The 288,358-nt window shown below is 38.8% G+C and overlaps 2 protein-coding genes across 4 annotated transcripts; one reads left to right on the top strand and one right to left on the bottom strand.

Moving 5' to 3' along the window:
• Positions 1-7,529: 7,529 nt before the first annotated feature.
• On the bottom strand, positions 7,530-59,023 carry GLRB (glycine receptor beta). 2 transcript variants are annotated; one of them, XM_080590527.1, is made up of 10 exons: positions 58,878-59,023; positions 57,753-57,906; positions 46,564-46,670; positions 43,927-43,994; positions 35,856-36,085; positions 33,072-33,154; positions 30,783-30,923; positions 27,211-27,363; positions 21,082-21,374; positions 7,530-10,383 (listed from the first exon to the last, which is right to left on the bottom strand). In XM_080590527.1, the coding sequence occupies exons 2-10, from the start codon at positions 57,872-57,874 to the stop codon at positions 10,087-10,089; spliced, it is 1,494 nt and encodes a 497-aa protein (XP_080446653.1). In that variant the 5' UTR covers positions 57,875-57,906; positions 58,878-59,023; the 3' UTR covers positions 7,530-10,086. The 2 variants fall into 2 exon arrangements, with proteins under 2 accessions (XP_080446653.1, XP_080446654.1); XM_080590528.1 differs by lacking the exon at positions 27,211-27,363 and having other exon boundaries at positions 58,878-59,011.
• A 35,849-nt stretch (positions 59,024-94,872) lies between these two features.
• PDGFC (platelet derived growth factor C) lies at positions 94,873-215,780 on the top strand. Of its 2 annotated transcripts, none has more exons than XM_080588622.1 (7): positions 94,873-95,010; positions 95,489-95,815; positions 164,827-165,022; positions 182,581-182,761; positions 207,614-207,821; positions 213,218-213,435; positions 214,150-215,780. In XM_080588622.1, exons 2-7 carry the CDS (start codon positions 95,698-95,700, stop codon positions 214,264-214,266), a joined length of 1,038 nt encoding a protein of 345 aa, XP_080444748.1. In that variant the 5' UTR covers positions 94,873-95,010; positions 95,489-95,697; the 3' UTR covers positions 214,267-215,780. The 2 variants fall into 2 exon arrangements, with proteins under 2 accessions (XP_080444748.1, XP_080444747.1); XM_080588621.1 differs by lacking the exon at positions 94,873-95,010 and adding an exon at positions 95,067-95,348.
• The last annotated feature ends 72,578 nt before the right edge of the window (positions 215,781-288,358 follow it).

A 288,358-nucleotide genomic window follows, 5' to 3' on the forward strand; every position in this document is an offset into this window, starting at 1 on the left:
ATTTTCAAACGTACAGTTGCTTTCATTACAGGTCAACATTCACAACACATTGCATCAAGGACTTAAAAAGACACAGATTAAAAGCTAAGGCAGTCTCATGGGCAGCTCAAACACAGCAGTTAAGAGTACACAACAAAAACACAAGATTGAACTGAGCCAAACCACTTCCCTAACTCTAAACCAACCAGAAAGGGAAACAACCTGCAGATGGAGAACAGGTTTATGCCACAGCTACAAATATGTGGCCAACTTCTGGCATACTCGTACCACAGTCCATCCTCTGTCCCAAATTCTGGCTGTCCCCTACCTGTCAGTACCAGCTGAAGCTACCGTGTGCTCGCTTTCACTGTCAGTACAGCCTTTATGCCTTTCTGTTAACCCCAACAGACCTGCTAGTACGCTCTAATGATTGCTGTTTCTACAACTAGAACTATCAGAAGTGTTCACAGACGGTATCTGAAGAAAATACTGGTCTGGAATGGCATTTTCTGAAGGAGAACCCTCAACCTATTTGCATCCGTTCCACTGGGCTGCCTATTATTCAGCAGCATAACAAAACAGGACAGCAATTTTAGCAGTTGGTCAGCGGCTAAATGTCAGGTGCAATGAAATGAGCTTACCCAAAACACACAAGACCTCCTCTACAAAAACAAACAAACAGACAAAATGCAAACAAACCCAAGGGAAATTGAAAGAGAGCAGAAAGTTCTAGCTTCAACTGTTCTATAAAGAAGAAATTGTATTGTCTAAAGTGGGCTTTCTATCTCAAGGATTGAGATAGCAAACCCCAGATAATATGTCCACGGTTTTTGTTACCCATTTTATTAAAGTAATTTTTTTCTTGTAATTAACTTAGCAATATACTGAGTAACCACAATATAGCATTACTAATTTTAACAACCTAGTAAAATATTACTAACTAATCACCATTTTTCAAAAGAAAAAAAAGTAGCTATTGATTACATTATACGTGACAACACTTGTTCTGAACTTTCAACTGAAGGATTTACTCCAGTGCGTGATTTCATATCCATTGGCCCACATAGCTAACTCTATGCCATGGCAGCAGTTGATTTATTTTATATGGGACTGAAAAAATACACAGTATGATATTGATGTACTTCAAAATACTTGCCAAACAGTAGTAACGTAAACATGGAACAAGAAAATACTGGAAAATTATTAAATCCTGACAATCTGTTTTAATGAACAGATTCAGTCATACGAATGCTCCTATACTACATATGGATATGAATTAATATATCCGTCAAATTATAAATGAATAAATGTACCTTTATAGAAGATACCACTTCTTCATTTGTTATTCTGCAGATTCTTCTGCAGAATTTGGATCCAAGGAAGGAACTGTTTGATTAGGTTAAGAATTTATTTTGGAGATAGAAAGGAGTAATATTAAAGGAAAGAATGTATACATGCAGTCGGTTCAATTCTCCTTTGAGAGTAAAGCAAGTATACTTTAAAACCATTGTAAATGATGGGGAACATCAAGGACTTGAAATCAGAGGCAGACTACCTCCTGAAATGTTGAGGCTGGGGGACAACAAATACAGATGCCACTGCCATATATGACTGAAACTATTATTAATGATTAACATAATTTTTGTAATTATTTGTGTGCATCACAGTAGTGCCTTAAGGTAGTGTACTATATATAGCAAGAGATTATACTCACCCCAATCTAAACAAAGGGCCCTTAGCACAAAAGCAAGCAGCATTGTTATCATCCTTGTTTGATGCAGAGGAATCTAAGAAAATTGAGGAAATAGTTTGCCAGATTTGCACAGGAGATCTGGGGAAGGGACCCCAGTCTCTCTTCAGTTAGTGGGTACTGTGTTTAGCTACAGACCCCCACTTACTAAGGATGTTTGGAGTGTGGCCACACGGAGCCGTGCCGCCAGTCGTGCACAACATGCCAGGTAGCTAACAGCAGTCACCGCACTGCCTGGCCAGAGAAGAGACAACTTCATCAGTTGCATTCTTGCATCATGAACAGGTAGAAAAACCACACTGCAGGAGAGCTGCTCTGTTCTAGTAGACAAGACTACCCAGTCTTTTCCATAAAGCTATCTTTTTCAGTTGCCAAATGAAAACTATTATGAGGTTCAGCGTTGTCCTGTCTTTAAAGGATGGATTCCCCTTCCAGCCAATATAATTTATTCCAATTGTCAAAGCTCATCAGCCTCTCAGCGTGAGTCTTGCATAAATGGATTTATTCCTGGCTGTTTCATTTGCACACTCCATGAAATTTTTTTTCCACCTATTTAATTTCATCAAGACTTTCTTCATGGACAGTAGTAAACTTGCTGCAAGAATACTGTCATGTAAAATACACTATCTCCATCTTATATTCCTTTGAAAAAATAGGATAAACCGTAGTATGCTTTAATAACTCCTATACTTAGAAAGATTCCCATTTTAAAATGCTGTTCCTGAAATGGGAACAATATGGACATATATGATAAATAGAGCAATAAGGCATACTGATGGGTAACAGATGAGATAATAAAGTGCTGCCAATTTGGATATGCATTTTCTGTTTAAAGTCTCCCATGGTGAAATTCATAATATTCGGTATTCTACAGTAGTGGAATAAAACACTCCCATGAAACTGCAGTGTCTGGGAATATTATTATGGTGTTGTTGCTGTTATATTTCTTAAGAAAGTGCCTCTCTGTTTAAAAAAAATAAAAATTAAAAAATTCATCAAGTAGTGACTGGTGACAGTCTTGAACATGCTATTGCTAAGGTGCAGGGTTTGGGAAATGCAGCCATAACTAGTTTGTGGTGAGTGCAGCCACTCTGAGCAGGTACAAAGCACAAAATTCATCTCCGTGCGTGCTCCTGTATGGCAGCCACAAGGACTTAAGCAGTAGTAGATCCTCCGGAGCCTTCCTGGCTTGATGACCACAGGAAGGGAAGAGCTCTAAGTCCAGAGAAAACAAGCAGGAACTATTTTTTTTTTTGGCCATGGTGGGCCAAATGCATTCTTCAGTTGCTATTATTTATGTGTGTTTATCCATTTAAGAAAGTTATTTTTTTAAATAAATTTTCACCTCAGTGAAACAGCCAACTCTAAAATAGGAAAAAAAAAAGAGAAAATTTAGAAAATAGGAAAGAATAAAGATTTAAGTTTAATTCCATGAAGCTGATTAGAAGCTGATTAGAGCTCACGCTGGATGCTGTAAACTACTTGTATGTACTTGAGAAAAAGAAGATGGTTTCCACAGTTGCCTGACCCCGAAGCACCTCCAGAAGGTTCAACACCCCACAGAGGGCTGCGACTGAGCGGGATGGGTTGGAACAAGGGGAGGTAGCAAGACCAGCTTTGTCTGATGCAGAAACAGACGTTGGAGTGGTACTGGTCAAAGACACCAGCTTTTACAGCCATCTCCTGTCAGCATTACGCTTTTGAAATAGCCAGTCTGCAAATTAATGTTTCCCAATGAGCTGGGAACTCCTTTGGGAGTCAAAGAAACAAACAAATGAATCCGAAAGAATGAGCTTGCCTCAGACACTGATAAATCTGTTGTGACAACATAGGGCTTATTAAACACTGAGAAATATATTTCCCTAGCCTCTGGGTCAAAAGCAAGTTTTAAGGTTAATAGAGAAAATCAACATTAAAAAAAATGTCAGATGATCTACTTTTTTTTTCCTATTCTGCTTCTGACAAGAAATTCAATACTCTGAACTAGAAAATGCAATGCATGTAGAGAGTTTTTATCCAGATAACACGCTACTCTGAGTTATAGGGACATAACTGAAATGGGGTGATGCAACTGGCATTAAAATTTGAAGAGCCAGGGAGCCCAGAACCTCCTCATGCGTCCCCGATCATCCATTCTTGAGCACTGGGGCTGGAGTGCTGCCTTCACGGGGTCCTGCGTAGATCCTCGCCTGGACTGTTTGAGATGAGAGGTGGGACAGCTGAAGCATGCTGGTGCAGAAATAACACCGGCTCAATGAAAAGAGCACTTGGCAGAACAGAAAAGCTAAACAGTGCTATTGATTATCATGATGTACGCTGCAGAGAAAGAGGGTGGAAACGCAGGGGCTGCCTACGCACAGCTTTTCCTCTCAGCAGCAGCAGTGGTTTCAGCAGGAATTTTTCTTGCAATTTGTGGCATTAGAGAAGGATTCCTCTGAGCTGGAAGGTCTTGTAGGAGGCAGTGGTACAGCAGCTTGGCCTCCTATCCTCAGGAGGGTTTCTTGGGCCCCAAAACCTCTTGTCTTTGCTTCCCCAAGTGAAAAAAGACTCCCACTGTGGATATTCATGGAAAGAAATAGACATGCACAGATAGATATAAAAAACAAGTTATCTACTGCCACAGCCCGAAGAACTTATCAGGTGGAAAACAGTTATCCAAAAACTTACTCTTTCTACTCCACAGTCTTCAGACTTCTTTCTTTCAAAGAACTTTATATGGCTTAACAACTGCCTGGTGGGACAGCAGCTCCCAGTAGCCCATGTTGTTTTACTGGTTGCTTTCTGCCCCAGAACCAGAGTCATGGGCAGCAAGGGGAAAAGCCATTTAGGTTCTTGTGCTAAAAGACATGTGGTTTATACACCTGTTTTACATTTCGGATTTTTTAATGGCTTTTTTAACGTGTCAAGGGGATAGTCTGTATGACTGAGGCTCAGTAGGCCACCTCCTTCACACTCAGGGGGCTGAATCCCACTCATTCTTTTACACTTGTATTGGTTCAGTGTGATGAGTTTCATTTTTGGCACCACTGGTGAACACTTCTGTCAGTACACGAAATCAAGTATGGCAGAAGTGCTGTATGACGTCAAGACACATATCTTACGGTGGCATCTTTCACATCACCAGTGGGAAAAAATAATCCAGCTCCAGCCCGCCGTGCGTCACACGGCGTGCGTCTACGTTTCACAGACACGAGCTGGCAAACGCCCACGCGAGCTGACTCCAAACCAAGTGTCTGAGCACAACAGGCAAGGCAGCATAAAGCTTTGTGGGGGTTAACACCAAAGTCTGCCTTCTAATTTCCTACGCGAGCAGGTAGGCCTCTCAGCCCGGGCTCGCCGTTGCCATGGCTACGTTGCTAGCGGTCCCCAAGTCAGCAAGTTTAAAGCTAATTTGTCTAAGCCTGCATTAGCTGCAGACATTTTAGTGACTGCAGCGTAGACATATTCATCGCATTGAAGGGTTTTCAGAAAGATTTCCAAACAGACCTGTGATTTTTATTTTTAACGTCTACTGGCACTGCTACCGCTGATGGAGTGAGGACAGGTTCTGGTAGGTGGGTAGGTGGGCGAGTTCCCAAAGTCAGCCAAAATGCCAGGGTGTGCTGCAAGCAGCCCAGATATTTTCTACAGCGGTATAGACGTAACTGTAACAACAAGAATTTACGTGTTTAAAGCTGAATTTGTTTTCTGTAAATACCATTGGCCCTCCTTTATTCCAGTGTAGGGTCTCCTATGGAAAGAAATAGGTTTTGTATCTTTCTGGCACCACAGATGAGCTTTTTTTTTTTTTTTTTTTTAAAGTTAATCTTCATGTTTGTATAAGAAGGCAATTGTTATAGGATATTGTTACTACAGCCAGCAAATTAAATTGTAGACACAAAGAAAACTATTATTTAATCTCTCTGTACCGAAGTTCCTCTTTTTCTCAACGTTATCTTCTCTAATCCCAGAATTAGTGTACCAAAGTGTCAAGTAATGGTGTCCTATCATTCCCTTATCTGCTATATACCACTCTTGTACTCATTTCAGCACTCAGTTATCTCTATAGCCTGACAAATCGCTTGACATTGCATACACTCAGGTTGCACTCTCTTGGAAATAAATAATTTATTGTTACCTATTCTATAAATATCCTCAGCACGAGTCATCCAATAACTGCAATGGTAAGCTACTTGAAGAAGAGACTAATGCTCTCAACTGTATTATAAACTCTCTTAATAAATTAACTAAATATATATGACAGAATCTCTTAAGTAAGTTATTGTCTCTCTCCAGAGCAAAATATTTTAAAATAAGGTAGGATAACTGATAAGTGCGTTTCCACAGGCAGATCAATCTTTGTGGGTCATGCTCATGGTAACTATCCCAAAGGGCAGCGTTAGTACATTACCTTTAATGGATAGTAGGGCACTGAAGCAGCTTTCTCTTTACGCAAAGATTTCCTGTTACCAAGTCCAAATTAATATGGAGACTTTAAAGGATGAAACCTTACTTTCTAAGTAAGTGGTCAGCCTGCTTTAAGTTGCACTCACAGAAATAAACTCCCTTCCTCACTGAAAAGGCACGGTGCTCACTTTTACCATCTCAGCCAGAATTAACAGGAGACTGAAAAAAAGAGGTGACCAAAGCTCCGCAGAGCTGCTCCTACAACTGGGTATCAGGTATGAGTCTAGCCAGCATCACAAAGTAAGGTGTAGATTTACATCACACTTTGAAAATGAAGTAAATTGCTTCAGACAATGCATTTCATGCATCCTAACAGGGTATTAATGCATAGCAGCTGATAAACTTTTCATGTCACATCTTTACTTACTGCATAGCTTGAATTTGTGGGTGAAGTTAACCAATGAATTAATTCATCTCCAGTAGCACTTCCTGTTGACGGGTCTGAATATGTTCTGAAAACCTGAAGCAGAAAGATACCTACAAGTTCATAACGCTTTGAAGGAAAGGAGTGAGCCATTTGGATGCTACTCCTCTATGCTTAAGAGCCAAAGAAATACTGAGGTTTATGTTAAGGGTAGAAATTTGTAATTCGCCTACCAGTCAAGAGGAGAACTTCAAGCAAATGTCATCTGAAACACAGATGGTCTCTCCCTTAGAAACAGATTTTGCTATCATGCAGTTTGTTAAGACATCACGACTAGATAATCCAGTTACTAATATGTTCTTCATAAGCCTCACCTTTACTACTGCTTGAATGTCCTTATTTCTACATTTTTCAAATCATACTGCTGGCATGTTTCTATATCTTTCCATTGATTTTATGTCCATTTATTTTTAAATTATTAGCATTTTTACTTCTTAATATCAAGTAACATCCCTTACTGCCTATACAGTTTTATATTTGCACCTCTTCTGGAAATAAGTCAACAGGCAGAATTTTACAACTAGAGGGTGCTGGAGGACCATAATGTGATATGATACGCAAAACTTTCAGTGACCTTTAGTGGAAAGAAGCAAAATAAAATAAATCAATTATTACTGCTCAGTAGGACAAGTTAATATATTCTGAGGTAGTACAAATACTGCAATATTATCTAGTGTAAGTAAAAATATTAATACTTTATAGCTGATACTGTTTTATTTTAAATTGTTTCAAATTTCCTCTTAAACTTTGTTTCTGTCCTTAGTCTTTGTGCAGTAATGAAAGAAAAGCCTTTATCTTAATAGTACACATTCCTTTTGCTTCCTTTTGTGTGAGCTGGAAAGCAATTACAGTGTATTAGTGATCACATGTTTTATGATAAAACACAAAAGTCATCAAGTGAGCAGGTAAGCAAGAAGGAACAAAGATTAATTTAACAATAAAATCTATAATTGAGATTATACAGATAAAATGTGGACATTAATTACAGATAAATCATTTAATAAGAGTTCTAACAAGAAAATTATCTTCCAAAAGTCATATAATTTCCAACACAGGATCATTATTTTCTTGCCTTCCAATACTGTAAGAAAAAATACAAGTATGAGAATAAATAATGTCTATAAATATAGCACTCTGATTGTATCTATAAAAGTTACCCCTCCCTTCCTTTGTCTCTTTGAGTTATCCTTATTGCTTCTTCGAGTCTCTAACAATTCTGTAAATACCTTCAATAGGCAAAAATTCTGAAACTTTGAACTAGATCTTAATGATACCGTATTTTCCCCCAGTTCAACATGGAGGAATTTAGGATCTCTCTTCTGAAACATTTGGGATCTCCCTTATATTTCCTCTACTGATAAAGGAATCCAAAGGACAAATTGAGGCTGCCTAGCAAAGATATTCTTTGAAATCTCCATGAGAAAATGGCAAGGAAGCTGGTGGAAATTGTGTAACCTTATTCTGAACAACAGATCTCTTCCACCCAAATATGAATTGCTGCTTCTAGACTCAGGAATGAGAAACTTTTGTAGGAATTCGTCTCATGAGTTGTAAAAAGATGTTAGGCCAGTAATCACCAAGAATCTCAAAGATGGAAAGCCAACCTAAAACCAGTATTGGGCTATGGATCTCAATGTGGAGTTGATTAGAAAACCACAGTTAACAGATCCGTCAGGTGCCTGGTGAACCCAGAGTGACCTGGTTCTCTCTTTATATATTCCCAAGCTGACCTTCTGACTGTGCAGGTTTGTGGTACATGGACAATGCTCCATGAGCAGGCAACACAGAAGTGATAGGAGAGTCTTATGCCTTGCATGGGCTCAACACATAACAGAACTGCAGCACAACAAATGTGAATTTATCTGTTTTTACCTTATGGAATATTTGGGGTATGTAATTCAGTCCTTTCCTCTTTTATGAGGAGCCAATAATCTGTATTGCCTTCAATGAATTGCCAAGTTAGTGAGAACTGTCATATTTCAATGTTTTAACTAAATATTATGCCCCAGTTTTACAAGTGGAAAGGTGGTTCTCTATGGTATGTTGACAAGGGCTGAAGCATAGTCCCTATGTGTTCCCGAGGAACATAAACTACTTGGATGCCTTACATACAAGAAGCTTTCATTTGGCTGTGTTTCACCTCATGACTTGCCCTTACAGAGAGGTGTACCCTGGCACCCATGCGAGACCACAGGTACGGATTCCTGCCCTACACACCCTGGGGAGTTCGTGTTTCTGCAGTCTCCATGTCACGTGGTTTCCTCTGGAAAATGGAGAGCAGCCTCTGATCAGAACTGTTGCATGCACAGGACCTTATTTTCCAAAACGTAGCAGCCAGATAAATGAGCAGGTGAGGGCAGCCATTAATTAGCACATAGACACAAGCATTCATGACATCAGTCTCAGGGCCTTAGACCTTTGGACACTTCTTCACTTCTACTGGTGGCTAGGTGTTAGCTTTGGTCATAGGCGCTACAACAAGCAAGCTTAAAAAGTATAACTAGTGTTAAAATGGGATTTCAACACGAAAAATATAGTTTCTTTAAACTGAAGGCTTTCAAGCGGATAAACAAAACAAAATGAGTAACACATATCAGATTCAACAAAAAAGAAATTTCGACTTTTATACTGCATGCTCGCAAGACACTAGAAAAGATGGGCCAGAGGACAGAGTAATGTAAAAATGTGTAATATAACCTGATACTGAACTGCACCTTGTAATGCTTCTCCAATAGTCTTGATACCTTTAGTCCAGAAAGCAGACGGTTTGTTTTTGACGTGTCATATCTAGCTTGTGCCCAAGGAAACAGCAGTCAAAATTGGGCACAATGCTTTATTGTCAGCATATTCTCACACACTTTTGAAGTGTGCTTGCTTGATGGATACATTTTTTTTTCTTTTTCCTAAATGAGCTGATTTTACAAAATTAGCAATTCTCTGATCTTTATTTTTCCACATAGACAAGCTCAGCTTAATCAATGCTGCCCTCACTTACAAGGACTAAATAATATTTCACAACTTTGCTTTTCCTTCAACAGCACCATCTAAAATTATACAAGAGCAAGATTTTTTTTTCTCTGAAAGTCAGCAGAAAAGCTGTTGAATACTACATATACTAGAATACTGGTTTTAATAATACTTAACGTGCACATCAGTGTCATTGTCAGAAACACTTTAAATCTCTGTATATTACTAATAACTGAAGAGAGTTATTCAGCTTTATAATGTCGTATGCATTATCTTTCATATATTCCTAAAGCAGGATGTATGCTGTACATTTATATACAACATTGGTAGGAGCACAGACATTGCAGTGTCATGCTTTCATTCAGATTTCAGATGCCATATTTTCAGTACAATCGCATGGCATCAAAATGCAACATATTGCTTTGCAAATGCAAATAATTTCACACAGTGGCCTTCATGACTGGGAAGGGGTAATGAAATGAGATATATTTTACACATGAAAAAATAAATAAAAGATTTATCATAAATATATGGACCAGTATATGACATTGAAGAACAAGAAGCAAAAAGGAAACAGTGCTCTTGCATAAAGATCAATTCTCTTTGCTGCTGATGGAATGACAGGCTTGGGAGGAGGAGGCTTCTTGTTGTTCTTGGCTTGAGATTTCCCAAGCCCATTGTTGACTTCAATGGGCTTCCCATAACAGTCATAATTTGATAATTCAAAATCTCTTGGCAAGCTTCCAACAATGCTGAAATCGTTGGATCTCAGATCAGATTTCGAAGTGCAAACTTTTTTGCATCTGGTCTCACCAACCTATGAAATAAAGAGTGAGGGGAATCATGATCTACTCACCATATTTCATTAACAAACTTAATGCAGCTGCTAGAGAACACTACAAACAAACATATAGGAAATTACTTGTTGATACGGATACATTACATCAGCCTAATTTGCTGAATGGTTGCTTTATAAGTACTTAAGGATGATCAGTCAATCATATAAACTAATCCAAACATTCATAATTGTGTAATTTTTCATGCACAAGGTGCCTCATGCTGTGCAACCTGCTATAGTTAGACTCCTTCATTTTAAGATGATAGAAAGGGAGGGAGTATTTCCGTAGAGAATATTTTTGGAAATAAGTCCTGTGCTGATGAACCTTCAGGAAAGATACTATTCAATACTTACATTTTTCTGAGACCTGGAAGCTCCATTCAGAATTAACCCTAAAATTCAGTGTTTGATCCAAGAATTAAAATCTGTTCTGGTTCTACATACTACCCAAGTCGAGATCCTAAATCTCATCCTACGGTGAGAAGTACAAGGTGAGAAGGCACTTTCTTTGTAGTCCTTGGTGCCTCTCTAAAGACAATGAAGTAGTTGAGTCACCATCCAAGAAGGGATGTAGACATGAAGATGTGGTACTTAGGGCCATGGTTTAGTGGTAGACTTGGCAGTGCTAGGTTAGTGGTTGAACCTGATGATCTCGGAGGTCCTTTCTAATCTAAATGATTCTATGATTCTATGCAGCAAAGATGAGACACCATCCTCCATGCTTCCCACCGGTACCCTGGAGAATGGTGTAACTGGGAAATCTAAATTGAGCAGATGAATATCTGTCTTTCCCACAGTTCCATCAAGGATCTTGGCGATCAAGTACTACTGTGCTAAGCAGCAATCCCAGGTGAATCTCCCTCTCCTACAGACCAGACAATCCTATTGGCACATACAATGAATATTTAAAAGAAAAAGGCATTTGATGTCCTTCAAATGGAAGAGTTTTTTAGGAAAAAAAAAAAAAAAAGGTTCTGATATTCCCTTCCTTGCATTTTAGAAAGATACTATTTCAGGTACAACAAATCTCTAAGAGGATCACCCTGCACTGTTAGGTAGCTTGAAGGAATTTGAAGACTTCTTTCAAGGCACTGTGCTTTGTGACTTTGGTAAGTCTCTCACAAAGTTTCATTCCATTTGGAGTACACAGAAAAGCAGAAAAAAAAAAAAAAGGTACCGGTTATGAAACATAACTGTATAACTGCATCATTAATGCCATTTGTTTGCATATTTAAACTGAGAGTTATTGCAAAAAGTGCTGGTGCACAAACCAGGTGGCAGACGTGGGGAACTGACATTAAGATAACTTTAGCCTGGGGTTTTCTGGAGTCTCTGATCCACTAAAATTTGGTTCTCCCAAAAGCTCCCCATCCCTTGTTCCCAACAGTCCATCCCTCCACCACAAAGCCTTCAGGTATTCTCCTTTCAGCTCTCTCCACCTCTTATTTTCTGCAGTTTTAGGCTGATGGTTAAGGACATTTGCATTAGCACATTTTGTAAGTTATTAAAATAATTATAATGGACTATGGTACCAGACTTACGTATGAATGAAAAATATTCTGGAGAATATTACTAGCTTCTCTATGACAACTGACAGGTTATCCTGAATAACAAGAACTGTCGTAGTTGGCAATCTGATAAGTTCCCCCCAGTCTTAGATGTCTTCAATCAAGTTGTGAAGCAGACCCTTGAGCAACGAAAGTGTAACTTGCAGGACTGAACTGCATGTTAACTCAAGAGTTACAGGAATATTATTCCTTCACTACATATTTATCAAATTCCTAATTTTCTCACGGTCAAAACTAGTAAGATTTAGTAAGGCTGTAATAAGAAATACAATCATGTATGAAATTACAGGCTTCCTTTTGGATTTGCAGAAGTATGAGTCCATTCTTCATAATACCAGATATATATTGTAAAACTCTGATACTAATGCCCATCTATATGCTCTCCTTGCACAACACAGAATATTCCTGTTCCTACTCCAGTATTAAAGAGTATTCTGGTCAAGGCTTTTACAAATCAGTTCTCATTCACTTGCAGGAAGGAGAACTGAGGAAATAGCTTCTAGGTCACCTCTTCCTTACAAGTAGAAGATTGTTCACACCACATTCACACAGAGCTGTGCTTAGTTTAGTATCAGCTGTACTAGTGATTTATCAGGGTGACACCATTTTCCTTGTAAGAGCAACCTGGCCCAAATATTTCTTTTCGAAGTACATGCCTCTTGCATAAAAAAATTCCTTTCATTTCCCTGGGTTTACATCTCATGTGCTTCTACTTTCTATATTCAGTTTCTGCCTGGACATATTTTTTAATTTCTTCTCATACATCTCTTCAACTCTCTAATATTTCTGTTGTTTTCATCTAAATCCTCTTCAGCTCACCTGCAACCTTCCCTAAAACAAGTGAGGTAATGTATATTAAATGCAGTTTGACTGCTTTTTTTTAACCCTGTCTCTGTTTGTGCTAGAAGTGTAACAATACTCCTGATGCCTACCAAAGGCTATGAGGACCATTCCAACGGAAAATGATTCCATGGGACTTGATTTTAGAGTACCACATGAAAGATTTGTGTAGAAGGTAAAACACTGTTAAAGAGGTATGGTTTCCCATACCTCTTACATACTTTCAACTTCATCCTGACACAGAAGTTGACCTAGGTAAACATTTGTGTAGTTTACCTCACCCTGCCTCAGCATCATGACCCGTGGGCCAGGTCCGGCCTGCAGGATGCCTCCCCCAGACCTACTGCGCTGGGGACAGGGAGCGGCTGTCTGGGAAGGAGGGAGTGCCGCTCGAATTGTGAATGCCGTGTCCCAGATAGAGGCAGGCAGCTGCTCTTCCTCCCACCGGCGCGGAGGTGGAGAAGGGCAGGGAAAGGCGCCATGGCTCTTGGGGCCTGGCCCAAAACACAGACTTAGTTCCAGTTTCTCACAGGAGTGGGCCACCTTGTCTGGGTGTACGTTGGACAGGACACCTGCCCTTTGATGAACAGTTCAGAAATACCTAAAAACGACTCCTAGAAGCCAGAAGGTCTGTTTTGATGACCCATTCTCACCTTTTCAAAAATTTAAGCTGAGGGTTGCTCACAGACAAACTCAGCACCTGCCTCTGCCCTGGCTGCTATGCTCCAAAGTTGCAGTGTGTGGACCACTTACACTAGATTTTCCTTTAAAAAAAAAACATCCAGAATGGGGAATTTTTTTTCACAACCTTGTTCCTCACAAACATATGTACGTTATTTCTAACCTGAATTTATTTGGCTTCAATTTTCAGTCACGAGGCATGACTATACTTAGCCTGATTAACTGCTAGTACTTACAGACAGTAACAAATCTAGCCTTGATTTTGCATAATTCAGATGATGTAATCAGGCTGACATATGAAGCCAAATGTTCTTCAGAGTTTCTTACCTCCATACCCTTACCTCTGTCAAACTAACTGATAATCTTTTTTAAAAATATATAGTTTGATTAAATCAATAAACATGGAGATCACCTTTAATTTCACCGACTCATTTAAATTTATTAGCTAACATGGGGCTTAATTATGAATATTAATAATAATACTTATGAGTTATTATTTGGCCCCTGTTAGCTCTTCAGTATTTTCCACTGATTGATGCCAGGCTTATAATTATTCACATAATGCCATTTAGCCTTTAAAAGTACTGGCACAAAGTTAGCTTCCTGCAGTCTTCTGGAACCCTCCCCGTTTAAAAAGTTTTATTACAAAATCAACATTTATGTTCCACAGCAATAATGGACCATATCTTTAAAAAATCTTACAGGCAACTTTAGTTGACAACCCGATTTTAAAATGTCTGACTTTAATAGGTACTGTTTAACATCCTCATTAGCTACTGTCGATGGAAACTAGTTCATCATCTGACTGCATATATCTGGCTTTTCCCCAGACACAGACCAGAACATTTGATCAACACTTCTGCCTTTTCTGCTAATTCTTGACACTTGCAGCACCTCTATCTAATATTGGGATAATACTCTTGTGGCTGTTTTTTGTATTATTGCTATATACGTGCAATAACTTGCTATTGACCTCAGTTATGCTAACCATATATCCCTTTTGTCATTTTGTTGTTGTTATACTTTTTCATTATCTATTTCCAATATTTTCTGGATTTCAAGTTCTATTAATTGCTATCCATTTCTCCTTTTGCTGGTAAGAAGAAATGAGAAATGCTTGAAGCTGAGTTACTTTACAGTCACTCAGTCACAGGGGAGACTATTTTCAATTTTTCTCTTTTGTTTTGTTTTTAATTAGTACAGCTTTCCTTCTGGTCTGTAGCTGTCTTGAACGTTCTTAGCTCACCGTCATCACTCATATTTTTTGTTTAAATTATCCCAGAAAGATGAGACAAAATGGTTTTCAAATTCATCAAATCTGTCCTTTCACAATACCAAGAATACTACAACTAGACTAAATTTGTTTTGTGTAAACAGAAAAAAAAATCAGCTTTTCACTTGATTGTTCATCCCGTGATCCCAATTTTGGATTTAGGAATTTTTGAGATGACATATGCACTGTGTATAATTTCTAGCAAAGCTTTGAACATGCTATAACACCGGCAGCCTCTCAAGCTCAGCACGAGCCCTGCAGGATGAATTGCCTCCCCGCTGCAACGCAGCACTCTCTGACCTACAAAGCACTTCTCCTCTGACATAAAATTTTCTCTTCCGTTCACCCAACCTCTTTTGGCATGCACATCTGTCGCTAGTCCTGCCACTTGTGCAAAAGTCCTCCAGATGAAGGTATACTTGTAACAAATTCCATCATTAATCTTTCTTGCACTTGTCCTGTACTCTTTTCCTGCTTTTACCATAATGATGGATTTAGATCATCAATAAAGTAGTTGTTAAGCATTAGTGGGTATTCAAATTGAGTATGTTTTATGGCGTAGGCAGCAGGAATTTGTTATCACATTCCAGATACTGTATTCCCTGTGAATTCTTATTACCCTACTAACTACAAACTACAGCACAAATAATAGTTACACACAAAATATCACAGGATCCCAGCCTAGCTGAGGTTGGAAGGGACCTCTGGAGATCATCTAGTCCAGCCCCCCTGCTCAAATCAGGGTCAGTGAGATTGCTCAGGGCTTTTACACTCATGTTCCGAATTATCTCTAAGGATGGATACATGAGTCACTAGAGCAGAAAGTACCTACCCTGTACCTGAAATGCTGTCAGCAACGATTAAAATAGACTGTAGCCTGTGGTTTTCCATACAAGCTAAAATGTAAACTGGGTTTATGGTGGTTCTACAATAAAAATCTGTGTCTGAGTCTCATTCAAAGTGAAAACACAATATGGGAAGATCAGGTAGCCATGGGTCACCACCAGTGGTCAGGTATACTCTAAATCAGTTTGAGATGAACATAACGCATATCAGGTTTCAGAGACTAGATGCAGCTCTGACAAGATAAGGCAAGCAATAGCACTACTTCTCTTCAAAAATAACTGGGTTTAAAGCTAATACCACCACTTGCATAGACCTATTCATCATCTGCCAGAGCCATTCTTTTAGCAAATGTTCACTTCAGTCATCAGCGCATTATCTGTGGGGGACAGCTTGATGGGCTTGATGAAAATGTGACTTTTCAAATGGAGGGGTATTGTTAGAGTTAACAGTGCAATTGCTCCCTGTAATCACGCCACCAGTGAAAGAAAAAAAGAAACTGATTCATCTTCAAAACATTTCCCTTTTTGCTTGTTTTTCTCACTGTATGGTGTTGCATTGCTAGGAAACAAACTCAAACTCCTACTGAGGATTCCCAATAAAAAAACACTGCCAGCGGTTACCACCAGGTTGTATAATTTTCTCCTCTGCTTAGAACAGCATCTACTTGCAGCCACTATGAGCTAAGGGAGCCAAATGGTTTTCTCATGGCTTACTGCCTGTATATGCACAGCCATTACAGCTCCTAGCAAAACTAGCACAAGTGCTTATGTTGAATTTTCTCTCTCTCTCTTTTTTTTTTTTTTTTTTTTTTTTTACAGATTCAGGGCGATCTTGCCAGAATGTACCTGTTGACTTTACTCACACAGACATACTGATAAACCTCTCTGGGCTTAAAATGGCACTGATCTTTGAAGGGCTTTTGCTGGGGGTCATGAGTCATGAAGCACTGACTCTGGGGTTTGGTGCATACTGGCAACAGCTTTCACCTCAGCCAGTACCCAGGACTTGGTAGAGAGGAGAAGCTATGCATCCATAGAAGGCTCTCTCCATCTTTGTCTGATTCTCAAATTGTGAACTTTGTTTTCATTCTGCCATATTCGTTTTCACTATTGGTGACCACCAGTCATGATCACTGACTGCTGACATGGTGCCAGAAGTGCTTTCAGCTAAGAATTTCCAGGGAGACACTGACAGGTTTTGTTACAGGTGACCTCTTCTCCTTACCTTCTATTACAAATGGCATCAAGCTTCTAATTTTTAGGATATAATGTAAAGTTTATTCCTTTACCCAATTTCTAGTCATAAATGTGTTTTTAGGTATGATCATGCCCTTTGTTTTGGCTCTTTTTTGAACAATATGAAATATGCCAAGTGTCCAGACCAGATGCCATTTTAATCTTTCATAAATGGAGCGAGCACATGCACACGAGCTGTTCCATGAGGACTGGAAGCAAGGAAGCCCAATGTCCCCCACTCGCTTCCCTGTGCTCCCTCAAATCCTCCCCATGCCTGGGACCTTCCCACCCCAACACCCCTGCTGCACCTTAAATACCAACCCCTTCCCCAGTGAGAGGCAGCAAGAGTGTGACTTGCAGCTTGGGCAACTCCAGCAAGCTCCTGGCCTTGGGATCAGGTGAATTTTGAAGTGAAATAAAGCAATTTCTCTTTTTAAACTTGATTCCCCTCTAATTAAACTTATGACTGTGTAACAGCATCTCTTAGTTAGTATCTCATAATAATTAAGTGCTTCATTTAGGCTGGATTTGATTTAGGCAAGCATTTGTAAATGGAATTATTCATGCTTTCTGTTTTCCCCAACTTGGAGTCTTGTGTTTTTAGGTTTTTCCTGTTGGCTTTACCTTTGAGCCCCATCGGGTCTATCCATTGCTTCAAGTCCAGCTACAGTGAAATTTCCAGCTATGCCCTTTTTCACTTTTTCCTTAGTATCACCTTCTGGGTTTCATGACATAGTGCATTTGGATTTCCATATTCCTCTTGTGAGGAAAGAATTAGAACATCCTTAAACATTTCTGAAGGATGCACATTCATTTCAGGGATGCAGTTCCAAGTTGTCTTTTAGGAGAATGTATTGGTTCACCTACGTCTTTCAAGATATTTATCACAGTATGTGCTCTCTCCTCACACAAAGTCCTACACAACCTTGATGAGAAACAGCAATTGAAGATCTGTGACGGCACTCTGGCTTTCCTATTCTTTATGCCTTTCAACATACAGCTTTTTCCATTACCTGCTTCTTTAACACTTCCCTCCCTTGCATATTTGCCATATGACAAATGCATTCTTTACTTGATGGTCGCTAGCTCTCTATGGGAGCCAGCCAAATGTTGTGGGGCAGGCCTAGTTTTGGATTAGGAGTCAGAGCTAATGAAAGATTTACACCTGTTCTGATTTAGGAGTGTAGTACAGGCTTCTCCAGGGTTAAGAACTTTCAAGTACTCCTAAGGGGTAGCTAGGTCAGAGAAGGAGCTTTCAGCTAGGTATATTTATAGTGTTCAAATAAATAGAACATGGTGCATCTGTAGATGCATGTAAGCATCTAAAGTCATGTTTACCAATTTAAATGTATCATTCTTCTGAAAGTTGCTAAATACCTGCTCCCGGAGCTGTTCAATACCTCTAGAAGTCATACGGCTTATTTATAACATCCAAGTATAGATTCAGTGATCCAAACATGTAACTTTGAGAAGTTAATTTTATCTTTGTCTTACTGAAATAAAATGTACTGGTCCGGTGGAGTGTTTCAGTTACAGGGTAAATGCTCTATATGTGGTTCTGAGCCATTTAGCCTACTCGGACATATGCCAAATTGTTGGTATGTGAGCAAATCCATGACAGTCAGAAGAAGTATATTAGTGTATTTTCAGTGTATACCTGAGAACAATTTCTACCTGAATTATGTCCATATCAGCTATACCTGCCTTTGATTCATGTTCTCTTCCATGTTGCTGTGATGTACAGAATAATATAACCTGTTGATCTTCATTTCTTATCTTCTTCAGAAAAATTTCGTTCTTCTAACCAAAAGGAAGCACTTCAGGAACAATATACTGCAGCCACTCTGCCTGTCAGTCATTCTGCTCCCCAGTCCTCAGATTGTCATTCACTTCTCATGTATCTCACACTTTAAAAACATCACTTTTCTTTGGAACTGAACTCTGGCTTATTAAGTTATCACAAGATGAATACAACTTTCTTGGAATTTTTCTATAATATAAAGCAATCCCTGTTCACATAGTTATGGAAATTGAATACCCTTCTTCTTTGCCTCCATTGACTTCCAAACAACTTGAGCAGGCAGTCCCTGCCCTGCTGTTCCTTTGGAGCTTCCACCAACTCTCAGCTCAGCTAGACTGTCATTGTCCCAACCTCCCAACCTGTGTCCTCTCCAGAATGCACTAGCATCATGGTTGTATAACATCCTGGACCCACACAATTCATCAGTCAGGGCCCATCTTTCCTCTCAGCCTGGTGATCTTCCCAGCAAGTCCCAGCTCATATCACCCTTCCACAAGTAGGCTATATTTCAAAGCAGGGGACTGGACACAAGCAATCACTGGCTGTAAGAGGAGGAGACCACTCAACCACATGGCCAGGTTTTATGTCATTGGGTACTTATTTCCAAAATGCCTCAACAAACAAATGTTTTATATCTGCATAAAGATCATCAGAAGCTACACAAGTTCAGGACTCCTTACAAATCCAACACAGATTACTGTTGCGGACACTACAGATATTTGAATGCTAAAGGTCTCTGATAACAAATAGGGAGCACACTGAAAAGCGCAGGACAAATATGACATGTTGGACCTGACTCTGTAAGATCTCAGAGGGCAGACTAAGGTTTAAATCCTAAAAGCCTTCTGCCTGCTGTTAGACACCACTCATGAGGAATGTTACCAAATTTTTGTGGGTAATGACTCCCCTTCCTCTGAGCCTTGAAATACAGTGTACAACCAAGCTTACCTTCTTGGAAAAAATATTAAAAGATGACAGGATAGCAAAGATGGCAAAAGTTATCATTTTATACTCTGTGTATACGACAACGGTAAGCACCCTGTGCACCCACTAAGGTGTACACACTGAGGAGAGTCAGCAGTTTAGCAATACGCTTTTGTTCATATAATCAAAAGTCAAATGATCAAAAAAAATCAATTATCAAAAAAAGTTTTTTATTAATCTTGTCATTGATTAAGCTTTACACTTACACTTGTTAAATACTCCAAATAGGAATAAATAGATTTTATGCTGCTCTGCTGGACTGTTGCAACTATTTTGTCACAAGAAAGAGGTGAATTTGGGACCCACAAATTGTTAACCACAATTGTAACACATTCAGTTTAGTGGAAGCAAAACTGTGGCTAAGCCATCTTTCTACTCAGTTCCCATGTCGCCTGGGGTTAGGGAATTACTTGTGATTCAAGTCAAAGCAGTCAGTGGGTTGTTCTAAGCTGAGCCTGGTTGCCTGCCAAAACAGTTCCCAGGAGGTTCTATCAGATGAGAATTACAGTAGTCAAGTGCTCTGTGCTATCAGCAACTCCTCGGAATTGGGGGTAATTAGTTATGGGGCAATGCCAGCTTTATACTAGGGCTGGGTTTCTGCCATCCTGCATAAATGACTCCCTCCTTAAAGAAGCTTTAAAGTCATATGGTATGCTACCGATATCACTTGGATCTGGCCAAATAGCTTTATTTTACACATCTAAATTGTTGAGCCATTGAAAACTATAAGCCAAATTCATACTCCGCATTATTTTAGCACAATGTATTTTCTTCCATAGAATAAATATCAACTAAATATTACTCAGGACTAGGGGCAGCTGCCTGGAATGTCTAGTAACTCTTGGGGCATATGGAAAACTTTGACCTGAGCTAAGATGTACATCTAATCTTCATCCATAGAATGAGCTCTGACCGATTTACTCTATCTGGCAACACACAAAATGCAGGAACTCTTTGACAGACAAACAGATCGTCTTTTATTTACAAATGTCAAGACTTCTGAATCCCTGGCTATAGAGATTCTTCACATGCAATGTAGTGCAGCTGTGGCCACTCCAAGGAAAGCAATGAGATGGGTGTTATTTGAGTATGCTCTCAACAAATACTGACTGAAAGTCCTGTCCTCTGAATAGTTACAGTTTGACAGCTGCTATTTATTATTAAAAGAAAAATAGCAACTGTAAAGCTGCTTGCTGCTTTATTTACCTTAAGCTCAGCAACAACCATGGTACTAAGATATTAAAAGATAAATTTTTCATTTAGACATTTGACCCCAAATCACTAGGGACCAATTGGCAGGGTGGATAGCCATTAATTACCAGTATGTTCTTAGTGTCTTGGCCACTTCTAAGATTAAGCACCATCCAAAGCTATTACAGCAGTGTATTTTTGGAACTACATTAATAGAGGATAATGCTGATTTTGCGTATGCAGCTTGACAGCTCTTACCTGTAAAGTGCTGATGTGGACAGGAGTCCCCGTGCCGTTTACAGTGTTCTTTTTGGCAGCGTTTCCACCTTTCCCTTCAGCTTGCTCTGCCTTGGCAATCTTTGCTTTCTCAGCTTCAATTCTTTTGGGATTGTTTAGCATTACCTGAACCACCGCATACTCAACCAGTGATGCAAACCCAAAGAGAAGGCAAACAATCAGCCAGACATCTAAGGCCTTCACATAAGACACTTTGGGAAGTTCAGCAGCAAGAGTAGTACATTCAGATGCCAAGCTGAGCACTGAGAAAATACCTACAAAAGAAATAAGAAGATAACAATTAAAGTGAACTTTCCCTTAACGACACCTGCCTGTGCTCTTCCTCTGAACCAGACAACACCGAATGATGAATCGTAACAGCAAATGGGACTTGACAAAGCGGTAGGCATATTTTGCAACAGGTATACAAAATGCACATGCCTTCAGTTAATGAGTAAGTTAAACTGAATACTTATGTAGGGTATTGTGGTTAATGATGAATTATTAATACTGAGTACCTTCATTTTATAAATGGAGAAACAAATGAAGCTAAACAGGCTGCTGTGGTTCTCCTGCCCCACACAACTACATCACACAACTGGGAAATGGGCTTTCCAGAGACTTATCTTACCATGATCATCTAATTTTGAGAAAATGGAAGAGAAATATATGGTATTTAAATCAAAAGATTCCAAGTCCTTTAACTTAGACTTGAACAGCTACTGTTGTCCCAGAAATCTGAACTGTGCTTCAGCAGGAGCCATCCTCTGAATGACCTGTTCACAAGTATAATATTTAAACTCAAGATGAAAGGGAATGTATCAGTGCATTAAAAAGTCTGTGTTCACAATTCACCACAAAGATGAAAACACTGAGGTGACTGAGGGTCTATGAACACTCCTTGTTTGAGCTTCCAGTATCCAGAGAAAGCTTTCTAGATTAAGAGCTTTTGAGGAAGCCCTTATCATAAAAAAGTACATCTGCAAAGGCTGTTGAAAGGTCACACTCATCGTCAGTCTAGGTTTCAATAAGCACTGCTCTTTACAAGGCTTCCAAACATCACCATTAACACAGGGCTCACATCACAAGAGACAAAATGCAAGTCTGATCTCACAGATTCCCCACAGGCACCTGTGAAATGGGAATAGTAGCATGAACAGCTAGCTACCTTTTGAAAAAGCTAACCTTAGAAAATGGTTATTACATGGGGAAAACTTATTTCGACCTCCCAGCTAAGAAGTTCCCATTTTGTTTTTGTGAATGTTCATAATAAAAATCACCTTCAGTTATAAGTGGGCAGCTTCATGAAATGTAATCAACAACTACAGAAAATGTTGGCCATAAGGAGATATTCACTTAGCCATAACTATGTTTCCTATAAGGGTCACGTGCTATCCTAAGCATTAAAAAAAATGTATTTCATAGAGATATCATTTTCTTCAGATCCATTTAAAGTAAACGAGGATGTGAGAATGTTAATAAAGATGAAAGTGTCTGAACTGGCCTATGAAAGTATTAAATTCTAGCTGATCATAAATAACAAGCATTCTTTTGCTACTGTCCCAATTTAGATTTTAATAAGATTGATAACATATTTTATTTGGTATTAATATCAGATCGGCAACTTATTAGCTGCTAAGCCACTGAAGAGGAAGTATAAAGAAATGACTACAGTCCTATGATTTTAAAATACAAAATCTTATGGTGTTTTATTTAGAAATGTGTCTTATCAACATATCATTGCAAAGTGGGCTTTTTTTTTTTTTTTTTTGGTCATTGTGATCATAGAGAATGGCCAGATGTTCTATGTTGGATCAGAATGACAAGGCAAATAATGTCCACTCTGGCTTATTTTCAAACTACTATATCTGATGCATTCAAGTACAAACATGCCCAGAAGTATAGAGAGTGAACAAAGAATAGTCCCCATTTTTCTGTCTTCAGTGACCAACACCAACTGTTTTTTGCTGAGCACTAATTATGGATCGTTATGAACTGCAATGGTAAGTGAAAGTAAGGCTGTACTGTCTTTTAGCACAAAAACGACATCTCTGCCTATGCCTGTATCTTTTTGCTGCTACCTTCCACTTGTTTGGGTTACTGGGATGAAAACTTCATTCTCAGGGTCAGAGAAACCACAGAAAACCTTCTGGGTTTCAAGGGAACTGTAAAGTAAGATAGAAATATTCCATCAAGCAGCCATCTGCTGCCAGATCAGAGCGGCAAGGCCTCAGAGACCCTATAACGGAGCTGTAAGTTGCACCTCTGATAGCAGCTGTACGAGGTACCTATCAAACACAATTCAAAGCCTAGGGCTCCAGCATGGGTGAGGAGAATGAATAAACAAACTGCAAGATTAAATATTAAAAAAAAAAAGGGGGGGGGGGGATAAACCCCCTTTTCTTCTTTGGAAGCACTAAGGGGAAGGGACATTAGTTCTTTCATCCAGACTTCTAATGTAAAGAGAATGTTGGCCTTTCTTGGAAATATGTCTACAATTTTCTTCCTAATGGGGGATCTCTCTCAATGGTAAAGTGCATCTGTTTGGTAGGATTGCACAGAGGCAAAAACTGCATCCTCCCTCTTTCTTTCCGTAGGTCACCTACATCCAGCCTTCAATGATCTCCTCACACACAGCCAAATCATTTAAGTTTAAGGCTTGTTTACAGGTAAGTTTACTAGATGAGACAAGCTGCCAACATGCTATTTGTGGTTCACTGATGTGAGAAAGACTGCATTAAACACCTAATAACCAAATTATCCACTCAAAGAATTTTCTTCTTCATCCCTATCGCAAAAGTTAGTTAGCTCACAGCTGAAAACATGATTGTGCAGAGTGACTATGTAAAAAAAATTCTACCAATGGTTACATATGCATAGTATCACAAAGTGCCAATCCAGCAAAGCACTTCAGCACATGCTGCCAGATAAATAAATCTCCCTTTTTTGAATCCATCAAATTTAACTGGCCTCAGCACTATCTCCTGGCAGTGAATTCCACAGGTTAATTACATGCTGTATAAAATAGCATTTTCTGTTTTATATTACTGCTTTAAAATAGTTCTGGCTCCATCTCACTAATGTTATTGGAAAATATAACATTCTGCCCTTCTTTCCTTATAATTTGGTATCTGTAATACATTCTCTTTTCTCATTAAAGTTGGTTAACTAAAAGCCATAAGCTTGCCAATCCTTCTTCATACTACAGTTTCCAAATATATGGTCAGGTCTTTCCTTTGAGGCCCTATATTTACAACAGTTTTATAAAATGAAATGAGTTGAACTGAAATAGCGCTGAGGGCAAGCCTGTGGAGGGCATGTCTGGCTGTCCTCTGTATGTGGGGCATATATACATCACTGATCACTAACTCCAAGTGTTTAGTTACTCTGTTGTACCCCCAAGTGCCCGCTCACAGGAGGTACTGTGTGGCGTGTGGTTGCTTACAGCCTATGCTAATGCTCCGTTCTTTCAGGCCACTGTGGCTGGATGGACATCTGAAGTCCCTCAGATGCCTATAGCTTCAGGGAAAGCCTTACTCCCTTTGGGGATCACAAGGCAATGAAGGAAAGAGAGCAGTTTTTTAAACAGATACTGGGACGCTTTCCACTTTTAAAGAACTGGAGAGTCCTCTGCAGGGATCTTTAAAAGCTGAGACACCAGCATGTAATTAGAAAGACGAACTCAGTGATGTCAGCCTTTATATCACTTAGCCAGAGCTCTCCAGATACATGTCCTTTGTGAGGATTTCCCTACCACCAAATGATCTAATTGAATGCAATGCTATGGGTAGAAAAAGGGCTTGCAACTTACTTAGCTCCTAGATGGACACACCTTTTTCTTCAAACAAAACCACACTCTTTTCCCAGAACAGTAACCAAACTGCAAAATCATATTGAGGTTTCTTTTTTTGCGAAGTATCTTGCATTCCTAAATCACCTGGAAACTTCTGAGATGAGACCTTTTACTAACTACTAAAAGTGTAATGACTATTAGTAACACTTTCTTAGGAGTAGATAACATTCACATGAAATGATTCACTTCACAGAAATGTTTATCTTGTTTGATTTCAAAGTCAACTTTCTTCCAAGGATGTAGCTAGAAGAGTTAGATTGTTGCCCTCTCTCAGACTGGAGAAACATAAATCTTACCCCAGTGAGGGTGTTACCAACTTGCACTGCTAAGTACTGATGTATGACTAAAGGATGGTCAGATTTAGTGTTTGTTGCTTCTCTGGGGATGCAGGAAAAGTCACATAACCAAGCCAATGGTAAATATATTTGAAAATGCATTATTTCAGAAATGGTAATATATAAAAGGAGCCAATAAACACTTATAATAAATAAAAAGAGAGAAACACAAATAAATAAGCATGCATGTTTAGTCATAAAAACTTCAGTGCTATACAAATCAGCACCATGCCTCTTATCAATGTAATATATCATTGATAAACCTGACTGGTCAGCTATTTAAAGTTCAGGATTACAAAAGCAGAAATATACTTCAGATTTTGATAATATTAGAGATCACTACATGAAAAATATTTTCAGTTCTTGTTTCTATCTTTTTAATTTAAAGCATGGTATATTTGCCTCGGACTGCTTTTTTCTTAAAATGCCTTATGTTTCACCTTGTGGAATGCATCCTTGCTACTTTTCAAAGTAAAAGATTGTATTTGTTTCTTGCTATCAACTAATATAGATTGTGAGTCCTCCCCGATTATTAATAATTATTAATATTTTCAGATCAAGAAAAATTATTTTTGTATTTTGAAACAGTCCTCTGAAAAAGAGATACCTATAAAAAAATTGTAATGAAAAGGTGTTTTTGTAAAAAGAAAGAGAAAGGCAGCCAACCATGGCAGAGAAGCCAAAAGCAGTATGCCAGTCATGGTTCTCCAGATTTTGTGCAGCTCTTGGTTTATTTTGGTTGTCATATCACTGGAGAAGGAAGAGGCATGGCAGATGACCTGAGCAGTGGCGCTCAGACCTGGACATTATGTTTTCAACTTAACAAAGCTCGGCAGGAACCCTTCCCACTCCCCAGGGGTTTCAGCTCCCCACTACTGCAAGACTCTGCTGATCACAGACTGGGACGGTGATGGGGTAGGTCCAACCCTAAGGGCGTATCGTCACACATTTTTGCACGTGAGGCTGCACAGGACTCATGTCCTGTGGAGGTGTGCAGGTTAACGTGTGGGTGAGAGGCTTCTGAGGAAGGCCAGGGACTGGAGGGATGCTTCAACTGCACACCTAGCATCTGGGAAATAGTTACAGTGAATCTCCTGGGAACATGAAGAAGATTTGGAAAATAAGGAGTATGGACTTGTGGAGGTGGGAATGTCAGGGAAAGGGGGGGACAAGGAGGTCAGGGCATGGGGAAGGAGCTGTCATGACATGGGAAAAGGATTACAAATAGAAATGTCAGGATGCAAAAGCCTGGCTCTACATGTCACCGAGTTCCTGGGGACTGCAGGCTGGGCCACCCCCAAGCTGAAGTCCCATGTAAAATCTAATTAGTTAAGATAATATTGTTTTGATTAACTCTATGTCCTACAATCTCATAATATATGAAGGGCCTGCCTACTGTGCTATGCTGCACAGCATGAAAGCAAGAGGCTGAAGTGCCTCATGAACTGAATCTCTAATGAAATAAAACCCATCAGGTAACAATTGTGCTAATTCTCTTCCAAACATCATTACATCATTCCATTTGTATTAACCTTCAGAAAACCTGCTGCAAGAGGTAGTTATTTAGAGCCTTAATCATCATCCTGCTTTCCTACTTCAAGCATTCTTTAAATGCTCAAATTCCTATAAACTGCAAAGTGACACAGTGTCTACAGCATCACCCACACATGATAAGATCAGATTTGTCCAGGTATCGAGAAGCAGAGAGTGTCCTCATCACGTAAGTGCTGGAACCATTATCAAGCAAAGTTTCAATGTGGAGGTGGATTTTACAGGACTAGGAATGAGAAGGCTTCGGTGAAAATGATGAGCGAATAATGGAAGTGAAGTTGCTTTCTGTGTCCAGTGTCATGTTTTCAAAGCAACTGAGAATGGCTCAATGGTGCTAAGTGGACTGTGACAGTACGTGTGAATGCAGGTTACCCAGTGGGACTCTTGCAGCACTTGCATCAGGATTGATCCAAAATGATAGCCAGGACAGAACAACAATTAGCAGTGTAGGAGCATAAACACCCATCATGTAAAATCCAACTTGTCTTCTTAAAGTGAAGATTACTTCTACACAAGTGTAATAACCTTTAAAGAAATAAATGCATATTAAAGTTTAATATGCTTTGCAGCTCAACCTCTTCAGATTAGTATCTTCTAGGCCTTTTCTACTTATCCTAGGAGTAAAGGTTCACTGATTCGATTTTTTTTTTATGAAGTCAAGAAGTTCAATTTGAAAAGCATTCAAAGTACAGATCAATGTAACCTACAAGTGTGATTTGGCATGTCATACTCTCTGTAATCTATAAGGCACCCTCTGTCTTTTCACAGCACAGAAGTAAACAGCAGCTACAGCTTCATCTTGATGCTGGCTTAAGCTCACCTGAAAATCCTACTTCGCATTAATTTGTGAAGAACAAAGAATTAAAAAAAAAAAAAAGTTAGTTTAGAAAGGTTAGAATGGAAGGAGGTGATCTGAATATGATTCTAAGCAGAGATTCCCCCAGTACTGAAAGCTGGTATAGGTAACTTCTAAAATTGGAACAGACTTTTTACAAAAGGCTTTAAAAACACTAAATTTTGAAAGTGAGGAATATTGCCTCAAAGCTTCTAAAATGAGGAACTAAAGCACACAAGCATTTCAGAAAATGTCTAATAACATGAATTCAATAACAAGTAAAGCCACAGATAGTAGGGATTTGCTGGAGATAACAAAAGGATTGGGAAGTTTGATAACCAGAAAACCAGTTCTGTTCCTATTTTCACTCATTTAGCAGAACTGGCATTTTTATGTTAATATTAGCACAATAACATTGCAAAAACATCACAAACTATTGCATCACAAAGAAAAGGCATTTTGATGTTACACTACAACAATATGAAAACCCAAGTCAGTATATATCTGTAAATAAAAAGTTTGTGCACACCTAATTTAAAATGTAGAATCTGTCAAAAATGTATTTATTTACCTTCTATCTTTTATCAACTAAGTATCCTCAAATGATAAGTCACCTTAAAATATTGTTAGAAACTGCAATAATTAAAAAACAAAATGATAAAACATTACAGAAATATACTCTTGCTGTGTTGAAGAAACTATATGGTATTTTACAGTTCATTCTATCTTAGTCAATGATCTGTAGTCTGGCAAATTCTATCTGTATAATTTCTGAATAGTTTCTAGGTATTGGTTTGATTTACATTCAAACGGGATGACCTTTAAAATAGTTATTTCTTTGCTTTGTGCCAGAAATGCATTCTGCATAGCATTGCATCACCCTCCATTAGGCAGAGAATATCCATTGCCTTCACCATTCAGTTTCTGTGGACCTTTTTGGATCTGTCATACATTTTGGTAAACAAAGAATATGCAATTTACAAACTTAAATATTCAATTTATTGCCATAAAAAGTCACACCGAATTTGCTGACCCTCTTTCTACTTAGGCAGGTATTATAAAGCATCAGTTGACATAAATGGGTGGAAAAGATTAAGTTCTTTGCAGCTGGCAAGAATCTGCTGCATAAGCTGTAATTTTGAAAACTTGCTTGTACATGCAACACTGCCTCTTGATTACCTGATAAAATCCTTAACTGAGTTAATTTTAATTGTGTGTGCAAAAACTGCTCTTTGAAATGCTTTCAATATAAGAATTTAAAGTAAATCAAACAGTTACTGAATCCTGAAAATAGCCGTTGAAATACTTCAGCTAACCAAAATGTTCAAATTGCATTAATGACATGTTAATTCCAGTCTTGATTATAAGATTAACATGGATAATCTCCAGTTTTAAACAAAAAGGATTAGCAACAAAAGAATTATGAAAACTTTCTTAAATGTAACACTGTCATTTCACCAACTCTGATGGTTCTCTAATGTTCTTTCTTTAATGTTCAAATCACATGCACACACAACAATGTGACTATTGTGCTGAGCACTTTGTACAATATCATTTTACCTTGTGACCACAAGGTGTTGAAACTTGAAAGAGCAATGCTAGTTTTCTTTCCAGTTTAACTGTAAAGTGTGCAGTGATTAATTCTTACATTTTTCTTTAAGGTACTAAAAATCCTAAAAATGCCTAAACTATCCAAAGATTTTTTAGATATTTAACTTCAGATTTAGGACAAAACATAAAATGATTATGCTAAATTCGACAACACAGTTACAAGATAGCAATGTGGAGTAAATATTCCCTTTTTCCCTCAAATAAAATGCAAGTCTCTTTGCATTGCATCCAATTTTCCCATGTTTATGAATATTATTTGGGAACCGGAAGATTGATCCATTTAATTTTCCATAATTTTGTAGCCTATTTTTTTCAGTAAAATCATTATTTATTTAAGAATAAATTATTTTTCTCACTCCTAAGTAAACGTCTACCATTTCTAGACTTAGATTTGAACACCAACAACTTTTAGTAATTGGTTGTGCTTTCCCCAATGCAGCATTTTCCTGAGAAGAGATAATTTCATACTATTTATAAATGTAAATACCCGAGACACTGAATTTCGTAGTTAGTAGGCTAAAATCTCACTCATTTTGCAGTTAAAAAAATGAAATAAATATTAATTATCTTTTTCAAACTAAATTCCTTAACTGCGAGATCTATGAATGTTACCTGAGATCTCTCAAGAACAACTGCAAGTAATAGACCCTCAACTGCAGCTGAATAGTCAGCAAGAAACTTGCAAATATGCTTCAGCACCACAGCCATCTTTGTAGAGTTTTAATGGGAGATTTGTGCACATGATGCAACAGCACTGACTAAAATACATCCTGCTGACTTCAGGTACTATGGGAAGTCTTGTGTTTGCCACAGTATGTGAGCAATTTGGATATAATTATAAGCAGGAGTCAATCAAGGTAGAAACGATTAATCATTAAAACCAGAACACAGAAACCATTGTAGAAATTTGTACCTACTCTCAGAAAACAACCACAGGACTAAATAAATATAGATCAAATAGCTCTGTATTTAGACTGCAAACAGCTTTCTATAGTGACACACTTTCAAGAACACTTAGAGAAAGGAAGAACCTGCAGGGGGAAGCTTTTGAAGTTATACTCTAATGCTGTCCACTTTTTGAACAAAAGTTTGACCAGAAAACCAAAATTATCCTAATTTGCTGCATATCACATAATTCCACATGGAATGTCTATAAGAAAGGTTCGATATTACAAGCATAAAAAGGTATCAGGACTATAGAAACAAAATGGTGATGGAAAGATCAGAAAAGGTAAGCAAAACCAATACAAACATTTAATTTCATCTTTAACCTAGACATTTCTGTATTTGAATTTGTTTGCAGTAATTACTATATGTGATTGTTACTATGACATGAACTACTGGTAAGTTACAAGTAATCTATTTCCTCCCATAAAATGTAAGTCATGAACCCATGTTTATGGGTAATATCCATGTTTATGGGTATTAATCATTACCCATAAACAGTAATTGAAGGAAGCTTAAAGTTTTTACCAAGGAAATCAATTTGATTACCTACCTGTGCCTTTATAATACTTGGTACAGTTACCATATTCAATATCCTCCTTTTTAATATCAAACTGAGGCAGAGCAATTTTTTCTAACTGTACAGGATCTCCAGACTGCCAGATGAAACGTAAGTCATCAGTCGTGTAACCAACTGCAAGAACAAAATGAAATAATAAAGACCATCTTAATCAGAGTTTTCAGCATTAAAATCTAGCATGTATGTACCATTATTTCTTTCACTTTTTCTTTCTGCTTCCTGTTCAAAAAATTAGACAAAACATGAAATAATATACAATGGAATTTTTATGTAGATCTAAATTAGTAGTTGACAGGTGGAGTATTATGTTATCAGCAATATTACACTGACTAAGAGGTGTTCATGACAGCGCTCACTGTCCAAACAAATAAAGCAATCCACAGCTTTGAAGTCTGCATATTCATTCACACTCTACTTCAGCAAAGCATGAAAAATATACTGAACTTCAACAACACTCATAAGTCCTAGGAACTTCAACAAAATGTAACAATGCACCTAATTACTGTGATGAATCTTGGCTTTTGTGTAAAACAACTTTTCTGCTTAGTTGTTAACATTAAAGGCCCTGACTGATGAAAGCACTGACATTTAGGAAATGCATAACCAGGAATTTAAGTAGATGCATAACCCTACTGAAATCAATTCAGTGCCTCTGTGCCTTCATGATCTCCTGAATATGGACAGACCTCCACATACATTTGAGTGCCTAAACCATGCTTTATACAACACCACTAAGTGAGAGGCAGTGAAAGTTAGGCTTATAATATTCAAACATAAAGCAGTATTAACTAAATATGCAGCCATAATCATGATTTTACATGTTGTTTTTCTGCTATCTTCTGTTTATTAAGGATTAACTGAATACAGAGATAGTGTGAGTTAAATGGGAACAGAGATGGGGAAATGTAAAAAAGACTAAGTTGGGATGTAGTGGTTCACAATTCAAAGACTCTGAGAAATGTTTAAGGAACCATTCTTGTTCTGGAGGCATTGGACAGATGTTTTTTATCTTTGAAAAATAGCTGTCATTTAAAAAGTTAAACTGTCCATAATCCAACTTCTCTAAGATCAACAATAACTTAATAAATAAAATCATATCTCAAAGCTCCATGCTGAAAGTAACATAAAAAAAAATCACTTGTTCTAATGTTTGATTCATACAATCAGTTTCACCTCTTTACAACATGCAGCAAATCAAAAACACACTAAGGTCTTTTATAATACAATTACTGGATAGTGAAAATCTTGTCTATAGGGAATGTGCAGAATTAGTGATCATAACTACAGATACAGGAAACTGTTTGGTAAAAACTGGCAGCCTCTTTTGTTTCGGAAATCTAACAACCAGGAAAAAATGTGATTTTAAAATATTTTAGTGGAATAAAACTGCCAGTGGCTAACAGAGGAAGCAGACCCGCCGTTGGAACTCGAAGGGAGACTGTGGGTCATGGGTACAATTCTTACTTTAGACAATGAAGTAAAAAGATAGAAGAAAGTTTAGTGCATAAAGTCTTTGCAAATGAGCAGAAAATCCATTCCTCCTCCCAAATTTAAAAACTAACACAGCATGGAGAGAGAGAGTAAAGTTGATTAAATAAAGTTGATTACAAAGATGACTAAGTTTGAACTAACTTCCATTGATATTACTAATTCTAGGTCAACCACAAGTTGATTTGAGTTTACTATAAGAGTTTACTTCAGCTAATGTATATACATATCAGAGATGGGCAAAACATAATACTATGGACACATTGCAATTCTAAGGGTAAATGCTAGCAATTAAAAACTAAATGGTAGAACTCTGATATCATTATTATTACCCTGGTCCCCACCAGGATGCCCTGCTCAGCTTTGATTAACCTTGGTGTTTCCCAGGAGATTCAAGTAATACTGTTCATCATCCATGCAAGGGGATAAATTGGACCCTTTCAATGTACACAGAAGCACGGGTTGTGTAAGTTAAAACTGTGTATTCTTTATTCCAAATGATTTGAGTTTCCATTTTATTAAATTTAGTGTATACATTTTTGTAATACTAATCAGTTGTCATAGTGTTTGATAGCAAAAGCTAAACAAGTGCATGGTGCCATAACTGGAAGAAACATTTTTATAGGAAAATATATGTTGGTAGGAATCAGTGAATGTTAATTTCAAGATTCATTATAAAACATTGACACAAACAATACCGAATTGATCATTTTGGTTTGATTCTCAGGCATGCCTAGAAGACAACTGTTTTTATGCAGAAACTGATTTACATACAGCTTTCCAATTGCATCTTGCAGCGCTGTGTATCCATAGGAAACAAGGTCAAGTCCAAAGGGCATGACAGAGTAATCGACAATCTGAAAATACAGAAATGGAATTTAAAAACAGGGTGAGCTGCCGTGCAAGTAGCAGACTGCAAGAAGAAAAAAACAAAACAAAACAAAACAAACAAACAAAAAAGAACACACCTTAGATGTTTGACTTTCAGCTTCTAAAATAGTAGAAAAAATGAACAAAAATTTTAAGTAGTAGTCTGCAATTTAAATGTCTCTACCAGAAATTTAAGTATCTCTAGTAGTCTGATAATACAAATTTATATAAAGTGTTAAACATATGGTATTTCACAAATTATAGGACTAATAATAGATGGCAGAAGACATAATTTTTAAGAATAAGCAAACCAAAGGTCCATACAGAACAGAAACCCATCTCCAGTAGTGGCTAGTAGCAAACTCCTGAGAAAGAATATGAGACTAGAGCAATCAGGAAATGACATTTCCCCAACAGCCTTCTTAAAGCTGTGCCTCAAGGACTTCCTAAACCAGAAGTGATGCTTCAGTATTTAAGAGAGCTCGACAGACTTTTGTCCTTCCAGAAGCTGCTTGCTTCCAATTGCTTTCTGGATTCCATGTACACTTTAATCATACATAGCATCCTGCAGCTAGGAACGCACTATCCTGCACACTCTAATGATCTCCTTTCATCTATCTTGACCCTGTCTCACAATTCTTTTACTCCAAAAAAAAAGATGAATAATCAACATCCATCTACTCTTTCTGTGCTATTCAAGACCACTATACAACCACCTTAATTACTGTTTTTGCTGGTGTGGAAAGATCTGCTTTGATTAGCTGTTCCTTATAAAGGATGCTGTTCCATATCTTTCAACATCCTAGAATCCCCAGCACTTCCTCAGCTAGTACTGAGCAGTTAGCTGACATTGTCAGAGAACTAACCATTATTACCCAAAAAAATTATTCCTGAGTGATAATCCTCAAAACCCACCAGTTTATATATAAAGTTAGAATATTTTTTCCCTACATGCATAATTTCTTAGTTATTTACATTGAATTTCATCTCTTACTTTGTTGCTTAGACATTAGGTTTCTCTGTAATTCTCCCTGTTGTCTCTTTCCTTACTATTCTGCATAACTTGGCACCATCACAAGCGCTCACCAATTCACTGTTCACCTTTTTCCAAGTGATTTACGTGGAACAGCAAAACAGATTTTTCTGCGGGAGTCCACTACTTACTTTCCTCCATGTGAACACTGACTGCTTATTCCTACATTCAGTTTCCTAACTCCGTGTTATTTATGCAGGCAAGAACATTCTCTCACATGTATTTTGATAACTGGAGATTCTTTCATTTATATGTGATAATATTTCTGTAAACTAAAAAGTCAAGGCATAGCAATATAAATTTTTAAAAATGGTAATTTTAGTAGCATGCTACCAAACATAAGTATGCCAAAAAATTAATCCTACCTTCATCAGTATCATTTATGAACACATTGTATTACTAAAATCAACAGAACATTTGTAGAGCTAGACATTATTTTCAAACTATACTGAATTTGATTTTGGTATATGGAAGTTTAAGGAGAAATATTTTTCCATCAGAAACACTTCTATTAGTATTCACTGAATATTTACAATCCACTAACCAAACACATTCACTGAAATAAACTCATTTATAAATAGCTCCAATTTGGAAAAACGTTTGAAATAAATTTCACCACTTCACTTAACTTTTGCTCTTTCAAATGGGAAATTATTTTTGTAGCTGAAAGTGATTCTCCATTTTTGAAATAAGGATTTCAACAGGCTTCCAAAACTGCAACATAAACAATTGAAATCAGAACCAGGACCTTTGGAGTGAGCCAAATGAAATGCTTCCGTTGCCCAATTTATTTCCTTTTCTGATTGCTGTCTGCAAAAGTCTTGAGATTGAGTTTTCTCATCCTTGGATTTGGAATGGGAAAAAAATCACACCAGACTCTTTCCACTTTCTTTCTTTTTTGTAGCCACTTTTGCTCTGGAAATAAAGAACTCATGCTACCATAATTTCAGATGTTCCCTCTAAGTGGTAAAGTAGCAGTGAATTTGGGAAATCAATTCAATTTGTTGTTTTCAATGAATGACTGTTTTTATGGCATAGTGTACACTGACAAATAAAACCACAAAAAAGTATGCATTAATTGCAATTAAATTAAATATTTTTGGGCCCTCTGAAAAATCTATATCCACTAAGGCACAGACCTTAATATGGATTATGTCCTAGTACTTTTGCTACAAAACATTTATAATTCAAATTTTGTAATATCTGCCTTTCCTTATATCATTAGTAAGTAACCATCGTTTTCATTAGTTGATGTAGAAATTCAAGTGGTGAGAAAATTACGTTGCTTTGCTGAAGGCTTTACTTCAGAGATCTCATCCATTTCATTATGCTTCCAGGAATCTTGGCAATTATCAACAGAGTTTAAATTTGGTTATTAATACTAGTTTACTGAGTGTGTGTTATTTTAACATGATAGATGAATGTACACACATTTCAAACTTTTAGCACTTGCTGTGCTATCAATTGACATGCTTTGAAATTCCATCTGGTTTATTTTCTTACATTTCATTTAGTGGATCATTATTTGAAAATTGCCATATATATTTAAATATTAGCTAAAAACTGTATTGTGTTACTCATCTAACAGTGTATGTATTTCATATAAAGCCATCAATTCACTAAAAAAAAAGAGTAAAAATATTTCAATAAAATACCTCATGCTGACTAGTACATCTCCATCCCGAAATATAAAGAGAAGGATATTTTCTTGAGTGACATCATGGAAGTTAGCATTTTTTTCATTTGCAAAGAACAAGTCTGGCTTCCAAAGACACTTAAACATCGTTGGGTCCACTGTCAGTGTGTCCGAACCCCTCCAATCATTGGGCAGTTTGAGTCTAGGGTCATTCCACTTCTGTCTTAAAAAGATGTTGACTCTATAATCCTGACGAGAAGAATACGTAAGTATTAGACCAGCCAAAAATCTAACCCCCCCAAAAAAAAATTAAGAAAGAAGACCATTATATCAGATTCACTAAAGAAAAACAATTTATGCCCTGATTTTTCTATCACATAGATAGTAATCACTATTCAAGCAGCATTAATAAGTGTCAATTTTAATGGAATTTACTACAAAAAGGTAGATTATGTCTTATGCTTTGAATACAATAACTTCTTTTTTTTTAAAAGGACCAAGTTGTCCACCCAGGATGCTTTTTGCATCCCCTCTGATAGTAGCCCAGTTACATAGGCATATAAATAAAAGCAGGCAGCAATGCAGAGGGAGCCATAGCTTGACTACACTGAATTACTGCAGCTGCAGGCACAGCATCACTTCTATCAACACATCTTGTAAGTGTAAATTCCAGTTTATTCTACAGTCAGTTAAGTGACACACTGATGGCAATGTGCCAATCTATAAAAGCAGAAAACCGACCAGGTAGATAGCAGATTTTAAACTACACACGGAGATACATCCTCTGGACCTGTAATATTGATTTGGGGCTATTTTTGTAGGAAAACTGATGACAGCATACAGCTAAGTCCTTAGGTAGCATGTAAGGAAAGCATGTGCAGAAAAGGTCTCAAAAATCAAGACAAAATCAAGATTTTATATAGAGGAAATTCTCCTCTGAATTCAGCAGGAGTTTTACTCAAGTATGGACAGTAGTAGAGCCACGTTCAATGAGAACCAAATTTTGCCTTTGGGAATTGGAGTAGCATGGGTCTCAGGGCAAAACGATACCCACATGCGTTCTGTCCTCAGTGAAAGCTGTGTGCATTCAAAGGAAAAATCTGACCCAGTATGTCAGTTATGATTTTTCAGTCTTACATGTAAGTCTTTTTGTTTTTCACATTTACATTTAAGCCAATGCTTCTTGTTTATGTAAATGTAAACTAGGCAGATCACATACCAATAAATAAATAAATAAATAAAGGTATTGTTAAACAAAGTAAGACAAAAATAACATTCTATATTTAGGGTAATTCTATCTCTGGTCTTTCTATTCATATTCTATGCTGTGTTTTGTTTATTTTTTTATAATTATCTATTAGGCACTAAGCAACCTGAGACACGGACTGCTACTGTTTTACAATTATATTAAAACGCCGGGTATCTGTGAAGGTTCTTGACATATTTTTGATTTATCAATGTATTCAACATGGTAAACTAATTTTATAAAGGCATGCTGTACAAGTTAGTGTCTTAACACATTTTAGTGTTGATACAGTGTAAGTTCTCTTCTATAGTACTTACTATAATGCATATATTTACAGTCCAAAGCAAGTGCCACATTTAGAGACTCATGCTCGCTCCAACAGGATGGAGTTCATTTGGTTAAGACCTCATGTAGAATAGTTTACCCTACTGATTTATCCTGTTAATTGGAACACTGGGCCCACCTTCCCATGTCCAGTTCACCAGTCAGATCAGCCCAGGTATTTCTTTACTACACTACTATACTAAGCTGTGTAATGTGTTTTCCCACTGCATTGTAATGAGAATCAAAGGACCAAGACTTAAGCACACAGATCTGAGGCAACATTTACTAACATGCATAGTTCTGAGAGAAATGTTACTCTTTAGCAGTCTGTTTTTGAAACGAAAATATATGTAGTCTGATTTTTCTTTATACAAAGGCCTATATCATCCTGTCAAAGTAAAGAAGCAGTATAAAATAACGGATGATATAAAGTGACTTAGTACTGGAAGGCTTTCATAAAGAAACTTCAGAATATGAGGGAATTCAGGTCATTATCTCAGAGCGCAACTTTTCAATTATATATAGATAATCAAAAAATTATTTGCTTGTTTCTGAAGTTCCCATTCCAGATGGACTTCTTGTCTCTGTAAAAACAATTATTTTCAAACATATGAAATAAATACTACATACTGGTCACATTCATAAGCATAATATGAAAATCAATTTTCCCATAAACAAGTGCATTACCATCATTTTAAAAAAAATAAAAAACATTCCCACGGCCACAGGCAAATGATAAGCACTATCCAACACTTGCCTTCAGCTTACACATTGTGGTGGTTTTACCCTGCTGGGCATCTGAGCTCCACCGCAACCGCTCTCTCACTCCCCCTCCTCAAAGGGAAAGGGGGACAAAATATGATGGAAAGGGGTCAAAGGCTGAGATAAGGACAGGGAGATCACTCAACAACCATCGTGACAGGGAAAACAGACTCAGTGTAGGGAGATTAATTAAATTTATTACCTATCACTAGTGGACTACAACAGTAAGAAACTGAAAGCAAACTAAAAACACCTTCCCCCTTCCCTCCTCTTCCCGAGCAGCTCAGGGGATTGGGGAAAGGAGGCTGTGGTCGGTCCCTAATTCAGAAGAAGGTGTTTAAATCACTGAAAATCAGAATGCACTGTCAAAATAAGAATTGGCAATAAGATCAGGTAGGTGGTACTTTACTTCTTTCCTTGTTCTATTACAAATGATCTTAAGTATACCAAATAATGGGTTGTAGCGACAGTTTAAGAACTTGATTCTATTCCCATTGGAGTCAATGGAAGAGAATTCCCCCTAAAATAGGTAGGTTCAGATCTACCTAAATGACTAGAAAACTGTGACACTGTACTCAGAAAGGAAGTTGACCCCATACTTGAGGCAATACAGAAAATGTTCAGAGAAGGAAAGAGATGTCAAGAGACAAAACTGGTGCTACAGACAATAATGTGCAGAAGGGCTTCTTTTTAGCAGAATACAAACCATTACAGCATATGGCAGCAGTTTAGGCTGTGATCTGGTATAATCCATTTTGGAACAAACCTGCAACTAAACCTCTAAACCTTGGGAAACAGAATTTCAGATTCAGAATATGCACTGCAACTGGGCTCAATGTATGCTGAAGAAATGGTCTGCATAAGACACGTGGTCTTTCTCCTCCTATACATTTTACAGATGTTCTTTGAATATTGCAGAATGATCAACATTTTACAATAGAACGGAGTCACATAACAATTACAAAGCCTGAAACTAGAGTGAAAAAAGAGTCACCATTGGAGTGAGGAGGATCTGGGAGGTAAAGAGAATCACTAAAGTGTTCTACGGGGCTTTGTTTTGCCGTGAAACTCCCAACAGAAGGAAAGTTGTTTTCAGGGAGGTTGAAAGGGGAGGCCTTCTAGGAAATATTTCAAATGTAACCTACACAGTGGGCATATGGCCAGAAATACTCCTCAGGCCAGAAGCTAGGCATAGCCAGCACTTCTCTCTCTGCGAACTGGAGCAACACTAGATCATGAAAAGCTTTTTCTATATCAACTACAATGATACAAAGAAAGGAAGCATAAAAGCAGTCTCTTTTAACCGAGCAGGAGTAGAGTACTCTCTTTTAACAGAGCAGTAAAGTAGAAACCAGCATTTTTTAAACTAAAAGAAGAAAACTGAAATTTATTTTAAGCACATGAATACTAAAATAAATAAACAAATAAAAAGGTTTTAAAGTAAAGGAGAAGGAAGTGGTGTTTTGCCATTTGAGTCTGAGAAGAAAGGTTACAGTGCAAATACAAACCTTGAGGACAGCCTCTGTAGACAAAGAGACAGATCATTAGTACAGCTAAAATATTATAGCCTCATGGATATTTATAACACAAAGGATCTATCCCTAGGAATCCCTGACTGGTCTGTAACAGTTTCTAAGTGTGGCATAATCACTGTATTTTTCCACAAATCTGCAAAATCAGAAGCAGAGTTAGAATGGGGATCCCAGACAAGTACTCCAAAGAGCTAGAAGGAAACAAGTTACATGAGGTCAGATGAAGGGAGCTTACTGGAAGCTTTCCTCCATTTTAGCTGTACAAATTCTTATTCACTCAAGTTAACTTTTTTTTTTTCTTTTCTTTTCATTTTTACCAGTTAACCTGTTTGATGCATGTATGAAAAGGTTGCAATTATCTCTAGTACTCAACAATACAACACGAACCCTACTTTTGCTAGACATGGAGCAAGTATTTCCCCTTCAGTTTCGTCACAGGAGTTTGAATAAAGCAATATAGACTTCTGGGCATAGGATCAATGCTATGCCTCCACTAATCTTGATTCAAACCTGTTGATGCTTTTCTGCAGAGAAATTCCCTTCTCTCTTAAAACTAAGTGGACTCTACCTCAGCAAGAGGTCATCTCTACTCTTTCTTGTTGATGATGAGCCAACTGCATAGCTAAGAACACAAATAGTTCTAGGACTAGAAGGACAGAAGGAAAAAAATAATTGATCCTCATTAAAACAGCAGAACAGGGAATGTGACATTAATAATTAAAATTATTTCCCCTGTCATTAGCCAGTCAAAGGATGTTGATAATGACAATCAGTTTGATCTACTGCCGGACAACTCATGCCCACAGAGGACAGGCTGCAGAGGTCTGGTCCCAGTAAGACTTTTTCTGGCCTTCCTTGCCCTCAGTCTGGCCACACTTTTATTTCCCGTTTTAACCCTGAATGAGTAAATCAGCACCCACCTCTGCCTCCTGCTCTGTCTCTGCTTTAATATACTGGCTTTCATCCAATGATTGCCTTGTTTTCAGCTGGAACAGATTGTGCAACCTGTCTAAACATGTAATCTTTAGCAGAATGAGCCTTTCTCTCCATGTCTGCCGTACTCATCAAACCCAGATGATGGAGACATATTATTGTTACATGAGGTAAAAAAGGGAAATATGAAGCTAAGAAAAAAATGCTGGTCCTTGTGTCAAAGATCAGTTGCACCAAGTTCTTATTGTTCAACGTATTTTCTCTTAATATCTGCAAAGAGCCCCCAGTCTTCAGCATTTATATAAGTTTAATGACACTCTTGAAGGTTTTCTAATACATGCTATTTATGAATACATGTCATTTGGGATTTTTGGCCTGGCTACAGTTGGTGAAAAGACTGAATCACTGGTTACTGTATTTTTCAGAGAGGCCATGTATGTTAAGCTTTGTGGGATTCCTGAAACATGAGAGGAACCATCAGAACCAGCCACCACGATATGACGACAAGGAACACTGCAGGGGCCTCTTTACTGGTTAGAGGTTCCAGACATTAATTCCATGGACAGAGTTGGCTATTTCAGAGAGAGGTCTGAGAGTGGGTCATCTTAGACCTTACTGAAGGTATCTCCTTCTGCACTTCTTTAACAGCCTCCTGAACTGAAAGGAAATCTGCATACCTAATGGCCTTTTGTAACAGGCACTGCACCCATTTGTTTGTTGGGTCCTCCACCACCACCACCACCTCATTTCCAACCACCTGGCACTCATGGTTATTTTTCCCCACCCTTCAATCACCCAACAAAAGGAATACTGATATGGTGCAGAACATGTCTTTAGCTTGGTCAAACAGGATGTTTTACCCCCATGCAGACTTTTGCAAAAAAACTATTAATTTAGCTAGTGCAGACAGAATTGGCTACAGAGCCAAAAATCACAATACATCATTCACTGAACACTTACAAATGTATTATTTCACAGCTTTTTGTATCAGTAATGATATTACTTCAACCAGTTTAGTAGCTGCTGTTAATTTTAGAGAGCCAGTCAAGAAATCAGTATTCCTCATGACTCACACTAATGCCCGACACAGTAGAAAGGCAGGCAGCTACTTTCTTCTCCAGCACTGAGGAATCTTTTTCAGCAGTCCTATTACTGTGTGCAAATATCTCTCCTTTCTGAATTCAGGAGGCTCCACTGGTCCTTCAGAGAACTGATTTCTCAGCTCCAGGAAACACTTTTTCTGTGATTATGGAGGTACCAGTTGTCTCCAAGACTGAGGGACTTGTTGCTGTCTGGTGCATTATCCAGACCATATGAAGACAAGTACCAGCCTATGCCCAAGAAAGCAACAATTCCTGTACGTCCATAGGACCCTATACTGCAGGAGGAAAGGCTTCCCAAGTGATATATGTAAGAACAAATCAACTAATTCTTTTGTCAATGCCTCTGACAATGTCCTCTGACACATGAAGGGAACCGGGAAGAAAATCAGGCTTCGCATTAACATTCTTAGATATCACAATGATGGGCTGGACATAGAAATCTAAATAAAAACATAAATTAAATCAAGGTTGGTGTCTGAAGCTCTGAAATATGAAGGAGAGCATGACTTATCTTACTGAACATCCTAGTAAATATGTGAGCAACTAGACAGGAATTCACAGGCAGACATACATGCATTGCAGTGGAGAAGATGCTTAGTTTTGGGGGTGGAGGCACACCCCTTACGTTCATGTTTTGTTACTATTTGGATGTGGGTGAATTGTAAAAAGGCCTCTGTAAAAGTCACTTTTTAAAGCATGCAATAAATTTAAAAAACTTGAAACGGCCATCTGGCCTAATATACCTGCCATCTTAGACATGTATCTCACTCCTACTTTCCTGCTCTTCCTCCCTGCTCCTTTAAACTTCAGTCCCCTTTTTGTTTTCAGGAAATAAATCTCAAAGTATCTTCAGCAAACTTACATTCTTTGTTTTAATATCACTTCCTGCTAATGCCATTAGCTGACTTGCTATCATTTGCAATCAAATCTAAATCCTTTATTCCCTCCTAGCAAAGAAACAGAAATTTCTGTCCAAGCTGCTCAAAAGCTACTTCAGCCATTGCATGTATATAAATTTAAGCAACTCTGCAGTCTCAGTGAAACATCCTTAGGGTATCATGCACCCTGGTTCTGAATTTTAAGCGGGTATTTACTTCCATGTGCAACAAGAGGTGGTTTATTATTTATTAGCCATATTATGGCTTATTGCTTCCCTGCCATTGGGACTAGGAATGCTGCCTTAACCACAGCATTAAAAAAGCAGCCTGATTTGGGGAACTTTCTCAATGCTCTGGACACAGCAGATCACTGCAGCTGTTTCTACACTGGATGGTCTGGAAGTGCCTCAGGACTCCCAGGTCTCAGTACACACCCTGGCTGTGGCTTCCCACATATTAGCAAGACATGGTGCACTCCCATCTTTTTTACCCCAAAGAAAAACCCTGATCGGGTCATAACATCTTCAATAACTGAATGTATATTTTGCAATATTTTTGACAGCATGTATTGGAAATATCATTGTAGAAAGATCTTCAAGTCCAAGAATACTGGAAAGCGCTTTGCTGGAATTACTTTTTATTTTGAAATTGATTCTACTTTATATAACAACAACAACAACAAGTGAAAAGTGCAATGTGGATTATTTGGTGCTGTTATTGGCATGTTGAGATACTTTGAACTGAGAAAACTATTTTAGAAGCTTCAGTCCTCAGTTTATCTTTTCTCATAAAGCAAATAAACAGGAGGAAGAGCATAGTCATTGATGGTCTGCTCCTTTATTCCTTCTCCTTGTAGTCCTCTATGATTTACTCCAATTCTCAGACCAACATAGAACCTACCTATATGCTCGAAACTTATGCATGTTCTTTTCCTTCTCATCTACAGTCCAAGTACTTCCTTTATTAATCCACAGAGCAACCTATTTATTAACTGTCAGGCATACTTTCCAAATGTGTTCTTCCTTTGAACAAAGTATGGAAAAAAGTTCATTTCTTGCATCTTAGAAACCACAGATTTCCTTTTATGTTCATCAGATTCTAAAAGCTATGGCAATCTGTGAGTGAAATAGATTAACAGGTTTACATTTACAGCATAAAGCACAGTCAGTCTATCACTAGCCCAATTAACTCACTTCTCAGTCCGCACAGTCAAAACAATCATTTATACTTTATAGTTCATAATCCTCACCCTGAAATTTAATTTAATAAGAAAATCTGCATGTGTGCTCCATTCATTTCATTTCAGTCTTACCATAGTTGTCTCTTGAATTGACCCAAAGCTGTTAATGAAGATGTTTACTGCAACATCGACTGGAATTCCTTTAAAAAAAAAGGAGAGATTTCTAGTCAGCTGCACAATCCAGTAAAGGCACACTATCCTTCATTTGAGGCTTCTTTGTACTGCTATCACAATAAGAATATTTTTCACAGCTTTATATTTTCAAATTAATATACACACACTGTTTTCAAAAGCTATGGTTAATCTGTTGCCACTGAAAGTTAATGGAAATCATGAGAACTATTTTCATCCTAGTGATAAGGAAACATAAAAAAAATCTTAGTCTAGAGTGCTAAGCTTAAAGCATTTCATAGCCCATAAATTTGAATCATTTTCAAATTCCATGATTTTCAGCTATCACAGAATGCACCATCCAGTATTACTTTTACACACATTACAATGAATAGAAGCAATTCACATTTCTAGCGGCAAACACATTTAACTGCCAAAGTCATGATGATGATCTATCATCCTAAATTACCTGTACATGATTTATGGCGACACATTTACTTACATTGTAAGAGGATACTTCTTTGCACAAGTCAAGTGCATAAATGCACAAGTGTGTATATGGGGAGATAAAAATTGTTTCATGCAGCTTTCCCAGCTACCAAGCAAGAGAGAGTCAGAAAGCTGTTCCATTTTACAATGATTACCAGTTTGCCAAGAAAAATTTTGAGAAGCCAGCAGCTGTGAAGATATCAAGATGGACTGGATTTTTTCCTCTTTTCCACAGCCAGGATTCCTGTAGCTCAAGAGGGATGGTGTGACAGCTGCTACATGTGCCCTCTGTCACCCCATGGGAACTGATAGGCAGTCATTTATCTGGTGTTAACAGCGGGTTATCATGAAGCAGAGGGAAGTGGCCTGATGGTTTTGAGAACTAATTATGGTCCACTAGTTTTATTTAGCACCTGTGTGTTGAGAGTGTCAGTACACACACTAGATGCATGCATCCAATCTCATTTACACTGTTACAAGTACTTAACCCAGTGGAATTCTTCCTATCTTCAGCAGTAAATGAGATATAAAAATGTAAGAAGACGATTCTGATAGAGAAAACACCAAGTAATATATGTCTTATTTAATAGTTTGCTTGTGTACACACGGTATTTCAGAGTACATTAAACAAAAACTCAAACTCTGTAAATTCTTTTTGTTTACCAGAAAATGGCTACAATAAAATTTCACTTGAAAAAAGTGAATTTTACTGAAAAAGTGAACCTGTTTGTTTCATTAAATCAGGTCAGTGAAGTGTAGTTCTTTCGGTTATGCAATAAACATAATACATCATTTAGTTCCTGATGTTTGTGACGGTACACCCACTGTGCCACTGGTAGCCAGGAGTGTTCTGTCTCTATCAGATCTAAATAGGAAGTGCAGTCCAAGAAAATCAGTCATGTGTGAGGAACGTTTCAACATGGGCAAACCACTTGTCAGAAAATGTTGTTTTTTTTTTTCCAGCTCCCTGTGAGCCAGCATTACATCTCCTCCCTTTTTCTTCAGTCTTGATTCTTAACAGACTGACAGCAGGGATATCAAAAATATAAATCAATCTGCAATACACTTTGCTATAACAAGTTTATCATGCTGAAGAACAGGTAGAACAGAGGCTGGACGTTTATTTTTTGTGACAATATTCAGTGCTGAAATAAAATATGATTCTACGAAGAATAAGAAAGAAGCAAGAAACTTGCTGAGAACTGAGTTTAATGAATTTATAAGACTCAGTTAAATAGAGCATCTGAAACTGGTTTCTTCAAAAGCACAACAAAGATTATAGATTTTGCAAAATCTCAGTATATTGATACGTGTGTTACAATATCTCTTAACATATGTATAACTAAATATAAGTTTTAAAAAGAAAGAACTGATTTATGTAAACTGCAGTGTCTGTAATGTAATAAATTTTCTATGTCTTTTTCAAGCAGGGAAATAATGTAACTCCTGGTAAGTGTAATTCACAGCTCTACAATTACTAGAGGTTTTCCAGAGCATACGTATTCCAGTCTTTTTTGTACATGAAAGGATATCACATTTGCCTACATGGAAGATTCCTACAACAGTTGCCTACAAGAAAGGTATTTCAAAATCACAGAATGTGTTTAAAGTCATTACCTATTTGAAATCCCATATATGTAAGCTGTATTATTAACACAGCTTTAAAGATATGTTCCATATGACTTCCAGCAGTGATACTGCTGATCCCAAATTTTACAAAGTCATCTTAAAGGATCTTTATAGAGAAGTTTAGTGTTTTAAAATACTGTAAAGCAGAGATACTACTAAAGCCAAATTAAAATGTAGGGATAAAAAGATATTTTAAAAACTTGCTCTACAAAACCTAATTCAACTTTTAAAAAATCTTTTATAAAAATGCAAGCATAATAATAACAAAAGCATCAGACACTATTATGATCATGACGTCCCGATATATTTCAGCTCAAAAGGGTAAATGTCTCCTATAGTTTCACATTGTAGGGAAATTTCCATCATTCTTAAAAAGAAACATAGGCTGTGAATATCATCTTTATATAAACTTTCTATGTGTGAAAAGAGCAGAAGTTAAATCCCAAAGATAAAATAAAAAGGCAGAAATATCTGACAAACCTTTGAAATTTGGTCTTATCCTGGGGTCATAACTGAGCAATAGCCTATTCAAGATATTACTTGTAGAATTAGCAGGTACCCTTGCAAGGTCTTCAGCTGATTGCTGGCTGTAAAAAGAAGTGTATTCGTTACTATTTAGAGAGAAACAACTACATGCTTAAAGTTAAGTCATTTCACAAACAAACATTTTCAAGTTCCATACTGGATAGTCTTTCTTTGTGATGTTTTAGTATTTCTCAAGAAGCTGTAACAAACCTGACAGTTCTCCTACATACTCTAACTGTAAACTCGATAAGGTCAATAGATAATAAAATAAATCTTGTAAAATAAGTAAGAAGTTCACTAATTGCTCCCTTCCCTCTTAATACATATCCAGAGGGACATGATTTCTTCATTAGGAGAAAACAGCCAGCTTAACTATTTTTAGGGACTGTCAGATTAGGAATACAAGAAAATTGACAGCCACTTCTTAGGTGACAAAACACGCAGTGCCTTTTGGCAGCCTCTTGCCTTCAGATGCCAGTGACAGCTAGTCCAACAAGCTGCAGCCCTTGCGTAGTCTCATTGGTAAGTACTAACTGGAAGTTTGTTATGGAAAACAAGGCCTTGCACTCTGTTTTTTCAGGGCACTTTTAACTATCTCCATTTACCTTGCTGTCATTGTCTTGGGTGTTAAATTAAAGCCATCATGAAAATCAAAAAGAACCTGTGACGGGTGAATGTGGCTACAAGAGTAACATGCAAGTGAGAGGAATAAAAAGCAAGAGAAAGGGTGCACGGTCCCCACCCCACGCACTTTAAGCACCTGGCGGGCTGGTGATGTCCTGTAAATGAATTTCTATGCTGTCTGTAGAACCTGTTCAGTGATGATTTCCAGTTTTGAACTTTGTCTCATATTCACTTTTCCCTCCATTTTCTGACTACTCTGCTAACCCTTTGTCTTTGTAATTTAATAATCAGGATGCCATGTAAAAATAAGACAAACACCCTACAGAGGCATGTCATATACATCAACACTATTGCCTCCGGCAGGCAAATGTACGAATTTATTTTTAAAAAATGATCCAGTTAATTTTCTAAATATTTTCCTTAACTAGTATCAGCTGTTGTTGTCTCTACTACCCTGCTCACCCTGCTTAATTCTTTTTTGCATTATTGTTTCTCATATCTCATATCAATGTCAGCTTGACAGACCTATGGGTGATTCTTTATAGCGTTTTGGCTCACTGTTAGTTTTCATCTCATCCTTCACTTTCCTTCATGTCCTCTGGGACTTCTGCATTATTCAAACATTTATTGAAGATAATATTAACTCTCCAAAAGGCTTTTGGCCATTTTTATTTTATTTTATATTTTTTTTATAAAAAGCCTCCTGACTTTAAGATATCTATTTCCAGTAGCTTCTGTTCAGCATCATTCTTATTGACTACTGGGAAAAAAAAAAAAAATAATTAATTAATTACTAAAACACTAAAACAAGGAACTTTTTCCTTTTTGCAACATATCTTAACTTCCACTAGTATGTCCTTACTGTGTACAATAAAACTCTGCTAATTTAATATTAGAGAAATTAAATACCAAGAGGGTTTCTAATTTCTTCAAATAATTGATAAATTATTTGATAAATAATTGATAAATAATTGATAAATAATTGATAAATAATTGATAAATTCACCTTCCAATAATTTTCCTAGGCTTTTTATATTTGACTCAGATTTGAAGCATTAAGTACATAAAAGAGCTGATTTACTTCTGACACTTTGAGGTTTGTTTTCAGTTTGCAGTGTCAAAACAAAACCAAACAACAACTAATGAACAAACTTAAAACCCAATTTGTTTTATATTTCTCTTATGGATTGTTCAAAGAATTTCATTAAATAGTAATAATGGCAATAGTCATTAAATAGTGATGATCTGAACCACGTGGGACAACATGGACACAAAAATTAAATACAAATGCTTGCAGAATGTATTTGCAAACAAATCAAAAAAAAATTAAAAAAATGAGCATTAAACAGTGATAGAAAGCCAAACACAGCTGACATTCTGACAGGTTTATTTGTCTCTTTAAGTAAAAGGAATAAAGCTGTAATTTTGTGAGGTCTGTGTTGCACTGCAGAAGGATGTTAATACAAATGTGTGCTCAGGTTGTTCGCTCAGAGGTCACACAATGGACATTTACTGCAGTGGGGGAAGCCAGTGATGTGAAGAAGAAACGTGGCAGCACTGCTTTCTGGTAAAGAGCATCATGATCACATTTACTGCAAGTCCTTGGGTAGTGTTTTGAAGTTGTGTCATGTGCACACATTTTTCCTCACTTTAGGAACCAAGTGAAGCACAACAGCATTGGCTACTTTGAGCTAGGAGAAGAAGCCCGGAGTCAGTAATCACCAGTTTTTTAACGGTGACTTTGAACGAAGTGGTGGAATGGAAAAAGGCTTTGCTGAGTACAGGGTATATTTTCACTGCAGTCCTTCACAGTATGCTGTCATTGAACTACCATCGAGTAGCACTCGTGCTACTAAACATCTTCGCAAGGATTGGATTTCCTTCAGAGAACCCTGCTGATCAAAATTTCACTTGGAAATCAATAAATCATATGCATAGCTTCTGCTAAGCTCAGACATTATGCCACTTTCAGAGTGATAGATTAGCAGAATAACTAAACACTGAACAGGGTGGGCTGGGCGCATGGAGTAACTGGCTGAGATGATTCAAGCCATGGAGATACTCATCTAAAGCCACGACCACCCCTGCCTAACTGGCCATTCTGGAACAGTGAGCTTTGAATTGATGTGTAGGCTACGCTAGAGGAAAAGAATTTGAGCTCAGACCTTCCTTCCCAAGAGATGCAGTACTTCAGTTTTCTAAAGGCTGATTCCCACACACCACCACTCACACCAACTGAAAAGTTACTTACCACCTTTCCTTATCTGACCTAGAATTTCCATATGAGAAGCTGATAACGAGCCAAAGGTTCCCCTTAAATTTCCACTAGTTACAGCACATGTAGTAATTTTAATACATTTACTTCAACCTGCAAGGAATGCACGTGTAGCTGCTGGAAAGCATTAGGAAATGGAAATGTCGCAATGTAGCAACGTTTTTCAAAGTAATTTATCAGTTCTAGTCAAGACACAGTACATAACAAGCGAAGGGTAATGCAACTGAAGTCTCACAGTTGTTATAAAAGGAATTTAAAAGAAAGTAATAGTAAAGCTAGAAATTGCCTTATCAAAATTTTGCCTAAACCACACTTTTTTTTTTTGGGGGGGGGGGGGGCGGGAATTAAATAAAGCAAAGCACAATGTCTTCTCCTTTTCTGCAAGAAAGGAGAAAGCAATCAGTGTTCTCACTTTATGAACAGTGCTCTCTAAAGCCAGAAAGAAAACAAAATACACTTAGTCTGTCAGCACGACATCTCAGTGGGATATGACTGGCCTCTCTCCAGTCTACTTCTGGTATCACTGACAAATAAAAGAATGACTTTAAGTACTGCATTGCATGAGATACACAGGGAGGTGTCCGTCTCGTCTTTCTTCCACTGCAGCCGCACACATTTTATTACAGCCGTTGAAGAACATGATTAACATTTTAAATTGATGTCAATAGATAATTATCTTCATAATTCCTTAATCAAAATCGAGAAGTTTTGGTAAGTAGATACGCATGCAAACAAGAGGCATACTCTTGGTTGAAACTGATATAATAACTTCTTTACATTTGTGTCAAGCAAATGTGTCAGAAGACATTATGTCTCTCTCTGTTGGGTTATCATGACACCTAGTCTCCCAGAGCTCACTGAAGTTACAAGGAGTCCTTATCGCAGACAGTGCCACAGGAAGATGGCTGGAAAAAGGAATATCAACAACATTTATTCTACACAAATGGGGATAGGAACCTTCACTGCTGTTGTTTTAATTCACCTATTGCCCTGATCCCTGTTCTTAAGATCCCATTATGCTGAAGAATCTCTCATTTTAGAAAAGAACATTAATATATTTTTTACTTATGGCATGGCAATCAGGAAAAAAACAGGCACTTATCAGAGGCAAGCTAATTCACATCCCATCTTATAATACACTGCAATCCAAACAATCATGCTGCATGCTTTTTCTATTGTCAGCATTTACTTAGAGCTCACAGCTTGGATAACCTAGTGTCAAGCTTTGCCTTTGCATAGATTACTGTCTGACAGATAAAAATATATATTCCAACTCACACTGTTATCTCCAGCAAAATGTCCTACGTAATGCTGAAACAACAGGTTTTAGTACAGTTTATCTAATTTATGTGATGGGAACTGACATTTTAGTCACATAACATGACGGTAGATATCAAGGAATGATAAGAATAAGTTTTGGGAAACACAGTACATGTCACCTTGCCACACACTGCATGCACTACTTCCTTGATACAACCTATCAGTGTTCTGATTTGCAGGCATTTGATTTTCTGAGTGCAGTAACTCAAAGCATAAAAACAGGTTAACACAAATCAAAGAGATACTATATAATTCCTCCGAGCGATCTCTATGATCTCAAGCATGCTTAACAGCAACATTTTCAAACTGTAGCACCTGAAATCTCTATTACTAGGGAGAGTAATTATGATGCCTCCAATGCAAAGCGATGTCATTCAAATTACATTAAAAGTACAGAAATCTCAATAACTTTTTATGCATGCTCACAAAATGCAGTTGACAGCTAAACACTTAAATTTAGGTATGCAACTTCAGTCCCTGAATTTGGAAGTAATCCAGTATGGTGAACAAAGAGAAAGGTTCTTTCACAGTGCAATACAAAACATAAACCCTGCTGGGGCAGACTGAATAAAATAACTCCTCTTTCATCTGCTATGGTAGAAAGCCCAAACAGAATGGGTCCCAATGGGCATGTCAGCAAGATTCCTGTAGCTGGGTGGTGTGAATAGTTCAGCTAGGGCCACTACTTCAGTCCTTGACTATCAGAACCCTCTAAGTTCAGCTTTAGTTTCGCATTCAACATTTCCAGGATTGGACATGTTGAGGAGTGTTTAAACAGCATTCTGAAGTGCCTTGTTGTTTTTCTGTAAGCTTGAGAAAGCAAGACGATTCATCTGCCCACCAGAGGCTACAGCCCCAAAACCCACAGAACCAGGTTAGTACAGTACTTCATCCAGCCCGACTCGAACTGCTCACGACAAGCTAATGGTGCTTGTTTGCTCCCTGCTTAGGGACCTCTGTGTCCTACTGAAGTCACCACCCAAGTGACCTTTGCGCAGAAATGCCGTTCTGCTGTGCTCTGGCACCACAAGCATGCATGATATATGATCAGCATCCAGATGTTTAAGCAGAACTACAGACATTTGTCCACCTCGGTCCCCATGTCCCTATCTCTTTTCTAAATAAATACTGAGACGAACAAGACATAGATCTTGATAAGAGCACCATCTTGGTTAGAAAGCATAAATGGAGAGACATTTTAGGAATTTTTCTTTCAAAGACCCATTCAGTGGTGCTGGGAACAACATGTAGTCTTACGGTTTTCCTCGCACTTAGGTTCCGGGGATGGAATTTAACCTGCTGATCCACATTTCTTCTCAGTCTGAAGGCTATACATGAATTAGAGTGCTCAAGTCTGTAACTCTTCTGCACAGTTGTATTGTCTCATCACTACAGTGTTCAGAATGGAGTAAACACTGCTCACTTGAGAGGAAGAATTACTGAAAGAGAACCAACTTACCATAGTTAATTACTGTTTTACATGATAACTTAAGTTTTGCTTATACAGCTTTATCTTTTACTCCCCAGCATGCTTATCCACTCTGAATACAAATTCCCAGACCTCCTGGAATGTGGCCCTGTCTGTCTGAGATCATGGCTTTCCATAAGAGTTACATACTACGGAATAATTAAACCATTGACCAATTGCTGTCGCTATGGGGCAAAAGAATTTTTACAGGAACCAGACCTGAGCTCTGCAACATCTTTATCTTCAGAATGACTTTGAAATACAACTGCCTCCACAACTAAATTCAGGCTGTTGTTTCAACTTTCTTCCATCTTCCCCCACAAAGTAAATCAACCCTACCATCACACCTACAAGTGAAGATGTTCACAAACTATCAACAATGTCTTCTACAAGACGGGAATGACACCAGAGTCAATTCCACTTTCCCACCATTTACATTTGGGGGATGATCACATACTACAGATAGAGAGGCCATGTATACCCAGACATGTGGGGAGAAAAACAGTCCTTGTCCACAGGAAGGTGGAGAGGATCCAAGACATAAGACTTTGAACTTGTTTTAGTCTTTATGGGAAAAGCTTGGCAGAAGCCAGCAGTTAAGCAAGAGAAATGTATAGGAGAGACTTTCATACAATTCTATGCTTTGAACACATCAAAGGCTTTTTCTCCAGTTCCACTGTCTTTTGTTGTTATTTTTAAAAATAAGCTGTTTATTGAACCTTGGCATTTGTGACCTTTCTAAACTTCTGCCCTGGCAGATGGCACAAGCCATGTTTTCTGGAGGGCTTCAAGGGCCATTTCACAGTTTCTGAAGTAGCTGATATGCTTTATTGAACACAAGCCAAAACACGATTTGTGCTCCTGCTCTGCGGGTAAAAAAAAGTCTCTGTAGATATCATACAGTATTTATTTAATCATCTACGTGTACATAAATCTCCATGTGGGAAAACGCACACCAGTGGGGAGGGATGCTATTTAAAAGGAGTCTTGAGATCAAGAGAAAGGAATGGGATTCAGTGATCAGTGCCATACTCTCAGCATTAGGCTCCCTGTAGGATCATCGGCAATTAACAGTGTGCAGGTGAACAGCCGAGTCATACTAAAACTGTAATTAACAGGGATAGTTGGGATTGTGAGCACAGTTGTAACTGATTTTGTTAGCTGCTATTTGACACACACATCTCTTTGCTTTCTCTAACAGTCATAGCAAACTTGCCTTTCCTTATAAGTTAATTTGTCTATCTTGAGATCTTGCAAGTGGCTTTGAGGAGAGAATTTTCTTGGTTGCCAAGGACCGTGGGATAACAGCAGCAGCTGGAACACTGTAAAATAACTGAAGTATTTATTATGACATAACAAAAGGAAAAACATTCTTTCAGCAGTGCTCTTAGAAAAAGTCACAGCTGCGTGTCCAACATGTTTACCAGAAACAGGTATTATGAGGAATTATGAGGAAGTTACGCTAGGGAAAAGTAATAGCATTAGACAAAATCTGTTTTGACCACATCTTCCATCCCAAACATGTCTGTCTGTGTATTTTATCCTCAACGTCAGCGCTCACCATGACTAAAATGGAGTAGCTTCTTAAACTTCCTCTGCCATCTGGCAACTTTTGCAAAATAACACCAGTACTGGAAGGCAAATAATACGTACCTATTCAAAAATCTGGCTGGGCCTGGGGCAACTGTTTAAACAAAATGCTCATTTTTATCTGTTCAAACTGCCTGAAACATTCAAACAGGCTTAATTCACATTAACAAGAAACATGTGAAGCAGTCACTCTTGTGCTTAACCTATGTGACACACTCTGATAAAGAGCTGTAGTACTTAGAAACAACTACCCATTCCATATTTTCCAGGCCTTAAACTTCAAACACTGTATCACCAGAACCTGCAATGTCACTTCACTGCTCACATTTTCTGTTCCCCTGGGACTGGTAGATCACTGCAGAAGCACAACAACATGGAGTGACCTCCAAACAGTAAATAACAGTGGTAATATGGCTGATGGATAGTCTAAAACCAACAAACAGATCAAGTGACTAAATCCATCAAGGTCATCTGTATTCAGTATAGTGAATTTCAAAATAAGCTTTGTAAAGAGAATACTGTAACCCACAAAAATCTTAAAGGATTTTCTTGAAGAGGTAGACCTATCTCTTTCTTGTTTTCTTTCTTTTTTTTTTTTTTTTAAATGTTTTCCATGGAGATAAAAGGCAAGAGTTTCGTTACATTAAAGCTTCATATTTTATTGCACTACGCATCTGTGGAAACCAGCTTCCCAGACTTATGCTGTAAAACTCCCTATTGTGGGCTTATAGGTCCAATGTATCAATTTGTTTGTTAATCAACAAACATTCAGGAATAAGACATAACTACTCTCTGTTTCACTAGGAAAGCCTGAGGTAAGAAAGAAAATGATCTAAATTTAAGATGTGAAATTTTACATCTGTCTGAGGAAGCCTTAAATCAAGATAAGAACAAGTGATTAAGCATCAGCTTCTTGGAACCCCTCAATAAAAAAAGCTGGGAGAAACAGTTTCAGAAATAAATGAAAATTAGATGGCCTATCAAGCCACTGTCACACAATACACAGAGAAGCATTATGAATAATCACAAGTAAGAGTTTTTGCTGCCAGATACAAGACAGAATTTTCCTAATTGAAGGAAGCAAATATCTGTTTATGAGACAATAATGAACTTTTTATGGGGTTTTTAATCAGTTTGGTTTCAGCTTTTTCTGTTATAGTTAATTTCATGCCAGAGGGTTATACTTAGCTAAAAGTTTCTGTGCTTGATATGCATAAAAATTCAGGTGTGCTCATTCTTCATACAAATTCATGCTAAAGTCCAAAAGCCAAACCAGTCCTAACACTATCCATTTCTGAATGTCAAACTAAAGAACCTAAGCAGTATTATTAGGCTCAGCATAAATCTTTCCTAGGAAATTATTTGCATACATTTGAATTCCATTATAAAATTTGTAAAGTTTGTTCTTTATATAATTACTAGTGGTTTTTATTTTCTTGTGGAGGTAGAATTTAACTTTTCAGATGTTGTAAAGAAACAAGCGGCAATATATTTTACAATAAAGCTTTAAGCCGTATGGCACTAGTAACCAATGAGAATTAAAGGTAGATTAAGGTTTTAACTTATGTATGTTTTCATTAGGAATTTGTACCATTCAACAAATGATGCAAAATCCTATAAACCTTCTTGAAAAAGATAAAATGCTTTCTTTCAAAACAATTCCTTTGTGCTTTACAAGCGAATTTTTCATTCAACCACTTTCTCTGAGACTAATTTTGATCAACCCTCACATTGTCACTTAATTCCCACTCCACTGCATTACATTTTGGTTTGTTTCTGAAGAAAGATTTTTTTTTTTGAAGAAAGATTTTTTTTTTCCATTTTTTTTTGCACAGGAAAGAAAACATTATGAGTAGGCTTCCTCTTTTACAATGTACAGTGTCATCAACTACAGAAGTTTTGTGAAAGGCTATAAAAAACATGTCGCTGGTTGAAAGTTTGTCCTCAACAGCCTGAGTTATGCGAGCATGACAGAGTTCACTCTGATTGCTTGTTCACCTCAGAGGCTGTCTAGCTGCCAGCCACAAGCCCAGTGATCCTGCAGCTCAACTACCACAAGAGACTGTCTCAAGCTGTGAACTTCAGCCAAGTGAGACACCGACAACTTGTTCGCTATTCAGAAAATGATAGAGCTCAGTGCTGCGGCAATTAATTCTAACTAGCAGCACGGCACACGCGGTTTGTCAGACAAGCATGGGATCATGCTAGGATTTTCACAGAAAGCTTCCACTGGCTGAAATGTAAAAACCTCACCTAGAAAATTACAGCACTTATTCACCAAGTATGGTGGTGACAAATGATGTCATATTTATAGCTTGTAAAATTAACTGGTATTGAGAAGAACAGAATACCAGGAAATACTGTGTTGAAGGAAAAAAAAAAAACACAAAACAACACTTCTCAAGATGAAATGCCATCTATGTTCTGAACTCTAATTAAGATGAAGTCCCAAACAGGTAAAATGCATGGCAGATCTGGACTCTCAGCTCCCAGCTGTGGAACTTCCTTTCTAAGGACTTCGGTGCTCACGCCTGTCTTGGAACCACGGCATTTCTCTCCTTGCCATTAGTCCTTATGGTAGCTCACAGTGAAAGCTCCATACAGAGCTCAATGTAACTACACAAAGGAGACAGAATGGATATGGGTCATTTCAAATGAGTCATGATCACATTAGAGACTTGTATCTTAATGTTTTCAAATCCAAAGACTTACCTCATTTTTTAGGGCCAATATAATAAAGAATGAGAACACTCACTGCATGTAGAAACTTTCTAAAAATTCAGTGTTACAAATAAACATCACTGTTGATACTTAAAAAGAGTGGGACCTTTAAAAGTATCATTCAAACAGTGCTTCATTCTGGTTATTCCATTTACTTTTTTCTTTTACTTGCAAAAAGTCTTTTAAATGTTAGGTAGCCAGTCTCAACTTCCAGTCTTCCTCTTCTATGGTCTCAGAAGAAATGTGTTGTAAACCTGTCTGAGCCACTTCATCATTTAAGGCACAGTGTTTTTCTACATCTATTGGTAACTCATTATATTCCATCCATCTTTGCTTCAGATATTTACACCATAACACTAAAATGATGACCAAGGATGGCCATGAAAATGACAAAAAGGCCCTCCAAATAAAACTTTTGCATTGTCCTATGGATCAACAGAAAATGTGGTAAGTGTCAGAAAGAGAAACTCTTTTTAGTGTGAAGTAATTACAGGTGTTGTGAACGTGGTCTCTAATCAGCTGGGCAATCACCAGTTAGTGATTAGTTTTAGTTTCTGTATTTTTACAGAGAGATTGCTCCATAAGGGCATTTTTATAGCATTAATCTATCCACCTCCAGAAAAAATATAGTACCGTAAATCACTGACGGAAGATGCTAAGACATTAGTTCTATTCAGCATGTAATAAGAATGTGAGTAGGGCAATCTCTCTTTTACAGAGCTAAGCTAAACAGAAACTGAATTTCAGTAAGATAGTATACTCGCAACATGATGTTAGACAGCATAACGTTACAGAAATACATTACTCTGTGCCCATAGATAGCAAGATACTGCATTGGAATCCCCCCAAACACTTTTGTTCATTGTTAAGAATCTGTTTACTATTGCTTAGATTTCTCTTTACATTAAAACAAAGGACCTGTTACAGAAGAAACAGACTGTTTGACAGAACTTAGCTATGTCACTGGTCAAGCTGACAGAACTTAGTGGTCAAGTGGTCAAGCCCTCTTCTTCTCACTTCCACCCCCCAAAATCCCCCTCTTAATGGAAAGCACCACCTTCCATTTTAATTCCCATGCAATTTCTGGTGTTAAAAATATGGCAGGATCTCAATCATGCAAGAATATAAAAGAAACACAGAACATACGATGGGCAAAGGTATTGCTTCTTTTTCCCCTTTCCTTTCTTTGAAGACTTCTCTTTGGAATAGACTTCTTCCATCCATAAGGAGAACGAGACCAAGAAGAAAACTGCTAGTAAGAACTTCATCTTGAAGGTTAAGCTTCAAAGAAACCTTCAGTCTACCGCAAAGAAAAAGAAAGAGGTTTATGTTAGTAGCATTAACCTAGTAGGTTAAACAGCAAATGGGAACATATATGTACAAAAAGAAAACAAATGTTTCCTTTTAGAAATCCAGTTTGACATAGGAGAGTGTGTTGAGGTGTAAATCTGATATGAAACCACTTTAGGTAATTTTGTGAGCGTCAAAGTGCTTCACAAAGTTAGGAGAATCACAGCGAGGAACTGATTTAAGTGTGAGTCCAGTGTATTGAAGACATAAATGTGATGTGATGACCTTCAAAGGCTGCCTGACTCAAAATCCTCAGAAATGTGGAAGAGAATTCCTCACCAAAAGTACCATCTATCGACTCCACTAAACACGGTTAAAGGTGGCCCACCAGCCTTTACCAAGGTAGAGAACTGAGAGGCCTCTTGACTTCTACACACATCAAACAGCAACAATTTCAACGCCGGTTACGAGAAAGGGTTGCAAATTTAATTTCATGGATGAAATTACCCATAGATGACTACTTTGCATGGACTCTAGATGCGGCATCAGCACTAAATGGGATCTGCAAAGACTGCTTCTGGGCACAGCCCGGAGCCCTGGGCATTGCCCCACTGCACCCAGTCCCACCTGGTGATGCCCCAAGGGCCGGTGCCCCACCAGCCCCCGACCACCACCCCCGGGCTCCTTCCACGCCTTTTCCACGGGCATTCCCCAGGCCCCTTCCTTAGGCCGGGGGCACCTGGGGGACCCCTCAGCTCCAGCCGCGTTCCCCTGCCCAGCCGCTCCCCGGAGGAAGCCAGCCCCTCTCCCCGCACCGCCCGCAGGCACCGGCACGTCCCCGGCCCCAGCCGGCGGCGTCCCGCCGCCCCCTCCCCGCTCCCTCGCCCCCCGGAGCCTCCCCAGCCGCCCCCTCCCGGCCCGGCCCGGCCCCGCCGCAGCGGCCCGGCGCTGGCCGAGGTGCTGACGGGGCCCAGCGCTCACCGCCGAGGCGAGCCGAGCCGAGCCGGGCAGAGCCGGGCCGAGCCGAGCGGGGCCTCCCGATGCGGGCCGGCGGCGCGGCGCGGGGCGGAGCGCAGGAGCGGCGGCTCGCAGCGAGCCCTGCCTCCGGCCCTGCCTCGGCGCCCAGTGAGCATGTGCGGGGCCGCGCCGCCCAGCACGGCACGGCTCGGGCATAGCGCGGCACGGCCCCGCCGCACACGGGCACGGGGAGGCCGCCGGAGAAGGCGGCGGGGCCGGGGGCAGTGGGGCCGAAGGGCGCTGCCCGCTGCGGCGGGGGAGAGCCGGGCCCCGGGCCAGGAATGGGAGCGGGTTCTCTTAGGTCAGCAAACGCCCACCCTCCTGCTGTAGTTCAAAGGCATCGTCTCCCATTTGTCTCACGTTCTCTTCAGCAGCCAAGTCGCTGGAAACTGACCCTTCCCAAGTCTTCCTTATCTTCCAGTCTTGCACCGAGGCCCTGGAACTTGTGCAGAGACGGGCTACGAAGCTGGTGAAGGGCCTGGAGCACAAGTCCTATGAGGAGCGGCTGAGGGAACTTGGGTTGTTTAGTCTGGAGAAGAGGAGGCTCAGGGGAGACCTTATTGCTCTCTACAGCTACCTGAAAGGAAGTTATGGGGAGCTGGGGGTCGGCCTCTTCTCACAGATAACTAGTCATAGGACTAGAGGGAAGGGCTTCAAGTTGAGTCAGAGGAGGTTCAGGTTGGAAATTAGGAGACATTTCTTCTCAGAAAGAGCAGTCAGGCATTGCAACGGGTTGCCCAGGGAAGTGGTGGGGTCACCGTCTCTGGGGGTGTTCAAGGAAAGGTTGGACGTGGTGCTTGGGGACATGGTTTAGTGGGTGATAGTGGTGGTGGGGGGGGGGGGTGGTTGGACCAGGTAATCCTGGAGGTCTTTTCCAACCTTAATGATTCTATGATTCCCCATACGCAGCCAGAGCTTCAGTCTGCACTAAAATAAAGGAACAGCAGGACCTGAAGATGTATAAAAAACACTTTGTATTCTTCAGAATGGGAACAGCAAATAAGTGTGATGCATCAGTGGATGCTTTCTGCAACATCCTGTAATCCTTATCGTACTTCTATGAAGCACCACTTAAGCTGGAATATAAGAACAAAAAGTGGAGAAAATCATGAGTTTAGGAAATGGAAAGGAGGAACATGACCTGGTGAGTTAGGCCATGGCAGGCAGCAAGAAGTGCATAGATTCAGCAATACCCAATGCCAGGGACCCTCAGCTCCACCTTTTGAGCAATGGTCCTGTCCTAACTGACTTATAGACATGCTCTGATAATGCTCCCATGACCTTCCAAATCTGCTGCCAAACAGTGCACATAAACAGCCATACACATGTATGTGTGTGTGTATACACATACATGCATGCAAAGTCTGCCATCCTAGTCACGTCTGTTGAAGGCCACGTATCTCTGAAGGTACAGTTTTCTAGCTCAAACACAGGAACTTGCAAAATTAAATAAAGTCATTTCCTGAAACATAAAGCAAAGCTCAAAGGCTTCCCATAACACAACACCCTTTCTGCAGGAAAAAAAAAAAAAAAAAAAAGTAATCTTATTTTTTAAAGCCCTTCTGAATTTTATGTCCAGAATAGAAACCAAGATGTTCTCTGTCTTTTAAGACTGGCTTAAACGCATTTGAGAGCAGGTGCCCACTGATTGCTGTTTCCATTTTTCTGCATTTTTGTTGTGTTGCTGAAGATAGGGCCATGAAAATTAAGAGGCAGTCTTAATCTGAGAACAGATTGGCCCCGGTTTGTGTTAAGAAAGCATTAGCACGGAAGAGCAGAACAAGCATCTACAGAAAGCCGTATTGGCATCAGCAGCAGCAGCAAATCACTATGAGGACTACTGCAGCCACGACAAGCACTTCTTTCTGCACTCTGCATCTTGCAGCCACAGAGCCTGGGTGCTTTTTACCTCCTTTTGTACTCAAAGTACTAACTGCGCCTTTGGGCTTTCTGCAAATCCACTGGTATTTGCAAGTGCATCCCGCTGCAGCCATCAGTATAGATACCTAAGGATGGATGAGTATTTGTGGTACCTCAACAGGACAAAGCATGAAGTAGACATGAATATTATCCACCCCCTGGGGTCACAGAAAATAAGATCATGTGGCTAATATCTTTCTATAGCTAATAAAAGTGAGATACATGTGACACAGACCAGATAAAGGTGCTGCTTTGGTAAGATATCTGTGTAGTATCTTTATGTGTCAGACACCTCACAAATAATAGCTAATATTGTAAGAAAAATTTCAGTAACTCTTGAATTTTTTTAATGCACCTGAATAAATTAGGTGTCAGCTATCGGAGGAGTGCTGACAGGGAAGGGTCTGTGGGAAGAAGCCTCTTCTCCCCCCTGTACAAATCTGGCCAAGGTCACAGCCTATTTACCTAGCAGCACCTTCTTGGCAAGCCAGCAGGGCTAGGATAATCACGCTGCTCGCTCCACCGCCTCGCACAGCACCTGCCAGGAGAAGCCAGCGCTCTCACGCTTGCAGGATTTTGAAGGACAGTCTGCGTTTGTTCGGGTGCTGTATCGCAGAGCTGGCTGGCTTCACAATGCCCATAGAGGAAGTAGTGGGGAAAAAAAACCTCCTGCACAAGCCTAGGGCCAGGGAGCCAATTGATCATGAGTAATGGGCCAGGTTCTGCGGATTGTTTTTGGTGGTGTTTTGTGTTTCAGAGATCCTATTAAAGAGAAATGAAAAAAGTAAACAAAAGTTTTACTAGAAAATGGATGTGTAAGGGCAAAGCCAACTCTCTGCGTTTATTGTATTACCAGAGCGCAGGGCTGTACTTGGCTATCTTCTGCACACAGCTGCTGCTGTATCGACTGTTGGGAATACTTGTGCACATTTCTCTGATTCAGGAGTAATCCCCAGGAATTCCTGATCTTAGGCATTATCCTGATCAGTCAAAAACAGTTGTAAAAAACAGGCAGAATATAGCAAGACCTTACCTAGTGATCAGCCCAGGGACACTTGTCTCGACTTTAGTTTGTAGTAGTGGAACACGGAGACCTGAAAATCCATCAGTCTGCTGTGCAGTCACTCAAAAAATATTTCACAGCTGTATAAGAGAGAATTTATTTGGCTTTACTGTTCTTTTTAGTCTACTTTCTTAAGGTAAAGAGTTATGTGCTCTGTATGCATGCATATTTCAAATGTTTTGTTGCAAACTTCTTTTTTTTCAACAGATTGATATCACATTAAAAAAATAATCTGAAAACTCAGAGATACTAAGTCCTGAATGTTTTGTAAAGACAGCTTGCTGAGAAGAGAGATTCAGTTAGTTTCTCTGCAGAAGGAATAAAAGGAGGAAGAAAGCAGACTGGCAGGAGTGATTGGTAGACATTAAATAATCTGCCTGAGAGAGAGCTTGTATAAATTCTTTAAACACAAATATACTTCATTCATAAGGTATCTGTTTTACTAAAGGAGACGTTATGACTGAAAAAATTCTAATGTCAAATAACAGACAAAATTTTTTTAAAGTCTTTATCAGGATATATTTTTAAGTTTAAAGTATATATTCTTAAATTTCTAACAACAGAAGAACCCATGCTGCAGCTTTCAGATTAATTCAGTTTAAAAGCCAGTCAGCCACAAGAACCACATGGATTGGAAATCAGGTTTCATTAGTTTCAAGGGTGGCAAAAGATGCATTGATTTAATTCACACAATTAGAAAATACTATTTTAAAAAGGACTTCATGTTCTGCAGCCTTTCCAATTACAGGAGTTTTTATTTCAACCTGTCAAATGTTGGTGACTTTGGTGATCATCCAGAAGGTGCTCCTCAGAACTTGCTCCTTTACAGGGCTCCTAAGAAAGGCAGAATTCAAAAGGATGCTAGAAGCTCTCTTTGCTTGTTTCTTTTTCTACTGTTGTAAAGAGGTATACATATATCCGCACGTCGTAAGGGCTAAGAAATAGAGACAAAATAGGAAACTACTATAAAAGGTTTTCCTTCTGGTAGCACTGATCAGATCTATGAAATCTGTGATCCTCCTCATTCTGAAAAGATTGGTGATTGTAATTCCATTTTGAATTACAAAAACTTCAAGTAGCAAACCCAGCACTGAACAAATTAACAAACAGATGAATAGGCAGATGAAGAATGTCATAATCTGTCCTCCTCCATGTTCCAGTCCTTCATCTCTCTCTCTGTTACAGATACTGAGTATGACCAATAATTCATACAGGGGGGATCTGAATGCTGGCAAATTCAAACTGCTGTGCTTTGGTGGAGGCTCTAAAATGAAGACTTTAGAGAGAGATGTATGTGCTCTGAAGTGTTTCATTTATTAAAGTTGAATGAGACTGCAGTTAGAAACATGCACCTTCAAACATGCTATTGCTGGTAAATGTAAGAAGCCTGGTCTATATTAGGCTTTCTGTGTTTAATAGATAAATGGCATATATTGATTATAGTAGATACAATCATACTTAATGCCTGTAGTTTACAGGAAGCAGCCACATGTCTTACTGCTGTTGTGAGTATGTATAAAATCGGGTCATATAAGATGCCCAAAACATATGTTCCTTGCAGGCACGATCACTGTATTACTTAATTTCCTACGTAACTGCCTTTACTGACTGATCTCCACAAGCAAAGCACTGTTACTGTGTATATGACTTCAAGATTTTTCCCCCACTCTATTATTGATAAAAATGTATGTACCTTTGCAGTGACCCCAAAGCTGAGGTAAAAAATAAAGAAGAGAGTACATTTCCTGTAATCACCAAAAAGATTGTTCAATAAGAAAAGCAGAGGTGAAGTAGCATACAGACATCCATGTGTCACGTGGAGTTTCCAGACAGGGAGGTGTAGGTGAGTAGTTGTTGATTCCATGGTTCTATGGTGTTATCACTAAAGAGATTAAAGTTTAATCCTAGGTCACTGAAGCTAATAAGATTTTCATTACTCTTATCAGTGGGTAAAAAAATCGTAGAGAGGTTTCAACATAATAAACCATCTCCAAAGTGATTAAGTTTATAGTTCCTGTTGTTATGCAAATAAACCTGGGACCTAGTACTAATTATATTGCTATGTGAAGTTCTGCATGTTCCTAAAACAGCTTAATCAGTCTGAGAAGTGTAAGAACTGTCAAAAAAGTGTGTTTTTCACCTCTCCTTTTGTTGGAATATATTACAAGTGACATTGAAGTGACTTTAAACTCTCATTATACCTTATAGCAACCACAGTACCTTTAAAAAAAATGTACACAATAATGAAAGTGTTAAAAGACCAGCTAAACCTCTCTTTAAAATGATTCAGGCTAATTTTCTACATGCAAGATAATTTTTTGGAAAATTTAGAAGGATTGTCACACCAATCTTGGGTGAAAACATTGATAACTCAAAAAATGCCTGTTTGTGTGCATCCACACTCACATTTTTCAATAGAATTGTATAACTGTGTAATTAATTGGCTGAATGCATTTAGTGCCAATTTCATTTCTCTCGTGGATTATACCATCATTTAAGAATTGAGATACAAGTCAGTGGGGAAAAGGATTAGCCTGTCAGCTTTAAAGTTCTTAGAGTCAGTGTTTGTTCATGCATAAATGGTAGCCATAAATGACTTGTGAAGAGTTAATGCATGAGTAGTAATTGTTATCAACATGCTACAGGCATGAACTGCATGCCTCATGAATAACTGTACTGCACCTACGTCTGTATAAATGAATAGAAGAATATAGCTATACATTGAAAAAAATGTTGAACAGGAAGACAGTTATTACTGAAATGTCATTCAACAATGTTATATACTTTCTGCAACATAAACACTTTCTAAAGGCAATTATAGCATGCAATGTGCTACACAGCATTAAATGCCTGTCTTTATTTTCTCGACTTACAGTATCGAAAGAAAAGAGACAGATGCCTGGTTGTGCAAGTCCAGGCAATTCCAGCTAATAAGAGTTTTAAGTATGACTTAGGATCCCTCCTGGCTGACGATATGCAGATGTTCCTGAGGACAGAACTGAGCATCCTACAATGTCATGTTCAAATTTCCTTTTCAGCCACCACAGTGCATGCATTCTGCCTAAATCACATTGCTGATGTGCTTTACTGTACTGCTCCTTACTTAAATTCTTCTTGATTTGCACTGTCTGAACAGCTGTCAGCTACCTGCTAGACATATGGTGACAAAGGACTGCAGGGCAAATTTCTTACAATCCACAAGATGCTCAGATACAGTTTCTGGAACACTTCTAGCACACTGTCACTGTCTTATAAGGAATGGTGCCTGTCCCAAGCTCCAACTCCAAACTGGACTTGAGCCCCAAAATTCATCATGTATCTGCCACCTAAAGAAAATAGAAACTTTTTTTTTCCCCTTTCAGATAGCTGCTTCAGCAGAACCTCCTTATAAAGGCATAGTTTGGTTCTTAGTCTGAAAAAATGGTACTCTCTACATCTATGCTGTAATCAATCATAACTTCAGGATCTCTTTCCTCATCCAGATTTAGGAATTCAGAAAAGGGACATCATTATAATAAATGCAGTTTCTAGGCGAATGTCTGTATTCACACTTAACACCAGAGTGAAGAATCCATGCAGTTTAAAGGATCTGCCTTAGTAGATCCTGAAAGGCACTGTTAAATTTACTCTGAAATTAAAGATCTGTGTTTTTTGTTTGTTTTTGTTTGTTTGATTGGTTGTTTGGTTGGTTGGTTTGGTTTGCTTTGGTTTTCTTTCAGAAAACCCAAAAGACCTGATGATTCCAGACTCCTTACCAGATTCACTGGTTAAGGAGTGAAATTAAGACTGTCTAAGAACCATTATCACAAGTCCTGGAGAATGAATACACTCAGCAAGAAGAACAATTGCCTGAGGCACAAATGTAGGTATGTGAGACACTATTTAAAGAGATATTTTTCAAGAATAGGGAATGTTGGAGAAAATTAGTGGTTGGAGCAATCACTGTTATATGAACCCTCTTGACTGAACATACTTCTGAGAGGTTTGAATACAATTAAGCACACAAGAAAGGTCGTGTCCTCCTAGTTTGAAAAATACATGTCAGAGTAATCATAATTATACAGTTGGTGCCTACTTATTACACTACATGGTTTCTCAGCAATTATAATAGCAATTAATAATTTCCAAAATAGAAACTTCCAAAAATATGTTACCCAGAAATCCCTGTAGAAATTCCATTCATGCTACAATGGCAGCTTGTTATGGAAACAAGTATTGTAGACATTATGCCCACCGAAAATGTACACTGTAAACGATGTACCTTACATCAACATTAAAAATAAATCTAACACTGGAAGTTCAAGGAGCTGTGGTGAAAGCTCTGGTGCTGCTAATTCTATTTGCATGTCTAACTGTAAACAGAGATGATAGAGGTTTTGGCATTTGTGGTCACTCCGTTAAAGAATGTACTGACCTTCTGCTGCATCCTTAGCATAATATTCTGTCCTCTACAACATTGCCCTTCCTGTCTTGAACTAGGACAGACTCATACCTGGTTAACAGATCTGACAGTAGTATTGCTAGGGATAACTTTTTTTTAGTCTGGAAACAACCTGGTTGTTGAAAACATTTCCTCCTTTTCAAGTTATATCTGATTATTCTTTTATTTTTGCTTTTATATATGTAAAATATGATATTGGTTTAGTCCAGTCAGCAGAGCCATTGTCTTTAGTAGAGCTATTCATATCCTTTAGTGTGATTTGAAATACTTTATTGGATTTGGGATTTGTATTTTATGTTAGTCCTTCTCTGGAACCCAGCAATTAACATCATAGATCCTGCAGTCACTCTGAGTGCAGAACTCCATAGAAATTCTATTTTGAATATTGGGGTTTGCCTGCCCAAAAATATAGTGCAAAAGTACAATTCTATTATTCTGTATGCTATATAATTGCAGAGCTGTTCATATGAAGACTTTACAGTCATTAGATACTTGATGAAGATTGTCAAATGACTGCATAAAAGCAGCCAGGCCCACATTGTTCGTCCCCCGGCACTAGGCCCTGGTCCCTCTGACACCAGGTTGTTTGGACCTTGTCTACTGCACAAACTGTGCGTGCTTTAGTCTCTATTTTCATCCCTATGGTCAGACTAAGATTCCTTTCGTTCAGATAGGTAACAAAGGCCTGCCTGATTAAATTCAATTTATTTTGCTTCTACTTCATTCGCTTGTAGAGTAGGTTGGCGCCTCTGTCAAAGAACAGTTGACTTGGTGGATTTTGACAAGCCCATATTTTATGCTTCTTAGCTCCTCATCTTTGGGGTGTATACAGTTTATGCCCTGTCCCTGGATACTGAAAATACAGTGAGCTTCCTAGGATTTCACATTCCTCCTTTCTTCTCTTTTCATAATAGTTTAATAAAGTAGAACAGGCATAGGCTTCACAGTTCCAGCACTGCATTTAGGCCTGTTCTCTACTTTCCTGTCTAAATTTGTAGCTGACTTCCAAAAATATTAATAATTGGGGGATTCTTTGAATTTTCAGATCAGTAGCTAGGTTAGTCAGGCCAAAAATGAAGTGACTCAGGTTTTCTTACAGTCTTAAGTCCACTTCATGCACTAGACTTTTTACATAAAATGGATGCAAGAACACTGTGACAATGCTTGACTCAGCTGTTTATTTTAGTAAAGGCATTTAAAAGAACTGAACACTTTCTGTTAATAAATACCTTGGTGTGGAGTTTTATAGAGCTACAGATCATAGCAAAATGTAGAAATGTTGAAATTATCATTGCCATTTCCTACAAATGGGAAACCCACATATAACTGGTACATTTCTATGCAACATGCTGCCATTATCTGTGAAATGCTCCACTGAGCTTTCCTAACGAACCAAACAAACAAAAAAAAGACCTGCTGACTAGTTCAAAAGCATGGACTGTCCTTGCTCAGTCTCACTTAACGGAAAGAAATCCCTTTTAGTTTATGTGGATCAGAATTTTGAGCTCTAATTATGGAATATCATGGTAGTGTATTTTAAATTATTTTTTATTGCTGTTTTCCTTGTCTTTCAAAACAGCGTGGTTGCCAGTCAGCTATTTACAGCACAAGTTCAGAGTAGCAGTTTTGTTATTAAAACAGAAGTAAACTAATGCAAACATAGCAGTGTAATGAAGTGTAGCTGTAACCTTTTATTAGATAAACTAGAAGTTAGGCCACATATAAAAGACCTTTATTTTAAAAACATGTTTTTCCCTAAAGCTTGCCACTGATGTTTACTGATGATTCAGTTCAAATATGAGATGCCTTTGAACATTGATTGACAAAACACCCAAACCTGGCCTATACCTTCGCCTGCTCTGACCACACGGCAATTACATGGAAGGCGATCCAGACATCCAGAGCAGCTCCAGCTCTTCTCACCAGTGATCTCCTACCCAGATCTGCTTGGAGACAGGGCTGCTGTTTGCTGATTTCTGGTAAGAGATGATTCCTAGCCCTGAAAATACTGCTTCCTTCCTCAGTTCCAATGGAAGGCTACACGTAACTAAGCTGTTTGACTTTGCTTGGACAGACTCATATATCCCAGCAGTGAATTCTGCTCAGAAGTGAGGTCAGGTTTCGTCATCTCCTGAATGAACTCGAACCCTGACTGGGACCTAATTTAGAAAGTAAAGAATAAATAAATAAATAAGCAAACCAAAGAGAAAAAGTAAACAAAAATAAAAGAAAAAGAAAAAAAAAGAAAAAAGAAGAAAAAAGGAAAAGAAAGAAAACAAGAAAGAAAGGAAAAGGAAAAGGAAAAAAAGGAAAAGGAAAAGGAAAAGGAAAAGGAAAAGGAAAAGGAAAAGGAAAAGGAAAAGGAAAAGGAAAAGGAAAAGGAAAAGGAAAAGGAAAAGGAAAAGGAAAAGGAAAAGGAAAAGGAAAAGGAAAAGGAAAAGGAAAAAAAATGTATTCATCAAAAGGACCTTTGAATTTGAATGGACCCCCTATACTTGCCCTTTTTCCCCTTGACTATTCCCAGTAATGGGGAGAGAGACTTGGGTCCAGGCCAGTCTTACCTGTCCTGTAATATTTCTCCATATACTTTTAATCCCTTTAAGGAACACAGATATTTCCTTAAATCTGGCAAAGTGTAGATCCATTCATGTTTATGGACTAGACCGAGATTTGGGTTTTGTTGCTAGGCAAACTGGAGACATTCTTTAGACATGTTGTTCCTCTCCAGTGGCTGAATATCTGATTTTATTTTAAGGGGCACAGAGGCTGTAATTACATTGCTGACTGGTGCAGAGCACAAAGAAAGGAACACGGCTTTGCTGTGCTGTAATTTTCTGTGGTTCTAGGACTGTACGTGCACACAGTGTCCTTACCAAAAATAAGGTGTGTGCTACTATCTGGTTGTAGGCACTTAGCACACATGCATGAAGGGTAACTACATCCTGTGTTGCAAGTGTGATGAGTCAGTAGCACTCCGATGAAGGACTTCTACCTTGGTTCCACCAGGAGGGAAATCATTTCCCAGCACAGCAGTCATACTCTGTGGTACATCCTGCAAGACTCCAACTGCGAGTGCAAGGCAAATTCAACCCCTCTGGTACACTAAATCACAAATGTGCAGCCATTCTTCCCCTAGAGCAAAACAGTCATTTTGAGTTAACTTCACGTAAGCCACTTAGTGTCAGCAGAAGAAAATATCAGTTCTTTATCCGTTTCTCCCTAGGCTGTGGGATAGAAATAATCTATTAGAAGTCTACCACAGCAAATGGTTTTCTCTTTCAAGTTAGTGCAGCCACAGTGACCAATACACTGGGAATATAATCCCTATTTTTGTGAATACTTCTCTTATTCTCTTGATGGTTAACCAAGAGACACATTATGCTCTTCCAGCAGTGTTGCTCAATAAGAAAAACATGAACGTGCACAGGCACTAGCTTCATTTTGTTCAGCCTAAAGAAGAGAAGGCTCCGGGGTGACCTTATTCCAGCTTTTCATTACTTAAAGGGGGCTTATTAAAAAGACAGAGAGCAACTTTTTGCTCAGTCAGATAATGACAGGACAAGGGGGGAATGGTTTTAAACTAAAAGAGGGGAGATTTAGATTAGAGGTTAGGAGGAAATTCTTCACTCAGAGGGTGGTGAGGCACTGGCACAGGCTGTCCAGAGAAGCTGTGGATGCCCCATCCCTGGAAGTGTTCAAGGCCAGGCTGGATGGGGTTTGGGCCTGGTCTGGTGGGAGGTGTCCCTGCCCATGGCAGGGGGTTGGAACCAGGTGGTCTTTAAGGTCCCTTCCAACCTGAGACATTCTATGATTCATTTTGAATTAATTTTTAATGGATTTATTTTTTTATAATTCATATTAAAGTTGTGAAAGTTTGTACTTTTGGTCTACAAAAGATTACATCCTTCCCAATTTATACAGAGACTGTCTCTGCCCTGCCACCAAACTCATTTTTCTTAATGGGCTCAATCCACTGTCAGTGAAATCAATGAAGTGCATTTTTCATCAGTCTTAATGGGAGCTGGACAAGGGCCTATGTTTCTAAATAAAGCTGAATACCGGGTAGATTCTGTATTCAGTTATACCCATGTAAATTGGAAATCAGCCAGTTGGCAACTTCTTTCTTCTTTTATTCTCTTTTCTGTTTTGCAGTAGAAAAAAAAAATCCCACTTTATTAAGGTGGAAAGAGTACAACAGCAAGATTACAAGGATGAAACTTGCAGTTTTATTTTCAAATGATGTTACACTTGATCTGTATTCCTTAACTCAAAAGGAGCTTTATAAATTATCCTGAGTTCAGCATCTTGAATAATTTACAGAAGCCTTAGGGTTGATACGACTTAAATTCAGCTGCCCACATATTAAAAGAGACTTTTCTATTACTGACTATTGGCTAAGTATAACAACACTCAAACTATATGTCTTACGTGGCACCTATGCATGAAGCAGGGAATGTGAAGTAAAGCTATCACATCTGTTCTATTCACCCCTTACCCTCAGGGATTTCCCTTCATTTATTTGCTTTGGCAAAGTAAAGAGATTTTTGCAGTCTCTGGCATCTCCGTGTATCTAAGGATATTATAACACAACCCCTGAATCTGACATACAGGTGGATTATGACAATGGCTTATACAACGGAGAGCTTTAAAAGCAAAAATGACAACCTATTTGGTTTTCAAATAGTGGCAGTTTTCTTTGAAATACCTTACGCATAAAAATGACAGAAAAAAAAACTGTGGTTGAGAACACAGTGAGCATTGCCAATGACCTCACTCAGCTACCTCAAAAAAATTGAAAAGACAGTCCAGTGCCTGGTGAAATTTCCTTTCTCCTTTATTCTCTGCCAAAATTACTTCTCCTCTTTAGCAAATGTTTAGTTCTCACATATTACATCTAGAAAGCCTGATAATAGGTTTCCCCGCTTTATGAACTTTACTCAATGAGATTAAATCATTAGCAGCAGACTGATAAACTATAGTTTCATTAACTCTCCTCCATCCTCTGAGTTCCTCTTTGAAAAATGATGGATGTCATAACAAATCTAACATCTCACAGGAAAATCATGGCACTTAAGCAGTCTGTATTATTAACTCTTTCCAATATGTGCAGATACAAGGATCAGTTTTGACTGTTTCTTGCATGATGTGCAGCTTATAAAACGAGAAATGGCAAAGAATTTAAAGAAATGATCATTTAAAGGAAAGAGCAAATGATAGCAATCGCAAAAACTGGCATGGGAGATAAGCAACCAGAGAAAAGCAGCCCCCCGAGGCTGGCAGGCACTGATTAATCCTGTAATCCTTCCACTCAGCAGAGAGGTGTGGACAAATACTTTCTACCATCCTTAAAACCATATCTCCACTGGCAGATTCTCTCTGTATTGTTCTGCATTTATCCATTAAAGTGTTTGCAAAACACAATATGCTAAGGGCCTTTTTGCAAACAGGGCTAAATAAAATAAGATAAAAATAAGCCCCGAAAGTATTCTCTCACTGCTCTGTTCCCTGCTCCTGAGCTTGCAGGCAACTCCCGTTGGTTTCCATGGAAGTTGTAGTCATTGGTAGAGCAGTCAGAAATAGCGTACACAGGGGAAATGACCTTTTCTTCACCACCTTCCACAGCCTCAGTCCTTTTGTGTAGGCTACAGGCACCCATCTGGTTACAGACACAAAGCCATGTCAGCTCTCAGCTCCATTCAGTGCCATTCACTGGCAGTGCCTGGCGCTGCCAAGTGCCCCGCGTGCAGCCCCAATGCTCTGCCCCAGCAGAGGGATGGGCTCACTTCAAATCTCCCAGGCTCCAGCGGATCACGTTTTGACATTTAGGAGGCAAACACAGCCCCACATTTTAATTATTTGAAGAGGGACCTGTGCAAGAGACTCTGCTGCAATCCTTACTGGTGACTTACAGGGGTCAGAGCATGTTTAACAAAGCTCCTGGAAAAGTTTTGTAATTGTGTTTCAAAGGATTGTAATAATTAAATAAGTGACAGAAACATCAGCGTGAAGTATCAGAGTCTTTTTCTTTCTTCCCCATAGGAATTAATCACTAGTTAGATAAACCCGGAGGAATAAAGAATACATACCTTTCCCAGTAAGAAAGTGAGAAAAAGTTTTGACAAAAGTACAGTCTAGAAACGCTTCCCAAAATACCTACCTACAGGGCTGCAGGCTGAAAAAAAAATCTTTTCCGGCAGTTGTCATGATGGTGATAAGATATGTCATTGACCTTCAAAATGGAAGTTTACCAGTTCAAATTACCAAATTTTCTAACTTCTGTGTTGAATGGAATTCAAGAGAAACTAGACTCCTTTTAGAGATAAGTCATACTCAGGCAAAAAATATTATTGTTTGCACTGTCATCCAAGCTGATGGATTTTGCAAGAGTTGTGTTTCATCAGTTTATATAATTCTTCCAGTGATACTTCACTTTTTAACCGCTATATTTTCTTTTCATTCACTGTTTCTCCTTGATTCCTAACCTATTTCTTCTGTTTAAAAGTGAAAACATTTTACTTACAGATAGGACTGAGTTGGCTGCACATATTTAATGGACAATACATATTATATCAATATATACCCCACCTCTTTCTTATTTGAGGAATTAAACCGACCCTTTCCTCCTAGTCAAATCAACAAACTCTCATTATTTCTTTTTGTTTTGCACAGAAAAGAAGTGATGAATGATGCAAGGCCCCACCAGTAACAGAACTTTTCCATATGGAAATTCTATCTCATGGCAGTACTTTCTAAGCTATGAGGTAACATTTTCACAGCCGCACAGTTTAGCCACACGTTTTCCCTGTTTTGTAAGCTAAACGTTTTTGAAAAATCACACTGATGGGCATGTCCCTTATGAAATCTAATTTCATTTAGCATGACTTGTTTTTCTTTATTCAAAAGCTCACGCATGGAGAACGGCTTCTGGTGATACAAAAATTTGAAGTATCTTTTTTCCTATGTTTTGCTGATTATCTTTAGTTAAGATCATATCCACAAATAATAAAATAATTATTCAGTGCTTAAATTCTATTGGATTTTTTTTTTTTAGGAAAATAAAAAAGCAACCAAACAAAGTCACTTTAATCGTGCATGCACTTTAGAGATACTCATTGGAATAAATCTTTGATTTTAAATTATTTGAAACTAATAGCTGAAAGTATAATCTCAGATTTTTATTATATTGGAAGCTAGCTGACTTTTTAACCATGATAAATAGTGGGGTGTACAGAGCAGTCCGCTCTAGTATTAATTATTGGTCTTGGACCTGGTGCCAAGCATAATCTTCAGTCTGAACTGAAATGTTGTGACTTCAGGGAAATTTTGCCAGGAGCTCTTTATGAGCAAGTCCCAAAGTAGCATCATAAAAAGAAAAGGATGTAAGAAAAATGAAAAATGCTGGCTAAATTCCCATCACTGCTTACTAAAATTGCATATACTCCTGATAACCAGGCACACAAATACTCTGCACTTCCCTATTTTCACTAATGCACTCCCACAGTATTGTGCTTATACAAGTAATAATTATTTACTTTTAGGTTATAAAAGAAAAAATGATTTTAAAAAGATAAAAAATTGCTCAGGCAGGTTTTGTCCCTGCAGGAGAAACACCAGCCACATGAAGCCTCATGAAAGGTTACCATAAAAGCTAAAAACAAACAAGGATTACTCGAAAATATAATTGCTCAACATACCCAGAACAGCCAGCAGCAGTTTCCTCTTTAGGCAATTGACTTCATAACCTTACCCAACCCTTCAGAAATTTCCTGGTCAACAAGACTTTTCGGAAGCTTTGTGGAAAAAAAAAAAAAAAAGCCATTTGTTTTAATCAGTTTCCTTAAGACTGAATCACCTCACAAGAAGTCAGACTAAACAATTGTAAAAGTTACTAAAAGTAAACCAGTTTATCCCTGTAGAGCAATAAAAACAAACAGGCAGACAGGAAAGCTTGTTGGAAATGACCTCTTTAGACTACCAAACTGAGGGAAGATTTAGATATCTACTGAATATCTGTTTCACTGTGTTAAATTTTTCAGAGACCCTCAATGGTATAAAATAGTTGAAGGATTTCAGGCTGAAAGGGTTAATTCTTCATGAAAGTTTGGGTCATGATTATTCCTTTTTTAACAGAATACTATATTTACTATACTTAGAATTGTGATTATATAAACTCATAAAAGTGGTTCTAAGGGTAACAGTACAAAGCATGTTTTTTAAAAGTGTATTCAAATTATTACACAGAAGAGAGAGGGAAGGTATTCTGTGAGACCACATTGGCTCTTCACTTACTGCTGTTAGTATATTCCCATCCTCCGGGATGGCCTTGGTGGGATTATTTACGTGAACATATTCAGACAGACATGTAAATATTAGCACTACTGGAGTATGTGTCTGTAACAAACAGGGCCCGATCTCATGCCTAATTGTAGTTAGTGATTCATATTTGAAGGAGTGGCACAATTTAACAAATAAAATTTACCAAATCCAGCAGATTGTTTAGGTTTAGATGAGGATGTTGGGCTCTCTTTTCAGTAAGGATGCTGTAATCTTTTTATTTACATAGCGATGTGGACAACTGGCCTGGCTGCAATCTGTTTTGGAGATTTAAGGCACAGAATATGAATCATATCCATAATTTCAGCCCTAGGTTGTATGAAATTAGTGTTATGATGTATGGTGAAGAGGTCTATATGGAACAAAACACAGGAGTTACCTTTTATTTAAAGGGTTTCAATTATTTGTAGAAGTTCTCCCATCCATTACCAATGCGAAATGGTCAAAAATTTACAGATTCTTCTTTCTAGGTTTCAAAACTGAAATTTGACTTTTAAAAAGCCACAGAAAATTTGCCATAGAAATGCTTGTAACTCATAATGTCTAAGAGAGCATTATTTTCTTTCAGCAGAGGCCTTTTCAGTCATGGAAGAAGCCTCCACTTTGCTGAATAAACACGTGATAGAAAAGGCACCATCCTACACTAGTTGAAGTCTAATGAAGACTAAGTTTCTTTCTTGCTCTTTTCTTCTGCTCGTTGGCTTTTGGAGGGGTCATGGAAGAGCCGATAACTCACCGTGTTTCATGAAGAGCTGAGGGAGAAGATGATGCAGACCTTCCTTCTCCTTTGGAGTGTTATCTGCATGGTGGCTGATATGAAACAATTTCAGGCAAGGCCTTGGCTCTGTACTCAGATACAAGCCCATGCAAAAACATTCACTTTTTAGTGACATGCCTCCAACTGCTGTTTTTTTGTTTGTTTCATTATTGGAGTTTACTACCTATTATTTTATTCGAGAGAAGCGTAGGATGTTTTTAAGCAAAGAAAATAATAATTAAAATAAATGAGGAAACATCCTACCAGCAACCTGTAAGCACAACTAAAGTTAAATTTGTGCATTTCCACTGAAAGTGCATGTCTTATTCTGGCTCCCTTTGGGTCTAACAATTACAAACTGTTAACTATGCTTATAGGATCTTAACATAAATCACAGAAGAGAGCCAAGCCTGGTGCTCACTTTATCTAGGATTTTCATTTTAACAAATGTTTGACATTGTGGTTTGAGAACACAAAGCTATTTCTTATGGGCATTTTGCATGACAGACAAAGCTAATCCCTGGCTGTGACTTCTCATTCTTCTCCCTGTGGAGAGCATGGCTGCAGAGCCACCAGCAGGTAGAGTGCTGATTGAGTTGCAGGAGGTGCTGCTCCTTAAAACATGCTTTGAAAAAGTTTTGTTTTTCTTTAAACCTCAAAGTCTTTTCTTGCTTCTCCTGCTTTAATAGCCTATTGCAAACTTCCTGTCTACCTGCCACAGGCATTTGATTATAGCTTTTACACCCCTCCAAAGTATACTGAAATTCCTGCCCTGAAAGCTGGCAGTTGTGAAACGAAGGAAGAAAACATGCTATTGTTCAGCCTGGAAGTGTCTGCAGCCAAGAACAACAAAGGTTCCTCTCCCGCCATTTCTGTCACCAACATTCACACTCCTTCCTATTCCACTTTAGGATTTTATTTGGAACAGGGCTCCAAAATACATAAATAAAGAGATAAAGTCAGAGGGCCAGCACAGACGACCAGGGGTCAGGGAAGGCTCTACTGGCAGACCAGACGGAATAGGAATAAATGGGAGTAAACAGATGTTACATAACAACAATTTTTCTAAAATTATTTTAGCAACACAAGGGGAACCTTGGCAGTCTTAAGACATTTAATCAGTCAGACTTTCTATAAACAAACATGTAACTTAATTTTAAATGTCACTTCTTGCTAGGGTTCGGTTTCAGGTTGTTAACACACAGGCCTCCTCAGGGAGAAGAGTTCAAGGACAATTTCTGAACACAAAAGTGAAAGAGGACAAAAAGTTCACTTGATCCTGAAAAGCACAGTCCCATTTTGAATAGCAATGTGTAAGCCAGGGGAGGACCAAGACTTTCTATGTAATGGTGATGGATTGAGCAAGGCCTGTTCTATAACTAGATAAATCATGCCCTGCATAACTCTTAATTAGCCAGAAAATGCATTTTCTGCAGTCTTAAGATTCTCTGTTACAGAACCCAAAACCTTTGAGGATTTGAATTTCAAAAACTGGCAGGGTGCAATAAAACACTGCAACTTGAATAAAATATCTTCATGTATGGTAGAGCATATTCTGGAGTAGAAGCTGAGGAGCCATCATCCTTCTCTCACTGTGTAAAACAAACCTGTTCTTCTGAGCGAATTTCAGTTCATAGGCTCAGAATTAGAAATGCAAGACTTTGTACTGATGCACAGCCTTCTCCTCTTTCTTCCAGATCAAGGGCATCACAAAGACAGAAAAATGTCTTGGAGAGAAAAATAGGTTCATTTTCCTCAGACAACTACACTATTATCTGCTTGCTCACAAGCATCCTCATTTTTCCTTGCCTTTTGAAATAGAATCTCCTTTTGAGCTACTAAAATCAGGGCACTAAAACTCACATCTGAACCCAAAACCTCTAGGGTCAGCAGGCAGTTTGTCTCCTTGCATGGCACCTGGCTGCATTCATCCCATATAGGTTAAATTATTCTCTAATGCAAAGCAACTTTTTTATCAGTTATAAAATAATAAACAGATTACAAATCCAGCTAGATTAAAACACTAGAAAGGCATTAGGGAGCTCACTTATAAATTTATGCTCAGATTAGCTGAACTACTTAAAGACTGCCTCATCCAAGCAAGGTTTCTTTTTCAATGCAACCAGTTTTCAGGCACAATTCATGCATGTCTCCCAAAGAAGAAAATGTATATTCTAGACATTTCACCATCTTGAGGCAAGGTGCTAAAAAAAACCTGTCTGCCACCTCTGTTAGTACTTCAAGTTTTGATACCATTAACATGTTTCATATGACCTCATTCTTTAAACCAAGGGGGCACCTAGCAGTTATATTTTACAGTTTCCCTAGATATACAGTGTGACTTCCCAATCAGTTCTTTTGGTGAAATTAACACACGTCCAGACAGGATTTAGGAACACTATAATTGGGTCCATAGCTGTGGGTGGAACGGAAGGAAGTTGGAAGATATTTTTAACGTATCATGCTAAATTGCTCTAAGTGCAATACTCCAACTGTAGTCATGTTTGACTTGGAGCAGAGCAGATTATAAATCAGATATCTGGATATTGGTCAGTGCAATTTATACCTTCAAACAGAGGATCATGTAGTAGTAGTTTCCAGGATATTTTTTTCTAGGCAATGCTAAGGAGTTTCACATTTTACATTTTTGTTGAAGAACTGGGCATGTTTGAAGTTTACCCAAATTAGTCAGACATTGTGCAAATTGATGTGGGCTAGAAACCTGTGGCAATAGCCCTTTTTTCCCTCTCCAACATATATGCAACATTATCAGCCACAATTCCAGTATGTCTTCCTTAAGTTTTTTCAGGATAACAAATTACGTTCTTAAAGTGTAGAAGGGAAATGAGGTATAAAGAATATGCTAAAAAAATAGATTTGCAAACCAGATTATGCCCATCCATAATTTCAAAGGGTATATACAGTCATATAAAACTGGCACCATCTGGTATAAAGATGTATCCTCATGTGTAATCAGCATTAAAATACACTTTTACTTTCTGTCTGTATGTTAAACTGGTTAGTACTACAGACCAATCTGAGAGTAAATTAGATTATCCTTTGACCTCTGTTTCTTCCAGAGAATTAGCTTAACTGCATGATCATATTTACCAACACTTCAAACTGTGAGATATTATTGTTTTATACTCTACTGGTGATGTCGGAACCAAAAATACCACTTAACCCTGTAGGATTTCCCTGTAGGATAGTGTATCCTACAATACCCCTGTAGGATTCGATGATAGGATGAATGGGGAAATTCCCATATTAGCATTGAATATGAAACCACTGACACAGCGCTCCATTGCTAGATTGGACTCTATTCAGGTGTCCAGTTTTGTAGAATCCCCCAAATGTTAGAGTTATTCCTGTTGAGGATGTTGCCCTATAGTGGATATACCAGAAAATTCCCTGAGCTAGAAATATGAGCTCAGCCTTAATGCTTTGTTCTCAGTATAGGAAGGAACCTACAGACGTTCAACAGTGCATTATAATGAATCATATATCCTATATGCCCAATCTACAGTAAAATCTGACCAAGTAATTTATTTTGTATACATAGAAAAGAATGATTTTATATGTATTTAAAATTTTCCAGGTGTTTCCAATTTCAAGATGTCAAAGAAAGGTGCATCTAAACATCTAAACCAAGATTTATTTATTAATTTTTTGTGTGTGTGATGGAGCTGGTGTCATCTTAGAGTACTTCAGTCCAAAATGAATTTGTAGTTCTTAGGAAATTCTTGAGAAACCTATGATGGAAAAAGGAGGAGACAGATTTCTGCTACTTAGAGACGGTAACAGGTTTCCTAAAACATAAACTACCAGAATTTCAGTCTGTGTATGGTTTTGGAAGGGACTTTTCTAGTTTAGAAAGTAGTCATGTTAAAAACAACCAACCAAACAAAATTACACATTTTAAAAAAGCTGTAAATACTCATTTTACTCTTAGTTTTGCTCCTCGTTCTGTTTTGTATTTAATTCTGAATAGGCATGTAGGTAATTGTTGCAGATCAAGATGCAATTAGTGCTAATACTTTTCTTCATACATCTCTAAAGTCTGAGTATCAGATTCCTTTTAAATGTGAGTGGCCCTTTTCCCAAGTGAAGCAAAAAGGAGAGCCAGTTCATATTAGTTATGATTCTATTCTGGCAAGAAGTTAAACCATTTCACTCTGGACATCCCTTTTTACCTCAAGTAATAAAGACAGGTCTGGAAATCCAATTACTGTCTCTTGTCTGTTTTTTTTTTTTTTGTTTTTTTTTTTTTAAAGGACTTAGAAAAGGTCTCAATGAGGGAGAGACCCAGAAAATTTATTTAGAAGGTTTTGTTTTTAAAGTGTATTCTTATTTCCTTACTGTTTAGAGCTTGGATTTTAAGTGATGTGATTACAACATAAATACACTATATTTTAGGACTGTTAAGCCAATTTTTTTTTTTTTTTCCCCGTCTGCAGCACCACAGAAAAAAGTTACAGGTTTTCTGCATTCTCTTTGCATCTCTGGTACTGACCTGCATCTCAGTCCAAATGGCAATGGCAAAATTTTATGTTTATCTGGAAAAAAAAAAGCTGTTAAGAATAAAGAGAAGCATTATTTCACAAAATTAGTTTTGACCATGCATACGTCCCTTTTGATTTTATTCCTTCTAAGATGAGAGTAAAGGTGTGTGACAAGAACAGGTGCAGAAGTCTAGGTTTTTAAAATGTCTGGAAGGCCAGTTTCAAAGCACGGCAGGAAAAAATATCAAGCTTACAGTTCTTGTTCAGTCAAAACAAAGAGGCACATTTTAAACACTAAGTATTAGCAGTAGCCATTTCACACATGACTTGGACAAAAGGTCACTGGAGAAATAGATTCAAAGAAATATGGTATGCACAGAAAATGTAGGAAGAGCAAATGGAGGCAAATACATTTCATGGAAGGTTAATGTTATTACGTCCAATTTTTTTTGAAAAGAACAAAAGTATGCAAAAATGGTAGCAGAACTGATAATATTACGTGACTACAAAACTACAGAATAACAAAGCCAAGACTGCTGAGAAGTAGGTGGTCTACCAGTAATGTAGTATCTGGTCATGAGATAATGCCATTTCCAGGCTGAGCTTGGTCAAAAAGCATCTCTTAGATGCTAACATGAGGCCTTAACTCTCATTAATCTTTCACCTCCACGTCTGTGCATGGCATTTTTATGTATCGCCGTTCTCGGTTAAAAAAAAAAAAAAAAAAAAAAAAAAGGAACAAACTTTTATTAACAAATCATGCAAATCATGAAAAAGTGGTTTCTTTCTAACTTCAAATTACTTTTGGGATCCACTTTTTTTGACTCACAGTGTGAGTAAGACTGGGAAATTCCAAAGTTTTGTAACTTTAATTTCGTTCCAGTGATCTGCAAGCAGAAATTCCAGGAAAGTTCCCTATTGGAAACTGTAGTCGTGGTGTTTGGCAAGCCAGCTGGACTCCCTCAGCTGTTGGTTCCCTGTCCCTGGGCCCACGTGCGGGTTGGGGCTTTCAGAATGGCTGCTCACAGCGGGAGGTGGCGGAGTCACCACATTTCTCCTTCTCCTTCTCAGGGTTTGCCTGCTCCTGAGAGGCTGAACCTTATGCATAGGCACTTCTGCAGGTTACAGCTGAAAATGAATCTCTAAGCCAGCCTGGCTGCGTTGGTGAGACAGAGCTTTCTGATCCCCTCTTTGAAGCCATGACATTAACAGCAGTGGCCAGGCCAGCTGCCCTGTGGTTTTATGGCTCTCCAGCAATGGGGCTTGAACACATCCTGGCAGATCTGCTCTGGACCTCTGGGCCCTGGAAACCCAATCTGCTCATCAGCACATGAAAACATCGGGGATGTTGATGTTGTTGCTGCCAACCTGCCTGGCAGATCCTGTAGAAACCCTAGTAACTCCTGCTTGATTAAAGTTGAGGGAAGCATATACAATTTCCTCAAGAAGAAGTTATGAAAATAGTTGAGTTTTGGTGAGAAAATACCAATCCATCTTAAGTGAAGGTTTAGTACCTAACTCATGTTTGTAGCTCTCTTCCAAATTGTGGATAAATATGATTTGGTCTCTCAGAAGCATTCCCTCAGTTCTCCCTGAAACACCTTTTCAGTAGCACAAGCAGCGAGCTGATATTTAGGCAGATGAGTTCATTATTGGCTTGGATTTTTAAGAATGACTGTATCATGTAGTAGTTATGAAACTACTTTTCCAGACTTTTGTCTAATCCAATTTTGCTCCTTATTAAACTGCAAGCCCTTTAGGAGCAACAACCTTTTTCTTCTTCTGTATTTGTTCTGCTGTACATGATTTTAACATAACATGAATCTGGTATATACTATTGATTTTTCTTAATCCAAAAAAAAAACCAAACACAAAAACCAAACCATTGAAATATATCTTCCTGAACAGAAATATGAAGCGCCTGGGATATTAATTACGTATAGCTCATTTAGATTCCAAGATACAGTTGTAAACAACCTGGTTATATCCATCCCATAACTAGAACATAATCTGGTAACTGGAAAAAGGTTAAAAAGATAATTATTTATCCTACGGTGTCTTAAACTAACTTTGGATATGTGCTTCAAAAGGTTTTGAATAGATATTTCCCTTAAATGATCTCTATTTCCTTAATGGCTTTGACTATGTGTTAGCAAAAATTGCTGATGGAGTTGGGAGGAATTACTAAGAAGGGACAGCATAGCTTATTATACATGAAGAATGACCATGAGGCTTAGAAAAATAATTGTGAAAAGAAAAATAGTATGAAACTTAAACTCGGAGAAAAAGGCATTAATAAGAATTTCTGCTATGAGCCTATTAGGATTAGGCCTATTAGGATTTGCAAAACAGAAGAGATCTGAATATATTAGCAACATAAAGGACTAGCCTTTTATAAGTTTTCCAACTAGATTCAATATTTCAAGCAGTGATGAAGAAGTATTAATAAAGGAAGCAAAAATATCTGCTGTGGGCAATGTTCCAGAAAATTAATTCTAAAATACAGCCGTCAGATAAGGGAGGTCGTGGTGATGCAGGAAGTCTCTTCCAGGTACACATTTCTATGCCTCTTGGCACACTTCACTGTATAATTTCATTATTTAATCTTCATTAAAAACCTGTCCAGAAAAGCAAGGAAAAATGGATTTGGACTTCTGATTAGAGCAAGAGAGCAGGCAACACTGATATTAAAGTAACTCCTTATTTTCCTTATGCATCTGTTTGCCCATCTGAGAAACAACAAAGTCATTTTCCCAGTTTTGTAAACGTAATTAAGCTAATTAAATACTCATCAGTCTGAATGATGAATTAAGCACACTTTGCTCTGTCTCTGTCCGGTATCATGACTCACAGCTGTCTGACATTACAACCAAAGTAATCAAAAACAACTAGCTTTAATCTAGGCCTTGGCAGCACCTAAATTTACTGTTGCCTCCTTTTTTTATGAGATCTTCAAGCACTTCAGATGACCAGGGTGCTGCTTCTGTCCGGTATCATTCCTGACTTAGTAGATTGCAGATCTCCCAGAACAAGCAGGAGACTAAGTGTTTCTCCAGCAAAACCCATGGAAGGGGCCCAGCAGTACAAAGGATAGTTTCCACTAAATTTTAGCAGGAAATATGCAATTGTAGCAAGAATATGGGCTTAGTATTCTCCTGTCCACACTGAGCAATGTTAACTAGACTGAGGGAGCCAATGCTTCTTTCCTCTCATCCAGTGAAACTGGTATTGTTGCTACTGCTAGCATCATTTTAATAGGCAGAGTAGAGAACGTTCTCATCCTTGTAGCTTGTCTGATGAGGAGAGGCAAATAGGCCACTGTCAGCTAGCTTGAGAAGACCATTAAACCCATTTTTTCTGTTTACTAAATACTTAAACCACTAAGTTGGCAGCAGCAATAACTCCCTGAGGGGCAGGCAGGTCAGACATAATCCCTTATGCTCATCCTTTGGGTGATTCACACCATAGGAGGACATGTAATGTACCATCTAATATACCAAGACAAAGAGCCTGAAAGCTGAATGATGCACACTGCCTGTTTCCTCGGGCCCTTAGCTAGAAAATATGATAGGATAATCTCCCGAATGAATGGTAGATCATGAATCCTATGATTTTTTTTTGCAATATTCCAGACATCTTTTTGGACATTTTCCAGTCATTGGAATGTCTTTTTATCCTAAAATACCACAAAAGATTAAGGTGATTGAGAAATCCTCTCTGCAAAGTGGGAGTTTATTTTTAGAAAAACCTTCAGATGTCAGCTTTAATAAGTACATGATGCCTGATCTCCATGGTCACGTTGTGATGAAACTTAAAAAGACCTGCTAATCAAACAAAGTATTTTTAGAAGAATCCTAATGGGAATTAAGTACTGCAGCACCTTATTAAAATGTTCTACCATGGGGTGGTCTTCGCAGTCCCGAGTTAAGTGCAAAGGCTCCCCTGCATGATGTATGAGAAGAACTGCTACCTAACATTTGGATTCTCAACAGTGCATATTCTAAAAAATAAATTGACGTAGATAGCTAGTAGGTAGATCCACAGAGACAGATAAGATTTCCTCTCTTCCTCTGTACAGAATGTCAGACAGGCATGTTTACAGCTGAAAGTATTTTCACAAAAACAAAGTCTTCCTAGGGCCTAAACTCTTTTTTGTTTAACTGCATGCACATTTAAATGATAGATGGAAGAGCAGCTGCCCATACTTCCTACTCAGTACCTCAGTGGTTAGCACCACCATACACCACACAGAGGCCCAGGCTCACCATGTTTCTCAGCCTTACTGAAGTTTGACCTATGCCTCCTAGTGCAGAGCTTTAGTTACCAGGCAAGACGTTTTTGGGGGGGCACCTTCATGTTTAGTTTTATATTCAAGAGCACCTTCACGATTAAAAATAATCGTGAAGGTGCTCTTGAGAGGTACGTTCAAATCCTGGGCTAAAAGGCTTTGTAGGCATTGTGAGAAAAGGGGCACCAAGACACCATTTTTTTGAATTGTCCACTCATTCTTTGAGTCCAAACAAGCATGATTCACAGCACCACAGCTAGTCATACAGCCAAAGTCAGGATTTCATTGAGTTTGTAGGATACAGAGGTGGTTCATCATAAAAAACTATTTGCAGATGTGGCAGCTGTCCCTCCGGGCACTCTTGTTGAGTAGACCTTAGATAGGAAGCCTCACTCTCCTGATTTGCAGATAATCAATGCAGTTTAATATTATCCTAATTTGGAGGGCCAATGTGATTCCAAGTAATTAAAACTTCCTAGCTGGTTGGAAGTGAACTCTCCTCAATGACAGTTCATGTTATATTCTGTTTGTAAATATGCAGACTGGGACACGTCCTGTCCTCATTTCACAGCTGTAAGTAAAATGATTCTAGCTTTATAGCAGTGTCAGTGAGAGCAAGGTTCCTCACCTAGTCCTTCAAGGGTCAGATTTTAAATGGTGTCATTTGGTATTGCTCCTCCGAGTCCTGTACAAATGTGCTGAATCACGCAGCTGAGCACTTATTGCAAGATGCTCTTCTTGCCTTCAGCCCCAAGGCTCCAGACTGGTCTACCTTCCGTTTTTTGTTGATTTTACATTTCAGTCTTTTAATCAAAATGCTTTGCAGTACCACATTGTACACTCAAACTTCTGTGAGGCATTTTACATCAGCACTATTACTTTTAGCAACTGTGTGTGTAATCTCATGAAAAAAGGTCGAATTAGCTTGTCAAGCTCTATCTGCCATAAACAGTGTTGAATGATTTCAGTTAATGGATAGAAATATAATCACCTTTATTTCTCTATTATTTATCAAAGTCATGCTGACACATCTTACTTGTATCACTCCAGTCACTCTTTTTAAGTAACTGGGGATTTACCGATAAGGAATTCAAATTCACTTTGCCGTAGGTCATGATATGGCAATGACTATGTTATATCCCATTCCCACTGAAACAGAGCTATAATCACTTGCTTTTTCCAGTTTTCCAAAGCTCCTCTATTAGCCCAAGCTTTACCAAAAATTAATACAAATATTTGTAAGCCCTTGAGACAAGGTTGGGTGCAGCTCATTGAATCCTGCCTCTTCAGGTGGTTATTTTTAGTAGCTGTTGCTTACCAACCTACTCAGTTGCTGTTGGAATAGAAAGTATTTCATTATCATAGGAGACACTGTATTAACATTGGCTTTTCCACAACAAGAGAAGCATTCATTTTTTTTCAGCTGATGAGAGTATCTGGAGAGATAAGTAAGCTAGAATATAAGGGTTTTGCCGCATGACTTAGACAACAGTAAACTAAACTCACATTGAATGGACAAATCCAACTGAGGATCCACAGAAAGCCAACACAGGGAGGGACAGGATTAGGCTGGATTTAAGGTGAGCTGGACCAGATGACAAAATCTCAGACTATTTGAGGGGACTGATATATCCATAAGGCAGAATAGTGTACTGCAAATATCTACCAGTTCACATCCTAAAAGTAGCATGGCCATGCTAGCACAACTTTGCATGCAAATTGGCTAGCCCTTGTTTAATCAGCCCTTAGTGGTTTTCTCTGGGCAGAAATTTTCCATTCTGCTCTCATATTTGCAGTTGTTTCAGCAGATCTTAGTGAATATATGTCAGATGTCATTTGGTGGTTCTTACACTTCACTCACTTCACTTTCTGTCCCTGATATACCAGGGGATGAGTGATGAGTGACTACTGAAAAGGGAATGTGTTGCTGGGAGGGTTTATTTATTTTTTTTTCCTTTTTTTTCCTTTTTTTTTTTCTTTTTCCTTCTGGGTGTTGCAACCTGCTATATATTAAAATGAACAAGTTCATATCTGCAAAGCGAGGCGTGAGTGTTTATTTTATTCACTGTTACTTGACAGATTCTCAAGATTATTAACTTCCAAAATATTATACACTTTATTATATTGCTTATTGTCTTTGTATGGTGTCATTGCAAGTTAGAACCTGAGTTCTAACCTTGAAAATCAAAATGATATTATTTAACAGCTGTAAACATCATTCTACAAGCATATTTACCTAAAATAACTCAAAATACTGCCCTAAGCTATTAATGCACTTTATACTGAAAAAAAATAATATATATATGTGTGTGTGTGTGTTTGTGCGGTATTAGAAAATAAAATTCAAATCAAAGCTAACAACCTTAGAAAAAGAAATAGAAGTTTGCAAAAAGCATTTAGAATTTTCCACTGTTTCAACATGAAGCAGCTATTCCCAATGCCATAATATGCACATAAGAATTAGCTGATACAACAACTCTGACTTCAGCTTGATAACTATATTAGCAGTTTTGAATTAGTCTGTGCAATGAATAATATTGTTCTCATTTATTCAATTATCATTAAGCTCTCTGTGTTACCTAAAGCAATATATTTGTCTCAACTAAGATTGCGGATGTTAGAAGTACATTTGCAATAACTGGGTTCTTGTTGTACGTGGATGTTTGGCTGCCCATGGTTTGCAGGAAGAAAGAGCACGATGACTGAATTATCTTCTTTCTAGCAGCGGCTAGAGTAGTCCTAATTTGACTGAACTGCTCTCACAAGCAGCTCTTCCATAATATGAGAATCTAGCCCTGCTGGAAGAATAAATATGGTCCATGATGATAAAATTGGTAGAAGAGATTGAGAATGACCTTAAAATAGTAATTAGTCTCTACTACAAAACGAGCACTGATTTCTCTTTACATCAGCAGAATTCTGTTGAACACTGGCATGTAAGGGATAGATAGGCTACTGGTTGTCATCTCCTGTCTTTACATAATAAAATGCCTAATGCTTTCATAAATTTAGGACACTGATGGAAAATCTGGTATTGTAATCACTTGTTTCTGCAAACAAAACTTTTCTTCTCAAAACATGCGAAACATAGCAAACAAGCTTATGTGACAAAATACAGGTTTTGTAGGAAGCAATAAGTACACAGACATGCAGTTAAAAAGAAGATATACAAACCAAACCAAACCAACCAAACAAACAAAAGAATAGAAATGCATGAGTCCTGAACACTGAGGAGGGAGATACAAACTAAGAACAAAGAAAGGCAATAACTTATCCTCCATAGTTTTACTGAGCTCTCAGAATGATCATCCTGCTTTGGTATGACTTACTTGATCATGACCAGGTGTGGCACTGAAATGAGAGGTCTCATTATTTTCTTCATCAAAAAGGATCAAAATCCATTCATTATGCTATAAACAAGACAGCTGAGCAGAATGCAGAGACCTCACCATCAAACTGTCTTTCTCATTAATTTCCAATTACATGAAGGACTGAGCACTCTTTCTTAGCATTGTTTTTGATTTTTTAATGAATATAATGGAACTAACATTATTCAGTTCAGTGGTTCACAGGATTGAGCAGAAATGTGCTGAGCTACAGAGGATCAAGTCTTATTTGCTTTATTTAGGCATGAGCAGGCTTACTGATTGTATGTATGTGATAGGATTCCTCATGCAGCACAGTTTTTAGGCTCTCATCCAATAGTGTGGTGGGCAGGATCACAGAATCACAGTATCACAGAATGGTTGAGGTTGGAAGGGATCTTTGGAAGTCAGTCACCTGCACAGTATAAAAGTGCTTCCTTAGATACACACTTAGGCACACAATTTTTTCTGGGCATTGCTGTGCTTTCTGAACTGCAGCCTAATCCTGTGAGGTGCTGAGCTCCATCCAAAAAGATGCTAACAACTTCAGATCCTGGTTAAATTGTAAGCTATTGACAGTAACTAACATGCTCAGGAAGCACTAGGGAATGAGATCACTGCTTATGTTTACAAACCCACTCTGTATACCTAACCAGAGACAGGTCATTTTCTAAGGAGAAAATTGTATGTATGTATATATATATATATATATATTATTTTAATTTGGACTGTAATGGAGTAGTATTCTTTTCAAAATGGATTGTGACAGTGCACAACATACAACAGTAACAAAAACACAGTATGAAATAAGTACTTCAAAGACTTACTGTCAACCTGAATGCATTTTATGGGATGATCTGTGATCCAGATGGTAGTAAAGCTGAAGTTATTTTTTCCTGGTGCTGTGGGAATAAAATACTGTGATTCAATGCCAGTGTGTGATCAATAAAGAAAAATGTTGGCAATATGTCGGAATATTGTGCATTCTTAACTGGATGACGTGAACTCCAATGATTAATAGTAGGATAGCTTTGAAGAATTACTGGAAAAAGCTTTAAAATTATTTTCCTTTGTAGTACATTTCCATTTAGTGAATTGGCAAGGAAATAACAATGAGAATTTACTGGTCTGAATACTGTGTCATTTGTACGTTCTTTATAGTCTTGTCCAACTGGCAGCTCTTAAGTTTTAAGTTTTCTGCAGCATTACCTGGATTTCCAGATATAAATAGTAATGCTTGATTCAAAATATTAATACTAAAGTATGCTTTTGTCTATGATTTTCTACAGTGTAGTTAATGAATATCCATGTAAAAATTTAACTTCTCTTCAGTATCTCACATCATTCTAATCAATTTTTAATCTGCAAAAATTCTACTTATGTAGGAAGGGGTAGAAGGAAATCGGTAGAATAAAGCTCCTGAGCCCTTGCCTATACCATTTTCATATTAAAAAATACCTGTAGAACCTGTACCTGCTTTTGAAACATATTAATGCATGTGTTTAAGAATTATAAAAATATTAGAATTGTTGCCGTCTACTAAGGTGACCTGATTTTTAAGACTTTTCCTATTTCTGAGTTTGGAAACATGCATGGGATGAAAGTCTCCATGCTCCAACTTGAACCTTGTTTCTGCCAAAATAATTCAGATAGTTCTGTGAATGAGGCAACTGACGAGAAATTCAGTGTTTATGATTTTCTATGCCCTCCCATGTTAGAGCTTTTTTTTTTTTCCCCCAACATTTGCCACTGATTCCAGGTTTAGAAAGTGAAATTAACTATTTTTTTTCAAACACGTGCCTACTGATATTTTAGGTAAATTTAGGTAATGTGGAAAATTACAATTTGCATATGATCAGTAAAGACTTATATTTTACAGATCGGTTCCTTGGAAGCTCTTTGCTTCTTCTCTGGGAAAGCTCCAGATGGCCTGAATAAAATTTTGGTGTGCTTCTGTAGATGATGCCAAGCCAAGACTGGGCTGAATCGATACTATCCATTCTCTCCAGTTGACTCCATGCAATGTGGAACAGGGAAGCTGCCTTATTGAGAGGCAGAAAGAGTATGTCAGTTTGGGAGTTTGGGAGACCTCTAGTGGGCCTCCTTCCTTCTTGTCTCTGGTTGTAGTTCCCACAGCCAACGTAAAACAAAGTTGAGCCTGCCCATAGCTTGGACTATATACACATGTATGTAGTTATTAAAAGAATTGTAATCTAAATGGGACCACTGTAAACCAAAGCTTTTAAAGGACAATAATGAATTTGGTTCTCAATGGTCTGAGTCGATTTGAAAAATGGTCACTTAAAGTATGCACATGGATGTGCCTAGAAGTATGTGTTCAAATACTTATCTTTAGGTGTATTTATAAGTCACAAATCACATTTTAGTATTTGCAGTACAGAAATGGCATTTTATATGGAATTGTGATCCAAATGACTGAGTTATCTTCAAAGCTCTTTCTTGTCTGGCTGTGTCTGAGCACTGTATAACATCAACATCACTGAAGCTTCTTTGGAATTCATTCTTTTATATGTATATATATATAAACACAAATATTTATGTTTGTAAATTTTATATAGAAACAGGATCGCAAGTCTCCAATTTGTTTAAATTCAGTAGGAATGGACAAGAAGTCTGGAATACTAAAATTAAGTAGATAATGAAAGGAAGGAAGGATCATGCAACAGTTACAAATGATTTAGCAATTATCGAGTGTGAGAGTTTCATAACATAATTTAATGATAGTTGTCAGTTGTTTAATGGTAAATAACATCACGTTCTTACTTGCAGTTTTGCATTGTTCCTCAAGGAGCAGTGTTCTCCTTTATGGACATGAAGGGACAGCTAGCACTCTGCAAACCGTCTGGTATATGACAGAATCCAAAGCACAGGAACAAAGAGCCCGTTGTATTTTCGGCAGAAAGGACAGATTAGACAGGCTGTTATCATGTATATAATAAATAAATAAAGTGCATAAAAACTAAATAAATTCATACAAATCCATTGCAAAATATTTACTGCTACCTCCTTTACAGGAGTACTTTCTAACGCAGGAATTATTTTCTGTGTAATTGCTTATGCAGCCTCTTCATCTGACATTTATAAGATCACGAGTTGTGTTTATTTGTACAAACGTCTATTTTTTATTGGTCAGTGGTCATGAGAGCAGAAAGTTGTATTGTTGTTTTTCTGAAAGACGATTAGTGTTTCTACTACAATTGCAGTTTTCATGTTTATCACTCATCCATAAAAGATTTCATACAAACATAACATTTAATAACTGTTTAAGACTTCTTTGAACAGTTACAAGTAACTCCATAATGTGAATATAAGCATTTAAACATCAACCCTGTTATGCCAGCAACCAGTTCATATGCAACTACACTGAAATCAAGAGAACCTTGCACGAAAGCAGGCATTTGACTGTGTTCCTGGATGAGCAGATGTACATTAGTTTTAAATTACATGCTAAGCTTTTCAAAATGCTTGTTTTTATTTGGTATGATCTCTCAAAGAATATACGGGTACTTTCACAATATACAGGAATATACAGGTACATATGCATGAATTCCTTTTTCCCCCATTCATGACAGAAAATGAAACAAGTGGTGGGGAGACAAGGGAATCAATCTTCTTTTCCTAATAGTGGATCCTAATCCTGCCAACAGCTAGGTAAATGCCTAACTCTAACTCTCGTGAGACAGGAATTTGATATTGTGTTTGTGGAGCTACACATGTCCTGAAGCATTTTCCTTTGGTTGTACATCATGCATAAAAATGGGCTTATGTCTTAGCCTTTTCCTGTTTTTCCCCAAGATATGTACTCCTCACCCTATGCCTCCTCAGAAGAGACATGCTTACCTCATAGCATACCTCTGGGGGGGAAAAAAGAAAGAAAGAAAAAAAGAAAGGTATTTCTGAAGACATCATAGGCGAAAAGGAAATACCTTCCCTACAGAACTCACGTGGGATATCTAAAGCCACCTGAAATGAGTTGGGCTTTCATGGTATCATTTCAACTCATAAAGGACAGTGCATGAACTTCTGTGCATCTCACCAACTCCCATCCATGCCAGTGGATAACCATGGGGAGCCCTTGTTGCAATATGCTGATGGGACGTGGGGTGGAATGTGTGTAAGTCACAGCACCTCTGTTGGTGCTGTGATGGTATTGTGGCACTACTGTGGGGAATTATTTTTGTTGATGAGAGAGTAGTTTGTGAAAAGTGTGATGTGTGTACTTTAATGATAATTCCTCAAGTTAATAATCAGGGAGAAAGCTTTCTCATTCCAATGATTTTTGTAGTTCAGGGTTACAAAGACTACACCATCACAATGGGTCTCTGGAGTCCTAGCAGGCTAAATTCCCATTGCCTCCTCTGGTTGCTTTGCCTCAACAACATTATTTCTGGAATTGGTGCAAAATAAATTCCTGTGGGATAATCCAGATAATTCAAATTTTATTCGAGTACAAGAAAAATTGCTTAGAAAAGTTGTAAATGAGGATGTTGAAAAAACAACATAATAAAACAATCTGAAAATTTGACAAATCATTGTGGCTACTCTACAGAGCAAAATTGGTGTCTCAGACTATTTGAAGATGACAATTGGAGAACTGTCTGTTGCAATAATTAAATGAAAAAATGCCTGGTATACAATTTTAGACTGTATTACAAAATCTTTGAAAATTTAAAAAAAAAAAAAAAGGAAAAAAATCCTTGATACACCATCAAAAAGACTACATAACGTAAGCTAAGTAGTTGTCACATGAGGTATACCATTGTTTTGACAAAAGTCGTAGAAGCCCGAAGTGTAATTCTCAGCATGGAGAAAAGTCAATAATAGAAAGCTTTGTATAGCTTAAAGCATTTATTACAGATGAAGAAAAGAAAGTGAATGCTGTGGTAGTGAAATATGGATGACTCATAATGAAATCCAGAGAAATATGTCCTGGGCACTGGAATCGCTGTAACTCTTAGATGGCTTGGCGCTGTGGTCCCATGTGAAATTCAGTATTGGTAATGCAGTGTCATGTGCACTGGCAGGAATGATCCGAAGCATGCCTATGTTGGTTTGTTAAAATTTTCTAGCCATTCAGAATATTTGTAACGACAATACTTCTGCAGATCTTTGCAAGTGTAGATCCAACAGAAAGATAAAAGCACGCATAAAGAATGCTTTATACAATAAAATATTTCAATTATATATGTTAAGAGTAGGCCTTCACTTGGAATTTTGTGTTCTGGTGTCCTACCCCAAATACAACGTAACAAAAAAAGATGGGACTTTGAAAGGCATAGAGGTATAATCAGATGGAAAATGTAGTAAAAATGGCTAGTTGGGAAATGATATGTTAAGGCTATAACACAGAAAATGAATGGAGAAGTGAAACAATTTTTATTTACCTGTTTTCATAATTCAAACATATAAATATAGCTGATGAAACTGGAGAGCAATAAGATTAAAAATAACCATAGACACCTGGTGATAAATGCTCAGCATGAATTTCAGAAAAGATTGGATATTTATGAAGATAGGGATTAACATACAACATTTTGGAAGGGATTAACAATATTTGCATTTTTGAAAAGATGTAGAGTCTTAATGAACAAAAATATACCCTGATTTTTAATTACAGGAGGTTTAGAACAAAGTTTTCTCTTCAGTGTTATTCCATATTCATCCACTATGGGGGTTCTTGCATTTTCCTTTGAAATGTCAGAGCCAGGATGCCAGAAGAAACACTGGTCTGATGCAGCCTAAAGCTCCCAAAGCTATGGAAAATGTTGGATGCTTTAGCTTTCATGTGCATAGTTTGAGACATTAGGTCCGTGGTTTTTTTGAGGAAACTCATCATCAATCCCCTGAAATTAAAAGAAAAAAAAAAAAAAGAAAACAAGCAGCCATAAAATCATCAGGCAATGAAGGTTAACTTACAGTGCAACACTTTATTTACTTGATTACAAGAAGCACTACTTGTAATCATCAGTTTAGAAGACCTGGAAAGCAATATTTTTTGTTTTTCTTTCCATTTTAAAATGACAGCAATGACAGCCAAAAAATTACTAATGACAACAATAATAATAATAAAAAAAATTAACTGCCTACCCTGTTTTGTGCAGTCACTTTATTTCTTCATGCTTTGTAAGGGAAGGGTTGCTATTTATGGTATGCTCCAAGCCTGCCTTTCAGAACACAGCCCAGCTTGGCTGGACAGCTTTCAGTTGTTACTAGAAATATGTCACTTATTAGGAACAGAGGGGATGTTTATCACTGTCTCAAGGGTTACTTTGGCTGAGGCGAAGAAACAGCTCAGTTATATAATGGAAAGAGCCGGGTCAAAGGATAAGACATCTACGTAGTGTGTACTCCAGTAGTGCAGACTCAGTTTCTCTTCCGTGTCTTTTGCTGACAGTGAGACCATGGCTACACAGATCTTCCCGTCTGTCCCCAAAACTACCTCAGAGCTATGGGGGCTGAAGTCACTATTAAAAAACACTGCCAGGACTTCTTGGCTGAGAGAAAAAGATTCATCCTTCCTATCGCTTCTCTTGCCATGACGGTATCTAGTTAGCATGCAGCCCTGTTACCCTGACCCATCATGTAGTCACGGTTCAAACCCGAGTCCAAACCAACTGGAAAGGTTGCCAGCTCCAGCAAGGATGTTTGAACACTGTCCTAATGGTTGGTTCATGTCATCAGTCCTTGAGTCCTCGCTAGTGACTATGGGGGGATACCCCTTGCTGTGAGCTCAGTTCTGACTTCTGAAGCCAAGTGGAAACAAAGACCAAAACAGACCCTGTCTGGTTTACAAATACAGTAAAGCAGACAGTGCGCTACACAGCACTTCAGCAAAGGAGAGCGAGCTGTAAAGTGCCAAATAGAAGAAGGCAGCGGCTCTGTTGTTTACGTGGGCACTACAGGTCTCACTAGAAGGTAGCTCAAGCCGCAGCTTCTGTCAGAAGAGAAATCATCTGCACCCAGAGTCTTTTTAAAACATTCCCTTCGTGTTTCACTTCCCAGGATCAAGGGAGCGCTCCGTATGAGATGTTTAACCCAGCACCAGATCTTCGGGCTGCAAGAACCTGCAGGACCACCAGATCCTAGGGCTGCAGGACCCGCAGCCCCGCAGTACCACCTCCCGGCAGACAGCCCCGGGCAGCTCAGCGGAGCCTCTCGCCCCGGTTACCGAGGCCGGGGGCCAGGCGGCACGGCGCAGACCCCCGGCTCCTGGCCTCGGGGCCTGGCGTTTAGGCAGGCCCGAGCCGCGAGCAGCCGGCTGTGCGCGGAGCCCCGGCACCTGTCGTGACGCCAGCCGGCCGCGGGCAGGGGGCAGCGGCGGGGGCCGGCTCGGCTCGGCCCGAGGGCTCGTCCTCCCCCCGCGCCGCGACGGGCTGCCCCGGCTGGAGGGCCGGGGGCGGGCGAAGGTGGGGAGCGAGGAGGGCGCGGGAGAGGAGTTTAAAGCTGGGGGGGGGGGGTGGACGGGACCGAAGGGAGGAGTTTAGGGAGAGGGCTCCTGGGAAAGGGAGTTCGGGAGAGAGGTGCGGAGGGGGCTCCGCGGCGGCAGGACGGGCGCCCGGCGGAGCCTCCCCGCTCGTCTGTGCCGGCTGCTCGCCCCGCCGCGGCTTCCCGGGGGCGCCGGCGCCGCGCCGGGTGCCCCGCAGCGTGTCCCGGCGGCGGTCGGCGGGGGGGGAGCCGGCGGCCGAGAGCCCTGCCCGGCCCCGCGGCGGGGCGGGAGCCGTCCCTGCCCGGCGGCCGGTGACAGGTGCGCGCTCCTCGGCGGCGGCAGCGGCCCCGCTGCCCGTCCCGGCTCCTCCGGCCCCGAGTTGTTTAGTCCTCGGGAAGCTTGGGTTGGGTCCAGGTTTTGCTTTGATCCTTTTTTTTTTTTTTTTGAAAAAAAAAAAGCCCAAGAAAAACAAAACCTGGAGACGCAGAGAAGGGCTCTAGGAAAAAGTTTTGGATGGGATTATGTGGAGACTACCCTGCAGCTCTCTGCCGCCGGAGCAGGCTCGGTGCCGCCTTCTCCCCCGCGCCCGGCGCTGCTGAGAGACGCCCGGCCCCCGGTGCCGCTCCGCCAGCGCCCGCTGCGCGCAGCCCCGCGCCCCGCCGGCCCAATGCTCCTCCTCGGGCTGCTCCTGCTCACGTCTGCCCTGGCCGGCCGGAGGCAGGGGGCCGCCGCGGAGTCCGACCTCAGCAGCAAGTTCGCCTTGTCCGGCGCCAAGGAGCAGAACGGTAACGGAGCCCTTGGGGGGGGAAGGGGGGGTGCGGAGCCCCGCGGAGCGTGGGGCTCCGGCGGTGGAGGGGTGGTGGCAGCGGCTTTGCTGCCCCCGGGGAGCCCGGCCGGGGCCGGTGCTGTGTGTGGGTGAGCGGGGAGTTGTGGTACGGGCTGGAGAGGAGCTGCCTGGGGAGCGGGAGCCTCTCCCGGGAGTACCTGGGGTGCTTGGGGAACTCTCAGACGGCAGCTCCCCCCTCCCCGGCTGGAGAAAGGAGCCTTTCATGCAGCACGGGCAGCTTCGGGGGGTGTGATTTGCTTAGCCTCTGAACTCCGTGTGATTTACGGTGTTCAGGTTTTTAAGCGCCTCTCGATCGACTATTACGGAGTCATTTTAAAGGGTATTTCACAAAATGAAATGTTATATACCGCGTGAAACCATGCTTCATGTAAAATATCTAAAGTTAAGGCTGTTAGCACACACTCACAGAAACCATGGTGCTTAACTTAAGGGGGAAAAAAATAGTGTTTTGCATGTCAGCTAGAATGAGCTGTATGCCTGGGCACAGCCAACACAAAAGGAGAAGCTGGGAGAGCTCAAACTTCTGTGAACAGTAATGAAACACAGCAAAAACACAGACTTAAGACCAGTTCTGTCAACTTTGAACTTGGGACTCCCCTGATAAAAGCACTGTATGTCATGTCTTTAATAAAAGGCAAAGATCTGGGGACCTCTGCAAGCATTTTGTGAATTAATAGGACACACAACGTGCTAGCAAATCTAGCAGGAGAGCTTAATGCTGCTGTGGCCTGCTAATGTGATGATATATGGCACCTGTGGGCTGCCAGCACAGCTGATCAAAGAGCAGCACCGGGATCAATCTCTAATCAGAGCAACTGTGCAGGGCCAGAGGAAAGTGATCAAAAGACCTGGAGACCCGGCTGCTCTGACAGGAAACCAATCAGACTCTGTGCGCAGTACAGGAAATTATCTGCTCTGTGTGAGAGGAGAAATGACTCCCTCACCCCCCACCCAACTTACCTGACGTTTGGGGCACTGGTTTGTGACAAAAAGGGCTTGGCACTGATGTGCTCAAATCTTGTAATGCTGCGGTCCATTCAGTCTGTGTGGTGTGCGACTGAAGCATCTCAAGATGCACAGAACTACCCTTGTTTTGCTTTAACTTCCTCAGGACTGGGAGGAAACCTGCTATGCGGTTAGCCTTCCTTCCATAGGAGGCCTGGTGCTTGGCAATGCAGCTGGGCCTTCACAGGGCGCCGGGGCCCAGCAGTGGGAGTCCAGCGATGAAGTGCCAAAGGTAGATCGTGCTGCTTGGAAGCAGGACTTGTGTAAATGTTTGTAAGCGCACGTGGCAGCACAAGCTGGATTCTCTTCACGTGCATCAGAAATGCAGCTGCCTTGGGTCAGGCTTCAACTGGTTTGCAATGCGATTTGGCATGCTCAAAGATACCGTCACTGCGTCTTATAATAAATGCAAATCCAGGAGAAATTAAAAGTGCGCTGAAACTGTATTCTGTGGTAGTTCATACTTACAGACAATCCAGATTATTGTTGTAGTTTACTTTAAGTTTGTTTTCTAGTTGTTCAACCACAAAACTTTTCTCAAATATTAGTACAAGTTTAGGTACAATTAAATACCAACTCCTGACTTTTCTTAACTGACTTTAATTATTTGGGGGATCAGTAACACTGGTCAAACCAGTTTTTACTTGGTTTAATTAGAGTGATTTTTACACTGTACTGCAATCTGAAGATTGTATAGCTTTTAGCTAGAGGCAGGTTAAAACTCCCTGGAGTTTGAGAATGAGATATTGCTGTTCGCATGCCAAATAATCTTTGGTCAGGAGAGAGGGAGCTTTTCCACTCACAGTCTACAAATAAAAATTCTGTCCTCTACTTGTAAAACTGCTAAATGGCCAAGAAGTTTTGCTGTAGAATGGATTACAGTGTTGCTGGGCTGTACTCGGGGGTGCCGTAGCTGTTGGTTCAAGGTGATACCAAAGATGTCTATGGCCTGTTATTAAATCAGTGGGACTACTTGTGTTACAGAAGGTAAGCACGTGCTTAAGGACTTCTTTTTTTCATAATTGGAGGCTTTTTTTTATTTATTGGCTAAATGAGTGTTAACTTCAGAATTAAGGCTTGACTCAATTGGATATATTTGCTAAATGCAGACATAAGTACTCTTGTTTCTCTTGCACAGTGCATGACATTTTGGGTGGCAATTTCCTAGAACAAATATTTCTTTGTACTTCTAAATTAGATATACTTAGAACACAGTCTTTTGCTGCTACCTTCTGAGAGTTCAATGTGATGGTTGTTGTGGGGCTGGTGTAGCTCCATTGGAAACCACTTAAAACTACCTCCTTGTTTTTGTTGGACCTCTGTGGTGGTCAGAGTTCCTTCAAGAAAAGGTTTATTTGTAAACTCGGCTTGACAGTAAGGGAGTTTATATGATTTTCTTGAAAAAAATATTTATCTTTAATGTTTTTATTTGTAATTCAACTGAGTAAATATTCATCTGGAGTTTATGCAACCATCTTCTGGAAACTGGAGTAGTAGTAGTAGTAAGTGGTGCGTGTAGTGATGGCTCCTGGTTAATGGTACGGATTTGACTTCCACAGTTTTTGTGTTGAAAAACAGATTATGCTTGAATGGATTTTCAGACTTAGGTGGCTTTGTCAGTACTCTTATGGCTATCTGGCATATTTATTACCCTTTTTCCATATTGCAGTAAGGAGTTGTGAAAAATGGTTCTCAGTTTCTTTTGAGGAATAAATCTCATTCTCTTGTGTATTGAATTTGATTACTTGGATGGTTTACTTATTTCATCTTTCTATTATAGTTCTTACCACTCATTCTATTTTTCAATAGTATGTTTGTGTGTTATCTTCAGTCTGTTTCTGTAGTTTCAGCAATGTCTGAGGGAGCTACTGATGGAGTGCTTTATATGAATGACTTAACTCTAGGGGCCTGAGTGTACCTGCTTATGTGATACTATTAGTTTGGTCCAGACTTGATTACAACGTGAGATGGTAGGTGAATCTAAATTCTTTTCTCTTGGCTGTCTTAGGAAAGATGTGATAAATGTCCACAATAATTTTACTAAGCTACAGGCATCGGGTGTTAGAATTTCTGTGAGAAATATGAGGATGTCTTTTAGATAAGATAATGTAAAATCAGGTGCTATGAGAAGTGGACGGTATAGCTTATGTGTCATGCATGTTTAGGAAGTAGCAATGAATGCCTTCAGAAGGCCAAAAAACTGAGGTCAGTTAGCAGTTCACCAGAACCAACTACTTACAAAAGTTAATTTTCCTGCAGTCAATTTCAGGTGAGAATCACAGAATGGCTGAGTTGGAAAGGGACCTCTGGAGGCCACCTGGTCCAGCCCCTGTTCAAGCAGGGCCACCCAGAGCGGGGTGCCCAGGACCACATCTAGGGGTCTTTTGAAGATCTCCAAGGAGGAGACTCCACCACCTCTCTGGGCAGCCTGTGCCAGTGCTCAGTCACCTGCACGGTACAGAAGTGCTGCCTGGTGTTCACAGGGGACCTCTTCTGTTCCAGCTTGTGCTGAAAAGAACCTGTCTCCGTTGTCTTTGTTTTTTAATGCCCTGTGCAGGCATTTGTAGACATTGATGGGATCCTTCCTAAGCCTCCTCTTCCCCAGGCTGAGCAAGCCCAGCTCTCTCAGCCTCTCCTCACATGAGAGGTGCTGCTGTCCATTCAAAAAGAAAAATGATGCTGGAGCTGGAGGTTGAGACATGACTATCTAAGGTTGTCCCTGGGAAGACTTGATGGATGCAAGTAGAATTCAGCAAAGCTCTGACGGGCCAGAGGGGCCTTCTGTCTTCTCCTCAGCTTGTGCGTGGCCTCACAACCACCTGGAGGATTCCCCTGTTTGTTTGAGCATCTTCAAAGGAGCTTGCAGCTAATTCATGGACAGGCACAGAATCATGACTTGGAGTTTCTGGTGAAGATCATTTAGCTCAGGCTTCAACACCTGAAAGAGCATGTTTATGTCTGAGGGATGCAGTTCACTCAGTTCTTGGAGGTGAGAATGTCAGTGCTTTTCCTTAATTTGACTGTAAAATTCTCTCTGATAAAAGAGCATACTTGAAAGCAGTGGGAATCAATGCCACTACTGCTGAGTCTAGCTGAATTGATGAGTGCCAGTACTGCTGGGTAGGAGAAATTTCCTTTCTTTTGAGAAGAAAAGGAAGAAGAAAATATGAACACATCATCTAAAGGGAAACATGATAGTGATGCAATTTGTCCTAAGCTTAATCTACTTCTGTTTAATCCAAGACTTGTTTTGAAATGTTTTAAAGCTCTTTTCCTGGAGAGTGAAGAATTGTACCACATCCTCTTTTGACTTTAAGCAAAAGATTGTGGCAAATTAGAGAAGTCCTTCAACACTGTGATAAATTGCAGTGCAAGATGGTTTTAAAAACAGGTTTGTGCCTTCTAGTTGCCTTTTGGCATGTTGCCTGGTGCTTGGCAGAATCCTGCTCGGAACTGCTCTTTAGTCCTGCTGCTTTTCTCACTTTTGTCTTGTAGATAAAAGAGAAGGTATTAAAGGTACAGACCATTTGCTACTTGTCCCAGATATATAGGCATTCTTGCCTTTCTTTATGTTTGTTAAATATTTAAATATTTTGAGTTTAATTTTAAGGGAGAAACATGGAAAATCCATTTTTTGCAGTAACTATTTCTTATTAGGTTTGCAGAAGAGATTTTAAGGCCTTGTGGCATTGTTTTGGGGTTTTTAGTTTCTTTCAGTCATATATGGTGTTTTATAACAGAGAAATAGCACAGGATATAACTTGAGAAAGTGACAGCTATACAACCAAAGGTGTTATGTTGGACTTTGTCTTCATATAAACATAACATCTTTTATAGAGGCCAAACGTTATCCAAACCTTTTGAATCTAATTATTACATAGTCAACAAGTAATAGCAAAGTAGCGGTTTGCACCCTACAGCAGTGGTTTTGCATTATAGCTGGGTGGTTTTGGGGTTCTTGTTGCTGTTGGGCGGTTGCTTCTTCTAGTTTTTGCTGTGCCTGGCAGTTCCTGATTACTAGAAAGAGTACATGCTGACCAAGCTTGCTTCCCTTCACTGGAAGTAAATTGCTTTACAGATAGCCCTTTGCTTTAATAGAGAGCTGTGCTTTTGCTTTTAGTTGCAAAATGTGTGTCATGGAAAGTACGCTTCCCAGTGTGCAAGTTTCTTAGAAATTGTCCTGTACAGGAATAGATTTTAGAGGAAACATGTAGGACTTCTTCAGAGTTACATAACAAAACATGATTAGCACTACCATGTAGAACTGCCCTTGATGTTGTAGCACTTATGTATCTGTGTGAGTGATTAGTTCTTTAGGAGTTTCTGAGAAATTAACTGAGAAATGAGAAACTTCATTCTTCTTGGAAAGCTTGTGTAGCTTGTGTTTGAATGTGAAATGCATTTTTCAAGTAGCTGAGTAAAAAATTTGTAATGTGCTACTGTGAAGCTAAAATATAAACGTCATGCTTCCTAGAGGCTTAGTTAGATTGTAGGATATTATTGTAAGGTGGCAACATCAGGAAACATTATTCATACCTCCATCCACAGACATCCTAGCCTTAGGGTTCATCTGTCTTCTGATCTTGTCTTCCAAACATCCTTGTGCCGAGATTTTATAAATCTCCACTGTTACGCTGTGTTATCTGCGGTTGATTTTGTGATCCTACAGCACGCTAAGCAGTTTTTCTTTATGTGAAGATACCCATCTTACCTAGCTTGTGTACAGTAGCACCTCTACATGTTTTCATAACCTAACCAGTCTCTACGCAAGTTGGTGGGATGGGTAAGAAGGGAGAAGGCCGGAAAGATTGCTAGACGCTTATGGATAAAGGCTTGTACACAGAGTATAAGTAGTATCAAAAACGTTGATGTGAAGGAGACAGCCCAACTAATTCCTTGGTCTTGGATACTTGAGGCCTTCTGAATCAAGGTTAGCAAGGCCTGTCTGTCTTAAGAGTTCAGAAGACTTGTTGAGTTTGTGAAAACTGGTTATCGATCGTATTAAAACGGCATGCAGATGTAGCTCTGCTCGAGCACCATTGCGCTTGATGCTCTGAGTATGGCATGGTACATGCTGAGGTTGGCCAGATGGTGGTGGGGTGTAGGCCGTGTTCCCTGCTGGCCTCGCCGTGGGACATGTGGCTCGAGGTTTTTGGGTGAATGGTGCTGCTAGCTGGGTAGCTGTTGTAAGGAGACCTCCTGTAGGGGACCTACAGCACTATACGCCTGCTGGGAGTGAGGGAGGGTGGCGTAGCCTGTGATAACTTCAGATGCTGGATTGAAACTCCCATATCACCCTTACTCAGCTGTTCTTGAAATGTGAAGCCTGTCTTGCAGAAAGCAAAAGGTATCTTGGTAAAAGGAAACACTGCTGCTTGTGTTTCCTGTACTTCTAGTCTTGTTTTGTATTGCTTTTGCCGTCATTCTTACTATGAGTTGATAATAAATTACATAAAACTGTTTGGGAGATGCCAGTGATGCAGGAGGTCAAATACTGCAGTTAATGAGTGAGTTGGTCCTGTAATCTGATAAATTGTCTTCAGACTTGGTGCAGGAGTGGTGCCCTTCTTGTAGTTGTTGGTACTCTACAGCTTTAAACCATTACTCGGTTTGGCACGTATCATCAGCAAAGCAGTAGATTTCTGTCAGGGGAAAGTCCAGGTGTAAAATACTGGGGAGTGTTATATTTGAAGAGTAAGTTAAGCTGGAAAAATGTTCTTGGAGAAGCTTTGGCCATACCTCCCATGTTAATCCAGTCCTGTTAATCTGTCTGCTGCCTTTTAAGTGTCGTGTTTAAAAGCCCATGAGGTGGGGAAATGACTTTGCTGGAAGAGGTTCTGTTTTGTGAAATAATGGATAATGCTATTGCTGATCCTAATCTTTGGCTTTGGTCTTTCCCAGAAAATTCCTGTCTGTTATTAAGCTGTTATTTGGGAAGCTTTGCTTGTTTCACCCCCCTCAGTTTATTTCACTATGTTGAAACTGTCCTACTGCTTTCACGCCTGGTGAAAGCAACGGGAGACCCAAGTCCTAGTGGCTCTACGTTCCTCCTCTGATGGACAGGAAACCAGCGTGCATTTTTATACAATAGTTAAACACTTAAAAAAGACACATGGCACAGGAAATTCTTCTGCTGTGTGTGGAGGTATGGCATTTCCAAACTGAAAGTGTTGTTCTGAGTCTTTTACCGGTAGTGGTGAATTATATGAGGCCACTTCCATCTGCAGAGAGTCTGTTTCACTTGCTTGTGGTTCTGGGGCTCATTCAAATGCTCTCAAACAAAATAAAAGGAATGGATGTAATAACTTCTTTATGGAAAAGTCATAAAAAGCTACAGGGCCATGTAAACAAATTGGGTCATTTACAAGATGTTTAAGTGATGGATATTCAGTCCAAATTCAAAGGTGTGGATTAGATTTTACAGTCATCTTGACTGAATTTTGCCCTCAACAAGACTTTCTTTTTCTGCCAAAATGTCTCTGACACTATAGATGACAAATTCTCAAACAGTATTTTCAAACATTTCAGTGCATTCAGGCTGAAGCAGAGAAATAGAAGAACAATTCAGTAGTATAATTTGATCTTTTTTTTTTTTTAGGTAAATGAAGGCTCTTTCTTGATACGCCTGGTTACACTGTAAGGCTGTAGTGGAACTTTGTAGTGTTCCAGGGGAAAATAAATTAAAACAGTTTCCCTCCTGGATTCAAACATGCCTGAAGTAATTACAAAGCAACTGTTTTGGCTCTCTGCTCTGTTCATATAAATAGGTTTGTACCGAACAGCAGCAACTGTGGTCCAAGTTAAACTCTACTAGTTGCAGAAACTTACATTGGACCAAATTTAAGTACTGAATGTTGTATCTGTGGCACACAAACTCACAAGACCTTTGTGAGCCATTTAATCATTTTTCAGAAAGTACTGAGAAAGTGGAATCAAATGCAAAAGAAGATAACTAATATTTGTATATTAAAAAAACATTATGTAGACTTATTTACTTCAGTGTAAATAAGCTTATCTATGTACAATTACTTCAAGTTTAGAGAAGGGGCGTTGGTATTGGTTACTGTAGAGTGCCTTCTTTCTCATGAGATGTGGCTGCTCACTCAGCTCTGTTATTAGCAATGCAACTTCAGCTGCCTTTCATAACTCTTCATTCTCTAAAATCTGAAGGTCATTTCAGAATGAAAACTTAGCCCAAGTTTGACATTAGCTGTAATGAACCGTACGTGGGTGAGGCTACCTATGTGCATGTATCACACAGAATAATGTAGCTGTGGAAGTGACTTACTTGGGAAATGTATATGTCTGATTGTATAGTATTTGAAGAGGTCCTTCAGAAAGTGATTCAGAAGAATATTCTGTTGTCTGTGTAGATGGTAAAAAGCTTGCATTTATATTATGGGCAACTTGTATTTCAAAAATACAGTTTTGGGAGGTGGTCTACCATAATATCTCAAGGCTTAAGCGTCTTAAATGTCTGTTATGCAAGGAAACTCACACCTGCAAATACTTGTTGCTTGTAGAACTATAGTGGACCTGCAAGTGAAGTAAAGCCTTGTAACTGAACTAACAAGCAGTGGCTTCAAAACAAACCCGATTCCTAGACAAGGAGATGAAACTGTGGTATCTGATCTTACCTAAATGCTACTTTTTAAAATAACTAAGGATTCTTGCTGGGTCTATGATTTTTTTTTGTCACAGCAAAATTGCAAGAAAAGATGGAAAAAAAACTTTTATTAGTACTTACTGCCACTTCTTTAATAATTTCTGAGAATAGGCATTCTCTTATTTCTAATATAAATCTCAGACACCAAAATAGCCTTTCAGTCTCCATGGTAAAAGGACATCTTTCAGTCTCCTTCAGACTTTTCCCTTAGTGTGGGGGGGAAAAAGGAGGAGGAAGGTATTTTAGTGCCATGCCTTTAGTGCCATTCTAGGCTTGTTTGTTTCCATCCTGTGTTTGATAGTTATGGGGAAGTCCACCAGCTCCCTCACTGGCTATCTTACCGATTAATCTTTGCCAGACTTTCATCATTCCAACCTCTCTAGAGTTGTACATTTATTTTAAAATTCATCTAATAGAAGAAATATCTCCTCCTCTTCCCTCCAGCCTACCAGCTGTGGAGTTTCTCCCCGGTAGGTGCTGTAATGCTGTGACAAACTTTGTTCAGGACTGTTGCTTAACATGCATTACAAACCTGTGTGCACTCTTACCTAAACGGGTAGGAAACAAACAACAGGAATGCTGTGTGTTCTGTAGGAGATGAGTGGTGTTTGTGTTGGATGATGGTTAAAATTGGTAATATGTTATCAGTTAAAATAGCCTGTTCTGTCCTTGGAAGGTATAACAGCTAGTAGGCATGGGCTCTTTTGTAAGAACACACGTGCTCTCGAAACGTGAAATGATTTTCAGCTCTCGTGATGCTGACTGCATTGTTCTCACTCTGCTTTCTTGGCAGATGTGATGAAGATGTTTGTGTGTATGTTTATGCACTCCAGCCTTGCCTGCAGTTTATTCATAACATTCAGAAATGCCTGACCCCTGGGAGCAGTGCACATCTATAGTCAGATTAGAGTGTACAACTCTAATTTCTCTTAAACTTATGAAAAACTTCTGCTAAGCAGTCCCTGTTTTTCTGGTGGTACTTGCTGGCATAGGAATTCACAAAGTATTTACCTGAAGTGCTGGTTCAGCCTTGTAGTTATTTCTTCTGAAGTGGAGATTGCATTTGTGATGAGCAGTATCATTACTGGTAAGGATCTGTGCCAGCAGAGTGTTTCAGAGGTCAGTACATCTCTACATACTCTCGTAAGTCTATTGCATCATTGATAACATAAAGACTCTCATGAGATGTTGGGAACAGCCACCTTTTATGTTTTTTTTCAACTGGAGATTGCTATTTTATACCAGATTCTTAACAAGAAGCAGCGGGGAGGTGGGTGTCCTGAGCTGATTCCAGCCAGAGCTGCCAGAGAGGTTTTGAGTTCATTAATTTTCATCTCAAGGGAGAGCTCTGAGGTTGTTTGCAACCTCACCTAGCACCTCAAGTGGGCCACATGTTCGTTCTCTGGAGTGCACCAGAGAAGAAAGCTGTCTTACTTAAGCATCTGTCTGCTTTGCAAAATTACCTTACTGCTGTGGGGGGAAATAGGGTTTTGTGTTGTTGTGAAGTAGAAATGTAAACATCTTTCTAAAGCAGGTGCTTGCTTTATCAGTGAGAATCTGATTCTCCAATTTGTCTCATTAGTCAAGGTACACTCGAAGGTGCTGTGTAACAATGATACCTAACACCTGAAACAGCTGGGAGATGTTTCTGCATTGTAACTGCTTTTAACATAATCATGTTGCCAAAATTTGGACCTGGTAGAGTTCTTTGCATTAGGAGAAAGAAACCAATGTTGTGGTAAATCTGACACTGTCTTACAGGATCTGTAGCTTCTCTTTGAGATTAAGCTTTAGAGTCTACAGCACTACCACTGAGAGTACTGGGTCGGGATTGGAACAGTGCCCTTGCATAAAGCTGAATTCTCTTGCTCATTATTTTAAGAACAGAACAAAAAGACGCCTGATCTCGTTACCGGTTGTGATTTGTCTGAAAGTGTTTAAAACACTTCACAATGGAATGGATGCGTAGTTTCCTTGTGGACAACTGTAACAGTGCAGCATTTATTTCTGGCAGCAGTTGCTTAATGGATGGTCTTAAGTAATTAAAATTTATAGCTACGTGCACTTGTATGTGGTTTATTCTGACATTTTTATGTATGTGTGTGCTTAATGTTTGTTTGTTCTAATTCTTTTTATTGAGGTATATTCTTGGGTTAGATTGACTTGTTCAGCATTTTTCACTTTCAGGAAGTGCTTATTAATCTTTCTGTTCAGTATTTGCATTTCAGATGCGAATGTTCTCCGTAGCTTTTAAAAAGCAAGAACTCCTGGTTTTAGTTGATGCAGGCAAGCAGTGGTAATACTGGAGCTAAAACTATTTTGATCATATTAAAAGTGAATTAGCAGTATGTTAAAACAGATTCCCAAACATACAATAAATGAAATAGTGTATGGGTTAAATAGTAGTCTTGCTTGTAGACATGAAGATCAACTACTGCTAGGTAATATGACAAACAGTATTTACATTTCACTTTCATTTTCCAGGGTGAGGGAAGAAAGGAATCTTCCCTGCTCTTCTGTGTGTCAGCTGTTCTTGCGTTCATTTATTTCCAGGCGGCGGGGGCTGCTGAACACGTGGATCGTACCCAGCGCGCAGTTTGGATGTGGCCGCTCTGCTCCACAGAGGGATAGTGTCTCATCTGTGTGCCGCAGCTGGTTCGCTCCATCTGGCTTCGGAATTTGCATGTGCACCCAGATGTTGCTACTGAGCGCAGAATAGAGTAGCTATTGATTTCGGAGCCCCGTCACCCCTGCCCCTCTTCAGGATCTTAGAAACCAATGTGGAATAAGTTTTTAAACCTTTTCATTTGTTGTTGTTCTTTAAGTGAATGGTCTGATAAATAAGTCACGATACCCTTCATATTTCTCTTTTGATGTCTACTGCCTTCCCTTGGCAATGCAGTGCCAAAGACAGCAATACAATGCAGTTAGATTTTAGTCACAGGTAGCTGATTTTTCATGTATGTTAGCTCCTTTCCATCTTCATTTTCAGGATATTCATTGCTTCAAAGTCTACCCTGGGAAGATCTTGTAAAGTAATTCCTATCTGTGGTAATAGACTTCATTTAGTTAACTGCTGCCACTGCTTTAGTCAAATCCTTAACATAAAGGCAGCTCTAAACATGCTGTATTCTGTAATGCATGCTATCCTATGCACTAGCAGTTTACTGTACTTACTGTTCCCTTAACAATGAATATTTCCTTACAAATAGTTTAGTACTGGTTGACTAGCTCTAGTCTCTGAATTTGTCCACCAACAGTACTTTATGTAGGTGTCAAAGATGCAAAGAATTCCTCACTAAGGCACCCAAGAAGTTGCTTCAATGTATGAAGAATTGCACTGAAGCTGGGAAGTGGTTGGACCTAGTTACTAGGAAGAAGTGACAAGATGCAAATTTGCAAGATCAAGCCACTGCTGTTAATTCAAAGCCTGGAAAAAGGAAACATCTAGCAAGAGAGCTTCTTTTTCAGACTTGATTATATTCATAGAACATGAAATTAAATAAGCTCAGCAATTGTATTCATGTTTGCTATGGTGGTTGTGGTTGTCTAGCTATAAAAATCAGTTACAGCATGTGAATTGCTTTCTTATCTGAAAAAAAAAATAAATCTAATAATGATTGAAGTGTAATAAAGTTTATTTATGGAAAGTAGTGTTTGAAAGATAAAAGCTAATCATACTTCCATATTTTCAGCATTTTCTTTTATAGCCCTTTCATTCAGTGCCTTTCCTAATCTGTGTGTAGGACTTTTACCCCATTTACATTTTCACTGATTAAAGTACTGATAGACAGATGTGAAACTCTGTGCAGCTGATAAGAAATCAAAACAAATTTGTGTAAGTGTTAAAAAACAAACAAAAAACATTGTCTTTGCTAAGGGAGAAACGATCTTTTCTGTGGTTTGCAGGACGGTGAGAACATCACTGGCTGTATTGTAACGTAGAGACATGGTGTATGTTGAAAGGTACGGACGGATGTGAAAAGGAAATTAATGTTGAAAGCTATCTACTGGAGAAAAAATGTTAGCAGTGAACCACACTGCGTAAGAAACTGTCTTTCTCTGTAGCCTTTTTGTTACTGTGGTAAATGGCTGAATGATGATTACCAAATGTGGTTGAACGCTTCTCATAACGTTGTGCTTGAATATCTTTTATTTTACAAGCCTGCTAGACACATCACCTGATTTTTACATCATGCCAGGGTATTGAAAGGGGGAACGAGGAAACTTTTTGCTCTGAGAGGATGCCAAAGCTGAAAATAGCAGACTGCAATCTACTTTTCATACACAGTGCAGAATTGTGGTGTGGTTTGTTCTTCTCCAGCATGGGTAGCAGTGGGAGCTGTGAGACGCTGCTCCTCGCAGTACAGAACTTGTGTGTGACAAACTTCTCATGCTTCATTATCAACATCCTGGGGAAGTCGTGGACTTTGGAATTATTACGCCGTGATGATCAACTTGAGCGTAGGCTTACCTCTTTCAGAGGAAGAAATGAACACTGTGCCATTTTCTCTTTACGTTAATCAAAGAGCTCATATCCAGGGAGTGGAAGAGCAACCCCTACTTTGGCTCTTTTTATACAGAAACATTCTTCAATATCATGCAGGTATTATTATGTCTGATGAAGCACAGAGAAGAGTGGCAGCTTCAGAGCTTTTTATCAGTACTGGCTTCTCAACATGAGCAATCTCCATGGTTTTTTCTCTTTTCTCCTTGTGCCCCACAATCAAAATGTCAGATGTGGCCTTTGAATTGCTTGTCTTTTATGTCTCTTAAGTGTAGTTAAGAGACAACTTTGCACCAGTAATTTTCATTAATTAGAACAAATGAGAATAGTTCTAAAAATCGGGATCCAAGTACTGGGGTGGGGGGAACACAACTTAATGGCAACAGGAAAATCATGCTCCTCTCTCTGGAAATTGTCCCTGTGGCTTTTCATCTGGCACATCCTTATGCGGCCACTAGGAGCTCCATCCTTAAAGCAAGAGGAGAGAGCATAACAAGCTGTGCAGTGGCACCTTGCTGCCTAGATGGATTCAGGGCAATCACGTTTTGTTTTTGTTATTCCTGGCACTTTTGAAGAGTGTCCTTTCATAAGGCTTGAAATGTTTCTGAGGAGAAATGAGGTTGCCACCAAAACCTCTTTCCTCCTTTCCCTTAACTGTTAATTACTTGCAAGGGGTGAGGAGCTCTGCTCAGAGCTTGTGTTACACGTGATTCTGGTAAGCAGTAATTCGTGTCCGTAATTAAAATAAATAAATAAAAAATAACAGTGGGAACATAATGCCCTCTTTCAAGAGTTGTGTTTACAGTTAAGAGTGCCTGTATTTATAAACTCTAGGGAGGCAGTCTTTGTGGATATAAATTGCAATTTGTAGGGCTGCAAAGAAGCTTGTGAGAATGTAAACTACGCTAATTACTTAAAGTCTTCAGTAACGGTAGTTGTTGTTTCGTCACAGTGAGCATTGAGTGTCACTGTACGCCAGTTTCTAGATTCACAGGCGCTTGGTCTAAAACTCTATATTATACATGAAAACTATATTTGATTTTCTGCAAGTAACAACAACATCCAACAGACTTTATTTTTTTTAATTTTAATTTCTGATCTCTTAGATGAAAGACCTTTTTATGCCTGACTTTGTTTATTGAAAGCCTTCTCCCTGTTGTGATGCACCAAGTGACCATACAGGTCAGCGGGTGGTCCGGTTAAAGAGGGAGTAGTGGAAAACAAGTGTGTTCCTGTGGTAAGATGGTGAGAGGAGGAAAAGGAAGTAAAAGAAAAGAAATGCAAAGGGAGCCATTTTAAGGCTCTCGGGAAAACAGTAGCTTTAACAAATTTTTTTTTTTTTTTTGGGGGGGTGGGTATGTGAGACTTATTATTATTTTAAATAAACTGAGCCCTAAGGGAGAAGTGTGTCATCCAGGCAGTGGTTAAAGTGTTAATTTTTGGGTAGGAAGGTCAGCAGCTTTCACCTGCCAAAAAGATTTCTTTCAGAAAGGGCTAGGTGTGCATTTATGTACGGATGGGGTAACTGGAGGAGGAAGAGGAGCTTGGGTAACTTCTGACTGTGAACTGTCCTGAACCCCCTGGAGTCATCTTTTGCAGAAATAAATGTTTTAATGGTCAACGGAAAGCTTTTAGTGCTCACCTAGCATATGCCCCTTGGTGCAGCTGGGTTAGAGGGAAGAGTCCTGCATATAGCCAGAGTGGTCTATGTTTTGGCTCCTGAAAACTGAACAGAACAAATCACTTCTTGTCTCCAAGATCTCTTGACTACAAAGAACACGCTGTCTATATAATGTAATCGGTTGCTCAGAGGACCAAGCTGTTTGTTACTACTACCTTTTGTAGGAAACAGTAGAGAATCTCTATAGGAAAGCTTGTTAAAAATAACTATAATGATCGGATCAGAACTTGAACATCGTCTTTAAATAGATAATCAAAAAACCCATGTATGTTGTCGAGATGTCAATCTAATGTTTACAATATTCAGCAAGTAATTTTTCTGCAGACATTTTACATTTAAAAAAACCCCACCTGATGGTTTTCATCTGGGTTTTGTAAATAAGTGCTTTCTCTGCAGTGTGGGAAGAGATGCTATTAAGATGCTGTCTTCTGCAGTTCCATTAATACTGACTTGAAGTGGAAGTGACAGAAGCCAAGCGAAAGACCAAGCAAAAGAAACAGTATTATAAGAAACTTAAATCTCTGTAAGCCAATGAGATCCAACTCAAAGAATCAGCTTTCATTCTGACATCTAGGTTTCTTTTTTCTTAAGACGAGGGAACACCTCTTAAAAATTCTTGCTCTTCTGGGATTTCTTTACCTTTTGGAATTGTTCTTGAAGTCTTCTGTATATAGGACAGATACAGCTAAATGGCAGCTTTTGTACAGCCCAGCTGCTTCTAGCTCTCTTCCTTCTCTTTTTCCCTTTATGTGCACAATACCACATTCAAAGAGGTTGCATCTAGAAAAATTCTCTAAATGGCTTCAGATGATGATAACTCACCATTGCTCTTAAAATGAAATATTTCTATGCCGATAACTTCTCAGGCTTGGTACGGCTCTTTTCTTTCCGTAGCTTTCTCACATACACAGGAATTACTTAAAGACTTCACTTGAAAATGGTAATGCCTTAATCTAACTGTAGGGTGTTACCAAGTGATCAGAACGCTACCCCAAGGACTGGCTTATAACTCTGCCAGCTGTAGCTATGCATTAGGTGTCAGGCAGTGTTAACAACTTTCTTGAAGTACCTGAAAAAATCATCCAGGATCATCAACTAGAAGACATTTTTATCGCTTCCTTGATGCAAAAATATTGCCAGGGGCTTCAGGTAATGACCATCTATCAGCATAGCACTTCAGTTGTATTTTGTATTACCTGAATGATACCATGCTATTAATAAAGCATGAGCAGTGGATAGCACAAAGTCTAGCTATTTATCCTGTTCTGTTCTGTAATTTACTTGACATTGAGTTTCATCGCTACTTGAGCAGGCTGCTGAAGAAATATAAAGTGTTAGAGTGGGGATTGGAGATGCTGTGATAGTCTTCTGTCCTTACTGTACTGAAAGTGACATGGTGGTGCTCCTGTAGTTGCTGGTTTTGCCTTGTTTTGTGTGTGTTTTTCTTTCCTTCCCTCAGGCAGGAGGATTGAGATGGTGGCTGAAATCACCTACCACTTGAAGCAGGACTAACATGCTGCTCTGACCAAATTCTAATCGAAGAATTGCTCTTGGGTCCCATGAATTCCTTCCTAAATACTTAATTTTCTTGCTGTACTTTTCATGAAAGTGGTTTAGAGCAGTCACTAATTAGCTGCTTTTTGAGTTGATTATCCCCCTGTTGGATCTTTAAGAATATAATTGCTGTTCTGTTGCCCAGTCTTACACAACTTAAGATATATTTTAGAATTGCTTGGGATCTTTACATGGAAGATGTGATTAAAATGATGTGATTAAAGATAACCGTTTATTATGTTTCACTATTAACCTGTTGTGGAAAGCGGAGGAGAAGAAGCTGTAGCAGTTGTGGCATGGGGATTTGAAAGTATGGTTGAGATCTTTAAGAAGAAGAAGGGAAATGGATCGGAGTTACGGGCAGAACAATTAAAAAGCTCGCTAACATTTGGCTTCTATTTAATAAGAAAACTTTAGTTAAGAATTGCAAAGTTACCTTCTGAGACTGGAAGTTTTTAAAGATGTAAAAGTGAGGGTTAATTAGCTTATTAAAAATTAAGCTAAGGAGAACTCAAGAAAACTATTCCGATTGTACTGAAAAAGAAACGCTTTGTATTTGAGATGAAACAATCTTACTAAAGCTAGGCAAGGAAAGGTAATTAAAGGTATGGAGTAATATATGCATTTTGAATATCATCAATGGTAATGAGGCCAAAAGGAAGAGATAAGGTTAAGTATAATTCTGTGATCTACAATGCTGTAGATTAAAAGAAAGTACTAGTAATGTGGTCTGTGTGCCAAGGCAACTCCCTGAGAAATATCTAGAAGGTATTAACAGGCATACCAGGCCAAATAAGAGGTCTGCTTGGCTCAACGTGGTACCCATCCAGGATATCATGATAATTCCCTGATCTGTTATCCTATTCCCTGTTATCCTACCTTCTACCAATTTCATAGTCCGAATTTTCTTAAGAAAGATGTAAACAGATTTTTGGGGTTTGGTAGCCCAAAAGATTTTTTGAAATCTTGTAAAGTTTTTCTATCTCCATTTTCTGGTGGTGAGAAATCTTGTAGTCTAACCACATCCCAGATAAAGAAATAACTTCTTTTGGTTGCTTCACATATAGTCTTGGATAATTCTGTTTAATATCATCTAGCTCTTTGTTTTTGCTTGCGATTTTAAGATTTGACCTGCTGCTGTGGAGCCTTCACCTGAGATCTGCTCCAGGCTTCGGATTTTCCACATTTTTCTCCTGTATAGTGTGTGTGTATAGTAAACACTCATATGTGTGTGGGTATAGTAGGTATGAATAAAAATGCATATAAGGTACGTATTGTATAGCTATCCAGGTATCAAAAAATATGGGAAAGCAATGCTCAAGAAAGGAGTACGCTGTTAGTCTTCTCTGCAGTGGTAGTCTTTTCTCTGGTTCTCTGTGTATTTGTTGCAGGTTTGTTGTACTCAGGTTTCCCTTTTGGCAGTATAGTCCTGTCACTGAAGGAGAGGCAGCTCTGCACATGGAAAAGATGCTTAGAAACTGCTTTGTGCTGTGCTCGGACCTGAGAGTGGTGGGAATGACACTGATACGAAGCCACAAATTTCACGGGAACAAGGTGATTCCATGTTCTGCTTCGAGTATAACATTGTTAGTGCTGGTAAGAGATGTTGGCATTCAGGTGGTGACTGTAAAAATGGGAAGCAAACTTTCTGAAGTGTTCTTACTTGAACACTAGGTTGTGGTGTCAAGTGGTGGTTTGTTTGCTTTGGCCTTGCTTTTCTTCCCATAGCTTTTTTTTTCATTTGGTTTGTAAACCTTCAGGACCAGAGTATACTCCTCCATTAATACTCTAAAAGCAGTGGAGACTTTCTCCTACCTTATCACAGGTCCACTTCCCCTACTAGTTTGTCTGAAGTGTCCTTTTCAGTACTGGCATTGGTGAATGGCAGCTTTCTAAATGAAACGTGCAAGTGGCATGGAAATTGTGACCCATTTGCTGTTAATGTGAGAGAAGGACATATAGGTGGGTGTGAGAAAATTTCTTTTGCAGAAGACCTGGAGATGCTTGTCTTAACCATAATGATAATAAATCATTTGTGCTTTTGATTATTTCAACTTCCCAGTGTTAGAAGTAGGCAGGTTCTTCAGTGTAGCCAATGATACTTAGATCTTGCAAAGGAGGTGCTCTTTTCCCATCCTTTTCCTTTGCCCTCTATCCTACCTGAATTGTGTGTCATAGAACCACAGAATGGTTTGGGTTGGCTGGGACCATAAAGCCCACCCAGTTCCAACCCCTGCCATGGGCAGGGACACCTCCCACTAGACCAGGCTGCTCAAAGCCCCATCCAGCCTGGCCTTGGGCACCTCCAGGGATGGGGCATCCACAGCTTCTCTGGGCAGCCTGTGCCAGTGCCTCACCAGTGAGTTTAATGCTAATGTCGTATGTTCTGTCTACCTTGTGTATAATGGTGAATGAGTTTTTTCCCCTTTTTAAACTAAGTATTTTCTAGGACTCTTCTTTATTTCTAAATAAAGAGAAACAGATTCTTTAGAGTACCAGATGCTTCACCTGGATGTACCTTAATAGTTTCTCTGAAATCATCACTTGGCTGCCATTCTGCATGTGCTTTGACTGCAACTGAAGTAAATACATGTTCTCAGAAAAGTGTATTAAAAAGGAATCTTGTGTATTTGGTGGCTTCTCTGATCTGAAGTTCTGGTGATCATACACAATAAATAACACCTACTTGGTGGATAATTCCCATTAACCACATGAGGTAGAGGTGAAAAGATAAGCACAAGGTAATAGCAGCTACTTGTCTTCTGGTAGTATTTTTAAATTCTGCAGTTCTAGACATAATGTTGATGACATGGTTGAAACATGATATGTTTCAATTGTAGAACTGAAAGCTCAGCTTTAAGCTTACACTGGGAAGTTAATTTGGTAAGCATTTTTGCCTTTGGGATGTCTTACGAGAAATAATTTTCAAGATTGCTTTCTATGTTTAAAGATAGCCTGCCAGCTGAATTTCTAAATTATTAGTTCTTTTTTTCTTCCTTGTATGGATTCCTAGAGGAGGAACAAATGTGGGGTAGGGCCCCCCTCCACTGCAGCTGTCCAACTGAGCCATCGCTCACGGGGACCATGAGCAATGTCCCCAGGGATGAGCTGTTGGCGTGCTGCTTGCCAGCGGGTCTCATCCTCAGGAAAACTTCAGAGGGGAAGGCACTCACCATGAGATGCGTCTTGGTTGCTGCTGGACCCAATGCTGACCAGCTGGGATTTCTTCCTTGGCCTCCTGTATCCCTCCGAGGAGGGGCTAAGGGTTTTGGGGGGAGGAAGGAAGAGAAATGGATGTCTGTTGCACTAACTGAAATGTTTATAAAGCCCTCCTGTGTTTTTTCTTGATTTGGAGACTATGATGTGGTTTCATTCACTAAAATAATCAGACTTCTATGAAAATACAGGCCAAAGTGATCCCACGCGAGGGGAAATGTAGTGGAAATCTCGGATCGAATTGCTGGTACTTCCTTTTCTGGCTGGCTTTCAACTGTGCCTGTGAGCGCAAAGGAATGGCATGTATTTATACATTTGTAAATAGGATCCCACACATTTTCCGCTTGAGAACATGCACTCGGACCTTTTATGGTCAGGAAGGGGTGTTTCCCCCTGCCTGCGAGCTGCCCGGAGAACTACACATTTCCAAGTATGCCGCTCTGAAACTTGGAGATAATACTTCCTAAACTTGAGTTTAAATAAAGAACTTTGGGGGGTTGAAGGCAAAAAAAAATCTGTCTCTTTTTGCAGTAGAAATATACTTTGGAATAAGAGGTTTTTCACTCTTTGCTCCTGGTAAGTAGAGGTGCCTCAGTCAGCTTTACTTCTAAAAATAACACTCAGATCAAGCTCCCATGACCATGTTTCTTCTTTTCAAAATGTCTGCTTATCAGGAGAGACTCAATTGATAGCTGCTTATTAGGGGATTGAACTCTTCCCAACTGTTTAATGTCACTTGATCATAGTGAATCAACACACTCTAGCAGTAAGAGTAATTTTTTTTGAAGTTTACATATGAAAATATTCAATAAATAGTAGCTATTACCAGGCCTATACTTTCACTTATCAAATAAATCTTTCATTCAGTTTCTGATATCCAGCCCCTTAATTTGGATGCAGAACACCTCAGTGTCAGTGCTGCTTAAAAATGAAAATACTGCTACGTTCAGTGATTATATAGAAGGCACAAATGAAACAGTGTACTGATGAAGCAAGTTAGCTGCAGAGGGCATAGCAAATGAAATGTTTTCTTTCTCTTATGTGAAATGGTGAACTGCTTTAGGGAAACTGTAATGTGCAATACAAAAAATGTGGCCAGGTGGAATTTCATTTTCCACTGACTGTATGACTTTTGATAATCACAGCTTTGAAGACTGCAAATAATCTGGAGTGGATCATTTGAAACACTTGAAATACCCTTCAAGACCTATAGCTTTTTCAGCTATTAAAAAATGTTTTCAGTGCTCATGCTGTGATACACACAGTGCTCCACTCTGGCTGGTATACTAAAAGGTTTCAGATAGCTTTTCCTTCAACCAGTTGCTTTCTGTCTTCAGATAAAGCTGTGAAATGTTAATATTTGCTGGAAAAGAGGAAAAAAAAATGCCTACAGGAGGAGGAGTAATCTCTTGCCGGTTACTAAAAGGGATAGATTGCCAAATTTTAACTTAGTTTCCTGAAGGTGCCTTACACTGAAAGATGTGAGACTTGCCATTACTTTTCCAACTTCTGGCCTGTTTAATTAGGTCAAAACAACAATGTTCAGCTTGCTGTGATTTTAAAAACAGTATGTGTCATTATAAATAATAAGAATATATTTTGAGTTCTAGTGCTCTCAAACATTTTACATATTCAGTTGTGACGTGAGATCAAGTGTTTGGGTAGCGTGCTTTGTTGTACATAAAAAATAAAATAAAAATGTATCTTATGGCTCTGTTTCATTTAAGCTGTCTCTGGTTGTACCATTCTGCAAATGCCCAATTGGCTCATGCTTCAGTTTAGACCACAGAAGTCTAAATTTGCTGTGTGTGCGTGCGTAAGTTCTCTGAGTCAGTCAGTATGAGTGGGGATTCGGGCAAGAATTAAATTCCTGAGGTTACCTTGCAGATGCTTTCATGATCTAGGGAGCTTTCTCTCCAAGGTCGTGTTCTTGCATTGCCCAGTGTTTATGTAATCTTTTTGAAAATATGTAGTTAAACACTTCTCAAGGAGAGAGAAGGTAGTGCTTGTATTTGCTAGTTCTTGCACAGGCCACTAACTCTTAAGTTTTGTGGGGTGTTAGTCTCCTCTTTTTATATGGTGTAAAGGGTTGTATGTGAAATGAACTTCTTCGGGTTGCATGCCACCAGGGGATTACTGAGCAGAGAAAAGAGCTGGGGGGAAGAATGATGGCACGACACCCAAGAAGATTGGATTTGCCAACTCTGTCCTATTGCTGACTTACTTCCAGGTGAACTCTCACCTGCAGCTTGCCATATCTTGCTCGCGAAGCAGCTGGTAACCCATGTTCTTGTCTAATTTACATGTGTGAAAGTTGGGAAAGCTTTACTGGGGAGAAAATAGTTATGTGATGATCTCTTGCCTTAAGATGAGCCAAAAAGGCGATTTCTGTTCCACAGAAGCAAGAATCACTGACATAATAGGCTTTCTAGGGCAGTTTCTCAACTTAGCTCTTCATTACTTTGTGTAGGCTAAAAATCCCAGAGCCACTAGTTAATTAGTGGCGTAATCCTGAACTTTGCTCAGCCAGAGGCAAGAAGCAAAGCTATTACTTAAGTGTGGAAATAAGTGAGCCAGATTAAAACAGAGAAAATCGGGCCTCAGGGGGATCTGGTGTATTCCTAGAACTCAGCTATTGTTGTCGCTGAGGGTGTTCCATTATCGCTCGAGCCACAAGGTGTGCTGTGTGTCATTAGCTGGAGTTGCACATAACTTAAAAAAAAAAGTGCAGATGAGTTAAATGCCTTTTTTATTGATGTTAGACTTCTGTGAAGTCTCACTCTACAAGCCAGGACACCATTTTGCTATTTTCCTTTTCTTTTTCCCCTCCTCCTTTCGTCTGCATATCACATTGATTCCCTGTTGTACTGTTTTTCCTACTTCTAGCCTGCTGTGATTGTTCTTGGTAGCTGATTATAGGAGCTGTTATTTTCTGTTCTGTGAGATTTTGTAGTTGATGGTTAATGATGTCGTTCCTGAAGGCAGGAGGATGGATTGGGGTCTACTCAAAGGTCATATTGATCTATTTCCTGTGATTGCCTAGTAAACTCGCTCCACAGTTAGCCATACACAGTGTCATGGAGCCCATTAATGTTTTACATGAGTATCACGTTCATGTACTATACGTTCATACTATATAGGTTTGTTACATTAGGGCGTTTTGAAATAGAAGCACGTGCTGCACTATACCATTGAGCTTCTAGCACAGTCAGATCACAAACTGGGGCTACAAAATACTAATTTGCACCTGACTACCTGTACTTGCTGAACTGGAGGGCCCTTTTCTGGCTGGCTTATTGTCTATCTCCATGTAATATCGCTTGTTTCTCTGAACCACATAGGAGTGGGTTTGGTTACTTAAAGACTGCCTCTTGCTTGGAATGATGATGAGGCAGATGACATTCTCTATTACCATTGAAGCTGAAAAAGTGGTATGTAGAAAATTAAGGAACAGAACTCTGCAGTTATGGAATTATCAGTCAAAGGCCCAAAGACAAAACCTTTTTGTTATTCAAGGCCTTGTTAAACATTCCACAGGCTTTTTCTAGCCGAAGTTGTCATATTGAGCTATATTTGTAATTGTGGGAGCTCTGGCTGTAGTGACACCAAAGGGTTAAAGTTCAGCCTATTTTCAGATCTCTTCACCTTTAATGCAGTAGGTCATTAGTTTTTATGTTCCATAGATGTTGTCATTTTTACCTGAAATTAGGAGATGATTAATTCTTTGCTGTCAGAGCCCTGAAATTGTTTGCACCACCAAAAAAAGCTTAATGCAATTTTTGTGATGACCACACGTGCTACTTTATTGTTCTTTCCAACAGCAGTGTGATCTGCTTTTTATTACAGCTTTAGGATAGTCTTAACAGTCTTTTTATTGTCAGTGTGGTTAGTTATCTGAAGTCCTGCATTTGAGTGAAGAGAAAGTAATCCAAAACCTTCCTTAATAACAGGAAATATTTGCCATTTCACCTTCAATACAAAAGAATTCATGTTTGCTAAAGAGCTGGGTCCTTCTAAAGGTCAGAACTGTGAAGCTGTTGCATCTTTTGCTTTCACAACTTCTTCCAGTTCTGTCTGTTTAGGATCAACCTCTTGTATTCACAGCAGACAGTAACTATTTTTTAATATTTATTGTGTTTTTCACAGAATATGGAAAACCAGTATTACAGTAGGATTTTTAAGCTTTTGGACAGGGAAACTGAAGTACTGTTAAACTGATGAGGCAGTATTACTAAGTATTAGTACATTAGACTCAACTAAAGTAGATTTTATTGGCGATTTTACATTTATAATAGCATGTCCTGGTTACTGCTCAAGTTCAGGTTTAAGGCTATTAATTTATTAAAATTGTGATGAAACAAGAATATTTTTGAACTTACGTAGTTCAAAGTTGATGTAATCGATAGAGGTATTTTCTCTGTCTTGGTTAAAGTTTGTATGGTGCACAGGATAAGCATGAGGAAAGGCGAGGTTTTGTTGTACTTAAGGCACTTGACCTTGGGTTGGAAGCCTGCTTCAGTCTCCAGATTTCCCAGGGTTTTTCTCCTGTGATTCTGGCTAAGTATTTATGGTCTTTGCCAAATATCACCTTCAACATCTTAAAATGACTGTCTTACATCTTCCTGCTGAGACATGATCTAGCCCTGGAGGTAGCTGACACCTCTTGATGCCCTAAGTAGCAGTAGTTACTGACTGCCTAAAGCTCTGCTCTCGTGCATATCCAGAAATACCTCACCTCCAGCAAGCTGAGGTGATGCTTTGTCATCACATGAGCTGTCTCCCAAGGCAGGTGATGCTCCTTGGCCGAACTTCTCACCTGGGCTCTAACTGGTAATCATGCTGTATGTCATGCTCATTTTACATGTACATGCTCTCCACAAAGCAGTGACAGTGCCTATTTCATTTATATAGCTCTGAGTGAAGCTGATCTGCTAAAAGAACAGCCCATAGTGGGGAAAGAAAAAGCACATATCTGTGGAATATGGCTTTGAGAGCTATGTTTATAGTGCTTCGTTATCAAGGAGCCAGTGAAAATATATTCATACAGTAAAGTATTTAAATTCTTAGACTTTGATAATTCACATATAAATATCAATAGATAGTATTGCTGCTATTGGGCTGCATTTTTAGCATCTTATTCCACTTAATAAATACAAACTTAGGAAAGTAGCTGTACTCTGGTCAGAGCTAGTCAGTTCAAACTCTTGACTTCATTTCACCCTTGTTTTCCTTACCCCAGCATTTGTCTCAATAATTCATCAAATTTGAAATACAATTTTGTATAGCTTTGGCTTCTAGAAGCATGCAAACAAAATAAAACTGAGATATAGTGGGATACTTATGAGGCACCTTTATGTATCCCTACTATGTAGGATACATAATGAAGTCTCCTTCTCATTTAGGTACCTCGTGTATCAGTGGAGATAAAGCAGTAAATGTGGTCTCATTTTCTGTTGTACGAGCATACTGTAGCATAATGTGTGTGTCTTGTAAACTCACAAATGTAAATGTGGGTAAAGAGCATTGTAGTTGAACAGCTTTCATGTCCGTAGCACTGTAGGACAGACCTGTAAAGGAGATGTGCTGGAAACTGTGGCTTGATGGCTTTTCTGCTGATTTATTTTCATTCCACACAAAAAAGTGGTTTTGGCCTTACCTAAATGGAAAGAAAGTAAACTAAAACATTGTCCACTGGGACTTCCAAGATTTTGCTTTTTGTAGTCCATGTGAAGTTACAAACGTACTCAGCTGAGTTGAATTTGGAGTTGGGATTGACCGTCGTAGTGTTATCCCAATTTAGAGCTGAATTTAATTGCTGCAAGGTTGGAAAGCTCTGTTTTTATATAAAAAAGAGTTGCAACGTCTAGTAAGGGTGATGCATAACTCCAATTTCCAGTTGTTACTAACAAATTTTCCATTTTTTTCCATTTTACCTTGATGTAAATACCCCTGAGTTCTAAGATACTTGCATGTTTTTTTCTCATCCCCCCCTGCTCCCCCCCCCCCGTCTTTTCCAGTACAAATCTTTTCTGCTTACAAATCAGTGCAAAGAAGTGTACTGTTAGTACAACAGTACTATTAAGAACTGCAGTGTGGATAAACATGTAGATACTCAGCGACCACAAAACTCTAATTGCATGACAAGCATGAGAAAAGCTGGATTTTCATGTAAGCAACTTGTTGAAGGCTGTTGCAGCCAAATTCTCATGGAGGGGAAGCCATCTATTATATAAACCCACGGCGTGATACCATAAAAGGAGAGTTTTCTTGCTTTAAATTGAGGAGACATTAAACCAGAGCGATAAGAAGATTTAAAATTGAAAAGGCTTTTAGTTTATCATCAAAGGCACGCTGTCAGCATTAAAATACTGCGTGGACACGAGAGGCGGATGAGCGATGTCCTTTGGATGCGAAGCAGTGCAGCACTGTTCAACCAAGCTGTCTTTTCCTCCGTAAGAAGGCAGGAGTGAAATCCTGTTGGGTATGTGTATGGAGGCAGAACTAACCCCTGATCTTTGGCATACAGCTTTGTACAAGAAGCGGGGTCAGTCACAGCCAGTGGAGTCGATCCCGATGAAATGCCAAAGAGCTTACAGGATCAGCGTCCTAACATCTTACTGTTGAAGTGGTAAATTGTGGCCGTACGTTATGTCCATGCATCTAAAAGATCTCTCATGTTGCTGTGCTCTGTAAGATCATTTCTACCCTATAGGTTTAGACTGAAAGCCAAGAAATAGTTCAGAACACCTGGAGATCTTAAGAGCCCTGATGTTACGTGTGAGATGAGTTTCTTTTCCTGTGCACGAAGGTGAAATGAATGACACTGAATGCACTGAACTGCCATGGCTGGTGCTTCTTATTGACGCTGTTACTCTTTTTATTTTTATTTTTTTTTACTACTTCTCTTCTGAGTTGGCAGGCATCACAACATGGCAGGAGTCTTGAAGCCCTGTCCTTTGCTGACACCAGCACTGAACAGTTAGAGCTATTTACAAATTGGACAACGTGTTTACATCTAAAACATGAATCATAGGAGTCTCATCTCCCCCCCCAGCCCCCTCCACACTTCATTATCTTTCTTTGTGGTTTTTTAATGCTAGTTTTATTACTAAAAGTCAAGCTCACAGAGGTGGTCCTCTCAGAAGCTCTAAAAGTGGTTGGTTAAGCAGTATGAGGAGACTGCTTGAATTACGCTGGTTTTTACATTTAGGGCTGATCTTGCTTAGAAACCCTCAGATAGGATGTATGCAAGACAGCAATAAATTACACATAACTTGTAAAACATTCTGGGATATGCATGAGATATAAGATCAGTTTGCGGGCACGGATTTTCTCATGAGGGGTATATTTCTAAGGTATCTGTTGAATTGCTTCATCAGTCTTTGCTGTTTATCCTTTAATAACAGTGATAGTTTACTTTACATATTATTTCTTTGGGTAAAACTTGTCTCCAGGATCATATAACTGGTGGTTGATGAAGTTCCATTTCTAGTAGTAACAGACTTCCTGGCCTAGAAGTAAAATCTGAAAGTTGCTGAGATCTAAATTTCTGTTGCACACACTAACTTTGAACTGTTGCTCTAATTTATAACATACTTGTAATGTGTATGTTCTCTGGCCCATGAGCTTGTGTTAAAAATCTATTTTTGCATTCCTACACTTTTACTGTCAGTGAAGTGTGTGTGTATATATATATATTAAATATATACTCATCAGAGAAGCAGCAGAAACAGGTTCTGCAAAAATCATAAATGCTGAAAATAATAGGAAATTAAGAAAGTGTGCTGATGGAATGGTCCTGCAATGTAGAATATCTTGGACAACTAAACTGGGAACTGAAAAATCCCAAATATTGTTTTGCAGATATTGAAAGTCAGTGAAACTGGTAACTGGAAACTTGTAGAGCTGACTACTTTGCTGGTTATGCACAGCATCTTGTCTTGATTTGTAGGTACATCAAGATGTGCTGTTGCAGTTGCCTGATAACCCGGTGGAGATGCAGATCAGTTTGGAAGCTGACACACAACAGTAAATAGAAGCAAGAGACATTTTGAAGCATAACTATCATGGGGGGGGGAGCTATTTTTAGTTTGTTTTTAGGAAGGGGTATTTGGTTTTGGCCAAAAAGATGATAAAATAAGGCCTGGATTTTTTTCTGCAAGTGGTATGCATTTTTTTATACATATATACACACACATATATATGTAAGCATATGTGTGTATATACGGTATTTCTGTGGAAAATGCTGTAACAGCAAAACTTGGTATCCACCCCACACCCAGCAGCTTTGAAGAAAAGCCTTTGAAGATCCCTGGAACCAAGCAAAGCTCTCAGAAGTAACAAATGTAGTGAAGTGACAGGTGACGTGTAATGTACTATAAATTTGGGGTCACAGAATCTTAAATTTGTGCATATGGTTGAATTTTTAGCCCTATAAATATGCAAGCGTACACAAAACTAGCAGCGCTTTTGAAATTAAATGTTGCAAGCCATTCCATTCCAGATTGGTTACAAAATATTAATTTCTATCCCTGTAAAAGCAGGAATTCACCGAAAGAACATGGACAAATCCTTAGTGGTAGAAATCTGAGCAGCGTCCGTATAATATCGTGCATGCTATTTAAATAATCCGTGAATTAGTCACACATTTATCAATTTAAAGTTGCTCTATTCAAAGCTTCATACTGGGCTGCAACCGTCGAATCCCATGCACACTTTTCCCAAAAGCTAATATGGGAAACCTTTCTGCTTATTTTAAAATAAGGGACTGCCCCTCTCTGGCCCCCTCAAATGCAGTGAAATAGTACAAGGCTTGTTAAGAATATTTTGAACTGGTTTTAAATTCTTACGTCTGCATTAATCTCAGCTTTCAGTAAAATGCTGCTGTTGCATTATGTACTCCATTACTTGGGATTTAGACCTGATACTGACCTGATGTGGAACAGATAGAGAACTCTTTCCCAGGAAATAAAAGGATAGCTTTTTTTTCTCTCCTGCTGCTCTGCGCGGGCACAGTTGCTGTGGTGACGCAGTAGCAGTTGCACTACCTGCTTTGCCAAGTCTTTAGCTGTATGGCTGGGTCTGGTCCGAAGCAAGGTCTTATGAGCCAACACAGGTTGAGATAGCTGCAGGTCAGTGCTAGGCGTTCCTAAAGCAGGAAACTGTCTCGCCACCTGCTGCAAGGAATGGTTCTGCTTTTGCTCTGTGCATGGGCTGTGGCTGTGTCCCAGCTGGGTTCTGCTTGGGGGCATGCTCACAGCGTCGGGACCATCCTCGTGACCTCAGAATGCCTGCTCATGTCAGGAGGTGATCGTCACAACGGACTGCGTTAAGTTTCAGGTGCCCTGAGAATTACAGATCTCATAATTAATGCCTGTGATATACAAGAGTTTGCAAACCCCAGCAGATACAGCAATGGGCATTTATTTTTTTAGAGCTGCTACTATTATTCCCTGGTCTACCTCCTAAGCAGCCCTTCGCAGAAGAGTTTAAAGGACAAAGGCCAGAAAAAATGTCAGAGACACCTGGCTTAAAATGACTGCCTCAGCAACTCATAGCGAACAAACAGCAGCCTTCCCAACTTGGAGGATAAAATATGGAACGAGTATCTTGGTTTGAAGCTTTGATGTATTTTTTTTGTCACTTGAACTTGAACCTGGTGTTTCTACATAATTTCAGGCTTGTTACAAGAATAAAATTGCTGTTTTTTTCTTAATTTAATAAAAATCGCAGATTTTTTCTTACTTCTAGAAGTTAAACTATTAAGAGGCATGATAATTTCAGTGTCACACACTGTAACACTGCCTGTACTATATCTTCTGCTAATGCTAAAATGCTCTGAATCGTCTGTACTTGACTCTGATAGTAATGACAATCTTCTGCATACTGAAGCACAGTTCATATCTGTTTCGATTTGGGGGCTGTAGTTCATGTACAGCATGTGTGAAATTGGAGTTAATTCTCTGGAAGATGCAGAAACACAAGATTCTGTTCTTAGATGGCCTTGAAAACCAGCTATAAATGATCTCGGGCAACTAGTTAAAAAAAATATACATCTAAATGAATAAAAACAGGAGGCACAAGAGGGTGGCTGAGCTATCAGCTATGCACAGTGCCTATGGGCACACAGAAGCCTGCTGAAGTCACCGGGGATCCCTTCCTTGACCGTGAGTGGTGCTTGTGCTGCTCGGACCTTTCTGAGAACATGGCTCTGACAGGAGGCCCTGCTTGTGAATCCCTCAGGCAGCAGTGACGCAGAAAACAGATCTTGAAAACGCTTCTCCTTTAAAGATCGCAAGGGATTTTTTTCTTTAATTTTTATTAAACAAAGTTGCTGTTTGATCTCCAGGTGTGTTGGTTGGCCTTGGACAGGCTGTGGTGCTCAGCTCCTGTCAGCACTGGGCTCTGCAGCAGAGGCCCACCAGGCACGCCTCAGCGGGCCTCCCTGGGGAAGTGTTCCCTGTTGGTATAATCTCCACAAAAAAAAAAACATAACAGGTTTTGGGGAGAAACATTTCGGCTATATATGTATTAAGCTCTGTTCTCTCCTCTTGCAAACAGAGCACTTTCTTCCCGTGCCTCGTGTGGGGTTCATGGTGTTTCTCGTTAGCGTGCTCAGTGCCCAAAGTTAAGCTAAATAATTTAAATTTTAATTTTCTTTATATCTCACCTGTCCTTGTTCCTGGTGCTCACTACTCCTTTCCAATAGCTGGTAGCATAGGACTTCTTTGTCTTTCTTGTCCTATATCGAGGTTAAAAGATACATACTCTGTGTTTTTATTTTCTCAAATAGTGTAATGGGAAATTCTTGTGAGCAACAGAGTAGTTGCTTGAGGAATTTTGTGAGAAACTTGAGTCTGAGTCTTTAAGTGGTGAAGAAGAAAGAAGCTGAATTCAGAGCAGGAAAATAGTCTTAAGAAATGTAGAGCTTTAGCAAGGGGTACTGTGGTGGCTGAGGGTGGTTTCTGTGCCTTCCTATATAGAGGGGTATTGAGAGATGGGGAATAAAAGGAAAAACTTAGTTCTCACATATCCTTTCCATCTGATCAGAGAGGATGTGGAAATCAGAGGAAAGAGAAGGTTTATCAGTTCCTTTCCTCTTCTGTGGAGGAACAGAAAAATGAAAGAAATGGCAGATTCAGAAGAACAGATGCACATACTGATAAATACATCTGCTCGGGAACAGCAAAATGGTAAATACTCCGGGATGTCTAAGAGACTGCAACTAATTGACATAATTGGCCCTGCTCAGCCTAAGCCTGTGGTGGTGTTTTTGTTAGTGTTGTGTTTTTGTTTGTTTTAGTTCTTATAAGCCAAAGTGTATAGTGTGGTTTTTTTTTTTTTAAAAAAAAAAAAAACAAACACCTGCCAGTATGCAGCCATACAATGAAGAAACCAATTGTCAGGTTCCATTTCGAGAAGATAATGTAGACTTGCCTTTTTAGCAATGCAATTTCACACTTTGCTTGTTACTTCAATGTCTTCATACCACATATACTATTAATCCTGCTTCCCTTCTTTTGTGTTGTCCTTTTGCAAAGGCAAAAGACCAGCCAAGAACTACAAGCAGTTTCACATGTACTTCAGTTATTTTATTATTACTGTTATTCAGTATTTTTAACCAATATGTATTTTTTTCTGTAATGTTTATACACAGAAGTTTTCTGAATAACACAAACCTTAAAAATAGAATACAATTTATGATTTCCTCAGAATGACAAATATAAAACAGTTGTTCTTAGCATCAAGCAATCATTTTTTTGGCACTGGAACAAGTTTGTTAAACTTTGTTCAAGGCAGACCGACTTCCACGCAATGTATCTGTATTTTTGCTAGATACACCTGGTATGTGGAGGAAATGTCCTTGTGTAGTACATTGCATGACATTGTAAACTTGAATTTCCTTTCTTTTAAAAATGTTTAAGTTGTTGTTTCCTGGCAACATTTGAAGGAATCCACTTTTTTTTTCTCTTTTCTCCTCCAAGAACAAGGAATACCAGGAAACACACCTGAAATGTCAATATTTCTTGTGAGGTTAGCTGCTGTCTTCCAGTGCTCATATTTTAATGACTTTTTTTTTTCTTTTCATAATTCTATAAATAAAACTATATGGAGGGGATTTGTGTAATTTATTTTTTTCTACTCTGATATTTTTTGTTTTCTGTGGCTTAGGTGTACAGTCCAGAGACCACAAAAGCTTGCCCTACTGTAGGACAAGGATAAGGAACACTACAGTAAAGTACAGATATGTAGACTTGAGCAAATTTCTGGGTTATTCAAGATTGTATGTTTAATTTGTAAGTCCTAATCTTGGATTATGGCAAAATGTTTCCTTAGAGTGGACTCGCATATGTTTTTAGTCTTGAAAGGCTCCAAAGTCCAACTAACGTAAACCATTCATCTGTACTGGAGGAAAAACTTTTGGCTGAAGCATTTATATAAAATAAAAGGATTTGGAAGACATCCCATGCTGAAATAGGAAAAACAGCAACTTTTTTTTTCCTTTAAATTGCTGCATAGTATTTTATGCAAAGATATGTATTAAAATTCACATGAAGAATTGTCTTTAAAAAGTTAAGTTTCCATGGGATGACATTTTTTCAAAGGAGTAGTTGATATTGAGGAAGTCATGTTGCTATATATTTAAGTTGTTGTATTCTTTATATTTAATTTTCTGTATTCCCTTTTTTTTTTTTTCCTGTGGAGCCTGAAGTTTGTATGAGAAGAAATTTGATAATGTGCAAGTGAAGGCAATTATGATGCCTTCTGCCAGCTTTCCCCATGGAACATTATCAGTGACAACAGAATATATAAGGGGAAAAACTGAGCATTGAAGTATTGCTTAGTCCTAATGCCTTACAGTCAAGTGTGAAGTGAACTGATTAATTTATATTTGCATAATTGACTTAAATGTTAGAATGAGATAATGATGTTTTATGATACTTTTTTATTTTTAACCTATTTTTACTGGTAGGTAAGAAAAATGAATGTATGTTGGTGTCTTTCAATTAATTCTTGAAAAATCAGTAGTTGCCTTAAAAGCAAGTTGAAAACATTGAATTCACTGAGTGCAGGATTAGATCTGGAGATGGTGGCAACAGAGGTTTATATAAAGGACCTGCCTTTGCTCCATTAGATGCATTTTAGAGCAGTAACAATGATAAGGTTTCATAGTCTGAAACTTTCATGAATTAGTTTCTTCTCTGAGCAAAACAGCAAAAGGTTATGCATCTGCAAGGCTGCTCTTTTTGCTGAACTATAGAACTTTATTAATGAGCAATTCACACTTTTTGTTGCAGCAGGATAATCTTTTAATATCTATCTTTAAAGATTCTTTTTTTGACTCAAATTCCTGTTTGAAGATTGGAGGGAGATAGAAACTAGAGAGGCTGTGAGGAAGGATATAAGGAAGTTGACTGAAAGGTTTTTACTCAGCTGAACTTACTTCATGCAATATGGAGATCAACTTTTTACTCGGACAGATAATGACTGGACAAGGAGTAATGGTTTTAAACTTAAAAAAAAAAAAAAAAAAAAAGTAGGTTTAGATGAGATACGTGGAACAAGTTCTTCACTCAGAAGGTGGTGAGGCCCTGGCACAGGCTGCCCAGAGAAGCTGTGGATGCCCCATCCCTGGAGGTGTTCAAAGCCAGGCTGGATGGGGCTTTGGGCAACCTGGTCTGGTGGGAGATGTCCCTGCCCATAACAGGGGTTTAGAACTGGGTGGGCTTTAAGGTCCCATCCAACCCAAACCATTCTGTGGTTCTATGAATATTTAAATTAGGAGTCAATTCAAATTCAGTTCTTCAGCTCACCTGAATCTGGAAAGAGCAAAGCTGAAGCAGTGTTAACATTGCATAGTGGTGTTTTGATGTTGTTCTCTTTCTAGTAAAAGAGATGAAAAATGTTATTGCAATAACATAATAAAATTTACAGCAGAATCTGAAGTTAAGAATGCCTCTGAATATTTCCCAGATCAAAAAGTTCACCGATTAAAGAATGGACACCAAATAGCCAAGAGCCGAGAAACGTGGATAGAAGACAGTGTTTTCCTTTTTAAATGGTCATATTCCAGTCATATCAAGCCAAGGAAGAAGCAGTGAAAATAGCTATGTCAGGAAGGACTCTGAGAAGTGAAGTGAAAACTTGTGAGGCTATGTGGTAGTAAAGGAACACTCTTTCAACTTAATGTATGAAAAGCAGAGATGCTGGGCAATTGTAACTTTCCTCTAAAGCACAGCACTCCAGCCAGCTTGGTTTTGGGGCTAGATACTGTTACGGCTTGGCTAAAGCTCAAAGGAAAGTTGCAGAGTTATTTATAGGGAATTAAGAGTTGAATGTGTGCATTTTAGCTAAGCAATACCTAAGGCAAATGTAATAAAGGTTAAAAAAAAAAAAAAAAAGAGAGAGAACTGAATTTCTAAGGGAGGAAAAAAAAAGTTATTTAGGTGAGTATGAGTAGAACTGGTAACTAAACAGCCTTGTGCTGCATCCACCCAGAAGGTACTGGGCCTGAGAAGAGTGATGGGGTGAACTTCTGCCATGCATTGCATATGTTGGGCTGTGTGGTTTCCATGGCCTTGCCAGACCTTTAAAACTGATTTCCTCTCCCGCTCTTGTTGATTTCTAAATGTTATTTATTCATTAAAATGCAAGCTACCTTACAGAAGTGCACTTCAGAGTTCCCTCTGTTTAGGGAGAAACAGAACTAGAGACTGCCAGTTGTCTTAACTTGTGCACTAGCTCAGTGAAAACCTCAAGCTAGTACTTCTTTACTTGCATGCTTGTTCTGAAGACACAGCTTTATGTGCTACCAGTGCTGTTCAGAACTGATCCGGAGTCAGTTCACTAACCAACAGTTCTTAGTCTGGTTTTCTAAGCCAGGTTTATTCTAACCTTTTTGATTAACATTGCAAGGTTTGTCTCTTTATAGCTCCTGGGGAGCTGCAGTGAGAGAATGATGATAATTAAGAGTTGCAACAAGCTAAAAAGCTTACACAAATATTTTTAAGCTGGGAAAATCATCATTTTTCTCTGCTGCCTCTTACTCATTGGAGGTTAAGAGAGTCCTGCACTTAATATATTTATATATATATATGTATATATAGTTTTTAAATCTAAAGAATATGAAAGGGATGCTGAAAGCTGTGAATGCTGATTTTTTTTAAAAATTATTTTGTGTGTGTGTTGTGTTGCCATGCCCCATCCTGTCCTCTTGCCAAGAGTTACCTAAGATGAAAACTGTCAAGGGACCTTACAGAGTGCTTATTCCCAGTGTGAAGCAGTGGAATATACATCGGCTTTCTCTTTTTGTCAGGCATTGCTTTCAGGGAAGCTGCTGATAATCATTTGAAGACCTCTTACTAGGACGGGGATACATGATCTGAGAGATGGCTGGTTTACATGCTTCCCTTGAGATTTCTGTCAGAATTGCTTAGCTTCCTACCTCTGCATTTTAGAACTGCAGAATGAGACAGTATTTTATATACAGTTATGCTGCAGAAACACAATATCTACAAAAAATGTATTATAGCATCTGTTCTCAGACAGGTGTTGTAACCTTTATCTTCCTAAAGGAAGCAGAGTGGGGAAAATCTAAAATATGTTGTGTTCATTAAAGACAGTTCAGAATGGTATTTACACACCATTAAGATCCCTGGTACAGGGAAGGCAGTGCAGGCAGCTGAGCATGTTAACCCATCCTTTTGAGAGATTTGGTGAAAGATACTGTTGAGCCCTTGGTCCCTAGAGCACTAAGAATGACTTACAGCTTTACATTTATTTTAAGCTTATGTCACTCAATATACAGTTAATTAGAAAGTGCAGAATACAGTGCTCCTGATGTTCATCCTCATTTTGTGACAAAATACATCGATTTTTCTTTAAAAATAACATAAGATTGAGCCATTTTAGCGGTCACTACAATTTCAGGAGTAGTCTCTGGCTGATAGTGCTGATTTTGGAGCATGCTCGTGATCTGAGCAAGCAGGGCACTGTCTTTTCCAATGGAAGAAAGCAGCAGGGAGAACTTGGTGACGTTCGACCTCCATGAGCAGCGAACCAGGTGTGAGATGCACTTGAGCCACTATCCTTCAGTGTAGATATTCTAAAGTTCACACCATGTGAAATCTTGCTTTAGAGGATCTAATGACAGTCACATTTTTTACTTTTTAAGAGCAGCTGAGTTCATGTTCATTTGGAATAAATTCTGGTGTGGCTGTTTTATTATTTCAGCCCCCGAATATGTCTGAGTGATACCTGCATTCTCCGTTTTTAAGGAATGCTGCTTTTTAATTTGCCTCTCCAAGAACATTAAAACAAGAGCTTCTTGGATGTTATGAAGCAACATCATTAGGTAAATAGTAAAATGCAGGTGTTGGATTTGTTTAGTTGTGTACTTTTCAGTCTTACAAGCTGTTCACTGGTGGTGAAAAGACATTTGATTTTTGCCTTTAAAACTATGTGTATTTTAGGTTATTGCTTATGCTACATGTGAAAGCATGTAAGTGGATTCAAATCTTTCTACAAATTAATGTTTCTCTATTTTTTTAGATGTGAAGTTTTCTAAAGATGGTTAATAATTAACATTAAGGTAGTTTATGGCTAGATCTAAGAGGGTTTGGTGACTATTTTGGCATTGCAGTCAGCAAAAGTATTCACAGTTTTCAATCTGAAAGCTTTTTAAATATTTAACAGAGTCTGAACATCTTTAAAAAGTGTTATTGTAAGGGAATGTTTTGTGAAATAGGTATTTAAACTCATGACATAAGCTTCATGTATATATAGTGTATTGGGTTGCATCTTCAAAACTTGGGTTTGTGTGTTTTACATTAACTTGCTAAGTAGAATTATGCACTAGGTTTCTTTCCTGTTTTCAGGTTGGATCTGGTTACTCTCTTGTTCTGAATCTCTTTGAGAATTAAGAAGCTTCTTAGGCTTATTTGAAGGTAGTTGCTTCAACAGCCTTCTGGAAAATACATCCAAGTTCTCAAAAAGGAAGGGATTAGACATCATTAACGGTTCAGTGGACCATTCAAATTTAATTTGAACAATTTCAGGTTATCCTACCTTTTATCAGTAAAACGTTTAGATACGGTAAGATTGACTTGTAAGACAAATATGACTACTTGCAGCAAAGGAAGAGTTATTGAAGTCAAAATTGGAGTGACAGCTGTGTTCCTCAAACTTCAAAGAAAAACCTTTGTCCTCTCTGAAGATTTACTAACTATAAATCAACTTGTCTTTCCTGTATTTTCCCCTTAACTGCTTACTGTGTTTAATTATGATGCAGTTGAGTTTGAGAAATTTACCTTGCTTCTTACCCACCTTTTCCATTTAGAAATGTGTAATGGTTGTGTGTGGTATGGGAAAAACCTGGATTGTGAATGGCTCCTTCCTTTTTAGAATACATGCAATTAGACAAAACCTTTTGAAATTTAAACCTAACACTTAAATACACAATGACTGAACACTTAAAAAGAAGTGACTGAATGGTTGTGAAATGCACCTGTCACTGGAGAAATTGCATCCTCTAAGGAGGAGTGTTTCTTTGGAAGCAGACGAAATAAAATGAATAAACAATGTGACTGATAGAATGAATCTGAGATATATGCGGGTTGGTCAAGAGCTCCATGTGGAAACTAGCAATTTAAAACACATTGAATTAAGGACTTTGATGGTGTTCAGTTCAAACCAAGCCTTCTAATAGGTACTGTGTTTCTGTTCTTTGATTTGTCTGTAATGCAGCCATGTTTCAGATACTGAACAGGACCAAAGCACCGATTCTGAAATTTTTTCCAGTGTATTTGTTTTCCTTTCAGACGTGTTTTGTGGAAATCCTCTTTATTTCTCATTTTGTGAAATTCTGTGATATAAATTCAGTCTTTTGCATAATGCTTTCTTTGTCTGATACGTGGTAAATGGTACAAAGGTAGCGAGGCTACAGCTCTTAATTCAAAGTTGTATGTCACAAATCATGCGGGTTGGCTATAGTAGGGGAATGAGCACATGTTTTAACATGCACCCCCAAAGAGTTCCTGAGAGATTTGAAAACCAGAAACGACATGAAGTGAGATGCAGCAATCTCCACTAATTGTATTATTTCTGACAGAACTTCTTCCTTTTTTTCTTCTCAAGTTCCACACAATTCTGTGCTGTAAACGAGGAGAAAGGAGAGGTGGGGAAACAAAATACTCAACACTATCCTTTTAATTTCCACTTCCCTTAAAGTGAATTACTTATGCTGTAGAATATGGTGGCTGGAAGTGCACGCTTCTTGAGACTTCTTTCTGAAGGGATGCTGTTAAGAATTTATGGTTATTTGGTGATGTTGAGGAAAGTCACAAATTCTTTGTCTAATGACTTGGCTTTCCATTGCAAGGCTTTTGAAGAGCTCCTCAGCACAGTTTCACTGCTGAGCAGCTCCTTGCAGACAGGGAAGGCAGAAGTCCTGCTACTGGCTTTGGAGGATCAGAGAGCTGTGGGCTGTGCCTGGAGGACATGGACGTGCCTGGAGCACTCTTGAGGCCAGAATTAAGATTCCCAACTCAGCCTTCCCTGTTAAATTTAGACAGCAGCTTAGCCTTGTCCTCTAATTAGGAGGAGCTGAGATAGGCGAGTTTGCTGCTTGAGGAGTATGCAGTCAGTGCTTACGGTGGGAAGAAGGGCTTCAGCATCTCGGGCTAAGAATGGATGTTTGTGGTTTGGGTGCACATGCTCATTGCATTTGAAAGTGGCGTGCCCATTGTTACGGGTTGTAAGGAAGATGTTTATGTTTGGTGGCGTTGGATGTGTGCTTAGCAAATCTGAACTTGCTGCTGCGTATAACTATTTGAATTAGAAAGTAATATAATACGTTTATGTCCAAAATAAGTTTGCATTTTTCAGATTCTGCTCTCTGTGGCTTCTTGGAGATAGGTAGGTAGTGTGCTTTAAGAGGAAAGTTTCCATCTAAAGAGATGAGTTAAAAAAGAGCAACACTTCCCACGGATGTTGGAAAAGTAGGTCTCATCAGTGTAGCTGGACTGCAGAAGGGGTTTTTTGGCTGTTCTTTTCTGTAGGGGAGAAGAATGCAGATATGGCTAGCCTTCTGTATATGAAGCAATGTGAATCTGAGAGCTCTTTAGTAAAGTTACAAGAGCTTTATTTCCACCCTGCACATTGTTAATCTGGTAGTCTCTGGAGCAAGATTTTTTGCATGGGCCACTTTACCATTCTGAGCAGTTAATGCAGGGCTCTGTATGCTGAACTGCTGGAGCAAACCTATTTTGTTCTGCGTAAAAGGAGCCCGTGTATTCCCGAGAATACTTTGAACCCAAGCTCAAACATCAAGTTTGCACAGGAGACCACCACCCTTATTAGTCAAACACTTCTTGAAAGAGAAGAGTTAAGATTGTTTGCTGTCTCCCTCCCCCCGTTCGGCGGAGGTTTGAAATATCCTTATCTTCAAAGCTGGGGGTAGATTTGAGGCAAGACCTCTGAAGGGCCGTGTTCCCATCTGCGCTCTTCTTCAACACCTGCATTCCTCGCGCTGCTGCCAATCGCTTGGTGCTGCTGCAGTAGTAAAACTGCAGAGGTTGCAAGCCTGGGGAATTTATTTTTAATGGATTTTGAATTAAATAATTTATTTTAAACAACAGTTGGTTAAAATACTATAAATATTGATCCAGGGCAGTCTGCCTGAAATTAATGGACTATAAACAAAGTGTGGTTCTTTTTTATGTTTTTAGTTTTTTTCTTTCCTTTTCTCTTTTTTCCCAAGAAGAACAAATAACAACAACAGAAAATGATTGTTTCTTAGCCTAGAGTCTGTAGTTCATTTTTAGGACCTTTTCATGTACTGGCGGCTAAATGTCAGTGAAGGAAGCCAAAGTCATTTGTATCGTATTTTGTTTATAAATTGCATCTCAATTTCTTGTCAACACTGGCTGTATTTTTGTGGTTAAGTAATGCTTTTTTTTCATCATAGGCAGCAGGAAATATGTAGTTAGTTATCTGCATCAAGCTGAAAAAGAACAGGCACTGTCTGCCCTGCATGGGTAAAAATAGGACCAATCAATTATTTCTTTACTGTTTCTGATCTTCCTTCTCAACAGGAGGAAAAACCTAGTGCCTTGACCTTCCTCATCCCAAAACTTAGCAGTGGTCGGATGCCCACTTTGGCATATGAGGTAGTTTTAGATGCAATTTATCTGCTTTTGTCCTAAGAGGGAGAAGGCTGGGGAAGCGGTTGTCCTGCACCTTTTTTTTTCTGTTTTGTTTTGTTTCACGGTCGCCTACTATTCCAAGTATTCATCTTTGAATAAGGGTGGTAGTTCTCGTCTGCTTTTGCATCCCAGAAGAGACCAGATGATGTAAAATGGGAGTAGGAGCACTCCTCATCCCTCTTGCTGAGAACACGGTATGGGCACCAGAGAATGCAATGTTGGGGTGCTTGGAGGGAGAGCAGAGAAAGGAGCACCACTGTGGGCAAGCGGGGAAGGCGGTCCTGCCAAAGGGGAACAGAAAACACTATTTGAAGGGAGTGCTTATGTAGTTTGGAATATATTAGGCCTCTAACTTCTGTGTTTAAGCATCCTGTGTTTGTATTAGTGACTGTGATGCAGTTTACAAGGTAGTACTTAGTAACCTGATGGTCATCCTTTTTCTGCATTTTGCAATGTTATTGTACTGAATTATGTTGAATAAGGGCAAGGTACTCTTTAATTCTGATTTGATCTGGAACAATTACTAATGTAAAAATCAATATCTGTTCATATCCATTACGCTAGCCTCTCATTTAGGATAATGGAGATGGTGGAAGTTCAGTTTTTGGTGATGGAAATGTGGAATATTGAAGTGATTAAAAGAAAAACCTGCAAATATATGGAACTCTTTCTGTGAAACATGGTCATATGTGTGTTCAGGAGTCTTCACAGGCCAGTGTTCCCTGTCTGAGCAGTGGCCAGAGGTAATAGATTGGGAAATCTATAAGAGAGTAAGCATATACCATCACTGAATTTACCCCCAGGCTCTAGTCGTCTGTAGTTCAGAGACTTTGTGAGTCGGAGGCAGTTTCTCTGCACAGTGGACTTCGGTTACCAAGTCCAACTTGCCCTTTAATCCATATATACTTTCAGTATTCAAAGTACTCTGTTGCAAAAATGTTTACATGTTAGTCATGGATTTTCATGAAGAACAACTGTCTTTTGCATCTGCAATTGCAGTTCCTCAGTGGCTGTACCCCTTCTCACCCATCTTTCTGTAAGCCCCCTGCTCTGCCTGCTACCATTTGTCGTGACTTTTCCAGGCTGAAAAATCCTAAGTCATAGATTTTCTTCTTCCTTGAATAGAAGCTGTTCCATAGCATTCTTGTTGTCTAAACTTCCTTTTTTTTTTCTGACCTTGAAGCACACTGACAAGACAGGAGCTGTAAATGGACTGAGAACAAGCCAGGGTGTGCTCCCCAGGTGGGTTGAAGGCAGCACCTTGTACCGGTAAGGGCAGTGGCTGGAGAAATGGCAGTACTTGAAGGACACAAACCCTGCCTCCTCTTGGCTGCTGATGCGTCTGGTGCTGGTCTGCAGGATTTTGGCTGCTTCCAGCTAACCTGAGAGGTGATTAACCCAGTGTGGCCCTTGAGAGGAAAAAACATTACTTTTTTTTTCTGCAGATGTACTTGTCAATCTAGTTGAACGTAGAGATATAACTGAATCTCTTTAGTGATTTGTTGGGAGGGAACGTGAGGTGACTGAAAGTATAGGCTAACTTACAAGGTTTGACTTGTGAAATAGCAAATGGAGGTGCTGTGCAGAGCGAATGTAGGAGTAAAGGAAGTGAAAGCTTGCTGCTGGGTGCGAGCTGCTGAAGCACTGTAGTGGTAATTTTGCAGTGAAATTCTTGTGTTTGAAATATACACGCGTTGAAAAAAGGGGTTTGTGAACTGTTTGTGTGGGCTGTTGTGTAGATGTGTTTGCTGGTCTATTTCTTCAGTCCTTCACAGGAGAAAATTCATCTGGTGGAAATGCTTTTCCTGCAGTGCTGGTCCCAGGAGCAATGACCACAGCATGGCTTTGGGGGAAATGTGTTAAAATGTACAATCCCTAACCTCTTTTGGCCATCCTACTGTGGGACAGCTTGAACAGCATGCTGCTGTGCAGTGCTGAGGAGCTGGAGTTTCCGTCACTTCCCTCAGCCCTTTCACTAACAGGTTATGAATTCATCCAATGTCTGCGGAACGACAGATGCCTTCCTGCTAGAATCCTTTAAAGTTACCTCACTTTTTCTTTTTTATGACCAATTCTATTTCAAGGAAGCAGAAATATAACAAAAGCTTACTGAACAGAATTATACTCTTCACGTGTTTAATGAAGCGTAGTTTACTATAGCTGCCTCCCTGAGCCAGTTTGTTTTGTCTACCTTTAGGAGTACTACCCCGTAAAGAAATCCAACACTTTGCAGTTTCCTGTTGTTCATTTTGTTTAACTTTGGCTATAAATTACCTTTGGCTCAATTACAAAGCTTTCAGAAGATAATCAGAAGAAAAGAGTCAGGAAGAAATAATACTGGTTTGTTTTTATTCTGTAAATCTGCTTTACTGCCAGCTAGCTGGGCATAGCGTAGGAAGCAAGAGGATCCCAAAGAGCGACACTGTTTCTGGTTGGCAGCACACTGTGGCTGATTTGGTACGCTTAGCCTAGAGGACTTTGCCCAACCACCTCTGCCAGAGACTCCTCTGCATTAGCAAAGAAGAATCTTTTTTATCTTATATTTTTATTGCTCATTTGTCTTCGTCCCTGTTGCATATTTTCAGTACCTTTGGTATGTCACATTAGTATTGATTGATTGGTTTTACCTAACATTATCTAAGGAATCATAAAGTTTGTGGCTCCATACACTTACTTTACAATTTATCATTGTAATCTAAGGGCCCATTCTTGTAGAAATTAGCCTGTGAGAATAATGGTATAACAACTGCTAGCAGGAAATGTCTGTGGTGTTAGGCATTAACTTAGATATGACATAAAGGATTGGTGGACTTAAGATAAATGGAAAAAGACAGAAGGTAACTTGAAGAAACTGATTGAACCATCGAGTTGAGTGGATATTTCACTTAAAATCTACTTGATTTGCACAGGCATATAAGTCACTGCTAGAGACTATATAAAATAATGAGTTAATTCATGCCTGCAATGTCACTTTCCAATTTCTCATCAGAAATTAGAATATAGAAAGATGACAGCTTATGCAAGCTGAGACTCTTTTTTCCATTTCAGCTCAAGAAGCTGCACACCTTATGAGTCAAGAGAAATATAGCTATTTTATCTTCTTTCAGATAATTTTGGATGCAATCAAGCAGTCTCTTTTTGCACTCAGGTTCAGTTAAATGTGAAAGCCATGTAGAGACTAAGTGGAAAAATATGGCAACTTCAAGAAAAGGCATAGGAAGATCACACTACGTTGTATTTTTTTAGTTATTTTTATTCAACAATTCACTTGCTTTTTTGAGAGAGGAACTGGAATGGTGGCAAGAAAGGTCAAGCTGTGTGTATTGGTTTCTTCTGCAGTTTTACTAAATATCTATCTATCTATACAACTGACCTTTGGGAATGTCTCAGTGTTGATATGTAGGTAGTAATCTTCTGGCTGGTGAAACCAATACATTCATCCTTTTGTTTCACTGGAATATTTCTATAGCACATACATCTATGAATTCTGTATAAGGAGGAACTTGTCATCTTTGATCCAGCTGCAAATGTTTGATGAATGTGCCTACATCAATTTTAAGCAGCATGCTCTGGGACATTGTTAAGTGCAAGGAACACTTCATTTCTTGCAACTTGCATTAAGTCTATTGTTTCTGCAGAACAAGTTGCATTCTTGAAGGTTGTCTTTTTGGAAATTTTTAGAATAGTTTTTTAAGCCTGATGAGAGTGTCAGTTGATAGAATTTGTCATAATTCTAAATCAAAGTATTAATGTCTATTAAAAATTCTGTGAGGTGTAATCATAGGGCTTCTGTTCACTCTTCTGCTGAACATACATTGTAAAACATGTTTGAAATTCCAAAAATATATTTCTGAGTTCATGAGGGAGAAATGACATGGGTACACATTTTCGTACTCTTCTCTTCTACTTAGTTCAATTTAAGGAGATTTGGTCATTTCAAAGCTGCTGCATTTCAGTAGTAGTTTTTTAGCAGTTTCTGTTACTGTTTAGTAGAAATTTACAGACTATCTTGCATAACTTCCGTACATGTTGCTGCATGAGATAGTGTAACCTTACATGGGAATGAATGTCTTGTTCTTGTGTTTTTCAAAGTTGTCTTCCTATAATACATCTTTTACTAACTTTCTCAATATTCAGTCCTATAGTAAATCCTGTTTGTGCAAAATTGCAGACTTCAACTACTAAGCATAATCCTGTTAATGCAGACAATACTGCTCAAATGTCATTTGCATTATAAACAACACCTGCTTTTCTTATCAGAGGGACAGCTACATTTACTAATAACTTACATATAGGATTTTATGGTTTTTCCTTTGAAATATAAAAGTCAAGTCTTCCCTCTCTTCAAGATTTGGGGGAGGGAGTTGGGAAAAAAATTCAGCCCTGATTTTGATTGTTGCTAGTGTTTATCATTAATACATAAACATAGATTTTTCCATGTATGCACATGTATGCATATATGTATTAACATATATAGTATTTCCATGCTATGTAATTATAGCTTGTTGCTGGAGTTTCATGTTAATTTTCAGTGTTAACTGCATTGTTCTACTGTATTGGTTTTGTCATAACACAGCTTGTGAATGTAGGAGTTGTGACTTCTACTTTGGAAAGCTTAGAGCAAGGCTTTCTGCAAGGTTTTGTGTTCCATGGGTGAAAACAGACCCCTTGAAAGTTCAAGATTAAGACTTTCTCCCCTTATATTTGCTTTAATATTGTGGGTGTTAAAAGTAGAAAGAATTATACCCATGGATAGAGCCTTTTAGGTACTTTATCTTTTCGGATTCACTACTTAAATTCCTTGTGTGTGGGTTTTAAATTCATTCACCTATTAGGAAATGAGTCTTGTTCTTGTTCTAGTGAAGTTTTCTTTCTTTCTTTCTCTTTCTCTTTCTTTCTTTCTTTCTTTCTTTCTTTCTTTCTTTCTTTCTTTCTTTCTTTCTTTCTTTCTTTCTTTTCTTTCTTTCTTTCTTTCTTTTTTTTTGTAGTATTATGAACAGAATTGGTGTCAAAGGTAATCTAGCTCTGTATTCATCTTAAAACATACCTTTCTCAGTAGTTCGACACACAACAGTAGTAGTATTTCTGAATGGCTCTTTGTATTCCGGATTCCCATTTATATTGCTTTATGATAACAGCCTGGAGCATACAGGAAAAGCACACATGAAAAGATTTGGCCTTACATACAGTCACCTACTTAATCATCAGATGTTTCAGAGCTTTGTCCCTATGCCGACAACACTCCTAACACTGAGTGTCTTAGGAGCCAGTCTGCAGAGGTAATGGGAAGATGTGCCTCAGAAAGCAGGTCTCAGGTATAACTGTGGTTAAACTTCTGCATTTGGAGTTTGAAGAAATCAACTTTGTTATATTAATGAGTATGACAAGTCCTTTTGTAGCTTTTGGAGTTGTAATCTGACTCTTTTCTGGCTTCACTGAATCATATTGAGGATGTTACATGTTAGTTTTCAGAGAATCATGCACTCATTTAGTCTGGAAGACAAACCTCAGGTTACCTAGTCCAGCCTCCTGCTCACAGCAAGGAGAAGCTTCCTGGGGCTGCTCAGGGTCCAAAGATGGAGATTTACAGCCGTCTGGAAGCCAGTCCCAGTGCTTGACTGCTTCACGTGTTCAGTCAACGTGTCTTGTTGCCATGTGTAGGCACTGAGTTTTTTCCTGCTATTTGCACCCCTGAGTCACAGTCTTCTGTGTCACCCCACTTTAGGTAGTGGAAGATTGTCTCTCGATGCTGCCATGGCCTTCTTCAGGCTGACCAAACCCATGTCCTTCCTTCAGCCGTTCCTCCTGCACTATATGCTGGAAACACTCCTGGCTGTTTTAGTGGCCCTCTACCAGACTCCATGCAGTTTGTCAACATCCCTCACACTGGGCACAGGTCTCTTGATGCAGTGTCATGCACGAATGCAGAGTCAAGGGGAGCAATCGCTTCCACAATCCCATCAGCTTGTTTGGCTGGGTACGTGTTTAGCTCTCGGTACCTCCTCTCATCAGGAGGTTCTCAAGAGGCCATTCCCGTAGCTGGCTGAGGCCCCTATGGCTGGCAGCCCTGCCCTCCGGCCTGCCCGTGCTTCTCCCCCTTTTGTTGTCATTTTTGGACTTGGTGAGGATGTGGTGCTTCCTTTTGCCTAGGCTACTGGTGGAAATTATTAAACAGCTGTCAGCCCTGATATGGATTCCTTCATTGATCACTACCTTTTGAGCCTGAAGGCCCCGTCAGTTTTTCACCGACCTTGTTGTCCACCCATCCAGTCGGTATCTCCTCATCTTGACCACAAGGAGAAGTGCAGTGTCTTCTGTGTTGGAGAGTGTTGAAAGCCTTGCCAAAGTCCAGGTAAATGAATTGGGCTGCTGCCTGCTCTTCCACAGAGCCCACCAGGATGGGTTGCTTGAGAGCATGCGGCCTGCGTAAGGACATAGTTGATTCTGTGAGTCACCTTCTTGTGTCTGGAAATAATTTCTCTTGGGACTTGCTCTGGTCGTTTCCTGAGAATTGAACTGAGGCTGACTGCAGCTCTCTGGATCCTTCTACTTGCCTTTTTTTAATTATTATTTTTTGGCATAACATTCTTACTATGTTGCTTACGTTTCTGATCACAGCTCAAGTTTGACCTGCTATTTTCAAAGGGTCTCCTTAGTGATACTGTGCCTGAGCGTGCCTTGGTGCTTATTACATCCAGTTTTATCATTGGAAATTGTGAACTATCAACTCAGCTTCTCATAATTTTGGTGTTTTTTATAAGAGTTGACTGTTCTAATTAACTTTTTTGTTGTTTCTTCTTTATCCTGCTTCATAAAATCACTAATACACTGGCAGCAGTGCTCCCAACACTGTTTCTTGTATTATTTTTTTTCTTAATTAAAAAAATAGAAAAACCCATACCTGCCCTTCATTTTCTGTCTTTTACCAATTATTAATCTTTGCAGGAACCACTACTGACCTGAGGCACTCTTTTATGTCATCTAAAAATATTTTTTAAAAAATGAAGGTTTCTATAGATACTCTGTTAAAACAAAAACTATATTAAAAACAATTTGCTTGTGTGCTTTTTTGTAGATATAAATGTACGTGTATGATTTCGTTGGCCTTTGTGGTACTGACTGCAGCTTTTAACATTAAGCGCATGAATAAGTGCTCTCAAAACTGAGGTTGTAAATAACGAGCCGTTTCACAGAGAGAAAAGTATCTTATTGATGTGGTTTTTTGTTTGTTTTGAGGGATTTTGTAAATTTACAGTCCATATAAAGAACTATTAAAGTTGCCATTAACATACCAAGGTGTTGCAACATTGTTTTCTTATTTCAGAGTGATCAAAATTAACAGCACAGAATAATCTTCAAAGAACAAAAACCTGCACTGCCTTTTGCTCGTGGTCGCTTTAGAGAAATAAGACCTGCAAGTGAGGATCCCCTGCTAAATACCAGACTTCCCCCAGCTGCTGCATGCCTTGATATTAATTTACTTCAGTACCTTTCAAAGACATTGTTGGGTGTTTTATATAAATAAGAGAAACGTTTCCAGTAATGTTTGATATTTTTGGCTCAACTGTTCTTCGTCTGTGTCTGTCTCATTATTAAAATTATCTTACACTGGAGACATTACATTACGGATTTGCTTCTAAAGATTGTGATGTTTGACTGCTGTTGAAAGCAATCTGTCCCATGTACAACTGGCAGGTTTTGGAAATGTCAGCTCTTTTCATATGCAGTCTCCTGGAGACCATGTGTTCATCTTGTCCAGCTAGCTTGCTAATTCTGATCATGACTGTTAACCTGTATTGCTTTATAAATGCCCCCAGAAATCTAAAAAAAATAGAATTAGGAACGTTAGATTAAGCTCATCCCATTTTTAGCAACAGGAGCATGATAGCTTGAAAATAGAACTAAATTTTTTGCTTCAGTTGAAGGAGAAAGGGGAGAAGGAGGAGGGGAACTCTTTCACAGCCAGGATGGTATCATTCACCATTTCTGTTGCCCTTTCTTTGTGTAATGGACTTCTGAAAAATTAATCGGTAATTAATGGCTTTTATAAATCAGGTGCACTTGAAGTCTAGTTCTGTACATTATGCACTGATTCTCAAAGGTATCCATCATATCAGTCCTTAGTGGTAGTAGCCTGCACCATTATTAGCTGTTTGGTTTCTTTTCCTAAGCAATTGACCAGATTACCCAGGAGAACAACTTAAAATCAAGCACTGCAGCTTTTACACCTGACATTTATTCTACCAACACAGTTCCAGTTGCGTCAAAGTGGATTAGATATCATTCCTCTTTGTATTGAGAAGAGAGAAGGACAATTGTCAAAGTACCTCCTTTACATAGGATATTAACATTCATTCTTTCTTTCTTTTCTTTTTTTTTTTTTTTCAGCACCATATTCATATGTTGCTTAAATTCAGGCATTAAACTCAGACATTCAATTCTTCTGCAGACTGTACTTCTAATAGCCTTTAGAAACTTCTGTAAGAGATTTTGGTGCTTATTCTTAAAATTATGTTTGCAAGTGCGGCAAAAAGGCAGGTAGACTTAAGTGTTTGTATACAAGACTAGAAGCTGTGTTGGTAATAACTAGAGTGAGCCAAGAACTTGAAATTTTCAGAACTGTCAAGACTAGATTGGGATGCATTAAATCTCCAACATCTGATTTTGAACTATTTGTTTGGAGTCTTAAACTAGATACTCTAATAATGTTTAACTATTCTGCCACCTAACTACATATTAATTTCATTTGAGGACTGGAGACTTACTAGACAAAAAGCAGTCTGCCTTGCGTCACCTCTAAGCACGTACACTTCTTCTAGTGGAAATATTCTTTTGGTCAGAAGTAGGACTTCATATGGAAAATAAAATTTTTAATGTCACTGAGCCATCCGGTACAACCAGGACTATAAGACTTCTGAATAATGCCATCTGGTACTCCTGAAGGCTGCTTCAGAAGTATTTGGCAGTTTACTGATCTGAGAATGACATAATGACCTGATGAAGTAGAGTGGAAGAAAACTGGGCTTCCGCCAAGATTCTGTCTTTCTATTTGGAAACAGTATTTCTATCTGTCGATTTTTTTTTTTTTAATTGTATTTTATTTTTACCAGAACTAGTAAAAGAGGATAAAACTTTGTCAGATGTGCTTGCCATTCTGGTAGAAGCTTGGCAAATATCAAAGATGGATTTTTTTTTCTGTCTCCCTTGGACTTGGTTGTATGCACAGTAAATTATGATCTTTACAAATGAAACACTGTCAGAGCACACGGATTAAAAGAAAATAAATAGTAGTATAAATGTTTTACTGGCTTTGGTAGTTTTTACTCAGAAACAAGAGATGGTGGTAGTCCCCCTTACATGGGATTGAAGAAACTGGTTGGTTCCTAGCCCAAGGAGACTTTCCCAGGATTTTTCCCCATCTCCATTTTCCCGCGAAGAAAGCAGTGCTTAGCTGATAGAAGTGCCTAATGCTTAGCTCTAGTTTAAGCGTTTGCCCCGAGAGCAGGAGCCAAGGTTTGGCCGTGTAACCACGTGCACCGTGCTTCTCCTGCCAGCTGCAGGCAGCACTCTCCCCTGCGGCGAGGACCACAGGCAAAGAGATCTGATTCTCACCATTGCCTGATGCTGCTCAGCGTGAGTGTTCAGCTGGCACTGGGTGCCTGTGGGTGTTGCAATGCTCAGGACCAGGTGAGCAAAGTAGTTCCAGGTTGGCATCGCTGGCTTCCCCCTCTCCTCACCCGGGCTGTGGCGGGTCCGGTGTCTTTGCAGGAGCTGATGTGCCCAGATCACTGCAGGGCTGGGGCATCTAGTCAGCTGAGACTATACCCAGAGTAGAACAATACCAGATGGTTTAAAGCTACAGCTTGTTCATCATCCGTTATCCGAGACAGACATCCTTTTTTTTTTTTTCTTTTTTTTTTCCTCTGCTCAAATTTAGGGTACTTTTGAACTTATGCCTTTTTTTGTGTGTGACTTGCAAGTTCACGTGAATTACTCTACTATGCTTACTCTTGGAAGCCTCAGCTGCTGTGGAGTGAATGCCAGCCTGCCTGCTGATGGGCACATCTGTTATATTTTATCTGTTTTGTAATCCAAATCTTTCTGAGACCACTTCTGTCCATATACAGTCAATCCAGTTGTGCCATTAGCATTCGAGTACAGATGGCAAGTGTGCTTATAATAACTTTCCAAACTGTAACTTGGATTCTGTGAAACAAAAGTTGACTCTTTCCATTTGTGAGCCATGCAAATGCAGGTTTTACTTCTTCTGTTTTTGTTATATTTCTTTTTCTGGAATTCAGGCAGATGTAGTCTGAAAGAAAAGTTATACTCTGAAGAATTATTTTTTTTTTGTTTGAAAATGTTGCTAATTCAGCCGCTCTGATACTCCTGAGGAGCACATCCTGGTAGGCTTAATGATTATGAATAATGTGTTATTCTGAGAGTAGACCCCAGGGAGGTGGCAGAAGCTCTCTTTGTGCGTCATTTAGATTTTGAGAGCTGTAAGTTGCAAGAGTGATTACAGAAATCAGAGACCTCACAAATAGTAGTGAGAATAAATACTGGGATAGTATTTAGACTGGATAAGCTCTCAGATATTTTATACAGATTTATTTAAAGTGTATTTACATAATACAGCTATCAAAAATTATGAATATTTACATACAGCTTGACAGAAAAAAGGAGGTAACAGCAGGATGTTAGAGTCCTACTAGGTTACCCCCGCAAGGGAGTAGAGACAGCACCAATGCATAACAAGGCATAAGGATCCAATAATTAATCTTGAAAGTTTGGGAGTGTTTTTTTTTTTTTTTTTTCTACTAGGAAATGTTTTTTTTAAAAAATCTCCTTATCAGTTAGTACTGCAAACAAAAGAGAAATGACCTTTGTTGTTGGAAGCATCTACTGCAAGTGATTTGTCACTACGGATGCACATTAGTTAACACTGTAAGTGCCATTCTGATGGACTGAGTATCACTTGTTAAATTACCATGGCAGTAATTATGTATATCACAAGCTTCAGCATGAAAGTGACTGATTACATCTTTTATGGAGGGGAAGAAAAGTGAAAACAAAATAGTTAATTGTCGTGGACTTCTCATAGCTTGTCCAGCTGTAGTAAGAGCATGAAGACAGCTGCAACAGTAAGCTGTACAAACAGGTTGTTTATCTGCTCTGTTCCCTAACTGCCTGCATGTGGTACCCTGTCCTGCAGGCTGACCTTGGGTGCCAAAAGGGTTCATCTTTCTCTCCAGAAAGCATTTACAGCACTTTCATGTTTGCTGCACAAGTGCCCAGGTAGTAATAAATGAAATTAAATGGCAAAATACTCAAACATTGTAAGCACCTGTGCAGGTGAGTTATAGTCTACCCTGATATGATTATGCCAATATTACTGCAGCTCTCGGGAGCTTTTTTGTTCCTCTGTGTTTTTAGACTTGTCTTGTAGTTATGCAGAAGGAGGAGAGAAGGTGAGCTTGTAGAAGAAATGTCTAAAAAAAAATCTTTCTGAAGCAAAGACATAGTGAATAAACTTTGGAGTGTTATTGTTTTGTGAGCCATAATTTGGAGTTGTTTATGATGGGTAAAGGTGTTTTGATCTATATTCTGCTGTTGTCTAGATTTTTATCTTTCTGTAGAGATGAAAGTAGTTTAAATTAATCTGCTAAAAGAATGGAAAGCAACTTAGTGTTGGCTTTTTATTTATTATTTTAGCAAATGGGGTTATTCTGCAGAAGGTAGGACAGTACAACTCTCCCTTTGCTTGCATAAGTTGGTGAAAGAGAAGTGGCCTTTGACCTCTATACTGAAATGAGAATATCTGGGATTTTCTGTGCTTTCTGTGGAAAGTTTTAAATTTGTCCCTGTAAGTGGAAAACAACAAATGTACTGAAATTTATGCCTTGTAGTGAATGTTCATGCTAGTACCTTTATTATTCACTCCGTCAGACTGCACTCAGCTGCTTATTTACACAAAAATGCTGTGAGAGCACCCCGCAGTGGAAAACAGGAAAGGGAGATACAGAGCTGGGCAGCAGCACTGCGGAGAGCCCACGCAATGGGGTCTGCCTCCAAATTCCTCCTCGGTGTGGGTGGCCTGGGGCAGGCCGTCCTCCACAGGTTAGGCAGAGCAGGGTGCCCTCCTGGGGCACGGTGTGTCCTCACAGATGCCCTCAGAAATAGGGTTACTTAGAGTCACGTGTAGGATACTTCATGTATGTGCATGTGTGTGTATATATGGACATAGAGAATGTATCTTAATTTGGCCAAAAGCATTGACTGGGTTCTGCATCGTAAATGGCAGATCTTTACTGGTGGCTTCCCCTCCCTTCTTTGCAAAGACACCAGTCTTGGGAACAAGTATGATGACTAGTAATTAAAATTTGGCAAACTCCATAGTGCCATTCAAGATGAAATTGCTTAATAACAAGTGGATATATATATATTTTTTTCCCTATAGTCTTTCATAGCAATAGAACTGTGGCAGTTAAGTATTGCTTCACATTTGGTGTGTGTGTGTGTTCGGGCATAAAGAATTGGAATCATTTTTTACCATCCAGATGTAAACTGTCAAATATGGCAGGTTTAACAGGATCATACCTTAATCTGTCATTGGTTCACTTCGTAATTCAGTGTTGGTCAAATGCTATTTATTTATGCAAACACTGATACTTGATACTTCTTATTCTATTTCACAAATCTGATATTAGCATGGTACTAAAAAACAAAGCAAAACCAACAACATGAACTTTCTGTATAAATTGTTCTTAATATGGTTTTATTTTGTGCACATATTAATGCTCAAGTTTCATTTATTGTTTTGTTTTTTTTTTTTCTACTTTGACCAGTCAGGATTTCCACTTAATCTATCTAAAAAGCGTATTGTGACTGGAAACAACATGATTTTGTGTTGAGGCAATGGAATGGGAGAAAAAACAGGCTTTCATTTTCATTTACGGACTAGGATGGCAGATTTAGATAGGACTTTGAAGAGGCTCGGAAGAGAAAGGTTGATCAAATCTTATGTAGTGCTGTTGTGCATGGATCAAAATGAAAAAGTCAAATACAGTGAAAAATGGAAATTCACAGGAAAAAAAAACCCTGAAGTGATGCACAAAATAATACAATTTTTCATTAAATGAATAACTGGATAACCAACTGGTACCCAAGTTTAGGTCAAGATCTTAGTTTGGCTGAGGGTTCCTTTTGGCTGCTGTTAATAAGGCATAGCAGCTGACTATTTTCTTTTTTGGTGCACTGCTTTCATAGACAATGACAGTATAAGCATTTTCTGTGTATGAGTAAAAGCACTGGAGGCTTAGATAGAAGTACATTTGCAGCTGTTTTAAATAACATCTGGATTTCTTCCACATTACCAGCTGTAATGTAAATGGAATAAAAGAGGGCAGGAGCAGATGAGAAGGGTTCCAGTAGGTTGTGTCATCAGATGACTGCGGCTCTCTTAAACTTTCAGGTATTAATAGTGAAAAAAGTCTCAGGTTACTTTTTTTTTTTTTAATAATAAATAACAAGTTAAAAACATGTTGAATTTCTGGTGTTCTGATGGTAAGATAATAGTAAAATCTCGACTTTAATGCCGACCTGTTTAATACACATAGAGGAGCAGTTTAATGTGTGTTCTTTAGATCTGGAGGTCATTAAAAGTTTTAGATTAACATTGTGATTTGACTTAAGACAACGAAATCTTACACCATTATTACAACTGAATTTATGTTAACAATGTAAGGTCGGTCTTCTAGCCCAGACTGGTTGGTAATATGAGCCTGGTGAAAAGATAATTACGTGCTGTGTTGCAAAAGGGGATGGCTCTCATCAGCTTTCAGGATTTATCTCTGTGAGTAGATAGACATAGCACGTATTTGTCATTAGTTGTTTTTTTTTTTTTTTCATTTATATTTACACAGGAGTTAGAATAGAAGGTTTAGAGACATTCTGCCTTTTAACATGGAGAGACAATTGTTTTGGCTCAAAACCAGAATTTGAATAAATATTATTAAAATGAAATTTACAACAGAAGTAAGGAAGCAGGTTTTTCTCTCCGCTTCTTACAGTAACTGTAAATACTGAAGCTGTAAAAGATGCATTTAACAAGTCCCTGGGCTATGTAATTGGAAAGTGCTGATAAGTATTGATATGGCTCGACGCTTGTGTACATCATTTTCCAGGAGAAGTACCAGGGAGGGAGTTACAAGAGTAGGAAATCCGAATGGTTGGAACTGAATGCCTTTGATTCTGGAAACAAGTAAAGACTCGGGGCTGAGCTGTGAGGGGGTGTCCAGTTTTGCATCCCCAGTGATGCTCTGGTCCCATAGCAGGGCATAGGGGGCTGGGGGAATGGTGCGTGCCTGAGAGTGAGCGAGTGTTTTTGTTACCAGTTTGAATTTTATCAGCGATTGCAAGGAAAGCAAGTGATTTTGTAAATGGATAAAGCAGGTTTACTGTCGTCTGCAGGATGTACTAGCAAACGGAATGAAAACCGATTTTCCGACTGTTGGGGGTTGGAGGGAGCTGTAAGTGAAAAGCTGCCAAAGTAAAGAAAGGAGCTGTGCTTCCAGCCCCTTTATTAATCTATACTATTTTTACTTTACAAAGGTTACTTTGTTTCAATTGGGCTTTTGCCTAATATTTTCCTAGATTAGTCCCTAGAAGTAGTAAGGATAATAAGCAACGCTGGACAAAGTGCAAATGCAGACCCTTGTGGAAACTTTCAGTCCTTGTGGAAAGTCTCCCAGAGGAAATCCTATCAATACGCTAAATGTCTGAAATGTCCTAATATACCTTTGTTCCTCTATCTGTTATCTCCCAGTTAAGTAGCATCCTCTTAATACAGTAGGTAGTCAGGATGTGGCTGAGGAAAACGGTGCACCAGAAGAGCTGATTTGCTCTTTGCTTGAGAGCCAACACCACTGTAAACTGCACGTCCTGCTTACTGTTTTGACCAGCAAGTTTAAAGAAATTTCTTTATACCGTGGTATGAAAAGAAAGATACTGACCAAAACGCTAGCCAGAGTGCTAGCCCAGACCCTGGTCAGATCAGGCTGCTTCATCAGATCTGGCCAGTTTCAGAATGAGATGATAATGTGGTGCTGGTGTTCTTCTTAATTACTTTCTCATTTGTGCTGTGAACTCCCTGGATCTTACAAGTAGATTTGATATTACTCCCAGAAGAGCACTTAGCAATAATTAGTCAGTCCATAAACATGGAAAAGATTAGGATGAGATCCTATTCCTAGAAATGTTTTCTTGGTTGGTCATAGAATAAAACCTGAGAAGACTTTACAGATCACAGAGCTACTTCTGCTGAATGCAACAGATATTAATTGATTGAAGAGCCTAAGTATTTTTCATCATTTTTCAGTCAATTCCCATATATAAATGCACGTGGTTTCTCTTTGCAGCAGTCAACTTGGTATGCCTCATGTTCTTCATTCAAGAATGTTTAAATAATTTAGGTGAAAGTTCTGTATATAGGGATTTTTTCCCACTTTAAATTGTTATTGAAATCTGTAAATAAATAAGTTCTTCCAATCTACATGTGTATATTACTGCAGGATGCAGTCCATAGTTAGTCTAATTATCTTTAACAGGTAGATAGTTCAGGTTCTCCCTGAAATAAGGTTTTGGTGGAAATGAGAGTTGAAACCAGAGTCTTAAAGTTAGTAACATATGAAGGAAAGCGTTTCTGTTAGCAAGTCTGTATTCAGTAGGGTTAAAAGAAGTCCTGTTTTAAAGCAAGATTTATTTTCATCTGTTATGTTTCAGATTTTCTTCTTTTAACAATGATGTCTCAACTCAAAGGCTCATTTGAAACTTTTCTCAGTGCAAAGGGTCTATGACATAGTGAAAAGAACCATTTCAGTAATATGGGACTTGTGCAGTGTAATACTTGTATAATATTTGAATATATATTGGAGCTTATACTTTTTTCAGTAGCTGACTTCGTCGTCTGAACACTTGTTTAGGCATGCAGGGCCTTACTGAGAGACCAGAGCGTTGAGTATTATACTCTCAAAAATGACATTGATAAGTTGGTGTTTTCCGTGGTTTGTCTTGTTTCTTTTGTTTGAGCTTAGTCGTTAAGCATGTAACAGGTAGTAGTAGTACATAGCTGGTAATGTGCTGGATAACAGGGTTGATCATGTTGAGACGGACTTTGCAGTACATCAGTTGCACTACCCTGGCCACAGACAAGGACCACAGTGGCAGGATAAATAGCAGCACCTGAGCCAGAAAGAGTGTACAGTGTGTAGACGCATTTAGTCTTATGTAAATAGGTAATACCAGAACATACCAATCCTCCTCCTCTTTCTGCTCTTCGCCTTCTTATGCCCTTAGGCTTGCTGAAGACCTACACCTAAGTGAGGTGAACGAAAGACAGTTCTAGATTTAATAATTGCCTCTGAACCTTGCTTGAATTTTTGTTTTGTTTGGTTGGGTTTTGTTTGTTTGTTTAGTGATCATCTTCAGGAAAATTACATGTAGTGCCAATGTTTTAAAATACTCTTCTCACAGAGAGTTGTCAGAAGCTAACTGCATCATTCTGTCACTGTGCGAGTGAGTTGTGCTAACTTAAATTGCAACCAGCAAGAGGCAAATCAAATCACTTCCCTGAAGCCAGGTCAACGAGGCAGGAGCCTTCAAACAGTAAAATCTCCAGTTATCAAGACAGGTTTATGAAGAGCATTGTTTAACTTTTCTGCTTTTGCAGCAGACCAACTCTTCACCGTACTTAGTTGTTTGAAATACTTCTAAAGTGTTAGTAATCTATATATTATTTTTTAAAAGCCAGGTTCTCAGTTGATTTTTTTTTTCCATTCAGGAATCTTTGCTCTCATTCAGCTTCAGAGTGGAGACAGTCAACATTTGGCATCCAGCACTTCATATTTCTTTACAGCAGTGAGGCTTTGATGTGCAGATAATACTTTACCTATGGCATATTAAAATCTTAGCTTAAAGCCTTCAGTTTCAAACAGCTGCTATAGCACTTTGGACTCTCTATTGTGCAAGATTTTCATAAAATAGACTTCAGTTAATGTGTTTTAGGAATAAGGAGAAAAGATTGACTTGGCTGGAAATTTCAATAAATGTTGAATTAACAAATTTCAGATTCATCTTAAACATTGTGTGTATATATAATTCTTTATGCAGTTCTATGGTAGGCTAAGTAAGCAAAATTATAGAACATCAAAGCTTGTAGATGTCGGTATTGCTGAAATTCTGCAGAGGTGAACTTTTTAGATATGAAATATATTTTTTCTTCAGCCACGTGTGCTTCAGATCCACACGCTTAGCTATTGTAGACTGTTTATCACCAAGTGATTCAAACAGCCCATTAATTTTGGTGCTGGGTTAGACTCTGTATGTATTGTTTTGTTTGTTCTAATTTACGTGAGAGCATAAGCTTGAGGGCCTGATGTTCCTATCTTGTTTTGCAATTGAATCACCAGCTTCATCTACTGGCATCGTTGATAAATACCTTGTGTTGGGAACACATTAGAATTCTTAGGCATAACGTTATAAATGAAATGTGCATCAAGATGTTATTTATAAAAGCTGTTCTCTTCTGCATGGCAACCTGCTGCTATGCACTGGAAAAATGCAGTGCCTTTCTATAAGGCACAATTTCAATCCATTGAAATTATAACAGCTTTCTTCTATCTTAAAGTACATAGTTCTCTTATAATTACAGCATGGGGTTTGAAACTTAAGTCACTTTACAGTGATTCCAAGTGTGAGTAGGCAAAATCACTTTTACTTGTTTTAACAAATAGAGTCCTGGGATTTAATTTCCTCCTTAGCTTGAGATGCATGCAATATGATGTGAACTTTGAATTCAGCTTGTTAAAACTACAGTTAGGAAATGCAGCTCTATGCCTGTGAAATTAATAGTTCCACCTTCAACCTCAAGGAGTTCAAGCAAGGATATTGACTCAACCATACCAGGCATCCAAAACCCAATCTGAAAAGCATGTGATGGGACTGTGAAATGGTTTTCATCAAATATCTTGACTTAATACACAGCTGACATAGTGTAAGTCGTCAGAGAAGCATCTCTTATTTATCGGTGGACATGTTCCCTTAGGCCACTCAAGCGAGTCATGAAGCCACACCACTAAGACAAGGGGTCTGTTTTCATTTTATACCCTTTGCTTGTTCTGTAGAATTGCAGGGGAATTAGGTAAAATGCATTTTAAACCTTGATTTCCCCAGCCCTCATCCCCACCATACCCATGTGCATTTTCCAAAGAAGTTAAAGAAAGCTGAAAACTGGTATAATGCTTTAGCATCATGATAAGAAAAAAGGTAAAGTGACACATCTGACTGAATATCCATAGGTTGCTTAGACATGATTCTGAGCAGTACTGAAGCTGAAAGACTCTTGTGGAAAGTGGCATCCCTGGAGATTGCACTGGGTTTCAAACTTAACAGTAGCTTTTGATATGATGCTGTGAACGATCAAATTACGTTAAAAGAAGCGATCTCTGTACAGCATTGCCAAGTCCCTTACTGCAAACAAAATAGTTCCCTTGTGTAATTTTAAAGAGGCTGAAAAATTGGAAAGTTATCCTGAACTAGGGATATTGGAGTGACTTGAGAGTTCCAAGTCGCACTTTTCATTTGTACAATTGTGCAACTTTTTCAGATTATCCCATGTAAGTATTCTGGAAGATTTCGGATATTAAAGGTAGGCAGAGAGTAATGTTAGATGATCCATTGATAAAAGTTTGAGTTTCTTGTGTGAAATGGGAAATAACAAATTGTATGTCAATAAATAAAGAAGTTAAATGTGAAATATGTTGAACTATGGTCACTCCGGGGACTAAAGCCTGACTTAGTATACCGATGATTTCCATACAGCAGTGCGTATAATCTTCTTAGGGAAATAAGTTGCAACTGTGATGGTCCTCGGCACCCTGCTGTTAGTCCTCCTCGAGAACACCTGCTATACTAGATTAGCAAAAGGGTCATTTGGAAGTGGTTTTGCTTAAAATAGTCTACTGCTTTACCTGTGCCATGAGATAATGGTCTTTGTGGCTGCTCGCGGACACCTTTATGGTCGTGCTCACTGAAGCTGAGTTCTTTCTGCTTAAATTTCTTCCAGTTCAGTAACAGTTGCATTATAGACATTCCTGTAGATGGTATTTATATTGCATAACTACTTTCTTCCAAATTGTCTCGTAGGAATCAAATTGTAATGAGATGAAGGCATTATGGTCTTCCAAAAATTTTGTTTTAGCAGGTTAGTAACAGCTAAAATCTTTTTTACTTTAATAGATATTAAAGATGTAATGGTTTGTATTTCTGTGGTTGAGACTACGGTGTAGTCCAGTTCCGAAAATAACCTAAATAGATCCCAAATAAATTTGTTATAGTACTTTCTTTGTTTCTCTTGCCTTTCTGACATAGGGATATGCCCGAGGTATGTTTTCTGTACATACAGTGCAAGCCTTGGGCAGCTTTAATCTGGCTTGTAGAGTTTCCAGTAGCAATGTTATTTCTGTACAAAAATTTTGGCACAAACTTGGTAAGTTTGCTTAGGACCCTCTGCATTTTTAACAGCGAACTGAATGTCACATTGGATTCACTTATAGTTGGTTAGTCTTGCTATGTAGTTAGAACTAGCTCTAGATGTGCTGTAGTCACATTTCAATTGCAGTGTACAAAAAACCCTTAGATCTTTGGTTTTCTTTTGTCTCCTCTTACAGAATTTCATCACTGTAATTTTCTGACTAAAAATGTTTACCGTCCATGAGAGTTATATTTTCCAATAGTTGAGCAGTAGTATTTCTCAGAACTGTTTTTTGAAGAACAGTTTATTTTCAGAAATTGAAATATGATTGGTGATCTTTATAAATACTTGAATCACTATCATTATAGTGCTGTACTGTGGGAGAATTAAAAGCAAAATCCACACAAATACCAAAATAATGGAAAAAGCAAAGCAACACATTTCAGGACTGGTATTTCTGAATATTAGGGTACTATTTTTATTTTATTTTTTAACCTCCTGAAACCTGTTAAAGACAGGTTTATATATTTTTTCACTCTGAATAAAACCTAAAATGAGATGTAGCTAGTTAACACATACCATATCCATGGAGTCTATTTATTCAGGCTGAATTCCACATGGACCATGGATAATCTTTTTCCCAAATGTTTACTAGTATCTACTCTTAACAAGTGCTGCACAATATAAACTGAAGGAACCATAAAGAAAAGGGGCATAATAAAATTAAGCCTTGCTTTTCAACAAAGTCTGACTTGAGATCAAGATTCAACTGGGTCAGATTGAGGAATTTTTTGTAAAGGACATGAATCACATGAATTTAAAAGCATACTGGCAGCCATATCTAGTACTAGAAAATGAGATACAAGGGTTTAAGAGCTGGCATTGAAACTAATGCTTCTAACTGAGATTAAAAGAGATCCAGATTCATTTTGTGGTTTTGTTGAAGTTATCTTTTTGGACTTGTAACCTCTCCTGTGTCATGCACAATTTAGCAATCTGGGGTAATGCTGCTTGTTCCCTTGTTTGTTTCTACCTTGCTCAGACTGTACAGTTTTTCAAGACAGACTGATACCGTGTGTGCATGTGTGTGGTCTCCAGTACTAACAAAGCTAATTTTGGGTGTAGTTTTTAAGTTCTGTCTTAATAAAATCGAAAACAAATTCAAAATGTCGGGTTTGAGCATTTATATGCGATGTTGTTCACATTCACTTGAGTCTCTGTTGTTGCCATAGATACTATTTGAGTAGTCATTTTTGTTGTTTTCTTTGTGTTTAATTAAGAATTTAGTTTGCCTTTTTTTTTTTTTCCTACAGGAAACTGATTTAGTCAAGCTTTGAAAAAGGTAACTGTTTTGAGTAGCAGAACAATTGGAAAGATTACATATTCGAAAATATTCACTAGCCTTTCTACACAAATTTCCCAAACATTTAAGATTTTTTTTTTCCTTTGGAGTAAATAAATAACTTTGTTATTTCTTAGTAGGTGTAGGTATGTCCAGGTGGACAACTCTTTTCTGGTTTACTGTTTGTTCTTGCTTTCTGCTCTCTTTCAGCATTAACCCTTACAGCATTTCTCTATTATTGACAACTTTTTCCATGTATAGTAAGTTGTACTTTTTCAAGGAGACTCGCAGTTCCCCTTGTCCCAGACTGTTAGTGTTTGTTAACACTTGGGTATGTAGCTTTCACAAGTTCCTCCCTTTCTGAGCTTCACTATCATCAGAGACTACTAATTTTACCTGCTTATTATTAAATAATACTTAACGTCTTGCTGTTTCGATTTTCCTAAGATACCTGGAAAATGTATACTGTTAGGCTTTGTTTCAACTTTGTCAGACAGCTTTCAGCATCTGTTCATGTCATTTTATATAGAGGGTCTGAAGTGCAGAATATGTAAAACTTCCCTATTTCTCAGTGAAAGAGAAAATTGTGAAACTGATTTTGAAAACATCTAAAATATTACATAGCGCGTTGATTCTCTGGAATATAGAAGAAAAGAAGAATGTTAAGAAAGGTTTTATTATAAGAAATTCAGGAAGTGGAAGAGGTTTTGTTGTGGGAAGATGAGGAAGTGGTGATGACCTCACACTGTTGATGGATGAAGGTCAGGTATTTAGGTTGATTGTATCTGCTGTCTGCCCTTGACACTATTGATCATGAAGCTGTTTACTATCTGCTAGTCCTTGAGAGGATAAGGGGAGTGACTCACTCAGAATGGTGTTTTTTCCTCTTTTCCCTTTTTTTTCTCTTTTCCCTCCCCTTCTCACCCCCCTCCTCCTCTAGGAATTAAAAAAAAAAAAAAAAAAAAGTAGTTACAGATTATTATGGCTTTTTTTGTCATCACAACAATACAAATGAATTGCAAAGCATTAAAAGAAAAGAAAAATAAGGATATAAACAACCGTTCGTTTGCTGTGCATACAAGAAGTACTTTTATTTCTATCTCCTTCACCTTGACTGATGAACTTTGAATAATTCTTCTACTGAGTCTAATTCAGTAATGACATATAGATGAGTTACATGCCTAGCTGTTATCTAAACCATATAGACTAATGGAATAATCTTCAGAAGAAACAGCATAAAGATATTGCTGAAGTTTGTGCTTCTATTGATAGTCTAATATGCTTTCTTTTTGCTTAAAAAGTACAGATGTGGAATCAGTCACTTCTTAGTGTTTTATTCCATCTGCATTTGTCAAGTGGACTCTTTTATACCCGGTCTGTAGTCTTTTAAATATGTACGTTCTTACAATTATCAATATCTTTTTAGATCTTAGGTTGGACAGTTGTAGTGTGCATTTTGGAATAGCAGTGCACTCAAGAATATTTGTGTTCTTCCTGGAATTAGCTGTAGTGTAGTCCTCACAAAACTTCGTGTTGGAAATACTTTCCTCTTCATTTCCATCTCCAGCACAAGTCATGATTCTGGTTTAATTCACTAACTATCTAAAGGGTTTTGGGTAAAGGAAAGAGTGCAAAATTTTCTGTCCTTAATTGCAGCTTTATCTGTCTGAGAAGATTTGGGTCACTCAAGGTAGCAGCTCTGTAGTTTAATGGAAGAGGATGGCACTAGGGTGCAGTCCTTGACTGGAATCCTGTTTGTTAGAGGATTGTTGGTCTTTTGCATATTCATATTTATTTCAGGATAACTGTTGGCCCATGACTGAAAAAAGCAGATGATATTATTATCAGTCTATTATAAAGTAACTATTCCAACAGCATTAGGTATTTAATAGAGATGGAATGCCTTTCATATTCAAGCCAGCTTGAATATTGATTCCAGTGAAGCCAAGACTTTACCTGTGGACGTTGGAATAAAGTGCTTATTGAAACACTCCAGAGTAATTAGATCTTAGAGCATGTGATAACACCAGAAAGTTACCTCATCTGACATTCAGCAAAAGGAATTCTTTATCTTGGCTAAAATACAGTATTTATCTAGTTTTAAAAGGTATTGAGAATTTCAGAACCAAGATTGCATTCCAAAAGAGATTGGTCTGAAAAAAGATCTTAATAAAGGTTTCTTTTATTTTTGAAAAGATTTGCCATGCACAGGATGAAGAAAACAACCAAAAAGCAACCAACCAAACAAAAAAACACACACAAAAAACTGTTTAATTGCCATCCTCATCTTTGCGCAGAAGCCAGAGCACTAGGCAGAGGGCTGGCAGAATACTTGAAGGTTATAAACTTGTAAAATAAAGTATAAACTCATTTTTGTTTCTTGATGCAATTTGGAATCAAAGAAGATTTGTTAGTGTATGACTAGTCATGGTTATCTTCTGCAAGACATTAAGTCATGCAGCTGTTTGGAAACTTCACTACATCTGTTACTACATTTCCATGCTCAGCTCTCCAGTGATGTCTGCCCGCCGCGCTTTCTTACCCTTCCTTTTGTCCTTCCTTCATTGGCCAGCTTCCAAAACCCTGGCTTCCTGAAGATCAGTTCTGCTGCTCTTCTCTGCTCATCTTGTCTGTGCGTACCCCTTCACATAATGTCCTTTGCTTAGCTGAAGGAGAAAGACTAGCCAGCAGATAAATCATATGTTATTCAGTGCCTCAGGTAACAGTAAAAGTCTGAACTCAAAATGATAACTGAAAGAAAAAAGAAATAGGATAAATTGTAGGATTTAAAAATGATAGTAAAAACAAATACAATTCTGTATATGTTCATCTAGAGTTGTGTGAGCTGAATTTTTTTACATGCCTTTTCACATGTGTAAGTATGTGTCAGAGGGAGGAGTAATCTGAACAAGGTGTAATATTTTCCCTATGTTTCCAATTTGTTACTTTACATCTATATAAAACTTTATAAGTTTGTTAAATTTGCTTAATTTCAGTGGCAAGTACTTGTTTAAATTAAAAGATTTCTAGTCAGAAGGTGAATTTATCAAGTGACAGTTGACAGCTCATACGTGTATATTGTGTTACTGGTTTGTACACTTCTCTCTGTGGTTACTTTTTAGTAATAGCTGAAGAATCACATCAGCATTTCAAATAGGTGCTATATCAAAGCATCGAAACAACTCCGAATGGAAACTCCACCAAAGGCTTGATGTGTCTTGGAGATTTAACCCAGAGAAGCCACAAACCATACTACTTAAGAAAGCTATCTTAGGAGATACAACAAGCCTGTGTGAAGTTTTCTTTGCTCGCTACTTGAAAAGGTGATAATGAAAACAAACCCTATGTGCTTCAAAAGCATTTCTTGTGGTACTTGAGGCATGCTGGTTTGGGAGAGCTGACTGCTTGCTGGGTAGCCTGAAAACCGGCTGGGCTGTCAGGCTCTGAGGCTCAGGACTAATGGCAGCTGGCAGTGAGTGGAGGAGGGTGAAGAAGCTGGGCTTGTTTAGGTGGGGAAGAAAAGGCGTAGTGGCAGTCTGATAGCAGGCCTACAGTTGCCTGAAGAGCGGTTACAAGCCATGACCAAGTTAAATTCTTCTTGTGGGCCACAGTGAGCAGAAAAACAAAACAACTTGCTCCTCCAAGAGAAAAAAAACTCAAAATTGCAAGTTGAGAGGTTCAGATTGGACATCAGGAAAGCATCTTACCCTGGAAGTAAGTGTGGTATAGTATGGCACTGGAGCAGGTTATCCAAAGGAACTGTGGAGTTTCCATCCATGGAAGTTTTTGGGTGTTGGCTAAAAAATGCTAACCCTCAGTTGAGTGACCTGCTGTGGTGCGAGCAGGAGTTGTAACCCAGCCAGGAGCTTGGACTGGAGGTCTCCACAGCTCCTTTCATAGAAACACCCTTATGATTTTGGGTGGTTTTACCCTGATACCTATCTTACACATTGAACAATATTGAGCTGAGATATTTGTCTTCAATTTTCTGCCAGTAACAGATCATTTTCCAGTTTTTCCTTTGTACCTGGCAAAAGAGTTAAATTTCATTTCGACTGCTGCATTCAGATAATAGCTATGAAATGCCTGGAGGCAACTGAACCAGAGACAGAGGATAGAAAGAGGAGAGGTATTCCTGTATTCATTTACTTATTACTTTTGAAAGTAGGCTTGCTGCTTTTTCAAAGTTTGGTAAAAAGGAAAAAAGAGCATGTTATGTTACATTTCAAAGGATTTCTTCTACAAAGTCTGTTTCTGTACATAATGTGTTGTTTAAAAAAAAAAAAGTTATGGGATTGTTGCAGGAAATCCTTTCAAATAATAAAAAATGCATCCTTTTTGTAGTTCTGTGGTAATGAACAAATAGTTACTGTCATCTTTTGTTACTGAATTTTAAGGCAGAGGACTCTCACATACCACAACATCACTGTATAGCAGAAAAAGTTCTAATCTTAATCCATAAATATTTAGAGTTGAGAATTTTCTTTGTTTGAGTTTTACATTGTTTTTCAAGCATTGATAGCCATATATGGTCTAAGGTGGTTTCTGAAGGCCTAAAAACTGCTATTCTTAATTAAGGGCTACTGAATAAAATCAGTGAAATATCTATTGATAATCCATGGTTAGCAGGACTCTGATCTTGTCCTATTTACAGAAAAGTTGCTTTCTGAAATTAGTGGAGGTTTGGCAGAAAGCTTTGGAAATTGCTATTACCATTACCGAGTACCTCGGCAGCAAACCTGCCCTCAGTGTGGCGGCACCCAGGGCCGAGGCCGTTTCTCTGATCCTTCCTTGGTGCTCCTCTTCACTCTCCAGAGCTGCACTCAGTTTGTCCAAGTTTTACCTGTGACCCTCGCTAAGATGTAGTGATTATAACGTACTGAGAAGAGGTATTTGCTATATTTAAGAAGTGTCAGCGCTGATCTTTGTGAAATGTATTGTGCCCATGGGGAAAGAGGCCTACTTTGAAGTAGGCAGGAATGAGCTTGTCTTGTCGGTGGGTTTAATTTCAGTTTACAGTGGCATCTGCTGATCTGCTTGGTGATACCGTGGGTTTTCATCTGTTACCATTGCAGTGAAAGGGTAATGCACAGCCGTGCATTCAGAATGCCTGGAATCTTGTAATTTTCAGGGACAGGCTCTCTACATTGATAGATATATAAATCTGGTGATAGCATCTTGCACCACATCAAAGACAACTGCAGCGACTCATTCTTCAGCTTCAGGCTCTGTGAAGTGTGTGCTGTCCTTCCCTAATAAGTCCAACCGTGTCATATCGCAGGGCTGGTTTAGGGGTTTGTTCCCCATCCGGTGTGCCCCGTTTCCAGAACCTTTTGCTGCAGGTGATCTCTGTTGCCCATCGCTCGAAGAAGCTTCTCACTGAAGCCCCTGTCTGTCTGGTTTCCGTCATGTTATAGTGCTGCACCCAAGCTGGGATGGTGCCTCTCCTGCCTTAGGCTCACCCAGACAGATGCTTTTGAGTTGATCAGTGCTGTCTGTGCAATTATATATATATATATATTTCTTTTTGTGGGTGGGGGTTGCTAAATAGAAAGGCAGACAGGTCATGGCAACAGGGACTGATGTATATATCTTTGGAGTTACACAGCCGATTGCTGTAAATCTGGCTGAATTTGTTATTCCTTTTTAAGTGTAAGGTGGATTGATTTATCCCTAAAAATAAAGGCAGTAATTGTAAAGCCATTCCACACACGCACACACACAAAAATAGGCACTATAGTGTCAACTTAGCCGAGTTCAGGTGGCTGTGCTCTTTACACAATTTACTCAAAAGAAATTTTCAGAACATGCATGAACTCAGGAGAAGTCTAGCTTTTTATGGTATGGTGGTACAATTTGTTTACGTAGAATGGATAAAAAGGAATATTGCAGCTTATCTGAAGACAAATAGCAAGCTTAAATCTCCAGTGACAGCAATTACTTGCCTTTGTAGTCATACAAAATAATTCTTTTGTAAGAGAAGAAATTCCACTGTGCAAGAGCAAATATTTGAAATGGAGCAAGTGATGTGTATGAGAATGTGATGTTTTTGTGGAACAACGTTGTATGTAAAAGACATTTTTCCTTCACAAATGAAGGCACGTCCTGTTCACTAAATTGCAATATGCCTTTTTGTTCTTTTGCCCTTTTTAGTGACTTCTCATTTGATATGCCTGGACTACTTGCAGTGCTGTGGTTATCATTGTATTGATGGTGGAAAAGGAAACACCATGTTGTGAGATATAATGTGATTTGTAATCCCACGTGTGCTTTTAAAGACAAAAAGAACCACTGAATATAGTGTCATCAGTGAAATGGTGTTCCTCTGCATACTTTGGAAATAACACTCTGGTGTACCGGTCACTGGGAAAGTCACTTATTATTGTTGGCTGCTGTGTTTAATGTGGAGATCTCAGCTGACATGCTATACGTTGGAGAAAAAATGCTTGTGACTCAGCTAACAAAAACCCAGGGAAGTGTCTAAATTAGGAACCTTGTCTCTCATGCCTCCTTTCTTTGTGCTTTTCTCTTATTACTGCATGCTGTCCTCCCTTATGTGTACACAAGACTGTACTGTCAGTTCTGTGTAACTGCGTGTGGATACTGGCAAAACCACACTCCATCAAGTTTATGTAAGCAGCAATTCCACTTAAAAGAAAAATTTCCATTTTCATACCACAAGTAGAAAGCATGAGTCCATCAGAATAGAAGGCAAAAGTCTGTCAGACTTTAAATTACATTTAAGTATAGATTAATTCTTTTAAAATTGCAATGCTGTTTCTGTGGCCTTCTTTTCTTGCAATATATTCATTTAGTTGTCAGCCTTCACATGTAGCTATAATAAGGAACAATTGCAGTGTATGTTTTCATTGTAGACTGAAGCATAGACATCTTACATAGCTCGAAATGTATCTTCATCATAATGCTGCTTATAAAACAAACAGCAATGAAGTAACTAACTGCAGAATAAAATGAATTGTCAAAAAGAGAATTATGTGAATTACTTTCCAGTATAAAACTGCAAGCATATTTAGTTACTAAAATTAATTAGGTAACTGATGATTCCTATGATTTACTGCCTGCAATGTCAAACCTGCCTGTATCCACATTTTAAGAAAAAGTTAAATACAGTAGAAGCTTTGTGTTATAGCTTTTTTTTATGCTTTGATGTGCTTATGGCATTAAATTTTGTCAATTAGGGATCTTGTAATTGCATGTCATGATGTTGAAAGGTATGCAGATTAGGTCAATGCCTGCTGTTTGCAGCTAAACCCCCCCCATAAGCTGATTCCAGCTGCTGAGTATGAGTTCCTGGGAATGTTGGGCACTTGGGAATGAGGTTGTTTGAGGTATTGTGAAGAGAGCTGTTGTGTGTCCCTGACAGTCCCTGCTACTGCACACCAAAGGAGTCCTTTCCTTTTGGTAATTACTCGCAGTTGTGAATTCATCACTTGAAGAGATTTATTTTTTTTTAAAGCAGTTTCATTGTTCCTGTGTGCTTTAAAATCAAAAGTAGTTGGCTTATTTCTTTTGAATTTATTTGCTGCCACATAAGGCATTTAATTCTACATGTGTTTTGTAGTCTTAACAATGCTGAAGAATTTTGCGGAATGCCCTCTATTGGGGCTTGTCAGTAAATGTGTAATTTCGTATACTTGGTGACTTTCTCATAGCATGTCCCAGCTTTGTTCCTGTATCAAGATAACTGTTCTGATACAGCCCTCAGCAGGGAGGCAGCCATCAAAATCCTTATCACCAGACCCAACAAATATAAGAGTCTCCACTAACTAGAGACAAATTGAAACCAGTCCTTCTGTGGTAGGTGTGAGGTGTGAGCAGATCTCTCCCTGTACCTTATGTGATCTCTGCAGTTTCCAGTAACAAATGCCTGAAGCCATTGGCAGCCTGTGTGCTGCAGTCCCTTGGGTTGCTGGGCTTCTGTAGGACTCCAGTCTTGGGTTCAAGTGTTGGAGTCTAAGGAACTATACAGCCACATTTCTCTTACCTCCACTTGAACTAGTGTTCTGCTTTCTGAACATCAGCTGAGGCTTGGGCTTGAATAACTTTTTGCCGGCAAAATATTATTTATCTCTGTCTGTTGTTACTATATGTATTTTTCCATGCAGGAATTCCTTTGAAGAAGAAAACAAAACAAAAGGCCTTTTTCTGTGCATGTTATAGAGACACTTTAGGAAAAGGAGAAGAAATGCAATATTGATGCATGTTTTCTCTCTTTACTGTAGGAGTGCAGGATCCTCAGCATGAGAAGATAATTACTGTGACTACTAATGGAAGTATTCACAGCCCCAAGTTTCCACATACATACCCGCGCAACACTGTACTAGTGTGGAGATTAGTAGCAGTAGATGAAAACGTATGGATACAGCTTACTTTTGATGAAAGATTTGGGCTTGAGGACCCAGAAGATGACATTTGCAAGTAAGTTTACTTTTACTTAAACTTATGCAGTAGCTGAAGGAAGGTGTGGGGGATGGAACAAAGGTATTGCTCAGCTTTTGCAAAAACATGACACCTGCATGTCAATATATTTATGAAAATGCATCTCTTAAGGTATTGGCTTCTGATTTTATTTGCAGTGCTAGTAAAGCATTTCATGCTTGAAAGCTTTGGAGTCCCCCCATCCTCTATCTGCATTCAATATCTGGGCCCCAGACATACAATGGTCCAGAAATGTGGAATGTTTAATATCGCTCTCTCTAAGTTGAAGGTTTTGACATTTGGGAAAATACTACTGGCAATGTTAGAGGAATGAGTATCTAATTTTACAGAGAAAAATTGGGTAAACAACGTTACATGATTTGTAATTCAGGTCAAGACGCAAGGTACAGCATCTCTGTTCAAACAAAACTACCATACAATACTTTAATGGCCTTTAATGGTCAAGTTCTCAATTTTCTATGAAAAACAGCACTTAAAGTAGTTCATTGTTTGATATTCTGCAATGGTATTGTTTTTTTCATGACTTCAGTAAGTATTTTGTCTGCTAAATGACTGGCACAGGTTTCTGTCGAATCTGTGTTTCCTTCCTGTGGTTAGCATTTGAAGGCTACTTAGCTTGGGAGAGAAACAACCAGGACACTACAGGCACATGGATGGATGTAGTTCTCGGCCAAGCTGGCTGATTGATCACGTTGTAGGTATTTTGTGACAGTAGGGGCAGATGTTGTATGAGCTTCCTGTGGGTGGGTGAAAGGGGAGAGATCCTAATCTCTTTTATCCCATATCTATCTGCCATCGTAGTAACAGATCGTAAAAAAACGAATGTATGAATAATGGTGCATTGTCTGAACTCTTTCAGTAAATTAACAGATAAAACATGTCATTTGGCATATCCTGCTTTGATGTGTTCCTGGGGAGGTATTTCACACAAGACCTTCCTTTCCAAATAGTTCTTTCTATTTTTTTTCCATTTTGGATTTTGAGTACCTGTGTGCTTATTTGATGCTTGCTTTCTGTTTTTCTAATTAATTGGTCTTCACTTGTTTTTTTCAATGTCTGATTACAAACATTGATTACATATCAATGTTTGATTACAAATTTGAATTTCTTAGAGGTTACTTTTGCACTTACTCTTAATTTGGAAGCTGAGGTTCACAACAGATGGACAGATATCATCTTCATAATAATGAAGGGAATAATTGTCAAGGCCATGTCAAACATAATAAAATACTAAGAACTATAAGCATACGTTTGCTCAGATGAGTGCAATCCCTTTGCACAACATTTTTTTTTTTAATGAAAACTTAGCTTTATCTTTTATTTGCGTATGGCACAGTAAAGTGGCAAATGAAAGAAAATCCAGGTAGGGTGACTCATTCTTCCACTTGCAAAGAAAAAAGTGAGGTAAGTTAAAATATTTTAAATATTAAACTTGAATATTATTTTAATGGGAGTACATTTATTTTAAGTTAACAAGGTGACAAATACAAAAGTACTAGTCAAATCAAAAAAACAGTAATAAGTCACTGATAATCTTCCCTTCTAATTTTATCATGCTCATACATGTGTGTGGATACCAGGAAGTTGTATGTATGCAAATCCTGGTATGCGCACTTTTGAGGACATATTGTGCTTTTTGCCTTGGAAGATATGACCTTCTGGGGGGGAAAAAAAGTTTTGTTTTTTAACCAAAAGAGAAAACACAGGTAGGGTTCCTGCAGTTTAAATTCAGTAACAATCTCACTAAAGGAAGGGAAAGTGTACCTTTTTTTGATGCAAAGTGAGTAGAAGTAATTGACAAGTGGAGGAAATAACTGAAGTGCAAAGAGTTTAATTGCGTAAAACAATTTACACAAGCCAATTAAGTTACTGCATTATCAGTAGTAGTTATGAAGTTATCACAATAATATCTCCTTATAAGTAATGTCTTGTGTTTCTTAGCTCTTGTAGTTCTTAGCAAAATTATTTTAACTTCTTTCCAGTACTTTCCGTAGAAAAGCTAAGGGTTTTTAACTGCATCCCATGCTATTTTTGACTCCACCGTGTTTCTGCCCTCTTGAAAGGCACAAATCAGTATTGTTTCTGCAGAGTACTTAACGGTTTCTCCAAAGCCAAGTTTATGTGTCAAAGAAAAAAAAAAAAACACAAACAAAAAAAAAGGCACGACATTTAATGTGTTATTGCTAGTGTAACTCTATAGCTTATAGGGGCCTGATCCTATAGTTCTAGCCCATGACTGAAACCAGGTAAAATCTGCAGCACAGAAATGCTAGGCTTTCTTTCCAACATCCTGCAGTTTGTAACAGGCTATCTTTCTCCCCCTTCTGAAGTGTATGACAGGACTTGATGTGTCATCTACAGTGGTCCTTGTCCCATATTCTCAGTTCTTCCACCTGCTTCTCCGGACACATGTTCTGTGCAATGCAAAAGCCTCCTCTGTAGGTTGTAAGGCTCTGTAGTGTCAGTTTATCTGACCACTGAGAGAATACACTGGAGTATTTTTGTTTAAGATAATTAAAAGCTTCTTAAATGTCAGTCATTCCAATATTGCTCATACATAGGGGGAAAAGTAAAACAAAAGCCCATCTAGCCATATAAAACACTGCTTAATATAGTTCTATAACAAGAAAACAGTGATAAGAAATGTCCTAGATGCGTCCTGAAGCTTTGGCAAAATTTTTGTCTGTTTCTGTGGCTAGAAGCCAACATCTGACTGGTGTGGCCTCTGCATTTGGATTTCTCAAAAGTCAATTCCAACACTTTAGCTATTCTGTGAGGTCTTTTCATCTAGAATGAGTGTAATGCTTTGCAGATACCTTGAAGGTACCAGTGTAGCCTCCACGTTAAGTAGGTTCCTGAATCTGGATCAGAGTGATCCTGCATGGCTGTTTTCCACTCCATGTTTAATTTTTTATGTAGGAACTAGATCTGTGCATTTATTTCTGAATAGATTGAGGTTATTTTGTTGATGGTACGGGTACATACATCTCTGCAAAATGCAGTCACTTCAGTCTTGTGCACTTTGATTTCAGCTTGTACGCTTTGATTTAGAAAAAAGTTACGAGCAAACAATTCCCCACGAAGCGAAGCAAACACAAAAGAAGGACCCAGTCTCCTAGCTGTTTCATGGAGCGTTGTTCAGATGATAGAACTGCTGGTAAATTTTCCTTACATAACGGAATTTCTAGCTAGCAGAGGCATACTGGATTTACATTCTGCATGTCCGGCTTTTCTGGTGAAGAAAAGCAACTTTTCTTTTGCTGATGTGACAGTTCATTATTTTCATGATGCTAGCCCCTCAACGCTGTTTTAATCATTAGGCCATTAGACTTCTGTGCCTGACAGCTCCTATCATCGGGGAGGTGCCATAACTCTCCTTGACCAGGAGGGATTGATTTTTTGCTCAATTGTTGCTTGTTTCTGTAATTGTTGCTTTCTGTCTCTGAGAACATACATGGTCTTCATGGAGGAAAGCTGTATCTGTGCCTTCCTGACACAGAGGAGTTTATCACAAAGCTTTTATCACTGTATGCTATGCTTGCCTTTACCAGGCAGTCTGATGTTGTGACTGGGTTGTACATCGCAGAGTTACATCACAAAACTGCAATAAGAAAAGAAAAAAATATCCTGCCTACATTAGTAACGTGCGCCAAACTCACCCTTGCTGTGCACAGAATGGCAATGGTTGTTCATCTCAGTGGTGGTGGCAGCTGTTCTTTCTAATTATCACATGATTTCAGTCTGTTTGACTTTTATTATATCTAATAAAAGGGAAATGTGTCTCAAATTCAAAGTGCAATTACTGTAGATAAGATTATAAGGATTACAATATACAAGTGGAATGTGGAACTGACAGACTGTTGAATACTTGATGTCACCTGAACATCATCTTCATTTTAGGATAGGTATATTCATTTCCATGTCTCTTCAGTCCTTTAATAACTCCAAGTATGAACTATAGTCTGTTCTGTAGGCTTTTCTTTGTTTTTGTTTGAGACTTTTGGCAGCTGCAAACGTGAATCTGTTGATGCAGGTAAATGCTTCACTTAGAGAACTATAAAAGTTTTGAAAGAACCCCCAAACTTCTCTGGTTAATGTGCAGTATGTAGAACTTTTGCTTGAAGAAAATTAGGAAACCTGAAGGCAGCTGTCAGTGGTAACATGGGATAAAATCTTTGAGTAGTACTGTGGCTCTTGCGCTCCTCTCACATGAAATTAAATGCTTAACTCTTAATTCCAGGAATGTTCTTCCTCTGAGGTTAATTAAGATGATGCTCTAAGATGCAGAGCCATGTGCAATAAATTCGCTACCTCCCTTTTCCATAACGTTTCTGTAAGCTGCTTGCCTTCACTTCAGGTCTTTTGACCGAACTGCACCCAAGCTGTTCCCTTCCATTCTGGGAACATCAAAGGTCTTTGGCAGAAACCATCATCCAAACTGCTTAACAGTCCTGTATGTTCCTATTGAATGTAGTGTTAGGAAAGTGTTGATAAGGGTTAAAAATTTTGAAGATTTGACTTAGTCTAACAAGGCTGAAACAAGTGTATTTAGAAGAAACATAAAGACATTGTCCGTAGTCAGTGGCTATGAAGAAGGAAAAAATTTGCTTAGCTGTCTTTTTGACATAAATTTTGTCAAATGCATACTATGCAGTGGTGAGTTATGGTAAACACAATAAAAAGACTAAACATTTTGTTACATAATCTTCTAAAGGGAGCTTTCCGTGTAATATAAGACCCAATGAGTAACTTAGAGCACATGGAGCTTCCTTTCTTGTGATTGCAAGATTATCTCTCCATCTAACCTGTAGAGTAAAATACAAACGCATAGCTGCAGCTCCAATGTGATTCAGTAAAAAAGATGATTGGTGTTCCACTTCTGTTTGGCCCACATCTTGGAAGCACCTAACTGCATCAACAGAGCACGTGCATGAAAGAATAAATCCAGCATCTTTTTCTTCTGGAACCTGCAGGGGGAAAAACAAAACAAAACAAACAAACAAAAAACAACCTCATATTATCTGGTTTTGCTTTGAGAGCATTGTAGAGGCAGTATTAACGTATGTGCTAAGAACAAACTATCAAGCATGGATTCCAAATGAAATGCATCCTCTCAACATTTGATGTCTCCTTGCTGTCTGATGGTCTTAAATGCCTCTGGCGGACATTTTTATTTCAAAGGACAGTGATTACAGAGGGTGAAGTTATCCCTTTGGTAGGTAAAAAGTTTAAGTTGGCATTGAATAACTGGACAAAGACCTTTAAATAACTGTATTTAAAGAGGAATGGGTGCAGATGTTTATGGTGACCCATGTCACTAAGTAGCTGGGCTTTTTTTTTTCCTGTCTCATTTCAAGGTTGGAGGGATTGCTGCTGCCACTTCTATTTGAAAATTCAGAAAACAGTGAGGAATCCCCCCAGAATCTCTAAGGCTTCAAATGTGTTACCGTGAAGATCAGTCCTTAAAGCTCTTTTCTTACCGCTATTGCCTTGGAATTTCAATGTGTTCAACTGCAGCCACCAAGTCCTTGTGATATTCTGTGCACATAGATGGGCTGGGTTCTGCTTAGATGACTGTACTTATCTGTGATACTTAAATGTCTCCTTCATCATTATCTATATAACAAGTTCAGCAAAAGTAAAATCATATTAAAGTTAAAATTCATTGTAGCTGTGTTCTATATTTAGATCCATTTGGATAGAAACTACTCAATTATTCATCAACTAATCAAACTAATTCAATTCAATAGCTGAAATTATAAAAAAAGCATATGAGCTCTCATTCTTCAATACACAATTTCTTTTTACCCTTTTCCCCCCCCAACATATAAATTCCTTGTCAATCACTTTTATTCAAAATCTGAAACAGGGTCATATAATTTAAATGGCCAGGAGGAGTTCTAGTATTCAAGTGCCTTAGATTAATTGAAATACTGATAGGAAAGAACTGTTATGAAACAAGTGATTTAAGCTGAAGTCCTTGGTAGCAACATAAAGGTTTTACAGCTGGCAGGAAGGTGGCATTTTAGGAACAGTGTGTAGAAAATGCCATGAAACTTGAGTCAAGGTGGAGTAATTTCTCTGGTGATTGATTTTTTGTTGTTGATTTTTAGTTGCTTGTTCCATTTGATGCAAGACAACTGAATAGCGGTACCATTTCAAGAGAGGCTTCAACGCTGAATTGATTCAAAGGGAGGATGAGAATGGGCTGTAGGAATCAAAGTTTTTTAGAACTTAAATTAATTTGGGGCCAGAGTTCTTTGTTTATCCAAAACTTGTTCTTTTACATGAAAAGAAAAAAGATCAGAACTGCAGAGGTTATTTCTTTCATATGAGTTCAATTGTAGCAATATAATTTCAATTTAATGAATGCAGAGGAATCCAATACACTTGTGCATCCTGGTTTCTTATGTTTTGAAGAAAAAATGAGTGTTTTTCTGCATCAAAAGAAGTAAATGGATCTGTTTCTGTATGTCTGGATTAGGCACATTTCAGAAATTAAATACAAGGAAAATTGTTTCTTATTCTGCATTCATTGGACACAATTGTGGTTCCTGTTATTTATTTACTTTAGAAGGGCCTTTCTTTTGCCTTTCCCATGGTTCCAGTAAAATTGTCTCTTTGATTACTAAGTGATCATTTGTACAGTAACTCATCTTTCAGCTGGTCCCGTTTTGCTGTTTAACTACTGCCAGTAGTTGATGCTGGCAGAGGTGTGTACCATACCCAGCAGAGGCTGCAGTTGGTGGAAGCTCTGGACTGGTCAAGGTGGAGTGAAGCCTTTCCTAAGCTCCTGCCCTGCTGAAACTCTGCAATGCAATTGCCATGGTACACTTGAAGTAGATGGATTCATAGAAAGGAAAGAGAATCATGATTAAACTCATGGCACAAGACAAAAATAATACCAGATTTTGTAATCCAAACTTGGCTTCTAATTATAAGTATTCTTTTAGGTTCTCTACTGCATATTAAAATTTTCTGGATACCATTTGTGTGATAACAATTTTTTAAATGTAACAAAGCAGACATCAAAGACAGTAAAAGAAGATTAAAAACTTGAAGACCAAAGTATAGTGCAGTTATAACTGAGACCGCTCTATAAAACACAGTTCTTAAGCTTCTGAAAGATTAAATTTGGTTCCACAGCAATGGTTTATAGCTGCAAAACTGTACTCTCTAAGCAAATCAAAGCTCATGAAGACAAAGGGAATTAGAAAAAGGTGCTTCTCTGGCCTGAATGGGAGGACAGTGGAGGTGGCATGCCACGATCAGGAGCACATGCTGCACAAACCTAGGGGCTGTCACGGCATTCTTGCCCACCCACATTTTTCCTCCATTAATGTAAATCCAGTGTTCGTTTTTAGAATCTGCCATTGCTACAGGACCCTATAATGGCTATTATTTCACAAGTAATTTAAAATCTATTTTCACAGCCCAGATGAGTGTTAGGAGAGTGATTGCTGACGAGTGGGCAGTTGACATAATCCCTTACTCCTTTTTCACACCAGAGACTACACTCATTGACTTAGAAAACATTTTAGGCTCCTTAAAATTCCTTCCTGGTCCTCTCAATCTCAAGCGAGCTGTTTGAATAAAGTAAACTGTGTCCACAGTATCAAAATATTTTTGTAAACGATCCTAATCCTAATTTATTGCTTCTAAAATTGTTTCACGTTACCGTAGTTGGCTCTGTTTCTGACGGCGTGGGTTGAAGTTATTTTCTTTGAAAACGAGCGTGGCACAGCCGGGTCTTGCTTCTGTCTGGGGTGCTCTGGGAACAATTACTGTTGATGGAGTTCCCCTGCTCCCTCCCCGCTGCTCCTGAACAGATAGAGGTAAATGAGCGCTGGGAGCGCTGCATGGCTGCCCGAGCTCCGGGATGTGGGCACATGGTGCAGCCACCTGCACCTCCCAGCGTGCTTCTCCTCGGTCCCCGATGTCAAGAGAAATGTGCGCTACAAAGGCCGGCCCAGCAGCACAAGCTGAAGTTACTGTGGGTAGTGTCTCAGCATTTCAGTTTGTGCATAGCACGTGCTCCTTCCCTGAGGTTTTTTCTGGTTACTGGAAGTCTAAGTATGGTTAAGCCTGTAGGCTCGCTGTCAGGTTTATGGGCAGCTTTCTCCTGCCTCATCAGCAGGAATAGCAGGCATTCCTGCTCTTCTATTCCAAGGCAGACAGTTGTTTCCTCACCTGTTACTCAGCTTTTCTTTTTTTCTCTTCCCACCTCTTCCTCCCTGTGTTTTCTTCCTGCTCTTGCTCCCTTTGGCTACACACTGTGGTCGCCTTCTTTGCCTAGCATCAACATTATAACAAAGTTGCTCAAATGAAGGTGTAGTTAGAGAGCAGCACCAGCAAATATATAATGCAATTTACATCAATCTGTTGCTGTCAGATTATCAGGATATTGGAGAAGATGCCTGTGAGATTGCAAAAAGCAGAATTACTTATCCTGAAAAAGGACAGATGGTCATGTGTGAGTGTCCTGGGGTGTTTACAAGGTCAACTAAATAGATCTCTTCCCCTTTCTGACACTAACAAGAACAGGGAGACCAGTAAACTAGCAACAATTATTAGGAAATACTGTTTCATACTAGCCTCCGATTCATATGCTGTGGGTGGATTAAAAGTAGGTCTGCATAATATTATGACCATAAACTTACATCTAGGTATAAACCAAAGTGAGAGGAAACTCTGTTCATGCTTTAGGTGTAAACTGATCTCCTGCTAGGGTTGGGGACAGGTTTTTTCTGCCTTGTGCAGTATTTTGCAACTCCTCAGTTACATTACAGGGATTTTTCACTTTCTATTCAAGTAGCAATTATGAGCCTGTCCTGAAGCAGGATATTGGACTTTGTGATAAATGGTCTGTGCTGGATTGGTAAATCCTGCATGCTACTGTGGCAGGCAGGAGACCATATGTAACTGCATCACCGAACAAAAGAAATAAGTGTTATAATTTAAATACACATAGTTATTCCATTGAGGCAGGCAGGAAGGAGGAAAAAGGAAGAGGGGGGTAATGCTGCTGTGTCATTGGGGGTGCTGGAGGGAAGGGGTGCTACCTGCACTGCCCTGGGAGAATCTTCGCAAGCTTAAAATGTCCCTTAGGAACGTCTTTGTTGGTGTAGTAAATTTCTAAAATTTACTCTTGAATATTCTTAAGAAATTGCTTAGCCAGTATTTTTCACATCACTGACTGGAGCCAAAGGTGCATTTCAGGATATAAGAGTTGTGCATAAAGGAAAAATTACCATTACGGGATACTAGACTAAATATTGAAAATGCTGCTTGAAAAAAACAAAGATAAAAACATAATTATAGGTTCAGAGAAGCAGAAAGAGGTACACTGACTATGGTGAACAGCGTGAGTACAGGTAGAAGCTTACAGTAGACTGGAAAGAATTCTTTACAGCATTGACTGTTGATATGAGCTCTGAGCTCCACCAGTGTTTTTGGTTTTCTACAAAATACTAATCTGTGTAGAAAGAACATGTGATTTTTATGATCACTAAGCTAAAATGATTCCCAAGCTAAAATACTCTATAGGGTTTGCAGAGGAATAGTAGGTGAATATTACTAAGGCATTAAGTTCTCCAAAATCTGCAGAGCTCAGTACTGTATAATGTAGGATGCTTACTGAGCTGGTACGCTACGTGGGGGCAATGGGGTGCCTCTTTATGAAGGGAAGTGTGCTCTGGAGAGTATGGTGCCCAGTGCAGTAGGACCCTGAACTGACGGCCGTTTCCATGTGGTGTTATACTATAAGTACCTGGAAATAGTAAGTTGTCCCACTGTTCCATTTCGGGGGGGAAGGCCAGAAATACCAGTGTGCAGCAGAATAAGAATACTGTCTTAGCACCTTTTTTGTTACATGAATTATCTCTATTCACAACTAGTGCAGGATATTAAAGAAAATTGTGGTCCACACATGAGGTAGTAGCTGAAAACAGACAGATTGGAAGTGAAACAGTACAAGACATTATCCATTTTCTAGTCCTTGGGGGGGGGAGGAATCCAAGTGACTTCTTGGCTTTTGTGGATTTTTTTCTTTTTTTTTTTATTTTTATTTTTATTTTTTATTCCTTGTATTTTAGATGGCTACAGGATAATCTGTAGGCAGATTGCAAAGAGGTTAGCATACTAACCCTAAGTGGTTTGAACTTTACGGAGACTTTATTACCTGTGGAAACTTCATTTCCCAATGAAGGCCAAGATAAGGAGACTAGGGCATCGTTTGCAAGCTGACTCATATGTTTCTATTTGTATGTATTCTATAATTTTCCCAAATGCACCTTTGATGTATAGTAATATTAATGCTGAAATGAAATTTCATGCACTTTGTTTGTTTGTTTTGTATCTCTGTTCAACTCGTAGCATGCAATCGATCTTTATTATACAGCTGAACGTGCTGTATCCTGAGTGGCATAGGAAATACCTGTCAGTCTTTAATGCAAAGAAGTTAAATAGTGATAGCTTCTAAGAAAGCCAGCAGTCAGTCTTTTAAAAGGAACAGTTGGGAAACCATCTTCTTCCTTTCTTATGTCTGCTTTTTATATGCATGATTATAGTGTCTTCTTCTGTATCCTAGGGTAGTTATTCAAGTGATGGAGAAAAAATTATCGATAGAAGTTATACCAGTACAAATTAGGTTGTGGCACAGGCTATCTAGGACTGAATTCTGTGGTTGCTGTATTCCTGAAAGTACATATTTGATCTGTATGACAAGGTTAATATGCTTAAATAATTACAGGGTTGCTGTCTGAATACAGAATTGTTTTGGTTTAGAGTTAATGCCCCTTTCTCCCCAGAAGGCAAAAGTTACCTGTGGTCTGTGGTATTCATGGGCTTCAGCTGGAGATGCTCAAGCGCTTACCAGTGCATGTAGGTGCCAGTCGGGATTTATTCTCTGAATGTGTTTTTGTGCCAAAGTGCTATTCATCAGGGCAAGGACATGTTTTCAGCGGTTGTTTTTTTCTCCATCCAGTGTGTTGTCACCAAGTGGCAACAGCTACCCGACAAACAGTAGGTGTCTCAGCTTCACGTGATGCCCCAAGTTTTCAGCAGATCCACAGAAAATCGAAATGTTTCCTGGTAGACAGGAGCGTAGTTATGCAACAGTTAATTGAAATCGAACGACCAGTGGATCCTTTTCTTTTCACAAAAAGCATTCAGCTGTTCGAAGAGTTGAATTCTGGGGTTTAAACCCTGTCTCATTTTTCCCTTTTGCTTGCAGCATTGTAAATGTAAACCACTTAGATTACGAGCGTATACAGTGAATGAAGGGAAAGAAAACTGTAATATGAGGATTAAACTTTTTTTTTTAATGTATCCTAAATAACAAGGTAGAGATACAGAAGGAGTTGTGCGGTTATGGTAGGAGCCTCAGGCTGTAACTAATCAGTACGAGGAAAGATTAGAGAGAACCATGGCAACCCTATAACATTTGTGAATGAATCTGTGTTTCCATAAGGCACTTCCTAGCGTACAGGGCTGCATATTCTAAAATAGATGTATTCAGAGTAGGTTGGCGCAGAAACTACAATCCATATTTGGTGAATGGCAGTTAGAAATGTTCTCTGTTTATACCTTGAGTATCTTCATTTCATGGAAAATGTAGGCATGGCAGGATGCTTCGTTTTTTATATAATATACTCATTTGCTGTATTGGCTGGAAGTGATGCTTGTGTATAATTAAACATCATTTTCTGAGAATGAAAAGCTGACCTCATCACTTATTTATTTGGATTATTTCTGGGTATGCTGTTTCTTAACAGTCACCATTAAAACACAGTATGTGTAGGATCAGCAAATGCAGTTAAAACTGTGAAAGTTTATTGCATGTCAAATCATTGCTGTGTCGACATCTTTTCTGTTTTTACGTTAAAACATCAAGCACGACAGAAATTGTCAGCTGCTAAGTGGAACGTGACTCATTTCTCAACTGTTGGATAATCTGCAACCTTTGCAAAGCGAAGGCACTGCCAAGTCCTCCTTGATGAAGGATAAAGGCTGGGGGAAATTGCCAATGCTCTGGAGACCTATGGCTCTGGGAGCCTCTTTTTCAGAGCTTCCTTTTGGAAAGACAAGATGGAGAGGGAATAATTTAAATACTAAACATTTCATATCTGGTAGTCTTTGACAGAGAGTTTTCTTCCAATATCCTGTTGTTACTGTCGCTCGAAGTAGCCCCCAGTCAAAATTTTCTGTTAATGTAGAGTGGGGTCAGCTTTACTGAAGTTTTACTCTGCGCTGAGTACTTGCTGATGCTGCCACAGGGTCAGCACTTCAGACAGTGAGCCCTCTCCCTTCCCTTCCTCCTGGAAGTTTTGCTTTCTGTGCCAGAAGAGTTTTTTTCCTCTGCCACCTGGGTGGCGAGTTGAGTTATTAATAGTGAACTTGCACAAATGTGCACCCTTAGAGGTTTGTGATTTCAGGAACTTCGCATTTACTTCTTGCTGGACTGATGGGCCAGTCTTTTCTAGTCCACAGTTCTTCAGGTGGATATGGTGTACTGGCAATAAATACAAAACAGTATGAAGTAAATTAATGCACTTGGAATGATAACAAATTAAATAACCATTCCAAGTCTTGCAAATTTGGGTGGCAGGTGGTTGTACTGTGTGGCCACATCAGAGGAAAAAATTACCACAAGTAAGATTTCCTCTCACACAAACTGAAAAATAGTGCATAAGTGCCTGCACTGTAACTAACTGTTTAATTTCTTATCTCATTTTGATTTTTATTTCACATGATGTATCTTGTCTCTCTGTGCCTCAGTCTTTAAGGAAAACTACCTCAGAGGGAGCGGTAGTATGGGTAACAGCAAAGAACTTCTCCTTCTAGGGGTCCTTGCATTTTCTCTGCTCTTTATCATGAGCTTTGCATTCTCCATGTCTCATCATCCATTTTTGCTGGAGATTTTACGATGCATCAATCTATGGGCAACAACAAGGCTGGTTAAACAGATTGGGTCTGCCATTAGATACCGTGGACCTGAGTGCCTCTGTCATGCCCCACTATTCCCCTTTCCACCCAAATAAACATGAATTTTCCCAATAAAGTGTTACTGGAGATCTCAGTTGATTGAGGAAGGCTTCCAGAATTTTTTACAAGTGAGGCAGGCAAACTTTAAAAAATAAATATAATAATAAAAAAAACCCTTCAAGCTAAATGCTTGGCCTTCCTTTCTTTCTTTCTCTTATTTCACAAAGAGCAGTATGATTACTTGCAGCTGTGATTTAAGTGATCTAAGAGGTGAAGACCATGTGAGGTTTTGCCAGTACCTTGACACTTCTGTCTATACAGCCATACAGTCTAGCTTGAATGATGGAAACTAAAAGTTCTATTCCGTAGGAAATTTAAATATTTCAGCAATAAAAATGAAAATTATTTCAAATACTAATGGCAGAGGAAGAGGAAACTTTCCTTACAAAATTTGGTTTGGAAAAAGATAAAAACGATATTTTCATGATGACAGTTTTTAGTAATTTCCATTGTTTCCAAAACTGAAGCTGCCCAAATATAAACCATCTAAGTTCTGTTCAATAACAGTTTGTCTGGTGAACTGCCAGAATACCTTAGATGCTTTTGGCTCAAGTCTGAGGTAGGTATTTTGTTTTGCTGTCACCAGGAAAACCTTGAAATTCCATATGCTTTAAAACAAACTGGAATAGAAATAATGCGGCATCCCACAGGGGAAAAAAATGACAGGGATTGTTATCAACTTCCTTTTTCTTAATTAAAAAAAAAAAGTCAGTGCTTATCAAATGGGGAAGGAAAAATAAATTTCACTTTTCTCAAGCTGTTCTCATGGGTGTTCTAGATTTTTGTCTAGCACTTCTATTAAAGATGGAAAGATCCAGTGTCACTGATACAACAAAATGTTTTACCATGTGGGTTTCTGCACCTTACATTCATTGATATATTTGTGGGATTCTGAAGGCATAGGGAGGCTGCGCAAAGGTCACAAAACTTTAAGCCAAGGTAAACAGCCTGTCAGAAAACGTTTAGCAAATGACAGTGCAAACCACAGAAAAATAGAGAAAGGAGAGGAAAACACATTCCCTTGGAAAATATATTTCCTGGTTGGAAAGGCATTGAAGTTCAGAGCTCCTTATATTGCTTCTTTGTCCTTTTCAAATAAATTGTTTTGTTCAGGTTTTTAATGCAATTCAGGGTCCTGGGCATCTCAGCCTTAGGGAAAAGGAATACACATTCTGCATCAGATATCTGGGAGGGCATTATCGACATTGTGACTAAGGGCAAAAGCATCTTTCATCATGGGAAAGGAGATGAGACTACTCAAATTTAATATTTGAGTAATGTATTGAACATAGATGCAGCACAAGAGCATTTTTTCAGTCATTGTGCCAAAGAAGGTTGTGTTTTCTGGTTTGTACACTGCACAAAAAAGAAGGATTTTTGGTTTCAACATGGATTTTAAGTTTTTTTTTTTTTAACTCCATTACAGGTAGAAAATGTATTTTCAATTCTAGATTATTTATCCTGCTTTTCTTGCTTTTTGAGGAGAAGCTTCTCTTTATGGGGAGATAGTTTTGGATGGCTGTGATGTCCCTGCTGCTCTTTAGCCCTGTGACACAAAGCCGCAGCACTGTGCACAGCAGTCTTGTTAACACTAAAGCATCCAAACCTCTTTATTTTGTTGTGTTTTGCAGCAAGTTCAAACTTCAGTCAACATGTGCAGTGCTAGGAGTTCTCAGTTGCACAGAAGATCCTTTTGGCAGTCTCTTGCAGCATGTTCAACCTAGATAACCGATGGGAATAAAGTTAGGGGTTAAAAGTGTCATGATGTCCAGGAAATGTGTGAGGGTCTCTCTTTTTGTTGATGTAGACTGAGTTCCTAAAGATTTGCCTGCGTCTGTGTCCAGAAGTAAGAAACCAGTACTCATATCTCATATTTGCTTTTGAAAACAGAAACTTTGTCTACAAGCACCAAACCTGTTTGTTGAACAAACAAACGAAAAAGGCAAAACAACAAAACCCATAAATCGTCTACATGTCCTGAGGGAGACTTCAGAGAAAGGGAACAATCATTGTAAACCACTTAGTGCTGTATGCACTGTATCAAGTTGCCATGAGAAAGTTACGTTTGACTGGCTTATAAAGTAGGTTTTAGTAAATCCCTCAAACAGGGGTTTTGGCAATTGTGCACACTTGGGTGCAGAACTCGCGAGTGCTGTAAAGTGCTGAGAGTACGTCTGGATCGATCCCTTGGAAACAAGTGGGTTTCTGAGGGTCAGAATGGTATTAGGGTGGGAGAGGGTGACTGAGAAACAACACAGCCAAAGTGGGACTGATAACACTGAAAAAATTGGAAATGGTTATGATTACAAAAGACAGATTGCTTACAAATACCACATACAGAGATCAAGGAGAGAACGACCGAAGTTAAAATCACAGAGAAACAGAGTTATCCGGACCTGGTGGGTTTTTCAGAAAGCTGGCTTTTGTTTGGGTTTTTCAGAATCTCCTCTAACTTGTGTCTCAACTAATAGAATTAGGGTTTAAACTATGGAATTTGAATTTGTCTTTTACTTCAGGGGTCCCATTAGACCAATGGGTGCAGCAGAAAGTGCTGCGTACGTTGTGGTAGCAGCACTGATACCTGTACTGTGCCTAAACCCCCAAACATCTTCAGCTTAAGTTGATAAACATAATGATTAACTTATTCACTCCTTACAAATCAGAAAAGTAGATAGAGAGGAGTTATTTGATTCTTTTAACTAGAAAAATAAAAAGGTGGTTATTGTTGGAAATTTTGTAACCTGATCTTAAAAAATAAAATAAAATTCAGTGCTCAAAATCAATTTGATAAATACGGTGAACTCTGAAGTCGCAGTGCAATTAAATGTACAAGTTGCCTTTGTGATATGTTGTATACCTGATCATAAAGTAAAAACAGTGGCGGATCAGTTAAAGGAATTAGTGGTTTGAGGGGGGAAAAAAAAAAAAAAGGTGGTTATGAAGTAATTAGTATCATAAGTTCAACAAAGATTTAAAACTGTAGTACATGGCAGTAATACATTTTGAACACACTTAATTAGAAATGAATGCAATGAATATGCTCATTAAGTGGAAAAAATATTGGTCCTTTAAATGGAGATAATAAATGTGCAAGTCAGTCTTGCACAAACATGCAACACAAGAATTTATTGCCTGCTGTCTAACCTAGGGAACTGGGAATCATTATAAAGATTAGCTTTACTGAAAAAAAAAATCCAGAAAAATCTTCAATACAAAATGTTTAACGTAATAATTTTCACGTTGCTCGGTGTGTTTGGCTGTGTGTGTGTGTTTTCATTTTCAGAATGTGGATATTTGCTGTCATCAGAAGTAGGTCTGTCTGTACCCTCGGAAAGGACCGGGGGATATTTACCAGTTTAGATTTCCGTGAGAGGTGTCCTCAATGCGTGGCAGGACCTGAAAGATAGCGCAGCAGCCCCACAGAGCGGGAGGCTTCCCCCGAGCAGGCCGCAGTGGGGCAGTGGCGGCGGTCGCCCTCTCTCACCAACACTCTCCTGCCTTCCTCAACCTCTCCGGGTGCTGCGCGGCTCAGAGCTTTTCAAGCTCCAGCAGGGGAAAAGTGACTGAAATTCCTACTGTTTATTCTGTCAGTAGGCAGCTGGGGAGCTGACATGAAACAGGTTAAAATATTAAAACCAGACATGCCTTCTAGAGCAGTGGCTTTCAGTGTTTTTATGACTTGAGAAGCCCCTAAACATTCTGCAGGGGAAGCGAGGACCTTTGCGGGGCGTATTTAAGCTTATGGATGACAACTGACTGGCGTTTCTTACTTACCTTTCATGGAGCTATTTGAAGTTCACGGATCCCCAGGGATACCCAGACCACACGTTAAAAACCAATGAAACTAAATCAAACCATGTACGTTTCATTCTTTTAAAGCTCCCAACCCATATATCTCTTGTCAGTAGTACCAAAATAGCAGGTTCTTTCTGACACGTGGTACATTTAGGTCTTTGCTTCACAAATGTCTCACTGGGATATGCGTAAGCTTGAAATGTGCTTCCAAGTTTCCCTAAACCACCTTAACCTCCTGGAGCCTGCTCACCACTATTACCAGAGGGCAGGTTTCAGTACCAAAAAGCCACTGAATTTTCCCTGGTAACATGCAGTATATTTCTAGTGATATTGCAGTATGAATTACTGTGCCAGGCTTAAGCAATTTCAGTTTTTTCTCTGACTTCATTCTGCCCTATCCTGTATATTGTAATTGTTTCCCATAAAAGGAACAAGCAGTCGTACTCACGTTCAGTCGTACTCATGTTCAAAGTGCTAACTTAGCTCTTATTTTTTTAACCTCATTGCATGATTTTATTATGTATTTAAGCCAGTGGCAACTTGGAAGCTACGTTTAAAATAGCTGGCTTTGATAGCATACTTGTAGCATTAAAAAATAATAATAAAAAATGCAAGCTGCAGAGTCAGTCTGTTTATTAAAAGAGGAAGTTTATAGAAATTTACCAGTAAATAAACATGTAATTTTCTTTTCTGTTCAGGTATGACTTTGTAGAAGTTGAAGAGCCTAGTGATGGCACTGTTTTAGGGCGCTGGTGTGGTTCCAGTAGTGTGCCAAGCAGACAAATCTCCAAAGGAAACCAGATCAGAATAAGATTTGTGTCTGATGAATATTTTCCTTCTCAACCTGGATTCTGCATCCATTATACACTTCTTGTGCCAGTAAGTAACATGTTTCAGGATTGGAGCATTTCAGGAAAACAAAATCTTTGAAGTGGTAGCTCAAAAGAATCTTTGCAAAGTTTAGGATTAATTACTGTTTATTTCTCAATAATAACAACAATGAATAATCTGTCTTCCAGAATTGTACATGTTGTTTCTGTCTTTTAACTAACCAAGTGTTCTTGTGGTTCGTCTTGGATGGCTTTGGACTGGGAAGTTGTGGGCTCGGTTGTTTATGTGGAAACTTGAATAAAATGTTTGCATTCCTAATACAGTATTGTGAAAAAGCCACTTTTTTTTTTTTTTTTTTTGCTTTGAGAAGAAGAAAAATCAGCATAAGAAAAATCAGCTGCATGACACTTAAAGGGCATTGGGAAGTTACAAAGAAGACTGAAGAAATTAATGTTCTTGTTAGTCAGCTGCTTCATACACAGCCAAATGATTATACCTAGTTCAAAAAAAAAAAAAAAGTTGTTATTCTCCTGAATATTTTTACTATAGTGACAAAGTAGAAAATGCATAATACTCAATTTCCACTGCATTTTTCCTGAAAAATGTACTTTAGACTTCTCTCGAATGTTGGTTAACACTTGTAACTCACAGGTACTAAACACTAGTCACTGCCTAAAATATGGGTATTTTGACCGTCAGCAAATTTGTCACTTGGTGGGGAAAAAAAAAAAAGTAAAAGATCTCTGATAGCAAAGCAATGTTTATAGATTATTGAGGATGAGATAACATTCTGAAGCATCAGGATGCAGTGGAACAGGAGCTGACATGTTTTTACAGAATAGATATTCTGTATTTAAAGAGAGTGAAGAATATTTTTAAATTCCTCATAATTCACTTTGTGAATCTCCTAAGTCATCTTGTGGTTTGTGGTATTTGGTTGGTCGGAAATATCTGCAAACTCAATAAAAAATTGATCAAAAGAATCCATGTTTTAACCTTACTGACATGTGCTTCACTCGATGCATTTGGCTTGCTTACTGCTATTGCCATTTTGCATTTTCCCCTCTTTTCCTCCTTTGCAAAACTTCAGTTATGGAGAAGAAGCATAGAATAATTCTGTGCATCTATTCAACAATACATAATCTTATAGATAATACATTTAGTATACTGATAATGATGTAAGTGAAGTGTAGTAGTATATATGCATGCTATTTCATGTTGTATTCCTGTAAGTATTTGTAAATATTTAGGCCTAACTAAGTATTATACCTGAAACGATTACGGGCTTGATCTGCATAATTCTCTCTCTTGTGAGTTGGACACTTTTGTTAGTAGAATAGTATGACTGATTGATGATGAATTTTGAAATTAAATAAAATGTCAGTCGGCATGCAAACCAGCTTGGAGTATGGCTGGGTTTAAGCTCTTTTTATAACAGAGAACAGAAGTTAATAAATATGTTACTTTTAGAAAATGGTAAAAGAAAAACACTAAATAGATGCTTTGTGTGGGCTGAGGCCAGATTTCATTGTAGGTGCCCTCCAGTATTACATCCTATCTCCTACATGTCTATCTGACTTATGTATGATCCAATTTTTGTGAAATGGATTGAACAAATGCACCTAAAAATACCAAAATGTAAGTATAATTATCTTCAGTGCAGGACTCAGTTTGCCATCAAGTTGCACCAGGGAAGGTTTAGATTGGATATTAGGAAAAATTTCTTCACTGAAAGGGTTGTGAAGTATCGGAACAGGTTGCCCAGGGAAGTGGTTGAGTCACTGTCCCTGGAGGTTTTCAAAAGACATGTAGGTGTAGTGCTGAGGGACATGATTTAGTGGTAGACTTGGCAGTGCTAGGTTAACAGTTGGATATGGTAATCTTAGAGGTCTTTCCCAACCTAAATGATTCTATGATTTAAATTATCAACAATTCAAAATAATTTTACTCTTCAAAATATTTAGATCATTAACGCTGAACATTTATTCAGTAGACAAAAAGAGCTGGGGTTGTAGGATGCATTTTTTTAGTCCCTCTTTCCCTCCAATAATAAAGTTTACATGCATAAGAATTACACATACAAACTGCTGCAGAAACCAAGCTATTTTCTGTCTCACATATGTAACAGGCAAGAGCAGCCCCTTTCCTGTCACAGGAATTCAAAGCTAGCTTCAAAATGCATGGTATAACAACAGGTTTGTGAGAATTAATTTCCCAATCTCTTTAATGGAGAGATTTTTCTTGAAAAGTTATGTTTTAATAAGCCATACAAAATACAATTTCACATTTCAGGTTGCATAATTAACTGACTGGATTGTAAATGCAGTCTGTATTAAGTTTCAGGATTAGATCTTCTGCTTCTTGTACCTAAAGCAATTGAAAAGTGAAAGTTGTGTTTTCCTTAAAATTGTAAGGCTATATTATCCTACCTTTCAAGATAAATTAAAATTTATAGTTGTCAGCTATAGGAATTAAGTGTAAATTTTAAATAATTATTGCAAAAACATCTGATTTGCTTAGTGATTCACTTATATGAATTGGTCCTAAACAGTTAATTTTTTTTTTCATTTTTTAAAAGAAAGGGGGAGGGGTAGATGCCTGGTAGACTAGCAATGAGAGATTGTTTGGGGAGAAATGAAGCAAAACTGAAATAAAACAGTGCAAGCTTGTTTCTGTATTTGGAGGCCACACACAGAGAGGGGCACCGGACACATTTTCAGGTCTTTTAAAGAGCAAGAGGAATGGCTTTGTTTAAATCTCCTGTAATTTATCGTATATATATATTTTTACTTTGTATATTATATTTCAAACGAACTTTTTACATGATGAATAAGCAGGGGGAGAACGGCTATTGATCTGGTTACCTTACTTCTAGGATTTAGCCTCTCAAAAGGACTCCCAGCAGTTCCGATGTCGTTAGATGCAACATCATTTTATAGGATGGTTTAACACAGCATTATAAGGCACTGCTTAAAAGCAGTGCATATACTGTATACAAGCAGAATGCTTCCTGAGAAAATCATGAAGATTTCTTGAGGGTCTAGATAACTGCAGTTTAATTACTTGAATTTCTTCCAACTTAAATTGTGTAGTCTGAGTGCATCTAGAAGAATGTTCTACAATTTTGGTTAGCTCTCTTTGTTCTATAGCTGCAAGTTCATTTAGTCTGTAATACTATAAAGTGGAAGGAAGTATTGAAAAACCTTTTTCTGCTATGAAAATTTAGCTTGTGTTAATTTAAAATTCTCCTGCTACTTTCGGCACGACTGTTATTCTTAGGCACTCTTTTCATGTTATGCCCTGTCACTTAGTCAGCGCTTACTGGTGAGCTGCATTATTCACTAGGGGCTTCTTAGTGGTTGTTCTGCATTTTGACTGTTCAGCTATGCATTTATTAAAAGTTATGTATTTGGCACCAAAACCTCCTAGAAATTTACTGCAAAAAGCAATCCATATTTCTTTTCCTCTCCTCACTTGTCCCCAGTTACAACTCAAACCCATATAGTAGCCACATGCAATTGAGGGAAACCTTATAAACTCCTACAGTGTGTTGGAGCTTCAGTCTTCCTAGTGACTCGCTTAGTTTAAATTATGTCAGTTACGAGTTTGGCATAGAAAACTTGATGTAATAAAGTCCATTTTTACTTGGGGGAGCGGGTGAATGGGATACTTGATGCCTGAGGTGCCATTAAGGAATGCATGACTGATTGCCAAAGTAGTTATTAATTATTCAGGGCACTCAGAACAAAGCAGCTCCAGTTAAAGTTGAAGCTGGGGGTGACTATATTCCCCCTTCTTTTTTGGCATATGGTAGCATGTCATTTGTCATGAAAGATCTTGCCAAAGATCTTTGCTAAGAACAGACTTAACCCTCTTCTATGCAAGTGAAGATGAAGAGCAAAATCCGAGAAGGGTCTTAAATGGCTGACCTGGTTTAAAAGTGATTTGGCAGGTGTTCTGTGATTTTGGTGCAGTACCTGTATGGCTACCTAGATTTCAATCCAAGAGAGGTGTGTTTTTTTTTCTTTGATGGAGAGATGATGTTAGTAGTGCTCTTGCTATTAACGGTAACACTTAAGATTAATATTATGCAGCTAATCTGTTTAAGGCCATCTAATAATTATTCCTCTATTTCATCCAAATTAGCTAAGCTTTGAATTTTTTTCGGTGTTGAGCATGTTAGTTTTGTTTGTGGAATCTTTTTAAGTTGAGCTTTTTTAATGAAAAAATGCAAATAAAATTCAAATACTAATAGAAAAAGTGCATACTAAGAAGAGAAAAAAGAAAGCTCTTACCTAGCATTCCCTTCCTTTGAAAAGCCCACAGATTCCAGAGATATCAGATGTGTATCTCACATGTCAGGACCAAAGCCCAAGAGAGGCCTAACTTTGGCTGCAATAACTGAAAATCCATCCAGAAACATCACAAAGGACATTGTTGATCTCCTAAACAAAGGTGAAGGAAGGGCTTTAGCTGCACTTTCTCAAGAAGTAATCAAAAGTTTCTGGAAGATAAATAACATGATTTCAGGGTTGTTTAAGCCAAGGTTGCATGAAGCAGCAGGAGAGTATACAAGTGTTATTTAGCACATTGGAATGCCACATGAAACAAAAGAGGACTGTGAAAATCCTTCATACGTTGTGAAGGACTCTTAAACAAAAATTCTGTGTGCAGAGTTTCCACTGATTACGTACAGTGAAACCTAAGCCCATATAAATCAATAAACTCCTAAAGATGCTCAAGGTTGCAAATTCGATCATTTAATTTTTGTGTGTGGCAAAGAATGATGCATTGCCAGTCAGAGAGGTTTTTGTACTAATTCTTTCCTTGAGGATTTGATTTTGCATTAGGTTTGTGCTGAGGACTAAAGAATTCCTTTTTTTTTTTTTTATGTGGGATATTAAAGATTACCCACAAATACATAGATAGAGACATACTTCAGGTTCAGTTCATGTAAATCAAAAAACTACAAAGAGTACACAAATGAAGATGGCTATTATCCATGCGGCTACAATGAAAGGAAAAGAAAACTTTGAAGTAGAAAGAACCTTTGAAGGGTATCTTCTAATAAAATCATAATGTCATGTTTCCTTGTGACTATATCTCATTTTGTCGCATGGACACCATAAAAAAAATTAAAGCAGTTACTAGGACAGGTCAGTGCAAACACTCTTTAACCTCCTTAAATGCCCTAAGATGTGAAAAAATGTTGGAAATAGATTGGAAAAGTATTTCAAATTCATGATGCTGTCTTTTGTCTTTAATGTCTATAAGCTGCTAAGGGCTTTTATTAGGCTTGCATTTAGTAATAAATATTTATTACTGTCAGTGATTATTTTCATTAATTGCAAACTTTTGGAAACTTTATTTGGGTTTCTCTTAGTATTTCAGTCAAGTTCGTGCATCCATAATTAATTTGAAAATACATATTTTACATGGTTTATCACTTAGTTTATTGTAGGATTCTACAAGTAATCTTGCATATATGTTCTGCTTTTGTGTGCTCTTTTTTTTTCTTTCTTGTTTTATATCAAAAAGTGTGAAAGACAAGTTAAAGGTAGAAGGAGGAGTGTTTGTGTCTTTTCTCTTCAAAAGAGACAATTCAAAATTCTCCTGGAATGTGATGACTCTGGGAGCAGTCTGACTAGCGTTTGTGGGATCTTAAGTAATATTATTTCTGTTTGGGAATGATCTGAAAGAACTATATTTTGCCAACTGATGAAAAAGCAGAAATAATAATAATAATTTTTATATTAATCTAGGAAAGATACTAATATGGAAAATCTAGTCTGCATTAATGATGCAAGGAATAGAATACATGAATATGGAGAAGATGGGCTCGGGAGAGATACCAGCCTTGTGGATTACCATAGCAGTTACCTTTGGTGTTAATTGTATCATTCAACTTGACTTCATTGTCTATTAAGTTTATACCTGCTAATAAGCAAGGAACACATCAATAATGAAAATAATTTTTTATTTTCCAGTATACCCAGTATATTCTGGGTATGAGATTGTGTACTTAGAGTAAAACACAGTTAAACATCAAAACTGAAAATTTAAAAATAAATAATTTTTTGTCATTCATCTCATTTTGCCATTTCAGATTGAGTTCTTAATGAGAAAAATGGCTCCATTATACTAACGGATATAAACAAACAAACAACAAAAAAAAAACCTCTCACGTTTTTCATTAGTATTTGGGTGTTTCTTTTTTCTTTTCTTTCCCCTCCTGGGGTACTTTTATCTGTATTTTTATATATATATATATATATATATATTTATGTTTCAAGCATTATATAATTGTCTAGTTGACTATCCCTTTTCCAATTTCCAGGATCAACATGTTATTCGCAGCTTTTGGAGAAAGCGTGCTGATGGCTTCTCTACAAATCCCAAACCAAAGTGATTCTGTCCTATTCTCAAAGTAATCCCCTGTGTAACTAGCACAGTTCTAGATTTTTTTATGGTTTCAAATACTGAGAAGTTGTGTCTGACATGCCTGATAGTGGAAAAAAAGTAAGCAAATGTACACTTGGTACTAGGTTTCAAGCACCACCATAAATTTCAGTTTTGCTATTTTAGTTACGTTCAATGATATGTCCCTATCCTTTTTACTGTCTTTAGTTTAGTCATGCCACAGTCCTATCCCAATAAAATAGGGGCTCCGTAACTCTTTATTTGTGTGTACTGTGCTGCTTTTTCTTACCATAATTTTGGTAGGGAAAGATGAAAGCAGAAATGAAAGGAGAAATTTGGGGACAGAACAAAGAAAAGAGTTACTTAGTGTAGTTTATCTGTCCATCTTTTTACCTATGGTACAGATCTGAAAGGACCCTTGGTAATTACAGAATTACAAGCTAAAAAATGGAATAATGGAGGTGCTTTTGTAGATGACTGCACAGTCTAACACCACGGACTGGCAGAAGCACCTCTTTAAATTCAGGAGAAAAATTCTTGACAGGGTAATAACACTGTGTAGTAGCTTCAGGGTGGGAGTTTGCTTGAGGAAAGATTAATGTGGGGTATTGGTGGTGGCATTAAGAGAAATCGTTTCCTTTCTAAAAAGGAATAGATAATAAGCACTATGGGAATACCAAAATTTGCACCTGTCTTGTCTTTGCAGTACCTGGCCTCTAGTGTTACAGATGGGGATTATGAGCTGTCATTTGTTAGCTTATCGTAAGTGCTCAAAACTTTTTTTAATGATGATGATGAAAGGCTTGGCTGAAGAAGCCAGGATATTTGTTGAAAAGTTTTCGGTTTTGTTTTCATGGGAAAGTCTAGATAATCACAAAGCTGTTGAATCTGTTCTTTCAATTATCTCTGACTATGGTGCTGGAGAAAGAATTCAGGAGGGTTGTTTCCATGTTGACTGCTGATAGCTGGTACACATTGACGAAGAACTTTAATTGCTTAAAAAATGGAAACAAGCAAAAACCTTGCACGTGAGAACAGAGGGCAATTTCTGTTTGGCAAAAGACATTTCCAGGGGCTCAGGCTGCTTGAGTATTCATTTCACTCTAGTTTTGAACTAGGCAATAAATTGTAGGAAGAAAAATGCTAAGAATCATTTATGAGGAGAACTAAACTGCTAGGCTTCAAATTGAAGGGAGCAATTTAGTGCATGAAAAACCTGGCTTAATGGCACTTGAAAAATGGATGTATGAAAGCAGATGGCGCACCCTTTGGAAGAAATTTTGCATATAACTCTATAGACAGTGCAAAGTTGATATTTCCTAATAGCCCTTCCCTCTCATCTGCGAAAGGATACCTAGGGGAAACTCCATAACTGTCCTGACACCATGTGCAACAGTTCTCAGGTCTCACTAGAGTTGTTTGTTAAGTGATCAGGGGAATTTCAGTGTAGTGATGTGCACATTTAAATCAACCCAATGCTTTATTGTCTAGTACGTAGCCCTGGTGTCTTTTGGTAGCACTTAGCTTGAAAGTTTCTCAGGGGAGATCTGTTGTTCAAAGCACTCTTCTAGTAGCACGGCAAATAGCTCTTGAACAACCTGACAGTCTTTAGCAAGACAGATGCTATGCTACAGTAATTTTGTTAGAAGTCCATATTTTCATGGTTTGGTGAATAATTGGTGTAGTGAGTACAACTGAAGAACTGAATTCTCAAATGTTTTGTTTTCAGTAGGTCTATTTAAACTATTTTTGTGTCAAAAGAAACAGTCTAAATCTGTCATGGGACATTTCTAATACATTGCAGTTTGGATCTTTACTGAGAAGATCATTTATGTATCATATATGTGTGTGAATGTAAAAAAATATTAAAAAAAATCAAAACTTCGAAACCTCTAAAATCGTTATAGATACAAATTCTGCTAATTCTGTACAACTGACCCCAAACTTCCCTGCTGGGTGACAAGACTGAACTGACTAGGTAGCCAAGGAGAGTAAGATGACTTAGTTGACCTGAGTTATCAAGGTCATTCAGTCATCTGTATTTCTTTGGGAAGAAAGGACCAAATGCCACAATGTTAAAATGTGCTAGCTGTCAGGGCAGTTAGCCACATACATGTAGGATTTTGATATGTAAGCTGTTAATATGGTTACCCTTACTTATCTTTTAAAAATCACTCTGATCTACTGAACTCTTCTGAACATGGTTGTCTTCAGGTTTTTCAATGCGAGGTGTTCTGGGTAATCAAAGGTTAATAATAACATACTTACAGTTCTTGAGTCATCTGCGTAATGCCTTTTTGGTTTGGAATTCATGTGTTCTAGTCAAAGTAAATTCTATAATCCTTCTCTTGTTCGCAGTCTGTCCATATATGTAACTTTAAATACTGTACTTACTTTTTTTAATTGCCTTTCTGCTTAAGAAAGTCATAGGCACCTTTCATGTGGAAAAAAAGAAAACTAGCAATTAGGTGCTCTGAAATAGAAGTATGTCTCTTGATGCAACACAAATGTAGAGTTAAGGTTCATAACTTTGAAACCAGCACTTTGCTGCTATAAAAGACTTCGGAATACAGCCCAGCTTTACACCAGGAACTAAAAGACATGGTGAAATCAGCAGTACAATGAAAAAAGGAAAAATTGTCCAATGTTTTTTCAATTATATTCCCAATCGTCATTAAGAATAAAAAGTAGAGTTACTTTTAGAACTAAATATTTAGATGGATGAAAAATGATAAACAATTTGGAAGTAATTTACTACTTTTCTAACAAAACGCATCTAAAAGTACTAGAGCTTAAGGGCCACACCTGCACATCTGTGATGTGGTAGAGGGGATCAGAAGGTGAAGCTGAGCCTTGTGCAAAGTCCACTGTACAGAGGCAAAGCACTCTTCAGGCAGCCTTCTGCTCTGCTGTAGTAAACCAAACTGTTCTGGTTATCTTCTGCAGAGCAGCGTTACACTCCCGCTTAATTTACAGCCTTACCTTTGAGGCAATGTTGTTGGGGAAGAGCAAAGTAAATTCAGTTGTTACTTTTGCAAGTTACTTGCCTATGCCTATATGTAGTTAAGGATTTATTTATACGTTTGCATAGAATTAAGATTAAACAAAAGTGCGTAAAGTAAACCCTAATGTATGTTTGTAACAGTGCTAGTAAATAATATAGATAGATAGATAGATTTTCATTTAGATAACGGGTACAATTGCGGGGTCTTTTGTGATTAGTTTGAGATTGTGGTTGTTGACCATTGTTTTAAGCATAATCTTTTTTTTTTCTTTTTTTTTCTTTTCTTTTTTTTTTGTCTTTTACTGCCTCCATTTCCATCTCTTACTAGTATACCTAGTATTTTTAAAAACTGTATTAGAGAAGTGTTTCTTTAATTTGGAAAAGAGAGTTGTCATGCTGTTTAATAATAATAAAAACATTTCCACAATAAGGTTTGATATTTCATTACCTGCAAGTGCTTAAAAATTGTAGGGGAATTCAGGAGATCAATAAATGAAAAGCTGTCTCAATATGAACAGAAACACCACCTTTGCTCTTCAGGCTGTTTACAAAAAAAAAAAAAAAGTAATGATAATTTTAAAAACAATCATGCCAGTCTGCAGAGCATTATGAATTGAGCTATACAAAGCAACACTGTACAAAGCTATTATACAGAAATGCCAGTGGATAATTTGTATGTAAGGTCTGGTCTAAATTTCATGGTTAATGCTTGGAGGAGTGGCAAAATAATAAGGGGATGTCATCATAAAAATCTGAAAACAGGCAAATCATTTTAACAATATAGTTTTAAGAAAAAAAAAATACCACATTCCATTCTTAATTTCTCTTTAAATCCAATTTCCTAATAGTGTGAGAGTATATTTTCTTACAAAATACTTCTTACCAAGACATGTTTCTTTATTTAATCAAACACTTACAAATATCAGTGCCCTAATCTAGCAACCAGAGAGCTCGCAAAGAGAAGCAGGGAAGGACCACAACTTGTATAGGTGCAACGTGTGAACTTTTCATTATGGATATATCTGGATATATCTGGACGCCTACCTGGGCAGCCTGCTCTAAGGAACCTGCTTTGGCAGGGGGGGTGGACCCAATGATCTTTCGAGGTCCCTTCCAACCCCTACAATTCTGTGATTCTGTGATATTTTATATTCTGAATCTGTTGCAGGCTGTTACTGGACACAGAACACCATGTGTAATAGGCCACTGCTTCATTGCACCTTCCAGTGATATTTTCTGCTTCAGAAAAGGATGGCAGCTTTTTTGGGCTGCTAGATATTGAGGTTTCAAGGAGAAAGCAAAAATTATGGTCAGGTTACCTAAGGAGGGAAAACTGGCCAGATTGTCATTCAGTACAAATCATTCAGATCATTCAGTACAAATGATATTCCCCTAGTTTTTGTCAGGGCTAATGCTAAATTACTTTAGCATTATTCTAACAGTGTGTCATCTTTGGTTTTATTATTGCATGTAAATTTAATGTTCGTTATTTCTATTCATCTAGTGATAAACACACAGTTCAAATTTCAATAATAGATAATGTTACCCTTTTCAATTTATAGGCTTTTGAAATCTCTGGATGTTTTGATTAACTCTTTTATGTTGTACAGATAGTGTGACTGCTGACAGACAGATTTTCAAACAAACAGATCCCATTGCCCTCAACAGGAAATATTAGGTATTGGACTCTGAAAAATAGTGACCACATCATCAAAGCAATGGCCATGCTATCCAAGTATAAATAGATTATTTTTAAAATATATATTGATTAATTCATTGGCAAATAATTGTGTCTCTGTATGTGTTTATTAAATTGAGAATAAAGTACTGGCCACAGAGATCTAATTCCACTGTTGCTACCTATTCCTCTAAATTTCTGAGTGAGTGAATTATACATCATGGAGCAGTTTCAGCAGTGAAGTAAAGATTACCAGGACAAATTTAACTTTGATGGAAATTGTGTTAAGGATAGCATTGATATTATAATACTGAGATCACAATCAGTGTTTATCTCAAATTTCATACTGTTTTAATTTTCTGTGAGAATACTGATATAGTACTTTCTATAGGGAAAAAAAAGAAAGATGTCAATATGTAATTTTGTTGCTTACTAAAGCATCTTTGTTTTTCTCAGAATTCTGTTATAACGCAATTCTTGTTAAGGTAATCCACATCCTTATTGTTTGAGCAGACAATATAACTTCAAATAGCAAAATGTTCTCTTCCAACTTTTAAACTCGAGTATAATTTTTAGAGAGGGAATTTTTTATCCATATGAATTTAGTCAAATTATATTAAGTTTATAGTGATGTACTTGAAATGACAATTCTTCTCTCATTCCCCAAGTGGATTATACTGGCATATCCTATTAATAATTTTCATTCATGCAACTCATGTTTGTCCAGTGTGACTGCACAGATAAAGATACAAAACTGCTTTAAATTAAGTTGCATATTTTGTAATATTTAGATTAGATATTGGGAAGAAATTCTTCACTCAGAGGGTGGTGAGGCACTGGTACAGGTTGCCCAGAGAAGCTGTGAATGCCCCATACCTGGCAGTGTTCAAGTCCAGGCTGGATGGGGCTTTGGGCCTGGTCTGGTGGGAGGTGTCCCTGCCCATGGCAGGGGGTTGGGACTGGGTGGTCTTTAAGGTTCCTTCCAACTCAAACCATTCTATGGTTCTATGAGTATATAATGGAGAAAGCTAAGAACATGATGATAACAGCACCTCAGCAAACAGGTGTCTCTTACCTATATGACTGTTTACAGAGAAAAGATTTCCACCAAGTAGTAGATTGACTCTTTCTTCAGCAAAGCACAGCAGTCATTCTAGTCAATTTAGCTGACTTGTTTAACATTGCTTCTTAAGTATAATTTTTGCAGTACCTCACAATTACACGTCATTTTTAGTATTGAGAACCTTCAGAATTGGTTCCTGTTATCTAAACATATCTTGCAGATCATGTGGAAGGAATCCCACCTGCAGTACTTCTAAAACATGGCTTTTTACCATCACTTAAAATTTATCTTCTTATTTGTCCTATATCTGAAACTGTTTTGTCAAGCATTCAAGTGATATCTGTAGAGAAAAGGTTTGGTCTCGACCTTTGTGATCGTATGTCTTTGAGACACACTTTCTGTCCGGATCAACAGATAGCTCATGGTTAGAAAGATCTCACCAGATCTTTCAGTCTGGTACACTAATGCAATAAATGACTTTATGTAATGTTGGATTCAACAGAATGTAATCAATGTCTGCAGTTCACAGAAAAACATGTTTTTTATGGGCTGGAAAATTCAGGTGGAATCAATGCTTCACACTTTGACTATTTAAACTGATAATAAACCCCACATTGAACCACTTCCTAGGTTGTGATGAATAGCAGCCCATGAAACCGCGGTTAATTAAAGCTTAGAAAACTACAGTTTTTGATGTCTGTGTTCTGTAATTAGTTCCATATATTCTCCATGAAATCATCAGAAACACCCAGTATTCCTGATTCAGTGAACAGGAAAATAGGAGACTGAGGAAGAAAATATTTTAAGCATAAACAAACTCTAGCAGAAATGAAAGCAGAAAAGTATGTTTAAGTGTATAAATATTAATTTTCAAATGGCTGTTAACAATTTTAAAAAGGGTACCTGAGAAATTAAATGAACAATGACCCTGCAGAAGGCTTTGCAACTTTGACTAAAATTACTCCTTTGGAAAAAAACAACTCGCTGTGTTTAGATGGTAGGACAGTACTCTGTTAAAGGATTAGGATTAGTGCAGTGTTACGTTAGCGTGTGGCACTTCCTTTCTTGTGCAGATAACTGGTTTGGGGTTTGTAGCTTTAGAGCAGGGTGAGTGTGCAAGAACGGAGAACTAACCTGAAAGGAGATGCAACCATCTGACAGACAAGATCCAATGAAGTCAGCATGACAGTACTAGCAATTCTGCTTGTAGGATTGGGGCCATAATCGATAACCTGAATAGACTCTCTTAAAACTTGATGAGGAAAAGTAATGGCCTGGTTGACAAGATAACATGATTTTTCAAACTTTTTTGTTACAGAGTGCCAGTTTTACTCATATTATGTTAGCAAGCCCTAATTAAAAATAATCAAGACTTGGTCTTGTTGACCAGGAAACTTGGAGGTAATTTGAACACATCTGTGGACAGTGACAGTGTTATAACCAAACCTCTGTCAGGCTTAAATGAAAATTGATTGATTTATTAGCAGTCTTCAGGAGAATCAGACTTTGCTCTACAACACACTGGATGTGTTAATACCATGGGTTTATTACTTGGCAGATTTCCCTTCCTTCTTTGTTTACATGTCTAACAAAAAGGGCTGAGAAGGAATTGCATGTGCAAAAGAAAACATTGTATATTTATGCATTATAATAAAAGTAATTAGGCTATTTATTTTAATAATTTATTTTTTTAAATAATACCAAGAAGCAGGCTGAGGCAGTTACTTGTAGCGGTGCCTTAAAATTCAACCTATTCTAATTTAATGGATTTGTTCATGCTGCAAGCAGCATAGAACTTCATGGGAGAGTACTTGAAATAGAATGAAGCAGTCTGCTTTCAAACCATCTTTGAAGGCTCCATTTTAAGTAGCAGCCATACAGATTGAAAAAATAGAGCATGGAAGAAATGTGTCTACTTTTATTTTATGGCTGATGCTAAAACCATCTTCTTAAGTGGGTTATATTACATACTATTTTGAGGTTTCAAAGAAATTGTAAATGATACTGCCAAAGGAACTTCTTCTGCTCACAACCAACCAACTTTTATTAAAAACCTGTTCCTCTGAAGTCCTGGTTATAACCTGTGACTCCCTCGTTTTCTTCAAGAGAAAGTAGCCAAATTAAAGTTTAAAATAGGAAGTAGTTTTATGAATTTCCATATTCTCATGTGAATAAAGGCTTGTGGGCTGACATGCAAACAAAAAAATATTTTTTTTTTCCCAGCAGATATTCTATATTTAAGTATATAGGCATGCAGTTACTGCTTTTTGTTATAGCATTAATATAACAACTTTTAAGGGTTAAAATAGGTTAAAATATACAAAAGGAGAAATAATCATTGAAAGGAAAAAAATGCAATAGGGTTTGATAGTGTATACAGAAGAATTGGGGTTATGTCTAGTCAATGGAGTAAATATAAAAATGATTTAGCATTAGTTTGTTTCTAGAATTCAGGATTTTCCTCAGCATAATCTTACACGTTTTGTTGAAACTACAAGATTACGAGATAAATTCTGTGTAGTACAATCACAGAAAGGCAAGGCTAGAAGGGAATTTGGTAAGATCTTTTCTGATCCATTCTCCTGCTCTAAGAAGGGATTAGATAGACAGTTTATTCTTGCTAGATATTTGTACTGTTCCTGAGGTTCAGGGGCAAAGATTTCACAGATCTGCTCAATCATCTGTTGCACTGCTTTACATACTATGATTTTTTTTTCCCCAACATAAATCTTACTTCCTGTCATTGATGGACTAGGGAACAGCTGATCATCTGATGCTCTATTACATGTTTGTTATCGCATCTCCTGTCAGTCTAGATTAAAGAAACTTGTATCACTCAATCTTATCGTATTTCATGTTTTCTTTTTCTTCTTGCTTTTTTTCTCTGAGTGTTTTCTGTCTGCCTGTATCTTAAAACTGCTGGAGATAAAACTGAACATTGTATTTCAGCTGAGACACCTCTGGCAGCTCAATAGTCCAGCACTATGATGCTGTTCTGAATGCATCTGAATGAGATTTGCCTTTTTCATAACAAGATGAATAACAAGATGTCTCCTATTTCTTGTTACAATTTCTGGTCTCCTGTACCTCTGTTTATTCTACTACAGGACTTCTGCTGGAGTACTTAGGATTTTGAACTTCTGTTTATAATCTTTTTTGGTTCTAAATGCAAGTTGTTTTGGAATATGTTTTTCTTAGGAAGCGAAATTTCTCTATTTAAGCATACGTTTCCAAATTATTTTGCCTTTTAGTTATTGTGTAATCACACATTGTGTAATTATGTTTGTGTGCATAATTTATAAAATATATATATGGAAGTATATTGAAGTCACATGAGATGGGAATTAAGAGATATAGTAGAAAATACGTAGTTAAGAGTGATACAGCTGGACATTATGAGTATGTTAGATCACCATTATGGCTAGCTGTATAGGACTGCAAAAGCTAGCTCAAAGATCTAAAGTCTGGCTTGTTCAAACAGTGTGAGAATCTGTACATGGGCAATGCAGTCATAGCCTCTACCTTTGGGTAGAGGGTCATTGGGTTATGATGTATCTATTACATATAAAGCAAATTTACAGAAATTACTTTTCTTCACAAATCTTAATACGGTAAATCTCTAGCATGTTTGATGACACTAAAGAATGATACATGAGGACAGAGCTGAGGTGCCTTCCTTGCAAAGTAATTTTTTTGTTCAAGGACTTTTTACCTTCAAGGCAGGACAAGCTCTGATTTGCAGTATCTGCTGTACAGGAATGTTGGGTGTGTTCCTTTTATTGTGATATGAAATGAACAGAAACCTGTTGTGGAATGCAATTTAGTATGTATACTGAAGGATCACCTTAAAATTGCATATACTGTGGAAGTCATTTTCATTGCCCTTGCCAAATACACTTTCCAGTTGTAATAAACAGTCATTCCTAGTGTTTAACGTTTGATGAACCTCCTATGAACTTACTGGGAAAAGTAAACATTTTCATAAAAACAACTACCCATTTCTAATACCTAGGGGGAACTTAGAGAAAGGAGTTCATTCCCTGACTCCAAACACTTGCTGTTGTTCCATTTGGTTAAGCTTTTTATAAGTATTCACATATTTTGACTTAAATGAGTAAATAAAAAAAATGCACCTTCAAACATGATGTCCTTTAATTATGGCTGACCACATCCTCTCTTCAGAACAACTGCACTTGTGTTGACTGTTTAGTTCTTGTAAACGACTGTCTGTCAAGCAAGAACTAGAGCTTTGTGTACAGAACAACAAAATCCTTCTATAAATCATAAATGTAACAGATGCAGGTGCGTTTCCTGTATGAATTTTGGGTGTGTATATAAATGAGGTGATTAATATTCATAGTAACCCAATTTGCAGTAAGATTTGAGCTAACATTCCTTCTGCTGTATCTAAATGCTCACTGTAGTCTTGTGGTTTTAGGATTTTTTTTTGCATTGACACGTTCGTGCAGTGAGACTTTTAAATTACTGCTTGTCCAACAATGATATTCCTCCATTTAGATGATAATTTCACATCTAAAGTATAATTTGGATTGTTCTGTTGCAAATCTTGCCTTAACTGAAGTGTAAACTTTTCCCCATTTCAGCCTACAGCAGGTATGTATACAGGACTTGCATACTTTCAAAGCTTTAGTGAAATAAGTTAATTTGAATTGGGATTCTTTTAGTTTTGTCTTTCCACTAAAATTCAGCTAAATATTGGGGCCAAGGATCTCTGTGCATTAAATTTGAGTTTTGGTCTGAACCGTGAAAAAAGAATGTATTTATAATGAGATCCTAATACTCAGAAAAGCATTTTTTTTTCTCTCTCAGTATTTGATATATAACATAATTTATAAGACTTCCCTTGTAGGAAGGAATTGCAGGTTTAAGACAGCATTCATCAAAATAGGACGTTCCAGAGAATAACATGTAATGAATAAAAATATACCAAGGGTTATTATAAGGGTTTATTACAAGGTTATCAAGGGTTTACAAAGGGTTTATTTATTCAGGTGTTAAAAAACACTTCTTATTCAGCTTTCTAGTCTTTCATTCAAGTATCTTTGTATGCCCGTGAAATAATATTTTAGTGCAAAGTGTTGTTATGAACAGTCACAAAGTACGCTACTGTCTTAATCACTATTTGAGCGCAAGAGAAACGTAGAGGTTCTTTTTCTTATGGCTCTTCTCACACTGGGTGAAGAGAGCTCACTGTAAATTTCCTTTAAAGTCTTATTTAGAAGAGAGGGATTTATAAACAAGAAGCCAGTGCTTACAAAGGATTAAGGTTCTGGGAGTAGTTATGGTTTAGATATTACTCTTTCGCAAATATACTTTATAGGAATCAAAACCCAAGGATTATATACCTTAAATTAGTTTGCATATCTGTAGTAATCTGAAAACAACAACAACAACAAAAAGAAAATTACTTGATGGAAGGACTGCGGATGAAAACTGCCATAGCGATTTGACTTTGAAACTTTCTATGTCGTGGAGATAGTTTGTGCCATAACTTGTTCTGTCCTTCTAGGCCTGATTCATTGCAGCACTGTGTTTGCTTTTAGATGCTCTTTGTTCAACTCAGTACGTCAGGACACACATTCAACGTAAGTCTTGAGTGTTTGGCTACTGAGTCAAAATACATCTGAGTCATAAGAGGTCTTGCATTTCTTTGGGTCTTCTGTCTAGAAACTTTTATTATTCAGTACTACAGCCACAAGTTCCTAATGTAATCGAATATGGTAAAAATCCACAGTGAAGGTAGAAAGGTATCAACATTGATTCCTCTTGCAACTACTAGCAGGCTGAGTCTGCAAGCTTTGTGGATTCTAGGGCTAGAAGGCATTGTACATGTCATGGTTGGAGACCTCTGCAGTTGCTAGAGACACTGGTGACACAGCTTTCAAGTAGAATGGTCTGTCTCTTCTCCTCTCCTTAACTGAAAGAAAGAATAAATCAGTAAATTAAAGTTCTTGCCCAAAAGAATACAGGAGTCACTGAGTTATTTTGTAGTAATACTGTCAGAGGACAAGACAGAGAGAAATTTGGTAATTTTGTACTGGTTATGAATTCCTGATGAAGTACTGTGTGCTGCTTCACTGAGACTTATCCAGATACACTGAAAAATTCAGTAACTTCATGCAGCCACATCCAAGAAGGATACTTCTCTGTGTATACATTTCACAGAAGACGCTACAGTTACCACAATGAAGTGCACTGTATGGAAGGCCTTATTGTGAGCTTTAGTTTTCTTCTTTTTGCCACCTTCTGATTTTCTAAATGAATTAGTGTGGATTATTGCTGATACATGTGGTCACAGGAAAAAGCAAGATGTATTTTTGTACATATATAAACACACACGTATGTATACACATATGTGATTACAGATAATTAACTTAGGAAGAGAATAAACTAAATCAGTAAAGTTTTCTTGAAAATGGCCTCCAGAAATTATTGCTATCGATGTCATCCTCTGAGAGTTCACGAACTTGCTCTAGATAGGTGTCAGTTTTGGCTTCAGATGAGTGATTCTCTCTCCTATGCTGTGTATTTCAAAGGGTGTGAAGGTGCACAGGCTTCAGGCAAATAGCTGTGATTTGCAGGAAGAAAGCTGATGCTTAGTGACATCCTGTGCAATTTTCATGCAGCCAATTTCCGTGAGAGCACGTCCCAGTTGTTTCCAGCACCATTACAATTCTGTGAACAGCACAGAAACTCTATTTGGGGGAGTGTGTGGGACTTTTCCAAATATATTTTATCTCAACACTGTCTGCTAACCTGAGGAAATATTAGGCTGCTCCCAACACTACTTTTATATGTCTTTATTCCTTTATTCACACTTGTGACAGGAAAAGACAGACAGGAAGCAATCCATTCACTTTCCCTTGTGACCTTTCTCCTGTTGGGGATTATGGAAACAAGAGTAGAAACGGTGTACAACTTGAAGCCCATTAAAAAAAAGCTAGTGGTGTAGAGTTTGTAAAGCCATCTCTGGCTTTAAGACATAAATTGCTGCAAGGACATGGATACTCAGAAAGTAAGGTTTTCACTGAGATAAAAGGAAAGCCCTGTATGAATATGAAGTGAGGCTTAGACAAGAAAAATTAGGAAGCCAGCAGGAGCGGGAGGCTCTGTGAGGAAGGAGGGGGCTGTCATCCTGTGTCCAGGGTCCCACAGGCAGTAGCTGATTAAGTTGAGGAGGGTTGGTTCCCCTACCTGCTGGTCATTTGACTGGCAGAAGTTGTATCCCTGAAGTGAGGATAGCTGAACTAGATGGGTGTTTACTTCAGCGTCACTGGAGCCTGTCTTGTCATCCTCACCGCGGCAACAGCAACTTTGGCCAAAGCGGCAAGTGCTGCATTGGATAGGAACTGTCCTGGCCTTCCTGGTTTACATCTCTCACATCCAAGTTAACACATTTGGCTTATTCCATGGCTTTGGTAGCCTAAATGGGTTACCTGCCTTTCCTCCTTCTTGTTCTTTGCTGGAGGCATGAGGGGCAGATGCTGGAACCTGCTTTCTCCACTTTGGTGGTTGCCCACCGGCCAAGCCATGGAACATCCTTGCTTGACAGACTAACAAATGGATTAGCTTTTTGTACTATTTACATGAGCACAAGTTCTTTTCAGATAGGCAATGATTTGTAGGCGCTTTTCAGAGTCATTACTGCATCTATTTATGGGAGAAGAGAAAAGAAAGAGTTACTGTTATGCCAAGAAGCTTATGTGTCCTCAGGGCAAACTCTTTCTGAGCTGGATATCTGCTCTCCCTCTAGCTTATAATGATGGTAATAGGAGGGCTACCTATGATTATAAAGGAAGAAAATAGCCTTTCTTTGTTGTGTTACAAGAATGTGCATGTACTTCTAGTTTTAATAGCATACTTCTAAATCTGTTCTTGTATAATATTAATAAAAGCTGTAAGGATCTTTCATTAGAAGAAATATGTTATTTCCTTCGAAGTACTGATCACCGTTGATTTTGGGAGGAAGGGAGATTCCTCTGAATTCTTTTTTGTTGTTACAGAGTGCCTTCTAGCCTGATGAAACCATACTGATATTTAATAGTTTCTCCAAACTGTGCCAACTGATGAATGGGTTTTCACTCAGGAACTTCTTGACAATGTTTTCTTCAAGAAAAGAAGTGAAAAAAGGGATTTCTTATGCAGAGAGGGAATTTTCTGTAGACACATTATTCACTACTTGTAAATGTCCTGTCCTGCCAAGTATTTGACTCACTTGTTTTTGTTGTTCCAGTCTTAACTCAGCAGTTGAATTGTTAAACATGAAATTCATCGCTCTTGGCAGCAGCAACCTAACAAAATTACTTCTTTCTTCGCCTCTAGCTGGAGAGGGGTAGTACCAGGACCTTGACAGTCAGTACCTATGAGGCAGGACCAAAAAGAAGGCTTTGCTTAGATTGCAAGTGGTGCTTAAGAGCTTATCCTGTGTAGTGGTAGGTGAGTGCTGTTTTGTTCTGAATGGTTGATCCTTGGAGCAGGTTCTGTGCAAGGGAATAGCACACAGATAGCAGCAGAAGGTGAAAGGCTATAACATACTGTTTAATATCCAAAGTTTTGCTCTTCATCTATCTAAATACTTCTGGATTCTTCAGATAAACTACTGAGTATCTAATAAGTGTTTATTGTATCCATTCTCTCATGGAGCTTGTGATATCAAGGAATTGCCATTACACTTACTTTACAGATTTGACAAGGCTGTGAGGCAGCTTCCATGGTATGAAATTCCTAGGGCCAGACTGAATCTAATAATGTTTGTGTTAGTGGCCACTGTGCTTTTGGTTGTGATGGTTTAGCTGTTGGAGGTCTGCTCTGTGAATAAGCTTGCGGTTAAAGAAAAATGGAAAGGAGAAATGTTCTTCTTTAGAAAGATTAGTTCTTGTTTATGATGCAGCCACATACACAGTCATGCTGACATAACAAGGAGCTGCTGCTGCCAGATGCTTTTCACCATGAAGCTGTGGCCTAAATTATATGCTCAGAAAATACATGTCAGAACAAGAAATGGATCACAGGTACTTAAGTTAGGCTGCACGCTACTTCATCCCGTAGGTCTTAGCTTCAACTGGGTAATTTCAAATTCACGTGTTGCAGGGTTTTATTCAGATTTGCTGCTTCACTGATGGGTGCCGCCTTATGTGTTCCATGGATGTGTCATACACTTTTCCCTTTGGGAAAGGGGGTAGATGGAGTAGCTTTGATTCCTTCAACAGGGCATAACTTGTGTTCTGAGTGCAATAATGTGAATTTTACTCCCTAGGTTTCTTCCAGAGGCCTATTGTTACATATAACCGTCAGGGCTGGATACTTCTGTGAAGACTTCATATTATTTTCTACTTTTTTTCCAAGCCAGTATCTTAAACTGTTGCCTAAATTTGGTCTATTTGCCTTTCTTTTACACTTGTAAACACCTTAGGGAATTTCTATAAGGTGTTTGTTTTGATAGAGTCAAGTACACACATAGAAATATAATATAAACAGACCTACTGAAAATTCTGTTTGATCCAACACTAATTGTCGTCCTTGGCTGTTCTACAGGGTAGCAGAAATCCTAAGTTTTCTGCTCTGGTTTTCATTCTGAATCATTTTTAGTAACAGTAAAGACACAACTCTTTGGCTCTATCTTGTTTTTAAGCATCTTTTTTCTTGTTAAAGTAAATTGAAATTGTTTCCTGGGCACAGAAACAAAAGCCAGAGTGTTTTGTTTACAAGAGGAATCATGTTGAAATAAGAACCTTGTTGAGGTATTTTTCAAAATCTGTCTTCAGGGAAATTATGCATCCTCAGGAATAAAAATAAAAAGGTGGTCTCAAACCTAAAATATTGATATTAATCAAGGATGCATGGGACAGAAAAAAACTTTGAGAAAATCGAGTGAAATTGTAAATTGTATAAAATTGCAACAGATTATGTTAGTCAAAGGAATGAGTACCATTTTTGCTGTCCTTTTCTGTCCAAAAGATTTAAGTTAACAAATGTAATACTTATTACCAAGTAAAAGCAATATACAGTATGATTTTAAATAACGTTTATATTTAAGTTTATAAATTGAAGTTTCATAAAGGTTATTATGTCATAAATTACAGCATGTAGTTTTATGATATTGATTATCTATGATACATTTTAAGTATTTGATTTAAATTGACTACGATTATTGGGGAATACAACATTAATCTTTATCTTTATTCAAAAACGCTGTGCGATTTTGCTGTTTCAGTTAATTTTTCTTCATGTTTGGTCTGAGAATGATGAGAAAGTGATGACAACTTTAATTGTGCTACTGTTAAGCACGATGATTCACCATTTCCTCATAATATTTTAACTCTGGCAAATGCCTACTGAATCCAGAATAACATAAATCGTTTCTGTGTATTTATTGCTAAGTGTGCATGTTTGAGGTTGTGAAATGTGAAAATAGATTCTAGATCAACAGATTTTCATCCGGAATTCATCGATTTGATTTGAAAACAAAAGTTGTCAGTATAGGTGAGACACTGAAGTAAATTCTTCATCTGGAAACAAAATAGAAGAACTTTTTTGTCAGGTACTAGTTCTACCATTTGTGCCGTATTTTATTTTTCCCCTTAGCAAAACCCTGCACCTTCAAACCAGGAAATGTGACTGCTAACAAATACATCATTGTGGAGAAAAACAGGAAGAAAAAATGTAATTTTTTTTGACCAGCTGAATTACAGTGTCATAGCACTATTTTGAAACTTGCTGAGTAGCATGTTTTGCCAAGAGCAAATATTTAAATTATAGACCAGAATCTGTTGCTTTATTATCATAACCTAATAGAGGTATCAACATGTTATTTTTTTTTAATATGGGCATTGGATAGAAGAGGGAAAGAAATACTTTAGTGTTTTGAACTCCACATTCATCCAGAATGGGAAGCAACCACTTCACTCACACTATTGAAAATATGATTAAAAAAGCAAGTTGAAAATACACTAAAGTTAGTAATACCAGTACATTAGGTTTATGTTTTGTGTTACCTTTACAAGACTCCCAGTTAAAAAACAGAACAGATCATTCTAGTCTCTGTAGTTCTTGAACACAGAGACAAGCCCTTGAAGCAAAAAATAGGAAGGGCGTGGTGGTTTATTTCCATTTGCTGCCCTTTCAACCTCAGATTTAGCCAAAAGCAAAAATGTATGTATAATAAAACTGAGAGCACAGAAGGGAGAAAATATTTATTGGTATGAAATATAGCTATGGTAGTCATACATATTTTAGAAAACTGCTATGTAATATGTAGTGCTGCAAGGGTTATTTTATTAAATATTTTTTCTTGCATAGCTGGAAATTCCTCATCAGTCTATTTCTGTGATCATTTTGAAAAGCTAAAGAAACACAACTGCTCTTACAAAGTATGTTTACACTTCACATTGGAGTACCAAGAGTGCCATTTTCACACTAAGTTTGCTGAGGAATTATATATGCATATTTATATTTTATATTTATATTAAATACATGAAAATTAAATTATTTAAATAGTTTAAGTTAATATTTTGAAATATTTAAAATATTTAAAATATTATAGTTATGTATATATATATATATGTTGACCACAAGGCATGTTAGTTCACATATTGGAGGAACATCCAGTTCGTCTTTCTTAACGTGATGTTCTGGGAAAATTCAGGAGGAGACCTCAGGAGGTCCCTAGTTTAACCTGCTCATAGTAGGGTCAGCTCTGAGGTCAGATGATGGGTCAGGGCTTCATCCCTCAGCCAGGCAGCGAAAACCTCAGGCGCAGCCTCTCTGGGCAGCCTCCTCCAAAGCCTGACTGTGTTTATAGTGAAAAAAAATTCCCTAAATCTTGCATGCACCACAATTGAGGGCAACAATGCACGTAACATTACACATTTAACTTGAAGATTCCTTGTCCTTCCTGTCCCCTAAATCAGCAGTAGTTTCAAATCTTTCTTCCTCCTTATGCAGTCCTCAGATAAATTGCCTTAGTGTAGTACTCTGGATGTAATGTTTGTAGAGCTTTGTGCCTAGGTTTCCCTTTCTGCCTTTTTCTATTCTTTTGAAAATGCAAATCAATAAATAGTTTTTAAATGGATAGTAGAGCGACCAAAATCAGAAATCTCACTTTGCTCAAATTGTCTGCTGCCGAGTGCCCCTGAACCAGCAAGTGCAAGTTTGTCAGTAAGTTTTGTGCTGTGGGAAAGTATGGAGATTTTTATAGTACTGAGTTACAGCATCTAAGTACCTTTGATAGCTTTGGGAATATGTTTTTTTTTGTTGTTTTTTTTTTTTTTCCTTAGGAGAGAAATACTTACAGTGATGTCAGATGTTATTACTGTTAGTTATTGTTTAACCAGAAACATAATTCATAGCACTGTATGAAACATAACTGGTGCTTAATGGGACCATATTTTCACAGTCACTCTGTTCTATTTCTAAAATCTTGTCCATCACTTAGTGAACTTCTTCAAAGAACAGGTATAGCAGCATGCTATCTTTAGGGCTAGGAATGTAAGAAGTTGGAAAGCTGTCTCATGGAAGGTTGTTTACACTTATCGCTGAAGAATAATTAGGCACTTTTTGACTCTTGTCATTTGTCTTATTAGGTAAACTGTGCGTTGGAAACAAACTAGCCACTTATAAACTTTCCCAGCTATGTAACTTCATAAAGTACAATACTTTATCAAAGCAAATCCATTAAACCTCTGACTGGTACTCTTCTCTTGGCTTTGATTGCAGCACCACACAGAAGCACCTAGCCCATCATTGCTACCCCCGTCAGCTTTACCATTAGATGTATTAAACAATGCCGTTGCTGGATTTAGTACTGTGGAAGAACTTATCCGGTACCTTGAGCCAGATCGGTGGCAGCTGGATTTGGAAGACTTGTACAGGCCAACGTGGCAACTTCTTGGAAAGGCATACATTCATGGAAGAAAATCAAGAGGTAAATTACTTTTCTGTTCGGCCTTGCAGTTTTCTACAGATGTGTTTTCTTGATAAAGAAACAGTAATTAAGAACATTCTTCACCTCAAACATTTGATTCCAAGAAAGGAATACATTAGAGATCATTGTTGGTAGCTATTCTTATGATCATGGTATCTGAGAAAGGACAATAACTAAACTTAGAGCTTAAAGGAACTTAGCAGTATAAAGTAACAGAGTGAAAAAAAAATATAAGCAGAAAGGTTACCTTTCTGTAGGGAGTCGAGAGCTCTTTCTTTTCCACTGAGTGGTAGAGCATCCTGGCTGAGTGGTGTAATCTAGCTTTGTGGGTTTCTTTTTTTTTTATGGAGGATAACATTTTTGCTTCGATACGTTTACTGTATTGTATGAACAATTGGTTTATTTTGTTAGAACTGTTCCAGTCCCTACACCACGTCAACTAAATATTTATCTTTGGTGATACCTTATGAAATCACTGTATCCATGTCCAGTTTGACCATGGAGATTTCAACTTCATTAATCAGATATAAAGTAGATTATGTATTTTGAGAGTTGTGGAGCTGTTTCTTGTTCAGCAACTCATTTTCTTCCATCTACATTTGACATTTTTGCATTTTCCACAACATGTGATCCAGATGCTGCCCACTATTTCATCTTTATGGATTCCGTGTGGATGGATAGCACACAGACAATACCTCCTTCCTTGCCCACCACGCAGCAAGAAAATGATGACATACGGGAGTAACTGAATAGAGTCCTCTGTTGGCAAATGTAAACTAGATTATCATCTGATCAGCAAGAAAAGGGAGGAGATGAAACCTTTCGTAACTCAAATTTAATTTTCTGACAGCTGATTCTTGGATCAGAGCCTAAAATTCAGTCCTTCATCCCTACCTCTGTTGCTACAGCTATGCACACAACAACTAAATTAAGAGTCAAAGAGGAGGAAGTCTATTTAAAAGCTTCCAGCAGTGGACTGTGTCTTTCAGATAGTCATTTAACGCTTTCCTAATTAAAGGGTTTCCGTGTTTGCCAAATGTATGCCATGAGCATACAGTAAGTGGGAGAAAAACAAAATGTAATTTGTGAAACCTTACATAAACTAAAATGCAGGTGTTGGATAACATCTATATAGACAAAAATGACTCCCTGCAAGACATATCTTTGAAAGAAACTATCAGAGTAAATCTTTTAAAGACTTCTAATTAGACGCTGAAATAGATTTTTCCACTGAATAAACATATCACGGTATTGCCACATTCATCTTGAAGAGACCACCCTCAGACTGCATTACTGTGTAATTTAATAGCTTGGGGCGGAAAATATGTCCAGTTGAGATGACATAGTATTAACTGCTAGGTCTATTCAATAGATAGGGAAAGCAAACTATTTATTTGTGTTTTTATGTTTCGTTTGTTATTCCTTTTAGTGGCATGTTTGCTGTATTTAAAAACCTTCTTAAGAAATGTTTGGGAGAAGTGCATGCCCTAAAATGTTTTTGTTTTTGTTTTTTTTCTCCTGATTCCAAATTATAGGAAATTATTTTCTTATAGTTAAATATAAAAGTTTTTTGCAATATTTCAGTGTAAAAAACAAATTACTGTCCTGGTTAACTGATAAATATCAGTTTACATCTAGATCAAATGTAAGTCTAATTGAAAGTGTGTTTTATTTTATGCAGAGTATTGTCCTCTATTCCTACTTAATAATTTGTGTGAAAAACTATATTTAGATAACCTAAATTCCACAGAACTTCTACGTCTGATGTTTTCTCTGGATAAATTGTTTTCAAAAACTTATAGCCAGGAAAGAAGAAGCACCAAGTTCAGAAGCTTTGATGTCTAAATATAGTCCTGAATTCTTTTATAATATTAAACATACTTTAAAATAAAATATATATTACAGTGCAAAAAAAATGATCGCATCACTTCCCACAGAAATCTTTGCGTAATCATCAGGCCACATTCTGCAGGTGTTTTTTTTTTAAAGAACAGAGACATAATACAACCATAGCACTTAGTACTTTTCTAGGATAAATGTTAAGTGATTTTTTTTTTTTTTCTGTTATCCTTGTTTGCCGTCCAAAAATTGCATGGGAACCAATTTTGAAAAAGCCCTGTGCTATTGTAGGAGCCAGTAAGAAGGTACACTCCCAAGAACATCTCCAAGATGCTTCGGAACTCAAACCATTCTGTTGCTTTCTGTGCCCACACACAAGTGTCCCAACCATGATTTCCAACTGGAAAAAAATAAAAATGAAAACTTGGGAGAAGAAGGGTTAATATGGTACTAGATACAAGTCCAAGAAGATGCTAGACAGTTGCACTTACATTTTTCTCTGCTCCCCCCTCCTTGCTCCCCTTATTTTTATGTTAGTGTTTTCCATTCATGTGCTACTTCAGAACCTTCCATTCCTCCTGAGCTAGTGCTAAACAAAAGAACTTTGACTGTTCTGTCAAACGTGATACATGAGTGGAAGCCAAGTTGAAAGAGTGTTTAAATGTTCACATTATAACAGGTACTGTAACTCAGTGCACTTGGGAAATCCACATAACCTTTTATTGTGGTTAAGTAAACACTTTTAAGGGAATATATACATTCTCTCATCTAGCTTCATGCCCACAGTGTGTTAAAATAAATTTTGGACAGACAGATACTCTTTGAAAAAATAACAGCTTCATTCACACACTTCAAAGAAGTGATTATATAAGCACTAGATAAATTTGCCACAGACCTTTTAATAAAATTGAATTACATAAGGTAGGGCAAGGGTTCATTGTAAGGTATAATAGCAATATACCTTTATACACTGTAAAGCATGGCAACAAAATGTGACATTTTTCATCTCTCCTGAAGCCCATCATTACAACAACAGATGCTAAAAGTCAGTGGCCAAGAGTTGAATGAGTTCTTGCACAGAATCTTTTTAAAATTTTGGCCTGCAGGTCTGAGGGGGTTCCGTTCAAATTCATTCCAATTCTGGGGCAAAATGTGCAATACACTTCCTGCTTATTTTAGCACATTGCCCTTTTCTCTATTATATAACTGTATCTAGTTCCAGGAAACGGATGCATTCTTTTGCTGTTGTGAAAAGACAGGAGTTATCAGGAAAGCTGAATGCCACACAGGCATCCCTCTCCTGTGGATCAGCTGCCTTGCTGGAAAAAAGGCAGCAGTGCCTGACTTCTCCTGGTGAAGGGCCAACCAGACGTTGTATTAGGACACATAAGCCTAGCCTCTTGAAGTTCACTGTACCAAGCAACTTCATGCTCTGTAGAAATCTACCAGTAGAAAGCATAACAGAATTAGCATTTCTCTTGTGTTCAAGACATTTTATCCTCATTCAGACAATTCACTTCTTACATGTTTGAAAATGTAACAGGAGAAAGTTCTCCATTCCACAGTCCTTGATTAATGGAGGTAGGCATGTCCACCCTCTAAATGGCTCAGCCTGGAGCTATTAGCTGATCAGAAGAACTTAAATCATTTTTAATTTCTCACAGCAGATCTCTCCCCAGTAAGTTTTGTCTCTTTTTCTCTGCTCCCTTCTCAGCTTTCTCCAAGGAATGTTCTTGCAGTGTGGGAGGCAGAGTTGTGTCCTATCAGTAAATTTATTGGAGTTATTACACACTCCTCACTTTTAAAAATCAGATTGTTTATTTAGGAGCCTATGTTAACCTGATAGTGATGGAATGAAGTGCACCAGCTTGGCATTCACTGTAAATGTCAGCAGAGAAAAGGCTTCAGTGTGTTTAACTTACCCTTCACCACAGTAAACCCTGACTTATGGGTGCCAGTATATGGATATGGTCTGTGAAGAAAATATTTGAAGAAAGGTGGAATGAAATTGCTGCCCAAAGATCTGCTCCTGAGACAGTACCTGTGAGCATGTCTACTTGGGAAGTGCATCTTCTAAATTCTATTCCCTACATGTTTAAATAGAGTTGATAGACTCAAGTTCTCCGTGGTGATCTATAGGCTCTTTACATGGTTAGTACAGGGAAAAAAAAAGTATTTCTCCAAAGGGCCATTCAGATCAGGAACATATTTCAGCTTTGTTTGATAGCTTTTTATTTATGAACTACTAGCAATAACTACAAAGGATTTCTGAAATAACATTACTGGTTAATAATACGATTTTTAAACTGCACTGTGTTATTTGTATTCCTAGTCTATTCTGGAGTTAGCTCAGAAGCAGTTGGCTTCAAACTCTGCTCTTTTGAGATATATATTTCAACAATCTCAAAAGCCGTATTACTATAGGGTTTTAGTTTTTTTCTTTTGTTCAGGAAGATAAAATCATACTAACCAGTTGGAATACACTTGTGAACTGGACACTACTTCTGTTCCTTAATGGTGGTAGGTTTGGAGAGATGCAGTTCAGATGAAATATCCCAGATCATGATAATATAAGTCTGGCTTTTCTGGAAGGAGTTAAGTTGCACTGATTTTCACAAAGCTAAAAGATGTGTTATTTTTTTTCACTAAACCAATCCCAGGTTTTTCAGTCTTAAATGCCTCTTTCAAGGTTTGTTATTTCTAGGCTATGCAGCTAAGCGGAACCTAAAGTAGTGTGCCCTCTTTCTGATCTTTTCATGAACTAGCAGTTTGGCATAGTGAAACTCTAGCATGATACAGTGGAACCAGAGTATAGGCAAACTGGTGCCATATATGAATAACTTTATCTTGTATTTCAAGGGAGGTGCCTAGAAAGAGGAGCAATATTTTATTTAAGACACATGAAATGAAAACAATGCCTAAAAAGCAACAGAAATTCATATATACACTACTATGAAGGAGAAGGGGTCCTCTGAAAAATGGAGTATACTAAGATTAATAACACATACTTGTACAGTTATTTGTTGTCTATACAGTATTCAGTGGTGATGATACAACTTCTTGAATTTCTTTGTCCATAGAAGTGAGAAAGTATTTATATCCAAGAGGAACTTAATTATACCACCCTTGAAAAAAAGCTGTAATTGACATTTTTTTCGTCAGGGTGAGGTTGGAATGGTTTATGCAAACTAACTCAAAAATGTGTTTGAAAGTTTGTAGTGTTCTTAAATGTCATGTGTGTTTCTCAAATCCGTAATTAATATAGAATAGCAACACTCAAACTCAAACAACATGCAAAGCAGCCAAAGCTTATTTTATTTAATTTGAAACAACCCCTCCAGAGTTATAAAATAATTGGTGAATACTCCTAAACAAGGATCTTTCAATTTAGGTTTCATATTATTTATATAACTGCAGTATTACACCTGTGTGCTGAACTTGTATGGCCTGCACAAAATTGAGTTTTCCTCAAGGGTTTTGCAGCGTTCAAGTTGGATTACCACCAATAAAGTTGTATTACGAATCAGAAAAGCACCAGTTTGTTTGTCTCTTTGCAGTGGTTGATCTCAACCTCCTAAAGGAGGAGGTACGACTGTACAGTTGTACCCCTCGCAACTTCTCAGTGTCACTGAGGGAGGAGCTGAAGCGAACTGACACCATTTTCTGGCCATTGTGTCTTCTGGTTAAACGTTGTGGTGGAAACTGTGCCTGTTGTCATCAGAGTTGCAATGAGTGCCAATGTGTACCAACAAAAGTCACCAAAAAATATCATGAGGTATGCACTTTTTTTTTTTTTTACATTTGCATGTTTGGAAATATTAAAAGCAAAATAAATAATTTCTTTTTACTACAGGAATGTGCCAATATATATCTTAACATTGTGTGTGCTGCACTCATAGTAAATAAGTTAAATAAAGTAAATAAGTCTTTTTTTTAAACCACTGTTAATGAGGTGTTACATAAAAAGAAAAGGTATCTTTTTAAAGTACTTTTCTGTGGAACTCTTAAGTCATTTCTGAGGTATTTGTTAACTGGTGCAGTTTGGATACATCACAACCACACCTCTTTGTTCAACTTTCTCTAGTGGTAGATATAAACTCCATGAAGGAAGAAGTATCTGTCCCATTTCCATTGTTATAAAGTTATAACTGAAATTATTTACAACTGAATTACCTAATAATTCAATTGGTTTAACTCTATTATTAGCCCTTAAAGTTAATGAAGTAGAAATATGAAACTGCAAGACTCTCTTCTTTGATACAAGCAAGTATCTGTTCAACATGTTTTAATCACTTTTGTGAAGGAATTGACGTAAAAGCAAAAATAAAAATTAGTGGGTGGTATAAATGTAGAAATTCAGCTGAGGAACGCTAATTTCTTTTAATAGGCTTCCTGTCATCCATTGTGTTTCCAGCGCAGTCTAACTCATAGTCTAGGTGTGTGATAAAGCGCTTGCTGTTCTCTTGATGCTTTCCTTCTTTTCCTTCAGGTTCTTCAGCTGAAGCCAAGGACTGGTGTTCGGGGATTGCATAAATCATTGACAGATGTACCCTTGGAACACCACGAGGAGTGTGACTGTGTGTGCAAAGGGAATACTGAAGGATAAACATGATTTAATTGTGCTGTTTTCTTTTGAAGCACATTCAATCAATGGCTGATTCTATTATGGGGCTTGTGCATTATCTCCTTCTGTAATCTCAGTTGTTTGCTTTGGGGATCTTCCATCTTCAAGATTTACAGTGAGCTCTAAAAAGAGGAGAAGCCAAACTGGGATTATATGTTGTGTGACAGCTCTGTTTGGAGGCCCAGTGAAAGGATGGGAGAAAGGCATCAATGAGGGATTTCAAATATATGTATTGTTTATGTCCCCCACAGTTTTTTTGACAATACATGGATTTATAATTTAGGAGAAAAAATTAAGTTAGAAGGCTCACATCACGGAGACTTGATCCTGCTGGCTGGCTCATTTCTACAGCTCCAGTACATCTGGCCTCTGGCTGAAAACATCTGAAATCTCTCTTTGTGTTCAACAACTCCTATGTACTCAAAGCATTCTCTGTTTTATAAACTTGGTTTATAACAGACTGTCTTGTACCGAATTAAACTTAATTTGTCTAATGCTGGTAGGAAAGACTGGATTTTTCCATATGCTCTAGCAAAGCTCCTGCCTTTTAGAAAGAAGACTGGACAATAACATGAGCTAAGGAAGCAAACGTTGAAAAGAACAGCGCCTTTATTCTTACTACTATGGCCGATGATTTCTTGTTTGTTATTTTTTATCGTGTACATTTTTATACTCTCCTTTTGACAATATAACTATTTGCTTTTCTAAACTTGTTAAATATATCTATTTTTACCAAAGGTATTTAATATTCTTTTTTATTACAACCTAGATCAACTATTTTTTAGTTTTGTGAAACTTTAAAGCCAGATTTGTACAGTTGGAGGAACAGAGATGTGGTTACAATGGGATAGGAGCACTATATTTTTACAATTTGTTGCTACACAGTGAAAAAATACATTTTTATTTTTTTTTTACCTGGAAGCACAGTAATAATAAACAGAGATGTGTGGATGAAGCTCAAAGCTTTGTTAGCTCCATGATACTGAATATACAAGAGACAGACGTTACTGTAAGTGGTTTCAGAAGCTGATGTTGAAAATTCCCTCTCTCCATTCTGGCCTTTGTTCCAGTAGAAAAGAAATGAGCATAGATAGATGCATTCTGGCTTGTTTAACTGTTTAATTTCTTTTAAGTAGGATGATCTACAACATAAGAAGCTCAGTGACTTACAGCCTTCGTGATGCATCACGGTCATGGGAAGGCAGCCTTGTTAATGTTGAAGTGTATGGTTTTCCATTGACATTTATAGCTGTTTAAATTCTGTTCACTCACAGGATCATAACACTTTGGTACAGTTTGACGAAATATGGTTTTATTTCTTCTGTACTTTGTATCCTTTAACCAATACACTTATCCCACCCTATGCAAATTGAAAAGAAAACAGTAAAGTATTTTGCTTGTAAAATGCTTTAACATTATGCCTAGTTTTTTTTTTGACTATTGGATTTGCAGATTGTAATGAATCACCAAATAAAGTAATAATGCTAATTTTGGGAGAATATACGTTTCTGTGTGATTGCATATATGTATCTGGTCAATACACAAAAATAGAAAAAAGTGAAGAGGGTGATTCTCTACCTATTTTGAAAGTCAGTTAAAAAAATGAAAGTCTTCTGTTACCAAGATTTTCACTTGTTTTATTGATTCTGCTTAGCTCTGAGACAAAAATAAATAAATAAATAAATAAACAAGGGGGGTGGGGGAAGGAGAAATGTGGTGGTATTTGTATAAACATTTAAAATGTTAAAAATTGAGTGGATGTGAAGCCATCAACTAGAAATAACATCGTCTGTTATTGTTTCTATTATGAAAATGAGTTCTGATGGTGGTTTTGCATGTTGGTATGACTTTCTGATATCAGTTCTGGAAAATTCTCAGGTGAAATCTGATTCTATCTTACCTGGCCTATTTTACCTCACCCTCAGTCTCTTACTGAGTAAGACAAATATCTGGTGTAAATGCAGCATATAATTATCCAGTCTGAACATTAACCCTATTTTAGAATGCAGAATTGTGGACACACAGGAAATGTGGTTTACTTGAATTTTGAGTCCCTGACCGGAATAAAGTGTTTTGAAGGGATTATTTATTTATTTATTTATTTATATTGTGATTTCTTTGTCATGTCAAAAGCTTTTTTAAAAAGCAAATTGGGATAAAAGCAGAAATTATAGCCTCTGGTACCATAATTCATTAGAAGAACTGAAAAATGTAGTTCCCCTACAGAAATTTCTGCTGTAGGAAATGCAGGAGGTCTTATCCAGTAGGTAGGCTTGCTAGTGGAAGAAGGCATGGCATGCATTTTGGGGTAGGTATTTAGTGGCAGCAGAGGAATGGGCAGCTCCTGGAAGCATACAGGATCCGGAGGGCGATGTTTTCCAAAAGTGACAAGGATTTCTTTTATTGCCTCCTGCCTTTGGCTCACTTCCTTCCTTGCCCATACTTCTTGTGCCAGTTTCCTTCCCAGCTGCTTGCTGTAGGCCCAACAATGCTGCATCTGAACTTGTTATTCCCATGCTCTTTACATCCCCGTCCCCAGCACTCTCTCTAATGTGACCCACAATCACCATCACTCCTTTTTGCCATCCTTGTGCCCATCCCTACTGAGCGCTTTCCATCCTCCGCTCCGTGTTGAAGCTGTGTCTTCTCGCTGCCACTGCCTTGACCTTGTGTTTTTGGCCTCCCCTCGCTGTCTAGTGTGTGGAGGATTACGGCAAGTCAGGTGTGAGAGAGAAGTGCCAGCTATTGGTTTTGGGACCTGCTGCCACGTCTGGAAAGGGATCACGGGCATGGAAGGAAGGCCTGACCCTGCCAGCGCACCACATCTGCCTTGTGCTGGGGCACACTCTCATTTTCCAGGACAGCCGGGACATACAGTGGATGCGGTTGTTTTAAAGGACAGGATTTGGGAAAGCTACTAACAAGCTAAGCAATGAAGGGTGAAGCTTTCCTGCTACATCCTCTCTCCTGTTTAATAGAGCAGCTGCCCCCTGAGCATGGATAATTCACCCTGGGGGCCTGATGGCGTGGGGCCTTGCTGCACCCTGCCCCTGTGCTTAGCCAGCTGGCCGGGCTTGCCAGGGGCCTGCACCCAGAAAAGTCTCAAGACGTTTTGAAGACGCCCTTCTGACAGCACAGGAACACTGGTGTGGAAAAAATAAAATTGGTAATTTCCAATAGTAGGCGGGAAGAGGTGGGACTGAGGTAAAATCCAAGGGCTGATGAGGGTGTGGGCAGCAGGGCTGCACCGCCACTGCTGTGGTGGGCTGGGCCAGGCCAGTGGCACTGGGGTAAATGCAGCAGACAAGGGCAAGAGCAATGGTGCTGATGACTACAGTCTCCTGATGTGCTTAAAATTCCTGTTATAAGATTTTAGATTCTTCCTCTGAAGATTTTATTGCCTGAGGATGAAATTTTTCAGTCAGGTGTTCCTGAGGAGCGTAACTCCTCACAGCCTCAAGGTGAGCCAAGGTTTCTACACCCACAATTCCACAGAACATTCAGGAAGTGATCCTCTCAGGGAGTTTTTTTAATTGTAATTATTTATGTCCTGTTGTTTCTAAGCAAAAAGACAACAGTGTGGTAAAAACTAACTGAAGTTATTAATCATGAGTTATGAACAAGCAAATAGTGGTGCCTCTTCCACAGCTTTCATCACAGCTAAGCACAAAGGATGCCATATGTGTAAGAAAAGATTGGCAAATGTGAATCAAAAGTTGATGATTTTCAATGTGAAATAGAAGTTGTGGGCTTCAATTTTACCTCTTCCTGGGCATTTTTTAAACTATTACTGTCTATTTTAGGCTATGAGTTGCTGAACTGTATTAATGAAAGCATCAGTGTTTGGGAGTAAAGAGGGAAATGACCATTTCCAGTAGGCCTAAGCAGTGAAAACAACGGAGTGGAATAAAGTAGCTCCTGTAAATAGACAAAATCCAAATAGTGTAGTCTGTGTTTGTAGGTTGTATCATATTCCCAATAAATGGCTTAGGCTAAAAGTAATTAATCCCCCCAGAGGAATAGGTGGGGAGTTGCCGACCGATGCTGAGCCTTGTTTTTATGGATTTTGTAGATATTTACATTCCTGGAACCTTTCTGTCAGCCTTTGTCAGCATGGGAGTGATGGGAAGCAGCACAAAAACTTTAGTCACCAAGGGCGTTAACTGCAGATCTGTTGGCTCTTAAACTCTTTTAAGTTTACTTGCTCTTTGTCTGCCTGGTTGCACAGGCGCGCAACTCCTTTTCAGCGTAAGAGGGGAAAAAATTATTTGTGGCTCATACAAGAGTTCATGGAGGGGAAAGAAAGACAGAAGCACAAAGCTACCTTATTTAGCAGATATTGCATCAGCTACTGTAAGCTGTTACCTTATTTCCTTTCTAATGGAGGACTGTGTTGAAGCTCTTAAATTTGCAATTCAGATACTAGCTGCTCAAATAGTCTCATTTCAATTGCAGCAAACTCTGGAAATAAAAATTGGAAACATTTACTTTCTATTTGACTTCTAAAGATACTGCAGTAATGCTACTGTTCAAAGCTCTGTCATAAGACCATGCAGAAATTCTTAAAGAATGGTAATTGCAATATTCACATTCAAACCAGGCTGTGAAGCTAAGTAATCTAACCTACTTTTCTGGTGCTGCTTGGGACAATTTGATATTTAAATTAGCTTGAGTAAGTTTGCTCTTCGTTATAGTTTTTTTTTTTTTTTTTTTTGCATGGGATGTTTCATCAGACAATTTGTCTTTCAAACTCCATTTATGCACCTTTCAAACCCAGTGGCAGTGTTTTTGTTTCTTTGTTATCTGCCAAAATCACAAAGGAAAAACATGACTACTTTTTCAGCATAAATTGGACAAAGCTGTTCAGAGAAGACATAGTTTGCCTATTGCTTCACTGAAACTCACCTAAACTGTTAAAAGAAAAATAAGCGTATAGCTAAGTCCTGCAGGAAAGGTGACAGGTTCTTGGAAAGTGTGATTCAGAGCACGTAAGCTAGATTCCTTCTCTGAATCATGCTCTGTGTCACTCTTTATTGAGCTTGTCTGTCTTCATTAAGTAGAGTCAAAGTGTGGCCCTCCCACTTGAGGCAGCTCTGTTAGATGTACGAAGTTAATCGAGGTGAACACCCCATTTACAGGCTTGTATTCTGAGGGTGGGGGGGGGGGGAGGGAAGGACACCAACAAACAAAAACAACAACAACGACATCTCTCTTTCTCAAAGAGTCTCAAGACATTTTGCAGCGTGGAATGGTTTTTCATATAGCTGATTTGGCAAGCTTTTATTTTGCCTAGTGAAAGAAAGTCAGAAGCAACAGTTCAACGCAACATGCCTATGCTGCCTTCCTGAGATTCTGCCGCTCTGAAGACGGGTTCCACACAGCTTGGTTCTGACTGGAGTCTAAAAAACCACTTCCCTCATAGAAAACTCTGCCCTTCTTTCACTGGGCAGGATCCCAGTAAGATAACAAGGTTAGCAATACATCTTGTTTATCTGTTTCACTTAGTCCTGCTTCAGTCATATCCACGCGGTATGCCTCAGAACCTCAGATAGCACCTACATCAGACTCATTTAAGAGAGGCCAGTGAAGGCCATGATGTTTAAAGAATATTGTTTTGAAGAACGGCAGCGATCAGTACAGTTAGCATTTTTGTGAACGATCAACTGCATGTAGAACTAACAACACTGCTTTGTTTTAAAGGCCTCATTTAGAGACTGATCAGAAGAAAATAATGTTTAAGCTTTGATTTCATTCTTTTTAAGGTTTTCCACAGTTTCAGAAAAGGAGGGACAGTTCTTCCTCCTAACTAATTATTTTTTATTTTGTATCCTTGTGTCATAAACCGAGCATTTTCACTTCAAAATAGTGAAATAAACACATCTCTCTCTGTCCTCAGGTGTTAAAAGACTGGATTCCCCCAAATTCCTTCTGCTTTCAGGGAGATCTCGATTTTGTTGTGACTATACTTTTCAACGAAGAAAAGCAGGTGATCTGCCTACCGTATATCTTTATGCTTGTGTAGTTTGTGCAGTTCCTTAAAGATGTTAAGCAGTTTTTGTTTGTTTCTTTGTTTTCGATATAGCTATGCTGAGGAGGTCTTATGAAGAAACTGGCTTTTTTAGAGGCTTCACATAATTGTGAAGTCATAGTAGACTTTATACAGATGAAGGGCATACAGAATCCAAATCTATAGATTTTCACCACTGTTCTTCAGAAGGGATATGCCCCATGTGTAAAGCCTCAAAATAAGTCTGTTTTCCTGTGACCCACTTTTTACGTTGAAGGTATGTGTTGAAAGACAACGTATATCTGAGCTGTAAAAAAGCTTTTTCATCCAGAGACTTAAGCAACCAGAGTTCTGATTCACTCAGTAAGCCATAACAACAATCTCATGCAATGTTATGCTGCGTAGTTAAATCTCAGAGCTTAAGCACAAAATTTTGATATAAGCAGAAAAAACAAGAATCAGAGGCAAAGTAAACCTGCAAGTTCTCTTAGTTGTACAATAAAATCACATCTTGGTTGTGGGTGTAGGGTGCGAGGGGATCCTTTCTTGGCTGTTTTATGGCATCTGACTCTTTGGGGAACAGTGTGTATGTGTTGCTGAGAGATATGAACTGTGTATGGTCCTTGGTCACAGGCTGGATTCTACTTAAAAAATGGTTCTGGATAATGGAGGATTAGGAGTCTGTTTGTGAGTATGAAAACAAGCAAGAGGTCTGTGTTGCTTTAGACCACTCATTCATCTACTTCAGTGTTGTTGTCTCCTAATGTGTTCAAAAAGGGCAGATTAGTTAATTCAGTACCAAAAAGGCAAGAGGGTAGTGGAGAACAGATGATTTACACAGGAAAAACAAGAAACTTGCAGGTACCATGAAGTGTTCAATAAAAGCAGTAGTGTCATACAGGCTATTTATTTGGTGGAAGGATTAAAAAAAAAAAAAAAAGCTACTAAACTAATCATTCTTTTACAAAGTGTTGTTAATATGCCATATATTCTTTCTTTCTATAAGTGTTATTATCCCTAAGGCACTGGTCAGGTCAGACAATCTTTTCTCATACATTTGGCATGGTCTCTTTTTCTTTCATCAGCTTCAGATACATTATTACCATTTCAGCAGTTTTCAAAGCTAAGTTTTTATCACTGGTAACCATGATTCAACCAGAAAGTCTTAAAGACAAACTTTAAAGTGTAACCATTATCTGAACAGGGATGAGTTGTTAACACCTCAAATAAAAGAGACAAAATTATGGCCTAAACCACAGTGGAAATCTGTGGCTGTGAGGAATTCTTTACAGACGCCTTAGCAATTTTACATTTCCAGCAGTTTAGCAATGTGGCACGTTAATGCCAGAGTAATATAGCTTCTTTTCTACTTGTGAAATTAATAATTTATTCCACGCAGTTTGTGAAACTTAGCTAGAGAGCTCCATTAGAGAAGCTGATGAAGCGCGGACTGGCTGAGCAGGCAGCGAAGTGGACTGAAAACAGGCTGAAGCAGCAGCCCCTGTGGTGGTGATCAGTGGTGGGAATCCAGCTGGAAGCCGGTAATTGGCAGGGTGCCCTGGCCTCAGTGCTAGGTGGAGCCCCGTTTGACACCTGCATTAATGATGGGGCACAGCAAACCCTTAAAAAGTGTGCAGATGATGCAGAGCTGGGAGGAGTGGTTGATGCAGCAGAGTGGTGCTGCCATCTCAGATGGATGGGACTAGTGAGAAACTTCATGAAGCTCAGCCAGGGGAAGTGCAAAGTCCTGCACCTGGGCAGGAACCAGGCACCAGCACATGCTGGGGGATGCTCAGCTGCAGAGCGGCTGGGGGAAATGATGTGGGGGTCCTGGTGGACACTGAGTTGAACCAGAGCCACCAGTGTACCCTTGTAACAAAGAAGGCTGATGGTACCATGGGCTGCATTAGGCAAAGTATTGCCAGCAGGAGGTGGGAGGTGATCCTTTCCCTCTGGTCAGCACTGGTGAGGCCATACCTGGAGTGCTGGGTTAAGTTCTGGGCTCCTCAGTACAAAAGAGATGGGGGCATACTGGAGGGAGTCCAACCGAGGGCTACTAAGATGATGAAGGGACTGGAGCACCTCTCCCGTGAGGAAAGGCTGAGAGAGCTGGGACTTTTTAGCCCAGAGAAGAGAACGCTTAGGGGGGATTTCATCAGTATGTACAAATAGCTGAAGGAAAGGCACAAAGAGGACAGAGCCAGGCCCTTTTCAGTGGTGCCCAGCACCAGAACGAGAGGCACTGGGCACAAACTGGAATGGAAGAGGTTCCCTCTGAACACCAGGCAGCACGTCTGTACTGTGTGGGTGATGGAGCACTGGCAGAGGCTGCCCAGAGAGGTGGTGGAGTCTCCTGCTTGGAGATCTTCAAAAGCCGCTTGGATGTGGTCCTGGGCACCCTGGTCTGGGTGGCCCTGCTTGAGCTGGGGTTCAACCAGCTGGGCTCCGGAGGTCTCTCCCCACCTGTGGATTCTGTGATTAGCACACATGCAATTTTTCACCTAACACTGAGATATTAAAATCATCATAGGACTAAGAATTAATAAGCGTAGAGTCGAGTGTTTCCTTACATCACGAAGGATATACCTAAGTGTCAAATTGCCCTGGTAATATTTATGATCTGATAAATGTCAAATTCCTTTACTTCATTTTTTTCCTGAAATAGGCTTCTAAGGGTTCATATCTGCTTTGTTAATCATTACTTTCAAGTTAAAATCTCAAGATAAGGGTGTGAAATAATCTAATCCTACATTATGTGATAGGAAAAGGCCTATATCTAGGCCAATATCCTGTGTGAAATCACACCTGTATTTTTCAAGTAAGATCAAGTTTCTTGTATAAGTGATAGCCTTTGAACTCTAACCAAATAGCTTACCTAATAGTCCTTCTGCATTTCAGTTTTGCTTCACATTGTGCATAAGAATGTAGTCGTTTTCCTCTCAAGCTTGTTAACTGTAGTTTGCCCTGACAAAAGGTACCTCATAAGCACAAATGGGGATCCAGAGTTGCTAGTCCTTTAGGAAGTGACATCGCAGCAATTTTGTGGCATGTTGTCCGGAGGCAGCGATGCCAGGAACGGTGCCACACAGGACGATAATAACCACCAGCTCACAGATAGGCCAGTAAGTAAATACCCACAGGATGCAGGGCTGGGGATGAGTGCCCTTGGGAGCCCACTGTTGAAAGAAGCCACTTCTTGGAAGACGGATTTGTCCTCGTTAGGCTGTTTGAGAGAATATGTAAAGGCAAGTGACATCATCTTAGTCTCTTCCTGGAAAAAAAAAAAAAGGAATGAAGATCTAGTTAAAATATCCTGATACTTAAAAATCCTTCTTGCCCTGTGGGAATGTGAAAGAACAAGTATTTATTTATTTAAGCAATGCTGCATTTCCCCTAACCCATGCTCCAGGGTGGCATTTAAGTCAGTAAGAGCAGCATTCTTTCCAGCGTGAAAGAAGTGAGCAAGATCCTCTATATAAATAATTTACTCTATAAAGTACCTGCATTAACATATCACTGCTATACTAACAACACTCGATCTTGTTGAGCCACTTTGTAAAATCATTGCCTTAGGTATGGTAGCTTAGTTTTTAATTATTTTAAGCAGTTTTAAAGGATTTTAGAATTTTGGCTGCCCTCGTAGTCTCCTTGAAGGTCACTCTGAGTGATGGCTGCAGTAAAAAATTTCTTCTCTGTGACCTATGGGACAGTTTTAAGCACTGAGGTCATGAAATCACTCTTATATAAATGCAAGAGAAGAGGCCAGGCAAAGATTTATTTTTAAGCTTCAGGAAAATGGCTAAAGAAATGATTCCCAACTGGGATAAAGGGGACTTCCATTCCTTGGTTAGGATTATTTTGTCTCTTAAAACTTAAATTTCCTTCCTTCTCGTAGGAAAATGTAAGAGGATTAAAATAAGGATCCTATAATCTAATGTTTACCTTTATTCACGTTCATATATTCTTTTCTTACATGTTCTTCTGCTGTGTAAGCAGTGAATCCAGACTGCCTGAGCCTATGCATTTTCTCCCTGCCCTCAAGCTCTCCTAAGAGGACCCAGAAAGTAGAAACACTCAGGCTTTTAGGAAGTTTCCGATCAGTGTCAGCGTAGTTAGGCAATAGAGTTGGTAAGCAGAGAAGAGCAGTTAGTCAATTCAAATTAAAGAAAAAAAAAAAAGGCTCAGGATCTCTACAGACAACAAAGGCAAGAGGCAGAGGAACTCTTCACAGACACAAGTAACAGGCTGGCACCTCCTGGGAGCCAAGGGCAGTAGGGTCTGGCTTTATTATTTTCTTTGAAAATCTCCCCTTTGAGCTAAAGGAAAATGAGGGCAGGGACATTTCTTTGAAAAGGAACCTGGGTGTGGGAAGGCTGAAGGAACTACAGGCAAGGCTAAGGGCAGTGTTTACAAAGGGAGATAGCTGTGTTTGGGAACTGATGGCCTTCATACCTGAGGAGCTCTAAAAGGCTAGGGTATGTCTCTAAATTGCAGCCAGGTGAGTTGAGTTTTATGCTGCTGCAAGCCTGCCCTGCAGCGTAAGGTGCTGAAACAAGCGTGCCAGAGACCTGCCTATGAGTGGGCACCTCACCTCTGGGAGCCAAATGTAGAAGCCTTGCCAGCGGTGTGTACTGGGCCAGTGTGCTAGCACGCCTGGGGCAGAGGGCACACTGTGCTCAGCAGATCTGCCATGCCTTCCCTCTGGTGGGTACCAAGCGTGCGTGGGAGACCGTGCGCCATGGGGTAAGGCTCCCCTCGGGCTGCAGAAGGAAACCCAGCTCCCACAGATCCCTCTCACTGCTGTTATTCTGTCAAGACATAAAAGAAGTAGAAGGTTTTGTCAAAATGTTTTCCTTTTTCTTGCCTTCCTTGTATGTTTTGTTGTCTGCCATCCTGCTGTTAGAAAAAGTACGTCCGTCAGTGATCTGAGCTGCAGTTCCTGATGGTGCGCCTCGGCCGGAACTGGGGGTCAGGCTGGTGGATTTTGGTTTGCGTTGGTGCTAGCTCCAAGTGCGTCCAGGGTCTCTGATAACCCAGTTGACGGATATTAATTTGAAAGAAAGAAAGAGAAAGAGAAGAAAGCTGTTTTTGGAGTCAGAGGGCAAAGTTTGCAGCTCAGGGACATCAGTCAATGAATTTGGACTGTGGGGAAGGAGCGTGGAGGGGAAGGCTGCGGCCTGGAAGTGCCACCCCATCGATGAAGCAGTGGATGGTTACTTCCATCTTGAAGAAATGCAGTAGTGGGAAATACTACCTCCTGGATGCTTGAAGACACCTAATTTTGTCATGTTGCACAAGCTTTTGACTCTGTGCAGGTATTAGGCTGTGGTGGGATTGCAGACAACATTTATTGTTTGATTCTGATGGCTGCACCTGGCTTTTGAGCAAGTACGTCGAAACTTGAACTCTTCTATAGTTGTAGCAATGACGTTTTGATCCATGGGTCATACCACCGATACTGCAGAGGAGGAGGAGGAGGCAGAGAGGGCTTGTGCTGTCTGTCAGCACAAAGCTTTCACAGCCTCTGAGCAGAGACATTTTGTCCTGCATGAGCAGATCTGCTTTGGAGAGGTTGAGCTGTAATTCCTGGAGGCCTCGGCGAAGTATTGTTTCTGTTTTCTGAAACGCCATTCCTGAGAACTCATTGTGGTTGTATGTGGCTGAGGAAGACTTCATGAGATTAAGCATTTGTTTAAAAGATACCAAATGCTTAAAAACCTTAGGAACAAGCCTCTGATATAAATCTACCATGACTGGAGAAACTGAATAATAGGTAGCTTTAAAAAAAAAAATAGTTTGAGTATATTGGCCATTTCCTAGCTCCTGTAGCAAGTCTTCTCACATCTCCAGTCTCTTACCATCTAATTCAACAAATCCTAAAAATCTCTGCAGTTGGAGTGAACTGCTGCAATTGCCATTTATGTGACATGAGTACTTTGAGACTTAAGTTTAGCACGTGGGAAATGAATTTCAAAAAATAGCTTGGGTACATCTCATAGCAATCTTCTCCCACTATGCAATCAGGAATATATTTACTTTGAAAGTTTAGTCTCCTATTTGCTGTGTTGTTTCTTGGTGTTCCCTTAGGCTATTGTGCCTGATTTCATTTTTACTGTGGGTGTAGTATTTTCAGTAATCAGAGGCATTATGTTTAATTTTCTAGTGTTTTAAACTTTCCCTTTTCATCTGAGCTCCAGCGATGTTGTTTACCAGAGGTACATACTGTGAAGTGCGTTTTTCTGAGGAAACATAGATGAAGCCCACAGCTGAAATAAATTGCTTCATGTGGGAAGAACAGGAAAAAAAAATGTGATTCATTCATTCTGCAAGAGATCTTAAAAATATTTATTTGGGAACAATCAGCTTTTTACCTAAATTGAAAAGCTTTTTGACATTTGTGTTTTGTTTTTGCCCAATACCTTTGTCTTTTTAGGAGACACTAAAAAAGAAGGTCAGTCCATTCTCAAGTATGTTAGCAGTGAATTTAGTTGTATCTGCCATAGGAAGAAGGACTCATATAGCCAGTGGGAAGAACAAAGAGGTGCTCGTCATTGTTGGGTAGGCACAAAGACAAACTGAGGACACACAGAGGGAAGGGCCGTGTGTTGCGCAGTGCTGCCTGACCCAAGTATCTCTTCTCCTCTCATGACACTGCTCAGGCAAAGAGAAATTCTAGCACTGTTACCATGTTCTCCTTCAGGCTGGGGGAAATGGACTCAGAGACCTCTTATCTCCATTTTTAATGCTTTGTTGCCCCTTTGTATTGACATTTTCCCTAACATACAGATCTCCAGAACATCTTGTTTTCTTCTATTTGTAAGAGCTGGATGGTGTCCCATCAAATAGTATGTTGGCTGCTCAGTTTCCCACATGATCTTCTATGGATGTGTCTGCACAACATTTAGAGGAGGAGTGCGCTTTCGAAGCAAGAATGAATGCGAATACCTAAACGTACAGATTGTGTACAGCAGATCACAGTATTTATATCATGCTGCGCCTGCGTAGCTCCTTCACAAATGAATGTGCACTAAGGATGGAAGACTGCCGGTATGATTATTTGTTAAAAAGAGCTTGTAATCTTCTCTTAATGGTAATTCTTCTTAAGGAAGAATTGTGCGAGTTAGTACTGATCTTTTCTTAATGTACTCTGCCATGTTTGCAGTTAGATTATTATGTGCTCTGAGTACACTGTTGATTTTAAATTTGACTTTACTTGGATGATGGATGCATAATCTAAACTAAAATGTCTGGATATTTTGTAGTCTTGTGATATTCCAGAGGCATCTTTGGTGCACGGACAGATGAGTAGATTATGTAGACCCTTCCCTTCCCTTCCCTTCCCTTCCCTTCCCTTCCCTTCCCTTCCCTTCCCTTCCCTTCCCTTCCCTTCCCTTCCCTTCCCTTCCCTTCCCTTCCCTTCCCTTCCCTTCCCTTCCCTTCCCTTCCCTTCCCTTCCCTTCCCTTCCCTTCCCTTCCCTTCCCTTCCCTTCCCTTCCCTTCCCTTCCCTTCCCTTCCCTTCCCTTCCCTTCCCTTCCCTTCCCTTCCCTTCCCTTCCCTTCCCTTCCCTTCCCTTCCCTTCCCTTCCCTTCCCTTCCCTTCCCTTCCCTTCCCTTCCCTTCCCTTCCCTTCCCTTCCCTTCCCTTCCCTTCCCTTCCCTTCCCTTCCCTTCCCTTCCCTTCCCTTCCCTTCCCTTTTGTAGCACATCTTCATTAGTGCAGCTTCCTTGCCAAATCAACAGGGCTAGTGTAGCACCATTTAAAGGTTACAATGGATTCCATATTTTGCGTTTTTGTCTGTCTCCACTAGTTCCAAGCCAATACAACCTAATACAGATCATATTTTTACAGCTTGAATTACCTGAAATGCCAGTGCTTCAGGATTAATTGTTTTTTTTTTCAGTGTCTGTGTCTTCCTTGCAGTTGTGTTTTGCAACCTATGGTTGGAAGGTTAATAAGGAAATAATTTTACTGTCTATGGATTACTTGGACATGTGGGGGTTAATGGGATAGAAACACGTTTTTCTTTTCTCATCTGGTCATCACTTAGTACCTTGGAAGAAGATCAGATGTCTTTCCTCCACTACCATGTGTTTTCCTATATTAGAAATCCATGTTCAGTATTTCACTAGCAGCCGTTTTGAGCTGAAATTAAATGGTCTTCATTTCTGTTTTTAAGGACTGTTTCTGAAATAATAAGGAGAATTTTATCCTTTTTAGTTTTCCTTGTAGACGTGACAAGTGCTTCTTTCTAACCTAAAACATCTTGCAGTATCCAATAACTGAATACCTTTATGAATATCTTTTTTTTCCTCTTTCTCACTCCTCATACTGTAAGCAACCCCAATTTATACTCCTTTTGGTAGCTACACATATAAAAACTTAATAACAAGAGGATTAACTCTGAGGCTGTTTATTGAAACTGGTGTAATTCAAAAAGGGCCTAGAACTACATTGACTGTAAATATAAAATGAAATTAGTAATGTAACTCCAGACTGACACTGAGTTAGCTAGCTCTGGTATTAAAGCTTCAAAATGGGAATTGGTGCTTCTTTAGATGTATATGAGTGTGGTTTTTTTTTTCTTTTTTTTTTTTTCATTTAATGGAAGAACATCCCTGATTGTTTGTGCCTTTCATCTGTTGCTTTTTATGTGAAATTAGCCTTGTCTTCCTATCATATATTATCGAACGTTACATATATTGTGCATTCAATGTTTTCATTAATTCTCTATGCTGTCATTCCTATTGTGTTAGTAGTTTCATGAAAACAAAGAGAACATAAATATTAACAAAGAAATGAGTAGGAAAAAGTCCAAATTACATGGAAAGTAATCTCTCAAACATAGAAGCCTTCAGTGCTGTATATTTTACATTTATGCTCAGCAACAACAGGAAAGCTGCTCCCCACTCCCAGTCTAATTACCGTGGGCTCTTCCAACACCTGGTTTCTTCTCTCCTTTCAAAGTTGAGTTTTCTGAAATAAATCCATAAATCCAGCAAGTATTAACTCACAAGCTTTGAACATTGCTTTGTTCCTGTGCAACATCAGCTTTGCTGTTGTCACAGTCAATACAAGTCACGTAAGGTAGAACAGGGAAAGGATGGCACATCCGCTCTTGCACCCTTTATACCATTTAATCTGCTTCTGCAGATGTGTGAGGACTGTTTTCTCCTTCATCCCCCACACTAATTGTAAAGTCTCATTTTTCAAACGGGAACTAAACCATAAATTTTGTAACAGACATAGTTTGGGGGGAAAACAAACAACAAAAAAATCCCTAGTCTTCCTCCACAGAAAGAATCGGAGCAGTGGCATGTTAAATTATAAAAAGAAACAAAAACAGTGTTATGTGTTTTAAAATTCAAACACACTGCTGGAAAAGAATGAGAAGTTTAATGATAAAGCAATTAGGTTATTTTCTGTCTTTCATCTTTGTTAATCAAGACCTTTGTCCATTTAAAATCAGTAACATCACTGTGGCAATGTACGCTGTAAGACAATAATATTTTGACTTATTCAGAAATAAAGTGAGACATGCAGTATTTATAGAGAGAAGTTACAAATTCTTAAAAACAAGATTTTATAATGGAAGTGTTGACACAAGCTTAATTCTGCTGGCATAATAAATGCCATTATAGTATTCATTATGGGAATTTCCAGTCCTTTTATAGACTATGCAGTCTCTGGAAAGCAAATGAAATAAAGAGTAACTAGACTATCACACAAACTTCTCACAGTAATTGCTCCTTACGAGTGGCATATGTTTTGAGAGAGTTATTTTTGTTTCCAGGAACTTTCTCCTTTTCTTAAGATGCTTTCTTTTTTGTTTCCCCTTCCCTGTTTTGCCTTGAATTCATTGTTATATGGATGTATAAATTTCTACGTGATTTCACTAAGTCACAGGAAAAGTGGAAATTGGGAAGAACTTTCAACTGAGTTTGCTAAGTTAATACGGTGCCAGTCATATATTTTTATCCTTTGTTTGACTGATGAGGCTCCCATTTGTGCTAGGAAGCTGGTGAAAGGTAAACTCCAAAGACTGAAGTGAACCAGACTACTTTCAGAAATTGAAAATTGAGAATTCTCAAAAATATTAGCAGAAAGGTCAGAGTGGACATGTTTTATTGATCTTCTATGAGTATATGGTCCTATATGAAATTTCTGTTAAGAAACTGTACGTATAAAATGTTTACTTCATAAGAAAGCTCTAGCTCCAACTTTTCTTCTGTAAGCATTAGGTGCTCTTGAAGAAACCCGAGCATCCACTTGAGATCGGGGTGGAGCAGGTGGACAAGGCAAGAGAAACTGTTTATACGCTCTTTAATGGACATAAATGTATGCTGTGCCTGTGGTGACAACCCCAGCAGAAGACACGAGGAGAGTACTGATGTTAAATGCAACACCAGGTGACAGTGCAACTAGTTGTTGTCCTAAGGATGTCCATGGCAGGTTTCTCTTGTCAGTGGGAATTCTGACTTTTATGGCTGTTAAATGAGTGGGAGGGTTAAGTTCATACAAAGAAGGGAGATGGGTGAATTGCCTTTTCCTGCTGCTTTTAATTCCCAGAGTTCCTTTTTTAGCAGTTATTCCAAGAAATGACTCAGGGAGTACTGGGCTATAAATAGCTTTCTTTTAGATTTAGGATGTGAGAAGAGGGAAGAGGGACTAGACATTTAGATGATTGGCCTGATGCTGGAGCTGTTCAAGCCTTCATTTCCAAGCTGTGAGCTGAATTTAATTAGGGACAGGCAGCTGACAATTTCTGAGCTGTACATGCAGACCATCTTCAGCTCACTGGCTAGCACTTGTACTTGTTCAATTTGGCAAATACAATATTCCTTTCACCATTCCATAACACACATCACTTGCCCATTTACGTGTGCAGACACACATTGACTGGACAACAAAAGTACAACATAAGTAATATGCATGACATGACTGCACTGCAAAGAAATAATAGCTAGCAGAACATCCAGCAAGCCTTCTGTCTTCCTCTATGTTTTTATCAGCTGCTAACACTAGAGTTCTGAAATTTCAGGAAACAGTGATTAAATATGTAGATTCTTGGTTTAACATGTGCTAAGGTCACCTAATATTTTTAACTAATGTATTAATTTTATTAACAAATACAGGGATAGTACACCCATATCTCTCAAGATACCAAGGATGAGGCACCTCTGGAGAATCAGTCCTCATTATGTCGTGTCACTGTTGCGTCTGAGTGGTTTGCAGTCACACTTCTTCAGACTGATTGCTCATTTGCCTATATTTTAGGAAATGTGTCGGTAATCAGACTAAAAAGCATGATAAAATCTAGAAATGTGAACTGTTTCAAGTGAGGAAAGGTCTTGGTGGAAATTTAGGGAAAGAAATAGTAGCTCTTAGCAAATGAATTTTGTTAGACTAGGTGCTATAACCTTCGTAGGCACTGTGGTAAACCACTTAAAGGAAAACATAACACAGTCAGCTGACTGAGTAACACATATGTCAAATTGTCTTTCTGTTTACCTATTTGCCTTTTTTTTTTTTTCAATGAGAAAATAATGAGTTTAGGAGGACAAAGGAGATTTATTGATCTTAAGGTAACAGAGAAAGGTTAAATCACACTAGAATGTACAGGACATATTTTGCATATTGCTGTGATATATTGAAAAAATCTGTATAATCAGTGAACACCTAGGAATTTTTAGGAGATATTCAGTAAGTTAATTGCTGAATAGATTATTTAGGTAAGCATGCATCTGAATGTGGTTTGCAGAAATTTATATCATTCATAAGTTTATGTCCAAAAAAAGGGGCATTCACTTTGAAAAGAATCTGAATAGGCCAGTACTGAAAATCACGCACAGAATTCTTTATGTTTTAATTGTGATCATGAAATAGAGCTTTTATTATTTATGTTTGATTAATCTACATTTAGTTTAAATTCTAATATATATTCTATTTAATGTAGAAAAAGTTATTCAGAAATAAGATATGGGACAAGTCTTAAAAGAAATTGGAGAAATTCTAATTTTTTTCTAAAATGAGTCCAGGCTCATTCAATTATGTTGTGATGAGATTGGAATTATTATAGACTTTGAGCTGAAATCTCTATTTGCAAGCAAGAATTTAATAAGAATTGATGACAGATTTTTTCCTTTCCTCTCACACTTATTTTTATCGCTCCTTAGGAGAAATTATGTTTAGAGAAGAGAGAAACCTAATTATAGGAGCTTCTAGCTTCAGAAGTGAAAAATGCTTTAACTGTTCTGAGTTATGATTAAATTCTGCTACGCCTACATAATACATCAGTGCGATGCCAATGCCTTTTTCCTATCAAAGTGATTATGCCAGACACAACTGATTTCTTCTGACTGCAGTATTTCAATATGCAATTCAGAGTCTGAAAATCCCACCTACACCAAGGGCTTAATAGAATGTCTGACTCATTCGTAGCAGCAAACAGCAGGTGGTTGATGCGAATACTTCCTCCACAGCTCTCTTTACAGATTTACATGGGTCTGAGGAAATCGGACGGAAGGCACAATGTCTGTACTGCAGTTTCTTGAATTTCTGTTCTAGAGAACACCAATATGTGATATAAGTTGTTAGTGCCACACAGCAATTATCATGGTTGTGCTTGTGTGCCATTTCCTGCCCCACAACAGCATCAAATGAAGATTAAATGTTTGATTGTTGAAGTAATAGTTATTCACTCCACTTTAAGATGTGATGTGTCATCAGGTGATTCATAAGTCTTTCCCTGATAAATATCCTTGTGTTTTTACATCTATTTTCTAGCTTGGAGAAAATTATTGGAATTATTTGTTTTAGGGAAGTGTAGGCATTATTATTCTGTAGGTCACAGAAATGAAGTTTATCTGTGACTCCTTGGTGAGTTTTTTACTGTAGCTCATCCCTGTAATGCCTGAGCATTTTACATATGAAATTGTAGAATAATCTTATGTAGACCTTAAAACAATTCAAATGCTCTTGACAGTTCCAGAAAGTTACTTGTGATTTTTTGCTTTGTTTCCATAGGGCAGGGAGACAGGGTTGTCACATGCTGGTAATAGGTGTAGTACTTGACTTGTGAGTGTCACTGATGTTGGCAAGGCTTGTTCAAAGAAGACATCTGTGCAATGTTTTTTAAAGATGGTCAGGTCTAGATCTGCCTGCTGTCCTCTTACAGAGGCTTTGTCTGTCCTCTGCACACGAGAGTATTGATAACAGTGTAAACAACACTGAACCCACCTTGGTCTGGTTTACAGTTTCCCAAAGATCATAGTTCTAGTTCTTTACTAATGTATTTACTGGTTTTCTTGAAAGATGTAGCTGCTTATCCTGAGGTGGAATCAATTCAAGGTAGCCACTAACTTCAAGCTTCCCAGGTCAGTTTTGATTTCCTTGTAAGGGCTGTGTATGGGTTTTGGTGAACCTCTTTGTGTTGCAGAACTCTTGCAGCTCTGGCAGCTCTACGAAGCCATGATTAATGGAAAATACATTTTCAAGGTTGTCTACTCCGTGTCCTTTTCTTCTGATATTTCATTCTGCGAGTGATTGACACTAGAGCAGTAGCTGCCAAATACCTGTCTTTTGTATGAAGAGTTGGCTTTTTCTGTGTCTGCTAGTTACCACCAAATTGTGAGGGAATGAAAGAAGCCTTCTCATAAGAGGCCATACGAAAAGGATCGTAACAACTTCCCCTGTTGTGTTGCTTCCTTGTTTTTGCTACCTGTGTCCCCTTTCCTTCCCCCAGCTCCCCCAGTGGCACTCCAAAAGCTGCTCCGTGTGCGAGGCCTGTTGCCCACCTGTTGGTAGCAGCCGTGGTGCTGTAGTGCTTGAGCACCAGTCCTTGCCCCGGTGAGCCTCTCCTCATGCTCAGTTCTGTTCTCAGTTTCTTAAAGAACCTCGCTGTCAGCAGCTCGTTGTCACTGACACACTTCATGTATGTGCCAAGAGCTTTCTTCTGCAAGGGTCTATAAATGGGCTTAACTTAACATACATCAGTACTCCTACTGCACTCAGTGAGACCTCTTATGTACATTGAAGGGCTCGTGTAAGCCTTTGTAGAAGATTACTTCAAAAATTATCTGAATATACTTGCTTTTGTGCACAGCATTATTCTTTGTAAGGGCTGCTGCTATAAGGGAGCTTGTCTGGCTCATGTCGCTTACTGGAAGACAGCCTGAGTCCTGTGCTGGCCGCCCGCTCAGTCACACAGATCCTTCTCTTGTCCACTGTGCGCATAACTGAGGCCTGCCCCCTTGCTGCTGAGATATTTCAGTGAACTCTGCCCGGTGGATGGGCATCGTTAAGAATTATTCTCAGGCCACACACACACAATGGATTTCCATGCTCAGAGGGTTGGGGGATTTCTAGGCAATTGCACCTACCCACCCACTGTAAGAAAACACTAGCATTCTCTTCATTAGCACTGTCCAACTTCATGCCTGGTGTCTCCAGAAAGTTTGCAAAAGAGGCACAAGAGGGTAAATGTGAGTACACCAGTGTGTTTCTGTTCATATCTATATCTTTTCAAATTCTCTCCCCTACAAAGGTTTTGCAAACCTTAATTTAAAAATAGGCTGGCCTTTCCTCCAGTCAGATCCTCAATTGTTCCTTTTGCTTTGGAAATAAGTGTTAATGTCACCTAGGCAAGGCCAAATAAAATTAATGTCTGCTCAGATTCTCAGCAGGATGGATTGGATAAACGTGTCCCATTTACCATTTCTGGAGCAGAGTACTCTTTCCAGTCCAGACATAACAGCAAACAAATCACTTTGTGATGAAAATGTGGCCAAGGCTTGGTCACCCCTAGTTCTGCCTTTGGGTTAGTAAGGTTTTCAGGGGAGCCCCCGTGGTTTGTTTGGTCCTATTATTGCAGATTGTGCTGTTAATGCATCTATAAAAACACCTATTAATAGGAATGATGAAGAGCAAGAGTATAACTGTCCTCCAGTGCTTTCAAATATTTATCAGACTCTTACACATCTGCTGAACCACATTCCCAGAAGCCTTTAATTTTAACACATTACTGGCAGAAATCCATTTGTTTTCTCCTTCTGGTGCCTCTAACTTTAGTCCTTTAGTGCTTTTTATGCATTTGTTCTTTACGTCTTGCTAATATGTGCCCAGGAATATTTTCAGACCTAAACTAAGATGACTGCTAAATATACCTAAAAGGTACCGGTAACAAATTAGGAAAAATAAAGAGGAAAGAGGGGAGGAGTGAACAGTAAGCCTGTGTTACAGATGGAGAAACTGAAGCTGCTGCGCCAGGCAGCATAACCACTTAGAGCTGTTGCCGTTCATGTTTGTCTCTGCTCGCAAACCAACAATCCTCTCTTCTTTGAACGAGCTCTGATGTTTATCCAGCCTTGCTTTGGGCTGCGTCAGTGTCTTACAGCAATAGAAAAGTAAGCTGAAAAGGAGGGAGGGGAAAACAAAACCCTTTCATATGTCTTTTCATACCGAAATAGCTCAGCCACCGTCAGAGCTGAGGAAGGGAGGGAGAGGGGAGGATGGCAGGACTGAGGCAGCCAGCGGGCGGATCAGCTTTAGGAACTACAGCGTCAGGCAGAAAAAGATTAGATATAGCCTGTCCCTTATCATGTCTGCAGCAGAGCCAAGAATGAATCAAAATCTGAGTCCAAGCTCAGTGCCTAGCACATGGAAATAACTCACCTCTTGATTTTTCCATTTAGTGATCTTTCTTTTTCACTAACCGGTTTGGTATTTGAATACATGACTGTCCAAGAAAAGTTTTTATTTCTTTCTCTCTTTAATTTATAGGCAGCTTTGCATGCTTTTGCTTATATTTCTGTACACACATCTTGCAAACCTAGAATTAAAAAAAAAAAAAAAGAAACACAAGAATATGTGTTCAGATGAAAAATGCAATGTGTCAGTTTTCAAACACACAAAGAATAATCTGGCTTTAAAGATATTTTTAAAATGTTAGAAAAATAAAGTGAAAATATGTAGTTAAAATGGTATAAAAACTGGATGTATTTCAGTTTAAAAGGACTGTTTTATAGATAGGAAGAGCTTATGTTCAAACATGCATACAGTTTTGTGTGGCCAAAAATGTAGAGGCACTGCACAAATGGTTATATATCAAAAAAAAAAAACATACTATAAAATATACTCGTGCAAAAGAAAATGCTATCGCTAGAAAGCTGATAGTAAATGGCTGTTTGGAGTGTTTTAAAAGTGGCAAAGTCTACACTTCCAAAATATGTTAATTGAACCAAGTCTTTTTTTTTTTTTAATACAGTCAGAGGTATAAGAAAGACTTGGCACTTTCTTGCAAAACAATGCTAAAATATTCTACGTTAAGTGATTAAGAAGAAATGTCTCTGGATTATGTGGCTATCGGAGTCATAAAAGGAGAATACTAATTAGCATGCCAAATCTGTAATACCATACCAATCCAATTATCTCCTTTGGTAATTCTTTATTGTAGCCATAGTAACAAAAGGAAACTTAAGTCACCCAGGCATTTGCAGTTCCTTTTATTTTTCTTAAATAAGTCTTAATTTCTCTAAAACGCTCTGTTTTCTAGTCATAGACTTGTAATTACACTTTTCTACATTTAAATATGATGGAATATCCCTAGGCATTAATTCATTCCTACATAACTCATCTAGATTTCATTATAAAGGTATGCTTTTGCTTACATTATTTTATGAAGAAGCCTTCAGTACTCAGAATTTAAATATATACATATATCATGATAGTATTTACCTAAACTAGAACAGTTATTTTCAGAGATGCAATTTTAAACATTAGTTTAAATGGTTTTCGTGCTAAAGCAAAAGAAGGTTAAAAAGGTAATGATTAGAAAGCTCCTCAGAAAAGAAACATACTCTTTTCTGTAGTCCAGGAGGAGTCTTAAAGCATCTAATGAGTCAGACTAATTCAGGTTAGAAATGGCCCCAGGAAGTCTCTAGTCCAATCTGCTGCTCAAAGCAGGGTCAGCCCAGGCTGCTAAAGGCTTGATCCAGTTGGGTCTTGAAAACCTCCGTAGGTACTGCTGTTGGGTCCTCCTGAAGCCATCCCTTCTCCCAGCTCAGCAGGCCCAGGGCCCTCAGGTGCTCTTCACAGGACAACTGCTCCAGCCCCCAGCCATCTTGGTGACCCTTCACTCAACCTGATCCTGTTCATCAATGTCTTCCTTTCCTCTTCAGGGGTTCCTGTACCAGTGCATAGGATTCATTCACTTAAGGCACACAACTTTGCATTTGTCCTTGCTTCATTTTTGATGTCAGCCCATCCTTTCGGCCTACCTATGTCCTTCTGGATGGTGGCTCCACCTTCAAGCAGGGTGACAACATCCCCCCAGTTTGGTGTCGTCTGAAAGGACAGTGAAGGAGAACTCTGGGCTCCCCTCCAGGTCATTAAAAATGGTGTAAGACAGGGGAGGTCCTAGGGTAAACCCCTGGAGAACACATAACTGGCCTCCAGGTAGAGCACGTGCCATTAACCACCCACCCATTGGGCCTGAGGGCCTAGGCAGGTTTTCACCCACCTGGTAGACCACCCATCCAGGCCATAATGTTCCAACTTGTGTACCTGGATGCTGTGAGTATAGAAAGAGTACTTATGGATATTTATTAATTTATTTATTTTTGACCAAAGCCCATATTTCTAAACTAAAGGAAAAAACTCTTGAATAAATGATACTGCAATATTTTTAAGCCACACAGCTAGCTAAGAAATATTTACTCAGACAAAAGTCATTTCAGCTTTTTGCATGTTGTGCATAATACAGTTTATTGATTTTATACAGTGAATTGCATATTGTTTCTTTTATTTCTATCTAGGATAGCAACAAGTGGGAAATACTGAGCAGAACGGTCCTCAAAGAATGTCATTAACATACTTTAAAGCTGCCATAGCAAATGCATTGTCCTCTCATTGATCATAGTTGTTTTGAGAATGATTCCTATTCGGATATATTTATTTTGTTTCTATCATAGTCTATGAAACTTTGTAGGCACATAGAATTGAAGAGGTTGGGGAATGGAAGTTTTGGGTTGGGAGATAAACTGAGCAGTTTTGAGGTGGGAGCCTTCAAGTGTGTGACTGCATCCTGAGTCCCTTGTGCAATGTGCTTGTTTTAGAGCAGGTGACTGGAAACTTGGAAAATGTCCTCTCTTCCCCACCCTTTATCTCCGAAAAAGAGCTGGTACTCGCATAGCTCTGTGTTCTGTAGGTTCAGCAGCATCCCACAAACAACTTGAAGGCCTCAGGAAGCGATGCTGCCACATCTTCATTGGCCCGAGCTCACCAGTTTCAAATTCTGATCACCACAAGTGCTTGGCTGCAGCAAGGCACTGTGAAATCCCCAGGAGAATCTGAGAGCACAGCCCAGAATTTCCTACTTACTTACTTTCTAAACAAAAAATTACTCACTGTCAACCTAAGAATTGTATCATACCAAAAAGAAAACTCTTGATTTACCACTGATGTACCACACAAATATTTAGGCGGGTGTTTGTTTGTTTTTTAGTGTAGAGAATCTCTTTATTCTTCTTCTTGAACACCACTACCAGCAATCTTATCTTTTACTTTCTTAAAAAGCATTCTGTATTTTGGGACTGACCCTTTCCATGGTGAAGTCAGCAGATGTGCTTTCCCTGAGCCTTCTGTAATGTTTCAGGCCTTCTCCTGTAAATCATTAAGTTGAGTCTGTGTAGACTTTAGACTGTCTCTTCATTGCAGAAGCACGTATTTCTCCTTCTTTTCCATTCTTTGCTAACTTCGGATGGGTTGTTCTCTTCCATGCCACCACCTTTTTGCAGCGTAATGGTGTAATTCTTCCCTCAGAGTCACCTGGAGTCACGTGAAATTTTTCTCCCTAAAATATTGGATTATTTTAATCAGGGTTTTCTAACATATCAATAATCTGAAGAAAGTCCAAAGAGGACAAATCTGAAAGAACAAAAGTCCCTAACACTCATTTTAAGGCTCTGTGTCCCATACTGCAGCCTTTATAACTCCTTTAAGCAGCACCATAACTTTGGGGCTGCCTGAATCCTTTACTTGTCATGCATTTTTCTGAGCCATCAGCACGTTGCCGTGTTGGCACGGCTGTCCAGCTTCTCAGATGGAGCAGGCTTAGGTGGGGCTGGGTTGGAGGGCATGCAGACTGAACCTGCAGCTGTCTTAACCACCCATCCTTGTAAAAAAAAAACCACCACCACCAACAAAAAAAACCACAACAGTATTTCCTGAAGTCTTTAAATTCTTTTTTTTTCCTGGGCATCCCAGAACTAACTTAGAGTGGAGTGGCCCAACCATCATTTACATTTAAGCCTAATTTAAATTCATAAGCAAGGCATTCCTCAGACTGGTTCACCTGAGGGGCTTTATCCAGCTGGCATGCTCTTAGCATGAGTAATGGTGCAGACCGCGGGTGAAGTACAGCAGGAGGAGGAGGTGGTTGTCCTCATTCATTGCTCCAGGAGTACCAGCAGGCAATGTGGGCAGCCTGGGTTCACTTTCCAGCTGCCCACCTTTCATCCCAATCTTCGGCTTGACAGCTATTCAATACGGCTTTCCTCTGTGAAACAGCTCTGCAGTTTAAAGAAATATCTACTTATAAGTAAATGGAAGGAGGTGGGAAGAAGCGTGCACAGAAATTGTGCCAGGATAGTCATGTTATCGTGGTGTCCTGGGGCAGTTAGAGCTCTTGCCTGGGAAAAGGAGAGGGATGAGTTCTAGTCCTTGCTAGAGGTTGTTTTAAAAGTTAGAGCTGATGACTGATTAACAAAAAATTCACGAACGTTAGCCTCCTGGCTGTTGTAAGTCCCAACTGGATGCATAACGCTACTCAGCTCAGAGAGGAAAGGAAGGTATACCTGCCTCAGTAGGAAGTGTGCTTGCCTGCATGCCTGCCTGTTCCTCTCCCCCAGCCCTTCCTCCCTCTAACAGGTCATTTATATCTTTTTCCGGTTTTAGACCCTGAATTTAGTTTTCAGTCCTTGCATTCCCAAGCTATTCTGATACCAAAGAGCAAAAAATGAGTTTTGCCCTAAGGCACAGAACCCAGCACATGCATTTAAAAAGCTTTGTGTGCACACAACTGGCTATTAGAGTGGTATTCGAAAATGAGCAAAAATGGGCGTCATTAAGCACATTTGACAGCAGAGCGTACAAAGCATGCAAAGAAGAACAGGTCTTGTGGTTTGTACCCAATTCAGCATGCAAAGAAGTGAGTAAGAAAGGTTAAGTCAAGATAATTTGGACACTTCAGAATCTTTTCATACCATTTGGTAGAACCACTTTTTTAAAGGCTTTTTAGTGTAAGTGTTCTTGGAAGGCAAAAACCTGATATGTGTATATATGTATATTTTTGTTTAACAGAATGTGTATGCTTATTTAAATAATATTTAATAAATATTCTTACTAAAGATGTATATTCAGTGCTTGGAAGATTAAAGAAGAGGCTAATCTTTATGCCATTCCCAGTATAAAACTTGAACAAGTAAGCTACTATTGCAGAGTATCTACATCTGAATGAGGAGCTGGAGTAGCTCTCCGAATAAAGGTTAGGTCAAGTTATTCTTTTATCTGCTCAGCACATTATCTGTTCTCTGTACCGCTGACCTCAGGTGTGGTTGGGATGGGCTTTGGGCAGCTGACAGGCTCCATAACACAGCAGCAAGGTAAGGGCAGATTTCTGTGCTGTGTGGGCATGGCAGTCACCATACGGCCTTGAATTGTAGAGATGTGATGGGACAACCAACAGGGACAGAAAGAACGTTTTTTAAAGACTCTTTCCAGATTAATGTGGGGCTGTACATGTGAATAACTGCAACATGCGGGGTATCTGTAGGTTATAACTGGGTGCCTTGGCCAACAGGTTGTTTCTAATCAGGTTAAAGCAGAAAAGTTGTCAATTGTGAGGCAACTGAGGGGAGGATCAAGATGTTGAGAGATTAAGATTTATCACTGAAGTATATTTTCTCAGATTTGAAAGAAACAGGTCTTTTTTCCCTTGTAACACCACTGTAAAAGTATCTAAGACAGACCATTTACTAGATTATCTTGAAACTTCAGAAACTTGAAAGCGTGTTATATGGGAAGTGTAGAACTGCATAAACCCTCAGACCAGCCAGCAAAATAAAAGGGAAATTTAATACCCCAATAGTATTAACATTGTATTTACAGCTGCTGCTGCTGCCCACATGAAAAAATGTTTCCCAGGGGCTGAGATCAAAGGTACTGCCACAGTGTGACATACTGTGGGACTACACCATAATAATTTTACAGATTTAACAGATTGTTTCCAATTAAAATGTGTGTGATATAAACTGCAGGTGTTCATAAAGAGAGAATCAAGGATCAAAACTTTTTTTTTTTTAAACACAGGTTACATTTTAAATTAGCTACTAGCTTCAGCTGTGCAACAGCCCCATGTTTCATCCTAGAAAAGTACCTCCTTTATCTCCAGTTTTGAAGGAACACGTATATTTGAAGTATACTAGAATTTTGGTAGGACCACGAGTCCTGTGTAACTCCTAACCTATTTGTTCATATTAAGCCAATGTATTGCTAATGGTTTGTTGTCTGCTTACTATGTTTTTTTTTGTTTGTTTGTTTTTTGTTTTGAAATTAGTTTTTGCAATGCTGTTAGCTATCTTATACTTAAGGAAGTTTATATGGAAGTGGAAGGTTCGCTGTAAAAATTGAGGCAAAACCCCCAAAGCTACTGTGCTTTGCAGAATTTCTTAGCTGGAGGAAACTATGCTGCCCCTCTCCATTTTGTTTTGCCCCCCCCCCTACTTTACATCACATCCAGAAGGACTGAGGGATGGCAGCAGGCTCCTTGCCAGGCACTGCAGGTATGTCAGCAGAGCGGTGCGTGGGCCATTAGCCTCCTGACTCCGCTAACATCAGTGGGAGTCAGGCAGCTCAATCTCCACATACCATGCTCCAAGTCTGGCAAAGAAGCCCTGAGGCTTCCTTGTAATAGTCTTTGAAATTGCTGTTCTTCTCCTGTAAGATTTGTGATGAAAAACAAGCCACAGAGCTGCCCGGTATATGCAGATTTCCATGCAAAAGCTATGCCTGAATATTGATAGGTCTGATGTTCTGGCATACTACAAAAATCAAGGCTGGTGATGTGAAAGGTGCCTGCTTCCCATGGGCTCTGAACAGTCTGGCATCTTCATACAGGCATTTTCTTTGCATGTGATATCAAGACCTGCTGAAAAACACCCGAACCAGGCACCACAGTTCACACCCCCAGCCCTTACAAAGCACTGCTGACTTATTCTGTTGTTCTGCTCTGGTGCAAAACAGCTGTGCAGCCAGTTTCCCTCCGTTCCTGGTGTGTGAAGGATATTCACACACTACAGAAGGCTGACCACCACAATTCTCTGTTCAGCTCCTCTCCCAGTCGGAGACCGTGTCCCCAGTGCCCCAGCCACATGAGGAGCAGCAAGTGGGGGAGCTGCCCCGGCGGTGGCTGATCGGCTGCTTCCACGTGAGAGGAGCCGGCTCAGCCCCATCTGGGAACAGGGCCCCAGGGAGCTCGCTCTGTGCCTACTGCCATGTGTGATCTTATCTGTGATAAAGTCTGAGCGTAAGATTTATTCCCACGTAGATATTGCAACAGGATCACAGCCGGTGCAAAAATAGTCTCTGGAATGCAAATAGGAAGGGGCAGGGAGCCAGCCCCCATTGCTTCCTTGCTTGCACCACTGCAAGTTTGTAATAATATTACTCCCGTCATCACAGCTACTCACTGAGAAGCTCCTGGGAGAAGAGTCAAGTTCCTTCTTATTTCCAAAGATGTCTTGAGTTCCTTGACTCTCCAGTTGCATAATTGAAGATGGATGGTTCCAGGTTATGCCAGTTTTCAGTTACTCCCATGCATGCCCAAAATTACTAAGTTTTTCACAGTGGCCTATTTTCTCACTTCCTGTCTTCCTGCAGCTGTGTGGTCCACTGCAGACTGGGCAGCCTTCCACAGGCAGTAAAACAACTTGAGGAGTGCCCTAATTTAGGCTTTGTTTAAAATTTGCCTTGACTGCAGCCATTGACCAGAAGCACAGCAATATGGGGTAGCACAAAGCAGCCATAAGGCCATCAAGAATCTCCCCCCAAATTGCCCAGTTTTAATCAGGTGCAGTGCAAGACATGACAGGTAAAGACATACTGTTTGGAAAGCTAGTTCTTTTTTTTTTTTTTTTTGGTGGCAGCACAGAAGGATATTTCACTGTTTACTTCTTCATCCTCATTAATGCAGAGTAGTCTGCAGAGAAAATACGTGGCTGCATGAGGGAAACTGAACGTCACGCTTCAGGGTAGGATGTGATGTGATCCCTGCAGATGAAGCTATCACTCTCCTCACACGCTGCCCGTGCCATTGCATGAGCAACCATGGGCAACTTTGTGCAGTGGGGCAGGAGCCAGCAAGAGTGCATCAGCTCCTCTGTTTGCATCCTTCCCTGACCGCAGCAGGGGTGCGTGGCAGATGAGAGTGAGTGTGTAAGGCTCAGCATGGCACATGGTGTTCCTTACTGCCACAGTAGGCCACGTTCCTAGCTCTGCTGCCCAAATATGCCGAGTCTGTTTGTCTGTCTGCTGCTCAAAATGGGCATTATTTGCTTCACCAGCAATTTTGCTCTCTGAAGAAATACTGTCCGCTGCCACTCGCTGGCTCCGGAAGGAAAATACCGCCACTTTTGCACAAGTAAATAGTCATTCTGGTTTCATTTTGTCTTGAATCAATTTATATATCCTGGTTTATATTTTTGTTTCTTTGTGCCCTTTTTCTGGGTCCCAGAAGAAATAAGGTAAACTAATATTTCAATGAATAATATTTTAATTCTTCAGAAAACCAATTAAACATTTTCAGAAGCCTCTAAGCTTTATAAGTGGCTTTCAAGGGTGATGCATAACATCCTATGCTTGTGGCTCAGAAAGAGGTATGATGACAGAGATTTTTAAATCATGTTTTGCTTAAAATATAGCACTTCCTAGCCGATGACATATTGATCTCAGCATTTTTCCTTGGTAAAGCTTGACACTGACATCACCTTGCCTTACAGGCTACTCAGATTTGCTATTTGGTTCTGCAGGAGTTTGTACTGTTTTCAGAAGTCTGTCTTTTTTGATTTGGTTATTGGCATATTGAAAAGGTGAAGGAATTTCCACTGGCTCAATGAACCCAGACTCTTTTCCCATCATCTTTGAAAACAGGTACTCTGCTGGCTGGGTACATTCCACCTGATTATAGGGGGTTTCAGAAATGAATTACTGTGATCTACACATGATTTTCCATATGTCTAGTTTTGCTTATTGAGTAAGAGATTAGAAACAGTTATGATCTTGAGATCAAAATGATATCCTGCTACTTATTTCTGCTAAGCAGAAATTCATTGCTAGAGTAAGAAAAAACAGTAAAGGGTATAAGACTTCCATGTTCTGAAAAATCAAAGCCGTGATTATTAGAAGAAACACCACCATTGTCTGCTTGTTCTTTCTGGCAACGCGCGGCAACAATATGTAGTACAGTTACAACATGTAACAGGAGGTCTGGTTTTTAATTTTGTTTCTTGCACTTCAATTTTAGGTCATTGCAACTGATGCTTTTACAAATTGATTTTTTTCTTGAAAATCAGCTTGATTGTTTTGTTTTACTGTTTTGTCCTGATGAAGCAGAAATTTTCTGTATTAGATTTTTCACTTTGCAAAATTGTATGACTTTACAGCTTTCATAAAAATAACAAAGTAGGTTAATTTACCAAAGTTGGAAGATGCAGAATAATGTTATTTCAACTATATTTCAACAGCTATGTCTTTCAAATGGAAAATTGAAACATCAGTCAATGCCAGGAATTTTTACAAAAATATGCATCTTCTGCATTTCCTAGCACCTATGAAACTAATAGTTATAAATTCCACTGCTCCTAAGCTGGAAATGCAGTATTTGCATCTCAACTACTAGTTAACATATGGTGTAAATAATAATGGATTTGAGTTGTATCTCTTTTAAGTACTGGAACATTAAGCCATAGTTACACTAATTTCTTGAAAAGCTGGTAGTTTGGCATTGGGATTTCCTATTATATAGGTGGCATTGGCTCAAGACTGTGATAAACTCTCAAAACGGAAATATCTAGCAGTCATACAGAAAGATTAGGAACACGTAAATCAACAGCAAACGGAGGTTTATAGTTATACTGTTTTTCAAAATGTTTTACAAAATACAAGGTTACAGAACTTTACAAAACATTTGCCTTTTTGTCAGTAACTTTTGAAACAAATAAATTGAGTCACTCCAAACTTTGACTGGCAAGAGAAGGCCAAAAATTGTCAACATTTTCTAACTGGGTCTGACTCCAGGGGAGGCCTTAGAAGGGTTTAAGACGTTTCAAGTTTTTATCAGAAAGCAAGAGATCCCCTTTGAGTGGCACCTCAGGCTAGATTTGCCACACCTGCCTGCCATCCCAGGTGTCCCTCCGGGCCATTGTCCTTGTTGGGGGATACAAGGAGGCAGTGTCTTTGGCTTCTCTGGAGCCTGGGCACTCACTACAACAGCTACTAGCATCCTGTTGGCCTGCTGCATACACAGACAAGGTCTTAGCAGGACAAAAATCTCTTATGAAATGATCCATGTTGCTCTGCGTGCGTCATTTTTTTTGTTGTTTTAAACAAAGCCAATGCCAGAACTGGTACCCACCTGATAAAATAGTACTGAACATGCTAACCCAGAAATCAAAAGCATTTAAACTCGCTCCTTCTGCTATCACCTGCCCCCCTTCCCTTCTTCACAGTAGAGTATTTTTTGGAGTCCTGATCTTTTAAATGCAGCCAGACTGAGGCAGGTGGGAGTCCTGAAGTAATTATTCCGCAGTTGGGTGCAATTACATTTTGCTGTTTCTCTCCAGCTGACGACTATTGCAAGCACCTGTTGGGCTTTCGGTTCGTGCAATTTCTGCAAGCTGAACCCTTAGTATGCAGTTTAGTGTGCTTGCATGAGTACAGAGATTTTCCAGCATACACACAGTTGTGAACTTCGTCCTTCTCCTTAGCACTCCTGTGGTAATTGTGTTGCCTTGTTTTGAGAAGCAGGTTGCTGAACTGTGATCCTCATCGTCACAAAGGTAAGCATTTACTTTAAAATCCGAAAATCTCAAGTGTGTAGAAGGCTAGGAAAAAAAACATAGTACACTGTGAATGCTTTAAAATAGTTATGTAGTCTGAGAAGGTTAAGAGATGGTTTCCTGTTTCTGTAGCTTTTACATCTAATGAGGTTTGGGAAGAGGAAGAATGTTAGTGCTAAACCTGTGGACAGTCCTTTTGTGATGTGTTGCTGGCAACTGCTTGTGTGCAGCTATGGTTTTTTTTTTTTGGTGTTTTGTTTATGTCTCTTTGTGTCCCATATCTGAGTGATCTGTGTCTATGGCAATTTGAAAAGAATGTTCTGTGGCCAAGTTCCAGAAAGTTTTGAAATGGCAATTTTGAAAGTGTAGCAGCCTCTGGTTGCCCTTAAGGAAGAAGCACTGTAAGACACAAAAAGATACTGTTTGCTGGCACTCCTTTTCCCACCCTCTTTGTTTGGTTTCAACAACTTTAATAAATCCAATGTCAGTGAATGTAATAATGTGGAGAGTACTGTTAATCAGACACTTAATGGCATACTAAGCTGTGTTTTAATTCAGTTCTGCTCCCAAGATGCAAACCACAGATGCTTGGTTTAGAAGTATGAACCGGCTGTTACTGCAGGAGGTGGCTGCACTGCAGCCATCCCATCATGATGTACCCCTCATAAGTTTCTCAGAAAGAAAACCTTGTTGGAACAATAACCTCTTAAGAGGAAAATAAAAATGTAATTAGAGGTGAGAATAGTGGCTCAGGTTGTGGAAGCCAGAGCTCAAATCCCTTCTCTAACTGAGGGTTTGAACCATATGTAACTTTCTAATGGGAATGTTTAAAGCCGGGGAGTTGAGAAACAGTCTGAGATGGAGTGCTCTTGGTTTTGCTTGTGGAATTGCTCAATTTTTCATTAGATGATGGCATGCTCGATGTCAAATACAAAGCCCAGTTGGCCTATCCTGAATGAGTGCTCTAACTCTTAAGTTACGCAGTTAAGTTGCATTTTTCTGTACCCAATTTTCTACCGTTTACTATAAGATGGAGTAAAAACTAGTGTATGATCTTTATTTCTCTCACTCTCAGAGGCCTGTGGAGTAATTTTTCCACATAAGTGAAGTCACTTCTGTGGAGAAAGATGCTAGAGAGCCCTGTAACCAAGCCTGGACATTTACTTCCCATGTCCTATCTCCTTCAGCACAGATGTGACTTTAAAACCCCATGTTGTCCCCTGGGCCAGGTGCTCCAGTAAGGGTACTCCTGGGCTAGAGACAACCCCCCAGTTTATCTCCCAAATAGATGGGGCTGGTGGATGGACAGTGTCGTGATGGTGGTAGGGGAGTTCGTTGTTATTTTGGTGCTGCTGCTTGAAAAAAGGCATTAAGAATGATAAGGACACAAGAATGTTTCCTAGGCTGAGAAAGCCTGGCAAGGAAGGGGATCTGCTTTGTAGATCTTGGCAGGGCTCGTGCCTGCACTCTTGCCTAGCTCTGCCAAGGTTATGGGCAAGCCTAAAAGTGAATCCATGCCTTTGTGCAGGATGAGGCCCAGCCACCTGCTTAACCCCTTCAAAAATATGGGCACCTCTGAGGGGAGGTGGGAAACAAATGAGTTTTCTGGGAACAAAACTTTTAGACTGACAAGTTCAAACTGCCTAAACACCTTCGTGTTAACTTTAAATTGTCATCACAAACTGTGGTTTTCTAAAATGAGGCAAATAATAAGAGTAGATGTGTAAAACACTGTTTGTTTCTGCAAGCAGTTATTCCTTTACTATTGCCAGGAGCTTCTCCTGCCAGCAATGAATCCCTACAGCTCAGTAGGGATTTTCTTGTTAGTTGCTGGTTATTCATAGGAGCAAGTGTTTAGTGAATTGGAGCCCATAAATACAGGGCTATTTCGAAGCTGCTCCTGTTGTGCAAGTAAAGCACTTCTATCTCTGTGGTCGTTGTGTGCCATATACAGCACTTGGTGTGCTCAGGGTGATCTGTCTGACAGTGCTTCAGGTGAAAGTAATCCATCACCATCTACAGCTGCAAATGGGTGCTTGTTCAAGGTTACTCATCTAGATCCCTTGTCTTCAAATTTATCCAGAGCCTTACGCTATATTAGGCATAATATACCCCTATCTTTTTAAATGTGCAACATGTCATTATATTACATTCACCATAGTAATGTTAGGAGGATTTCAGGAAAAGCAATTTATAAGCCTTACTTTAATAGTATTTAAATGAGACAAAGTAACTTGGTATAATCATGTTTCAAAAGAAAAAAATGTTTCCATTCTTTAATATCAAAATCTGGAAAAATACTTCATTTTAGATTTCAAGTGCTGTCTTTAGATATTTAATAACCACATAAATAAATTCATAAGGCATTTTTAATGGAGGATAATTAAGATAATACCTGTTTCTGAGTAAATGGAAAGAAAAATGAGTTTTGCTGAATTACTACTACTAGCAATCATTTCAACCCACCTGTACATTAGTATGATTGTAATTGCCTGAGATGTTATTACCTTTTAATGTGTTCAAACTGGGTGCAAAACTATTTTTTTCTTTTACCTCAGCTGCAAAGTAGGTGCACATGTCTGTGTTTTACTAAGACCATAAGGACAGTTTTTGTTCAATCTCGTTCATAAGCAAGCATCTTTCCTCTGATATGTAAATGTTTTTACATTTGTCTTCTATCCGTTTTGCCAAAAGAAAAGGGGGGGGGGGGGGTCTTGAAAAAAAAATCTTCTGATTCCTGAAACAGTCATCAAGGAGATGACATGGGGAGTGATTTGCCCTCCACCTCCATGCCCATGTTGCTCAAGTATACAGTAGCGATAGGGTTATGTATCATTTGGAGCCAACATCAACACTATGATAATATGTATGAAAAGTTGTCTGTGATCATAGTGATGCTGTCGCTATTTTTATTAAGATGAAAAAGTGAAAAAAAAAATGTTCCTGACTTATTTCACTTTCTTGTTGGAGGCAGGTGAAAAATAGTAAACTGTATTTCCTTTATTAATTGGATACTTGCTTTTGAAAAATAAATTGGATTATTCTTTCCTTAGTAGTTGACTACTTAATATTACCCTGTTTTCCCTGGAGTTTTAAATAGATAATCCCTGTTCTTTACTTGGGTGAATGAGGGAAAGAAAAAATCCCCTGTACTTCAGCAAAAAGCTGCCAGTGTGGGAGAGCAGGAGAGGAGCACGGTGCTACACGTGGGACTGCTGCTTCTGTGGTCCCCTGTTCCAGGACGGTGTGCCATGTATAGCATCATATCCAGTACGTTGCTTCAAGCAGCCAAAATGCCATGCCAATACACTGATCAAAACCAGGTGTGAGTGGAAATGGAGGACCACTCTGGCTTTTACACCAAGTATAATTTTGTGGTCTGTTGTGAACTTCTACTCTGGCTATATTTGATAACTGCGGTGTTTATAATGAAGGGCTAGGGCGGTGGTTTCCATGCTGAGGACCATGAGGCTGTGGTACGTGGCCTTCACAACTACACCAAACAAGCAGCAGCTATGGATTCACAAGGACTCAGCTGAGTGACCGAGTGGTTCCCTTGTCTTGTTCACCTATAGGAGATGCTGAGCCACTGGGCTAGACAAGGAAAGTATGGTTAGTCCGGTGGTAGCAGCACAGACATGACACAAAAGAGTGATGATCCAGATGCATTTCCATCCTGTCGAAGTGAAAGCAGAACTTGCTGTATTGTGTTGTTTCTATACAGCCTGATGTCATTTATTGTCTCTTCTGGCCTTCTCTTTCTTCCTGCAAAAATGCACAGGCCCTATATAACCGGTCAGGATGAGGAATTTGTGTGATGATTTCCACAAAAACATAATGAGATGTCTTCACTTTGGTACAAAATATGGTTCTCTCTCTTCCCTCCCTGCCTGCCCAGGTTGATGCAAAGCTAAACATATATGAAGACTTATCTTTACTTGTGTAAATATTCACTGTGGGAATTTCATTAACTTAAGCATATGTTTTAACTTCTCTCATTCCAGAGAAGATTTTATATGTTGAAACAAATGGAATTGCTATTTTGCAACACACACAGTCCTCTAGACTGTCAGATAACCTTTATGGCAGAATAGTCGGAGGTTATTACTGATGTGTTAACAGGGGAGGAAAGAAGAGGAGAGAGTCCTGTTTTCTGGGAAGCTGCAGTGTGCTCTGAACAAAAACAGAATACACTTCTCCTACCCTACTTGTCAAGCTATTTTTTTGTTTTGTTTATTTTTTCCTCTCCACTTCTGCAGTGAAAAATGGAATAAAAAATGTTTGTGGTGGCACTAAAATTACTTGTATGCATGTTTAGAAAAAATAATGATAATCCTGAAATGATAATGGTGTGATTCTTGCACCTAAATGCCAAAATTGCATCAACCCTAGAGGTTTTGCCTGGAACTGGGCATGGGAGTTTCCCGATGTAGATGCCTGTCCCTTAGCTGCTCTTCAAGTTCCTTTAAAAATCTTGGGAGGGAAGGAGGCAACTTCAGGATGCAATCTTTCCATCTGTTTCAAATGCCTTCTTCACGGTGGTATAAGTAGTAGAAATATTTCTTCCTATCCCAGGAGATTAGTGTTTTTAATTTAATAAGTATCATCAAAAAAAAAAAAAATTTGATTAAACCACAGTTGCTGACTGACTGTGCTGATGGATTACCATGTAGTCAAAGCAAAGGTATCGATAGGGTCTCTCAGTTGCAAATGGTGACCTTAGATGCAGAAATAATAAGACAGAATCTTTTACTGATTTTTAGGTGTTTGTGTCTGTAACTCTATTTGATGACATCATCATTAATTCAAATATTAGGGACTTCTGAAAGAAATAGGGTTTCTCTTTTCAAGTCAATCCTAAACATGCTACTCATGGGTATTATTGGTAATATGAATCTAGTAAGTGTGTTGCTTACACAACCAATGAAGATTTAAAAAAAAATAAAATTTCTTGAAATGTTTGCTGCTGCCGCTGGAAGTAGGGTGCTTGCATAAATAGTTTAATTAAGTTTCAGTCTTCCAGCCAACTGGAGGTGGGTGGTGGTGGTGTTTCCTCACTCCACTTTCATAAAAATGTCAGAAATGGTTAGAATGATCTGGGTAATTACGTACTTTATTAAATAATTCTAGATGTGTAGTTTTTGTTGTGTTCTCGTTCTTTATTTTATACATGGGCTATTTTAGACTGGACTTATTTATTTTTACTGAGAATAACAGGAGGTTTAAACCAACACTTTGCTCACCTACAAAGCTCTGAGGAAATCGTTACTCAATAGAACACTTCAACACATTCTTGAAACCCTTTCAGATTAATAGGATTTCCCTTAAGTGTGTGTTAGTGTTTTCTTTTTGGAAGTTTATTCAAGAGGTCTCAACCATTCAGCAGAGGTTGTCTTTGTTGTAACATCTTCATGAGTACTTTGGCTTGAATTTCATCTGTGCTTTAGCTACTTTTCCTGAAATGTCCTGTATCTTAGCTAAGGTGTGAACCTCCAGCCAGCTTCATAAACCTGGTACCCATATTTTTCATTGGTTCCTACTCTGCCCTCAGTCAAAGAGCAGTGTGGCATCAGCCCCTCTGACAGTCAACGTGTGCCTACCTAGAAGAGCTCCTTTCATAGCTAATTCACAAACCTGGTGGGTGATAGAGATAAAAGCCTAACTGTAGTTTATAGTTTGCTGATCACCTCAAGGAAGTTTCACTAGGAGCTGTTCCAGAGGCTTTTGGGTTTTGTGCCATATATCTGGATTCCTCTGGAAAGAGGTAGCACAGATTTCAGGCTTTGCAGCAACACGCGATTAATTCCAATACCACGAGTCGGATGTGGGCAAACACTGTCACAGCTTGTGTAGATCTGCAGCGTTTGGCAGTCAAAATACCCTTTGTAAAATATATCCCCATTGCAAGCATGTTCACTTAAGCAGTATCAGAAGACCAGCATTTTTGAGTAATCTCTTTTTGGTGCATAATGCGGGCGTGTGAGGAAACAAACGTTCTTTGTCTATAAGGACTCAGTTAACTGGAGCCATAAGTTGCTTCACTGTATGGCTCACATCTGTTTTCAAGCTGATGGAGTTTTTAAGGTCAGGCATTACCTGCAAGCCTGGCATCAGCCTGGCCCATTGCATCGGTTGCTGTACGCTGGAGTTCAGGAGACTTTCCAGGCATCACCACAGATTGTCCGCTACAGAGATGAGAATTGCATGGCCTTAGTTACCCATGAGACTCTTAATTCATACCTGTGATGTTAAGGTAATGGCAAGGAGGCTGAAGGAAATAGAGGCAAGGACAGAGCATTCCTTGCATGATGCTTTTATTCAATCTGTCTGCATCCTGCAGTTGAATAAACTGTTTTATTCCAAGCTTGCACATGAGGAAACAGTCTGAATGTTGCAAAAATACTGTATTTTCTGTTGCTCTGATTAAATTGTTATGCTTGCAATGTTATGCTGCTGTTGAATTTACATAGGTTGTGCAACATAGCCTAACATGATGTCTTCTGTTGCTTATCATTATGTTTCTTCTTTGCTAGTAAGGGGTAGGAGATCACATCACTGTGTCTGAGGCAAGGGACAAGGCTCCATCCATTCAAATCAATTCAGAAGGAGGCTTACCAGAAGATTTGTACATTACTGAGGATCTTCCCCTGACACACACCTATGAGCATGTATCCTCTGCTGACCAGCTCCATGCTTGATGTGAAGCTGGAGTGGCAAAAGCCCAAAATGCCATGAGCATCAGCACAAGATGGGAGTGTTGCCCATTCCTGCTGGTGTGTTATGATCTCTGAGCGTTTCTTGCAGTTTGCTTTCTGTGGTCCTGGGCATGATCCCAGCACGAGGCCCCAGATGGGAGATACCTGCCTGCAATGGCTGAGTTTCCTCCAAGGTTTCCCCTGGGTTTCCTCTCTCCTTGGTCATGACGGCTGTCTGGTGTCAGTGAAGTTAGCGAAGGGTGCTCACCAGTGAGGGAAGCTGAGGAAAGCCGGTACGTGCTTTCCCTACAGCTGGTAATATTGTAAAACAGATTTAAGACAGAGGATGTGCCATAAATATTTACTGTGCTATTCCACTATAATTTAATGATGGAAACTTGTATGTGAGCTTTTATTTTTAAGAGCAATTTCCTGCTCCTCACTGTTATGCTCGGATAGCTGCCATTTCCCCTGGTGCTTCTGAGAGCAGCAGTGCTGATGCAGTGCTGTAGCGCACCCTAAGTGTCTGCACCGAGCACCGGTGTAAACCTCTGACCGTGCTCAGTGCGCTTCCAAAGCCTGAGCTGACCTAGAGGAGCGAGGTGCTTTCATAGCTTGCCTCCTTGTGCCAGTGTCATTTTCATTTTTGATGAAAATAAATGCAGAGAGCTTAAAAGGAAAAGTGAATGTATTCTAGGCAGTTGCAATACGCTTTGCACCCAAAACTTCAGGGGTTCTCCCCTCCCCTTTAAAAAGAAAAGCAGAACCATTCTCATAAAGAACTGAAAATAATTACAAATAAATTCTTCTATATTAAGTGACGTCTATTACAAAAAATTACATTATTTCATATAACTTGGTAGGAAACATAACTTACCATTTTGATACTTCATTATTTAGTTATATCAGCTCATTGGTTTATGTTTTCTGACTTGTTTATCTAACGGCCAAACTGTGTGACTTCATTTAAAGTATCAAAATGTGAAAAAATGTTGAACCGTGTCCTCCACCCTGAAGAGTAATGGAAGAAGGCTGCTGTATTTCTGAGTTCTTTACTTCTGGATTAAGTCAATTATTTCAGCACTATAAAGAAAAAGTTTGTGTCTCGGACAATAATTACCAAGTAGACTCTCTTTAACACCCGGAACATCTGGATCATGTTTACTTTTTTTTTTTTACCATGGCAAAAAGGGTGAATGAAATATAATTCCTGCTTTCTGATGTCATGAGGATTTCTTCAGTCTCACAGCAGCTGGAGCTCCCAATCCCTAAGCATTTATATATATATTTAAGTGTTGCAGATGTTATGTGCTTTTTAAAAGAATTGACACAGCTTCCACCAAAGTGACTTCTGTGTCAAATGGAGTGGATGAATGACTCAGTCTTTATGTTCAGCTTTCTTTGTTAGTCATTATTTTAAACAAAATACAGGACATCAATATTCTCATAGGATATATTAGTGGTATCAGAATAAAGTAATAATTGCCCGTTGCTTACAAATAGCTTAAGCTATTCAGTTTTCATCTTCTGTTCTGTGGTGGGTTTTTTTTTTTTTGTTCATAAATTTTTCTTGGCTCTCTATGTATGTTTGGTTTTCCTAAGTAGCTTTAATGTTCTATTATTTCTAGAATAATATTCTTAATACAATATAATCTTCAGTGATAAACTGTAGTAGGCTGGCTCTGGGTCAGAAGAAAGCTATGCTAAATTTTAGTTTGAATGTTAGGCCCCTTGTTAGGTTTTAAAAAGAAAGAACCTGCATTAAAAATGGTTTGACTCTTTTATGTGGTGGATTAGCCTGGGTTTAGCTGCTTTGAAATCTGGTAATCAGATAAAGTCCCGCACAAAGCAACTGCAGCTCTTTGCACTAGTGCTTACAGTGTGGACCAGCTTGAGGTCAGCGATCAAGATGAAGGTACATTTCAAAGGATTTCCCTTGGGAATGAGTGCTGAGCATTGCTGATGGATCAAAAGCACTGGTCTGTGGCAATGAAAAGGAGCAGAGAAGCACTTACTGTCATGGAAGTACAAACTGTGTTTGCAATAACACTTGGCATCCTTCGCAAAGTGCATGGCTATCAGGGCAACTGAAAGCATGACAGCCACTCTTATGTTTCCTTTCAGAAGCCTGTGCTACATACTTAATCTTCTGAGCAGAATTATTTAACCAGCTGTGGCACTTCTCTTTCATGTCTGGATGAGGAGGCCTAAGCACTGGTGTAGGTTTTCTGAGAGAGAAGCCGGTCGCTTTTCCCTGGCGGTGGAACTGAATCAGCTTTGCTGAGGCAAACGTCTCCATCAGCGGGGCTGTCACTGCCCTGCTGTTGGGTGCAGGTGGGATTGTGACAAGTCTGGGCAAAGGGAGGGGGCCCAGTCCTCTAAAATAGGGCTTCTGCTGCCACTTTGGGGTGAAGTGGGGAGTTTTTCCTACCCACTTCCTACATTTGCCCCAAACAGCGGTCATTTCTGTTGGCTGGACCCTGTAACCTGCAGAGGTAAATGTGAATAACGCTGTCTTTGTGATACAGTCATGCACATTACGGCCCTGGATCCACTGAAACTTGTGCACAGGCACACACAAGCAAAAGGCAATAAAGCTGTTCCTTCTTTACATCAATTTAAGGGCTCACCATTTTTCATGGTTCAAAACAACAGAATGAGCTCACTCGTGTATGTATGTCTAGCAAATGCAGCAGGTCGTGTTCGGTGGGATTGATGCAGACCCATAAAATGAGAGGCTCAGGTTGCTTTTGTTATTCCAGCTGCTATTACCAGAAACTTCTGTGAAGAAGTGGCTGCTGGTTTTTGGCATTTTATTGCACAGGAGAGTTAGATATTGTACACAATATAAGTTTGTATTCTGTCTTCCCACTTGCTCTAGGAGCAGATCCTGGGTGCTGAATAATAGGTTTGTATTTTTCTGCTCCAAAAACTAAAGTGGTCTTGTGTTGGTTATGAACTTATGCTGTTCACAGAATTCCTTTCTTCATAGGCACCTTGAATTTCTTGACTGGTATGTTCAGTGCTAGTATTGTACCTTGAATTTGTTCAACAACTGCCATGGCAACTGTGTGGTGGCAGCAGACTTGAGTGACCTAGAAATAGCCTGGTGATCTGTCTGTGGGTATAATGTTTTTAAAAGATTATTACCAGTATAGGACGAGCAGTAGCCATGCCTAAATGGTAAGTGTAATGTGATGGAGAATACATTAAATCTAGTAAGTCAGTTGGGAGAAGATGGTTTTAATATATTTTACATAAACAGCAGGCGCAGGACAATGATCAGCAACTAAGAACTGCCTGGAAAGCCTTGTATCAGTATGTAGGAAGCTGATTTATACGGTGGGACTGTTAAAACTTGGGGTTACCTTGGAGTTTCTGTGACTGTATTGCAAGGGAGAATTCCTGCTGTATCAGATACTTTTGCTTCGTTGCCCCTGTATTTGTTCTGACATTTCTGCTTTCCTTATGGCCAACGCTGTGCTCTGGGATTTACCTCGGAGTGCCCAGGGACTGACTTCTCAGCAACCACTTGTAAAGTTACACCAAGATTGGAGTGAATTCATCTGTAAAATTGCAAAGATCCATTTCTGCGTCTGTGGCACCGATGATAGCACTACAAATTAGCAATGAGAACATTAGTGGCGTTATGATGTCTCAGTTAGATCAGTTACAGCTGAGCTGTTTTCAGCTAATGTAGCCAGCTGCAGCTGTTGTTCTCATGTTGATCACCAGAACCAAATGGAGGAAAAAGGAGAGAGAAACCAAGCAAAGGGCAAGAAGGTAATGAGGTGGTGGTATTGATCTGACAAAAACAAAACAACAACAAACTCATTACCTTCATATTTCCACTCTCCTTAGGTGGGAAAAGTGATTGGGAAAAATAGAAAAAGGGGAAAAAATTTAAACGAGGCAGGAGATGGGCTCTCATAAAGGACAAATGCAGCCTGATGGCTGCTGTTGCTCCCCAGGCAGATGTGCTGCTCTGCTGGAGTTGTTTGTAAGTGTGTCTTACAGCTTCTCTCCAGTCTTTTCATTAGAGACTGGAAACTCATTAACCTGGAAAGTAGCCAATAGCTTTGCTTTAGCTCATACTCAGGTATGAAAGTGCCAGAGGTACTTGGCAAAGGGGCACAGAGCAGGCGTGATTACATTTTAAGTGCTGAAATGTTAATAGGGCCCAGGGAAAGTCCTCCCTTGTGAACAGGCTGCTGTGCAAGCATCCGGTCTATGCCTTCCTCAGCAATGGTCCTGTGTCAGTCATCAGGACATAAAAGGCACTGGCTTGGAGCCTGATCCCCGATGATAACGTGTACCAAGAGGTGCCTGAACTGATGCTGCCAGGTACTTTCAGAATATGGTTACGCAGTTACTGGGACTGAAATACTATTCAGTAGTTGTTTAACGTGCAGCAAAGAAAATATCACCCGATTTCCTTTCAAATGTTAGCATTAATGCAAAACCTAAAAGAATAGATTAACTAAAAAGTTCATCTTTTGCTTTTGCTTGTCTTTGTCCTCTGTGGCATTGGAACAAATGACTATGTGCCAGCGACCTCCTCCCAGCCTTTTGCTGCCAGATGTAACCCAGCATTCCTGAAAGGGCAACGCTTTTTCTGCTGGCCTTTGTTTGCTGAGACATTTTAATGTATACCACTGAATATGCCTGCTCCTGGTTATGCTTTGTGGCTGAACGTAAAATGTAAGAACTTGGTAACAACAGCAGTGACTGTAGTTCCTTGGGTGTCTGAGCTGGTTTGCTGTTATTTAAGCAGCATAACTCTGCAATCTCCAACTCCTTTCCATGCTTTCTGATGATCCTGTCTTAAAATGGCTCTGGTGCTGATGGGGCCTTTTGGGCTGCCCTTGCATTGCTCAAGTCAGGGATGTGATTTTGAAAGAAATCTCTGGATTGTTTGGGGAAAACTGGAAGTGACTTCCCTTGTGTGAACCATGTTTAGATTCAGGATCTGCAGCAGAGATAGAGTCCCAGCAAAGGACTGTGACTATTCAGGTGCAGTGGTGAATCACAGAATCATCTAGATTGGAAGAGACCTCCAAGATCACCTAGTCCAACCTCTGTCCTAACACTAACAAGTCCTCCTCTAAACCATATCACTAAGGGCTACATCTAAACGTCTTTTAAAGACCTCCAGGGATGGTGACTCAACCACTTCCCTGGGCAGTCCGTTCCAATGCCTAACAACCCTTTCAGTAAAGAAGTTCTTCCTAATATCCAACCTAAACCTCCCCTCGCACAGCTTTAGCCCATTCCCCCTTGTCCTGTCACCAGGCACGTGGGAGAATAGACCAACCCCCACCTCTCTACAGCCTCCTTTAGGGTACCTGTAGAGTGAGATAAGGTCACCCCTGAGCCTCCTCTTCTCCAGGCTGAACAATCCCAGCTCCCTCAGCCTCTCCTCATAAGACTTGTTCTCCAGACCCCTCACCAGCTTCGTTGCCCTTCTCTGGACTCACTTGAGCACCTCCATGTCCTTCTTGTAGCGAGGGGCCCAAAACTGAACACAGTACTTGAGGTGCGGCCTCACCAGAGCCGAGTACAGGGGGACAATCACTTCCCTAGACCTGCTGGCCACACTGCTTCTTATGCAAGCCAGGATGCTGTTGGCCTTCTTGGCCACCTGAGCACACTGCTGGCCCATATTCAGCTGCCTATCAACCAGTACTCCCAGGTCCTTCTCAGCCAGGCAGCTTTCCAACCACTCATCTCCCAGCCTGTAGTGCTGCTTGGGGTTGTCGCGCCCCAGGTGCAGGACCCGGCACTTGGCCTTGTTGAACTTCATACAGCTGACCTCAGCCCATCGCTCCAGCCTATCCAGATCCTCCTGCAGAGCCTTCCTACCCTCGAGCACATCAACACATGCACCTAACTTGGTGTCATCTGCAAACTTACTGAGGGTGCACTCGATCCCCTCATCCAGATCATTGATAGAGATATTAAAGAGAACTGGCCCCAGTACTGAGCCCTGGGGGACTCCACTAGTGACCGGCCTCCAACTGGATTTAACTCCATTCACCACAACTCTTTGGGCCCGGCTACCCAGCCAGTTTCTAACCCAACGAAGTGTACGCCAGTCCAAGCCAAAAGCAGCCAGTTTCTCAAGGAGAATGTTGTGGGAAACAGTGTCAAAAGCCTTACTGAAGTCAAGGTAGACCACATCCACAGACCACAGTGTCATTTGCAGGTCAATGTTATTGGTTTTGAGACAGCTACTTACAAGGTATTATAGTCCAAAACAATTCTTAAGTCGAAGAGGATATATCTTCTGTGGCATAGGTGCTTTTATATGCCTCAGTAGTCACTGATGGTCAGTAATAAAGCTTCAGTGAATTTCCTGTGAATTAAGGCTTCCTGGAATGTAATTTGCCAAAAAGTATGTTACCCTAAATTTTAAAACAGTTTTAGAAGTCTAGACTTAGTGTTGGTTAGCAGAGATGTGTAAGCTGACAGGAAAGAAGAAAAATTGCCAGGATCCTGCTGTCTCACTGGAAAAGGCAAGGTATTGCCTTATTATTTGTTGCCAGGTATCCCACTGCCAGTAGCAAGGACCCTCTTTCAGTGCTTGAGGAGATCAAATGAGGAAAAAGGAAAAGCTGGTAATAAATGGGTGTTCAGATGATCCAGATTGTTACTGTTCCTTAAAAGCTTCACTTCAGCCAGCTGCTTTCGGCTTGTCAATTTTCAGGTTCGGAGATGTCCTCCCCGCTCCACACGCATGCCCACTCACTGCATTTCCCCCAGTAACACCGCTGCGCCTGAGGGCCAGGGCGCAGCATGCTGCTGGTGGCACCAATTCCAAAAACCCCTGTTGCATTCGCTTCACCTCACACTAGTGCTACTGCTCCCTGCTTTGCTGCCGGGATTCCCTTGCTCTCCTGTTTCAAAATAAATACAAAGTCTTATTTGATACTGAGCTGATGGCCTCACAGGATTACTTACAAGCCAGCATCTTAAGGTTATAGTTTTTCTTCTCGTACTGCATCTTACAAAATTATTCTGTGGGTTAACTACCCTGCCACTATAAATAAGAAACACTGCTGTTGTCACTTGCCTGGGTTTATTCTGGGATGCTGGTGCTCGCTGGTACGGGAGGCAGCTAAGCTGAGAGAACAGAGGAGTGATCCTCTGTGCTGTCTGATGTAGCATTGGTTCCCATTGCTCCTCATGAATCGCTGTCTGAAGGGGGCAGCAGGTCCTTTTTATCCTAAAGTGGGCCACTCTAATGGCTCATAGACATTAAACTCCATGATTATCTTTTGCATGTCTCTGACGAGCGAGTTAGGGACTGGCAGTGGTCTGTAGGCAGCAAGTTTAAGCTGTACCAAAGGAGGCAGTTATGAGGGTGAAATGATGTTATGCAGACCAACAATGGTGTTTATTTCACTTCTTTCTTTTAGCTTTGAAATGATTTTGACCTCAGTTACGTTGCTGCATTTCAAAGTATACTAAAGGAAAAGATATCTTGGACATAGAGTGAGGTAACTGGCAGTTTGGGGACAGTCCCTACCCCAGAGATGGTAACCCTGTGGCATCCTTGCAGGTGGCTGTACAACCCTTGGCTTTGAGAAAGGCCAATCTGATCAGACCGTGATGTGTGTTTGAACCAGGTGGGAGTCTGCTAGACTGGATGGATCTGCCAGGAGCACTTCATACCTTTTGAAAAGAACAATAGTAAATGCTACAAAGTGAGAGACAAGCTAAGGTCAGCATTAGGGTTATAATGATTGGTTTTCTCAGGATAATTAATGGATTGCATGGAGGAAACATCCTGAGGTACTTCACAGGTTTTTAATTAGAAACCCCTTTTATGTGTGAAACGGAAGCAAAAAAGGCCGAGATGGGAAGAGCTTTGGTTTCAGGGGAAGGTTATCCTGAGAGTTTAACTAGTGGTTTTCCTCCTTTAGAGCTGGGAAACTTTTTAAATAGCCAAATCTGCTGCAACTTTAATATTCAGTAGCTCTTGGATTTTAAAGGTATGTAGTCCCTTCGGGAAGTTATGATGAAGTCGTAAAGTATACAAGTGTATATATGTTTACTCTTCACCGTTTCTCTTAATAGTCAGTTGTCAACAGTTCATTATAGGGAATAAACCAAAGCTGTCCTTGATAGGAAGAATCTTAGGATACAATCATGATCCCCCTCCTATCCCTCTGCCCTCTTTATTTTTCAATCATTTTTATTTTAGAGAAATAACTTCTTTAGCAGAGTGGTTCTACCTGCCTGGTCACGTTATCTGGTGTTTGTCATCTTTATGCTGAGGGATCCATACAAATAACAAATTACATAAATGTCTTCAGTACAAAGTCTGTTTCCCTGACAGAAAAAATATTATGTAGTTCTCTGGTGAGGAGGGACCCTAATTGGCTTTGAACTGCCTTTGTAAAAAGGATACAAACTTCTGAATGGTCTTTGAGATATTTTTTTTTATATAGGTTAAAAAAAATATAGACTGAGAAACCTCCCTTTAAAAACCCATAGACTGAGAATAACTGATTGAGTAAGAACTAGCACATCACATACTGTATTTTGCAGGGACTTGGACATGTCTTGCAGCTTCTGTGGGTAAATATCTATAAAAGATCGATATTTAGAACAGAGCCCTAAGAGGCTGACAAGAAGGAGGAAAAGCTGAAGGGATAAATATATTGGCTAGAGAACAGGATCAGATAAGCATATTATGCCTGATTATTCTCTTAAAGAGAAACTGATGGTCTCTCAGTGGGAATGCACTGGTGGCTCGCTATTTCTCAAAAAAAAAAAAAGGTATTTTTAACATTTAAAATATTTCTGCTGAAAAATTCCTGAATATTCCAAATGGGAATGTGTAGCTCTGAGATTTTTAGGTGAAATATTAGGTTTTAAAGAGCTTGCTAATTCATGTGTTTTATTAGTCGTGATCAGTATTGGCCTAAAAACTGATGTAGACTGCAATATTTCTCGACGGCAATGCAAATAGTTCACTCACCAAAAGCCGCAACTGCTGCTAACTAAGCTATCCCTACATAAAACCTTTTAACAGTGATTTATTGTGTCCTCTTTGTACTTATAGTGTCGGTAGCGCTCTGTTAGAAAATTTACACATTGAACCAATTTGATAGAAGAACATAAACAGTCTCTTATGAGGAGTTTAATAATTTAATGGAAGTTCATTGTGCTTACATAAATTTGGTTCTTGAAATTATTTTGTGGTTTTTGTAAGTTAGCACGTGCTGTAATCTCAGAATTTTTGCAAAGTTTTGTGAAGAAAATGAAGATGGGAGGAGCAGCAGATGATGGGAGAAGCAAGAACTGAGAGGAACAGGTCTGGATTTCAGGTGGCCACGTGGATAGGTCTCCCTCACCCCCCGTGCTTTTGGCTCTGTTTTAAGAACAAAATGTGACATTATACTGGGTGTAAATGCTGAGGAGGCGAGTTAGTAAGCATTCCACTGCCATACTAATTTGACACCTGAACAAGTCTTTATATTAAATTTGCTTTGAGGTTGGTGGAAAACATTTTAACACTCAGCACACTTGATTTCTTCTTTTTTAAACTTGGAATAGCCTGGGAATCATTAAGTGCCAAATGCTTTCATCAAGCCCATAAACAAAAGGGGATTCTATAGTAAATCCATTTACTCTCCTGAGGTTTCAACAAAACACATTTTCACTTATTCAAAGTGGACGAATAAATCTGTAGCTCTTTTTTAAAGAGACTCACTTCGGGGCCCTAGGAGGCAGACACAGTACTGGATTTAAAACAAAAGCTGTAACAAAGGCATCCTCACCAGGCTCAGTAAATTGTGTTGACATTTTATACATCTGTAATACGTCTGCATGTGAGGGCTATTCAGGCGCTACCCAACCTAGCAACACAGATAGCCGCCAATGAGGGGAAAAATATGTGCTATTGAGATGCTGCATTTTGATTAAATAAAGCGATGCTGAGTGAATCAGCTTCTTGACTGAAAGAAAAAGCTGTGCTCCGGCTCTTGAGAGAGAAAATTACTTCTAGAGCAATGGAAAGCTTAAACAAACAATCTGGTGTTTTACCTCTATTTAATCGCACTGTACTTTTCTTGAGAAGTCTTTCTCATCGCAGATCATCTTTATATGTAAACACACTGGTAATTAACCTTGCCTGACTTATTTAACAATGACACAGTCGCTGCTCGGTAGAGGCTCTTAGCTCAAACACGGGGCTGACATTACTGAATAAATAAAGCAAAGGGATGCTGGCTGGCTTTGGAGGTTGGCTTCTGCACCAGATAATAACTCTGGATCACAGCTGGTAGGGAATGTATCTGTATGCAGGCATCTGTTGTCTTCTGTCTTGGAAATATAGACTTTTATATGCATTTGGTGGCAGAGGTTTTCTACCAAGCATCAGGTGGCAGAAGCTAGTCAACCACTGGTTTATTTAGTGCAGAATACACGTGTATTTTCTGAAAGACCAGGGTGCAGCTTCTATCAGAACTCAGTTTTAACATTTTCAGTTGGTCAGGAAACTTATGGACCAGCACTGCACTTGGCAGGCTCCTGACAGGCATCCCTCTCACTGTGGTGAGGGGGAGAAGTCAAAATACTTGGCAGGCACCTGCAGCACCTGCTTCATTGACTCCGTATGGCTGTAGTCAGTCAAGCAGAGATGTGGGGCCGCGCTGCAGGCAGCTACAGCCAAGTACAGGAAAGTCTTCCACCAGGAAGCACTAAAAATTAAAATTATTATCTAAAGTATTTTGCTCGCAGAAAGGAGACTTTTTCTGATGAGAAACTGTTTTTTTCAGATCATTTAAAAGAGACACTTTGAATCTTTATATATAACTTCTAAAGAAATAGTAGGCATGAATGAATAAAATTAGCAATCAGAATTTCTGGTTTCCAGATGTGTGGGGCCAGTAGTAGTACTGCTAGGTTTGATGTGTTAATGCTGAAGGCTTTATGGCCCTTCCCCCCTAAAAGTGGTAAACAACAGCAAGGAACTTGTTAAGAAAAGCTGACAACGTTGATTCTCGGAGTTCAAAATCAAACTTACAGAGGTTTTGAAAATGTCATAGGAATCATTGTATTTATTTGTAAGGAATATCTGGAGCTGGCAACATTGTAAGAGATTTGATTTCTTTAAAATGCATTACACTAGGTTCATATACAGTTGTTGGCTGAACTCAGAGGACAGGGACAGGATCCTTTTTAATGGGGATTGCTTCATTGAAATTCATAGTAATTTGGCTTCACAGAAAATGTTGTAGACAGTTGGTAAAACTACATTATTCACTTGATGCCTCTTGTTTCTTTGGACTGTCGGAGAGCTTGTTTAGACTTCATGGTCAGACAGAATCTGACAAAGCAGCCCAGTGCAGCGACTTTGAGAACAGACGCTTCACCTCAGGTCAGTTCTTGCCCAGAAATTATTGACGTGGCTTCCTCACACAAGTCACAGGCACAGCACATGAGGAACAGGCCTTCAATAAGAAACCTTGGGTCCACAACCACAAACTGAGGTGGTTAGATGAGAACGGAAATGAGAAAGAGCAGAAACATGAATTGCTTGTGTCAGCACTAAACTGGAGGAGGAAAAAAATAAAAAGGTAGCTTCCATGCTTGTCTTCAAATTAAAAATAAATTTCTTCATATTAGTAGTAATGAATTATAAAGTGAATAATTCTCACTTAAGCAACAAACATGTTTTGGTGTTGACAGTCTTTGGGGTGTGAAAAGAAAAAGCATGACTTAATTCCAGCAGTGATAAATAACATATGGAATATGAGTTTTCTAGTGATGTTTACAGAGTACTTTCATGTATGTATTTGGTTAAGAACTGTTCTAAGGGAAGTAGGTTTTCCCTCATCTTCCTGTTTCTTCTCCTACAGAAACTACCTATCATATAGATAAGCAGTGCTAAGAATGTTCCCAGTATTACTTCGATTATTGTAGATAAGCTTCTAGAAGAGGTTAGGTTTTTGTGCTCACCTCCCTGTACAAAACAAAACTAATGCTTTTCTCCTTGAAAGAATAGTCCTGCACCTGTGAAAGGTTAAGATAGCAGGCACTTCCCAATTCCCATGACTTTCTTTACCCCTGTCTAAGGAAGTTCAACATTCATCCCTTCTGAAAATCAGTCCAAGTTGTATATGTATTTCTGCTGTGCTGTCTTGAAAAAGTCTTGCGATGTGAATTGAATCTTTTGTCTCTTCTTTCCAGTAACTAAATGAAAAATGCAATTACTTCTGGCTTTTAGGCTACTCAGGGGATGTCTTGACTTGAAGTCATGAACCTTGGCTTGCTTGCATGCAAAGCACAACTGGGGCCGAGCTGTGAAACGTGGGCTGTGTCATGGAAAGTAGGCAAGGCCGGGTGGTTTGGAGCATCCAGAGGAGACCACGTGGTGTCCTATTTAGACTGATATGGCTTTGTTCTGAATATAGTAGATGACTGGTTAAAAGTCTGTTTGAAAATAAAGAGAAAATCTATAGCAAAATGTAAGACCAGTGTTGTGACTGACAGTTTTATTCATAAGATGATATGAGAGCAATCTTCGAATTTAGTAATAGACTGCTAGGGCTGCTGCTCCCTGTGGACAAGGAAGACACATAAATCTTAAAAAAAAGAAATTCTTAACATTCTTGTGACTAAGTTCAAAACAGCATTTTATATTCAGGCCTGTTTGGGTTTTTACTGATGAAACAAGAGTTGCATACATTATCACTTGTATACATAAAGTAGTTCTCGGTCTTAAATATATTACTGGCATCAGTCTCCCACAATAACTTTATCAATATGTCTCACTAATGGCAATCAGATCAGCTGTGTGCAGCAATAAATAAAATATTTAATAACCACCCACAGAAATAGATACGGTAAGCGCTATCAATATGATAAATGTGGGCACCATCCATCTTTGTAAAGAAGCGCTTCCTGTAAGTGCAATGTGAAATATACTTATGAAAGCTAGTGGTAATACAAATAATGGCAATCAGTTCTAATATTCAGACAGATTCAGAATAATTTTGGATTCACTTGCAACAACAGATTTGCATCAGGTTTTTAGATAGTTTAAATATTATAATTTTATAAGGGAAATATCCATATAACAACACCATAATTCAGTTGCTGCAAACTTCTACCACAGATGATGAATAATTTCCGAGAAGAAACTACGTTCTTTATCACTGCTTCTTCCTCAATGGATAATTCAAAAAACTTCTACAGTCAAAGGGCATTTTTAAAGAGATATTTTAGCAAAGATTTAGCTAATAATTATCAAGGTTGTGTAGCAGTGTTTTTTCAAAGACAACTGTCTATAGAGGCAAAAATAAATAATGATCCAACATGGTAGGTAAAATATTCTATTTCTACGGATTCATATCCAGTTTGATAGCACACCTGTCATGCTAAACCTATACAATAAGGCATATAGGTAGTCAAACCTATGCTAATCCAGTTTTATATAAAGCCTAGCATTATAGTTACCTCTTTTAAGCTCTGATTTCTTAGTTTAACTGAGAAGTGCTGTTTCTTACCTCTTCTGGCACAGTATTTGTTTATTTTTTCTAATGCTGTGTTCATTTTAGAGGAGCAAGGATTGCCTTCAGCTGTGTAACTATGAGATCTGTTAAACATAGCTTCATTGCAAAAGTTTTGCAAAGCTGAAAATCATGGGTCTCAGGGACTGCTTATTGTGATCAGTGCTTGCACAGCCGGGAAGGAGAGATTTCTTGTTTAATCTACACACATTCATTATAAATGGCCTGAACAGATAATCAAGAGAAGTCAATGTTTCGGTTCAAGAATAGGGGAGTTTAAAAAATACTGGTAGGAATATAATGAATTCTTTCTCCTACAACTTTGATAGCTTCCTTTCAGCTATGAAGGGTGCTATGAGCTATCCCTTCCTTTCACAGAGTAAGTGGACGATTAAACTCTATCTGAACAATTCAGATGCGCAGCATGGATTCCTGCATAGACTGCTCAGAGCAATTTCAAATCAGAATGAAAGACATTAATTTCTTTTGCTCACTGTAACTTTGCAACAGTAGAGTGTGAATATCACAGCAGAAATCAGCTGGGTGTTGCACACCCTAAGCAGTTTCATGGGGTGAACAGAAGTGTGATACCTTAACTTGCTCAACTTTTCTTGTGTTGAACTGCATTATTGTAAACTAAACTGCTTCATCAGTAACTTTATATATATATATATATATAATTTATTTATAAAAGGATTACAATCACAAACAAATGATATTATTTTGAAATGCTTCACAAATAAAGGAGAGTGCACAGTGTTTAAAAACAGAGCAGAGGAAGATCTGCATGCCATGGTCACCCCAGTACCCCTAAAAAGTAGAGGTTTCGAACGTCCTGGTGGTAGCACCTCTGCAGGGTTAGCTCGGTGCAGGAGGACAATTCTTGCTCAACCAGAGCTGTGCAGCGGGACTCAGAGCTGTGTGTGCGACCACTCTGTCTGTGTTAGAGTGGCTGAGGGCTTTAGAGCTTATTGCTAGGTCAAGTAAACACTGAGTAATCATCAGAAGTAGCTCATGGAAGGAGGAAAAGATGGCAACTTCATTTCCAAGTAGGAGGACAGTAGTTTATGATGTAGTAAGGTATGACTTACACCTTACTAAATAAGGCCTTTGATATTTGAACCCACCGTCCTGCTTCAGTACTTCCTGCCTTCAGGTTTCTCATTGTTTCAGTTTGTTTCTCTTGGGAGGACTGCACCTTTGGATAATGGCGCCACTTGTAATTTAAAACAAAGAAAACCCTTTATATGAGCCTCAAGTTAAAGTTTCTACCCAAAGTGTTAGTGTATGCAGCTGCTGCGATCGTTACTATTTTTTTCCCTTGCTGTCATGGTTTAAGGTGAGACAGTCTTCCATCCGCTTCAGCTAATTATTATTCAGCTAATAATTGATTAGATGAATAGTCCATTACTTAAGGAAATATATCTGAATTGGGACTCTGTAGACTTTTGGCCTTGTATATATAATCCCATTGCCCAAATAATGGTGGCTGGGTAATGTGTTTCTTTGTGGGCTGTTTGAGCAGAGTTCCTGGGACCTGAGCTCTGATTTGTTTAAAAACCTTTGAGCATAATTGCAACTTTAGGTTCATAGTTCCACATAAGCTTACTGAAAGAAAACATCAAAAGGATCCAGAGCAGAAAGTGGTGTTGTGGTCAAAGCGTCGTGCTGGGAGTCGGGAGTCTTGGCTGCATGGAACTTGTTGGTTCCTTCTTTTGTAAAATGCGGGTGAGAATAGTGCTGCGTCAAAAGGTTTGGGGGCAAATATTTGAAATAATGGTAAGGAAAAGGTCTCTATAGTAAATAGCTGAAGGTGGAAGGGAATGCATCTAAAGTTCTGATGAGTAGTTTAATAACGCATTTGTCCATTTTTGTCATGTACTTTTACTTTGCCTGTTGCTGTGGTACGGTTTTTGGTTTTTGTTTTATAAGTAGTAGTGATCCTAATTTGAGTTTTGTATTAGCTGTATACTTTAAAAGGAGAAGAAAAAGACAACTATTTTGTATCCCTAGTCAATGCTGTTAATGAGTTTGCAAGAAAAATGCAAATCATAAATGGTCTTAAGCAATCGGAAGTCACTGCTACACTATCTAGAACGTGACAGCAATTGGGACAGGAGAATTTCAGATTATCTGGAAAACAAAGACACAAGCACCTCCCAAACAAGCAATGGTCTATTCTAGGTCAGATCTTCCTGTTTGGGGTGTTTCATTCAAGTGGGAGAATGTTGTAATATGTATGTATGAGAATGTAGTGTAATTAATATAGCAGGTAAGTGTAACTGTTAGTGGTTAGTAGCTCATATTCTTCTGACATGTCAAAGCAGAATATTCTAGACTATCAAAATAATTATTTTAAAATTAGAGGAGAAAGTGTACTGCAATTCCAGTGTAAATCCAAAGATTCCAGATGTAAATTGGCAAAACAAGGTAGCTTTGAGAGAGAGTCATTAAAACCAAGCAAAACTGAAGACCAGAGAGGAGGAGCGAGCTTTCTGGGATGGCTCAGGCACTTGTTGACACTCCAAAGCTGCAGACACACTGCAATCAGGAAACTAACATTAGCGTAGACAGGATGCATGAGTCAAGGATATTGAACTGAGATGAAAAACATGGGATTCGGGCATCTGCTGCTCGCCAATTGCTGGGCACTATTTGTGGTTCGTGCTGCTGATCAGAGCATACTGGAAAAGAAACAAAAATAGCTTAAACTGGGTTAACAGCTAACGTCTATCATGTGACTTACTGAAAGAGAGAATTGTTTAGTGGTAAGGACATGACTGGAAGGGGCAGTAAGGGAAACTCTCATAGCAGTGTGTTGCCCTTTTTGTCCACCAGCCCCCATTGCTGGATCTGCTCATCTCAGCTGGTGAGGTTTACCAGCCTGAAATACTGAGTGTGGCCTGACAAGCAAAGTGAGGCCCAGGAGCTGCAGCCTACATTTTGTTATTTTCTTTCAAAATGGGTTTTCTTCCAAATTACCACCCAGGCCCTGTAGGTATTCAAAACAGACATCATGACACGAACCGTTTATATGGTTTCATTTGGGCTGGATTAAAACCAAAAGATCCAAGTAACCTTGCTCAGGTCTAATAACAGCAATTCCTCTTTCTGAACATGTTTTGCTTTAGTAACAACACTTGCAGGTGTTTAGGTGGATGGATGTATTCAAACAGTTCAGCAGGACGGAGCAGGAACTTTGCATTTAACATGTGCCAGCTATACTGAGTTTGCTGTGAGCTTTAGATATATTGGTAACAAAAGACAACTATTTAGACATGAATCTGCTCTGAGTACTCAGTCTGGATAAACACACAGTATGTCTTGTTCTTGCTGAGCCCCAAAACTTTGTCTGAAATGTAATTCCTACTCTGAGATATGCATATGAATAGACTTTTGACATAATTTGACAGCATGTATTTAAATACCTTTTTCATCATATTTCTGGTATCTGTCAGACAAGAAATCTGACTCTTCTTTTGTAACATTGTTTCTACAACAAGCATAAATTCATTGAATTTTTACTTCTGACCTGTGTAAGCTGTTTTGGCATCTCTGGCATTTTCTAGGAGCAAGTTGTTCTCAACCTCTACAGAGCTTGTTTATTTCTGTGACATTTTTAACCCGCTTGGATATGTTAGATAATTTTAGACAATGATAAGCTGATGCTCTGAATATGCTGATGCTTGTCTGTTGTTATTGAAAAGATCTATGCAGCGCTGAAAAAGTTTTTTCTTGTGATTGAAATTCCTTCTCTACAGAGAGGACAGATTTCAAAGTTTCCAAAATAGCTTGGAAAAACAGTGAAGAAAAACTACAGAGTAAAACTGTCAGTTATTTTAAGACCTACTGTAGGCATCTGTCTGAAAACAGTCCTTGTGTTTGCTGTCCAGAAATGCTCAGTTCTCTGGTTTGTATTTTCTAAAACCTAAACCTATTTATAGTTTGGACTCTGAGCTGTAGCATTCTTGCCTGCTTTACCTTTTTCTCCTGTACCATAGAGTAAGTAGAAGCACTATTTGCATTTATTTGGCCAACAAAGCTCAAATCTGAGGGGTGGGACTGGTTGGCTGCGCGTACATGGAGACGATTTGAATCCATTTATATATGTTGTCTCAAGTTTATAGGCTCTTGGTGTCCTAAAGCACTTTTGGCCCAGTGTTTACACAAAAAGGCTTATCTGACCTTTGTGTTTACATAGCATAATGGATTTGCCTTTCAAACACTGATCAGCAATGGAGGTTATCTTTGATCTCCCTAATTGTATCATGGTTTTTATCCTGTGAATGAATTTGCCAGCTTTATTGATAAATTTCTGACTGGGAATGTCCCACTAACACATTCTGGGGATTGTGTTAACTGTCCATGTCATTAGGCCAAGTAAAACCTCACAAACAGTGTTTAAGAGAATTGCTGAACTTCTAACAGAAACACAATTGTTATGTTTACTTTATCTCAAAAGCAAAAGCTAATAGAGTATGTTTGTTGCTTAATGGATGTCTCAAATCCAAGTATTGTCTTTGCCTTATAAGGTAGATTTTGCTCAATAACTCCCTGACGCTTTATTTAACTAGGTTGGTGCAGCCAAAGCATTTTTGCCAAATGACAATTAGGACATCTACTGTCCAGAATATTTATTGTAATGCAGCTCAGTTATGTGAAAAACAACTTTTAAATGATGTGACTGTGACTGTTTTATAGTGCTGTTTTACGTTTGGTAGTAGCAGTATTTCTTTGAATATTTCTAAGGTTTCCTTTTCATTCTCCTAAAGGTTTTTTTTTTTTGTATTTTTCAAAGCACCCAAACATCCAACCCTTCAAGTGAATAAACACAGAAAACACATAGAAGATTATTCCCTATGGTTCTCTCAATAATGTGGTAATTTGTGAGATGCTTTCAAAAGGTTTTCTTGTATGATTTTGAGATACAGACATTTGTTGCAATATGTTGTAATTACTTAGATAAATCTTAAAATATATTTCAGGAGGGCCCAGTCTTTGGCTGTGTCACGATGGTGTCTGGTGCGTGTGAGATGTGAAGGCAGAAGCAATATATTCAGCTAGCTCTTCAGCCTTCCAGTCGCTGAGACAAGCTGTTACGCTATCTGCAGCGGTTTAATGGGCTGTGTACGCCAGCTGACAATCAGCAGGCGGTAGCATTGGCTCGGTGTACTTTTTTTTTTTATTCTGAACATTTTTCCACCTCCTTTTTTTTTAAGGAATCCTGTCTAGGGACTGAACTGAAATCCAATGTTCTCTTAAATCCACATCTGATGTTGGGTCACACTGACTTTTGTTTTAGAAGGTGAAAACAGGAGAAGATTTGGCAGGAGGATGAGATTCAGGACTCCCAGCTCTTGCAGAGAGTCAACTGTTGGAATGCAAATCACAGAGCAAATGGTTATAGGCAGTAGCCACCCTTGTGGCTTCATCTAGTCCAGGGCTAAAAATAGGAACTATTTCTGCTTCATGGTATTTCTGCATAGGCTGTGACCCCTTGGCTGACAAGTCCGGCGCATCTCCAGGGTTTGATGCTTGTTTGACGTTAACGGTCAGAACCCTGCGGTTTTCTATAGGACTAGGGATAAGATCTCTTCTAGGAGGTGCTCTCCGATCAGGTGGCAGCGAGCACAGATTAAAGCATGGAGACAAATGTCAGTGGCATCCTCAGGGCAGAGCCACCTGCAGGTGGTGCTGGGCTCTGTCCTTGGTGGGGCCACCACCAGGCTCAAATCTGCAGCCTGAATGCGTGGTTGGTAGGGCTATGAGAGAAGTCACTTGTCAAATGTGTTTCCTCTTCTATTATTACTTTCTTTTGGCTCTTGGCCTTCATAGGGTACTTGTACAAATTGTTCTGTTATATCCATGTTCGGCTGTATTTCACAAGTTACTTCTGAACTGATAGAGCTCTAAAATTTCTTAGAATAATGAATTGGTTGGGATTTTTTTTAAGGTTTTCATGGTCTTAGGTTTTGTTTTGTTAGTGGTTTTTGCTCTGTTGGTTGGTTGTTTATTTTGTTGTTGTTTGCTGCTAGTGCTGTTATTACCACTACTTAGTCTACTATTAAACTCAAAATGATTAAGGCTTATATATTTACTAAACATCATCTAAAAAGAAAAATAAGTTTAAATGAGACATTTCAGTGGATCTGTTCAGGTGTTTAGAGAGACAGCTCTGTATCAGCTATTTTGGCTGATCAGTAATATTTGTTTCACTTAGTGTTACGGGGCCTGAGTTCTGTCCCAGCCTCCAACGTAGAAATGCAACTCTGTTTGCTGTTTTCTTGCTGTGAAAAGTTTCAAGCTAGTGGTTCGGGCAGATGGGCTAGGCAAAACACAAGAGTGAGCAAGCACTTATAAAGGCAAGAAATAGGAACTAGATATCTGCACTCCAAAAATGCTACCGTGCCGATTAAAATGAAAATACAAAACCTGAGCCTTTCATCTGATCTGAAGCATGAATACGAGTTCATTTTGAGTTTACAAAGCTGAGAACACTGGCATCCTTCAGACTTCTTTGGAAAAGCAGCCAATTCAAACTTCCTGAGAGTGAAGTTTGTGGGAAGCGGTTTAACGTGTTAGAAAAGTGTTTTGAACTCCAAACAGAATAAGGTATTATGCTCAAAGATGATCCTTACGCTTAGAGAAGGAAACTACAAATTGTGAAACATTTGGGGTATGACTTGATGTGTGCAGCTCTTCAAAATATTCTCATCACTGGGAACGTCTCATTAAAAGAGTATATTTTTCCGTGTGCAAATAAAGAAATGGGAAAGAGCTTTCAGGCATTGTAATCAAACATCCATCCTTACAGACCCTTTGGAACAAACTGAACTTTAAAGATTGACTTGACCACACTAAATTTAAAAAGAAAAGTGTGTGGGGGGGAACCACCCAAACGCGTACAACTATCTCCTTGGAGCCTTACATGAAATGGCATAAAGGCCTACTGTATAACACGCGCTCTACAGGGACACACGAGGTATGCAGAGCCAAAGAGCAGGGTGGGGACGAGAAGTGATTTTTACCTCAGACAAGCATCAAGTTAGCAGTCAGGGTGCCATCAATCATCTGAAACTGCACGTCAGAACTGGAGCTTTGGTTTCCGTCTGTGCTTCTGGTACACAGAGCCACAAACACTGGTTGGGCTCTGAAAACATAACTGGTGGTGTACAGTCCTTGCCATCTTACAGACATCGCCGTGCCACTTGTGAAGATAGATATCAAGTCACCCCAAACAGCAATAAAGGGCAATAAAAGCCTGAAAGATTTAACTCCCATCCTTTTTTTTTTTTCCTTTTAATCTTGCACCTTTTTTTAAACAGTGATTTTTAAAGGCTTGTCTTGTATTCCCAGCGGTATAAGTTAGATGAGCAGTAGGTTGCAAACAGATATTCTAATCATGGAGGTGCTGCCCTTGAGCTGTAGGACATACACTCAGCTGTAGGTGACGTGTTACTGTATATTTCTGTATTAAGACACTGCCTGCCCATATGAAATCCTTAAATATTTCCCCAAGTTGAGTTGAGTAAATGTATAGTTAAATCTCAGAAAACTTTTTTTCCTTCTGAAAAGAATGAAGTGGCTACTATTTTGAAATGTTTTAAAAATATGTCATGGGAACAGACTTCTTGGTGCCTACTCCAAAATTAAAAATTGCTAAAAGCACCAGACTCCATTTAGCATCATGTACACCTACACGTGTGCACAGAAGTATCAAGCATAGATAATTTTTGTAATGTTAAAAGATTTATTTCAGCATATAGATGAACCTTGATCTATAGGGGTTATTAGCAAAAGCCAATGTGTATTCCTAAGGATTAACTTCTTGAATGAAAGCTTTCAAATTACCTCAGATGTAGTTATGCTATACCGGCAAGTCCATGAGACTGGAAGTCTGGCTGTCCAGAAAAGAAAGTGGTGAAAGACATAGAGAAAATGTCCTGTCAAGGGCACAGGGAAGAAGAACAATTTCTGCTCATGACTTCTTGGAGATCCTTCTGCTCTCAGCTCTGTGTCACACCTTTTTCTTGTTGGGTCAGAAGCTAAATCTAGCTGCCTATATGTGTTTGGTATTTAAAGCTGCACAAGACATCTTCTGAACTGCTTTTCATACCATTAATCTAGCTACAAAGGCTTCTGATACTGATGGTTAGAAACAAGCATCTCATAAATGATAGGAATACTGATTTCATAGTCAGAACGTATCACAGGTACCGATGGACTAGCTTTGTACATTGGCTGTATCAAAAGAAGTACATGTGAAATTATCGAAGAAAACTCAGAATGTTTCTATGCTTGTGAAGTTGTTTTGGTTGGTTAATTGCTGTTTTATAAAGTTTTATTTTCAGCAATTTGGAGAAGTGTCTACTTTTGCAAGTTGCCCAGACCCCACAGGATGTAGCATTTTTTTCAGTAAATACAAAAGACGGTTGGGGGGAAAACTGTAATAGGCTCCCTGAGGATAAGGTAACAGGTAGTAGTGGAGAGAGATCCATTTCTCAGTTCTTGTTCGGTGGATTAGAGTCCTTTTTTCATTTAGTCATCTATGTTCTCTACTAGAGGGGGTAATAAGATGTGATCAGCATGTTGCACGCAACCATTTCTTGTCGTTATATCTTGTTCAGAATAAAATCTCTGCAAGAGTTTTGATTTCTGCTTTCACTAATCTGAGATGAAACCTCCAATTCTTGCTCATTTCTGGACCCAGGGCTGTTCAGAAGAGTGTTTTTTAACTTATTTTCCCCTGCTACTTGGTTGCTTTCACTAGCTTTTTTGGAAATGCAATACTGTTGCATGGACAGAAATCAGATAAGAGTGTTTTGTTCTCTGGTATTTAATGGATGAGAAGGGAAGATTTACCATTGTTTTTATAACTCCCTCTACAAAAATTCTTGAAACAAGAAAGCCCTTTCCAGCACCTCCTCTACTGAAAGCAATGTGGGTATGTTCTGTTGCTTTTCAAGTAACAGAATTTATGAGGCTTTGAATGTGGTGAAGGCTTATTGGAAGCATATCAAAGGCTTCTGTGACTTTGTTTTCCAGCCACGGTGTAAAGGCCCTTCATGGACATTGAGCAAGGGACTGTAGCACTCCCCATCCTCTATCAGAATATCAGCAATGTACCTCACTAAATTCTCGGGATTAATCGTGAGCTGAAATTACAGTTTAACAGCATTTGAAAATCTATAGTGAGAGTCTCCTCAGCATGCAGTAGCTTGGCTTAGCTGTCTGTTGTTTAGCTGGTTTTGTAATAGGGAAGAAATTCTGCTGAAATTAAGACTTTTGCAAACTAAGATATTCCTTTGGGCTGGAGCCACAGGTGATTGCAGAAGCTCAGCTGAAAGCTGACTGTTCTGATAGTTTCAAACATACCAGAATAAAACCTAAATGGATTTTTTAACTTCTGATTCTAGTTTTAGAGAAAGCATATGGCAATAGGGCTGGTACGTGTTTAAAAGGATGCGTCTTCTTCCTGTTCAGTAATACTGAAGGACATACCATTTAAGACATTCTGCAAGATGTGGTAGGTGCGTCCTCACTTACTTTGTCATGAGACCTTTCACATATCAGGGACAGCTTAAGAATTGTGCTGTATGACACTCTAAACGAGAGCCTTTTTCTCCCCCCCCACCCCCCACCCCCCCAGTATCTTGTGGTGGTGAGGGAAATAGATCCTGGGATTTGTGTGTGCATGTGGTAACTATTAACCAAGTGCACTCAGTGCCTCAGGATCAGTGAACTGGTCTGTTCTAGCCTATGCCTATACCTCCTGGAAACGTGTACGACTTCCCATGGAACTAATTCAGCCTTTCAGAAAATTAACTGTGAATTCAAAGACTGAGTAAGAATCCAGTAATTCAAAATCATAAGGATCTGAGCAGAAACAGCTTGTGTGGGTGAGGCAGGAGTCTTTGTTTGATGCCTTTCCATCTTCCCTGCCTGGATGCGTCTGGCACTGAACATGCTTTCTATGCCACACTTCAATCTCTTTTTCCAGCCCTGGAAGTCACTGCTACTTGCCTGCTCACGCCCGCCTGGCCAGCAGCTGCTGCATAAGAGGAAGCCCCTAAGGCTGCTGATAGCGCATCCTGCCTTCTCTTCTGCCAGTGAGGAGGACAGGGAAGGAAGGCACTAAACTGACATCCTTCCTTGTGTGTTGTAGCTTTAGCCAGCTCTACAGCAAGTTTTGTGCTTCTTATCAAATGAAGTTTGCAATTTCAGTTTGAGCATGCAGGCTCCTGTCACCAAAACGTGTCCTGTTATATGCTGTGAAGTGAAAGGTCAGGGTCTGCAGCTCTAGCCAAAAACAGCAAATGAAACAGGAAATAACAGGAAAACCAGAATTTATTTTATTTTTCTGTAAAAAGTTAATGTAATCTTTCACTATGAGAAGAGTAGTGAAATATTTGTAATACTATCTGACACACGTTCACATAATGGGACAGTATTTTTCTAAGGGGATGAAGAAGGTGAGAGGAGAGAGAGAAATGTGTAATACTTATAAAAAGCATATACAGTGAGTAGGTTCAATTCTTTTTATCTATCTGCTTGCATGAAAACCAGTTCTGTGACTGTGTGCTCTAATGAGAGGTGAGAGAAGCACAGTCCATATGTCTCAGTATTACAAAACAAATGCCTGTGATGAAATTTTTTGATCTTATACAACTCTTCTTAATGTTATTTGGTGGTGGGTTGATAGAAAGAAAATCGGAAACCATTGTGGCATATGCCTAATTTATTATGTTATTGATTTCTGAGGGATTACAGACATTTGCTCTTTATTGGCATGCTCCCTCAGAGAGCTCATTCTTTTCCCACTCTAATTATTTTCCTATGTACTTGATCTCTCGGTCTCCACCTGTAATGGAGCACACTTAGAGCATTGAGGAGGTTCTTGTCTTGACATGGAGAGACAAGGTTTTTCCCCTCGTAGAATATACTATTTGGCAGTAAATAATTTATCAAAACAGTTCAGTTTCGATGATGCAATTATGGACCCGCTTTCCTGCCAGGCTGAAGCTCCTAAGTAGACTGGTGGTGGTATCAAATGGATCCTGAGCTGGAGGTCACAGCTTCCATACAACACAGACCTCTGCTGGTTTTACAAACCATCAAACCTAAACCCTTCCAGTCATTTTAAACAACAAAAACATTAAAATTGAACTCATAACCATTTATTCTACAGCACTACAAAGAACTAACCTACAGGCCACCAGAGCAACAGTTGCTTGAAGGGCCAGAGGGTTCAGAGCCAGACCTGAAGTCTCCAGCTAAGGGAAACGTTCTTCATCAGTTTTATGTTTTGTGTGTAAATTAGAGCTTCACTGCAAACTTTCATTTCAATCTTTCTGCTGTTTTTCCTGTGCTGGTTGTAATAGCAGTGGTGACTCTTTTTTTTAATAATGTATATTGGACAGTAGAAGGCAGCTAAGCAGGTGCAGTACTACACAGTAACTGGTGGGCTTCTCATGAATTTGTTCCCCATGCTTGCAAAGAACATCACGAATATAATTCTGTTAACAATGAGTGGTGATGCCCCTGACAATGTTTTGATGGGAAAACTTTAAATTAATTCATTCTTATTCTGGAAGCAAGAGAAAAAAGATTTGATTGATACAAAAAAAAAAAAGTCCTGAATGCAGAAAGTAGATGTAGAATACACCTCCACTTGGAGGATACGTTGGATGCATTATTTGGTGGTTTACATGTTTTTCTGAGTTTTCCTCTAGTCTAATACTCTTTCTGCTTGCATAATGTTTATAGTCAAAATAATCCTTTCTAACACTGGCTTACACTGCTTGTTTGTACAGGCACCTAGTGTCAAGAAAGGTACACGCAGATGGATTTCTACATTTTTCCATAATTCCGTAACAGTGAGGTGTGCCACTTGACCTGCAAAAAGCCACAGAACCTCTCAAAGGGAAGCATCTTGCTTACCGCAGCCAGTGCATACTGGCTATGACTTGCCCTACCCTGCTGTCTTTGCTAACAACAGTTGTTGTCTCAGTTTGGCCTTCCCTTATGTTATGAGCTTTATTATAGAGGGGGATATTTTAAGAAATAAGCCTTCCCAAATGACATCACATCCCAGCATTCCTAGTGGGGCTTAGTGGGAAAGGACAACCAGGAGCCAACACAAATATCATTTGAAAGGATGGGACTCACAAAGTACTGAAATAAATATCAGTCTGTAACAACACTTAAGAACTACATTTCTATGCAATCATATTTTTCTGGTACTTCATTTTAAGTACCGTTTCGAAAGGTAAATCTTCTACCTTTAGTCTAAGTTAACTAACTTTGGCTTTTTATTTCAATAATGCGTATATTAAAAAAAAAAGGAAATACTGTTAGTTTAATTATAATGATCATCCAGTTGCAATTGTCTGTTTTCATCCTCCAAATGAATAGCTTAAGGCTCGAGCTTTTTAATGTCTCCCACTTTACACAGTAGATGAGCAAAACTTATTTTAGAGGTTAGTCTTAAGAAAGGAGTAAGACTTCAGACTGAAGTTATAGCATACAGGGCCAGAGCACTCACCAGGAAACACACACAGATGTATAGCCAGTGAGGAGAGATACAAGTAGGAGCTAAGGCTATGGATCCTGCTCTCGGTTCATCCTGTTAAAGTGGCATGGCATAAAATACACTCCCAAATGAGTGACTATTACTCACAAGTTGTTCATCCTCTCTTTTTCCATGTTCTAGCTGTCCTTTGGGAAGAGAAGCCTACTTAAGCCAAAGCCAAGAACTTGCTTGCATTTCAATATCTAAAACACTCCTAGGTTCTGCTGACTAACTTGGCTTTGTTTAAAAAAAAAAAAAGGAGAAAGTTAGCTTTGTGCTTTGTACCATTGCCCAGAGTCGTGTATGCATGTAACCAACAGCCATAATTAAATGATGAAGGAAATGCTGCATGCAGTGTTAGCTGGTGCGTGGTAGTTTTCATGCAAGGTCTACAGTAAGTATGTCTGTAGTAGCTTTTTTTTTTGGAAGCTCGAAATGTTGGGTTGCTTAGATTTTTCTTTTTGAAAGTAATTGTCTATTTCATTCTGCAGTTCCACTGCTTTTTATACTGAAAAGGTTTTAACCTTCTCAGCTGAACACAAAAGCTTTCCATTAACAAGTTGTCTTACAGTAACTAAAGTAAATGTAAATCACTTTATCCTGATTTTTTTTTTTCCTCTCGCTAATGATTCTAAGCCATAACACTCACATGCTTAATAAAACGAACTAGGGCATGTGGATGAATGCAGTTTCCTAAAATACTGCTCAAGTATGAAATGTGTTTAATAGTCTTCTCTCAATAGGAAAAAGATGAGAGGATTAATAGTGTTTAAACTTGAAAATGACACTTGATTTCCATGTTGTACTAATTGAATTCTGAGGCTTCCATTATAGTGAAGCAAACAAATCTGAGAAATCATTCGAGCACACATGGACATGCAATTTCTTATGTTTGCAGGCTGAAGAATATAGTTATATATACAAAAGGATTTCGATGTGTTGGTACATATATTCAGCTACTTATAAGAATATACTTACCAAATGGCCTGAGCAGCCACAGCCTAGTATGTTGGTCCTGTTCTGGGTCTAGTGGATGCCTCTGTTCTGAGTGACTTAAACTCTTCATTAAGCACCTGCAAGCAAGTTGTTATTTAAACTGTGAACAATGCTGGCAAGAAGGAGGCCCTACTCCCTGAAAGCTGTATTCAATTCGCAGTGAATTTTGGGATGGTATTTCTTCATTTACAGATTAAGGATTATACTTCCCCGTGACTGTGAAATCTTCAGATTCTTCAGGCGTTGCAGTTAGCCAGTTTTTCAATCCCAAATCCTTCCCCTTCGGGTCTTCTGAAAGCTTAGACACTGGTAGGCAGATTGTAAAACTGAGGCTAAACTGAGTTCCCATTGTGGTTGAGGCTTTAGCAGCCTTTCTAATCTGTTTTTTGTTTACTGTTGTTTAAATCCTATGTAAAGTAGCTCCAGCTGCTGACGTGTACTTCTGCAGAAGGAATTAGGAATTGAGACCTACTTTCAGCTTGCCTCTTCCTACACGAAGTTAAAATAGTAAGATTTTACACAAAGTAAAATAATGAGAATGGTGTTAGTGTAGTGATGGATACATAAATATACTGCGAATATACATACTATTTCATATTAAGAATTGGTGACCTATATTTACATAAAGGATTTCAGATAAAATGTTAGATCTATTTCTTTTGTACTCTGTCAACAGCAATTCAGAATAGAAAGAGCACCTACCCCAGTAAGCTTACCATGCCACAGGGGGCTGCAGGGAAGCCTGGGATGTAACAGTCTCTATCACCAAACTCAGTGCCCAGGCTTCTTAAGGTGCATTTTGCCTTCTCACTTGAAAATTGTTTACCAGACCTAAAGTTGTAAAGCAAAAAGCATTTGTGATATTTATGTTTGATTAAACTATTTCACTAAGAATTTAATACAGTGATATTCAGAAAGACTGTGCTTATGACAAAGAATAATTATTCCAGGCTCACCCAGTTTTTTTTACACCAAAACTGCATTTCTGAGCCATATATTTTTGCATAAGCAAATTAGAAATTGATATTTTAAAATCTGTAGCATCACTTTCTTCATAGGCGCATACCCCAAAAACCAGAGAAGATGTTGACTTTGAAGTAACTGGCTTTGATGTTATTTATTAGATACAGTTATCTGGAGGAACGCATAGCATCATATTTGGTGTTTTGGCTAACAGAATAATCTTTACAGGCTTATTCAAAGCGTTGCCCTTCTCTTTGCAGGTCTCTAAGGAAACAGGCAGGAATCCACACCTTACCTACATTATTATAGTGATGTCTAAATATGGAGGAGGACTCATTTGCATCATCTTTGAAGACACCAGTTCCTGCCAGTGGTTCAAAGCAACAGTGACCTGACCTGACAAAAGTCTTAATTCCTGCCAGCTAAGTATTTTTTTTTTTTCAATTGGTTAACTTAGTCCTATTTATTTTTTCCCAGCTTCGCAGATTACACTAACTGGAAAAAGAATTGGAATAAACTTATCTACATTATAAGTACAATGTTCTTATCAGATATGGCTACTTATGTTCTAAGAACGACAGAAGCCACGTTAAACATAAAATAGAATTTCCAGATGTTCTTCGAGTGTGCAATGAGTCTTCTAGGAAATTGAATCAGTAGTAATTCTAGAAGCGTGGTTAAATTTGACTTTCTTGGTTGTGTTTTTTGTTGTTGGGGTGGTTGTTGTTCATTTATTTATTTATTACATACCACTGGAACAGAAAAGAGGAAGAGTATTTGGTTAAAAAAAATAACTACAGGCTCCCTCTAATACATCACAATTATTTGCGTTTAGATCAGCTATTAATAAGTTGTGGGTCATTTCCAATGTGATTCAAAAGAGAAGCTGTTGTTAAGAAATGAGGTGGTAGGTGAAGGATCAGAAGTGGCATAATCTTATTTACTATACTCACCAGCATAAAAAATACATGAAAAAGTTTCACTGGGAAGTACACTAATATTCTTCTCTGGGAAACCTTTGTTCCATTCGCAGTTGTTGTCTAGATCTATATTTAGAAGTAAATCTGTGCCACATCATCTGTGTACGTGTTTGTCATTCTAAATAATCATGCTACTCATCTTTAAGATCAGTGACCAACTGTATAATGCTGCTCTATGGGCAAGCCCTAGATAATGCTCTCACAGCCAGTGACTTGCCAAATGTAGTTAAGTTTGAGAATTAGCCAAATGATGCAGTACTCACTCTAAAGACAGGTAACTGAACAGAGGAACTCACTTTGATTTTCCTTGTCAGATGGTACAAGTCTTCCTTGCAACCTTTTAAAAATTAGAGGGTTTAGCCAGTATATACCTTGTTCTTGCCTCTACAGTTAGTACAGTTAAAAGAGAAAAGAAAAAAAACTGGCTCAGCACTGAATATTTAATGTTGCAAATACATACTCATACTATCATGCTTCTCAGCTAGCCCATAGGTACCAGAAAGTATATGAGTGAAGACCAGCTACAAGGGTAAGACAGAAGTGATGTTAACAAATCTGGGAGGAAAAAAGCACACTGGAGAATGAGTGTTCACTGGAAATTTGAAGAACAAGTGTTGGCAGCAGCCTTCATGCCTCAATTCGTAATAAAGTTGTCAAATTCTAGAAGGCTAAGGTTTAGCATTGCATCTAGACACCCTTCCTCCCCCTAGTCCTCTCTCTTTCCCTCCCCTCCCAAATCAACAGAAGTTGGAAATGTCAGCCATTTATTGCTTTTTGAATGATTATCAGGTTCCTTTAGGCCATATGTCACTGTTCATACCCAGATAACTTCTGCAGAGGATGTAAACCTATCTTATTGTTCTGGTCAGAGGTTTTAAACAAACAAACAAACCTAAAATAAATAGTATAAAAGTCAAATAGTACATAGCTGATTTAACAAGCAAGTCTGAGCAATTATTTCCTGAAAATAATGCTTCATTTTTGTAAAGGGGCTAGTCTAGCTTCCACTGCACAGTCACAGAGATTATGTTTCCTGTGTGGCCCATTACTGAGGCTGGATTTGATAAGGTAGCTAGTAATAAGTCTCCTGTGTGTAGGAGAGGATTTATGTAGGATTTTCTCCATCAAAATCGTCCCATACTGGCACACCCTGAACCATAAGTTACAATGCACTTGAGTCCTGACATTGTAATGCATAGAGCAGGACACTTTGCTGTGAATTGGATTCTCTAGGAATGGAAAAAATGGAGAAATCCAGCAACGTTTCATTATGGAAAGCACTCAAATGTGAGAAGGCTAGCCAAACGGGGAAAGGATTCTTTTCCAGCTCCTGCTGTTGAGGCCAACTCAATATCATTACTTTGCCTTGCTCAGTAAAGGGTCATTTATTTTTGCCATTTTAATAAGACTATCTAGCTATCGACTTCATTTTACTATTTCAAGTGCTTTTTGAATACAGAGTGAAACTAACAGTCCCTTTATCCTGCTAGCCTTTTGACACAGTATTTGAACTGCTGTTAGGAGTTCGGGAGTACAATTTGCAGAGAAGGCGTGGAAGGAAAAGAGAGCAGTATGTGCTGCCTGCCTCCGTGAAGCAGTTCCAGGGCTGCACTGTCTGACACCACGCTCAGGTAACAAGGTATCTCAGGAAAAAGCAGTTGAGCAAGCCGTTAGGGCTTTTTTACTTAAACTAGCAAAGATCAATACTTTGTACAGAAGAAAACCCCTCATGCTCTACTACCACTATAATGCATTTTCAGTTTCTTGTTTTCTAATCAGCCTCGCACTACCCTGTTCTTCCACATATAAGAATGCGTTACTGTTCCTAATGGAACTCCACACCATTCTTCATCCCTCATTCATGAACTAGGCCTCACTAGATTGACTAGTTTACATTTTATAGTTACATCTAAATTGACTTTTTTGCAAACTGTTCACAGCTTGATAATTCACCAAACCAATAGGAGTCCATTTTTGATTCGTATTCACACATCTCTATATAAATTCCTTTGGGTTTTCCTGTTTACAGAAAAAGAAAAGCAGGAAAAAAAATCCTCTGTAAAAAGCTACTGCAAGGAATGTGTTTGTGCATATAAACAAACTTGTTTGTTGCAAACACATTACCTGAAAGTAATTTATTTTACTTGAATAAATAAAAGAATTAACGGCCTTATGTGCTGCTGGTTACACAGTTATACCATCATGAAATTGAGACTGATCCTCAGTGCCCTATTATTTCACCTAGTCATGTTTCTACAAATGGACTTGGGGTTATATGATCTTTAATGTCCCTTCCAACCCAAGCCATTCTTTGATTCTATTCTATGATTTGCTCCTGTTTTAGAAGCCTAGCTTTCTTACTTCCTGGTCAAATTCACATCCCCAAGTAGCATTTCTAGATGGTCAGAGGCATTATGTTCAGTTTTTTTTTCTTTTGTTCGTTTGTTTTTCTAAAGCATACCTTATCTAAGTGTAAATAGGAGCTGAAGCTCCTATTCATAAGTGGATCACAGTACTCCGTTGCTTATTAAGCTCTTTGAACTTTGGGGGGAGGGAAATGTTCTGGCCTTTAAAACCCAAGCTTTACCCCCTTCTTCTTTCCTTACATATGCTGCTTTCTGTTCTTTTCTCTCCTGTTTTCCTGAAGTGTGATACAAGTAGGTAATTTCTGGTACTGACAGACTGGTTTGAATTGTCTTCCATGTCTTACTCTTGGCATCATATCTTAATACTTCAGTATATTGTGTAATTGCTTCTTTTGATATCTGCATTATTCATCTCTCTTGTTCCAGTACCACTTGTTCTAATCCACCAGGAGCCCGTAGTGCCCTTCAGAAGCGCTCTCTTTCAGCACAGGATATTGGACTGTACTCACAGTTTTCTGGGAGACTCTCCGATCATTCAGTCCATTCTCTTCTGGTGGGTTTTGGCTGCTCCCTTCATTCTTCAGATGTTCAGTCCCTGAACATAACAATGGCAATTCATTAAAACAAATACTCTGTTAGAGTGCTGGTTGCCTACAGCCGTAGGTTAATGAGTCTTTCTAACAGGTGAGTCCTGCATATAAACGAAGAACCTGTGTCTCAAAAGTTTCCAGTTCTGGTCCAACTGAATAGTGAGCATGTTACTGGTACATTGTGAGATAATATAGTGGACAAAGTATGATTTTATATTTCTAAAAGCAAGGTTATAAATAGGAAATACCATTTCTCTAATATGACAGCTAAGTTCATAAACATGAAATTAATCATCTTTAAGAAAACAGTACTAGCTAAACAAATTGCTGTGAGTTGGAACTTTAACACATGCATATGAAGTTTGCTTTGGGAAATTGAATGCATAGCTCTCTCAGCCTAAACAAGATGCTCTACAAAAAGCCAAGAAACAGAAGAAGAGAGAGGAGTAGCTTCTCTTTTTGGCTCTTTGGCTTTTTTTTTTTTTAAACAGAAAACTAGTATCTAGGTTACACAGATGATGCATGCGAGCTACATTAATATGCAACATCTCAAATGATGCTTACCTAGATTGAATGCTTTCAGATTTAACAAGGAATTAGTATTCTTTTTCTATCTACCAGAAGTGTGAGAGAAGCAAAGTTGGAATTGTGAGACACTTTGAACAGGTAGTGCCTGTTGAGGTATGATTTAAGCAGTGAGTGCAGCAAGAGCTCATTTCTGGATTTACGTATCAACATTTTCTTATGGGAGACAGATCTCACACAGCAGATGGCGTACAAATTAATGAACATCTTAGTGGAAATCTATATAAATAGTATGCGTATTTTTAGTAGAAAGCTATGGTTTTGTTTGGTTTTTTTTTGTTTTTTTTTTTTTTTTTTTTAAGTGGAGCTCTGAACTGCTGGTTCAGTTACTTTTTTGGGGGGTTTGTTTTCATTTGATAGGCTACTAATTATTTCTCACATTTCATTGCCATTCTGATTTTTCCACAAGCAGTTACAAAAAAAAAACCAAACAGTTGTCCTTATAAACTGTACTTCTTTAGATGATATTTATAAAACTGAAAAACAAACCTAACCTCAATGAATAAATGACACAAATACTAATTTTGTCACCTTAAGGTTAAACAGAGAATATAAAGGCCCAGAGACCCCTTTTCACCATTTGTTCATTATCATTCCTTATGCTTATACTTTAATATTCCTTATATTTTGCACAGCAGAGTTGGCCTGCAGGACTACACATCTAGTTGTGTGGGGAATGCATTCTAGTCTTTTCTCAACTGGACAAGATAACCATTCCTAAACAATTTTCAAGCACACTGAAAATCATTAAGTGTGCAGTGTGTGGATTCAGTAGGCTCACTATTAACATATCAATAATCAAAACTCTTTTCTTAATATGTAGGTATCTTAACTTAATACTAATTTAATATTAAAAAAAAAAACACACACAACAACAAACACTTGCATCACGTAAGAAAAGCAACTTTTTCTTCTTAAGAGAGAAAAAAATATCAGGGTAAGGAGACAAGATACCTAATTTAGCCAATAGTTAAATTCTTGATCTCAGGAGATAGTGCACTTAACTCTGGATTCTTAATGGGGGATGAAGGGTTGTACTTGTTTTCTTGCTGTTTTGTTCACTCTCCACCCCAATGAAGAAAAGAAGCAAGATGAGCTCGGCCTTCAGTAAGGAAAATCTGAGAGAGGAAAATTGTCACTACAGTAAGTAATCCCACCTCTGAAGCCACCAGTCTGATGTCCATGAACACTGAAAATAAAGGATAAGATCTATTTTCTCCTTCAGTCCTGTTAATCGAGGCAAGATAGCCTTTACTATGAAGACTTGAAAGTCTACAAAATAGCAGCTGAGACAGTTTGGAAGGTATAATTTCTTTGTGCCCCAGGAATTATAAATATTAACACATTTTTTGGATCTAGCCTTGGTTATGACATTCTGAGATTTTGTCTAAGAAAGAATTTTTTATTCCTCGGGAGTGTCTTTACACTGTTATTAAATGTGTTCAATTTCACAGGTAGTTGCAATAGTAGGAATTTGGATTGAAAACTTGAATGAAAATACTTGTTAAAAAAAAAACCTTTTGTTTAAAAGAAAAGTAAAATGCAAGACTTAGATGCCTAATGTCAGAGTGAAATGGAATTTAGGTGTTTGAATCCAAAACTGAAACTTTTCAAAAACCGTAATAACTGCGCTTTATCCTGGAACCTGAAATGCTGCAGTCCTTAGCTCTCCCCTTCAAAGTTCTTGTCTGAATTTTGGCCTTTGAATGTTTCCACATGCATCTCATTTTGCTAAGGACTGAGTTTCCCAATAGAGGGGGGGAAAAAGAACAGACGGTAAATTGTGAATTATATAGCATGTAGATATTGAAGTTCAAGGCAGTAAAACCAGCAGAAATGTAAAAACAGTAACTAATCTTCTATGTGTTTAAGCAACCAGAAGTCAACACACACCTGTATTTTTACTAGCAAAGCAAAAATGATGACTAAAATTATTCCATAATTGAGTACTGCCAAAAACACTGATATACTTTGCTACTCACCTTTTTGATTATTCCACATATGATTTGGGATTCACAAATAAGTTTTCCCTGAATCTAAAACCCTGAAAGTTTGATTTGGTGCCTGTGGTCAGACCACAGATAGTGTTGTGCAAGAAATCAGGCCGGGGGAGGATATTCTCTGTTTCTGCTTTTGAGACAGTGTCTTTGCAACAGTGAATGTTAGATGTATACAGTCTGAGAAAAAACAAGTATTGGAAACAGTGATAAATTGTCATCCAGGACCAGCAGTACTGAAAGTTCTAGTTTTCAGTTCCTGCTCTCAACACTAAATATATTACTTCAGCTACTGTTTAAACTAAGATGCTGACATAGCATGGGATATAGGAATCAGAGACAGCTATTCTCCATTCCAGACAGATGACAACCACTAAGCTAGTAAATTGTCACATACCTTCTGATGATCTCTCTTGGGTTTACCGATTAATGATTTTTTCCACCCTGCAGGCTGGCACAGCTTCCACATGAGTAAAAAGGGGCTGAATTCCTACTTTCCAGGACAGCTTGTAGTCTTCTGACTCCACCATTCTTCAGGTTTAGGAGAAAATTTGCTCACCTGCTGGACAGGCAGCCTAAGCAGATGGCAGTTAGATACAGAACAGATTTTCATTCTTCCTTCAGAAATAAGTTTGAGAATAATTTACAAAAAGAGTGTTCTAGATTGTGGATTCTAAGTGAAAAGAGATGCCT

This window comes from Anser brachyrhynchus (assembly GCF_964034855.1).
Source record: "Anser brachyrhynchus genome assembly, chromosome: 4".
NCBI lineage: Eukaryota > Metazoa > Chordata > Aves > Anseriformes > Anatidae > Anser > Anser brachyrhynchus.

Bases quoted from the DNA above. Each gene is read 5' to 3' on its own strand.
- GLRB (XM_080590527.1), bottom strand. From the start codon at position 57,874: ATGAAGTTCTTACTAGCAGTTTTCTTCTTGGTCTCGTTCTCCTTATGG. The intron at 30,924-33,071 runs GTATGTAAATCA...TTGTTCTTGCAG, and splicing joins CAAGATGCAATTGGAAAGCT to TTGGTTACACGACTGATGAC. The intron at 10,384-21,081 runs GTAAGAGCTGTC...TTTATTTCATAG, and splicing joins TCCACATCAGCACTTTACAG to GTTGGTGAGACCAGATGCAA.
- PDGFC (XM_080588622.1), top strand. From the start codon at position 95,698: ATGCTCCTCCTCGGGCTGCTCCTGCTCACGTCTGCCCTGGCCGGCCGG. The intron at 182,762-207,613 runs GTAAGTAACATG...CTTTGATTGCAG, and splicing joins ATTATACACTTCTTGTGCCA to CACCACACAGAAGCACCTAG. The intron at 213,436-214,149 runs GTATGCACTTTT...CTTTTCCTTCAG, and splicing joins TCACCAAAAAATATCATGAG to GTTCTTCAGCTGAAGCCAAG.